This window comes from Coenobita brevimanus, chromosome 103 (genome assembly GCF_032717465.1).
Source record: "Coenobita brevimanus isolate Jiangsu-jjx chromosome 103, ASM3271746v2, whole genome shotgun sequence".
Taxonomy (NCBI): domain Eukaryota; kingdom Metazoa; phylum Arthropoda; class Malacostraca; order Decapoda; family Coenobitidae; genus Coenobita; species Coenobita brevimanus.
This window is the reverse complement of record NC_137056.1, coordinates 9,047,481-9,287,469: the sequence shown is the minus strand read 5'-3', so window position 1 is coordinate 9,287,469 and position 239,989 is coordinate 9,047,481. Positions and strand designations below refer to the sequence as shown.

The 239,989-nt window shown below is 41.6% G+C and overlaps 2 protein-coding genes, 1 non-coding gene and 1 pseudogene across 4 annotated transcripts; 2 read left to right on the top strand and 2 right to left on the bottom strand.

Moving 5' to 3' along the window:
• Nucleotides 1-3,611: 3,611 nt before the first annotated feature.
• Nucleotides 3,612-76,292, bottom strand: Dcps (Decapping enzyme, scavenger). 2 transcript variants are annotated; one of them, XM_080284964.1, is made up of 9 exons: nt 76,247-76,292; nt 68,842-69,112; nt 67,503-67,623; nt 61,420-61,565; nt 59,771-59,995; nt 46,304-46,421; nt 42,553-42,690; nt 4,312-4,459; nt 4,183-4,222 (listed from the first exon to the last, which is right to left on the bottom strand). In XM_080284964.1, the coding sequence occupies exons 2-9, from the start codon at nt 69,106-69,108 to the stop codon at nt 4,219-4,221; spliced, it is 1,167 nt and encodes a 388-aa protein (XP_080141090.1). In that variant the 5' UTR covers nt 69,109-69,112; nt 76,247-76,292; the 3' UTR covers nt 4,183-4,218. The 2 variants fall into 2 exon arrangements, with proteins under 2 accessions (XP_080141091.1, XP_080141090.1); XM_080284965.1 differs by lacking the exons at nt 4,183-4,222; nt 4,312-4,459 and adding an exon at nt 3,612-3,930.
• Nucleotides 76,293-76,923: 631 nt separating this feature from the next.
• On the top strand, nt 76,924-208,939 carry alpha-Man-Ib (alpha-Mannosidase class I b). The gene is made up of 11 exons (XM_080284962.1): nt 76,924-77,086; nt 146,656-146,799; nt 153,037-153,095; nt 155,051-155,148; nt 181,455-181,634; nt 184,189-184,337; nt 185,366-185,554; nt 193,580-193,767; nt 200,936-201,227; nt 203,810-203,953; nt 208,721-208,939. Exons 1-11 carry the CDS (start codon nt 76,982-76,984, stop codon nt 208,937-208,939), a joined length of 1,767 nt encoding a protein of 588 aa, XP_080141088.1. The 5' UTR covers nt 76,924-76,981.
• LOC145415735 (heterochromatin-stabilizing protein CFDP1-like) lies at nt 181,930-182,802 on the bottom strand (annotated as a pseudogene).
• Nucleotides 196,527-196,646, top strand: LOC145415859 (5S ribosomal RNA). The gene has a single exon (XR_013900163.1). It is a non-coding gene; the product is annotated as a 5S ribosomal RNA (ribosomal RNA).
• Nucleotides 208,940-239,989: the final 31,050 nt, after the last annotated feature.

Genomic DNA, 239,989 nt, shown 5'->3' with positions numbered 1-239,989 from the left:
GACAATGAGTATTGCATCACCGGCCCCTTCAGTAAATCTCTTCATTTGTAGCCAGATGCCACAGTCCCATAAGGAGTTGCTGTTTGACTTTGAGTTTTGGTTTTATGGGGAGGAACACTGATTCTCATTAACTCACCTGTTGACATGTAAGGAGAATGTTTGGATTAGTTATATGGTTGCCACCCAGCGTTGTAAATGGTTTCCTGGTTTATAGGAAATATGTTAGTTAATGAGGCTAGGGAAATACAAGCAGATCAAGTTGGATAAATTATGAATGGAGGAGCACATGACAGGTAACCCCCTCTTTTTATCAGCTGCGATAACGAAGTTGGTATTGTTTTCAATTTGTCTATCTGTCTGTCTGTGTATCTGTTAGCACAGTAACTTTTGCAACCGCTCAAGATATCTTCACAAAATTTTACAGGTATGTAGTAGGGATTAAAATCTCCTACAAGTTCAAAATTGGTGAAAGTAGGTCAAGGTCAAGGTCATATTCCAAGCCGTGCTAAATATGTATCGGCTCACAGCTGGTGTGATTCTCTCCTTGGGGGCCTGTATTTTTTTTTTTTTTTTTTTTTTTTTTTTTTTTTTTAAATAACAAAAATTGGCCTTATTTATGTGAATCACATCAATAAAGTGAAATGGAAAGGATTTTGTGTGGACAGTTAAGTCTGTAAGGTGGAGCTAGAATGCTGGAAGCATAATTGGGGTGAATCATTATCTGACCAATTTCTTGGCCAGGCTGTTGATAGTTCTCCTCTTTCATGCCGTCTCTGTCTCTGTTCTCTGCATCTTATCTCATTCAGTCCGAAGGTGAGAAAAGGTCAAGATGATGAAAAATTTAACATGTGCACCAGGTAAATCGCATTATCTCTTGTGAACAAAATGAAACAGATTTTCTGAAACAGGATTTTAAATTTAGGGTATTTATTTTTCTTGAACAGGCAGGAAACATAGTATGATCCTTTGTGTATGCTACTTTGAGATGCAAAAATTTCTGCCCAGGATTTTGTATGTTTCAGTTACCTTACTGGATGAAGTGGGACCAGGAGGTCAGAGAGAAGTTATGAAGTTAGTGGACTTACCTTTAAAGTACTGCATTCTACTATTTATAAAGTGTTCCTTGGATGAAGGGGCGACCAACTAAAAATGGCAAAATGGACTTCCGGGTTCTGCCATGTTCCTTTGGCCTAGGTCGCATGTTTTTGCCCTCAAAGAAATGAACATTGGCCCTTTTAGCACAGTTGAGAGTCCATAGTCTGAACCCCCAGCAGTTGACAAAATTGTATTCAGCTGGCCCAACAGACAGTGCTGCTAGGGGGAAGGAAGACGAGCCATTAGGCAAATGCCTCACAGCCAGTGAAGGCACTTCTTGGCTTGTGAGTATGACATCTGATACCTAATACCTTTTTTATTGCACCATCCAGTCACTCGATGTGGTGCTGCTTTCGGAAGTCCACCCTTTCCTTCCATCCTCCTGTGTCTTTCTTTCCTTCATTCTTTCCTTGTCCTCCTGCCTACAGGTGACTTTACACTCCCCTTTCTGGCTTTCCTTCTTTCCTCTTCCTTCTGCCTGTGGGTGATTCTACATTGAGTGACGAACCAAATGGTTTCCTGTGCATCTGGAAACCATTTACTATGCTGGGTGGTAACCATATAACCAAATTTTGGCACCTGGTGGTTTAGTGGGTAATTACGGTGCTCCAGTCGGATTGAGCCAGTGAAGGTTTATATCCAAGGGATGGTTGGGGTTTATTGCTCACGTAATGCCACACAGGGATGAGTGAGGCTGGTCACTCAGATCTTAAATGTCAGGACCAACTTGCCTAGCCCCAGGCTCCTACACTTCTCATGGGGCAATGTAGGATTGGATGATGAATGAAATGAAAAATTGTACATACAGTAAAACCTCTACATCTCAGCATAATACGTGTGCAAGCCATGCCGAGTTATCCTATTTGCCGAGTTGTAGGGATGAACTTTAAGTTCCCCCCCCCCCAGCACACACACAAAAAAAGGAAAAATGGAAAAAAATGGGAAAAAATTAAAAGTTTTTACAACAAACAGTAAAAGCTGCCTTAGCATGATTCCATGCAGTTGTAGGGTGTATTCCAGGCATGGAAAAGGACTTTTGGTAGTTTTTGGAGGTGTTTGGGGGGCTCAAGATCACTTTTGGGCACACCTTTACTGTACTGTACTTGACACTGTACACTATGTAAAGCACAATTAACACTATAAAGGCCATTACTGTAATGTATATATCACTTGTACTATACAGTACTGGGGAACTAAACTCTGAACACTTAAACATTACTGTACAACTCAGCATCTTACCGAGTTCAGAGGATTTTTGCAGACTCTATTCCTCTTCGTGCACATTTTTGGGAATTTTTGAATTTTGATTTTTTAAATGAATATTTTGGAGCCTTCCCGAGTTGTAGAGGTTTCCGACTTGAAGGATGACAAATTATAGAGGTTTTACTGTATATAAGAGCTATAATGGTGTCTCCAAATTTTTTTTTTTTTTTTTTTTTTTTTTGAGGGGGTAGGAGGGTCACAAGTTTTTTACATCAGTAATTGTTGTCATATCATAACCTTCAAAATAGGCACTGCCGCCCACATCCACCCCCCCCATGTACCACATTATAAACAGTTACAAAGATTGTTAATATGCACATTTATCATATTGTATTTACCAGTTATAATATGAAAGCCTGTCAATTTACTGGTTTTATGGTGGGTTAAAGAAAATTGTAGTGGCCATTACAGATACATTAACTAAAATCTTTAAACACGCGTTTCTTCAAACTTCATTTATGGTTGGTTAGCTTTTCCACGGAATGCCTTGCATGTATCAGCCAGTGAAGGTAGGGTTGATTGGATAAAGCAGGGGCACAGGATTGAAATTTGACAAGTCTTTAAACTTTAAAAAAAAAAAAAGGGCTTTTCTCTCAAAGAGGGTAATTGTCCACTTACATAGACATCAATTGGGGTCAATCTGTGCACGAGCCTGTGTGAGACTGGTATGGCATGAGTCTGCCAAGTCAGGAGCTCAAGGAGTGGAAATGTGACTGTTGAGGAATGTTTGTGGGTTGTCTGGTGGACAGGATGAAATGGTGTGTTTTCACCATACACTTCACACCTTCATTCCACTAATTAAACTTCATCATCATCTTTGCCCCTTGAGAAGCATAGGAGCCTGAAGCTAGGCAAGTTGGTCCTGACATTTAAGATGTGTGACCAGCCTTACTCATCCCTGGGTGGCATAAACTGAGCAATAAACCCCAACCACCCCTTGGATATAAACTTGCACGGGCTTAGTCCAATTGAAGTGCCTTTATTACTCACTAAACGAACGTGTGCCATAATTTGGTTATATGGTTACCACCCAGCATAGTAAATGGTTTCCTGGTGTACAGGAAACCATTTGGCTTGTCACTCAGTGTAGAGTCACCCATAAACAGAAGGAAGAGGAAAGAATGAAGGAGAGGAAGGAAGGGAAAAAAAGATGGAAAAGAGGAAAAGGCAGTCACTTGGGAGCAGCACTACATTGAGTGGATGGTGAGCACGCACACCTACCACCACATGAGTTAATAATAACACATTGTTCTGAAATACTCTTTTATTAACATTTACAGTTTAGTACATAAAGTATAGAAAACTATAACTCAAGCAATATTACTTAAGATAAATAGCAGAAATTTGTTATACTGTACCTCTATAACATATTAATGTGCTGCAGTATTCCTACTCTACAATCCACTGCCATTTCATGAGACATGTTAAAAAATATAACATATGATGTAATTATTACACCACAACAGTATAAAATTATAAAAGTAAAAATAAGTAATCCTATAAAAGTGAACACTCAAAAATCCAAATAACTAGTGTTGTGCTGGAACACCGAAGTTCACTCTGCAAAATAACCTGGAAATAAAAGAAGGTCCATTATAAAACACTGTATTATCAGAAAACTTTAAAGAGTACAGTATTTAAAAAAAAAAAAAAAAAAAAAAAAAAAAAAAAAAAATTGTGCTTGTCCTTGAGAGAGAGAGAGCGAGACTTTAACAGGTTTCTCATAGCTCTCCTTAATTTTTTTCCCCCCACAAATATGATTTATATGGGTACCTGAATAATCATGGCAGTGTTTGACCAATTTCACTGGGCACACTATTGACAGTTCTTCCTATGTTGTGCTCTCTTGTTTTCTGGATCCTACCTCCCAGTTCTTCCTCCTTTGTCCTTGTGTTTTCTAGATCTCACCTCCCTGTTCTCCTCTGTTGTGCGCTCTTGTTTTCAGGATCCTACCTTGCAGTTCCTCCTCTATTGTGCTCTCTCCTGCTATCTGGATCCCACCTCCCAGTTCTCCCTCTTATTTCTTGCTCTCTTATTTTTGGTCCTATCCTCCAGTTGTTCCTCTTTTGTTCTTTTTTTCTGAAGCCTACCACAAACAGTCCTATGGTGGGAGGAAAGGATACGGATGCTGATGATGATTATTACTGCGAATAATATTTTCAATAATACAGTGGTACTTCCAGTAACAGTACAGTATTTAGTTGATGGCTTAGGATGGCACGGTATGGAAAGGTGTGAGGTGTGACCATGTTAGTGAGTGACATGGTAAATGCATGAATAGTGCCCCCCCATATATATATATATATATATATATATATATATGTGTGTGTGTGTGTGTGTGTGTGTGTGTGTGTGTGTGTGTGTGTGTGTGTGCGTGCACAGAGGTACAGGGGCAAGAGGACTGACTGCATAACAGATTAAAAGGAAATATAGGCCTTTCTAATAGTTTTCTTATACTGTAGTTATTGCATAGTTCTCTGTAGCAAAGCACCCAGGAAGAAGCACTTAACTATGTTACTAGAGGTATCACTTTACGAATACTGAAGAACAGATGAATATATTTTGAAGTGCTGGCAAATGGGAATGATGAAAGCAGAGCAGTGGTGAACATGACTGACACTTGAGAAAGTGATCTGTGGAAAAGGGTATGACAACAACAAAATGACACTGATGATGATGATGAGGAGGAGGATGCATTAAATAGGACAGTCTGGGACACACAAGGAAGCCCTACTCCTCAACTCCAGATCACGGACCTGCCATCTCTGCACTCTTGGGGTTCAGGTTTGAAAGACAGGGGAATGTGCCGCAAAACTGCAGTTCCAAGTCTTCCACAGGATGCCCAGACATAAACAAAGTCTCAGAGGGAAGGATTTGCGAACACATTCATGATTAATTTCCTTTTGTAGCTTAGATTTGTTTTTGCAAGAACAAGTGACACTGGATGATACCGTAATCTCATTATTTTTCCTGCAAAAACAAATACTGGTAAAACTTAAAATAATTTTCTCCCATATATATAATTTTTTGTGGAGGAAGAATGTGAGATATGGGAAACATGGCTAAATTCCACACTCTCCTTTCCTTGCCCTTCCTGCAAAATAATTTGTTAATTCTGAGCCAACACAAATAATTTCTTGAAGAAATACAGTTACATCACCTTGCACCAGACCATTCCTAAGGGAAAAGGCATCCCTGTTTTTTGTCCAATACTGTACCCTAAAACTACAATAAGGTAGATTTATATTTCAAAGTCACACATGCAAAGTTTGTCAATTCCACATCTTGTGGTGCTATTTTGACTACTTTTCTTCCTTTGGGTAATCTAATGTTCACCACCTACACACATATACCTCCCTCTTCCATCGCTACAAGGAGGTCTGTAAAATATTACCCCAAAGCATGTCTGTGTCCACTAACCAGCATTTCACACTAAGTCACCTTCTCTCAACAACTATTATTTTTATCTATATTTACACAATTCTACCCACACATACACAAAACTGTGAGCTACTCTGCAATGATCCCCTTCACTATTTGCAAGCAATACAGCATCCTCTGCACACAGCACATCAAATTAAAATTATTCCATCCCTAACCATTCATCTCACATTGGTGACAAGCCTAAATGTTTCCTGCATGCCACAAAACCATATACATTGCTGGGTGGTAACCAAATAACCAAACCATAGATGTTCCCAATGTGTCAACAAGTGGGCTGAAGGAGAGTTAGTGCCCCTCCCTGTAAAACAACTAACTCAAAGACAAACAGTTTTCTGCTAGGTGTACCATCCTTGCCACACATGACTACCAAGCCACAAGTTTCAGTATTTCACGCACAAAAGTTATCACTTAATATTACACACGGCACTATTTGCTACCACTGTAATGTTACAATGCTGGGTGGTAACCATATAACCAACCCTTCTATGTTCTCTACGTGTTCACAAGTGGGTTGGCAGAGGGTTAGTGTTCCTCCCCATAAAACAGTTAACTTAAAGTCAAACAGCCACTCCTTACAAGATTATGGCATCTGGCTACAGACAGACAGACAGATGGACTATTTGTTACATACTTATACTGTTATCTGGTGATAACAATAGTGTTTCAGTGGCCTTTCCTGCACAAAATGGAATGAAAGGTAGCCATCTTGGCTCAATCAACTGACTGGGAGGGCCCCATCATTAGCTGACTGGAGTGGATGTATACCGGTATGCATGGCAGACATGATTTTCAAGGCACATGTTTCAGTATTTCACACACACAAAAAAGTTATCAGTTCATTTAATACTGCACACTGCACTACAGTAATCCCTCGATTTTCCTACGTAACAGAGCCATTGGTACATCTGGATACAGAGCAATATCTTACCTACCAATACCCTACCCATACCTAACCTCCATGTACAGTACCCCTCCTAATTGTGGGAGTGTTCTTCGGTCTTTCAGCTGCTGTATTTAGACATCAAAACACACATGGGAATATCCAATATAATGCTAGGTACTAAGAAATCAATGCTTAAACAAAAAAAATCCACAGTACTTACCACCCAGTGAACGATGGACAGGCGTCGTAACCCACTAGCCCCCACATGATGTGTAACAAATGTCACACACCTCCTCCTCTTCCATCTGCTGGCAGTGGACGATGAGTGGGGACATGCAGCAAAGTGGCCTACCCACCTCAGAAGACAGCCACAAGCTCACATCTAACAGCGACTCAACAGCTGTCGATGTGCTTGGTCATGGGTCAAGAGTGAAGGCTGGGGACAAGGTGGTGGTGGTGGTGGTGGAAAGAATGGGCTCGCACACGTGGGGGTGGCAGGCTTGAAGAAGTTGATCTTGGTCTGACAATAGGTGCAACGATTCTGACGAAGGATGACAGCATCCATGACTGACTGCAGATCCACTGCCCGCTTCAGTGGCACCAACTCCCTGTTGGATGTTTGGCACATTCGAGCACCTGCTCAAAGCCGGCACGTAGGTCACCAAGACGAGGGAGTGATGGAGTGGCGGGGTCCTCAGAGTCAGGGTCTTTGTCCTCATTGCTCTCCTCTGCCTGCCCTGCAGAGATAACAGTGGTGATCTCATCAGACAATGTCTGATAACTTGGATCGCCGCCGTCGTCGTCCAACTACTCCTTCACACCGTCGACGTCCACATCCTCACCTGCCGTACATAAACGAAGGTGGAAATTGTCCACATCAAATCCCTGGAAGTCATACGCGGCCTTGTATCGCTGAAGGAGACAAGACCAACCACTTTTGAGGGTTTTGATGGAGACCTACTTCTAGGCATTTGCCCAGCTGAACACTGCAGACTTGTAATGGCAAAGATTTTCCAAGGTCCACTTCCCACATGTGTTGACCCTTTGCTCGTCCACTAACATTACCATCACCTCGTTGAGGAACTTCCAATGGTACATTCTCCTCGTTGCCAAAATAACCACCATCACCTCATCAAGGAACCTCCGACGGTACAGTCTCTTTACTGCCACAATAACACCTTGGTCCATTGGTTGCATGTGAGCAGTCGTATTCAGTGGCAGAAACGTGCATCTGATACAACCGTTATCAACAACCAATTCCTACTCAGATGGATGCACAGGTGTATTGTTGGGGATCAGGAGTTCCTTTACCTGACTGTGAGGGATACCAAGTTCCTCCGTTTGATAACGGATAACCTCCTTGACAGAGTGTCTGTGGAACCAATCTCTGAAGATCTCACAGGTAAACCAGACCTTCACAGAATGGTACCACACAACAGACAGGCTATCCATCAACCCATGGAGAAAACGAGGCTGTTTGGCCCATCCAACAACTATGGGCTTGAGGCAGTGCATCCAGTTAGCACTGGCGCAGCACAAGACTGAGACATGCTGTTTGGACAACTTCCAACCAGGAACAGTCTTCTCCCTCTCTTCTGCCAGGGTGCTGGTGGGCAAGGAGCAGTAGAAGAGGCCAGTTTTGTCAGCACTGTACACTTGACCGAGAGCAAGGCCCTCGTCCTTGATCAGGCGCTGCACTTTCTGGTGAAACAGCTCAACACTCTCTGCTGTCGCATCAAAAGCCATGTGTCATATAGCCAGTAAGTCCATGTTGAGGTCTGAACCAGAAAAGCCAACCTTCAGATGCATTTAAGTCGTGCACATTGTGTAGGCATGCAAACTTCTCAGCTGCTGCCTTCAGCTCGGTCCCATGTACAAGCATGCCGGCACCCCGTTGTTGGCAGAAGCAAACCAAAGTCGACTGGTCGATGGTGGCGTGGTGGGGCTGAGACATCACCTTCCTGTCACCCGTCCAAGTAGCACTGCCATAATCATGTCTGTACTGAGTCCACTTGACCCACGATTTCTCTTTACCAAATAAGGTGGAACGGGACAGATCACATTCCTGCAGAAAGCGTGAAGTGGTCCAGCCCACGTCAACCTTGCTCAACATCTCTTGCTTCTTCTCCAGAGTCAAAAACCTTCCTCTTTCACTTCTCGGGTTGTGGTAGGGCCATCGTCACACACACGAAAATGCCATAGAGGAAAATCAAGGCCTGAAGAAGGTAGGGAACCACCACAAATGCAACAATGGAAGCAGCCATGGTTACATGCACATCCACACTTGCAAGAGAAAGGTGGGAACTGAGGTGCGGTACTGCTGCATGAACGCAGTGTTGCCATGTCTCAACCCACACTTGGCTATCAGTGCACAAGTAAAAAGTGCCAAACGAATCTATGAGCACAAGGGCCAATTCCTCTCAGCCAAGCAAATGTTGCCAAGTGGCAACAACACTGGATCCCCTTACATCATGGCCTCAGGGAGTGTCTGAGTAATTCGGCTAGCCAGGCGACTTGGACCACTTGGTATGGAGGCGGACTGCCGCACGTGCTTGGGAGCATCCCAGTAATCTGGGCGGCTGGGGGACTTTGACCATTTGGTGGAGTTGAACGGCCATATTTGCTCAGTTTGTGGGTTAGGGTCTGTATTACTCGTGTGCGGCCGGGAGCATCTGAGTGATCCAGGTGACTGGGGGACTTGACTGTTCAGTGAGAAGGCAGATGGCCATATTTGCTTAGCTTGTGGGTTAGGTCTATTACCCATGCTTGGCCAGAGAGGCCAGCTGGCCATCAAACTACTTTTTTAAAATTTGTAGGCCACCCACCCTGTGATGTCAGAAGTTTTATGTTCTGATATGGAGAAATAAATTTGGATATGGAAATAACAGAGCCAAGGCCTAATGTTCATATACGGAGTATGTCGGATACAGAGCATCTGGATAACTGAGCGATCACTATATCTGTTATACACTTGCACTGTTACCTGGCAATAACAATGGTGTTTCAGTGGCCTTTCATGCACAAAATGGAATGAAAGGCAGACGATCACAGTGAATGTAAACACTGGGTGGCCAAGCTGGCTAAGACAGCTGACTGTCGGCTAGCATGCATCACCACGTGTGCATGAAATTCTTACAGGCAGCCATCACAATTATCGTTCTAGTGAAATCGCGACCAATTTATTAATCGTTATTCCAAAATAGGGTATAACTTCTGAAATATTAGTGGTAGGTGGTGGCAACCATCATCCACTCACTTGAGTACTGCCTACTTCTTCCTTAGCCTTTATCATTCTTTTTCTGTGCCTGCCTTCCTCTCTTCCTATTTCTCCCAGCTTTCCTGTCACTTCTTATTCTTTTCTTTCCTTTATAGGTGACTTTACAATGAGTGACAAGCCAAATGGTTTCCCGTGAGCCAAGAAACCATTGACAATGCTGGGTGGTAACCATATAACTAAACCATACATGCTCTCTATGTGTCAACAAATGGGTTGGTGGAGGGTTAGTGCCCCTCCCTGTAAAATAGATAACTCAAAGTCATGTGGCCACCCCTTGCGGGATTGTGGCGTCTGGCAATAGACAGATTTATCACACAGCAAAGCTGTATAACAAGACTTGTCTGTATGTAAGGAAGGGTGCAATGTTAAATTTGTTGATGTTACTAGGACACAACATGGATACTAAAAAAGGCTAACAAGCAGTTCCTGAATTAATTCTGCAGCCTCTGAATTTGAGTTATTGCATTTAACAGGTGAGGCTGTGAGGCTCTCATTCTGAAGGAATAGTGTGCTTTGCTAAACACACATGGTCTGTTCTAGTCAGGACTGTCCCTTTAATAATGCGCTTACACAACTCTCTTAGCGATGTTAAATGCTTAAATTTACATATTAAATTTCAGCTAATATGAGGACTGTCAATACAAAGATTGATGTTAATAATGAACAATAAACAGGCCGTGCCTTTATATATATACAGTATATAAATATACTGTATATATATATATATATATATATATATATATATATATATATATATATATTTTGACTCTATCGGATACGTTTGTGTGAAGCTAGAGAAAATGTTGAATGTTTTTGGCGTATCAGATAGAGCCAGGATTCTGGGGGCTCGAATGGTGGGCGAATGGAAGCGTGGCCCATTGGATTGGGCAAATTTGGCCTGTCCAGACACTGCTATCCCTCACCCTGCCCTAAAGTGGGAAAGAGGTCTGGATGTTGATGATGATGATGATGATGATGATGACTCAGGCATTGAGAATGACTGAAGCGAACACACCGAAACATAGTTTTGAGAAAATGAGGGTTAAAGTTTGCTAATAGGCAAATCATCATATCTCTCCCGTACATTTATCAGTTTTCCAGAATGAGGTCTTAATTTAAAGCCCATTTAATGCAGAATATGTCTATTGTGGTAAGTAACTGTTATGTATGGTTATGGTGCAGAACTTATCTTGCGCTCAGGCTCATCTATTGTAGCTTAGTTTTAGTAGGAACATACATCTGGCCTGTGTTCCTTTATCGCTTAGCCTGCACTTTTATCTACTGACCTTCGTGCACTTTTCTTTTTCTGGTGTACCTTGACATACTGGGCTGTGAATCAGTATCACTATTACTCATTCTGCTCACGGATGACACAGAAAAAACATGATTTAAAGTGCATGTCATGCACAGATGCCAACGCAGAGCGAAGCTGATGATAAACAATGGCCATGGGGGAAGCTGGGAGCTGCCCAGAAGCAACTGTAGCATGATGCTCATTGGTTCATGCCATCCTTCTCCCATGCTGAGTGGTTCAAGGAAGAGACAAAGCAAGTGATTGGCCGGGAGCGCCATGGGCAAGTTCGTCTCTGTCAGCTCAAGCCAGACACCAACACTCGCTTTTGATCTTGGCTGAATACACCATAGCTTTTCATGGGGTTTAACTCAGGAAGACAGAGGCGAACTCACATCCATCCATTCTCATATCGTAGAATGAAGTCTACTGGAAATGCTCGGATAAAAATCAAATTTTTGCTCGGGTGGCAAGTTCGCCTGTCATCTCAATGCCTCATATTGTATATACAGTAAAAGTCCAATTCTTCGGCATCCAATTCCCCGGCAAATCTGACATTTTGGCAGTTTTGAGAAATAGTCCCATTTACGAAAATCTCTGATCGTTCGGCAGATTTTCCGATTTTTTTCGTCAGTCTTGAAATTCTCCATGAGGACCCTCTACTGCTGGGAACTTCTTCAAGCAGTAGCAGACGCCAATCAACCCCTTCTATTGTACATATGTAAATAAGGAACCTGCTATAAGTTTAGGTAAGTGTATGTGAACTTGTAGGCCTACTGTACCATTACATTTATTTACAGTATGTTCACTAATTTCTTTATTTTTCATATTCATGTATAGTACTGTATTCATTACAGTATTGTACAGTATCAAACAGTATACAGTACTCTCTTCAAACACATTCGTAATGATATGAGTAGTGATGACAGTGTTCACCGAAACAGGTATTGAGTGGGTAGGGTTTTTGATAATTCGGCAATTTTGATTTTTCGGCACTAACCTGGTCCCATAGATGCTGAAAAATCGGACTTCTACTGTATATATATATATATATATATATATATATATATCCATCCATCATCATCATATATATATATATATATATATATATATATATATCCATCCATCATAATATATATATATATATATATATATATATATATATATATCCATCCATCATCATATATATATATATATATATAAAGCAACGTTGGGTCTGGTTAGTACTTGGATGGGTGACCGCCTGGGAACACCAGATGCTGTTGGCATAACGTTCTCCCTACGTGTCAAGTGGGGTTGGTGGAGGATTAGTGCCCCCCCCTGTAAAACAATTAACTTTAAGCCCTTGGCCACCCCGTTTGGGATACATGGCGTCTGGCAATGAATGAATGAATGAATATATATATATATATATATATTGCCAGATGCCATATTCCCGTAAGGGGTGGCCATTTGACTTTGAGTTTTTTGTTTTACGGGGAGGGGCACTAACCCTCCACCAACCCACTTGCTGACACGTAATGAGCACATATGGTTTGTTTATATGGTTACCACACAGCATTGTAAATGGTTTCTTGGCTTACAGGAAACCATTTGGCTTGTCACTCAATGTAAAGCCACCTGTAAAGGAAAGAAAAGTAATAAGAAGTGACAGGAAAGATGGGAGAAATAGGAAGAGAGGAGGGCAGGCACAGAAAAAAAAAGATAAAGGCTAAGGAAGAAGTAGCCAGCACTACATCGAGTGAGTGGATGATGGTCGCCACCACCTACCGCTATATACATATACTGTATATATATATATATATATATATATATATATATATACACACACACACATCCATCCATCATCCAATCTTATGCCGCCCCATGAGAAGCATAGGAGCCAGGGGCTGGGCAAGTTGGTCTTAACATTTAAGATGAGAGTGACCAGCCTCACTCATCCCTGAGTGGCATTATGTGAGCAATAAACCCAAACAGCCTATTAGATACAAACCTACACAGGCTCAATCCGATTGGAGCACCTTTATTACCCCTAACCACCAGGTGCCATAATTTGGTTATATGCTTACCACCCAGTTTAGTGAATGGTTTCCTGGTGTACAGAAAATCATTTGGCTTGTCACTCAGTGTAGAGTCACCCATAGGCAGAAGGAAGAGGAAAGAGTGAAGAAAAGAAAGACAGAAGAGGGAGTGTCAAGTCATCCGTAGGCAGAAGGAAGGGGAAAGAATGAAGGAAAGACAGAAGAGGAAAGATGGAAAGAAAGATGAGAGAAAAGGGCTGGCACCCAAGAGCAGCACTACATCGAGTGAGTGGATGGTGAGTGCCCCCACCAACCAGATATATATATATATATATATATATATATATATAAATATATATATATCATCATCAGCCGTTTGAGTATATATATATATATATATATATATATATATATATATATATATATATATATATATATATATAAATATATATATATATCATCAGCAGCCGTTTGAGTGTTCACTGCAGGACCGGCCTATCCCGACCCAAGTCGGGATGATTCAGCCAATGTATCTCTACCAAGTGGCTTATGCTGTCTGGTAGAGATTTTATGTAGGTTAAGAAGTGCTTGTAAGTGTAATTGTAGTGTTGGAGTGGCTTTGGATGTGTGTGTAATCTGTAAACCAAGTGTAATCGGCCCGTGCAAGCTGACTGGGTGCAAGCATACTTTATAGTAAGCGACACTGGTTCAACCACAGCACCGTTTGTATCCACCAATGCAGTACATGGCCGGGTGAACACTCCCAAAGTTTATTACCCTGGTGGAGCGCGAACCCTGGTTCACCTGTGTACGAAACGCACACTCTACCACTGTACCATAGAGGCTCCATATATATATATATATATATATATATATATATACACACACACACACACACACACACACACAGTAAATCCTCTTTTTTTAATGCATTTTACTTCGACGCCTCGTTTTTCACGCAAGAAAAAAGTTTCTGAGTTGTCTCACAATTCGCACATTTCCCTACATTTCAATACTCCCAGCCGGCAGCCAACGACTACAACAGAAACATACAGGAGCAGAGACAAGCCCGGATCACACGATATTTTCATGAGAGACAGAATGTGGCTTCTGTTCTGGAAAACTTGGACGTGTCAGCAGGGGTGGATGAAGGAGGAGAAGTGGACAGAGAGGATGTGGAGGTGCTGAGCCTGAGTTCAACTTCGAGGGCTTCGGCATAGGTGATGGGGCTTCCCCAGAGAGGCCCATGTCACCTAGTAACTAGCTCATCTACCCTCAACACACCTTCACTCGCCACTCAAGCCCGTCTTCACTTTATTTCTGGGAAGGATTTTTGGTGTTGCAGCTCTTTAAAACATCTTTAATGTCTCTTCAGGTACATGTTTATTATGTTATGCTGTTTTAGCACTAGTAAACACTCTTCATTTAATTTTGGATAAGGCCTGTTTGGTGTTATAGTACTTTCTGATAGGGTAGGTACGTGTCCCACCAGAAGTCTCCTGTTTTTCCCATTGATTCTTAATTTCATACTTTGACGTTTCTCGTTTCACGCAGTTTTGGCGGAACATCCAAGCAGCAAAAAATGTGGATTTACTGCATATATATATATATATATATATATATATATATATATATATATATATATTTATCTATATATCTATATCTATCAATCTATCTATATACCGTACATCGTGGGGTGGAAGACGCACTTTTTTTGTCTCAAAATCATCTTCAAATATCCCCATGCGTCCTTGGAGGCGAGACTGCCTTGGCTTCATTTAGAAGAATCACTTATACAGAAGATCACCTCATTGTTTGGCAGTCAAGTATTTTTTTTAGAGTATAAACACCTTTGATTTATTGCAAAAAGTTACATTCACTTGTGTATGTACAGTAACCCCTCCAATATCCGGATCAATAGAGCCATAGGCAGGTCCGGATAGTGGTCCTGTCCGGATATTGGGCCCCAGCTTATGGACTAGTACTTACGGACCCTAACTCTGAAAAACACCTATACAACTCCCTCTGGACATGCATAGCACCTATTTAAGACCCAAATCACACCAATAAGGGACATAAAACACTGAAATAAATGCAAAAGAACCATAAAATGAGGTTTTAGAGGTGAGTTTATACAATATTAAACATTCTGGGTACTTACAAGTCCCTTGGTCTTGGACTGGTTTGAACCGCCAGTTTGCAGTCCACAGTTAATCCTCTGCACTCTAAATTCTAATTTCTTAACACTGCACAACACTGTAAATTCCTGTGTGTTCTAGTGGCAAGGTATTGCAGTTTATTCACTGTTTATTCACAAAAAACAAGCACCTGTGGCTTGCACTGTTATGAGTATCTGCTCTCCATCGGAGTTAAGCTGTGACTGTTGATGTTGGTGGGGTAACAGAGTTGCCAGATCGCAACAGCCACATTACCAATCTCCTCAACTTTCATTGTCAAATATAACTTTTCATTACCAAATTCGTAAAGCTAGCATATATTCTTCACTAATTATATATACAAGTGGAAATACATGTAATCACTCTCCTTATAACTAACACCATGTTGATTATTTTCACACTATGTAGGGTAGCAGATTAATCAGAGAGAGCAAACAATCCACCATCTCCATCCTGTGTATCCTCATACATGTGAAAAATCCATTTGGTAATGCATTATTCTAATGCATTACCAAACGAATTTTTCATTACCAAATTGGCCCACACTTGGTAATGAAAAATACCAAATGGCAACCTGACAGGGGAGGGGGGAGGGGGAGGAAGGAAGGGGTGAAGGGACCATGGTGTAACAGCTGTTTGGCGCCAGGCGGGAATTTCAAATTATGGGAGGGAAAAAAGTCAGATTTTTTTCGAATTTTTTGCAGTTTTTGGCCCATTTTGGGAATATTGGATCCCAGGAGGATTATGTCCGGTTAGTGGGGATGTTCGGATATTGGGCGTTCGGATATTAGAGGGATTACTGTACTCAGATTTTACTATTAGAAACACCCAGGCTTAAGAAAAAATTTAGGGTTTGTTTACAACTGGCCATGTGACGGTCTGGGGGTTTAGCGGTATAGCAGTTTAGCAATTTAGCATCTAGCATACACACTGCTTTAGCAGGCTAACATGATCACTGGTGAACTCCCTGCTAACCTTCTGAAATGCAGTCATGATCACTTTGCTTTCCATCCATTCAGTAGCTTGTAAGAGAATCATACTGGAGATGATGGCTAGCATGACATTTGAGTCACTGTAACAGATGTCTCATATGGAAATTCAATAACTCTTGTTTGGCTGGCTTCTCTTACTAATATTTTGTTTCATTAGAGACAAGAATATAACAGAAGGAAACAGTTTTATATTACCGTACTGAAAAACGGGAAAAACAACTGCAACATTAAACAGTACTGTCTGAAATTACAGCATTTTAGCGGTATAGCAGTTTAGCACCTAGCATTCCCCCAACTCTCAGAACATGATCACTTCTGAACCCCTTGCTAACCTTCAGAAAGGCAATAATGATCACTTCACTTGCTATCCAATCACTGACTAGCAAGGGAATCATATTGGAGATGCTGGCTAGCTTGACTTTTGTTGAGTCATTGTAACAGACGTCTGTCTCATATGGAAATTCAATAACCCTTGTTTGGCTGGCCTCTCTTACTAATATTTTGTTTCATTAGAGACAAGAATATAATAGAAGGAAACAATTTTATATTACCGTTACTGAAAAACGGGAAAAACAACTGCAACATTAAACAGTACTGTCTGAAATTACTGCTTATTAGCAGTTTAGCACCTAGCGTTCCCTCAACTCTCAGAACATGATCACTTCTGAACCCCTTGCTAACTTTCAGAAGGGCAATAATGATCACTTGCTATCCAATCACTAACTAGCAAGGGAATCATATTGGAGATGTTGGCTAGCATGACTTTTGTTGAGTCATTGTAACAGACGTCTGTCTCATATGGAAATTCAAAAATTCTTGTTAGGCTGGCATCTCTTACTGATATTTTGTTTCATTCGATACAAGAGCATCATAGAAGGAAGCAGTCTTATATTACTGTTGGTGAAAAATGGGAAAAAGTTGCAACATTAAATAATACTTCCCGAAATTACAGCATTATTAGCGGTTTAGCAGTTTAGCGCGTAGCGATATGGAAATTCGATCACCCCATGTTAGGATGGCTTCTGATACTTTTAGGGTACATAAAAAGGTGTAAACATTCCTTGTAATTGATTTTTGAAAACATGGTTGTGTTGTTTGATTCTAAAGTTCACACATGCAGGCATTTGAAGACATGCAGGCATTTGTTTTGGAGATATAGTGTATTCCTTCACTTAATGCCCTTTGTATTTTCTTAAGTGAATGAAAGAACTGATTTTATTGAGTTTTGTTTTTTTAAGTTCACTTCACGAAAAATAATACATATCTCTGTATACTGATACGTATGTAGTGTACTTTAATAGAGATGAACATCACGTCTCAAATTACTTTACTAAAGGAGTCGGACACTTCATATTTCATAAACAAACTGGTAGTGTTAAGATGGCGTCGTGGTATGGATAACATTTTATAAGGAAGGGGTTGTTTGTTTGTTTTTTTGTCTTGTACCCTTCTTTTACATAAAAATAGACACCAAACATATATATACAGTACTGAAGAGAGACTCTAATGTGTTAAGATAGTGTCATGGAATGAAGTAACATTACGTAAGGAAGGGGTTGTTTGTTTTCATGTCTTGTACCCTTCTTTTACATAAAAATAAAGAAACCAAAGACAGATATACAGTACTGAACAGAGGTTCTGAAAGGTGAGTGTGTATTTTAGTGAAAAATACTCATATCAAGCAACCTTTCTGTAGTCTTAGTCAAGCCATACTTTTTTCCTCGGAGCTTCCCTTCCAGAATTAGGGTGCGTCTTTCACACTGCAGTGTCTAACATGTCACGAAATACGGTATATATAGTGAACAGTATATATGTGGTAACGGGGGGTGCCTATCATCCATTCATTCAGTGTAGGGATGCCTTATGACCTCTATACTGAATGGCAAGCCAAATGGTTTCCTATACCCAGGAAACCATTTACTATGCTGAGTGGTAACCACATAACTGGGGTTTTTGGCCAGGTTAAGTGTCCCTCAGATTCCCCTATCAAAAATCACTCAATCATGGCAAATGTTTCGGAGAACCTCAGGGGACCTAGTACCTGCCCAGGGCCCTGACTAAATGGGCAGATTTGCATGGTCATGTGGAATGTGAGAGGTGAGAATGAGGAGAGGAAGAGGGTGGAAGTGGTAAATGTGTTCAAGAGTGTGAGATATGCCGTGATGACATTCTGTGAAACAAATATGAATGGGCGTGAAGTGGAGGAGTGGGAGGGCGTTAAGTGTGCAAGGTTGGGCAAGGAAGATGCAAGGAAGGAGTTGCTTTGTTGATGAATGAAGTGTGGCAGAGTGGAATGACAGATTAAAAATGTGTCAGCTCGAGATGTATGTATGTCAAGTTCAAGTTTGAGAAGGTGAAAATAGCAGTGATTGTAGCGTATGCACCATGTGATGACAGGAGTGAGAGAAAGGCAGGTTTTGGGATGAGCTGGATGAAGCAGTGGGAGAAATGCCCTGGAGCTATAAAGTGATTGTAATGAATGATACGAATGGAATAGTAGGCACTGGTCCTGAGGATGACATAATGGGTTATAATGGAGTACCTGGAAAATATGATAATGGGAAGTGACTGAAGGATATGTGTCAGGAAAAGGGGTTCTGCATTTGTGACTCGTATTTCAAACAAAAATGCACATACATATACATGGTATAGAGGGACCAGGTATCGTGTTGAAAGGAGCCTGGTTTGATTATGTGCTCATAGAGAGGTTGATGCTGGGAATGGCTGCTGATACAAGGGCCGTGAGAGGACGATGTGGAGGTCTGTCAGATCATATGATTACGGTATGCAAGATCAAGCTGAGAGGAGTGAGGTGGACCAGGAGAGAGAGGAGCAGTCAGGGAGAAAGACTGAAAGTCGAGAAGCTTAGGATCACAGGACCAATGTAGAGGAGGAGTTAGAATCAGTGAAGTGGAATGAAATGATCAGGACGGCCTGTGGAATACATATAGAGATTGCTTAGTTAGGAATGCTAAAGCAGTGTGTGGTGTGGCAAGGGTAACAACAAAGAAGAAAGGCATGGCATGGTGGGATGAAGAGGTTAAGAAAGCAGTGGAGGAAAAGAGGAAGAAGTGGCTAGAGTAATTACAGTAAAGGAGTTCAAGTGAAACAAGAACTGAATACACTGAGAACGAGAAGTACATAAAGAGAATAGTGAAGAGGAAAAAGAAGGAGGTAAATGATGATCTAGGAAATGAAAGCAAACGATACTGAAAATATGAAGTTATTCTGGGAAGAGGTGTGGAAATGTAGAAATAACAGCAGAAAGAAATGTGAAAGTGTGAAGGATGTACGTGGTAGATTATTAACCCATGGGGATGAAGTATGGACCAGATGGAAAGAATACTTTGAAAGCCTGATGAATGGGAATAGAGAGAGCAGAGCCACTGTCAAATGATTGGTTTTCGGGGCGTGCAGAGAAGAAAATGCAGTGCCAGGAAACGTGACAGTCGCACAGGTGAAGAACGCAGTGAAGCGGCTGAAAAATGGGAAAGCAGCTGGGATTGATGAGGTATATGCAGAGATGATCAAGTGTAGTGGAGGAGGTGGAATGAAGTGCTTGGTGGAGTAATGTAAGAGGGCATGGATGAGTGAATCTGTGCCAGCAGAGTGGAAACAGATGTGATTGTAGCCCTGTACAAAATTAAAGATGTGAGAAGTGAGTGAAAGAATTATCATGGCATATTTATTCAGTGTGGTAGGGAAGGTATATGGAAGAATTATTACAGAGAAAGTAAGAGAGATATCAGTCCTAGTGAGTGATGAACAGGGTGGCTTTAGAAGTGGCAGCAAATGTGTGGATCAAATATTTGAAGTAAGACATATTGGAGAAGGCTTGTGAGAAGGACTATTAGGTGTTTATGGCATTCATGGACCTGGAAAAAGCATACAACAAAGAAGACAAAAAAGGATTGTGGAAGATGGTAAGCCACTAGGTGCCGTCAAGAGTTTTTATGATGGTAGTGAGGCACGTGTAAGGGTAAATGGGCATCTAAATTAATGGTTCATAATCAGTGTGGGTGTGCGACCTGAAAATGGTGCCAAAATTAGGAGGGGTATAGTACATACAGTGGTGTATAGGTATGGTATATTTTGGTTTTCAGCGTTTTTTTACATGGTTTTCTTAGTGTTTAAAATTATTTTGCATATTCCTATGTGTGTTTTGATGTCTAAATATGGCAGAATGACCAGAAAACACTGCCAAAATTAGGAGGGGTACTGTACATACAGTAGTGCATAGGTAGGGTGTTTTTTGGTTTTCATTTTTTTTTTTTTTTTTCATGGTTTTCTTGGTGTCTGAAGTTGTTTTGGATATCCCTATATGTGTTCTGATGTCTAAATAAGGCAAAATGACCTGAAAACAGTGCCAAAATTAGGAGGGGTACTGTACACACAGTAGTGTACAGCTAGGGTGTTTTTGGTTTTGTTTGTTTGTGTGTTTTTGCATGGTTTTCTTGGTTAAAAATTATTTTCGATATTCGTGTGTGTTTTGATGTCTAAATATGCTTGAATGACCTGAAAACACTGCCAAAGTAAGCAGAAGTACTGTACAAATAGGTTAGGTATAGGTTGGAAATTGGGTATACGTAGGGTCTGGGTATTGTTGGGGGGATACTGTTTATTATCTGGACATTGCCAATACCCGAACATGCCTTTGGCTCTATTATGTCAGAGAATTGAGGGACTACTGTGTATCTATATCTATATATCTATCTATCTTACTATATATATATATATATAGATTGATAGATATATTTATCCCATTGGAGCCCAAGCGTCCACAGTTTTGGACAAAACTGGGAATTTTCAAATCTTAATAAAGTACTGTAGGGAACCCCCAAGTAAGGACCTATGAGATTCGCGACTATGAGCCGATATGCAGAAGGCGGTACACCTAGTACCCTCCCAGCACGGTGCCTCGCCCAGCAGCTGGGCAGCTTTGGGATCCAATGGGTTAATGACTGGCAAAGCTTTCAGTTTCTTTAGATATATATATATATGTACAGTGCCCGAGAAAAGTATCGAGCGCCTATGTCAGGGCGCGCAATACTTTTGGCGAAAAAAGAATCACCCTTTTTTTGGACTAAAAATTGAGCCAGAAGTTGGGGCCACTAACATTACGTCACGGCAGCCTGAGGCCTTACTGCGCGCTGGTTGGCTGCCGCCTCAGTTGCGTACGGGCTGCGTGAGAGAGAGGAACTCCGCCATTCCTCCCTCTCTTCTTGCACCATTTTTTACCTAGTGTCCCGCAGTGTTTTGGCTTTCGCCACTTTATTATGGCCCCTAACCGGTAATTGTCGAGTGAAATCATATCACAGATCATTGCTCTATAGGAGGCAGGCCACCCCACGAAGGAAATTAGTGATTTGGTTGGTGTGGCTCGATCGACAGTGCGGAGGTGGTGTGCCCGTTTTCAAGTGGAAAATAGTGGTGACGTTCCTACAAAGAAACCACAGTCTGGTAGGGCCAAGAAAACTTCCCCGAGGTTTGTTAATGTCTTAAAACATGCAGTGGAGTCTAATCCTCGTGTGAGTGCAAAGAAAATTAAGGAGAGCAACCCGGAAGTGTCTGGTGAGGCTTCAGTGTGCACGGTTTCTTGAAGAGTCTATGAACTTGGTTACACAAGCCACAGGCCTGTGAGAAAGCCTCTTCTTACACGTAACCATCGACTTCATAGGCTTGCCTTTGCTAACAAGTACCTTAACTGGGGTGAGGACCATTGGTTGTCAGTGCTGTGGTCTGATGAGGCAACGTTTACTGTTACCTGTAATTGAGGAGCGCGCGTATACCGGCGCAGAGGTAGTGACCCGCTTGACCCCCGTTACGTGGAGAGCACAGTTAAACACCCTGATTCATTTATGGTATGGGGTTGTTTCTCTGGGAAGGGTTTGGGGAAGCTTGTTGTGCTTCCCAAGAACAGAGTGAATCAGGACGTTTACCTGGAGCTTCTTTGTGATCATTTACCCGAGTCCTTCGAGCTCACAGATGCACGAGTGTTTCAGCAGGACGGTGCATCTGGTCATAAAGCCAAATCGGTCACCAACTGGCTTCGTGACTGCAAGGTCTCCTTCATGAAAGACTGGCCAGCCAATTGCCCAGACCCAATAGAAAACCTCTGGTACCTCGTAAAGAAGAATCTCCAAGGGAAGGATGTGAGCTCTCTGCCTAAGCTGGAAGCAGCCATTCATGAGTCCTGGGCAAGAATACCACCCCAGCACATGAGGAACCTTGTCTTTTCACTTCCACGATGTCTCACGTCCGTGAAGAAGCACAAAGGATACCCTACCAAGCATTGAAGGTAAATATAATGCATTATTTACATGTTTTTTCAATGCTGAAAGGTTTGTTTTGTAGGAGGGACACAGGGCGCATAATACAGTACTTTTGTCGAGCACTGTATATATATATATATATATATATATACAGTAATCACTCCAATATCCGACGTAATAGAGCCATAGGTAGGTCCGGATATTGGTTCTGTCCGGATATTGGGACCCCAGCTTATGGACTTGTACTTATGGACCCTAACTCAGAGAAACACCTATACAACTCCCTCTGGACATGCATAGCACCTATTTAAGACCCAAATCACACCAATAAGGCACATAAATGACTGAAATGAATGCAAAAGAAACATAAAATGAGGGGTTTAGAAGTAGGTTCATACAATACTGTAATAAACATTCTGGTGACTGGCTCCTGGACTGGTACTTATGGACCCTAACCTAGCCTAACTCAGAAAAACACCTTCCTACTGCACATGCACAGCTCCTAACACCCTATTCACACCAATAAAGGACATTAACCCCTTAAACGCGGCTGTGTACAGTCGATCCCCCCCGAGTGGCGGGGTTGTATCGCGGTCTGAGTACCTGTAGGAAAATATTCGCCAAAAATCAGAGATTAACCCTAGAACATTATACTTGGTATGGCAGATAGTACTTACATTCAGCTTTCTCCAGAGACAGGTGTTGAGCCTTCGTGGACTACCCAAGGACTTGTGGAGACTTGCAAAGTTGGGTAACCAAATCTTCACTTTCACACCTCCAGCAACCCGGTTTCCCCTCTACCACAGCCTCATTCTGTCACAGTAAACTTTATACTACAACGTAAAGGTAGTTAGGAATCCGTATTTGTACAATAAGCACTGAAAATAAGGCTAAAATCAACGAAGCGTACGGCCGACATGCACTGTGGCGGCGGTCTTCCCGTCACTCAACAAACATTTCCATTTTCACAGCTAAAAACATGTATACTACATTATTTTCAATCATATTACTTCCCAAAAGATCACCACGGCGCGCTTTTTATTCTGCCTTATGTCCGCCACTTTATTCTCGTTCCTGTCGGCCGCTTGCACTGACTGGGAAGAGCTAGAACTCGCCATAATCTCACTTTGAAAGCCTGCAGTAAACTGACGCTAAACAGGGGCAAACCGTGAGAAAAAAAGCTAGTGTTACAACTGGGGAAACAAGCGTTTCCTAGTAGCATAAACTGCTTGTGAGAGGAGATCGCAGATTTACAGTTCTGAGCACTCAGAGCGCTGCCATGTATCACAGCCAGGCTGGCCGGGCCGTGGTGGGGGGGGGGGGACGGGGGGAAAACGCGATATTTGGCAACAACTGAGGTCAGTAGTACAAAGGTAAAGTATGCTAGTTGTAGCTAGAGGGTGGTGGTACTGATAGACAATACCAGCTGGAGCCTGCTTGCCTGCGGTTATTCAAAATTAACTCAAATCGCAAACGCGACGATCCGCCGTTCTGTCCTTTGGGCCGACCGTCGCAAAAGCGACGATCCGCGTTTAAGGGGTTAAAGAGTGAAATGAGGTAAGTATAGTATGGAAAAAAGTACAGCATGAAACATTCTTATGTCCGGATAGTGGGGATGTTCAGATATTGGGCGTCCGGATATTAGAGTGATTACTTATATATACAGTAATCACTCTAATATCCAGACGCCCAATATCTGAACATCCCCACTACCCGAACATAATCGTCCCGGGATCCAATATTCCCAAAATGGTCCGGAAACACCCCCCCCCCCCAAAAAAAAAAAAAAAAAAAAAAAAAAAAAAAAAAAAACGTAATTTGAACTTGCCGCGCGCAACAAAGCGCCTATACCATCGGAATTTCCTGGACAAGATGATGGTTGTTCTCGAGGACGAGGACGAGCGCAGGGAGGGACGGGACGCACGAGGCAAGCGGACTTTGGAAAACCTTCGCCGCTACAACATCAAGTCTGCGTTGTACAACTGGGCCAGTGCATGGAAGGAAGTCCCTGTGAAGACTCTGGAAAATGGTTGGTCTCGTCTGCTTCTCGGAACGGATGTGGAGTACGATTTTCTAGGATTTGACATGGATGACTTCCATGCACGGCAACGTACACACGGCGACAATGTAGATGTGGACAATGTTCGTGAGTGGTTGGATGACGACGAGGGCGATCCTGGGTATCAGACGTTGTCTGATATCGAGATCGCGTCTTCAGTTGCAGGTGTCAGTACCGAACTTGAAGATTCCGACGATGAAGGCGACGATGATGCGGACTCCTCTCAGCAGGACACTACTCCAGCCATCCCCAAGCTGAGCGCACTCCAGGAACATCTAGAGTTCATCCTAGACTACCTGGAACACCCGGACTGCGACAGGGAGATGGGGCCCTTGGGACTCGTGGAGGAAGTGCGTGCTTTCAGGCAGCGCGTCATCAATTGTCAGAATTGTCGGTCATTGCGTCAATCAACCATTGACAGTTTTTTCAGGCCCGTGACCCCCGTTGTGCCCAGCCCTGGCTCCACTCCGTTGCCTCCCCAAGACAGGCCCTCATGCTCCGAGCCACAGCCCAGCACATCAGCCACGGTGGTGTCACCGCTCGACGTGAGTTTGCGGCTGTCTTCAGAGTCGTCTGCAGTGGGTACGCCATCACCACGACCCAGCGATGCACCCCTAGGTCACCTGCTAGTGATACTCTCAGACTTTGACAGTGAATAAACAGCAAGAACTTCTCCACTAGACCACACGGGAATTTAGAGTGTTGTGCAGTGAAAAAAACAGTGTGTTGTGTTAAGGATTTACAGTTGTGAGAGAAAAGACTCAATTGGAAAAAAATTTAACGTAAATAGACTTGTCTGTTTTGGCTTTGGAAAAGTATAAGAATGGGAAAAGTTAAAGTGCAACACTTAGTAAGTTACAATGGAGCATTAGTTAGACAAGAGTGCACACTGTGAAGAGAACGGACTTCTGTGTGCGATTGACTAAGTTCAGTGCAAGACTTCAGGAACAGTGTACTGCAAGTGCTTCAGGAAATCCTTCTTACTGTCAGAGTCCGAGAGGAGGCGGTTATTCATCGAGGTGGCCATGGACTTGCTGTAAGTAGGCAGAATGTTTCATACTGTACTTTTTTCCATACTATACTTACCTCATTTCACTCTTTAATGTCCTTTATTGGTGTGAATAGGGTGTTAGGAGCTATGCATGTGCAGTAGGAAGGTGTCTTTCTGAGTTAGGCTTGGTTTGGGTCCGTAAGTACCAGTCCAGGAGCCAGTCACCAGAATGTTTATTAATGTATGAACATACTTCTAAACCCTGATTTTATGTTTCTTTTGCATTTATTTCAGTCATTTATGTGCCTTATTGGTGTGATTTGGGTCTTAAATTGGTGCTATGCATGTCCAGAGGGAGTTGTATAGGTGTTTCTCTGAGTTAGGGTCCATAAGTACAAGTTCATAAGCTGGGGCCCAATATCCGGACAGAACCAATATCCGGACAGAACCAATATCCGGACCTACCTATCACTCTATTATGTCGGATATTGGAAAGATTACTGTATATATATATATATATATATATATATATATATACAGCATATATATACAGTGGAACCCCGGAATTCATACGCCTCTGTACTTATATAACTCTGTTTTTGTACAAAAATCGCTCCAGTTTACATATGGCGACCCGCTATTCACACTAAGAGACACAGCGTCGTAGGTGCCACGTGGTCGCCAGTCCTGCTTTGTCTTCCACCAGCTGCGCATCATTCATACAGGCTCCATTAACCCCTTAACCGCGGGGGGTCACTTTCGTGACGCTTGGGAGCAAGGGATCATACCGCGGGGCGTCGCTTTTGTGATTCTGTGTTATTTTGAATTCACCCGGGCTTCCAAGTGGGGGCTTATATCATCTATCAGTACTGCCAATGTCCAACACTAGTCAGCACTCCTAATCTCATCTGTACTCCCATCCATTGTTGACAATTTAGCCATTTCTCCCCGTTCTTGACTCCCCTCCCTACCCCCCCTCCATTACCCTATCCTCTCGCCTGCCCGGCCATGCTACGCAAAGTAAATCTTCCCTGGAATTTTTCACTGATTTCATCCATTGAAATAAGCCCTATGCCCTATTCTTATACCAAATAATATATACAAGAAAGAAATAAGGTAAGTGAGAGTCCCATACACCTGGAATTGGCTAATTATCACCTGACAACACCTCACGTGCACTCGTTCGCTAATTTTCGCTGTTTTTTTCCCCTTGAAATATGCTATATAATCTATTTTCGTAATAAATATACATATAAGGAGGGAAGGGAGAAGCCTAAGTGATATTTACATTTACCTGGAACTACCTAATTTATAATGTATTGTCTAGATTTCCTGCCAATCATTTCAGTGAAATACATAGCTGTTTCAAGAGCTACGTTGGTAGTACTGAATATCCCCTAAGTAGGCCTCTACCCGGGCTGGCCCTCCTTTATCAGTTCTCTCTCATCTTCCGAAGAGGAGGTACGGCTCATCCTCTTGCTGACTTCAGGGCCTTTTTCACCCCCATGCAAAGGGCCCTGTGACCTTTACCCCCTACTAAACCTCGTGTGGAAAGAGGTAAAGGGCTGACAATTGATAAAAGAGTGACTACGATCTTTCTATTGAGTAAAACAGTGCAAGTGGAATTGTAAATAATGTGAAATAATGTGTAAACAGCAAGTGAAAGTAATGAATGTAAATATACGTGAACAATGGAAAATAGTTTTATAAGTTACTTCAAGTGACAGTGCATAACACAGTGTAAATAAAATAGAAATGTAAATAACGTAAATAAAATAGAGAATGTAAATAGAAATGTAAATGAGTAGTATTATAAGATTACGAGTATATACCCTAGGAGTAATGAAAGTGAAAGTTTCACTCTAGCATGTCTGAATACTATGAGTTATGAGAGTGAAGATGAAAGTGACATTCACTCTCAATGCAAGTATACAGGACGAGAAAGTGAATGCTGCGTATTTTACTGAAAGAAATTGAATCCCTACAGTGACAATAAACTAATACTACTGAAGGAAACTTATGGATAAAGACTGTAGATATATATAAGTGTTATATAGTAATAGAAATATAAAGTGTGAGGGGTTTTATGAATAATAAATGACAGAGTACCAAGAACGAACTAGCGCAAGTGCGGCGGTCAGACGCGCTCATAATTTTCATTGCATTCACAGTGTTTTTTTTTTGGAGTATGGATCCCAAACTACTTGAAAATCATAGAGTAGTGTTTATAGTATTTAATATCTGGCTGTGGTAATCATATTACGGGTTGTCGGGAAGTGTAAAGTGGAGACTTCGTTACCCAACTTCAGAGGTCTCCACAAGTCCTACGGTAACTGACGAAGGCTCAACAAACATTCCAGGAGAAAGCTGAAGGTATGTGCCATAAGCATATAAAATTTTAATATTCTAGGACTAATAACTGATTTTTGGCAAATATTTTTTGAGAGTCTGTCGGAGCCCGAATAACCCCGCGGCACACGCAAAACATCGGTAAACATGCCTGCGGTGTAGGGGTTAAACATTGTGATAAAGTATGTATTTTCATTAGAAAATTGTACATAATCATGGGCCTTAAGTAGTAAGAAAAGCAGTGGGAACAACAATTGAGCTGAAAAAAAAAAACTCATTGCAAAGTTTGAAAGTGGAACCCGTGTCTCTAATCTTGCTATTCATTTTTGTATGGCAAAATCTACCATTTCATCCATACTAAAGAACGGATTAATGCAAATCACATTGTTGCTTATGGAAAAAAATGATTTGGTTTTCAAACAACTCACAACTCGTACAGCCTCCAGGAATGAATTGTTTACGAATTCCAGGGTTCTACTGTATATACTCCTCCATCCTTCTTTCATTCCATCCTCTTCTGTCTTTCTTTCTTTCATTCTTTCCTCGTCCTTCTGCCTATGGGTGATTTTACACTCCCTCTTCTGTCTTTCTTTCCTTCATTCTTTCCTCTTTCTTCTGCCTGTGGGTGACTCTGCACTGAGTGGCAAGCCTAATGGTTTCCTGTACACCAGGAATCCATTTACTATGCAGGGTGGTAACCATATAACCAAATTTGGGTACCTGGTGGTTTAGTGGGTAATTACAGTGCTCTGGTCGGACTGAGCAGGTGAAGGTTTATATCCATGGGATGGTTGTGGTTTATTGAGCAGGTGAAGGTTTATATCCATGGGATGGTTGTGGTTTATTGCTCATGTAATGCCACTCAGGGATATGTAGGGCTGGTCACTCTCATCGTAAATGTCAGGACACTTGCCTAGCCCCGGGCCCCTAAACTCCTCATGGGGCAACGTAGGACTGGATCTTAAATGTCAGGACACTTGCCTAGTCCCGGGCCCCTGAGCTCCTCATGGGGCAGCGTAGGACTGGATGATGGATGGATTGATATAAGTAGTCTCTCATTTATCCTGACACTCAGTATCCGGATGTGTTCATTATCTGGATGCAGGACCAAGGCTCTGTTAAACCATTATCTGAATTTACTTAATATTATCTGGACATAAGAATCCCGGGGAACTTTGGCCGGTCAGCCGACATGTTCAAACATTCGGTATCGTGGCCGCCAGGCTTGAGCCGTGAGAGGGAAGTAGTCTGTAACCCACAACCAGAGATAAAATGTCCGTCAGCCCCTGTACTGAATGGTCAAAATTGCGTGCTCGTCCTATCACTCACAACGAACCTCCAGCACCCAAGTAATACGACTGTAACCCACAAGTGGTGTCAGAATGTCTGTACGCATTCCCCACCAATTGTCCAATATTGCGTGGCCACAGGGCTAAGTCTTTTACAGCCGCCACCTCCATCAAACACAGACCACAAGCCACAAGTACATGTTCGGGGACAGCGGCTGTCTGCCTCTTTACCAAGTGTTGAAAGTCCCCCGGTCACTCTAAGTTGGTGTTTCCGCATGGCCACTCGACGTCTAACAAACTGCAAGCCACGAGTAAATGTACGGTAAAAGTGCCCGTCCGTCTGTTGGTAGAAGGGGGGGAATCCTGCCCACAGCCTCGCTTCTCCCCCCATCCCATCCCTTCTCCATACCCTTCCAGCTCCCCCTTCACTCCCTACCCTCCTCCGTGATGGTAACACTGACTCGTGAGTTTTCAGAGTTTTTGGGGATTTATTCGACTACTATTGGTCGTATCAAAATTCTGAAGAGACTACGAGAAAGCTCATGAAATTCTAGATATATGCTGAACTTTTGGAAGGTTCTGGCAAAATTTTGCACTAGGATGGTGGGAAGTTATATGAAGTTATATTTTACTCCTGAACACTTTATTCTTGCTATATTTCTGTACTTTTACTTGTTAGTTTTATGTGTTTTTATTAGCTTACCTAATAGTATAAACACCAGTGAAGATGATGATATACCATTTATACCAATATACCCAATTTCCGGTGGCATATTTGGCCGTTGAATTTTTTTGAGCACAGGGAGCAATCACTCGTCACAGACAACAGATTTTCAACCATCATCAGTTTTTTTGTGGGCTTTTGTTGTTTATGCAAGCTTTCTTGGTGTTTAGCATTAATATGAATAATCCTATGTGTGTTTTGATTTCTCAGTATGGCAGAACAACCAGAAAACTGCCAAAATTAGGAGGGGTACTGTACATAGTGTATAGGTCAGGTGTGTTTTGGTTTTCATTGATTCTTTCATGGTTTACTTGGTGTTTAGCAGTACTTTGACTATTCCTGTGTGTGTTTTGATGTCTAAATATGGCAGCGTGACTTGAAAACAGTGCCAAAATTTGGAGGGGTACTGTACATACAGTTGTCTATAGGTCAGGTGTTTTTTGGTTTTCAGTTTTTGTTTTTCATGGTTTTCTTGTTGTTTAGCATTGCTTTGGATATTCCTATGTGTTTTGATGTCTAAATATGGGAGATTGACCTGAAAACAACACCAAATTTAGGAGGAGTACTTTACATACAGTGGTGTATAGTTTTTTTTTTTTTTTTTTTTCCATTAATTTTGATATTCCTGTGTATGTTTTGATGTCTAAATATGGCAGATTGACCTGAAAACAGTGCCAAAATTAGAAGGGGTACTGTACATACAGTGGTGTATACAGTAGGTAGGGTGATTTTTGGTTTTCAGTGTTTGTTTTTAATGGTTTTCTTGGTGTTTAGCATTGCTATGGATATTCCTATGTGTGTTTTGATGTCTAAATATGGCAGACCTACCTGAAAACAGTTCCACAATTAGGAGGGGTACTGTATATACAGTGATGTACATATATATATATATATATATATATATATATATATATATATATATATATACAGTAATCCCTCCACTATCCGACGTGATAGAGCCAAAGGCATGTCCGGAAAGTGGTCCTGTCCAGATAGTGGGCCCCAGCCTCCTGGACTTGTACTTATGGACCTAACTCAGAAAAACACCTATACAACTCCCTCCGGACATGCATAGCATCTGTTTAAGACCCAAATCACACCAATAAGGTGCATAAATGACTGGAATAAATGCAAAAGAACCATAAAATGAGGTTTTAGAGGTGAGTTTATACAATGTTAAACATTCTGGATACTTACAACAAGTCCCTGGCTCCTGGACTTGTACTTATGGACCCCAACCCAGCCTAATTTTGAAAGCCACCTAAATAACTCCCTATCGGACATGCATAGCACATATTTAAACCTATTTAAGACCCTATTCACACCAATAATGGACATAGAGCATGAAATAAATGAAAAGGAACCAAAGAATGAGGAATTAGAAGTGACTGTACCTCATCCAGGTAATTACAGCACGTTTGTGGCTGCCTTTTATAAGGTTTTGGCAGTGGTGAAAATCTCTTGAAGCATGTACAGTAATCCAGTGTTGTGCTGCACTTACAGTAATTCTTTGCACTGTGAGCTATAACTGTTTAACCCTGCACATTGTTAATTGCACCATGCCAGTTCCAACCGCCATTTGCACTCCACAGTTAATCCTTTGCACTCTAAATTCTAATTTCTTAACACTACACAACATTGTAAATTCCTGTGTGGTCTAGTGGCGAGGTATTGCAGTTTATTCACTGTTTATTCACAAAAAAAAATGAGCACGTGTGGCTCCCATTACAACATGCTACCACTCGCGATCAAAGTTAGGGTATAACTACTTGGTTGTTGGTGTGTGAAGGGGAAACAGAGTTGCCAGATCGCAACGGCCACATTACCAAACTCCTCAATTTTCATTATCAAATTTAACTTTTCATCACCAAATTCATAATGCTAGCATTTATTCGTCACTAATTATATACAGTATACAAGTGGAAATACATGTAATCACTCTTTGTATAATTAACAGCATGGTTATTTTCACGCTAGGTACATTAGCAGATTAATCAGAGAGAGCACACATTCCATCTCCATCCTGTGTATCCTCATACATGTGAAAAATCCGTTTGCTAATGCATTACTCTGATTCATTACCAAACAAAATTTTCATGACCAAATTGGCCCACATTTGGTAATGAAAAATACCAAATGGCAACCCTGATAGGAAAGGGGGGAGGGGGGAGGGGGGATGAAGGATGGGGTGAGGGTCTGTGGTGTAAGAGCTGTTCGGCGCCATGCGGCAATTTCAAATTATGGGCAGGATTTGGGGGGGGGGGGTTCCAAAGGTCCAGGCCCACAATGTCTGGTAAGTGGGGATGTCCGGAAAGTGGGCGTCCGGATAGTATGGGGATTACTGTATATATTTTTCCATGGTTTTCTTGGTGTTGAAAATTATTTTGGATAATTCTATGTATGTTCTGATATCAAAATATGGCAGAATAACCAGAAAACACTGCCAAAATCAGGAGGGGTACTGTACATACAGTAGTGTTTAGGTAGGATGTTTTTTGGTTTTCAGTGGTTTTTCTGCATGGTTTTCTTGGTATTTACCATTACTTTGGATATTTCTATGTGTGTTTTGATGTTTGGAAAACACTGCCAAAAAGCACAGGTACTGTATAAATAGGTTAGGTATAGGAAGGGTCTGGGTATGGAAGGGGAATAGTGTTCATTATCCAGATGTTGCCACTACCCAGACATGCCTTTGGCTCTATTATGTTCAGATAAATGAGGGATTACTGTATATATATATATATATATATATATACATTCAAGTACTTGGGTAGTGTGATGAGTAAGGATGGAACTTTGGGGGATGAAGTGCGTGAAAGGGTACAGCAGGGAAGGAAGGTTGTTGGTACACTGAGAGCAGTGATGAGAAATAGGGAGGTGAGTATGGAAGTTAAGAAGTCACTGCATGATAGTATTGTGATCCCTACCCTGACGTATGGAAGCGAGGCATGGACCTTACAAGAGGGGAACAAGTCAAGAGTGAGAGCAGTGGAAATGAGTTACTTGAGAGGAGCATGTGGAGTGACGTGGAGGGACAGGTTGACGAATGAAGAAGTGAAGGAACGCTGTGGGGTGGATGTGGATGTGGTTGAGAAGATTAGGAGAAATACACTGAGGTGGTTTGGACATGTGGAGAGAATGGAGAATGAAAGACTGACTAAGAGGGTGTATGTGGGTGAGATGGGAGGAGGGAGAGGGAGAGGTAGACCAAGGATGAGGTGGAGGGATGGAGTTGAGAGGTATATGAGGGAGGGGGGGGTGAGTTGGGGGGAGGGTAGTCAAATGGTGGGTGACAGAGCGACTTGGAGGCGTTTTGTCTGCGGCCACCCTTTGCGGGATTAGGGCGTCGGGCTATAGATAGATAGATAGATAGATAGATAGATAATCCCTCTAATATCCGAACGCCCAATATCCGAACATCCCCACTAACCAGACATAATCATCCCGGGATCCAATATTTCCAAAATGGGCCAAAAACCGCAAAAAATTAGAAAAAAATCTGACTTTTTTCCCTCCCGTAATTTGAAATTGCCGCATGGCGCTGAACAGCTGTTACACCATGGTCCCTGCACCCCTGCCTTCCTCCCCTTCCCCCCTCCCCTGTCAGGGTTGCCATTTGGTATTTTTCATTACCAAGTGTGGGCCAATTTGGTAATGAAAAATTCGTTTGGTAATGAATCAGAATAATGCATTACCAAATGGATTTTTCACATGTATGAGGATACACAGGATGGAGATGGTGGATTGTTTGCTCTCTCTGATTAATCTGCTACCCTACATAGCGTGAAAATAATCAACATGGTGTTAGTTATAAGGAGAGTGATTACATGTATTTCCACTTGTATATATAATTAGTGAAGAATAGATGCTAGCTTTACGAATTTGGTAATGAAAAGTTAAATTTGGTAATGAAAGTTGAGGAGAGTGGTAATGTGGCCGTTGCAATCTGGCAACTCTGTTACCCCACCATCATCAACAGTCACAGCCAAACTCCAATCGAGAGCAGATGCTTATAGCAGTGCAAGCCACAGGTGCTTGTTTTTTGTGAATAAACAGTGAATAAACTACAATACCTCGCCAGTAGAACACACAGGAATTTACAGTGTTGTGCAGTGTTAAGAAATTAGAATTTAAAGTGAAGAGGATTAACTGTGGACTGCAAACTGGCGGTTCAAACCAGTCCAGGAGCCAGGGACTTGTAAGTACCCAGAATGTTTAATATTGTATAAATTCACCTCTAAAACCTCATTTTATGGTTCTTTTGCATTTATTTCAGTCTTTTATGTCCCTTATTGGTGTGATTTGGGTCTTAAATAGGTGCAATGCATGTCCAGAGGGAGTTGTATAGGTGTTTTTCTGAGTTAGGGTCCATAAGTACAAGTCCAGGAGGCTGGGGCCCAATATCCGGACAGGATCACTATCCGGACATGCCTTTGGCTCTATTACATCGGATATTGGAGGGATTACTGTATATATATTATATACTGTATATATAATTTATATACAGAAGCTCTCGATCTTCGATCGGTTTTGGGACCGAAAAAAATATCGAAATTCTATTTATCGAAGTGCGAATTGATAAACTTATGGGAAAAAAATAAATGGGACCAGCGTGTCTCCGACAAACCTACATCAACTTTTACGTATACACTTATACCCACCCAAAATCTTAACACAGCCATATACTGTATTTGCTTATATTTTAGTACATATTTACTTACTATTAGCAATAAAAGCAAGAAATACAGGCTGCACACACTTTAATATAGAAAGAATGACGCTCATGTGGTGAGTGTTGAGTTCCGAGACAATTCACCGTCAAGCCAATTCGCCGTCAAAACATGGACTATTCCTCGTCAGGACAATTCGCACCCTGGACGATTCCCTGTCGTTCTATAAATATACATGGTATAAATTAATCAATACTGTACTTTAATAACTATATTTCAGGGGATCCATCAGAGTCTACAGTATGTTCAATAGCGTAGGCTTTGGATATTACAGTATTTATTAGTTGCACCTTTAGTCAATAATTAACTTGTTTTTTCCTCACTGTGGTTACCTTTGAATTATATTCTAGCATCACTCATAGCTGTCTTCATAAATGACGGCGAACTGTCTTCTTATTGTTATGATGGCGAATTGACGACGGCGAATTGTCCCGACCGGTTCCGAGGCAATGGTTGAGTCACTGTTGCCAGCCACCACTGCCATCACTTGCGCTCGTCCCAACCCTGCTTGAGTGAACACCTGCTTCCTTATCTTTGTCCCAATCACCATGGCCACTGCTGATAATGCTTTCACTGCCTCCATCATCACAAAAAAGATTTCAAATGTTTGAATGAGGGCAAGCTTCACCAAGTGACCGGTAGGTGGCATGACAGATGAACAGGTGGGCTTTGACTTGCGCTCGCAACCCGGCTTGAGTGATCGAAGCACGACTTTTGAAATCGAAGCACGAATTTTAGACAAGCAGATGAGTCTGATCGAAGTACGAAATACTGAAGTAAGATTAATAGAAGATCGAGAGCCTACTGTACACAGTATACAGTGATCCCTCATTTATCCAAACATGCAGTACCAGGACGTGTTCATTATCCAGATACTGGACCTTGGCTCTATTAAACCATTATCCGAATTTACTTGCTATTATCCAGATGTGAAAGTCCCTGAAAACTTCGGTTGGCCGGCCAACACGTTCAAACACTCGGTATCCTGGCCTCTGGGCTCTAGCCGTGCACGGGAAATAGGCCATAACCCACAACCTGAGCTAAATGTCCATCCGCCCTTGTACTGAATGGTCAGAGTCATGCGCTGATCTGATCACTCCCTACAAACCTCTAGCACCTGAGTAATACCAACTGTAACCCACAAGCAGTGTCAAAACGTCTGTGCGCATCCCCACCGAATATCCAAAGTCACATGGCCACGGGGATTAGTCTTTCCTAACTGACACATCGCCTGTAACTGACCACAGGCCCATGAATACTTGTTCAGTGGCTGCACCTGCCTGCCTCTCTACCGAACATCCAAAGTCGCCCTGTCACCGGGGGTTGTGTTTCCCAGTGGCCACTGCGGATGTAACACAAGCCACAAGCCATGAGTAAATGTACAGTAAAAGCACCCGTCTGCCTCCACACCGAATGCCAGGAGTTCCCCGGCCTCTGGGATTAGTGCAAAACCCAACACCACGTGCGCCTGTCCGCTTCCCTACCAAATGGGCAGAGTTGCCTGGCAGGCCACATTAGTCATACACTACCTGAGGCGGTGATGTACTCGTCATCCACTGTTGTCTTCATATGATAACTCTTGCCTGGGCAAATGGAAATAAACCTTGTATGCAGATGTCAGTTTGTCATGTTTTGCTTCCTCTGTGCTCGAAGGCAACTGTGGGGTACGATGTGGCAGCGCTGTACTGCTTGCCGGTCTACAAGCCTGCATCTCAGTTCCCACCTCTGTCTCCGTCATGAGTGGTCACGCTTGCAAGCATGGCTGTGAATGCGGTTGCTTTTGTGGTGGTCCCCTTCCTTCTTCAGGCTGTGGTCCTCTGCTGCATTCTCGTGTGTGTGATGATGGCCCCACTACCACATGAGAAGCGGAGGAGGATGGTCTTGATTCTGGAAACGAAGCGTGAGATATTGAGCAAGGTTGACACAGGCTGAACCACAGGACGCATACCGCGGGAATATGATCTAGCCCATCTATCACTTTAATATCAAGAAATCACGGGACAAGCTTACACAGTATGGACAGGACTTCGGCGAAAGCAATTAGGAGCGACAAGGTCATGGCCCAGGTCTGGCACGCCGTTGTCGACTGGTCGACGTTGTTGTTGTTTCGCCAGCAACGTGCTGCCGGTGTGCTTGTGTGCGGGACCAAGGTGGAGGCTGCAGCCGAGAAGTTTGGACACCTGCACAACATACACGACTTCAAGGCTTCTAAGGGATGTCTCTTTTGCTTCAAGCTTCGCCATGGACTTACAGACCATAAGGCACATGGCGAGGCCTTGGACATGGCAGGGGAGGATGTAGACCCATTTCGCCAGGAAGTGCAGCGCCTGATCAAGGACAAGGCCATTGCCCTTGGTCAAGTCTATAATGCTGACAAAACTGGTCTATTCTACCACTCATTGCCCACCAACACCCTGGCAGAGGAGAAGAAGACTGTGCCTGGTCACAAGTTATCCAAACAACATATCTCTGTTTTGCACTGTTCTAATGCTAACAGGATGCATCGCCTCAAACTCGTTGTTGTTGGGCGTGCAAACAACCACGTTGTCTCCATGGGTTGATGGATAGCCTGACTGTTGTGTGGTACCATTCTGTGAAGGACTGATTTACTGCCAAGGTCTTCAGAGACTGTTTGCACAGACACTTTGTCAAGGTTACCCATTATCAAAGGGAGGTCCGTGGTATCGTTTGTGACCAGGTAAACACATTCCTGCTCCTGGACAATGCCCCTGTTCACCTGTCCAAGAAGGATGTGGTTGCTGATGACGGGTGCATTAGGCGCATGTTTCTGCCAGCTAATACAAAGGCTCTGATTCAACCAGTGGGCCAGGGTGTTATCATGGCTGCCAAGAGACTGTACCAGCACAGGTTCCTCAACCAGATAATGGTGGTGCTGGAGGGCAAGGACAGGGCTGAGGACACACGTAGAGAGCAGACCTTGCAAAATCTTCGGCATTACAATCTGAAGTCTCCGTCAAAACCCATGAAAGCAGTTGGTCTCGTCTCCTCCAGGGAATCAAAGCCGAGCACAACATTGAGGGGTTTGACATGGATGATTTCCACTGCTGTCTTCACACAGCAGACGAGTAGGTGGATGTTGACGATGTGAGGGATTGGTTGGGCAACGATGGCGATAATCCTGGTTATCAGACGATGTCTGTTGAGAAGATCGCCGCTGCTGCCTCTATGGGCACAAAGAGGATGAGGACCCTGACTTGCAGCCCCCTGCAACTCCATCACTCCCTCGTCTCAGTGCCTTAAGTGCAAATCTTGAAGAGGTGCTGCAGTACTCCAAGCACCTGCACTGTGACAAGATTTTTTTTTTTATTTTTTTTATTTTTTATTTTTTTTTTTTAGTGTCTGACTCTGGGCATGGGCTTCACATCCTGCTTTCAAGGTCCAGTAGTCCTCCTACATACTGCAAACCTCTACATGTCACCACTTCAGTGCTAACACCGACCGTCCATACTGAATACATGCTAGGTCTGTCTCATACAGGACTGGTGCATTGGTATTAGCGGGAGTATTGCTGCCGCTCAGCCTGGTGATGGAGCTTTCATCCTCCAGCAGAATTGTCGGTCCAATTATCAGACCAGACTCAACTCCTTCATCAACCCTGCCATCCACACAAGTGCCAGCCCATTCTCACCACCACCACCTCATTTCCCACCTTCACCATCGGACCTGCAACTGAGCACATCGACAGCCGTTGAGTGTTCGTTGGATGTAAGTTTGTGGCTGTCTTCAGTCTCCTGAGGCGGGTAGGATACCATCGCTGTGCCACATATCACCACTCATTGCTGAACTCCAGCAGGTAGAAGAGGAGGAGAAGTTCTTTGACCTTTCCTAAATATGAAGGTTAGTCACTAGACTACATGGGACAACTGCACACCTGCGGGAGGTGTGCGGGTTACGAAGGCAGTCTGCTGTGCACTGGATGGTAAGTACCCCAATCAAATGTTTTTTGGCAGAGAACTTTAGTTTTTTTTTCACAAATTTTTTGGTGTTTAAATTTATTATGGATATTCCCATGTTTGTTTTGATGTCAGAATATGGCAGACTGACATGAAAAGTGCCAAAATTAGGAGGGGTACTGTACGTACAGTAGTGTATAGGGAGGGTGTTTTTTTTTTTTTTTTTTTTTTTTGGATATTTTCATGTGTGTTTTGATGTCAAATATGGCAGACTGATATGAAAACAGTGCCATAATTAGGAGAGGCACTGCACATACAGTGGTGTATAGGTAGGATGTTTTTTGTTTTTTAATGTTTCTTTTCATGGGTTTCTTGGTGTTTAAAATTATTTTGGATTTCCTATGTGTGTTTTGATGTCTAAATATGGCAGAATGACTGGAAAACAGTGCCAAAATTAGGAGGGGTACTGTGCATACAGTAGTGTATTGGTAGGGTTTTTTTGGTTTTCAGTGGTTTTTCTGCATGGTTTTCTGGGTGTTTAAAATTATTTTCAATATTCCTATGTGTGTTTTGATGTCTAAATATGCCTGAATGACCTGAAGACACTGCCAAAGTAAGCAGAGGTACTGTATAAGTTGGAGGTTGGGTAGAGGTAAGGTCTGGGTATAGTAGGGGGGATAGTGTTCATTATCTGGACATTGCCACTACCCAGACTTGCCTTTGGCTCTATTACATTGGATAATTGAGGGATTACTATATATATGTGTGTATATACTGTATATATATACAGTTAGGTCCATTATACGACCACTTGATATACGAGAAACCGATGATACGACCGGGGTAAATAAGGGACTATTTTCGATATACAATCTCGAAAATCCAATTATACAACATTCAGTCTGGGGTGAAGTGTAAGGATTCTAACTCAGTCATCCTAGCAAATGCAGTCACTGCCGTTTTCTCTCAACCTTGGAGAGAAATAGCAGGACTGCTCAGCTACAGCGTTGCCAGACGTGCGATAATTATCACAAAATGTGATATTTTGGCACACTGTGTGATATGCAATAGCATGCGTGCAATAATGCAGTAACTTTCATAATTTCATAATCTGAAAAATAAATTGGGGATTGCAAAATTAACAAGTCTACTGTAAGACTAGTTACAAAAGCAGAATTAAGTAACTCTTGCGATAACCAGTATTATAATCTGGTAGGTACTTAACAGTTAAACAAATTCATGGTAGGTACTTAAGTTAAACAAATTCATTAACATTAATTAATCACTCCACACATAAATATATTAATTCCACAGTTATTACCGATTTATGTGAAGAAATGCCTTTGTTTATGAGTGTGATAATTTTGATAAAAAAGCGATAATTTTAACGTCCCGGGTACGATAATATGGGTTTGGGAATCTGGAATGCTGCTCAGCTGGCGACCGCCAGACCAGCTTCCCACCTCCAACACGACATAACCATCTATAGATGAGTGTTATGCATGTTTTATATGTTTAATTAATGTGCAGTCATGTTATCTGCATATTATTTGCTCTTTCAGGTTGCTTTCTCTACAGTTCAGTAATATAGATATGTTTGCTGCATTTGGTATCGTATATTTTAGCTTGAAAACTTACCTTTGATGGGGTCCTTGAACCTAACCAATATTTTACCATTAGTTACGTGTTTCATTATACTAGAATTCGTTATACGACTATGCCAAATGGAACCTAACTGCTCATATCTTCGGGACCTCCCCGCATATATATATATATATATATATATATATATATATATATATATATGTATATATATACTGTATATATACAGTATAATCATTCATCATCATCCAGATCTCCTTTCCCACCCTAGGGCAGGCTGAGGAGTAGCAGTGTCCAAACAACCCAAATTTGCCCAATCCAATGGGCCACGCTTCCACTCACTTATCATTCAAGCCCCCGGAATCCTGGCTGTACTGGATATGCCAAAAACATTCACCACGTTCTGTAGCTTCATATAAACGTATCCAATTGAGTCCTCTCCTCCATCTTTCTTTCCTGCCAACCTCTTCTGTCCTTCTTTCCTCGTCCTTCTGCCTACGGTGACTTTACACTCCCTCTTCTGTCTTTCATTCCTTCATTCTTTCGTCTTCCTTCTGTCCATGGGTGACTCTACACTGAGTGACAAACCAAATGGTTTCCTGTACACCAGGAAACCATTTATTATGCTGGGTGGTAACCATATAACCAAATTATGGCGCCGGGTTGTTTAGTGGGTAATTAAGGCGCTCCAGCCAGATTGAGCCTATGAAGGTTTATATCCAAGAGGTGGTTGGGGTTTATTGCTCACATAATGCCACTCAGGGATGAGTGAGGCTGGTCACTTTCATCTTAAATGTCAGGACCAACTTGTCTAACCCTGGGCTTCTGTGCTTCTCATGGGGCAACATAGAACTGGATGATGGATGGGTGGATGAACACTATGATGACCCTCCTCTAATGGCTGGCATAGAAACTAGCCTCAGAATGACACTAACAATAAGGGTGAAAAGCCTTAGAAAAAAATGTTTTTTCAGCTCATCTGACCTGTTAAAGTAATGTCTTGAGAGGAGTGGTGGGCAATAAGGTTAACTCTCATTTTCTGTTCAACGGGCATGTAGTGAGCCAGTGAAAACTCAGACAGCTGCTGAGTTTTATGGATTTTCCAACTACTGTTTACTACTGACAACCTGTACTGGTACTGTGTCTACACTCATACTCATGACACTGCTGAATGGGGAATTGCCTTTTTATGTGTATCAGTTTACTATGTCTAACTGTCTATCTGTCAAAAATTATCTATCTTTCTGTCTTTATCAGTCTATCTGATTGATCAGGGTCTGTCAGTGTAACAGTAATCATTATCATGTCTGCTCTGTTCTCTCACTTTGATTTCTCAGTATTTTCTGCAATTATTCAAAATAGATAAGAGCTACTATATTTCTATACAATCTTACCATTTTTAAAAAATTCTCCATTGCAATATTAATAATTAGTCATTTTATGTCCATGCACCTTTTCCTCTCACACTCATCAGCCAGTATTATTTTTTTTCCTGTTTACCATTTTAATAAACTAAATTGCACCCATATTCTTTGTTATCTCATAATACAGAGGAAACATTGAAACACACAGGAAAACAAAAGAGGCATTTTATTATGTTATATGCCACAAATCACTCTCACAGTTTGGCTTTTTTCTTTCTAGCAACAATTAATAATTAAACAACAAATCTCTTTGTCAGTATTTTGGTGCATTTAACATTGTAACATTAAAGCAAACACCTTAAACTATACTGTGACCAAAAAGGAACTCACTGCTATTACAGTGTAACAACATTACATGAGTTGAAATGTCATCAAACTTTGAGTGCAATTTGTGGGAAACTTTCATTTTGTCACATAGCCACTGCTGGATATGTGCCCCCTCATATGAATTACAGCTTGCAGCAGAGAGTTGGTATACAAAAACTCATCATTTTATATTGTCTTTTTAATGCCTGTTTTTGTAATTTAATCCTCAGTAAATTACAGACAGACTGCCTATAAAGTTCCACTGCAACCTATGAAACTTATTTATCACAATTTATAGTACCGGTTTTTGAAAAGGTTTGATATTTTAGAACTAATCCCTGACAAATTACAACGGTTTACTGTACATAATGTAATCAACTATTAAAAAAATAGTAACAGGGTTTTACAATTGGCTGAAATAAGTGAAACATGTGAAATTTCAATCTTACCTTTGGCCTTATATCTGGCTCTGAGTGGATGGTTGTCCTTAACTGTGAAGGGTAAGACTGCTTTTTTGTAGAACTCATCACATACTTCCAGGTTGCTGATCACTGTTGAAAGTAAGTGAGCCTTCCCTGCCCATGTTCCTGTTTCAACAATGGTGCCACTGTTATTCTCTAATTCTGCTATACCTAATACTATTATTTTCTTCTGTTTATATATGAGATACTTTATCCTGTTTAGGGAATGAACTATTGTACTCCTTATTTATTGCTGTATCATCATCAACCTCATCATCATCATCATCATCAACCTGACCTCTTTTCCCATCTACGAATAGGATGAGGTAAGGTTCACCAAGCACAGGCAGAGAAAGCACAGTTGTGGGATAACTATCAAGAGTGTGGCCAGTTGAAATGGGCCAGACACTCATCACATTCACCATTCTAGCCACTGGAATTCTAGCTATACCTCACATGACTAATGAACTGCACACATTTTCTTGGTATTTTTCCTTAGAGATGCACTTCACAATACCCATTGGATAAATCAGTGTTAACTAAAGAAACAGATGTGAACTCTTTATCATGTGCTCCTCCTTATATATTTAATCCAACCAATTTGAACCTGTCAGTTCACTCTGGCTTCGTCCAGTTCCATACCTCAGTTTCTTGAACACTCATTTACATATCCATACCAATGGTAGGTGGTGGCAACCATCATCCTCTTGCCTGATGTACTTCCATCACATCTGTCATACTACCTCTGTCTGCCCACCTCTCTTCCTGTTTCTCCCTTATCTTCTGGTCATCATCATCATCATCATCATCATCATCATCATCCCCACCTCCTTTCCCACCCTAGGGCAGGGTCAGGAGTAGCAACGTCCAGACAGCCAAAGTTTGCCCAGTTCAACGGGCCATGCTTCCATTCACTCATCATTCATGCCCTCAAAATCCTGGCTCCATCAGATAGGCCCCCCCACAAAAAAAATTCACCACATTCTGTAGTTTCCTATATACCTATCTGATAAAGCCTGCCACATTAAAAAGGGGTGCCAAATCCCTGGTAATGTGCTTCTCCACACAAAGTTCATCCAACCAGCTCAGTCTCTTGTCAGTCCCTTAGCCTCACCAACTTCCATACCGGTACCTCTCTACCTCACACACTCATCCACCATATCCCTACACCTCCCTGGCCTACCTCACCTTCTCCCCCCTTCAAATTCGCTCAGATACATCTTTTTCACCACTCTATTAGTCATCCACTCCATCCACTTGACCAGGCCACCTCAGTACACTCTCTTCAATTATGGTGTCCACAGACTTCCTCACTCCAAATCTTTCATGTGTCACATTATTCTGTATCCTATCCACTCTCTGTACTCCACATACATTCCTCAGCAGTCCCATCTCCACTGCTCTTACTCTTGACTTTTCATTTTCATGCCACACCATAGTCTTACATCCTTATGGTAAAGTTGGCACTAACACTCCTTCATGTAAGCCTCGCACAGCTGCAACACTCAAGCCTCAGTTTATTATCAAGGCCTTCATAGCACCAGCTACTTTCCTTTCTTGTGTCATTCAACTTTCCACTTCTTTTGCACACATCTGCCTCTCTTTTCTATCACTGTATCCAGGTATTTGAACTCTCTCACCACATCCAGTCTCTCCATTCACTGTAACATCACACTGGGAGTCACCTTCTCTCTCAATAACCATCACTTTACTTTTTCCTACATTTACTCTCAAGGCACAACGCTCACAGACATCTACAAAACTCTGCACTGGCCTACTGTACTCTTGTCCAGTATTTGCAAGTAGCACTGCATCATCAGCATACAACAAATTTGGGATATTCTATCCATCACCATTCATTACAAACGCCATCCCTCTCTCCATTACTAGTGTTTTTACTTCTCTCATCATATATGTACTGAACAACCATGGGGACATCATGCAACCTCGTCGCTCACCTACACTGATTGTGAACCATCCACTTAGATGCCCATTTACCCTTACACATGCCTCACTACCATTATAAAAACTCTTGACGGCACCTAGCAACTTACCATCTACATTGTACATGTGCAAAGCCTTCCACAATCCTTCTCTGTCTACTTTGTCATATGCTTTTTCCTGATCCATAAATGCCATAAACACCTTACTGTCCTTCTCACATACCTTCTCCACTGTTTGTCTCACTGCAAATATTTGATCTACACATCCTCTGCCACTCCTAAAGCCATCCTGTTTGTCACTCACTAGGACTTCTGATATCTCTCTTACTTTTTCTATAGTAATTCTATCATATAACCTTCCCTACAACACTCGATAGACTTTTGCCACAATAATTCTTGCACTCACTTCACTCATTTTTATTTCTGTACAAAGGTACAATCACTGCCTTTTTCCTCTCTACTGGCATAGTTTCACTCATCCATGCCTTCTTGCATATCTTCAACACGCACTTCATTCCACTCTCCCCACTACACTCAATCATCTCTGCATAACCCTCATCAACCCCAGCTGCTTTCCCATTTTTCATTTGTTTCACAGTCACTTTTTATTATTTTCTCTCCACTACAGACAACCCTACAATGAGTGACCGGCTTAATGGTTTCAGGAAACCATATACAATGTTGGGTGGCAACCACATAACGGAATTATGTGGAGCCTGCTATGGTGCCCACACAAACTGGGTGGGGCAACACAAATGCAGTATCCATCCAGGAACCATACCCCCACACTTTTCCCATGCCTTGCTGTCAACCACAAGGAATGTTGGTTCTCTTCATGGGACAATCCAGCAAGGGCAGCTGCTTGCCTATGGATGATGGGTCTGCTCAACCAAAAAGACAGGCTGACTAACAACAACATATCCATCCATCTTGTCTTAAAATGTCATCTCCCTCTCCCCATGCACACATGCATGCATGCAAGCTGTTTTTTTTTATTATAATTATTTAATTAAAACCTTTTTATTGCTGCCTCCAGATGACTGTATCCATTTTCGAAGACATAAAACTGGAGACTTTAGACACTACCTTCACAACAGCAATTCTCTCAGGCTAGCTGATGTTTTTCAAACTGGATGGGTTAGATGTTTACAAAAATCCTTCATTAACTTTTTCATCTGTGGTAGGTGGGGGTGCTCACCATCTACTCACTCGATGTAGTGCTGCTCTTGGGTATCTGCCCTTTCCTCTCCTCCATCCTCTTGTCTTTCTTTCCTTCATTTTTCCTTGTCCTTCTGCCTATGGGTGACTTTACTCTCCCTCTTCTGTCTTTCTTTCCTTAATGCTTTCCTCTTCCTTCTGCCTGTGGGTGACTCTACACTAAGTGATAAGCCAGATGGTTTCCTGTACACCAGGAAACCATTTACTACACTATGTGGTAAGCATATGACCAAATTTTGTTGCCTGGTGGTTTAGTGAGAATTACAGCACTCCAATTGGATGGAGCCAGTGAAGGTTTATATCCAAGGGGTGGTTGGGGTTTACTGCTCACGTAATGCCACTCAGGGATGAGTGAGGCTGGTCACTCTCATCTTAACTGTCAGGACCAACTTGCCTAGCCTAGGGCTCCTATGCTTCTCATGGGGCAATGTAGGATTGGATGATGAATGAATGAATGAAAAACTCTTTCATTACTTGGAGAGCTCTTCTAGTTGACCAGAACTGTCTGGAAGCTATAGGAATAAGCAAAAAAGATGTCAACCAGAATCAAGAGGGTTAAAATCACTACCTATACTGACCTGGTGCCTCAAAGGAGAGTGCTGTGAAGTGGACATGAAGGTGGTAGAAGGACGGCTGGTAGTGCACATACACCCTCAGTTTGTGGCCTGGAACTCCATATCTCTCCTTGATGGCGGCCTGTTGGGGGGGGGAGGGGGAGGTAAGTTCAGTACATAGGTAAAAATGGTAACAGACAGTCCCATTTTATACCCTTTGAGGTGTAGGGGTCTGAGGCTATGCTACCACAGTCAAGTACATTTAAAGGTAGATGAACAGCCTACCTTGTAAACACCAGTAATTAACATAAGGGAAGCTGCCCTAACCAGCCAAATGCTACTTAGGCTACTTTTAACATCTGCAGTACAATCAGCTATAGTATTATACATCATGAATTCATTTACAAATGCCAAAAATGTATTAAATATTTTTGTTACCTCAATCAGCACCAGAAGAAAGGAGAATACTGAGATTGGATGGCAAGAAATGTTTATCAAGCTTACTTCATGACACTCAATGACACTGGTGTTTTTGGTAAGCCTGGTTGCTGTTTTAACTTCCTGTGAGTGTGACTGTAATACAAGGAGACAATGAGACAGTTGCTACTACTTGCAGTAAAGCTGGAAAAGTGGCAGATCAATTTTAATGTGATGGTGAAAGAGTATAAAGATTACCAGTACATTATGCAGGGCTTACAGATGTGCAAGATATTATTTGTAGACTCATCATCATGACTGCATTTAAATGAGAAAATTTCTTCTCATCACTGTCATCAACAGCTGATAATTCATGTATCCACTACAAACACCCTCCCAACTGATGATAACTTGCATTAACCCCTTCTTTACCGGAAATGTGTTTTGATGTACCCCCGTACATCGCTTGTAAACACCCGTGAGACATCGTAACCGCAACCGTGGTACGCTGGTATATCCTTTAATGAATGGCAGCTTATGGGCCTCAGGGTAGCCTGGTAAGGCTGTTTCTGAGGACCTCATGATAGCATCAGCTCTGTGTTTTGACAACAAAGACTGTGACAAAGTTCTGATGAATTCTAACATCATAAGATACATCATGACTGAGTCGCGGTGGCACGAATGGCTTGCTCACTCATCTGTGATATAACCTCTTTTAGACCAATCATTATTTTATTTATAATTTCTACTACAGATATCGTACTATATTTTCTGCTGACATATGGCAAAATTTATACGCTTTGGCCTGCCTGAGAAAGCCAGTTACCACGCACTTGACCACGAGAGAGGGTGTACAGGATATTTTTCTCTCATGGCTTCTCTGGCGGATGCTGATAGTGACGAGTTTATTCCTCATGAGAATACTTATTTAGATGTATCAGCTGATGATGCAGCAGTGTCTGATGTGTCAGTAGATGACTATGATCCTGAAAATGATAGCGAGGTTTACGTGAGTGAGGAGGAGGAGGAAATTAGTAGCGAGCTTAGTGACGCCACACTCCTGGCAACAAGTGGGTCAAGGTCGCCATCACCATCACATATGTCCACACACTTCAAGCTCAGCTTACAAGGTAAATAAATAAGCCATCCATCTGTGCATGACATTTTTTTCAAGCCAGTCTGTACAGTAGTTACCTGGGTAACAGCAGTCTAGCATAAGATATGTAAACTTATAGAGTATAATGATTTATAATTATTTTTTTTATTACCAACATCATGCTGGGTTTGTGATCATCAGTATATAAACAAATCACACAGAGTGATTAGTTTGGACATGGCAAAAAACATACGCCACCCCTCACACTACGGGAGGGGGAGCTGTCACGTCGGTATGGGGGGTAAACATAGTGTTTACACTGGGGGGAGGGGTCAGTAAAGAAGGGGTTAATATATTACATCGGATGATACAAACACAAAAAGCAGAAAAATAACACTAGTTACACTGCTTTTCAAAAATGATGGATGGATGGATTAAGAATATATACATGGCTGGGACTAGATGGGTCACTGGACTCATTCTCAACCTAGTCAATTATGGAGATTAGTCATAATGTAAAGAAAATCAGATCACACACTACTTGCCTGATTTATTTACCTTTCAAAAGTATAATTTAGGTCTGGCCAGACTAAGTGTGTGAAAGAGTTTTACTTGGAGGACATGTTATGTGCTGGAGGTGGGGCTGCAGCCAGATAAGGAGTTCAGCTAGGGTAAGGAGTTCAGGGAGCTGTTGCCTCTCCTGACAATGAGAGGACTCTCCCTCCATCTTGGGATCTTTGTATGTGGCATGTTAAGAGTGTAATGCTGTATGATAGAGATCTGAGCAATAAAGGAAGAGGATATTCATAGGCTCAAGCATGCAGAAATGACAATGATTAGATAGACAGATCATGCGTCCTTGCATGCGGGGCCTGGGGGTCTAGGTTTACGACTGAAGAGTTCAGAGGAAGGATAGGACTGGACTGTATTGGTGTGATGAGGAGGGGTAGACTGAGATGATCTAGGCACAAGGAGAGGATAATGACAATTGGCTGCAGAAAGTGAGAGGTGTGACTGTCAGGAGCAGGGTTGTGAGAGGCAGACTGAAAAAGACCTGGGATGAGGATATCGAGCATGACCTTGGATAAGGGACTAAATAGGGAGGCTGGTAGAGATTGAGCATCAAGGAAAGCCACCATTAGATGACCCAGACTGAAGCATGCAAGCATGTTGGAGCCTTTATAAATGATATGATACAAATATTAATTTTGCAGAAATTCGTGCGAATGTTCAGCCAAGCACTCTTTACCTGAATTCCAACTTCACCAGTCCCAACTTGTCAAGGGTAATTTGATCCCTCCATGCTCAAATATTCTGCATTCAGTTGACCCATTTTCAGTAAGGTAAATGATAATAACCAAGCCCATATAACCTCCATAAGGTACAGTCGCGGCGCATAGTCCTTGACCAGGGTGTAAGGAAAAGTCAACGCCACCACAGGGCTGCTGTGCGTCAGAACACTTTCCCTTACACCCCCTGCAGGGGGTGATGGGGGAAGGAGGCAGGGGGTGTAAGTGACTGTGTTCTGATGCACTGCAGCTCTTTGGTGGCATTGACTTTCCTTTACATCCTGGTCAAGGACTATGTCCCGGGACTGTACCTGAGGTTAGGCTACCAGAGTCCACTAGATATGAGGACAGATAACCATCCCACTTTCTTTTGCAGCAATACACAATTGAAATACCTCGTTGTCTCTTAGAGATTGAACATGTGAAAGGTTGTCACTCCAAATGGGACGTTCTAACCACTTGACCACCAAGCTGTGTACTGTATATAGTGTTGCCTCCACTAACATAGTTAACTACTACCACCAGGGTGATGTGCTTAAAAAATATATATATATATTATAAACATAATCTCTCTCTCTCTCTCTGCCATTACTGTACAGATAAACCATTATATGGTCCTGAATTCCTTATGGCACTCTCCAAAGTCACAATTTTTTACCTCTACACCCCAGCCAAAAAGATACCCTAAATACTTTCCGAACACACACATGTATTCCATGGAAAAAGGGTCACCCAACCAACACTGGCAAAACTAACCAACAGGTTAATAATAATAATAATAATAATAATAGTAATAATAATAATAATAATAATAATAATTGTGGTAGGTGGGGGCGCTCACCATCCACTCACTCGATGCAGTGCAGCTCTCAGGTGTCTGCCCTTTCCTCTCCATCCTTCTTTCCTTCCATTCTCTTCTGTCTTTCTTTCCTTCATTCTTTCCTTGTCCTTCTGCCTACGGGTGACTTTACACTGTCTCTTCTGTCTTTCTTTCCTTCATTCATTCCACTTCCTTCAGCCTGTGGGTGACTCTGCACTGAGTGAAAAGTCAAATGGTTACCTGTGCACCAGGAAACCATTTACTACGCTGGGTGGTAACCATATAACCAAATTTTGGCACCTGGTGGTTTAGTGGGTAATTATTGCACTCCAATCGGATTGTGCCGGTGAAAGTTTATATCTACGGGGTGGTTGGGGTTTATTGCTCACGTAATGCCACTCAGGGATGAGTGAGGCTGGTCACTCTCATCTTAAATGTTGGGACCAACTGCCTAGCCCTGGGCTCCTACACTCCTCATGGGGCAATGTAAGATTGGATGATGGATGGATGGATGGATAATAATAGTAATAATAATAATTATAATAATCCATCCATCCATCATCCAATCCTACAATGCCCCATGAGGAGCGTAGGAGCCCGGGGCTAGGCAGTTGGTCCCGACATTTAAGATGAGAGTGACCAGCCTCACTCATCCCTGAGTGGCATTACATGAGCAATCAACCCCAACCACCCCTTGGAGATAAACCTTCACCGGCTCAATCCGATTGGAGTGCAATAATTACCCACTACACCACCAGGCACCAAAATTTGGTTATATGGTTACCACCCAGCACAGTAAATGGTTTCCTGGTGTTCAGGAAACCATTTGGCTTGTCACTCAGTGTAAAGTCACCCACAGGCAGAAGGAAGAGGAAAGAATGAAGGAAAGAAAGACAGAAGAGGGAGTGTAAAGTCACCCGTAGGCAGAAGGACAAGGAAAGAATGAAGGAAAGAAAGACAGAAGAGGATGGAAGGAAAGAAGGATGGAGGACAGGAAAGGGCAGACACCCAACAGCAGCACTACATCCACTCACTCGATGTAGTGCTGCTGCTGGGTGTCTGCCCTTTCCTCTCCTCCATCCTCTTCTGTCTTTCATAACCATATAACCAAATTATGGTGCCTGGTGGTTGACGGGGTAATTAACCCTTTAACCGCGGGCTTGATTTGCTTTTTCTTGCGGCACCCGCGGGCATATTCGTGCTCCGACAGACTCTCTAAAAATATTTGCCAAAAATCAGTTATTAGTCCTAGAATATTAAAATCAAATATGCTTATGGCACATACCTTCAGCTTTCTCCTGGGGTGTTTGTTGAGCCTTCATCGAGTACCGTAGGACTTGTGGAGACCTCTGAAGTTGGGTAACGAAGTCTCTACTTTACACTTCCCAACAACCCATAATATGATTACCACAGCCTGATATTATCACTACAAACACTATTCTATGATTCTCAAATAGTTTGGAATCTATATTCCAAAAAAAAAAAAAAAAAAAAAACACTGTGAAAGCAATGAAAATTACGAGGGCGTATGACCTTCCCACTTGCGCTAGTTTGCCGCTGGTGTTGTCATTTATTATTCATAAAAACACTCACAGTTTATATTTCTATTACTATATAACACTTATATATACAGTATCTACAGTCTTTATCCATAACTTTCCTTCTGTAATAGTAGTTTATTGTCACTGTAGGCATTCAATTTCTTTCAGTAAAATATGTAGCATTCACTTTCTCGTCCTGTATACTAGCATTGAGAGTGAATGTCACTTTCACCTTCACTCTCATAACTCATAGTATTCATACATGCTAGAGTGAAACTTTCACTTTCATTACTCCTAGTATATATACTCGTATTCTTATAATACTACTCATTTACATTTCTATGTACGTTCTCTATTTTATTTACATTATTAACATTTCTATTTTATTTACACTGTGTTATGCTGTGTCACTTGAAGTAACTTATAAAACTATTGTCCACTGTTCACTTATATTTACATTCATTGCTTTCCTTGCTGTTTACACATTACATGTATTTACAATTCCACTTGCACTGTCTTACTCAACAGAAAGATCGTAGTCACTCTCTTTCAATTGTCAGCCTTTTACCTCTTTCCACACGAGGTTTAGTAGGGGGTAAAGGTCACAGGGCCCTTTGCATGGGGCTAAAAAGTGGCTGTAGTTAGCAGGAGCAAACAGACGTACCTTCACCTTGGAAGATGACAGTGAACTGATAGGGGTGGGCCGGGGTGGCCTACCTAGGGAAATGCATTACTGCCAACGTCAGCCTCTTGACAGCTGCTAATATATAGCAGTGAAATGATTGGCAGGAAATCTAGACAATACATTATAAATAAGGTAGTTCCAGGTGAATGTAAATATCACTTAGGCTTCTCCCTTCCCTCCTTATATATATTTTTAGTACGATAATAGATCATACGGCATATTTCAAGGGGAAATAAACAGCAAAAAGTAGCGAACAAGTGCACGTGAGGTGTTGTCAGGTGATAATTAGCCAATTCCAGGTGTATGGCACTCTCACTTACCTTATTTCTTTTTGGTATATATTATTTGGTATAAGAATCGGGCATAGAGCTTATTTCAATGGATGAAATCAGTGGAAAATTCCAGGGATGATTTACTTAGCGTAGCAAGGCCGGGCAGGCGAGAGGAGAGGGTAATGGAGGGAAGATAGGGAGGGGAGTCAAGAATGGGGAGAAATGGCTAAAGTGTCAACAATGGATGGGAGTACAGATGAGATTAGGAGTGCTGACTAGTGTTGGACATTGGCAGTACTGATAGATGATACAAGCTACCACTTGAAAGCCCGGGGGAATTCAAAATAACACAGAATCGCAAAAGTGACGCCCCACGGTATGATCCCTTGCTCCCAAGCGTCACGAAAGTGACGCCCCGCGGTTAAGGGGTTAACCCCTTAAACGCGGATCGTCTCATTTCCGACGCTCGGCCAAAAGGACATAACGGCGGATCGTCGCGTTTGCAATTCTAGTAAGTTTTGAATAACCGCGGGCAAGCAGGCTCCAGCTGGTCTTGTCTATCAGTACCGCCACCCTTGAGCTACTTTTAGCACACTTGACCTTTGTACTACTAACCTCGGTTGTTGCCAAGTTTCATTTTTTTTTTACCCACCCACGCACCGCTGCCCGGCCCTCCCTCGTCGTGTGATATGGCAGCTCGCGGACGGCTCATACGTGTCAATCTGCGTCTTCCTCTCGCAAGCACTTTATGCTATTTGGAAACGCTTGTTTCCCCAGTTGTCACACTAGCATTTTTTTGCACGGTTTGCCCCTGTTTAGCGTCAGTCCACGCGAATCTTTCAAGGTGACACCATGTCCAACTCAAGCTCTTCCGAGTCTGTGCCTTCCAGCCCTCCAAAAAAGGGTTTTGTGACCTCCACCCCGTACAAAACCTTACAAGGAACTGCTAAGGGACTTAGTGACTCGGCTATAGCTAGTGAGTTATTGAAAGCGTCCATGGATTATGGAAGTGACGTCGGTGTATTGTCTAGCCTGGCAGAGTCGGACACGCAATCGAGTGCCGAGTCTGAGGTGCCAGAAGTGACTATTCCTGTGCCAAGCACCTCAACAGGCAAGGCTCCTGTGAAAAGGGGCCTAGTATATGGAAAGGGGGCCAAGAGGAAAAGAAGTGGTGACCCAGCTTCCCAGCCATTGTCCCCTACACCACATCACGCCACCGCCAGCCCGCCATGCACTCCCAGCCCCATTCTCTCGTCGTCATCTTCAGCTGCCCTTTCTCCGGAGTCTTCGGAGTCGCCTTCACCACCTCGGAAGGGAAGCAGGCAGTCTAGTTTACGTAGTAGAGGTTTCCGTAGGCCCAGTGTTCATGCTAGTAGGGCTAGAACTTTGTCCCCTAGTGTAAGGCTAGCTCCTAAGGTTACTCGCACTAGGCAACTCGCCAGTCACGCCACCGCGAGTGACCTTGAACCCTCTGCTTATCTCCCCACCACCACCACCACCACTACACCGACACGACCTAGGACAGCCTCTGCCTCACGCACTGCCTCACCCACTGCCACACGACCTGCCTCACCCACCGCCGCCCCCAGCACCTCCCAGTCTAGGCAGGGCACTCTGGATGCCTTCGTGTGGTCAGAGGACTCAGATTTTGTGCCAGAAGATCTGCCCTTTGATGCCAGTGGGTGTGGAATACAGGCTGACTTCCCTGTCCCAGAGGATGGTGAATGCTTGGACTACCTGTTGGCCTTCCTGGATAACGAAGCAATGGAGTAGATTTGTACTGAGACGAACAGGTACGAGGGGCAATCTGCTGCAGTTCGTGAAGGAGAAGGTGAAGCTGCAACGCCATCCACGTCGCGGATGGCAGCATGGGTTCCTGTAACGATCAGGGAACTGTTTGTATTTATTGGTCTGATGTTATTGATGCCCCACAATTGGAAGCATAAGCTCGAGGAATACTGGAGTTCGGACGATCTTTGCCCCACACCCATCTTCAATAAATACATGGGTCGCGATCGTTTCAGGCAGGTCATGACTTACCTTCATGTTGCGAACAATGATGAGCCTTCCCAAACTGACCCATCATGGAAAGTGAGGGGAATCCTGAACTTGATCAAGGATAAGTTTACGAGGTTCCTGCGCCCCTTCAAGAAAGTTGTGATTGACGAGTCCTTGGTTTTGTTCAGGGGCCGTCTTCGGTTCGTGCAGTATATTCCTAGCAAACGCCACCACTTTGGAATAAATTTTTTCGTGTTGTGCGACTGCAAGACGGGGTTCATCTTAGACTTCGTTATTTACACCGCCAGCAATGTCGACTTGGACAAGACTGACCCCCTTGGATTCTCTGGTTCTGTGGTGAAAGTGCTGTTGGAAAAGTACTTTGGCGAGAATCATGTCCTGTATACGGACAATTACTATACAGCTCCAAAACTCGCCAAGTACCTTTCTGAACACGGCGTCGGATCATGTGGCACTGTCAGGAGCAATAGGGCACACTACCCTGCCTTCCCCGAGGCTGAAAAATCAAAGCGGGGAGACGTGCACCTGAAGAAAACTGACAAGATGCTGGCGATCAGGTGGCACGATAAGAGAATCATGAATGTGCTCACCACAGTTCACAAGGGGGAAATGCTGGCCACAGGGAAGGTCGACAGAAGGACTGGCGAGCCTGTGATGAAGCCTGATGCTGTCATTGACTACAACGTCAATATGCGGCTGGTGGACAAGTCTGACATGATGATCGGAGAGATAGACTGCCTGAGGAGGAACCGTTGCTGGTACAGGAAGGTGTTCTTGCACTTGATTGATATGTGCATGCTGAACGCCTTCATCCTGTATAAGATCAAGAACAGGAAGCCAGCAAACTACAGTACTCTCTCCGACGATTTTCAAAGACGTGTGTGTACCAGCTGCTTCAGCGTTTTGGGCAGGTACTGCCATCAGGTCCCAAGCGCCACCCACACACACCTCCAGACCGCCTACAGTGTCAGGCCTACCTTCAGCGACACCGCCTGGAGCCACTGCCTGCCACTGCCAAGAGGGGAAAAGCACTCAGGAGGTGTCATGTGTGCAGCCACACTACCAGGCAGGACAGAACATTTAGGCGCACCTCCTTGCAGTGCAAAGAGTGCAAAATTCCCCTCTGTGCTTACCTGTGTTTCTTTGACTACCACAGCCTGACTAGATATTGAAAATAAGGGTAAGAATCTTGAAAATAATACTGAGAGTGACAGTGATACTAGTGTTTAGTTTTCTTTTACGTACTGACAGTGACAGTCTGATGAGTGTAAATTAGTGTATGTACTTGTAAAAGCACTGACAGGGGCAGTGTTTTTTTGTGTAAATAATTGTACATAGTAATAATATAAGTATTGTGAGTGACAGTCACTCCAGTGTAAGAAGTTGAAAGCATATGTTCCTATTCTATGTTCTGACAGTGACAGTTTGTTGTGTAGAAATTATTATTTTTATAACAATGGACAGTGACACTGATGAATAAGGCAAAAAACTGACAGCCAGAGTGAAAGTTAGCGATAGAAATGAAGTGCAAGTGGCCGACCGAAGCGAGAATAAAGTGCCTGCCGTAAGGCTGAATAAACTCGCGCCGCGGTGGTCTTCCTCATTCCCGCTTCACAATACTGGCAGTGACAGTGATTTTTAGGGCCGTAATAGTGCCAAGCGAGCCTTTGCGAAGTACTATGAAGGAAAATAATGTAGTATACGTGTTTTTAGCCGTGAAAAGGGAAATGTGTGTTCAGTGACGGGAAGATCGCCGCCGTGCTGCATGTCGGCCGTGCGCTCCGTTCATTATAGCCTTATTTTCAGTGCTTATTGTACAAATACGGATTGCAAACAACCTGTACGTTGTTGTATAAAGTGTACTGTGACAGATTGAGGCTGTGGTAGAAAGAAAACCGGGTTTCTGGAGGTGTGAAAGTGAAGACTTTGTTACCCAACTTTGCAAGTCTTCACAAGTCCTTTGGTAGTCCACGAAGGCTCAACATCTGTCTCAGGAGAAAGCTGAATGTAAGTACTATATGCCATAAAAATTTTAATGTTCTAGGGTTAATCTCTGATTTTTGGCAAATATTTTCCCACAGGTACTCAGACCCCGCTACAACCCCGCCACAGGGGGGGGGGGGATCGGCCGTACACAGCCGCGTTTAAGGGGTTAAGGAGCTCTAGTCTGATTGAGCTAGTGCAGGTTTATGTCCAAGGGATGGTTGGGGTTTACTGTTCATGTAATGCCACTCAGGGATGAATGAGGCTGGACCAGGCTCCTACGTGCCTCTGGGGCAACACTAAATGATGATGATGATAATGATGACAATAATCTGGTCTTTTTGTTTCTCAAAAGCATCAGTGCATAGCCAACATGTTTCCCTGGTTTAGATCACATGCTTTTGCCTCCAAAGAAACAAGTACTGGACCTTTTAGCATGGTCTAGAGTCCATAGATGGACCCCCAATGGACAGTGTTTCCAGAGGGGGGGGGGGGAGAAGGGCCATTCCATTAGGCAAATACCTCCCAGCCAATGAGGCAATTCTTGGCTTATGAGTATTTTTTTTTTTTTAATTCGAGGAAGAAGGAACCAAATGCCATGAGCCCGCAATAACAGTTCCCTCCAAGAAAAAAAAAAAATACGATAGAGAGCCAAATTCACGATCCATTCATTTTGGGATGCCTGGACACACTGCATTTGAAAGACTGGAGATCATAAGCAGCAGGAAATACAGACAGAGGGAGACAGTTCATTCTGAGATGCCTGGACACACTGCATTTGAAAGCCTAGAGATCATAGGCAGCAGGAAATACAGACAGAGGGAGACAGTTCCGGAGCTGACCTGTTGCATAAATGAAGGACTGGGAGTAACGGTTAACTCTTGCATTAAAGAGTTGGACAGAAAAGGGATGAGAGTTTGCTGCAAGACGGGTGCTACGTGCCCGTCATAAAGGTGGAGGAATGCATGCAGACAGTTCAGAGGAGCAGTGACCATTAAAGGAGCGATTGAAAAGAGACAAAGATGCAACAGTGCGGCAAAGAGACAGAGGTTGAAGGGAGTCAGTAAGAGGAGGAGAGTTAATGAGACGAAAAGCCTTTGACTCCACCCTCTTGAGAAGAGCTGTATGTGGGGAGCCTCCCCACACATGAGAGTTGTACTCCACACAGGGGCGGATAAAACCCCTGTATACAGTCAACAATTGTGCAGAGGTAAAGAAAGAACGGAGTCGGCTTAGCACACCTAATCTCTTGGACGCAGATTTTACAAGAGATGTAATATGATCTTTCCAAGATAAGTCCCGAGTAAATGAAACCCCAATCATGTTCAAGGATGATGCAGGATTAAGCTGAATATTATTAAACATTAGTGGGTATACCTGTGGAAGATTTTATCAGGTTGATAGGTGTAAGAACTGAGTCTTAGATGCATTAAAAACAACCAGATTATTTTTACCCCAGTCAGAGATACATGCCAAGTCAGACATTAGGTGTGGCATAGCCTCATCCCTTGTTTGTTGAAGTAACTGCTGAGATGGGCGTTACGGGAACCGAATGGAAAGGTGAAGGGTGGAGTCATCAGCGTATGAGTGGATAGGGTTAGATGTACAGCTTAGAGGTTCATTGATGAATAAAAGGAAGAGAGTTGGTGATAGGACAGAGCCCTGAGGAACACCACTGTTGATAGATCTGGGAGAAGAACGGTGGCCGTCTACAACAGCGGCTATAGAACGACCAGAAAGGAAGCTAGTGACGAAGGCACAGATAGAAGGATAGAAACCGTAAGAGGGAAGTTTGGAAATTAGAGATTTATGCCAGACTCGACCGAAAGCCTTTGAGATGTCAAGTGCAATGGCAATGCTTTCGCCCAAGTCCCAAAAGGAGGATGACCAGGAGTCTGAAAGGTACCGGTAGGTGAGAAGATCGCCAGTGGAGCGTCCCTGATGGAACCCATACTGACGATCAGAAAGAAGGTTGCGATAGGAAAGATGCCTTAAAATTTTTCTATTCAGAACTGACTCGAAAACTTTTGAAATACAGGACGTTAAAGCAATTGGACGATAGTTGGAGGGTTGGGAATGGTCACCCTTCTTTAGGACTGGCTGAATGAGAGCAAACTTCCAGCAAGAAGGAAAGGTACAAGTTGACAGACAAAGGCGAAAGATTTTGCCTAGGCAGGGTGTAAGCACAGAAGCACAGTTCTTGAGAACAACAGGAGTATGGCATCCAATACCTAATACCTGTCAGTTTTAATGCTCAATTTACAGATATAATAGCTATAATGATGCCTCCATAATGGCAATTTTGGGGGATGGGGGAAATTTCACTTATTTATTGTTTTAATTTTTTGGGGGGAGGAAGAGGGAGAAGGAGGGAAACACGAGTATCAGTATTATATATCAGTAGTCTTGGCATTTCATAACTTTCAAAACAGGATGAGTTTTGGCTTTGCAATGTACAAAAATAGGCGCCATCACCCACATACCCCCCCATTTACTGCATTATAAATAGTTATCACCATGATTGTAATTGTAAATATGTTTGCCAGTTATAATATGAAAGCCTATTAATTCACAAGTTTTTTTTTTGCAAGTTAACAAAGAAATTTGGAGCAGCCATTTGAGATATTAACTTTTAAATCTGTAAGTGCATTTTTTCCTCCAAATCTTGTTTATGGTTGGTTGGCCTTCCATGGAATGCCTCATGTTTAATACAGTAAACTCTCAATTTTCCAGCGTAATTCAACCAAGCCCTACGCTGGTTAAAGTAAAACGCCGGGCACTTCACTGTGCCCCCCCCATCTGCTCAATATTCGGCGTTGAGATAGCAACTGCGTTACTATCTGTCCCATGAGTAAAAGATGAAAATTATAAGTGAAATACAATAATGTAATGATAAAATCCTGTAATACAGTAATACAGTGCCTTTTGGCTACCATTTACGAGCAAATTGATACACCTCAACGCCACATGACGCATAGAGCTGCAGGTTACATCCCGTTTCAGCACCCGATGTTGCATAATTTTGTTGGATATTGCTTTGAGTTGAGCAAGCAGCGCTGAATATTGCGTTGAGCCGGATATTGCTATGACGGATAATTAAGAGTTTACTGTAATAAAATCCTCCATGCATGCATGCACACAAACAGACATAAAATATTGTACATAAAATACATAAATACAAAATACTCATACACAACACACATAAGAGGGACTGCTGTTCATGAATTTACTCTTGCTCACTAATGTGGTCACACTTTTCCTTACCACGGTACCAGAAACTGTGCAACTAAATAATGTGTTAAGACATACCACTGTATACAGTATTTGTGTTTGTCGTGTCTCATGTGGTAACTTGTCCCTCCAACTTACTTTGCCCTTGTCACGTATGTTCCGTAATAGCGGGAGGTGTTCTGCTCGAAGGTCTCTGAGTGAAAGGAGGTCCTTCCTGTGTATAATGGCCTGAAGATAGAGATCCTCAGTCTGATCCCCAGTCCATTTCAAGTCTGGCAGCAAGATGAAGCCAAGAGTCGGGTCTGGGTCCTCAAATACAATCCGATCCACCTCCTTCTTATGGTCCAGGATGTTGTATATCCACTGTATGAGAAGATGGAGATAACAATACTTAGCCTACTTGTTAAAAGGGTGGGTTAAGACATATAAAGTGCTGTACAATAACTGACATTATAAAAAAAAAAAAAAGTATAATAGTGAGTGGATTTAACACCTGCAAACCATGGGCACAACAGGTCCTGGGTAGGTAAGTGTGGTGGTGGTGGTGGTGGTGGTGGTGGTGGTGGTGGGGATTGAGAGTATATATCCCCTCTGCACCTGGGTTAGGGGATATCCTATGTACAGTAATCAATGCCACCCCCCCCCCCACAATACAGGCAGTCCTCTACAATGCAAGCAGTCCAGAAGAATTTCGAAGTTAAATCTACAGTTAATCTCAAAATACACTCTTTACATTAACTACATAGTTAAAGAATTGCATGACTGAAGAAAATACGGTATAACATCTGAAAATGTAAGTTGATGTAAGTAAAGTGATGGCTATTGAAAGAACAGGTGACTCCCAGTGCTATGTTACAGTGAATGGAGACTGGACATGGTGAGAGAGTTCATATACTTGGGTACAGTGATAGAAAAGAGAGGAAAATGTACAAAAAAAAATGGAAAGTACAGTGATACAAAGAAGGAAAGTACCTGGTGCTATGAAAGCCTTGATAAGAAACAGAGGCTTGAGTGTTGCCGCTGCACGAGGCTTACATGAAGGAGTGTTAGTGCCAACTTTAACATATTGATGTGAGACTATGGTGTGGCATAAAAATGAAAAGTCAAGAGTGACAGCAGCAGAGATGGGACAGCTGAGGAATGTATTTGGTGTACAGAAATAATGTTATTCATGAGAGATGCAGAGTGAGGAAGTCTGTAGACACCAGAATGGAAAAGAGTGTACTGAGATGGTATGGACATGTGGAGAGAATGGACAACAACAGAGTGGTGTAAAAGGTATACCTGGGCGAATCTGAAGGAGGGAGGAGGTGAGGTAGACTAAGGAGAAGGTGGAGGGATATGGTGAATGAGTGTGTGATGAAAAGAGGTATTGAAGTCGGTGAGGCTAGAGGACTGACAAGAGATCGAGAGGCTGGATGAATTTTGTAAGAAGTGCATGATCAAGGATTTGGCACCCCTTTTCAACGTGACAGCGTTCAGACTGATTCTATTGGATACATTTATGTGAAGCTACAGAACGTGGTGATAGTTATTGGCGTATCAGACAGAGCCAGGATTCCGGGGGCTTGAGTGATAAGTGAATGGAAACATGGCCCATTGAACTGGGTTATCAGAACATTGCTACTCCTCACCTTGCCCTAGGGTGGGAAAGGAGGTCTGGATGATGATGATGAAATGTAGGTTGATTCAATGCAGCAAGGTCAGCCATTAAAGCTTGCCATGTTAGACAAATTTCAATGTATACAAACACTGTGCACAGTAAATATAAAATAAGTCTGCCTCACCTCCTTACTGAATGAATGTGACTCAATATAAGGCTTGGTAACTTCTTGGTACAACTCAGGCGTTTCATCAACAAAGGATGATGGCTGTTTCTCAAAGCGCAGTATGTGCTTCTCTTCTGCAGGATATATGATGGTGGCCTTGATCTCTGCAGGAAAAAATTAACATTAAACCATCATATCTGGCTACTGTATATATATATATATATATATATATATATATATATATATACACAGTACATCATCGTCATCATCATCATCAGCCGTTGAGTGTGTGTGCGTGTATATATATATATATATATATATATCCCATATATAAAATGTGTGTGTGTGTGTGTGTGTGTGTGTGTGTGTGTGTGCATAAAAGGTTATCTGCCTGGGTGTGATGTGCAAGGCCAGCTACCAAGCTTCTGGCTCCACACCTGCAGAACACATACATATCTCCCATGAATCAAGGCAAGCTGCCAGGCCTTGGGCTCCATACCAGGTGAGCAAAGTACCGTACATCCCCAGAATGATGGGGTAACCATCTCTCTCTTACCTACTTGCAGTTAAGTAAGCTACTGAGTGTGAATTAATTACCGGAATTAATACTCTCATGATTGTTCAATCTGTATATGGATGGGGTTATAAAAGAGAAACAAGGCAGGGCAGTGGATGTTGAAGCAGTCCTAATGAGAGAGGGCAGTGTGTGGAACCTCCCTGTATTGTTGTTTGCCAATGATATTGTGTTATTATGTGAAAACAAAGGGGAGCTGCAAGGCTTAATGAATGAGTTTGGAAGAGTATGTAAGAAACAGAATCTAAAGGCGAATGTAGGGAAGAGTAAAGTTATCATCTTCGAGAGAAATGAAGTCAGTGAATGTACTGTGAGGTTCGATGAGGAAGAAATGGAAAATGTAAGTGCAATTAAGTACTCTTTTGGCGAGTAGAGGTAGGGGAGAAGATGAGAGAGAGAAGAGAGAGGTATATGTGAGCAGGAGAAGGGAGGTTAAGAGACTGGTGAAGGAGTGTAAGAAGAAAGTGGATGAAGAGTTTGGGAGGAATCTGAGTGTGAAATGGAGGGAGAGTAAGAAATTATTTTGGAAGGAGGTAAAGAAAGTAAGGCAGTGTGAAAGGGGAAATAGTAGGGGAGTGAAAGATAGGAATAATAGATTGTTGGTGGAGAAGAGAGAGAAATTGAGGAGATGGAAGGAGCACTTTGAGGATTTGTTGAATGTAGAGAGTGAGAGCAGTGTGAGTATAAGTGGTTGGGGAATGGCTGGGATAAGAAGAGATGAGAGGAGGGAGGAAGAGATCAGTAGGTCGGAAGTAGTGGAAGCGATGAAGAAGATTAAGCTGGGAAAGGCCCCAGGAATTGATGAAGTGTGTGGTGAAATGCTTAGGTATGGGGGTGAGATTGTTGTGGAGTGGATATGGAAGTTGTGTAGATTGGCTTGGGAAGAGGGAAGGGTTCCAGAGGACTGGAAATCAGGTATAATTGTTCCTCTGTACAAAGGAAAAGGGGAGAGGGAAGTATGTGGTAACCATAGGGGTATCTGCCTTCTTAGTGTGACTGGTAAAATATATGGTAGAATACTCATTGATAGGGTTAGGCATATGACAGAGGAGCTAGTTGGAGAAGAACAAGGGGGATTTAGGAAGGGAAAAGGGTGTGTAGATCAGATATTTGTTCTAAGATGTTTAGTGGAGAAGTATCTAGAGAAGGGAAGGAAAGTGTATGCTGCCTTCATGGACTTGGAGAAAGCTTATGACAGAATAGATAGGCAAGGTATGTGGAAGGTATTAAGAATATATGGAGTGGAGGGGAAATTGTTGAGTGCTGTGAAGAGTATGTACAAGGGAGCTAGGGCTACGGTGCGAGTGGATGGTGAGCTGAGTGAGTTCTTTGATCTCAATGTGGGACTGAAACAGGGGTGTGTGATGTCTCCATGGCTGTTTAATATATATATGGATGGGGTTGTAAAGGAGGTGCAAGGTAGGGCAGTGGATGTGGGGGTGGCCCTAATGAATGTGGGTGAGATTTGGAAGCTTCCGGTGTTGCTGTTTGCTGATGATACAGTATTGTTGAGTGAAGATGAATGGGAGTTGCAAGGTTTGGTGAATGAATTTGGGACAGTGTGTAGGAGGAGGAAGCTGAAAGTTAATGTAAACAAAAGTAAAGTTATGGTGTTTGAGAGGAATGAAGTCACAGAGTGTGCAGTGAGGTTGGATGGTGAGGATATGGAGAACGTGAGTGCATTCAAGTACTTGGGTAGTGTGATGAGTAAGGATGGAACTTTGGGGGATGAAGTACGTGAAAGGGTACAGCAGGGAAGAAAGGTTGTTGGTACACTGAAAGCAGTGATGAGAAATAGGGAGGTGAATATGGAAGTTAAGAAGTCACTGCATGATGGTATTGTGATCCCTACCCTGACGTATGGAAGCGAGGCGTGGACCTTGCAAGAGGGGAACAAGTCAAGAGTGAGAGCAGTGGAAATGAGTTACTTGAGAGGAGCATGTGGAGTGACGTGGAGGGACAGGTTGACGAATGAAGAAGTGAAGGAACGTTGTGGGGTAGATGTGGATGTGGTTGAAAAGATTAGGAGAAATACACTGAGGTGGTTTGGACATGTGGAGGGAATGGAGAATGAAAGACTGACTAAGAGGGTGTATGTAGGTGAGGTGGAGGGAGGGAGGGGTAGACCGAGGATAAGGTGGAGGGATGGAGTTGAGAGGTATATGAGGGAGGGGGGGGTGAGTTGGGGGGAGGGGAGTCAAATGGCGGGTGACAGAGTGACTTGGAGGCGTTTTGTCTGCGGCCACCCTTTGCGGGATTAGGGCGTCGGGCTATAGATAGATAGATAGAATTAAGTACATGGATGGGTACAACAAGCAAGAAAGGATGCTGGATTTTTGAAAGCAGTGATAAGAAACAAGAAAGTGGGCATGGAGGTAAAAAAAAAAAAAAAAGGCATGGAGGTAAAAAAAAAAAAAAAAAAAAGTCGCTGCATGACCAATGTGATACCAATTCTGTATGGGAGTGAAGCCTGGACCCTGTTGGAGGGACACAAGTCTAGAGAGCAGTGGAAATGTGTCATCTGAGAGGAGCACGTGGAGTCACATAGAGAGACAGACTGACAAATGAAGATGTGAAGAAGCATTGTGGTGTGGATGTGGATGTGGTAGGACGCGTCAGGAGAAACACATTGAGGTGGTTTGGCCATGTGGAGAGGATGGAGAGTGAGAGACGGACGAGGAGAGTGTATGTGAGTGAGGTGGAGGGGGAGAGGGAGGCCAAGGATGAGATGCAGGGACGGGGTGGATAGGTATATGAGGGAGGGGGTGTGTGAGCTGGAAGCAGGGCAGTGAAATGGTGGGGGACAGGGCGACATGGAGGTGATTTGTTTGTGGCCACCACGTATGGGATTAAGGTGTCTGGCAATAGATAGATAGACAGATAGCTTCTTGGTTGGATTAGAACTCAAATGAGCCTATATGAATTTTGTAGCTGGTGAAAATATTTTCTGTTATTCACAGAAGGAAACTTTAAAATTGTCAGTAAATACAATTTAATTCTTGAGGTTTTTATTCATTTTATGGTGATGAGCAGTGTGGCTTTAGGAGAGGGAGGGGAAGCGTGGATCAGGTGTTTGTGGCGAGACATTTGTGTGAAAAGTATTTAGTGAAAGGCAAGGATGTGTTTTGGGCATTTATGGATTTAGAGAAAGCATATGATAGAATTGATAGGGAGGCTTTGTGGACTGATTTAAGATTGTATGGACTTGATGGTAGGTTACTAAAAGGGGTGAAAAGTTTTTATGTAAATAGTAGAGCGTGTGTAAGAGTGGGAAATGCTGTGAGTGATTGGTTTCCTGTGAGAGTGGGGCTGCGACAAGGATGTGTGATGTCGCCTTGGTTGTTTAATATTTACATGGATGGTGTTGTAAGGGAGGTGAATGCAAGAGTTTTAGGTGGAGGTCTAAGTCTGGTGAATGTTGATGGTGGAGAGTGGAATCTGAAGCAGCTGCTGTTGGCAGATGATACTGCACTGGTGGCTGATTCAGAGGAGAGATTGAGACAGTTGGTAGAGGAGTTTGGAAGGGTATGTGAAAGGAGAAAATTGAAAGTAAATGAGAATAAGAGTAAAGTGATGAAGTGTACGAGGTTCGTAGATGGTAGGGGGATGAATATAGTTTTGAATGGCGAGTTGCTTGAGGAGGTAGAGTGTTTTAAATATCTAGGGTCACATGTTGCTGTGGATGGAAGAATAGATGCAGAAGTGAAATTTAGAATAAATGAAGTAGGAAAGGTGCTGGGAGGAATGAAAAAAGTGTTTATATGTCATTCGCTTAGAATGGATGTAAAGAGAAGGCTGTATGAGGGTGTTGTGGTACCGACTGCATTATATGGGGCTGAAACATGGAATATGGTGTAGCAGAGAGGAAAAGTTTGAATGTAATGGAGATGAGGTGTCTGAGGAGTATGTGTGAAGTGACGCGTATTGATCGAGTGTGAAATGATGAAGTGCGAAGGAGAACTGGAGTTGTTCGGGAGATGGCTAGTAGAGTTGAGAAGAGGGTGTTGCGATGGTTTGGGCATATGGAGAGAATGGATAATGAGCGATTGGTGAAAAAGATAACTAGATCTGATGTGAGAGGTGTAAGGCTGAGAGGAAGACCACGAATAGGATGGATGGACAGTGTGAAGAGAGCGCTGGATGCGAGAGGGATGTCTGTTGGGCAAGGAAGAGTGGCTGTGCGTGACAGAAATAAATGGAGAGAAATTGTGAATGAGTAAGTGATGTCGCAGCCCTGAGGGGATATTCTCCCGCATTTGGTCTGATCAGCTAGTCAGGTCAGGTGCGGGTAAGGGGATGAGTCTGTTATGATGTGGCAGGGGTAAACCAGCTCTGCTGTCGGGCCCTGCTGCGGATGTCACTGATTGCATTGCGCAGTTGACCCTTGTGCAGTGTGGTGTGGTGAGGATATGTCCGTTCTCCCCTTTGGGGCTAAGATGCGAATGAATGTGTTTGAATGGATGAGTAAATGGGGAGTGTGTCATCCTGTCTCGGCTACCTCCCTTTCCTTGGGGGAAGCAGCCTAGGTATATAGATAGATAGGTAGATTTTTTTCTTGCGACATGAAATAAATACTCGGACACTCAGGTGACCAGCCACGGAGACTGTATGTTTTGATTCCAAACTACAAGTGGAAATTAGATTGTGACCAATATTCGATATGGATCCTGCAGCAAGGAAAATTCTGGTAGACTGCCTTGTGGCTCTGGAGTTGCTGAAGTACGTGATGTAGTTACAGAAACCGAGAAAATGGGAGTACGTACTCCATGGTGGTTTGTTTACAAATGACCATGAGGTGCCATGGGAGACAACACTGCTAGTCGTTTCGGCTTGCAAAAACACACGTGACGGCAACTTGACTTTGCTAGCCATTTCACTTCACAAAAGCTGCTTGCATGTTAGCCATATTTGGCCCTGTGTGATGCCACCTTAAGGTGGAGGGGGTTGAGAGAGGGGGAAACCAAGGATGAGATGGAGGGATGGAGTGGGGAGGTATATGAGAGAGGGGTGTGTGAGCTGGGAGCAGGGCAGTGAAATGGCAGAGGACAGGATGACATGGTGATTTTTTTGTGGCCACCCCTTACAGGATTAAGGCGTCTGCCAATAAATAGATAGATTTGGGGCTGAAAGTGTACTGTTGCAGAGACTGAAAAAGCTGATACTGAAGGACTTTATGATACATGAGGCAACCATCAGTGAAGATTCATCTATAAAAAGGGATGCTAAACTCAGTTTTTTTTATCAAGGCAAAGATGCACTTGACAGGTTGGTGATGACTGGCCGAATGCAACATTACTTTATACTGTACTGTAATACTGTATCTTTACTTGTTAGCTTAAATAACTGACAACATATATCAGAGGGGGAAATATGGGTTGGTAAATGTTATTTGGACATGCTGCATTCAGCCAATCATCACCAACCTGTCAAGTGCATCTTCGCCTCATTAAAAAAAAAAAAAAAAAAAAAAAAAGTACAGTACTATAGTGTGATCACCACAATTTACTGTTTTAAGTAAGCTACTCACCATTTAGTTCTGGCGGCATCAGTGCTAATTTGTTGTAGTACACATCATTTCTAAATAACATTTTCAGACTTGTTGAGTCTGAGAATATTTCTTGCAATTTCTCTGCATTAAACGGCAATTTCTGAAAAAAGGAAAATACTTATATTGTAATTCAGTCTCCCCGCATTAATTAAAAAAAAAAAGTACCTTTTACAGTTTCAGAACAGGATGCATGCTATACTTATAACTATTAACTGCACCAACCCCCACCACAAAGAAACACAAAATGAATACTTTCAAGCAAGATACAGAACACATCTCACCTCTCCTAGTTAGTAGTACAGTCAATCCTCATAAATCGCGTGCTCATAAATCACGGCTAAGTGGGTGTCAGACTGCCAGCACCCTTAAATCACTGTTAAGTCACGAAAATCGTGGACCTAAGCACCCAAGTGGGCCTTTTCCAAGGAGAATCGTAAACCGCGCCATTCAAATTGAAAATCGCGACCCAACAACCAATCACCACGCACCCCTGGTGGCAAGTGTGCATACTAATGCCGCCACATTGTTGTTGTTCTTCCCGCCAGGAACGTGGCGAGCCTTCTATGAAGGAGCTCAGTGATTTGCTTGTTTACATAGACTTGGCCAAGGAGATTGTGAAATCCACTGAACGTGATGAGGAAAGGTGTAGTGAGAGTATTGGTTACCTAGAAAAAGCTGTGCATTTTTACAAGGACTTGCATAATCGCAGAGTTAATGAGAAACATCAGGAACTCATCACCCACTATTTTGCCTGGGTAAGGGCAGAAGCCGAGCCTGAACCACAGCCTGGCCCTTCACACACTGAGGACATGGATGACGTAGCATCTGTCATCTCTGAGGCTGACTTTGAAGGCTTCCTGAGGGAGGCAGAGGAGCTGGAGAAGAGAGAACGGCATGAGGGAGCACCCCCACCTCATGCTGAGAGGTTCTAAGTTCTTCCCAACACCACCCCACTCCATTCACTTAAGCAATATCGTCATAGGATTAAGGCGAAATCCCTTAACATTGCGTATTTCTATTAAATACATGCACTGAATATTCCTAAATTTGTATGTTTGTGTTTGATGATGCCTAGATAGGTGTACGTAGGGTGCTGTGGGGGGTGGTTGGCCAAAGTCCAGACCCAAATTCATTTTTCACATAAGAGTTATTATTTATAAACCACGGAATTTGTAAATCACGGCAGTGGTCCAGACCCAAATTGCTGCGATTTACGAGGATTGAGTGTACTTAAACTGAAATAAATAAATAAATAGACAAAATAAATAAAGTAGGAGACTTAAAACAGGGATTTACTGAAGATCAAGTGTTGCCATACCTGGAGCATTACAACAGCAGTGCCTTCCTTTCCAGCCAGTCGACCTTCCACTGCAATTGACTTGTTGTCCTCGCTGCTATTCAGGACTCGCACCACCTCAAAGTCTCTGAAAGTGGCAAACAACTGGTCCCGTGCTACCTCTGTGCAGCGGTCTGTGGTGCTGTCTACTGTGTCATTGTGCTCCGCCTGGGCTGTGCCACTGTGCTGCTCAACTCGTGCTCTTTTGGCTGGTGGGGAAAAGTCCTCCTTGGCTACAGCTTCTGCCATTTTCCTGAGAATACAATATAAATTATGCAGGGTCACTGTACGTACCGTACTGATGTAGACAAGTCTGCCTATCTAAACTGTAATAAAAGTAATATCTGAAACTGCTCACTATGGTACTGAAAATGTACAATACTGAAGACAAAATGAAGAGCTGAGAGTAAGGATGGGACTGGAATGTATTGGTCTTGTGGTGAGGAGGGGCAGATTGAGATGGTTTGCACATACTGAGAGAATGAAGGATGCCAACTGGGTGCAGAAAGTGGGATGCGTGAATATTGGGGGTAGGGTAGTGTGAAGCAGACCAAAAAGGACCTGGGACGAGGTCACAGAGTGACCTCAGGGATATGGGACTGAACAGGGAGGCTGCCAGAGATCAAGCAACCTGGAGAGCAGTCACCAGGTGACCAGGGCCGACACATGCAAGCATGTTGGAGCTTATATAAACAATAACAAATAGGATACAACCAGGAAGTAAAATACACTCAGTTGAAATACTCTTTATGCCTTTAAAATAAACCTTTATCATTCATTCATCATCCAATCCTATGCTGCCCCATGAGGAGCGAAGTAGCCTGGGGCCAGGCAAGTTGGTCCTGACATTTAAGATGAGAGTGACCAACCTCACTCATCCCTGAGTGGCATTACGTGAGCAATAAACCCCAACCACCCTTTACATATAAACCTTCACCAGCTAAATCCGATTGGAGCGCTGTAATTACCCACTAAACCACCAGGCGCCAAAATTTGGTTATATAAATACCACCCAGCATAGTAAATGGTTTCCTGGTGTACAGGAAGCCACTTGGCTTGTCACTCAGTGTACAGTCACCCATAGGCAGAAGGAAGAGGAAAGAATGAAGGAAAGAAAGACAGAAGAGGAAGGGGGGGAAAGACGGATGAAGGAGAGGAAAGGGCAGACACCCAAGAGCAGCACTACATTGAGTGAGTGGATGGTGAATGCCCCCACCTACCACATGTAAACCTTTACTAATTTTTTAAATTTTTCTGATATTGTGATAAGGTTTTGTTTCGGTATTCTTGTTTCAGCCATAATCTTGTTATATTATGAGCGTTCTATAGTTAGATCTCACCTGTGGAAACATCTTTTTTTCTTATGCTTGTCAAAAATTAATACCGGTAATAACAGATATACCATAACATTATTTAACCTTGCCACTTGGAGGCTAGAATGAGTCACGTCATGTACTCTTGCCAATCATCAGCCGAACTGTTGCTTGGCAACTAAGTTTCACTATTGCTTCTGTGAAAGGAAAAAATGCTCTCCCATTCCTCCTCTTGTTTTTTTCAGGAATGTCAGGCCAATAAGTACGGTAAAGCTGGGGTTTCTTTAGGCATGGACTGAATTACTCAGGGTCCTAGGCTAGATTAAGTGGCATCAGGGTTGGTTAATGCCTAAAATCATAAAGTGCCCTGTAATACATTTATAACTGGGAGAGGGATCCAGATCTCAAAAACTGGTAATTTCTAATGGAATTAAGGTATATGTTGAATTAATTGTACATAACAAAGAGAAAACCATAGATTAACCTCCAAGTCAAGTGTGAGCTGAAATGAGAAAATTAACCTTAATTTCAATTTACTCACAGATACAGATGTCCTTCTGGAAGAGGCTTATGCCTGAGACTCCAGCTCTGTAGCCTCGACACTACTAAGACCATGGCTGTGCATGGTGGCTATATGTGCCCTATAATTGAACTTCTGCTCCAGGCCCATCCCTGTTTATCAAGACAAGATTCAAACTTCGTCACATTTTCAGCATTCACCACCCACTCAGGCAACTCGTTCCAGTTGTTTACAGTTCTGTTTGAGAAAGAAAACTTCCTGAGGTTTAGTCATGTTCTTGACTGGAAAATTTTCTTTAAATTACTCAGGGTTATGTCATCCTCTCTCATTCAGAAGATCCCCTCCATACAATCCTGACTGTACTTCCAGCTGATGATCTCATATGTCTCAACCCAATTGCCATGAGATCTTTTGTAGGCGAGGGTGGGTAAGTTCAATTTCTTGAGCCTCTCTTCATAGAACAGGTCCTTTAGTTGGGAAACCAGCTTCACTGCTTGACACTGTACACTTTCTAATGTATCTACATCCTTCATCAAGTGAGGACACCAGACCTGATTTGCATACTCAATAGCTATCTGGCCTCACTACAGCTGTGTACAATGCCCTGAAGACTGTCAGATCTCTATATACAAACATTCTCCTAATTAGACCCACAATTTTTTTTTTAAATTTTCTCAGCCATGTGGTCTGAGAATGACAGCTTGTCATCTATTACAACTCCTATGTCCTTTTCTGTGTTGGTTTTGGTGATGCTGTTGTACATGGTGTACTCTTGTTCCCCGATACTGGACTTCCCTACCCTCATATATTTGCTTTTATCTGGGTGGAAAATGAGCATCCATCTTTTGGACCATCTTCTCAGTTCATCCTGATCCTCCTGTACTTACCACAATCTTCATTGTCACCAATTCTGCTAGATATCTTTATGTCGTCTCCGTACAAATACATTTCACTGTCGTGTTTGATTACCATAGGTAGATCATTGATGAATAACCCAAACAGCAGCAGACCAAGCACTGAGCCTTGAGGGACCCCACTCGTAACCTCCTTCCAGTCACATGCCTCCCCATTCACCATCACTCTGCCTTCGTTCGGTCAAGAAGCCCTTGATCCACCCCAGAATGTTTACCCTAATTCTGTAACTTTGTACTTTCTCCATGAGTCTCCTGTGAGGTACTCAAACAAAGTCTATCTATCTGTCTATAGCCCGACGCCCTAATCCCGCAAAGGGTGGCCGCAGACAAAACACCTCCAAGTCACTCTGTCACCCACCATTTGACTACCCTCCCCCCAACTCACCCCCCCCCTCCCTCATATACCTCTCAACTTCATCCCTCCACCTCATCCTCGGTCTACCCCTCCCTCCACCTCACCTACATACACCCTCTTAGTCAGTCTTTCATTCTCCATTCTCTCCACATGTCCGAACAACCTCAGTGTATTTCTCCTAATCTTCTCAACCACATCCACATCCACCCCACAACGTTCCTTCACTTCTTCATTCGTCAACCTGTCCCTCCATGTCACTCCACATGCTTCTCTCAAGTAACTCATTTCTAGTGCTCTCACTCTTGACTTGTTCCCCTCCTGCAGGGTCCACGCCTCGCTTCCATACGTCAGGGTAGGGATTACAATACTATCATGCAGTGACTTCTTAACTTCTATACTCACCTCCCTATTCCTCATCAATGCTTTCAGTGAACCAACAACTTTCCTTCCCTGCTGTACCCTTTCATGCACTTCATCCCCCAAAGTTCCATCCTTACTCATCACACTACCCAAGTACTTAAATGCACTCACATTCTCCATATCCTCACCATCCAACCTTACCGTACTGTACATTCTGTGACTTCATTCCTCTCAAACACCATAACTTTACTTTTGTTTACATTAACTTTCAGCTTCCTCCTCCTACACACTGTCCCAAATTCATACACCAAACCTTGCAACTCCCATTCATCTTCACTCAACAATACTGTATCATCAGCAAACAGCAACACCGGAATCTTCCAAATCTCACCCTCATTCATCAGAGCCACCCCCACATCTATCTATCAATCTATTGCCAGACGCCATAATCCCGTAAGGGGTGGCCATTTGACTTTGAGTTGGTTGTTTTAAGGGGAGGGGCACTAACCCTCCACCAACCCACTTGTTGACACGTAGGGAGCATGTATGGTTTGGTTATATGGTTACCACCCAGCGTTGTAAATGGTTTCTTGGCTTACAGGAAACCATTTGGCTTGTCACTTAATGTAAAGCCACCTGTAAAGGAATGAAAAGCAATAAGAAGTGACAGGAAAGATGGGAGAAATAGGAAGAGAGGAGGGCTGGCACAGAAAAAGAAAGATAAAGGCTAAGGAAGGAGTAGGCAGCACTACATCAAGTGAGTGGATGATGGTCGCCACCACCTACCACAATCGCCACCACCAACCACAACCCCCACATCCACTTTCATAAAATCACAACAGATGGCATCTACTGCCTGTTCCTCGTCAATGGCCTCTGTCCACTTATCCAGAACCTGGATCAGTTGAAGCACAGTTGAACTACCTGAGATAAACCCAAACTGTTTATTACTAAATAAATTATGCCTCTTCATTTGGGTCATGACCTTTTCCCTCTACAGTGACTCCATTATTTTACTAAATACGCTGGTTATGCTCACAGGTCTGTAATTTCCTGGATCATTCGTCTCCTTTCTTAAAAACTGCGTGACATGAGCCATACACCAGTTGTCTGGAACTTTACCTTCCTGCAAAAAATTTTCAAATAGTATTTTCAGTGGCTCTAGTAGTTCTTCAGACGATTCCTTTATAAATGTCAGATGTCTCCTGTCCAGTCCAGGAGACTTGTTCCTCTTCAACTTCTGCATGATCTTCCTAATCTTGTCGAGTGTAATTTCCACGTGTTCCAAGCTTGGTACATCCCTTGATTGGGACCACGACACTTCCCTTTCTGGTTCCATGATGAAAACTGTGGAGAACTTGTCTGAAAGAATCTTCGCTTTATCTTTATCACTTGATGTTTTTCATTGTCTGTCCTCATCCATGCAGAGTCCTGCTACTCTAGATTTTGTTCTTGTCTGAGACAACACATCTATCTATCTATCTATAGCCCGATGCTCTAATCCTGCAAATGGTGGCTGCAGACAAAACACCTCCAAGACGCTCTGTCACCCACCATTTGACTGCCCTCCCCCAACTCACTCCCCTCTCCTTAATAGACATGTATTTCCAAAAATTTTTGGATTTTCTTTCACGTGATTTGCAATTTCTTTCACCTTTAGTTTGATGGCATTTCCTGTTTCCTACCTAATCTGGTTATTCAGTCTCCTACGGTACACTCCAGTTTGATCTCTGAATATATCATGTCTGAATTTTTCCCGGCAATGCTCTTCAATTCTTTCAATCTCTCCCACAGTCTTTGCTTTCTCTTCACCTTCGACCTAAGTTTTCTGTTCATTGTGCTCTATGCTATTTCTATCTATCTATCTATTGCCAGACACCTCAATCCCGTTTGGGGTGGCCACAAACAAATCGCCTCCATGTCGTCCTGTCCCCCGCCATTTCACTGCCCTGCTCCCAACTCACACCCCCCTCTCATATACCTCTCTATCCCATCCCTCCATCTCATCCTCGGCCTCCCTCTCCCTCTTCCCCCCTCCACCTCACTCACATACACTCTCTTTGTCAGTCTTTCACCCTCCATCCTCTCCACATGGCCAAACACCTTAGTGTGTTCCTCATAACACTTCCTATCACATCCACATCCACACCACAACGCTCCTTTATATCATCATTTGTCAGCCTGTCTCTCCATGTGACTCCACAGGCTCCTCTTAAATAACTCATTTCCACTGCTCTCACTCTTGGCTTGTGTCCTTGCAACAACGTCCAAGCTTCACTTCCATACGTTTGAGTTGGTATCACAATACTGTCACGTAGTAACTTTTTCACTTCCATGCTCACTTCCCTGTTTCTTATCACTGCTTTCAAAGAACCAGCAACCTTTCATCCCTGCTGTACCCTTTCAAGCACTTCATCCTCCATGCTATTTCATTTAAATTATTCCATGATGAACCCTTATGTATGGTATCAAATGTCTAAAATGTAACATAGCAGTAAACTGTACCATACACCACTTACTTCTAAGCGATTATTTTCCATAAACATACCGGTATTGATACTGCATCCATAAAAATTGGGTAGCCTAATTCTTTACCAAACAGGCATGGCGATTCCACTTATAACAAACTCAAGATTTCAAGGTACCGGGTAAGTATATATATAATTTTGGTACCGGTACATATGCAACACAGTTAACTGTTGAATTGTGACAAGAAGTGATTGGAAAAAGCCAAACTATATACAGTATATTTATTTCTGGATAGTTATGGACATGGCCTGGTCACCTGCAGCAATGTTTACAGACAGTCTCTCAGACTGAATGCATCAGCGTATCCTGTGTCAGTGCACTGGGGACTTAATGATTTAACTAAACCTAACCTAACCAAACCAAGCCTAATCTAACTAAACCTAATCTAACCAAATCATGCCTAATCTAACTAAACCTCACCTACATTTAACAGCCAGCTTTCAATTTAAATGTGTTAGGAACGTTAAATATGGCTGGCTACTGGCATACGTCAGCAGAATATTTACGCATTTTAAGTACAGTACTTTCAGAGGTAAGTTTATGAAAATACCCAATAGCTGTAGTAATCCAGGAATATCAACAAGTAACCTGGGAAAGACGCTTCAATATACAATGTGGAAAGGCCATGCCCGGTAGGTAAAGAATAAACATTTATATAACCTTAACTGAAGGATAATCATTTTCCAAACAGGTGCTGCGATTTCACCTATATTAAAACAAACATGATCTCAAGTAATTTTGGTACATAAGCAACACAGATAGTTAACTGTTCAACTGTGAGTGCAAGAAGAGATTGGAAAAAGACAAAATAAACCTATTTTTAGGGTATTTACAGAAGTGACCAGGTTGCCTGCGGAAATGCTTAATGACAATCTCTCCGACTGGCCACGTCGTGTAACCCGTGTCAAAACGATGGGAAACTTAATGATTTAACCAAACCTAACCTAATCAAACCAATCCTAATCCAACCTACTCTCACTTGCATTTGACAGCCAGTTTTCTAATTTAACAATGCGTTTTAGGAGTGTTAAATATGGCCAGCTACTGGCAGACGTTGGTAGAATCTTTATGCATTCTAAATCCTAATTTATAGCTTTCAGAGGCAAGTTTATAAAAATTCCCAGTAGCTGTGGTAATCCAGGAATAATAAGAAGTAACCTGTTAAGGGCTCATTTCAATAGAAAATATGGAAAGGCCGCGTCCGTTTGATAAATGATTAATAATAGTTGCTACCAATACTAAAATTGTGTAGCTCTGGCAACTGGCAGACATCCAAGACATAATTATGTTCAATCCTCATTATAACTACATCGAGCAACTACTTTGTCTTACACAAACATGTGTACATGCCACGCTGTTATGAACGAAAACTTTGAATTATAATGAATACACCAACCTTTTTTCTGGCCAGGAATGGTTGACAGTTCCGGGATGCCGCTTACCCTACGTCAAAATCAACTTCGACCCTAGAACAGTTTTGAAATAAATTTGCCTTATACGCAACTGCAGGCATAAGCAACTTTGTAATCACTTACTGATATTTGTATTTAAATTTAAGGATTGTTCAGTCTTACGAAGTATGTGTATAATGAAAATATTATTTTATATACCTTTACATATGTTGACTGTGCCGAATAGTACGGGGAACGAATAGTTCCCGGTGTACGCTTTCTTTTTGCTTCAATCTTTTCTATGATTGAAATTTAAATACTTATCGTACATATTTGATACATGTTTTAAGTGGATATTCTGATTATATTTAGCAATACATTTATACAGACTACTCTGGTTCATGATATTGAAGCGTTTTACACGAAGGATAAACACAAATCTCATGTGATATGTCTGATAATTAAATGCTTGCAAAGTAAAGTTGGGCTGATAAGTTTGCAGAATATTTTAAAAAGTAAATAGCAAAATAAAATTTTAAAAGCAGTTGTTATAAGTTGGAATGCTACAAATAATCTTAGGAGATGCTCATTTGTTCAATAGGGCCCTTTAATTTTTGTAAACAATTATTTAGGTCGTCTATGGTGCTGTCGTCCGCACCTGTATGGGGAGTTTGGGCCAGACGGTGTTGATATTTCTGCATCTGCGTTAAAGAGTGAAAATATGTGTTGAGACCTCGAGCATGTTCCCAGGGGGTGTGGTAGAGGAGAGGAGGGATTATGTGACACTCTCCCTCCCTGCGCTACAGCAAAAAACAACAAATCAGCCTTCACGCTCATGGCGCAGGGTGAGTGTCAGCTGGACCATAGCAGTATGTTGAATATGTTAATGAGAATTTGAGAAATTACATTTTTGTACAACATAGTGTTAGCAGTCCAAATCATTATGATTATTGGTAAATGCCTTACCTTAGCAAATAAACAGAATCGCTACCAATCTTGGATTCTCCATAAGAAATATTTTTGTACCTAACATATTAATATAAAGGCAGTAATAATATAAAATGGAACCGAAGCCTGGGGTTATTTTTCTCTATATTTTTGGGTAAATGCATGTTTTACTTTAAGCAGCAGAAGGTTCTTACCAATTCAGAGTCTATTACTCCAGTTTGTTTTCTATAGTTTTCATGATGGTAAACAATTGTTTTCTTTTGACTTTTTTTTTCCCCTTGTTGATATGATTATGTTCCTTATGTCATACCAACGTTTGTAATGATGGACTTGCTAAAACTTGCTCAAATCATGGTTAAGGTAGGTTAGGTTAAATTGCTACTGGTAGCTTAGTTTAAGTTGTAAGGTTAGGAAGAGGTACTAAAAAGTGACTTGGACATATGTTGGAATAAGTATCCTCCATTATGCTCGAGAAACAGTTGATTCAGCAGATGGAACATGACTAAAAACAATAGGGAAAGAAATTTAGCATGAAACATTCATTTATCATCCCATAAATACCAGAAAAATATAAAAGACTCAGGAAAAACTAATTTGGCAAGGTGCTTCTGCTGCTTAATGTAGAACATATGTTTACCAGTTAAATTGTTAGGTTGGTTTAAAATGTAAAGTTAGGAAGAGGTACCACAAGCTGACCGGAATGTATGTTGGAAGTGCCTGCCAGTACACTCGATAAACAGTTGATACAGCAGGAGGAGAATGGTTAAAAGACAATACCATTGGGAAAGAAATATAACATGAAATGTTAAAAAAATACCACCCAAAAAATTACCACAAAATTATAAAAGACTGCCAGGAAGAAGAATTGAGTTGGTAAGGTGCTTCTGCTGCTTAAAGTAAAGTGTTTGTATACCTGTTTGTCCCTAACAGTAGGCCCATATCAGTACATTGAAGGTACGGTAATTTATTTATTGGACAGCTGAGTTAACAACAGTGTGTTTACTAGTATTCATTATTATTATTATTTTTTTTTTTAAGTAGGCTAATGGTCATATTTCTTTTACCAAACTGAAGGAATAGTGTGTCCATACCAAAAGTATTTTGTGGTTCCCAAGCTAACCTACCACACAAATGAAGCTTCATAGCCAGCCTAATGACACCTGGTAGACAAGCTTTCTGTATCTACTTTGCAAAGCAGTTGTCAGCTTAAAAGAATTCACTGATGCTGACGTATGTCTTCTAGAAGGGGCTTCTTTAAGCTTGTAACTCCAGCTTAAGATTTATGTCTCTGCTGATTTTCATGGTTGAGAAGTGTGGTCTGAATCAGCTTAATGTACTGTAGACAAAACTGCTCATTGTTAGAAAAAGAAGTGAAGTATAGCCTGCCATGATAATCATTGCTTGTGTTCACTACTATTCATTATCATCATCCTAACTCTACTTTCCACTGATCAGTGAGGTGAGTAGGATCTAGAAATAGCTGTAGGAAAGCATGAAAGTAGGAGGAGAATCATCAAGAGATTAAACGTCACATCCATTACCTGTAACTTTTCTTTCAAGTCTTCAGATTTTTTTTTTTTTCCCTCTGCTCACAAGCAAACCTTTCACCCATTTTCTCATACCCAGTATGTGTTTCACAAATGAATATGGGATAGAACTATTCTATTGACTGCTGAAATTAAAAAAAGGGTGCAACCTTTGTCATGTGCATTGCCATGCATACCTGCTGTGGGTACCTAATCCATATATTTCTATCCTCATGTTTGGTTTCAGAACTTCCATAGACTCCCTTCCTGCTTCTGCTCTTATTATATCCAGCCATCCTCTTTGTCATGATGATGTTCCACACCAGGTATTCAAACTTACTCACATAGTTTGTTGGCCAGTACTGAATGAGGTGTATCTATAAAATCAGATAGTCTTCTGTCTGTATTTACAGTCTCCCATCACTGTTCGCTGATTCACACGTTCATGGATCTTTCTGGGAGATTATTTCAAGATATTTTCTGCTATTCCCACAGCATCAGCTATTCCTATTGATTCATTAGTGATTTTTTGTGCATGTTTTCCTTGAGAAACATTGTCCTATACAGTTAAACTGTGCACTTTCCCTGTATAGGTATGTGCTGTTAAGCACACGGCAAACTCTTGTCATCATCATCGCATGGTGAGCACAGTACACTGTACCCAGAATGGCTTGTGTATCATCTTGCACTGTCATTTTAGGAAGTATTAATGTGCCATAGAATGCATTTACAGGTGTTATAGTGAGTTTGTAGGTAGTAGGAATAGCTAAAACATTGAAATCAATTATTTCTTCAGTAGGTTTCAGATATTTTTGGACTTAAGCATTCGCTGGGTGTTCCGTTACATAACCCCCGCAAATTGCGGGACTTGACTGTTAAATAGCCAGATGCCTTAATCCTGTAAGAGGTGGCCACAAACAAATATCCTCCATGTCGTCCATTCCCCTGCCATTTCACTGCCCTCCATCCCAACTTACAGCCCCCATCTCATATACTGTACCTTAATGCTCCATGCCTTACTCACATGTGTTCTCCTCTTGAGTCTTTCACTCTCCATTCTCTCCACATGACCAAACCACCTCAGTGTATTTCTCCTAATGTTTTCTGTCACATCCACTTTCACACCACAATGCATTTTCACTACCTCAGTTGTCATTCTGTCTCTCCAAGTACGGTAACTCCAAATGCATCTCTCAAACAACTCTATTTCCACTGCTCTCACATTAGACTCGTGTCCCTCCAACAAGGTCCAAGCTTCGCTTCCACATGTTAGAGTGAGGATCGCAGTTCATTTTTATAATGTAGCAACTTTTTCACTTTCATGCACACTTCCCAGTTTCTTATCACAGCTTTCAGTGAACCAACAACCTTTCATCCCTGTTGAACCCTTTTAAGCACTTTATCCCCTAAATTCCCATCCCACACTGGAAAAAGAAAAAAAAAGAAAAGAAAAACGATACCCCGCTACGTCCGCTGTTTTTTTTTCCCTGGCTAAATAGGCATAATACATATATATATATATATATATATATATATATATATATATGATTCCTGGCACTAATAAAAGTAATCACCAAAGCCAGAAAGTTGGTTGAATCGAGTCTGGTTAGTGCCACTCGACCTTTGAAATCTTTGAGGTTACTTAGAGAGCAGAGCAGCTATGAGCCTGTAAAGACTGTCAGCCACCTCCCGTGCTCCTAAATCAGTGTCGTAAGCATGGCAGAGAAATGTATGAAGTTAACAAGATAGGTTATTACGTCCCATTTTACTTTGGTTGCTTGCAATGATTTCTCAGTGCTGCACGATTTCTATTTGCGTCCTGACGTTTTAGAGTGGGACGTATATCTACATCCCTGACATAGTACGAGTTAATAATCACACTAGCCAAGTACTTAATTGTACTCACATTTTCCATTTCCTCACCATCCAGCTTCACTGTGTATTCAGTGACTTCAGTTATCTCAGAGACCACAACTTTACTCTTCCCTACATTCACCTTTAGATTAATTTCTTGCATACCTTCCCAGATTTATTTGCCAAGCCTTGCAGTTCCCACTTTGTCATCACTTAACAGTACAGTATCATATGTAAACAACAGAACAAGAAGTTTCCAAAGTTCCAAACACTGCCTCACTCATTAGGGCTGCTCCAGCATCCACTGCCTTGCCTTAAATATCATTTATAACTCCATCCATATAAAATTGAACAGTCATGGAAACATGACGCATCCCTGTTTCAATCCAACATTCAGGTAGAAAAATTAACTCAGTTCACCTTCCACACGCACTGCAGCTGTAGTGCCCTCATACATATTCTTCATGGCATTCAACAATTTTCCGTTTACTCCATATATATATTTGTAATATTTTCCACATTCCATGTCTATCCACTCTGTCATATGCTTTCTCCAAATCCCTGAAGGCAGCATACAACTTCTTTCCCATCTCTAGAAACATTTCTACCAGACATCGTAGAATTAATATCTGATCTACACGACCTCTTCCCCACCTGAAGCCTCGCTGTTCTTCTCCAGGTAATTCCTTGGTTATTTCCCTAACTTAGTTCCTAAGTATCCTACCATAAACTTTTTTTTATTACAAAAAGAAAACAAATGCCCCTATGATTACCATACACTTCTTTCCCCATTTCCTTTGTCATCATCATCATTCATTCATCATCCAATCCTTCGTTGCCCCATGAGGAGTGTAGGAGCCCGGGGCCAGGTAAGTTGGTCCTGACGTTTAAGATGAGAGTGTACAGGGGAATAATTATTCCTGACTTCCTATCCTCCAGGTCTCTACCTTCCTCCCAGGCCAATCTGGACATCTTTCATGTATGTCTTCCTACTATCTCTGCCCCATGCTTCAGCATTTCACTAGACACTCCATCAGTTCCTGGGGCTTTCCGCATTTTGTCTTTCTACATTGCTTCTACTTCTTCCGTGCAACTTATCTCAACCTTCCTTCTCATCTCCCTCCTTCTTCCAGCCATTCGCCATCCACTTATACTCGCATCACTTTCATCCTCTGTGTTTAATAATTCCTTAAAGTGTTCTTTCCATCTGCTCACTTTTTCTCCCTTCTCCACCAGCAATCTGCTATTTTTGTCTTTCACTCCCCTACTACTTTCTTTATCACCCTGTCTTTACCACCTTCCTAAGCATTTTCTTACATTCCCCCACTTTACACTCAAATTCCTTCCAAACTTCTCATCCACTCTCTTCTTACTCTCTCTTACTAATCTTTTCTGGTCTCTCCTCTTCTTCACATATAACCCTATTCCATCACACATCATCCTCCATGCCTCTGCTTCCTGTTCACTCTGAACAGTAGATGCTTTCTTCATTTGCACCACAGCTTGTTTCACCTCTTCAATCCACCATACTTTTCATTTGCACCCCTTTCGTCTTTTCGTCATCCCTCATACCACCTCACATACTGCATAGATTTCTTGTTTGAATACCTTGCATGCACCTTTCACCTTACCTGTCAGCTCAGAATCACATTTACCTAGTTGCTTCTCCACTTCTCTCTTATACTTTGTCTTTTTTCATCCCTCTGTAACTTTTTTACCTACTTTGTGTGGACTGCTTCCTCCTGTGCTTCTCTCCATCTACTCATCCAGCACATTTGTACCTTGATTCTCACCTCCACAGAGAGTCCATATTCCCATCCTCTATATCCTGAGATCACATCCAGCACATATCTTCTCATTCTCTCATCCACACACACATAATCAGTCATTGCCTTTCATTCATTCAGCTGACTGCCCTCCTTTCTTGCCACTAGCCATGTATACCTGTGGATCATTTGTGCCTAAAGAGGGTATTGGCTATCACCAGTTCCCTTCCTGCACAAATGCCTACTGGAGCATTACCATTTTCATTCACTTCTACAGGCATACCCCACTCACTAACTACCCCATCTACCATCACATTCCCAACTTTTCCACTCATATCTCCAATCAGAAACACTCTCACTTCATTCAAACTTTTTTTTTTATGCATCCACATTTGCCTGGAACTCTTCTTTCATTCTGCTTGCATGATCTTCTGTTGGCGGATATACACACACATTCTCCCCTACATTCAATCTTACCAAAATGATCCATGGACCAACTGACCCATATTCTCTTATATTCATCTTCCATCTCTTGTACACAATAATACATACACCCGCTTTGCCCTCTCGGTCTCACCTGCACGCACATATATACCCAATTCATACTCTCTCTCACACATTTGCCTCTCCATTTGGTCTCAGTCAATGCACATATGTCCATTTTTGCATCCTCAAGCACCTGAACAATCTCTCCTCTCCTTCGCCTCATCGTTTGCACCCCTCACATTACAAGTTACCATCCTCATTGTTTCCTTTTTCTGGGCCAGGTAGTGCCATTTAGAAAGAAAGTAAATGAATCCTAAAGTTTCCCAAGTGTTACTCAAAAACTAATACAGTAATGATATCAATGTGGGGTTTGTTTCATTGTAAAGCTTAGAGATTCAAAATTTTTTGGTGTGCAGGACATTGACTGGACATTGATCGTGACATGCACACATGCACTGTGACCCATGCTATTAGCACAGCCTCATTTTGACTGTCAACATACATAATATTGGTATGCATCTCATCATTTATGGATGGTAATGTAATAGTGTAATACGGTAATAATAATATTAAAGTCCTGGAACACATGTTATAGTGATATTTATCATTAGCCATGTTAAATGAAACACAATGAAAACAGTATCAATTGTGAAATACAAGAGGAGTATTGATAATGGCACAGTACTTAATGAAGCACACAAAAATAATGAAGCTTATTGATGGAGAAGAGGTTATTGTCCTTTGGGGGCAGTTTACACAATTACAGTTTAGGAAATGCCTAAGTAGGATTTTTTTTTATGTACAAAATCAAAATTTTCTGTAGCTGAGTACAAGCTTTTGACTCAGAATCTACTAAAAAAAAAATATTCTTCAACTTAGGAAGATCCAGCGAGGCATTAGTTAAAGATGGTTTTTATAGAACATAATAATTAGCAGTCCCTACTCAACTTTCTCTTTTGTTGCAAAACTGTACTTAAGTAAGCATCCCCTGAATCCCATAATTTCTTTGCCTTGTTCACCTTCTGTTCATTCACTCTTCTCACTCATTTCCAGGTAAGAGAAGAGTCTTCCTCTTGACTTACTGCTTCACTTTGCAATAGGAATTGGTAAGTCATCACTACCACTGTGATGATGAAAAAACCTGCTGGTCATTGAAATAACTGCACAATAAGAACACAGTGCCAGGATAATTCACACAATGTGAAGTAGACTGCTACACTGAGCCAGGGGCACAAAAGTAAACAAAACAGACAAGGAGGGAATGATAAAAGCACGCTGAGTGGGTTGAAAATCGGGAACTCATGCTGTGATTTGCCAGGGTTACCCAGACTGTATCCTAGCTATGCTGCCATTTGCTTAGGCAGCAGCAACATGGCCACCAATTGGGCCAATGAGAGAGCATATATACAGCTGGCAGGATATGTACCATTCTGATTTCACAACTAGCCCTATTGTGTCACAGTGCGATGCTCACTGTCACATTTTACTGTGCTTCTATAGGATTTTCTACCATATTGAGGGGCCCAGATTGCCACAAGTACAACCTCAGACAGAGGGGAAGAATATGAAGACAATGCTATACCAACCTCCATTTTGGCTTGGTTGGTGCTTGTGACCGTCTAATTCTACAGCTACCGCAAATTAACTTAGGACCCCCCACCACAAGGTATTAAAAAACACAGAAATCATAGTATATCACAATGTTTGTTCATGAAATGCCATTCATTAATATGAAATCATGTTTCCCTTGTTTTTCAGGATCAGTTGGATGCATTTTGGCATGGAATCACTTAGATCTTTAAAGTAATCTAAGGACATTTCCTTGCACCAAACATTTGTCCGTTCAGTCTTGAGGTTGTCCAGATTGGGTGTCTTCTTCTCTGCCATGATTTTATCTTTGCCCAGCAGTTTTCTATCGGATTTAGATCTGGACTGTTGCCAGGCCAGTCGAGGACCTCAATCCGATTATCCTGAAGCCATTTTGTCACCTTTCTTGACTTGTGACATGGAGCTGAATTTTGCATGACAAAGTCACGCCCATGAACAGCAAAATAGTTTCAGAAACGATCTTTCAGAACTTGAATGTACCAGCCACCATTCATCATCAAGTTCTTAGGAAGAAAGTAGAGGCTTCCTCTTCCCATTTCACCTGAGAAACCCTCATACCATTACTGATAGTGGGTGCTCAACAGTCATCACCATGTAAGCAGGGTCATATCGACTACTGGAGACCGGGTGACAAACCTTGGCAGAACGCACCTGGAACACTTGAAATGTGCTTTCATCGGAAAACATTACCTGTCTCCACTCATCCGATGTCCAGTGTGCATATTTCTTGGCAAACTGAATGCGCTGCTTCTTCATGCGGTCAGTGAGAAGTGGTTTCTTGGCTGCGGTGCGGTTGGCAAACCCAGCTCCTTGTACAAGTGGTGTTGGATAGTTCGAATTGAGACATCTTGTAACATCTGGGGATGCCTTCTCTTCAATTCTGCTGCTGTCAGTCGAGGATTCTTGATTACTTCCCTCTTCAGAAGCGTATCTGTACCTCTGGAAGTCTTCCTCTTCTTTCCACCGCTGTGCTTGTGCTCTGGTACAACATCAGGTGGCAGGCCACGTGCTGCAGCAAGAATCTTCATGATGGTCAACTTCGCGCGTCCAGTACGTTCACAAATCATGTTGATAGGGACATCATCCTGCCTCCATGCAATGATATGGACCCTCTCATCCCTTGAGCAGTACCTTCCGGGCATGACAACTTGACTCTAGGAAAGTAACAGGGTAAACAGTAATACATACAAAAAAAGAGGGAGGTGCAAGCTCGGAGCGACGGGAACATGTACTCCCACTCTCACTTCTGGGCAAACACTGATATGCTGAGTGTTTCACCACCTCCTGCCAACACCAGAGGAGTTGCCACTTACTTCCTGCCCTCAAAATTGACTTGGTAGAGGTGGAAACACAAAGCAAAGACAGACAACTCTCCCATAGCAATTGTGTGTGTAAGTCCTAAGTCAATTTGCGGTGGGTGTAGATGCTTCATATATCCTTTTCATCACGGTGTTCATGTCCATGCTTTTTATATGACAATACTGTCTAAGCATTCTCATGGAGTTGTCATCAGTAGAGTCATAATTCCTCATGTTTCGTAAATCTATTAATGGAATAATGTATATCTTTTTCAGTCCAACTTATGCCACCCACACCCACTTGCATTTCTTAACAGCCCCATTCCTCTACCTTCACCAGATACTTTTTGAACTCATGCCATACCAAAGTTTCACTCTCATACACAGTGGCATAGCTAAAGGGGAGGCTGGAGCAGCACTGACCACTCCTGAAATGTGTCTGACCACCCTAATGACCACTTTAGAATTTAGATTTTCAGTGGAATACCTTTGGACCCTCCTGAAGTGCACTTCTTGGGTTATCCCATTATTGGGCATAAGCACCCCATTTTAGAAGTCCTATCAACACCCCTGCTTACACACTAACATTGTTTCTAAAATGCTTTCATTTGGATCTCTTACAGTTTCTGTGCACATTCCTCAGTTTCATATGAAGATCTTTATGACACAGGCCACTTTTCTTGCTAGAGCCACTCTTAACTTCCTACATACCTTTATCTCTTTTAGTCATAGCACCAAGGTACTTTATTTCATTTTTACTTCATATTTTTCCATTTTCTCACCCAGCAGCTGTTAGCTGTATAGGTCAGACATTGAAAATATTGGAACCAGCATAGATGTTGGGGACATTACATTGCATGTCATATTTGTATTTATGAATAAGTAGCCTATTTCAGTAAATGCTAAAAATTTTTTGTTGCAGATTAGGTGTTTTTATATAGGCCTAATTCTAAAGCTTGAGATAAGAAATGTTGTATTGACCTGAGGCCAGTTGCATGGGAGATGATTAAAAAGCGAATAAAATTGACTAATGGTGCACAGTAAATATTGCCTTCACTTCTTCATCCTCTTTTACTTCACATCTGTTTATGGTGTCTTATCAAAGGAAATTGAGTTTGTGTGAAATTATAGACCTTGAGAGAACTGTCTTGGCTTCCTGAACGATGTTAGCTCAAAACACATTTCTGCTAGTGTTAGAACAGAATAGTGTGGCTTGTACTTTAGCCTAGAGCCCCTTAGACTTAGGTACAGTAGTAGTAGAGCAACCCTAGTCTGTCAGGCTGAGCAGACTCATCAGCCACAGTCAAGCAATGAAAGGAACAATGATGGGACGCTTTTAATAAAAGTTTATGCAGAAAGAACAGTGTCTTTAGCAGATATTTTCACCCCAAGGTAGCCCATAGATATACTTGTCAGTGAGAGGAAGACAGAAATGAACAGAAGGCTGTTGCAGATAGCAGTGGTAGATGAAATTCTTAACCCGCCCCATCCCGACGTTTTCTGGGCAGTGGTACGCCCCAGTCCCGACATTTTTGGACCTTTTTTTTTTTTTGGCTCAAACATCCGCTTCTGGTGAGAAACATCGAAAATTCATAGAGAAATCGCTCACCTGAAGTTTAAAATACTCGATTTAGGTACGAGTACTTCCTTACCTGACTGGGTTTTCTAACAGGCTGGCACCAAAGAAAACGAGTTCTATGGGAGAGTAACTATTTTATCCACTCATAAACAGTATTTATTTACTTGGTACGAATTTATATGTAGTACAAGAGTATATTGGTTTTCAAACAGTAATATAGGCATTATAAGCATTGTTTCACTCACAAACTCATCACCATTCATGACCTTTTTTTTCCCACATTACCTGATCATCATTTCTGACTGTTTCTTCCTCTAATGCTATGTAAACTTTGTCCTCCACATTGTCATCGATTGGGGAATCACTCTGGCCCTGAATGTCTTTATTGGCCAGGTCACTGGTAACAGGTGAATTGCCGAGACAGTGGCGTGCAGGGGGAGGGGAGAGGTTATGTGGTGTAAGGCATTGTCCCTGCTTGGCATCTTGTAGAGGAATAGAGGAAGGTGTCCCGTGTATACGTGCCAAAAATCACTCGCGAAATCACTTGCGATAATTGAAAATTGTGCAAATTAGGGACCTTGCAATGTTGCCGCGTTAATTCACGTCGTCGGGACATGAGTGCACATCATGTGCGGATGTTAATTCACGTCTCCGGGATGGCGCAGGTTAAAGAAGAGTTATATTGTAGGTGCACAAATGGTTAAAAGATTTTTAATGGATTCAGATCACTCTGCAGTACAGTTCAAAGATTGGAATTGATGTAACCTCTTATATACCAAAAGTTTGTTTTGGAGTAGCAGCAGAGTTGGCATAAAAAAAAAAAAAAAAGATGAGTTTTTATTTAATATGGCTTGGGAACATAGATACAGTTCCTCTCTCAGCAGTCATAGTTATACATGCAGACAAGGCTGACATTCTCCTAAAATCTTACTGATGTTCTACCAGAAAACAGTACAGTATTGTAATTACTTATTTAGTCTTTCTAATTGCCTTACTCGGTAACACACCTGCCTTTTCCCTATAATGAACTTTCCTCTGGGGGCATTTTTAGATGTGAGTTCTCTTTCAATTTAGCACTAATTACAGTATTTGGTTGCAGTATTCGCAGGCTGCTTTCTGTTTATCATTTTCTAAAATATCAACTTCATCCCATTCTGTTTCCCTTTTTCTGCGGTTACCAGGAGGCATTTTGTTGCTGTCGTCCTTTCATTGCCAAGGAGAAACTGAGACTGAGACACAGAGTACTGAGTCAGGAGTAGTCAAGCCTACCTCACCCGTCCATTTCCTGTACAGTACAAGTTAACAGAGGCTTTATCCAACAGGACCACCTTGTAATAAAAATAACATGTCTTAAACAAGTGTCTGTTCTTCAGATAACACTTAAAACCTTCTGTTTCACTCTGAATTATTTTTTAATTGCTTATTTTAACTGATTGACATACAGGGTGTCCCAGGAGGTAAGTCAAAAACTTTGAGAAATGACAGATGAGGGAGTTCTAAGCAAAAAATGTTATATGAACGTGTGTCCAAATCTCAACCGTTACGGAGCTACAATTACTGATGACCTTATGGGCAAAAATGGTCTCCTTCATATAATTCACCCATAAGGTCATCATTAATTGTAGCTCCGTAACGGTTGAGATTTGGACACATGTTCATGTAATATTTTTTACTTAGAATTCGCTCCTCTATCATTTCCCAAAGTTTTTGACTTAACTCCCAGGACACCCTATATAAATATGAGGAATAAGAAAAAAAAAACAAAAAACAATAAAACCCCCCAGAATAAGAAAAAAAAATAAAAAATAAAAACCCCCCAAACCCATTTTTTTTTTTTTTTTTTTTTTTTTTTTTAACCCAAGTTTTTACAACCCTGAGTACCAGTACATCCATATCACCCTGTGATGATGTTCGAGCTTTTGTTGTGGCAACTGTTCCTTATAACATTGTGATGCCATGTCCAGTAGAAAAGGGATCTGTACTTTGTTTCTGTTCATTTGGAGAAGGCCTTTAACAGTCTCAGGGAGGCGGTAAAGTGGGCATTGAGAAAGCTTGGGATTGAGGAGTGGCTGGTTAAAGTGGGTATGGCTATATATATATGGGTGCTCACAGCCAGGTGAGAATGAACAGAGATTTGAGTGATGAGTTTTCTTTGCATGTTGGCATGCATCAGGGGGCAGTCTTCAGCCCCTTATTGTATGTCATGGTGCCTGAAGCTCTCTCACATGGCTTCAGAAATTGACTTCCATGGGAGATGACTTGGTGTTGACTGCAGAGAATGAAAGGGAGGCAGAGGGAAAGATTTAGGAAGTGGAGAGACAGAATGAGACACAAGAGCATGAAAGTAAATGTGGATAAAACAAAAGTGATGATATCTAGGGCTGGTGGTGGTACTGTCAAAGCAGAGGGAGAGTGACCATGTGTGGTTTGCCACAAGGGTGTGGAAAGTAACTCCACATTGTGCATTGTTTGTGATACGTGGGGTGCACAAGAGCTGTCATGGCATCAGAGGTAGACTGCGAAATAATGCTGATTTTGTACGTATTGTATGTCGGAGAGAGCATGCAGAGATTGTCAGGTGTGAAAGGATTGATCTTGTTGATGAGTCTCGTGAGTGTGTGGAGGAGTTTGGTTATTTGTGGGTCATATCATTTGATGGAGGTTAAGGTGGAGGTAGCTCTTTGGCTAGAGTAAGGAGTGGTTGGTGGAAGCCCAGGAAGCTGTTGCCTTTCCTGACATTGAGAGGGCACTTCCTTCATGGTAAAGGATCTTTGTATGCAACATTTATTTGAAGTGTAATGATGTATGGTAGTGAGATATGGGCAGTAAAGGAAGAGAATCTTTGTAGGGTCAGGTGTACAGAAGTAACAGTGATTAGATGGATGTGTAGTGCATCCATGAATCTGAGACCTGGAGGGGTTATGATTACGATTGAGGACTTGTGAGAAAGGATGGAGCTTGAATGTTGCTATTGGTGTTGTGATGAGGAAAGGTAGACTGATGGTTTCGGCATGTTGAGTGGATGGAGGATGACAGTTGGGTGTGGAACATGAGAAATGTGAATGTTGGGGGTAGGGTTGTGAGAGATAGACTGAAAAAGACCTTGGAAGAGGTCATAGAGTGTGACCTCAGGGATAAGGGCCTGAATAGGGAGACTGCCAGAAATCAAGCAGCATGGAGAGCCTCCATTAGACAACCTAGGCTAATGCATGCAAGCATGTTGGAGCCTTTATATGAATGATACAGTACTACAGTATGTGATTTAAGGAATGTTTTTCATATGTTCCATTAATGTGTGGCAGCTCTAGCTAGACGTGTATTTGTGTGAGGAAGCTTAGAACTATTTTTGTCTCATAATGACATAAAATACGCTACTCATTCAGGAGCTTGTTCCTCGTATAGGCAGTGATACAGACACGTTATGTGATGAATTAAGGTGTCTTTGGATGATTATAGCGAGTTGAGGAGAGTGGTGGCTGAACAGGGAGCTGTAGACAGAGGCATTAATGAACAGTACAGAGCCCTCAAGAACAATCTCTTGAGAGTTACTGATGTAACATGTGGTTGGACAAGAGGACCACCAAGACATAAAGTAACTTGGTGATGGGATGAGAGTGTAGAAGCTGCAGTTAAGGAGAAAAGAAGGCTTTTCCGGGAATGGAAGAAGGGTGGTAGCAAAGAGGAATATTTGGCTGCCAAGTGTAGGGCTAGAAGAGAGGTATACAGGGCAAAGTCTGAGTCACAGAGACTTTTACTTGATAACCTAAATCATGGGGAAAGGAAAAATATGATATTTAGGGTGGCATCTCAGGTGAAGAGAGATAATCGGGATATTATAGGCGAGCAGTGTGTGAAGAATGATGAAGGAAGGGTAGTGGTGAACAGTGAGGATATTAAAGATGCAAGGAGAGAGCATTATATCCGGTTGTTGAATGAGGAGTGTGGCTGGGAGAGAGAAGGTTTGGAGCCAGCAGATCCAGTGTCTGGCCCTTGGCCTTTGATTGATGCTGCTACTGTGAGTGAGGCAATAGGCAGGATGAAGGTAGGGAAGGCAGGAGGTGTGTCTGGGTTGACTGACGAAATGTTGAAGGCCTCAGGCGATATAGGGGTGAAGTTAGTCACTGACATGATAAATAGGATTATTTATGAGTGTGTTGTCCCAGATGATTGGCTGAAGAGTGTAATTGTAAATGTGTATAAAGGGAAGGGTGATGCCCTGGAAAGAGGAAATTACAGAGGTATAAAGCTTTTAGATCAGATAATGAAGGTAATGGAGAGAGTTTTAGAAGGTATGATTAGAGAAAGAGTGAATATTGATGAGATGCAATTTGGGTTTATGCCAGGTAGGGGGACCACTGATGCCATATTCATTGTTCGACAGCTTCAGGAAAAATATATTGGTAGGAAAAGGGATCTGTATTTTGTTTTTGTTGATTTGGAAAAGGCCTTTGACAGAGTCCCTAGAGAGGTGGTGAAGCGGGCAATGAGGAAGCTTGGTTTGGAGGAGTGGCTGGTTGGGGTGGTTATGGCCATGTATGTGGGTGCTCACACGCAGGTAAGAGTGAATGGAGATTTGAGTGATGGGTTTTCCGTGAATGTTGGTGTGTATCAGGGGTCAGTTTTGAGTCCCATGTTGTTTATCATGGTACTTGAAGCCCTTTCACGTGACTTTAGAAACGGACTCCCGTGGGAGTTGTTGTATGCTAATGATTTGGTGTTGATTGCAGAGAACGAAAGGGAGGCGGAGGAAAGGTTTAGGAAGTGGAGAGATGGTATGGGGCATAAGGGCTTAAGGGTAAATGCAGATAAAACAAAAGTGATGATATCTAGGGTTGGTGGTGGTAATGTCAAAGATGAGGGAGAGTGGCCATGTGCAGTTTGCCACAAGGGCGTGGGAAGTAATTCCATCTTGTGCGGTGTTTGTGGTAAATGGGTGCATAAGAGATGTAGTGGTATCAGAGGTTGACTGCGAGATAATGCTGATTTTATATGTATGGCATGTCGGGAAGAGCAGGTGGAGATTGTCAGATGTGAAAGAATTGAACTTGCTGGTGAATCTCTTGAGTGTGTGGAAGAGTTTTGTTATTTGGGAGACATGTTGTGTGCTGGAGGTGCGGCTGGAGCTAGCTCTGTGGCTAGGGTGAGAAGTGGTTGGAAGAAGTTCAGGGAGCTCTTGCCTCTCCTGACATTGAGAGGACTCTCCCTATGTGCTAAGGGGTCTTTGTTTGCAGCATGTGTTAGGAGTGTAATGCTGTATGGTAGTGAGACCTGGGCAGTGAAAGAGGAGGATATTCACTGGCTCAGATGTACAGAAATGACAATGATTAGGTGGATGTGTAGTGCGTCCCTCTGTCCAAGGTCTGGGGGGGCTGGGTTCACAATGGAAGAGTTGAGAGGTAGGCTGGGACTGGAGTGTATTGGTGTTGTGATGAGGAGAGGTAGATTGAGATGGTTTGGACATGTGGAGAGGATGGGGGATGATAATTGGGTGAGGAAGGTGAGAAGTGTTGATATTGGGGGTGGGGTTACGAGGGGTATACCGAGAAAGACATGGGACGAGGTCATTAAGTGTGACCTCAGGGTTAAGGGACTGAACAGGGAGGCTGCAGTGGATCGTGCAGCGTGGAGAACCACCATTAGGTGACCAAGGCTGACACATGCAAGCATGTTGGAGCCTTTAAAAACGAAACGAAAATGAAATGATACAGTAATATTAATTATGACCCTGAAAATGCTTCATGATTTTGGATGTTTTGAGTTTAGTCAAAGGGAAGATCTCACCAAAAAGTTGATCAAGGTTAGTAATGCTGGTTTTATGCTGGGTTATGTGACACGATAGAAAAATAGATAATATATTGTGAAGTGAGGTGATGTAGAGGTAGGTTCTCCTCTCATTGCAGGAGAAAATGGGTTGGTATAGCAGGGAAATGGTTTGCACTGGTCATCTGGTAGACAGAAAAGTCTGCTTTTTGTGAAATCCAAATCCTTAAATTGTTCCTGCCCCATCCGAGATTCGAACCTGGGTCAATTAGGACTGCAGGCCACCTCTCTACCGATTCAGCCACCACCTCCCCCAAAGATCAATGACAAAGTTTGATAGCTCTGAAAAGAAGATACTACAGTTGATCCTTATTTGAAGTGCTTTCATAATTTTGGTATTATGTTGCTGATAAAAATAACATCATCATCATCATTGTTATGCTAGGTGTTTTTAGGCCGGCTTCCTACCCTAAGAATGCCTAGGATATAGCTGGGTTCCCTTTCTAGACCAGAGCTTAGACACAGTATGAGAGGAACAGGGCATAAAAACACAGGGCAGCAACCTTACACATATATTAACAAATTCTCTGCTACAGAATGGGAAGACAGTTCACACGATATGCTATACAAAGTTAATATGCAGGCTGGGAGATGGGTTTCATGTATCATGCAGGATATGGGTTAGACAATGGGCTCAGTCTGGGTAAATGGGTAATACACAGTTTCACAGTCCTTGTATGTGAGGCTTGTTTCACAGTGAGAGGGCAAAATATAGGTTTTACTGTGCACAGGGTAGTTCAGGAGTCCTTATTCTGACACTGATGCTGTTTCTGTAAATATATATATACGGTATATATATATATATATATATATATATATATATATATATATATATATATATATATATATATATATATATATATATATATATATATATATATATATATATATATATATATACGGTATATATATATATATATATATATATATATAGTGTATATATATGTGTATATACTGAATGTACGGTATATTTAAGTATGGTATTATGGTATATATGGTATATATGATACTGTGTTGTTGAGTGAAGACGAAGGGGAGCTGCAAGGCTTGGTGGATGAGTTTGGGAGAGTGTGTGAGAAACGGAATCTAAAGGTGAATGTAGGGAAGAGTAAAGTGATGGTCTTTGAGAGAGGTGAAGTCAGTGAATGTACAGTGAGGTTGGATGGTGAGGAATTGGAAAATGTGAGTACGTTTAAGTACTTGGGTAGCGTGATGAGTAAGGATGGAGGTTTGGAGGGTGAAGTGCTTGAAAGGGTACAGCAGGGAAGAAAGATTGCTATCTCTGAAAGCAGTGATAAGAAACAGGGAAGTGAGCATGGAAGTGAAAAAGTTACTACATGACAGTATTGTGATACCAACTCTAACGTACGGAAGTGAAGCTTGGACGTTGTTGGAAGGACACAAGTCAAGAGTGAGAGCAGTGGAAATGAGTTATTTAAGTGGAGCCTGTGGAGTCACATGGAGAGACAGGCTGACGAATGAGGATATAAAGGAGCGTTGTGGTGGGGCTGTGGATGTGATAGGAAGCGTTATGAGGAACACACTGAGGTGGTTTGGCCATGTGGAGAGGATGGAGGGTGAAAGACTGACGAAGAGAGTGTATGTGAGTGAGGTGGAGGGGGGAAGAGGGAGGGGGAGGCCGAGGATGAGATGGAGGGATGGGGTGGAGAAGTATATGAGAGAGGGGGGATGTGAGTTGGGAGCAGGGCAGTGAAATGGCGGGGGACAGGGCGACTTGGAGGCGATTTGTTTGTGGCCACCCCAAATGGGATTGAGGCGTCTGGCAATAGATAGGTAGATGGATATATACTGTATTTAAATATATATTCAGTATATATATATATATATATATATATATATATATATATATGTTTATATATATATATACATATACTGTATATAATATATACAGTAAAATCTCAAATTTCGACAGTTTAGAATTCAATGATTCGAATTTAGATGCATTTTGGAGTGGTCTGCCTACCTCACTTTTCGATGCAAAATCGCGAATTTCGATGCTGTCACGGGCTTCATAAGCAGAAACGGTCAAAGATCATCACCTTCTTCAGGCCACTTACTAGGGTGTTGCAAGATATAACCATCCAAGAGGGTGAGGAGGAAGATGTTGACACTGCAGAAGTCCAGATACTCAAGGATGATTTTCATTTTGAGGAATTTGGGTTGGATACCTCCACAGAGGAGGCTACTTCAACTAAGTGGTCCACCCCTGCCACACACCACCAACACCAGTCAGCCAAGTGATAATATTCCATAACCTAAGGTTAGTACTGTACTGTACAGTGTGCCGTAACTACTGTAATAAAAACTGTGACAGGATACTGACAAACTGTAACAAATTTTGCTGTATTCTACACTGCAGTACCGTATGGCAATACAGTGCAGAACTACAGTTACTTAACCACATTTATAGTTCATAAAGTTTACAGGGAGTGTGGGCAAAAAATCATGATTTTACGCATTGAAGTTGGGAGGCCCTGGACCCAAATTGATTTTCCCATAAGAAGTTTAGTTTAAATTTCGATGTTTTGAATTTAGATGCGGTTTTTTGGTACATATGTCCATCGAAATTTGAGATTTTTCTGTATATATATATATATATATATATATATATATATTTATATTTATATTTATCTGTCTTAGACCAATTTTAATTTACGGGCATGAGTCATGGTACAGTACAATTGCAACAGATCAGAAAGTATTAGGATTTGAGAATAGAATACTGAGAAGGATTCTTGGGGTAAAGTGGCAAGACAGAGTTACAAATGAAAGAGTAAGGGATATTACGAGAGTGGAACCAGTTAATGAATATGCGAGACTGTCTCGCTGGAAGTGGCTGGGGCACATATACAGAAAAGAAGGTTGTTTAATACAGGATGTGCCAGAGTGGATTGCTAGAGGAAGAAGAGGTAGAGGTAGGCCGAGGGAAACCTGGTTGAGGACAATGAAAAAAGAAGCAGGAGAGGAGTGTTGGTGGGACCTGGAAGAGATGGCAAGAGACAAATATTGGTGGAGAGAGTTCATTGAGGCCCTATGCATCCCGTGGGGTGCCACAGGAAATGATTGATTGATTGATATTTATCTATCTATCTATCTGTCTATTGCCAGATGCCATAATCCCATAAGGGATGGCCATTGACTTTGAGTTATTTGTTTTAAGGGGAGGAGCACTAACCCTCCACCAACCCACTTGCTGACATGTAGGGAGCACGTATGGTTTGGTTATATGGTTACCACTCAGCGTTGTAAATGGTTTCTTGGCTTACAGGAAACCATTTGGCTTGTCACTTAATGTAAAGCCACCTGTAAAGGAAAGAAAAGCAATAAGATGTGACAGGAAAGATGGGAGAAATAGGAAGAGAGGAGGGCAGGCAGAGAAAAAAATAAATAAATAAAATAAAGGCTAGGGAAGAAGTAGGCAGCACTACATCAAGTGAGTGGATGATGATCGCCACCACCTACCACTAATATATATATATATATATATATATATATATATATATGTATATATATGTATAATATGTATGTATGTATGTATGTTTTGTTACTGGATTTTACCTCTCAGTTTACACAAGGTGGATATGCACTGTCACAAGAGTTATTATTATGACCCCGAGTTTTTGCCTGTCGTTCTGCACAAGCGACTCTATCACTGGCCCTGGAATTCACTGCTTATCTGCACTGCACAGTCTTTGCCTCTCACTTTCTGTCTGTGGGGACTATGTATCCCAATCACTGTCCGGGGGAAAGGGGAGGGCCTGGGGACTCACAGTTGTTGGCCTGGCGTAGATGGAGTCCCATCAGGAGTCCCCTTGTCCCGTGGCCATGGGACAACTCGCAGGGGCGTCGTCTCTCGTCAAGGGCTGTGGTTGGGTGTGGTGAAGGGCCCCTCACTGTCCAGGCTGGGGACGGGGTCTGGCCCTGAGGGCTGGGGCCAAACAGGTTCTGGAGGCACTCCCACAGGCACCTGGTGGGGGATGGGCATGGCCTTCGTCGGGGAGGGGAGATGTCTCGCCCCGGGGTCCTGGGGATGCCCTCGAGGTTCCATCAGCTGCGGTCTCCTTCCTGCTGCGCCGCCGTCAGGGTGGGGCTGCAGCGTCACTCCCGGCAGGAGTCTGTCAGGTGGGGGTCCTCCTCGGGGGCCGACTGGATGGCAAATAACCCCGGGGATAACACCGTGCCTCTTCACCAGTCCTTGGGGTGGAAATCTTCCTCCTGGAGGTTGCCTCGGTTCTGGTGGACAGAGATGTGACCTGCACCCCTGCCAGTAGGCAGGGCTGATAGCAGGTCACTCTTACATTGTGAAGTCATAGGGGGCAAGGGACTTTGGTGGTGTCCCTCCCTGGCACGGCTACTGACCGTTGCCGAGGTCCCTTGGGCAACAGACGGAGGGTGACTACAGGCCGTCCCTTCCCTGTCGGTGTGGCTACCGGCCATCACCGAGGCCTGACTTCCAGACGGGACCGCAGATAAAGCGCGGCTACAGGCCGTCACTGAAGTCCCATATGGAGAGCAACGTGTAGGCAAGGAGTGGCTACAGGCTGTCTCCTGCCTACTGGCGCGGCTACAGGCCGTCTCCGGTGTTGTGCCCTCTGAGGCAACTGCAGAAGGAGAGTGGGTGCATTGTTCTCTCCTCACCTGCGGCTTCAGGCCGTCACGGGTTCTGCAGGGGGGTTGAGAAGCACCTGGAGCGGCTACAGGCTGTCTCCTTTTTGGGGGCACGGCTACCGCCGTCACAAGGGTGTGGCTACAGGCCATCGCTTTATTTTTGGAGCGGCTTCAGGCCGTCTCTTGATTTGCGCGGCTACCGGCCGTCGCTGGGGTGCTGCTTGGAGCTCTATTTTCAGCTCCACCCCGATCCTTGTGAGGGCTAGCTCGGCCGAAAGTTAGTGCACTCAGACTGGGGTGGTCGTGCCAGGCGCGTTCCGAAGAATAGGGGCGTGCGACCCAGTGGGACTTATGTGCGTATTGCATGGACATGGTGTGCGTGCTATATACCCCTCCGTAGTCTCCTCCTGGGGGTGTAATGGTGCCCTGAGTTGCCACGGCTGGTATTTCAACCATCATCATCATCATCATCATCATTATCCAATCCTACGTTGCCCCATGAGGAGCGTAGGAGTCCGGGGCTAGGCAAGTTGGCCCTGACATTTAAGATGAGAGTGACCAGCCTCACTCATTGCTGGGTGGCATTTCATGAGCAATAAACCCCAACCACCCCTTCGATATAAACCGTCACTGGCTAAATCCGATTGGAGTGCTGTAATTACCCACTAAACCACCAGGCGTCAAAATTTGGTTATATAGTTACCACCTAGCGTAGTAAATGGTTTCCTGGTGTACAGGAAACCATTTGGCTTGTCACTCAGTGTAGAGTCACCCACAGGCAGAAGGAAGAGGAAAGAATGAAGGAAGGAAAGACAGAAGAGGGAATGTAAAGTCACCCATAGGCAGAAGGACGAGGAAAGAATGAAGAAAAGAAAAACAGAAGAGGATGGAAGGAAAGAAGGATGGAGGAAAATTACGTCGAGTGAGTGGATGGTGAGCGCCCCCACCTACCACAGAACACTTCTCATGAAGTTGCTCGTTATTTATTGTAAAATTATTTAGAAGTTGGAAGTTATTATTATTTTTTTTTAAGTGTAGCCCACCCATTAGTCAGGAAACATGAAGCATGTCTCGCTTGAAAATTTTATGCTTAAACACATTCAACCTGCATATGTCGGAGAGAGAGAGAGAGAGAGAGAGAGAATAGGGAAGTGTTAGTGATGCAGAACCAACAGCTTTGTACCCCTTGACCCCACTGCATCATGAGAAGATTGTCAAAACAAGTGGTGATTAATTTAAAGCTCATTGTGTGGATGTGATAATGGAGCTTGTGGGAGGACACTGTATTTGCTAACTTTGGAAACACCGGCATCACTTTGCCATGTGCATGTCTTCTAAATTATTTACTTTTTTTTTTTTCTGAATGGTTTGTACGAATACTGACATTCTCATAGGGAAACCGCAGCAGATTTTTAATTATTGATATTGACAGTGGATTTTATTCAGTTTTGGGAAGGTTATTCAATTTTAAGGGGTTTTACATACCTTCCAGTAACCTCTTTACTAGTAATGGCCCTTCCTAACTTGAAATTGACCAGACTGTAGTACAGACTTGAGGGGTTATCATATACTTACCTTTCATTAACCTTTCTACTAGTCCTGTAATTCGATTTACAACAGTGAGTGGCAGCCATATACCCTGTAGTCAGATAATGGGGTGTCGTGGTGCTTTCTATGGTGCCTCTGTTAACTGGGTAACGCAAAGCAACTGCAGCGTCCACCCAGGAGCCTAACCTCAATCCTAATCCCCGCACATCTCTGTGCGAGAACCGCGTGGGAACACCGGTTCACTGCATGGGATGGCCCTGCATGTGGCGGTTCCTTGCCTGAGGTTGATGGGTCTGCAGGATCAGACAGATTGGGGTAGCACAACATCAGCTACAATTTAATGGTCCTTCATAACTTGAAAGTAACCAGTCTAATTGTAACAAAAATAAACTGTAAAAGGATGTCATCATTGTGAAGGGGTTAATTAAAGGAGGCAGAGGGTAGCATTAACGTGTGTGTGTGTGTGTGTGTGTGTGTGTGTGTGTGTGTGTGTGTGTGGAATAATGTATTTTTTATTTCACTCAATGAAGTCCATAGTAGCGATAGGATGAGAGAGAGAGAGAGAGAGAGAGAGCACTATAATATTTATATATATTTTTTTTACAAAATGAAGTCCATAGTAGCGATAGAATGAGAGAGAGAGAGAGAGACAGACAGACAGACAGACAGACAGACAGACCGAGACAGAGTAGGCTAAATAGGAGAGGAAATGGAGAAGTGATGCAGAGAGCAAGAGATGAAATAAGGAAGGGAGGATAAATATGAGAGAGAGAGAGAGAGAGAGAGAGAGAGAGAAGCCTTAGAGAGCATGGAGGTGTGAGTATGGAGGAGGGGACAGTGTGATCCAGCGCGTAATCCCGCCAAGTTGTGGACACGCTTCACGATGACGCATACACACCCGCTCATGGTTAGTTCGCAGAGCCGTTTTCTGTACTGTTAGTAATATTAGAGATATCGTATAATCTCCTCCTGAGCGATTTATTCTGCATGCTTCATCTTGTTATGTATAAATATATTAACTTAAGAGTCGTATTGTAAGTAGCTCTGGAGATTTCGCAACATCACTGTCTTAGTTACTTATTCTACACATTATTCCCGTTATCTTCTTTTATGTTATGTTATTGATACAAACCATGTCGTTATCAATATGACATAGATAGCATAGAATGGAATGCTAAGGTGTAATGTGCAAAATAGATCGCAAAGGAAGAAAGGATGCAACGAAGTCTCCAATCCTACGTAGAATACGGCCTGCCGTCTTTGGAAGCAAGGCTTGTTTGGAAGGTTTAGAATTTCCTCCTCGCCTTTCATTCTTGTTATCTTGAGACGATTTTGTTCAATTGAGGGAAGTCTTCTTGTAACAAAAGGTAGAAAAAGTCTGTATTAAATCCTTCTAGATCTAAAGACTGCGAAGCTGAATGAAAGCGTATGGTGGTGGCCTGGTTAATAATAATAATAATAATAATAATGCTAATAATGTGAAGTAGCCAGTATTGTCTCTGCTAATAGAGGTCTTGGCTAGTATTATTAAAATGTACAGTGATTGCAGGAATAACTGCAGTATGGCGTCATTGAGAGGAAGGGGTTAAAAGTGTGTAATTATGTAGATAACATGAGACTTTCTTCCGCCTCTTAGTTTACTGTCGTGTACTTCATATTGCAGTCTATCCCATGCGCAGATTTATCAAGTATATAACACGTATATGGATACAGTCGGCGGGGAATTGTCGGTGAACTCTTGATGGTGATAGTACAAAGCCTACTTTGATACTGTAAGGGCCAGGATAAGACTGCGTTACAGGTATGTTTGGCAGGTTTCGTCCAGGAATCGCATCGTAATTGTTCGTCGCCCAGTATGAGAGAGAGAGAGAGAGAGAGAGAGAGAGAGAGAGAGAGAGAGAGAGAGAGAGAGAGTATAATACCAGTACGTGGAATATATCTTGAAATGTTGTGACAAGGCCAAGACCGCCAAGCCTGGGGTATACTGAACTCCAGAACGGCATATTCTTCTCATCGTCCGGACATATTAATGTATTCCAGCTATAACGTTATTTACATACAGGTGGAGCCATGGCAACCAGAGAGGATTAATGCTACCACCGTTCACCCTCTCATGGTAGGAACAACTGTATTATTTTATTGTAGCTAATGCCAGACGATAGGAACCTGAAACGTGTTAATAGTGTTCAGGATATACAGTGTCTTGAATGTCTCCCCTGGCCTGGCTACGCCTTAGGAACAGTCGGACGTAGTCTAAATATTGTAATAGGTATACGTTTGCCGTGTGTGTGTGTGTGTGTGTGTGTGTGTGTGTGTGTGTGTGTGTGTGTGTGTGTGTGTGTATAAAGTCAATAACTGTGCAGGGGTAAAGAAGGTACAGAGTTGGCTTAGCACACCTGATCTCTTGGAAGCAGATTTTACAGAAGATGTGAGATGATCTTTCCAATATAAATCCCGAGAGAATGAAACCCCAACTATGGTTAAAGATGATGCAGGGTTCAGGTGGATATTATTAAACATAGCAGGTACTCCTGTGAAAGATTTCGTTGGGTTGATGGGTGTAAGAAATGAGTTTTTGATGCATTAAAAACAAGATTACTTTCATCGCAGTCAGAGATACGAGCCAAGTCAGACATTAGGTGTGCCATAGCCTCATCCCTTGTTTGTTGAAGTAACTGCTGAGATGGATGCCGAGGCAAGCAAATGGAAATGCGAAGAGTGGAGTTATCAATATATGAGTGGATAGGGTTAGATGTACAGCATAGAAGGTCATTGATGAATGAGAGTTAGTGATAGGATAGAGCGTTGAGGAACACCACTGTTGATAGATGTAGGAGAAGAACGGTGGCAGTCTACAACAGCAGCTATAGAACGACCGGAAAGGAAGCTAGAGATGAAGGCATAAATAGAAAGATAGAAACCGTAAGAGAGCAGTTTGGAAATGAAAGAATTAAGCCAGAGTCGGTCGATAGCCTTTGAGATGTCAAGTGCAATGGCAAAGCTTTCGCCAAAGTCCTGAGAGGAGGATGACCGGGAGTCTGAAAGGTAGGTAAGAAGATCGCCAGTGGAACGTCCCTGACAAAACCCATACTAATGATCAGAAAGGAAGTTGTGATGAAGGGATGCTTTAATTTTTTTTTTTTTTTTTAATAGACTCGAAAACTTTTGAGACACAGGATGTTAAAGCAATGGGGCGATAGGTAGAGGGTTGGGAATGGTCACCCTTCTTTGGGTCAGGCTGAATTAGAGCAAACTTCCAGCAAGAAGGAAAGGTACATGTTGATAGACAGAGGCGAAAGGGTTTTCTTAGGCAGAGTGTAAGCACTGAAGCACGGTTCCTGACGACAGCAGGAGGGACCCCATCAGGCCCATATGTCTTGTTAGTATTGAGGCCTGTGATGGCAGAAAATACATCAGTTGAAGAAATTTAATGTCAGCCATGAGGAGGTCAGAGGGGGAAAGTGATGGAGGAATAGCACCAGAATCATCTAAGATGGAATTGGAGGAGAAAGTCTGATCAAAGAGTTTTGCTTTATCAGTAGAAGAAACAGCTACAGAGCCATCAGTGTGGAAAAGAGGAGGGAAGGATGATGAGGTAAAGTTATTAGAAAGTTTTTTGGCAAGGTGCCAGAAGGAGTGTGAAGAAATCGAGTCAAAGAGTTCAGAGCATTTAGCTCGATTGAAATTATTTTTAGCAGAGTGAAGAATAGACAGCACGATTCCGAGCAGAAGCATAAGGGAGATGAGATTCAGTGGTGCGTTGGCTGAGGTACCTTTTATAGGCCTTCTCATTGTTGCAGACAGCATTAGAACAAGCATGATTAAAGGAATTTTTTTTTGCATTATTCAAAGGATGCGAGAAAGGAATGTATGCTTCCTTTTACATGGGTAAGTAACCTCCGTAATACACAAAGCACACACACATAGCTGCTGACCATGGAAGCAATAATCATTCCATGGAAAATCAAAGAAGTACTGCCTGAGGGCCTTTCAATCAGCAGCTTGAAAGTGCCACAGTTGCCGATTCTTTGGAGGGTCCACAGGCCTTACTGGAGCAATAGGGCAGGTTAAGGTGATCAGGTTGTGATTGGAAGAGCACAACGGATAGGAAAGATTAACAGCTTAAGCAGAAGGATTAGTTGTAAGAAAGAGATAAAGTATGTTGGAACTCTCTCCAGGGTCGTCAGGGATACGAGTAGGGCGCTGTACAAGCTGCTGCAGGTCATTAAAGATAGAAAAGATGTAGGCTTGTTCACCAGGTGGGTCAGTGAAATGAGAGGAGGGCCAAAGATGGTGGTGAACATTGAAATCTCCTAGAATGGAGATTTCAGAGAAGTGAAATGGATAGGATGTGTTCCATCTTATAGGTAAGACAGTCGAAGAATTTTTCAGTCAGTAGAAGTAGGGGATAAGTAAACAGCCCAGGTATATTTAGTCAGAGAATGACAGGAAAGCTGAAGCCAGAGAGTAGAGAATTCAGAAGATTCAAGTTCAGGAACACGAGCAAGATATGCCATTACGTACATATACACAACAGCCACGTTTGGCTTTGAAATGAGTATAGGGAAAGTAGGAGGATACAGAGAAAGGTTTGCTATCAGTCGCCTCAGACAGTTGAGTCTCAGTTAAGAAGAGAAGATGAGGTTTAGAGGAGGTGGTGCTCAACAGAGAGAAAGTTAGAGGAAAGGCAACGAATGTTGTAGTAATGAAGAAGTGAATCAGACAGTGGTTCCAGGCATCTCGCTGGGTCGTCACCGGGAGAGGGGCGGATGGTGGGGGCATTTATTGCCCCCCCCCCGGGGGACTCCGAGGCTTCATCTTGAGACGCAGTTTTGTTGAATTTTGAATAGGAAGCGTACCGTATTGTGTAATGTGCATGTAGTTTGGTGTTGACAGTAAGAGGAACTTGAACTGGAGATCATGCTGGCCTACTCTGTGTATTATTGAAACACCTGAAAAAGTGTGCACGGGGTGGGGGGGCTGACTCTGGACATAGACTTAAGAGCCTGTTCCCTGAGGTCCAGCAATCCTAAGTACCATTCACATTCACATGTCACCTCGTTGGTGCTAATACCCACCGTCCATATTGAATCCATGCTAAGGCTGTCCCATATAAGACTTGCGTATTGCTATTAGTGGGGATGTTTTTACAACCTGTCGGCGAGTCCAGTCGTAGATCAGTAATGTTTGCTTTAACGAAATAAAAATCCTTATAAGTCCTGTTCCCTGCCCAATCTGGGATTCGCATCCGCATCCATAGCAGAGAGGAGAGGAGAGAAAGGCAAGGAGCGGAGAGAGATGGGAAGGAGGGGAGAGGGGGAAGAGGAAGAGGGAGGGGAGGGGGAAGGGGAATGAAAGATTGCCGACTACACTTCACCTCTACAGACTCGGCCACCTTCTCCCCCCCCCCCAACACTTCCTAATCATCCTAATCTGAGAGAGACTTAGTGTGGATGACTCAGCTTTGATGTGTCAGGAAGAAGTTAACGGATATGCCCTAAGTATGAAACAGGCACACGGAGTGGAATTCAGGAGGCCTAGATTTTATACCCATCGACTTCACGAGGATTGTTGAGGCAGAGAGTCTTTGTCAAAACCCTGTATTCTCCTGGAATGTGGCACCCAATAATTTGTTAATAATCAGAGGTGGTGTTTTTACAGTTTGATTCCTTGTAACTTTTATTTGTTTTTGTAGGAAGAACTATGCAATGGAAGATATTGTACTTTATTTTTGTAGGAGGAAGTACGGTATACAAAGGAAGATTCTGTATTTTATTTGCTTTTGTAGGAAGAACTATACAAAGGAAGATTCTGTACTTTCCTTTCCCTGTTTTTCGTGCAGAAAAAATATGAAATACGATAATTTTATTCCCGTTACATTTTTTTTTTCCTTCTTCGAAAGATCGAGGAGCAGGAGGAATGGGGAGACTTGGCATTCACCTTTCCCTGTCCTCATAAAAATAAATAACAAGTTACGACAAGCAATCCGTTGTAAATGTGTTCGAGGATCCCATCCCAGGCTCAGTTGTAGCCTACTGTTGGGTGAACAGGGGCAAATGGGAAGCATACCGAATCCACCTGTCTTACCTGTTCGCGAGTTGAACTCGGGTTGCTACATTTACGAGCTGGACGTACTGACCAGTCTAACACCGGCTCCCCCCAAGGAGAGGAACTTATTTCCTTTACTGTACCGTACCTTAGTCTGTGCTGTTAGGAAACTGTGCACGGTTTTACAACATAGTGTACTTTCGTAGCCAAGTACAGTACTGGGCTATGTATCATTAATTATTATTATTATTATTATTATTATTATTATTATCATTATTATTATTATTAATGATATTGGGAGCTTATCGTATAACTTTATTTTTTTCTGTTATATATTGCTATTAATATTTTTTATGTATTTCCTTCGTAATATCTGCTTACTTGTCATGTATTAGGGGTGAATATTTGATGTTACCATCAACACCGAAAGGCAAAGGATTTTGAAAATAACAGTATACCTGTGTCATGTAATCAGATATGAAATCACCTAGTGAAGAAAAAGATAGTTGAGATTGTGTGTGAAAACCTGTATACTTATTACATTTTTATTTACGACTCTGGGTGGTCTAGTGGGAGAAACTCTCCAGGAGTGATACTTAAGGCGCTTCGTAGTGTAGTGGGATGAACACTCCAACGTTGTTACTTACGGCGCCCGATGGTGTAATGGGATGAACTCTCCAACATTGTTACGGCGCCCGGTGGTGTAGTGGGTTGAACTCTCCACCATTGTTACTTACGGCGCCTGGTGGTGGAGTTCTTAGAACGTCTTAGTCGGAGTGACGGCCTTCCATAGGTTCGATCTCCCGGAGGTAGCTGAAGGATTTTCGATCATGTAACGCCACGTAGGGGGGGGTATGATGGTCACTGTCTGTCTATAGCCAGACGTCTTGATCCCGTAAGGGGTTGCCACAAACAAATCGCCTTCATGTCGCCCTCTCCCTGGCCATTACGCTACGCTTCCCCCAACTCGCACACCCCTTTGTCTCTCATATAACTCTCCACTTCATCCCTCTTTCTCATCCTTGGCCTTCTCCTCCATGTCCTACCCTTAATTACTAGACAACTTAAGCCTAGCCTCGGGTGTCCATATTTCGCAAGGGGTAATGTGAAATTGTCTTTTTATTTATATTGTTTATTTTTATCTTTTATTAATATATGTATATATGTTTTTATTTTTTTAACAACCTCCTCCTGCTCATCTTTCGTGAAAATAGACCTACAGTAAGGTCTCTTAAAGTTATTATACATTCAGATAGAATTGTTCAGAATGTACGTGAAAGTTTCATCGGTGTATATGTTGTGACTGAATTGTGTATTTTCACACACACACACACACACACACACACACACACACACACACACACACACACACACACACACACACACACACACACACACACACAGCGCTTGACAGTTAATGTGTGTGTGTGTGTGTGTGTGTGTGTGTGTGTGTGTGTGTGTGTGTGTGTGTGTGTGTGCTTTTCAGCTTTTCAAGCGCTACCCGTTCTTGTGTCACTACACACACACACACACACACACACACACACACACACACACACACACGCACGCACGCACGCACGCACACGCACGCACGCACGCACGCGCGCACACACACACACACACACACACACACACACACACACACACACACACACACACACACACACACGTCATATCTTATCCAACATGTGTTCGACAGTAAGACTTCCCCACGTTATCTTGGCATAACTTCAGTGTTTAACACCATTCCAATCCACACTTCTGCCTGTTACCAGTCTTATCATGTTGTAACTAACTACTGTACCTTAAGTTCATCCCACGCCTCCATCCTGTCTGTACCACCCGCTTCCCGATTCTGACCTTCTTGCCAGCCTTCGTTCTCTCTCATTTAGCTGTCTTGCATGGACTTTGTCTTACCGGTATTCAGATAGAAATGCAGTCTTTCATTCCATCCCATTCCACCCATCTTCTCTTAATTAAACATAATTCATTCCCATTCTTAATTAAATACATCATTCCAACCCATTCTGTCCTCTATTTTTTCATGACGTGAGATAGTCCTTTCTCCCGTTCCTCACCATCCTCATGTGTAATGTTATTATGACCCCGCTTAGGCCCTTTCCCCCCCTCTCCATTCCACCCTCCTGTATACGTTCTTGATCTATGCCACACCACCATCCTCATTATGATTAGGTGTATCATAGCTGTAGTCCTTTATTCCAGCACGTTCCACCCTTCTTTATAATTTAGCATTAGCTTAGTCCTTTATTCCAGCACATCCCACCCTCCTTTATAATTATTGTTAGCCATGTCGTAACTCAGTTATATTCTTTAATTCGATCCTACTGTTCCCTCATATATACGTTCAGCCATATCCATACTTATCTGTACTTATTTTTTCCCTCTAACTTGGCCTAAAATTGCCATCCTGTCACATTGAATGCTGAGTTGTAGCCGTGGATTAACATTAGAATATGATGCTACCCATGAAGAAGTGCCGTGAAAAGGATGTAGAGTCGTAATCTTGTCCTTTTCTGCCACTGAACTACATGAATTAAAGTGAAAAAGGACGAGAATCTACTCCGTGTTTAGTAAAAGCGATATATTTCTCCATTCCCTTCCATTTCACTATCCTAATTTTTACAACCTTTTGACTCGACTTCATCTCACCTTTCAGTGTCATTCCACTCTCCTGTGTGTTTAGCCACATCTGATCTCGGCAGTAATTTTTCATTCTTTCCAGTTGACCATTTGCGAGTTTGAGGCTGCAAGGAAACTCAGAATATCGACACTGATAATTTTCTTATTATTAGCATAAATTGTTTAATATAGAAGATTATTGTATGAAAATAGCTTTCGCATAAAATGAAGTATTTGCTGAACAGTGTTACCGGGTATGCTTCGATTTAGCCGTAAATAAGGAGTACAGTATCGAAGATCTTGGATCTTTTCACAGTGATTAAGAAATTGCATATTATTTTCCTCATTTATGACTGAGTGGAAGCATAATGTTCAGCAGGTACTTGATATCAAGGCTGTTTTCACGATTTTACTCTGTGTAAAACGCGATCTGTGCTAATACTACGAGCATTGTGAGTGTTGATATTTTGAACTTCTTGTAGCAGAACTCCTAAGTGGTGAGTTGCATCCTCCTATATATGGTACCACAAGTTCATCACTGTTGTGTCTTGTCTTTCATGTCATTCCACTCCACCTCTATGTACAAGCCCAGCCCTGTGCTAGCTGAACAGCAGTCCTTCATTCCCTGCCTCCCCGCCCTCTTGTTTATGTTCAACCTTATCAGCCATTTTCCTGCCTTCCATACCACTTTATCTTCCCATATGTGTTCTACTTTTTCCTGACGTAGCCATAATCCTTTGGCCAGGTTGATAAATATATATCTATCTATATACCTAGGCTGCTTCCCCCAAGGAAAGGGAAGTAGCCGAGACAGGACGACACACTCACCATTTGCTCATCCATTCAAACACATTCATTCGCATCGTAGCCCCAAAAGGGGGAACGGACAGATCCTCACCGCACCACACCGCACAAGGGTCAACTGCACAATGCAATCAGTGACATCCGCAGCAGGGCCCGACAACAGAACTGGTTTACCCCTGCCAATCATAACAGACCCATCCCCTTACCCGCATCTGACCTGACTAGCTGATCAGACCAAATGGGGGAGAATTTCCCCTCAGGGCTGCGTCATCACTTATTCATTCACATTTTCTCTCCATTTATTTCTGTCATGCACAGCCACTCTTCCTTGCTCAACAGACATCCCTCTCGCATCCAACGCTCTCTTCACACTGTCCATCCATCCTATTCGTGGTCTTCCTCTCAGCCTTACACCTCTCACATCAGATCTAGTTATCTTTTTCACCAATCACTCATTATCCATTCTCTCCATATGCCCAAACCATCGCAACACCTTCTGCTCAACTCTACCAGCCATCTCCCGAACAACTCCAGTTCTCCTTCGCACTTCATCATTTCACACCCGATCCATACGCGTCACTCCACACATACTCCTCAGACACCTCATCTCCATTACATTCAAACTTTTCCTCTCTGCTACACCCATATTCCATGTTTCAGCGCCATATAACGCAGTCGGTACCACAACACCCTCATACAGCCTTCTCTTTACATCCATTCTAAGCGAACGACATTTAAACACTTTTTTCATTCCTCCCAGCACCTTTCCTACTTCATTTATTCTAAACTTCACTTCTGCATCTAGTCTTCCATCCACAGCAACATGTGACCCTAGATATTTAAAACAATCAACCTCCTCAAGCAACTCACCATTCAAAACTATATTCATCCCCCTACCATCTATCAACCTCGTAAACTTCATCACTTTACTCTTATTCTCATTTACCTTCAATTTCCTCCTTTCACACACCCTTTCAAACTCCTCTACCAACTGTCTCAATCTCTCCTCTGAATCAGCCACCAGTGCAGTATCATCTGCAAACAGCAGCTGCTTCAGATTCCACTCTCCACCATCAATATTCACCAGACTCAGACTTCCACCTAAAACTCTTGCATTCACCTCCATTACAACACCCTCCATGTAAATATTAAACAACTAAGGCGACATCACACATCCCTGTCGCAGCCCCACTCTCACGGGAAACCAATCACTCACAGCATTTCCCACTCTTACACACTCTCTACTATTTACGTAAAAACTTTTCACCCCTTTTAGTAACCTACCATCAAGTCCATACAATCTTAAAACAGTCCACAAAGCCTCCCTATCAATTCTATCATACGCTTTCTCTAAATCCATAAATGCCCAAAACACATCCTTGCCTTTCGCTAAATACTTTTCACACACTTGTCTCACAGCAAACACCTGATCCACGCATCCCCTCCCTCTCCTAAAGCCACACTGCTCATCACCAATCACTCCCTCTGTACCCTCTCTAACTCTCATAATTAACACTCTACCATACACCTTACCTACAACACTCAACAGACTTATACCCCTAAAGCTAGCACATTCATACTTATCACCCTTGCCTTTATACAACGGGACCACACAAGCACTTGCCCAGTCAATTGGCACCATACCTTTCTCAAAGCACACATTCAACAATCTTACTAACCAGTCAACAATAGTCACTCCACCACCCTTCAGGCATTCCACAGCACACCCATCCATACCTGCAGCTTTCCCTGTTTTCATCTCCTTTACTGCCTTCTCCACTTCCTCCTTCGTGATCAAAGAATCATTTAACTCTCCCAACACATTTATTCCTTGCACCCTTCCATCCGCCACAATCTCAGCTACTTTTTCCTCCTCTACTTTTAACAATCTTTCAAAATACTCTGCCCATCTCTTCCTTACTGCATCCATTTCAATTAACATCCTTCCATCATCTGATTTTACTCGTTCTTCCTTCCCAGACTCTCCCTTTTGCACCCTTTTCACCTCCTTCCAAAACATTTTCTTATTCTGTTGAAAATTCTCTGTCAGCCGCCTACCCCACCTCTCATCTGCTGCCACTTTAGCATCACGCACAGCCCTTCTCGCTCTATTCCTCCTTTCCTTATACCTTTCATATGACATCTCATCCTTCCTCTGCAGCCACACTTCATATGCACGTCTCTGTTCAGCCACAGCCATACTTACTTCCTCGCACCACCATTCACTTCCTTTTCTTACACCACCACCCACACGTTTCACACCACACACCTTTTCTGCATGCCCCACCACAGCACTCTTAAACAACTGCCATTCCTCCTCCACACTGCCATTTTCCCGATCTTTCACTGCGTTCCACTCATCATTCAATTTCTCCTGATACTCTATCTTTTTCTCTCTTTTATCCAACTCACTCACTTTCAAAACCTCCCTGCCACACCTAACCCTCCTAGCTCTCACCCATCTCTTACCTACTCTTAGCTTTCCCTCCACCAGGTAGTGGTCAGACATACCTCCACCCTCCCCTCTCAGAACTCTCACATCCAACAATCTTCCTATTACATTCCTAGACACAACCACATAGTCCATCAAAGCTCCATCAACAACCCTTCCACCCTCCTGTCTCACCCATGTATACTTATAAATATCTTTCTTCTCAAACAGCGTATTCCCAATCACCATCTCTCGCTCAACACACATCGCTATCATTTGTTTGATAAACATACATATGATCAGTTCCCTGTCGAAACCAGGAACTTTTTTTAAGGAAGAGCTGTAAACATGGAAGGATTCTACACACACACCATTCTTTATCCTTCCTTGCAAAACAGAACTTGTCATGATTTCCCGTCATCCCTGGCATGTGTGTCTCTGAGAACAAGTGCTGTTTGCAGGATTTTCTCAGGATTACAACAGTGTCATGTTGTTGTTGTTGTAGTTGTTGCTGTTGTTGTTGTTGTTGTTGATGATGTTGATGATGATGATGATGATGATGATGCTTAACCCGGACTGTCTGGCTGAGCAACCCCGTCGACCACGGATAAGCAACTGCTTCTGTCGGGCTGTTCTACAGGTGCAGTACAGGACACACACCGTGTAGGAATCCGACACGCTCTTGTGGTAGACAGCGCCTCACTAGGGACCTTCCCATGGCGAGTTGCAGGGAAATATATGGAGGTTTGGCTCCCAGGAGGATGCCGCAGCTACTCCAACCCAGGTTCACAGTGCCACCACGTGTAGGCGTCTTTTCAACGCCTTGATATCAGTAATAGGCTTTTTTGTTATTAAATATTTATTTGGTATGTTTGTATTGCCCGACACCTAGGGCTTCATAGCACCTGTTCCTGAGATATTTTTGTGTATTGTATCTTGGTATTCTCTTCTGCGTTATTTATATAGTTTTATTGTTGAAGTCCTTTGCATCAGTTATATATAAGAGGATACTGAGTTATAATATGCATATCAGATCGCTAAGGCAGGGGTGTTACAAAATCACCAAAGCCACTTGCAACACGATCCTAATTCCCAGAGTTGATCCTTGGCGGTGGCAGTAAAACATCACAGAAAGTCTTTACTGTCCCCTATTTCTGCTTCATTTTGATCATTTATATTATATATATATATATATATATATATATATATATATATATATATATATATATATATATATACGTTATATACGTTATGTATATATATATATATTTATGTATGTGTATGTATTTATGTATATTATGTATGTTGGTATATATATATATATATATATATATATATATATATATATATATATATATATATAGCAACAGTGGCTCAGTGGATTAGAGCGCTCCGTTCTGGCCAAAGGGTTGGAAGTTCGAGTCCACCCAAGGGTCATTGGTAGACATCAGGTAGGGCATCCGGTCATAATGTGTTACACGCTCCAAACCTAAGTCCTCTACCCAGGGGCAACGTCTTAGGCCTTATCTGAAAAAGGGGGCGCGGCGCAAACTCCAATATATATATATATATATATATATATATATATATATATATATATATATATAAAACATTTTCACCTGTTTTCTTGTATTTTCTAAATTATTTGGCGTTTTTCAATTTTCTCTCTCTCTCTCTCTCTCTCTCTCTCTCTCTCTCTCTCTCTCTCTCTCTCTCTCTCTCTCTCTCTCTCTCTCTCTCACCACTTGGCCCAAATGGTCATCCTTTTGCGGCTTATTTCACGTTGTTCGGTGGCCGAATACGATAATGCTGTGGCTCTACGTCCTTTCCATAGCACATCTTCGTAACTATAATATTCTAGTATTAATCTCTTGCTACAACTGAGGATTCAAGATGGAGAGATGCCAGTTTTAGGTCCACTTAGAGTAAACCGGTATAATATTTCTCAGCCGCATTTCCTCTTAGATATCAGTCGTTTTTAGCGCATGTGTCCATTTCTACCCAGTTATTAAACGCTGATCTATTTTAATGAGCTTTATATTACTAATCCGGTAATTTTGTGTCTTTAATCGGATAATTATTTTTATGACAATCCCAGAGATATTTGATTATCGGTGACATTTTGAGTGTGATGTAAGACCTACGTAAGCCGCTGTGTTGTAGATAAGATTAATGGGTGTGGGTCCTGGTGTTACTCCACTGTTCATTTTAGATGTCTCACCTTGCTATCATCTTTCCTGCCCCGACGTTTGCTGTTACTGATGTAATACATGCCAGATATCGTTTGTACTGTATGTTTGACTCGGTATGCTTTTGTGTGTCAGAATTTAGATTTCCAGTATTATACGCTCTCTCTCTCTCTCTCTCTCTCTCTCTCTCTCTCTCTCTCTCTCTCTCTCTAATATATATGTACAGTATATAATATATAATTATGTGTGTGGCTCTTTCTGTCTCTGCACACACACATTATGTGTCTGCGTATGTCAGGCTGCATGTGTGCGCGTGCGGATGCGTTCGCAGGTGCATGCTTGCGTGCATGCGTATATCGCTGGGAATCGGAGGGCGATTTAACCAAAAGTGTTAAGATACTTGAAGTTAGAGGTGGTGCTTTATATTTTTTGTGATCTGAACTAAAATATTAATTCCTTCGGCCAGTGAAGAAAGGAAATCAAGTTTACCGAAATGCTTAGACAAGTCTGTCGCTTGACCACCATTTTGCAACTTCAGGGCCTCGTCACACACATTCTGACGCTGTGGGTCCGGTCGTGTAGGTCGTGGTCCAAGCATGGTATTTCTCAGTCACGTGTATTATGTCTGCCACTGAGAAATAACATACTTGGATCATGGCCTGTTGAAATGGGCCGTTCTGATTTTTAACTTTTAATCGGGCATACACGATCGGACAGTTTGCGTCAGAAAAGTGGCGTGGCAGACTTCGTAGCAACTCGTCCGTACTTACTGTGCACTTTACACCTTAACATTTTGCATCGTTGTAATGTTGACGTAGTTTATATCAGGAACCGACAAGAGGATATTGAAGTGTATGCAACAGGTCAGCTCTGGAAGGCTCTTCCTCTATGTGTATTTCATGCTGCCTATGACCTCCAGTTTTTCAAACGCAGCGTGTTCAGGCATCTCTAAATAAACAGGTCTTGAATTTGGTTCTCTGTTATCTTTTTTTTTTCTTTTCTTTTTTTTTTTTTTCTTTTTTTTTTTTTACTTGGAACAATCTTGCGGGCATCTGGCCTTTGGTTTCTTCTTTAATGCATAAAAAAAAAATCAATATAAATTGCTAAGGGGGAGGTGTTACGAAATCCTAAAAGCCACTACAGTGTGGCGAAGCATTAACACCCAAAAGCCAGTGGTTGGCCACTTGGCCAATCTGACTCCAAAGGTCTCTTGAGGTGTTAACTGCAGAATAAATCGCTACGAAGTCTCCAGAGCCTCTTGCAGTACCATAATACAAGAGATTTTGACCTCATTGTGACGAAGCTGTAACGCTCAAAATCCAGTAGTTGGTCGATTAGCCATTCTGACTCCAAAGGTCTCACGTAAAAAAAAAAAAAAAAATACAGCCCGGAAGGACAGATAAGGTAAAGCCCGGCTGATCGCTGATAATAAACCGTCTTGCATCATGCCATCACTTCACCTCACTCAGTCTGCCGCTCTAGTATCGTGGTGAGGGACGTACACTTCTTTTTTTGCAGTGAGGCGATTCTGGTGAAGTGTGTTGATGGAGGACTGAGCATACACTTCTTGTCTTACGAAGATCTTATTATGTACGCATTACTTCTTACACAGTCAGAGGATCCAAGTGAAGTGTGTTGATAAAGGACATAACCACTTCCTGTCTTGTGAAAGTTTTATTGGTGAAGTGTAATGAGTTTCTGGACATAGTGAAATTTTGGGCATACTTATTGATCTCTGAAATTTCGTGCTTATAGATATACTTCTGCTTCCCCGTCACGTGTTCTAAGATACGTTTGTGTTTTCGTGACCTATGAAGTTGTGCTTGAGAACTTGTTATTAATGAAGGGTAGTGAATTTTGAACATATTTGACGTGTTAATCTCCGAATTGTTCTGGTTAAAGGCATAATCAACATTTCTTGTCCCTGAAAGTGTTAGTTGAAGACATTACCAGTGAAGTGTGGGTTGTTACGCTCTGTTTGTGAAGTGTACTGGCTATTCTGTCCCATTATAGTGTAGTCTTGTGTTCTTGCTGCTACCAGACGGTTGAATTCAGCTTGGGAAGGAATACTTAATTAAAGAGGTTAAATGTAGTCTGCATTAGCTGTTCATTATACTAGGGGGTTCTCCAGAGCCGAGGAAAATCGTCTGGCAGTAGCAAGAAAAAGTAACAAGACAAGAGAAATCCATAGTACTGATCAAAGAGGGAGAAAGTTGATATAAGTACTGAATTTCTGATGCTAGTTCATGGAATATTAGTGGAAATTAGATGCGGTAAACCCTGGCGAGTTTCAGGGCACATTTATCAGTTACTGTGATAAAGTAAACATGCTTTAATTTCAACATGGGTTTCACAAATAACTGTCACATGTTAGGCGTTTACGTACACCTTTCACCATCAGTAGTTTGAACTCAGACAGTCAGAGGACATTTTTGTTTATATGTTTGTTTTTGCTGTATTCTTGCGGTTTTAGTTTAGGAGTGCCTTCCAATTGGCCACTGGCGAGTTTCGGGCTGCAAGGAAGTTGAAAACACTGACACTGATAATTTTTATCGTGTTAGCACAAATCTTGTTTAAAATTAAGAAAAAATGTGAAAATAGCTCTGCCATTACATGAAGTACTTGCTAAACAATGTTATGTTTCCTTTTGCCGTAAATAAAGATCGATATCGAGGACTTTTCATTGTTTGAGAAATCGCATATTTTTTACCCTTATTTGCGGCGAAATCAAAATATAACAGTGTTCAGCAAGTACTTTATATTACCGGTATGTCAGCAATTTTCACTGGATATTTATCTATTCTGAATGCGATTTATGTCAATACTTCGAAAACTGTTTGACAATATTCTTAACTTTTTTATAGTCCAGAACTCGCATGTGGCCAATTGGAGAGGTTTGCTATACCCATCATTATTCCTATTACTACTGGAGATGGTTTTCTAGAATACTGTAGAATCGGTTGGCGGGGAACTCGGTTAGAAAAAAAGTCGTGGGATTTATAGGGTTAATAATAGGGATCTGAGTTTTGATCTGTGAAATGCAGTGTCATTAGAATAGTTGTAGTGGACTGGTGACTGTGGAAACATTTTCATTTGCCTAGTGAAGAGATGTCCAAAGTTGAATCTAGTCATTTGGGTTTATCAAGAATTATAGAAAATATTATGCTGAAGAGATGAATGGCGATAGTTTTTGACACCTTCAGTACTTAGTCACCTTTTGAAGCATAAAATCGTCCTAACTGTACTCAGGTAGGAAAGTGAGTAAAAAAAGGCATCAGGAAATAAATATTCTGATGATTCTTGAAAAAAGTTCGGCTCCTATTCCTGTTTCGTATAGGAAGAGTGGTTTATATTGATAGCATGGGTCAAGGAAGATTGAAGTGTTAATAGCAAGCATTATCACACTTCATTTCCAAGGCAAGGAATGATATAATGTGGTACAGGCAATTTCCGTTTTGTTTTGGCTAGTGTGTACGAAGAAGTGGAAGAGTGAAGAAAAAAGTCTAAGACTTAGTGGGATAACACATTAAGTGGAAGAGGAGGAGAAGGAGGTAGAGGAAGAGTGAGAAGTAGGGGAGGTAGAACTGGAGAGAACGAAGTGATGAAAAACGAGGAAGAAAGAGGTGGGAAGGTGGAAGAGGCTGAAGAAATGAGTGAAGGGAAGGAAGGACAAGGTCAAAGTGAAGTGGAAGGAAGTCAGGGAGAAAAAATCTTGAAAACGAATGAACAGAAAGTAAATAAAGAGGCAGAGAAAGGTGGAAGTACACAAGACATAAAGCATACAGAGGGAAAGGGGGAGGAGCAGGTTGATGATGACTACGAGGAAGATGAAGAAAAGTTGACACATGATGAAAATGAAGAAATAGAAGAGGAAGAGGAAAAAGTTGAAGAAATGGAGAAAAATGAAGCAATAGAAGCGGATGAGGAAAGTGAAGATGATAAAATAGAAAAGGATGAGGAAAGTGAAGATGAAGAAATAGAAGAGGATGAGGAAAGCGAACATGAAAAAATAGAAGAGGATAAGAAAGCTGAAGAGGAGGGGAAGGAAGAGCTGGAAGAGGAGAAAGGAAGACTAAAACAAGAGAAAGAGGAAAAGGTGAGTGACGAAGTGGATCGAGAGGAGGATGTAAAGAAGGTGGAAGGAAGAGAGAGGAACCAAAAGGAAAGACAAGATAACATGGATAACGAAGAAGAAACTAAGACCGACATAAAAGAGGAAGTGAACGGTAGCTTAGAAAGAGAGAACAAAGAGGTGATTGAAGTAGCTGAGGAGAAAGGGATCAGTAAATATTCAGAAGTAAAAAGAAACGAAATGCCAAAAGTGGAAGAAAACCTAATACAAGATGAGAAAGCGCAGGGAACCCAAGAAGAGGAAGTGGAAGATAATTGGCGGGACGGAAACCAGGAGGGGAGACTGACAAAAAACATGGAGGATGAAGAGGAAACCGTGCTTCATCTATGGCAGAAGACTAACGAGAGGCAGGATGAGAGGCTAAATGAGACATCCCTGGATCCAGAAATCGTGCGGCGAGTGGATACCCTGCGTCGTAGTCTTTTTGGGCACTTGGACGCACTGAGCTGGGAGACGCTGCGCTTCTCCATGATAATTGATCCCAATATAGAGGATTTAGTGACTGAGTATGAGAAGATTGACCAGAAACTCTCAGAGGGCAGTGACTTACCTCTTGAACTTACCGAGAAAACACGTGAAGTTAGGGAAGCCCAGACCAAAGCACCAGCAAGAAGCGCAAGCACAAAAAGAGTCAGGTTTGAAAACGAGTCAGTTAGTAGGGAACTGGTGCAGAACATTGATTATGGCAACTTCAAAACCACTGATACTAGATCTGTGAATGGTGAAGCAGTATCAGAAAATGGTGATGTCATAGAGCATTATCAGTTTGTTGACTTTAATGCCAGTAGCACCAACCAGCCCAGTGAAAAGAGCTCCAACAGCACTAGTCAGCCGGAAGCCCTCAACCACCATCAACAGGAGATACGCAACCACACCCACCACAGTCAGTTTGAACCATCATCCAACCACAATCCAGAAGCGTCCAGCCGTACGCCTCTTCTGCAACCACCAGTCAGGATGGGGCGTCAGGAGGGAGAGACTGAGATTGCCATCGGTAGGTCTGATGATTACGTAACTGTGGAGATCGACCAACCAGAGCCCCCGTCGCCGAAGAGAGGATGTTGTTGGGTAAGAAATAAGATGGGAGTCTGCTGATTTAAAATAAGGATGTTGATGGTTTTGTGACACTGATGTTGAGGAAATTATTGGTGATTTTAGTGGGAGTGGCAGTTTTATAAATTAACCCCTTCAGTACGATGACGTAGATTTTTTTTTTTTTTTTTTTTTTTTTTTCAGTGAGACGAGAATATATTGTCTAGGGGAGACATAACTAGAGGGGTTGGCTATAGCCCTCATTTATCCCCTTCACAACGAGAGGTCTCTCATACGCTGCATCGATCATCTGGTGGAAGCAACATTGTAATGAAAGAAAAAAAAAAAAAGTCATCTTACTGAATGGGTTGACGATGATTATGGGTGCATAGACCTATTAAATTTGGGTGCTGTGATAATGATGACTGATGAAGATATTTAGAAGGGAATAGGAGCAAATGATTAATAATGATTGTACTCCTGTTCTAATTTTACGTGTTGGTATTAGTGGTCATGGGAATATATATATATATATATATATATATATATATATATATATATATATATATATATATATATATATATATATATATATATATATCGTGCACAAGTGTTGCTATTACCTCTGCCAACGAAGTTGGAGGAGGTTATGTATTCACCTATGTCTGTCTGTCTGTTTGCCCAGACGATATCTTCAAAAGAACACAGTGAATTTCAATGGAATTTGGTGGAAGAGTGGGCCATGGGTCAAGGAACGATTGATAAAATTTTGGGGTGGGTCGGGATCATATGTATTCCACACAATATCTCCACGGATCCGGATCCGAATCCTTTTTAATGGCAGTGGCGGAGGTATGCGCTCGCTGAGTGCTTTCTGGTTGTTGTCGTTGTTGTTGTTGTTGTTGTTGTTGTTGTTGTTATATGTATGGAAATTAATTGACATACCCCTTTACTCTTATCTTGTTGACTTTTTTCTGTTCAGATTTTTCTCTTCAATCCTCCACAATCTCGTATTTCTTGTAGTTTCAACTATTTTCTGTACTTCCACCTCTTCCAATTCATACTATACCATTTCACTGTGTCTTGAAATCTCTTATGCCAACAAGAATACAACTTACAATAATTCAGGCACATTTAATTCACCGTTTATCTTGTCCTGTATTTCGGTATGTGTCCTTTATGCATCTCCGTCTGTGTGAAGTAGGCTGTAAAGAATTATTGATAATTCTCCTGATTCGTATCTTTTTGAGGTTATTTTTCTATTTCCCCTTCATACGGTAACCAGGACCAAAGAAGGGTAGGGGTAGAGGGTATACATGTTATGATGATGATAATGATGATGATGATGACGATGATGATGTTGATGATGATTATTATTATTATTATTATTATTTATGATGATCAGTTATTGTTATTATTATTATTACTGTTATTATTTTTAATTATTATTATTTGCATCACCCTCATCATCACTGTTATTGTCATCACCATCGTCAGTCATGGTCTTCATAATCATTATTATAATTATTATTATTATTATTATTATTATTATTATTATTATTATTATTATGCGTGACAGAAATAAATGGAGAGAAATTGTGAATGAATAAATGATGACGCAGCCCTGAGGGGATATTCTCCCGCATTTGGTCTGATCAGCTAGTCAGGTCAGGTGCGAGTAAGGGGATGGGTCTATAATGATGTGGCAGGGGTAAACCAGCTCTGCTGTCGGGCTCTGCTGCGGATGTCACTGATTGCACTGTGCAGTTGACCCATGTGTGGTGTGGTGCGGTGAGGATCTGTCCCTTCTCCCCTTTGAGGCTAAGATGCGAATGACTGTGTTTGAATGGATGAGTAAATGGGGAGTGTGTCGTCCTGTCTCGGCTACCTCCCTTTCCTTGGGGGAAGCAGCCTAGGTATATAGATAGATAGATAGATTATTATTATTATTATTATTATTAGTAGTAGTAGTAGTAGTAGTTAGTAGTAGTAGTAGTAGTAGTAAGCAATTATCACTGATGTTATAGCTTTTAGTCAGGTGTAAATGAATTCTCCTTGCCGTTCTAAATCTTCCCTGTGTTCATTTCTTCCTTTGTTTCTAGCACTGTCATTGCCCCGGGAAGCCAGTTAAGCACAGAGTGAGTGAGTTTAGGGGTTTCTATGTATTGTCACCATAGATCTTTGTTCATTAGGCTTTCCCTTTCTTATGCTTCCTTAGTGGGCGCTTTGTGTGTCAATACGAGGATTTATTGACAGAGAGAGAGATACATTATAATACACACACACACACACACACACACACACACACACACACACACACACACACACACACACACATTTTAGAGAGAGAGAGAGAGAGATTGCCAGAAGTCAAGGGTGTTTAGATTTATCTCTATATCTGTCTGTCCATTTATATATTGTTTAGATTTATCTCTATATCTGTCTGTCCATTTATATATGTTTATTTATTTATTTCTTTGTCTACGTATTGTTTTTTATATCATTCCTTATCAAGCGGTACATCAGTGCACTCAGATCCTCACAAGTTTTGTCTCTTCACCCCAAGGACCTCATTTGTATTTCGTATTCACTACTTCGAAGCAATTTTCTCAGGTATCGAAAACACTCTGAACTCCTAATTGGCCTAAAATTGTCGTCTTCCATCGTGAATGCTGAGTTGTAAAAGTTGCATAACAATTGAATATGGTGCTGGTCACGAAGAAGTGCTGGGGAAAGGATGTAGAGCCGAAGCATATTTTTCTGCCACTGAGCTACTTGAAATAAGATGCAAAACGATGAAAATCTGGACCAGGTTATGGTGGAAGAACTGTAGCAGCGAAGGGGTTGGTGAAGGCTGCATCTAACCCCTGGAGCTCGAAAAGTTTCCCCTAAGCTGAGCAAAACTGATTGTTGATAGCGAGAACAAAAAGAAAAAAACAGTTGGTGTGTTGGTCCCGTTACTTTATCTCCAGAGCGAGAGAGAGAGAGAGAGAGAGAGAGAGACGGTTATTGGGGTAGAATAGTCTGGGCAAGGTTACCTGACCTATTGATTGCCTAGTTAATGGTGGTATTGATGGACTAGAGTGAAAGTAGAGGAGGGTGAATTTGAAGTATATATCTACATTCTCTCTCTCTCTCTCTCTCTCTCTCCATTTACATAGTCTTTTCCCCAAAATTATCGCCTTAACCGTTTCCCTTTGTTGTAATATTTCCCGCTCCGTCCATTTTCGTTGTTGATCGCTCAGAAGATGGCGTGTGAAAGGGTTCGATCCCGTGTGAAGGTTTGTATCCCATTAGGTGATCTCGTGACGGTTAATTTGGACCTTCGTGCAGTCTGATGCTTAACTGTTTTGCTGCCATGGACACAAGTACTTTTTTAAGCCGTCGATGAATCCCTTCGGTCCGAGGACGTCCTTCTCACCTTATTCTTGCCATCACCTGACGGCTGTACTTAACCGTTTAGTTATGCCACTGTGAAGGTGCCTATCTTCAGCACTGATCATGATGATGATAGTATTCAAGGGCGTGTTTTAGGTGTTCATCGATTTTTTTTTTTTTTTTTTTTTTTTTTTTTAGGGGACAGTCATTATTATTCTGAGCTGACAGTCACAAGTACAAAACAACCAGATTGGAATGAGAGTTTCATGGGCCTAATATGAGGCTCTGGTAATGTCTCAAAATTCTACGGGCGTAAAGCGAAGCTTCAGGGCATCACAATAGTGGGCTTCTCCAAAGTCTACGGAAGTGTAACACTTCCATTCCGAAATTAACGATGTACGAATGGCAGTTCATAGAGACGCACCCGCATCTAAGAATACGATGATTAGAATCTTAACAACAAGACTATCAGTTCATAATCAATATTGTGTCAGGACAGTGCCAGCCATTCAACCCTGTAATCCTCTGTCACAATACTTTACTGTCAACAAGGGCATAGGTCTTCAGGATTTTTTTTTTCTTTTAAATAATTTCGCACTGGTAGATTGCATTTTAGAAATGGGTGTTTCCACAGAGTTAGATTGCTTTTTAGATATGGGTAACTCATTAAAATCAAATAACCTGTGTGGTGTATTAGAAGGAGATCGTGAAACAAATGGGCTCAAGACATAAGGAGTTACCACTACTACACGAAGTAATTCCAGAACGCATTGCAAGAGGAGGTGGATAGAGAGATATTTAGGCACACCAGCATTTTTTCAAATAGGTACTTACATTCGCCAAACTTAAGAGCCTTGACGGTCACTAAGCATGTTGTGAATTTAGTCCGGGCTTATATCAGAGGCCAGTGCCATTCAGGTAAGAACAGAGTGGTAGGAGTCCTTGGAGGGAGGCCAGAAATAGTCTGGCAGTCATGTTCAATACTAACTGAACCGTTTTCGATAAATGAATAGGCAGCCAACCCATAAAGAGTTACAGTAGTCATGACGGTATGAGTGAGTCTATGGCAAGAGAAATGGATGATTTATAGCTGTATTACAGCGTACTTATTTTTGAATTGCAAGCTGCAAATTTTCACCAAAGAGTGTACGTGTTTCAGAAAGTTCAGTATCAAGTGTAATTATATATATATTTTTAACAGGATTAACAGAAGTGAGTTGTGTTACGCGCAGACTAACATGAATGTTAACTTATCCAAGGAAGAAAGAACCAAGGGGTTGAAGCATGCAAGTTATTCTTTCCAAGAAAATTACACAAATGAAAGTCAGTTTCAAGATCCATATTAGATTCCTAAACACATTGCGTTTAAAAGACTGGATTTCATAGGCAGAGGGAAATGCATATGTAAATGATTAGTGGATGATAGTGTTGTGATAGACTAGCAGTGTCAGGGGTGGCAGGGACGTGTATAAGACAAGTGAGGAGAGACGTGAAGGATACTGGCCGAGCAAGGAGGACATTGGTTTTGGAAGGATTTATGACATGTGTAATCAGAGAGATTTCACATGAGCATAGTTTTCATATTAGCCTTTTTTATCGCACATAGCTTCACGCCCTCCAAAGGGGGGAGGGGCACAGTTTGGGATCAATTGCTCTACAGGATATCATGATTAGCTCCTTCGCTATGGTGATTTTTTTTTTTTTTTTTTTGCATTTAACCACTTTATTGCGTTTCAGGGAACTGTCTTGTAGTGAACAGTTTAATGAGTGTTGTATCTAACCCCTAAAAACCATCTAAATACAGCAAGAAAAAAATACAAAAGACGTCATCGTACTGGGCGTGTTAAACCTTTGTCGGAAATCCTGTAATGATTTTCTCCTTTATGTAACAGTTTCTATTTCTGGATCATTCATACCACATGTGAAAAGGATGATGACGATGATGATGATGATAATAATAATGATGATGAGTCCAAATTTAGGATATGACAGCATTACCTAGTGACTTTCACCTTTACATTTTATATTTATAGATCATTCATATCCCTTGCTAATGGGGATAGTAAGGGTGGTGGTGGTATGTCAGTTGATGATGATGATGTTGACTGTAGCAGTGGTAGTGAGAATGATGATGATGAGGTGGAGGAGGAGGAGGAGGGTATGATAACGATAATTTGTCATGGCCCCTATTTCCGGATGTAACAGTTTCCTGTATTGATTTTCTCCCTTACATAACAGTTTCTATGGAGCCATCACCCCACATGTATTAGTGATGGTGGTGGTGGTGGTATTAGTGGTGGTAGTTGTAGTAGCTGTAGTAGTAGTGATATTATTATTATTGTAATGCTAGGTGTTTTTGGGACGGCTTCCCGTCCCTCTAACGTCTAGTGTAGCTGGGTTCTCTTTCTAGACCGGATCTTAGACAAATAAGAGAGAGGCAGGACACAAAAACTCAAGGCAACAACCTTACATTACTAAATTCTACAGCGCAACGGATAATGTCACAAATACAGGTACACTGGACAATTATAATTCTTAGGACTAGATATGGGTTGTTAGTATTGCGCAGGATACTACTCAGGACAAGGTCGGGTAAGGTGAATAGCACTTAGGGCAGAGGGATTATGCACTGTTTTTACAGGAAGTCCAAGTTCTGTATATTGGTGGAAATGGGTGGCACTAGTTCACTGTGGGTAATTATTACTTTAACACTGGGGCCTGTGTATGATCTTAGTGTGGTGCGGCATTACGATTTGGTAGAGTGCTCACTGTGGTAGACTGTATTTCACTGCCTTGCCGTGTTCAATACCTTGCTTATTCCACCACTCTTTTATTAGTCACTGATGCCTTTCTCACTGACTTCCTTTTTACTGTTAATTCACGGTTCTGCCTTTACTTCACTATGTTATGGACACTGTGCTTTCACTGTCACTCCTTTCGGGTCTGGGCGTCATGGTGATCAGGTACAAGGGCAGCGGAGGTGACAGCCTCACTACTGACGGAGCTGGGTTCCGCCAGGGGCTTCTGTATTCAGGGGTCATGGGATCACGTGTAGGGGCGTCCTCTGTCATCGGGGGCTGCTGGTGGTGAAGGGTCCCACACTTTCAGGGCTTGGGGCGGGAGTCTGGCCCTCAGGGCTGGGGCCGAATAACTGCCTGAACTTCTTGTTCAGGCGCCTGATGGAGGACAAAGATCCCCAACGTCTGGGTGTAGGGAGGCCCTGCCCGGGGGTCCTGGGGGCGGTCTGGGGGTCCCAAGGCTGCAGTCCCCGGTGTTCGGAAACGCCGTCAGGAGGGGGCTGCGGCGTCGGCTATGTCAGGGCTTGTCAGGCGAGTCCTCTCAGGATCTGGCTGGAGGGAGAAGAGCCCGATGATAGTCACGGGGCCTCTCCAGTATTCCTCCAGGCTGGGGGCTCCCTCTGGGTCGTAGGTTGGTGGGAAGGAGTCAGCACCTGACGGAGGAGCAGCTACCGACCATCTCCTATGATAGGGCCCAGCTACTGGCTGTGGCCTTCTAGGAGTGCGGCTACCGGCCATGGCCCGGTGGAGGGAGCAGCTACAGGCCAACTCAGGGGCACCTTCAGAGCGGCTACCGGCTGTCTTCTGGTTACCTCCGGAGCGACTGCAGGCCATCTCCTGTAGCAGGGTTGAGCGGCTACAGGCTGTCTCTCGAGGGGCACCTTCAGAGCGGCTACTGGCCGTCTTCTGATGAAGGTGGGAGCGGCTACCGGCCGTCTCCTTGTTACCTCCAGAGCAGCTGCAGGCCGTCTCTTGTAGGAGGGTCGAGCGGCTACAGGCCGTCTCTCGAGGGGCACCTTCAGAGCGGCTACCGGCCGTCTCCTGGTTACCTCTGGAGCGGCTGCAGGCCGTCTCCTGTAGGAGGGTCGAGCGGCTACAGGCTGTCACGTTAGGGGCACCTTCAGAGCGGCTTCTGGCCGTCTCCTGACGAAGGTGGGAGTGGCTACAGGCCGTCTCCTGTTTGCCTCCAGAGCTGGTCGTCTCCTGTAGGAGGGTTGAGCGGTTACCAGTCGTCTCAGGAGTGCTGACTGGAGCTGGAGTAACAGCTCCACCCCGTGGTTGTTGAGGGTCAGGTCGCCCGCTAGGTAGTTGCGGATTCCTGCTATGGTGGTTGCGGGTCGTAGGGGCGCGCGGTCCGGGCAGACTTACGTCCCTCTCGCACGGAGCTGGACCTCGCGCTGTCTACCTTTCCGTGGGCTCTTTCTGGGGGTGTCGTGTTGTTTTCAGAGCCCAAACCCGGCATTTTAATAATTATTATTATTATTATTATTATTAGCAGTAGTAGTAGTAGTAGTAGTAGTAGTTGTTGTTGTTGTTGTTGTTGTAGCAGCACGGTAGTAGTAATTGCATCCCCAGACACATATGAAATGTGAACCCAGGGGACAGCATACTAAAGTTGCCTTTATTCTGTCACCACCTTCTTTTGTTTGGGAGATAAAGAGTATCATAAGGGACTTTTGCATAACGGACAGAAGAACTGTTTAGTTATATCGTAGCCACTACGTGAAGGCGTCCCTCACCATAACGTCGGAAGTGTGTATATCAGTGCATGTGTTAACAGATTCATTTCTTAAAAAACACATCCTGTTATACGTCAGTCTGCATTCCTCCGTCTTAGTAACATCTTCCTTGCGACGCTGACTGTTGTTCACTTTTCACTTTAGCATGGTCTAATTTTGATATCTCTCCATCATGATTGTTGAGCAGTAGCTAAAAATTGACACCAACGCATGGCTTTAGCCACGAAGTATTATGGGAACGATGTAGAACCGTAGCATTTTCATTTTCTTCTACTGTGTTACGGAGACTTAGCTGCAAAAGGACGAAGGTTTTCACCAGGCTACAGTGAAGCTATTGTTTTTTGGCCTTTAATACATATTGAATGAAAATTCGTGAACGGATGAAGAGTAACATAGTGTATATTATCCTTTCTGACCGAGGGCGTATTTTTATTATACATTGGATACCATCAGCCAGTTTTATTCAGCTTTTTGCACTAGAGGATTTACAAATAGCTCTCACTGACCCTTTCATCAATACATGTTTTTGCTTAACTTAAACTCGTCTGGTGGCAGCAAAAATGTTATAATGTTACGGCATCGGGTTCAGCCCGAGGTGTTTCGCTTTTGAATACAGTCGTCTGTTGGAAATAAGAAGGGAATAGAAAGTCATCTTCTGTAATGTTAATGCAGATCGTTTCAAACCTGTTCAGTAAGAATTACGTGTGTGTGTGTGTGTGTGTGTGTGTGTGATTACAAGTGTCTGTGAGTGTCAGTATGAGTATGCCAGTACGTGTGTATCTCAGTGTAAGTGTGACTGTCCTCATGTGACATTCATCCTCTTTGCAAAGTGAACTGAACAATTTTATTTTCCCTGGCAAGACTGAATGTACAACGGTTATGAGTAATAGTACAAAACTAAATGGAGGCTGCTGAGAGTATAACTGATTTACTGTACTTACCTTTTTTAATCGATTTACTGTATTTATTGAACCAGGTAGACGAAGGCAATGGTCATTATTTTTGTGCGAAATGTGTCTGTGTGTCTGTATCGAAAACTCAGATCTCAAGAAGTATTGATTGTACAGTAGATGGAAGAGTTATTAATACAATTGTTTAGAGTCACAGGTAGATGAGGTCAGTGGTCATTATTTTTGTACGAAATGTATCTACGTCTGTCTGTCGGTGTCGAAAGCTCAAATCTCAGAAAGTATTTATTGTAAAAGGAAAAGTTATTAATAAAAGTTGTTTAGAGTCACAACTTGAGTTCACATGTCACTCAGCCAACATTGGGAGTCACCCAGAATGGATACATATTAGTCAAGTTTTCATAAAACAGTATTAATACAGTCTACCTGGCTCACAGAGGACATGTAGTCTTTGCACTGTTGATCTTGGATGACATTAATTGTGAGAATGCTTTTTTTATTTTTATTTTTTTTATTTTTTATTTTTAAATCTGAGGGTGCAGAGTTTTATTCAGTCTTTAAAATTCTCGAATGGAAATTTCTCTCTCTCTCTCTCTCTCTCTCTCTCTCTCTCTTTCCACTTGGGTGTTCAGTCGTCTTACCAACGCCCTTTGCCACAGCTTCACGCCGTTATTTGTGGGTCGATTGACTTGAAAATTACTATGCGTATACAATTAGGATCATTATATTAATCCACCTACTGTTTGTCCACTTTTATTCTACCCGCCAGTCACTCTGGAATTGAAGGAAAGGAAGAGAAGGGAAATGATGGGAAGGAGGGGAGGGCAAGGTGGCCAGAGAGGTGAGGAGTGGAAAGACATTTTATTCACACATATTGAAGAGGAACGATAGGATTTGATTTTCCCTCAGTTAGTAAAAACACTATTACTTTTTGGTTTGTAATGCTAGTGTCTTAGGCTTTGTGTTAAATGTATTATAAATGCAGCTTTAGCAAACAAATTAGGAAACAGAGGACTGCCTAGTTTCACCTGTAACCAAACAACCCGGTAATTGAACTTTGTATGACGTAAGAATTAAAACGTAGAGTGGGTAATAATATCGCATGTTGATGAGTGACATAAAAAACTTTATCCCCTGGAAAGAACATTATTTGCTTATGAACTATTCTCTGAGTGATGGTGATGTTTGGGCGGTAAGTGTGCATCGGAAGGTGTGAGGCGAGGGAAGGTTAGAAGATTTCAGGAAAACATGGCATTTTTCTCCTTACATTAACCTTTACTTACACACTCCTCAGTATAATCATAGTATTTTTCGCCATCTCTCCCAACTTGATTTCCCGATGAATTTCTCTAGGTATCAGTGAACCCACGTAATCTGTTGTTATTATTTCTCAGATAAACAGTGACACGTGATTCTTAAACAGAATTTATTTTCCACTAATGCAACACTACCTGAAGACAAGGTAATCCAACATCTGGCGTCATAGAAGAACAACACAGACTGCTGTTCTGTCAGCACTGGTGGCTTAGGATCGTATTTTCATCTTAGAGGTTTCGTGTGTGAGAGTGGCGGAAGTTTGTCGTATCTGTGTTTACGATCACTCGTATTTTCACCTACCTTTATCCGTTGTAGTTATCGCCAGTGCTGAGTTTGCGTCATAATATACATACCAGCGTACAGTACACCAAACCCACGATACATCCCTGCATCGTCGCACACATCCCTATGTACACAAGGTGCACATATACCTCAACGTACACATCTTTATAGTCTCCCACACACCAAACATCCCTGCTTGCACATCCCTCACACATCCTCACGTACACAGACATCTTCACATACGCAGAACACACATCCCCTAATAAACAAAACACATCCCCAGAACACACATCCCATAATAAACAAAACACACATCCCCACATACACAACACACACTTGCGCGTACACGAACTCACACACATACATACATACATGCATACATGTGGTCGGAACTAATGGCACTAATGAAGCAAGATTCTAACCCATTGGTAACCCATTGGACTGTTGTTGATCTGTTTAGTAAGATCTCATTACGGTCCAACACTTTCGAGACGGTGTAAATGAACTGTTAACCTTAGTTATATAAACCATTCATCAAGTACACAAATCGCTTAGCATTCACCACAAATCCCTACTTTCGCAGTACCTTTACACATCCTGACGTACAGGTAGGGACATAAATTCCCACATTATTTTCACCTCCACTACTTGTGTAATATGCTTAAACGGAGGATTTTTTTCCTTGTACATAGTTGATGTTTTTCTTTTTGCCATGAGACGTCTTGGAGGAAAATGACGGATATGCCAAAGTGTGAAGTAGACGCATAGGATTAGTACGCGATTTTTTGTCCTTTGACTGTACAGCAAACAGATTCTCACAAATTAACCTTCACACTCGTGGAAGCTGAACACCCTCTCCGACCCCTACCACACAAGCACACCCACACCGACACAGAATTTTTTAATACACTTCCTCTGTCACCTCTCTTCCTCCACCCTCCTGCTAAAATGGAATCGTCAAAGCAGCCTTCCCGAATTCTCATCTCGATACCCGCCCAACGGCCCAACTCGACACGCAATCAGTGCCTCTTGGACCGTGGAAGGAAGAAGTTGTCTGGCTCTCTTGCTCCAGTCCCGTGAATCCGTGGCCTACTTCCCTTTTCCTTAGCTTTCCTCTCGTACTACTTCCCTTCTCATAGCTTCACCTTCGTTCTACTCTCCATCTCTTAGCTTCACCTTCGTTCTGCTTCCTTTCTCTTAGCTTTACCCTTCGTTTTACTCCCCTTCTTTTTGCTTTCCTCACGTTCTACTCCCCTTTCCTTAGCTTTCCTCTCGTTCTGCTCCCCTTCTTTTAGCTTTCCTCTCGTTCTGCGCCACTTCGTATAGCCTTCCTCGCGTTCTCTTCCTCCTATCTTCTGTTTATCTTCCATTCTCTTGTTACGCGGCCTACTATCTTCATTCTTCTCCCACTCATTATCTCCCGTTTATTTTCCTCCTTTGTAACTCCCGTACCTCTTTGTTTTCGTTTTTCTTTTTTTCTGGTGTGTATGTGTGTGTGTGTGTGTGATTTGGTTTAGCGTGTCCTTTTCTCTGTTTATATGGGCTAGTTTCATGCATTTATACCCTCTCTAAGTCACTTTATTACCTCGCTCAATTTTCGTTTCAATTGGAAGAGGTTTATGACGTGTTTGTGACTACTCGCGAGTTGTTCTTCAGTAATTCATTATTTACAACCCAAATTTATCTTTGACGCGGCAATATTTTCTGCTTCAGGTAAGTTGCTATTCCATTTTTTTTCTGCTTTTGTTAGCACTTTTAGTACGATGATTTTTTTTTTTTTTTTAATTCTTGCTTGCTGCCTCACCTAATGCTGTTACTGAGACTAGGGAAGACGTTGGATGTTGTATTTATTTCTTTTTATTTTAAATGTTTATTTAATTTATGTATTTACCGGTACTTATTTTACACGACGGAACTGGGTGGCTCCCAGAGCTTTAGTGAACCTCTTCGTGAGGTAGAAACAAGGTTTTAATAAACCTCCTTGTCCTTGGGTGGGAATGAGTCTCTTGATTACTAGTCAGATCGACTCTGACTTCACTTTACCACCAACCAAGTTGAAACGAGGGTGAAGGTGTGGCCACACTTGTTCCAAACAGGTGATGAACAAAAGAGAACGAGGGTCAAGGGTCCGCCAAACGTTCAGACAGATACAGCAGCAGCTCTAACTCGGTGGCATATTTCTCTTCTGTATATCATTTTTTCCCTCAGGTGATTAGTTTTCAATTTTTTCCTAATTATTTTGTTCTAAACTAACATAACCTTACATTTCTTAACCTAATCTAAACATAGCTGGCTTAATAACCACTCTAACCTGATCCTAACAAAACAAAGTTAACCTAACCTAGACTTGAAAGTGCAAAAATGGTACACAGAAGGGAAATCATCCACTTGGTGTTTAGATTCATCTTGTCCATCACATATTTCGAGCAAGTGTGGCAGCACTCTGTAGGATCTTTTTCAGTTTCCTCGTTATCTTTAATTCTCCTTCACGCTTAACAGTAATTCGTTTCAGCTGAAGGGAGGGGTTAAGATATACCATCCATCCATTCATCATCTAAACCTGTGTTGCCCCATGAGAAACGTAGGAGCCCGGAGCTAGGGAAGTTGGTCCTGACATTTAAGATGAGCGTGACCAGCCTCACTCATCCCTGAGTGGCATTACGTGAGCAATAAACCCCAACCATCCCTTGGATATAAACCTACACAAGCTCAATCCGACTGGAACGCCTTAATTACCCACTAAACCACGGGGCTCCACAAACAGAATTATAATATGCTCAGGCGAGCTGTCGTAGTACACTTGTTCCCAACATATGATCGAGTAGGTTAAAGGAAACGCAAAGTTTGAGCCGCTGCACCAATACTCAGTCTCCTGTAAATCACCCTCAGTCAATTAAAATAGTCTGCTCAGTCAATTAAAATCGTCTGGTACTTGCCATAATAAACTGGATTTGACACGACCACGAGAGGGTTAATGGAGTCGGTATGAACATTCCCAGGCTTCTGTGGCACATCAGGCTGTGTAAATAGTCAGGTGTTAGCCGAAATAGTTTCCGCGGTCACGAGGGAATTAATGGAAACAGTATAAACACTGAGGCTTCTGTGACACCCTCTTCTGAACAGAATCGTTTGGTGCTAGCAGTACAGTAGAATTATTATTAACATTCAAGCTCCCATGACTCCCCCCCCAAAAAATATATATATATATATATATATATATATATATATATATATATATATATACTGTATATATATATATGTATATATCGGTTGGTTTTCAAAGAGAATAAAATCGAGTTAACGCGACCATTAGAGGCCTAGCCCAACAAAATAACCTTGGATGGAAGCTGAGCATGGTTTCCCTTAAAGTCACATGTTTTGGACAAGTGTGTGTGCGCGCGCCTTTAGACTTGGTGTTGCCGCCATATTGTTTAGCACCATTACTCCATGGATGTCATTTTTAGCTTATTCCTGCTGCCATAGGTCAATTTTATTCAGATTAGAAGACCACCCAAGTAGTGAAGGGATTAATAAAAGCTACATCTAACCCCTTCCCTTGGAGATTTTTCATCTGAAGGAAATCACTTGAAGATTGCAGTCGAAAAGGTCATCATATCGAAGATGGAAGAGTGCAGAGGGTACTGTGTCTACCCTGTTCACTCTAAGTTGACGTAAAATTGCCATAATTCCGTTTTGAAGGATATGCTGTGACAAGAAACTTGTTGTGGAGAGGATGTAGAGCTGTAGTATTGCCTTATTTACTGAGCAGCGGAAATAAGCTGGAAGAGGACGAAAATCTCCAGGTTCGAGTGAATGAACTATAGTCATCTTAGAGAGAGAGAGAGAGAGAGGGAGAGTTGGGGGTAGGGTGGGGTGGGGGATGTGACAGTGGCGGCCATACTCAACTAAGGGCCCATGTGCGAGGTAAAATTTAACCTCTTTTGGGCCCCCTCCCTATTTACGACGTCCATTATAGTGAATTGGTGTGTCAGTAGGGATATTTGCCAACTGGTCTCCATAGCCACATAAATCCTTCAGCATATTAGTCAGATAAGCCTACATATACTGGTACATGAGATATAAATTACCCATCAACAAAACATAAGACTATTTGAAATGACAGTGTAAATTATCTTAATCTGTCTTTTCATGTGGTCTACGTTTCAGTACAAATAGAAGAGGAAAAAAATGGAAAGTATGCTACATCTTCAATTAAAACTTCTTCCTTGAGACGAGCAGACTCGGCATTTTTTTTTTTTTTTTTAATGTCTATAGATCTTGCTTGTCATCCTGTATTGAAAGAGCAGTTGACTTCGACATTATATCCTGTATGATGGTGTTCCCAAGGAATACTTTAATCACAGTGCGTTTGGAAAAATGATCGTTTTGCTGTGCAACGGAAACATGAAAGTTAAAATGGAAACGACTTTAGATTTTGGTGTTTAGCTACAAACCTAGTTGCTAGGTCAAATATTGGATTTTTTTTTTTTTTTCATGAGTTAGAGATTGATAATAACTAACTGGGAAATTCTTCGAAAAGATAAATTTAATACATGTTAGACAAAGGATACTGATTGATGAACGCCAAAACTTACTTGTTTGTTCCACACCACTGAATCAGCACGTAAACTATGGTACAGTATATCAAAATGACATAAAACACATTCATCTGAAATATCTTCTGGATCTCGGCAGAGTATTTAGTCAGTTGCCTGTTAATCAGATTATGTAGAAACTTTGCTACCCCTGTTGCTTTGAAACTCCTCGCTTATACCAGAATCGAACTATAGAGACGGCCTCCTCAGTTCCTCAATGGAGTTCCGTAATTATATCTTCTTGCAGATTGCTTGTTTGGATTAATTGAGAGACTGGATTAAGTGTGAGGCCAAAGTGAGCAAACTGTAGCCTTTTTCCCAAGAGTGGATGGGCTCTCTCTCTCTCTCTCTCTCTCTCTCTCTCTCTCTCTCTCTCTTTTTTCCGGGTTTACTGCGAAGAGACAAGAAGTTGGACAGAGACGGGCAAGAGAGGTTATGGGTAGTGTTAACGTGTGAGTGTGTGGTGCAAGTTAGTTATATTTTGGTTAAAATGGTTGACTTATTTCTGTGGCACCATCCTGCGCACCCTATATGGCTGCCGCAGAGAGAGAGAGAGAGAATTTTTAAGGAAGTTTGGTAAATCTACTGTTTCTAAATAGTTGATGAGGTAAGGGTGAGAGAAACAGCGAGGCAGACAGTTATGTACGCGTACTTGGGGCTCGGAAGGCAGAGAGAGAGAGAGAGAGAGAGAGAGAGAGAGAATGTGTGTGTGTGTGTGTGTGTGTGTGTGTGTGTGGATGGGTGGGTGGGTGTCAGGGCTATGTGCGTGTGCGTGAGTATGGTTACGTTGGAACTAGGTGACGAGGCCAAGAGAGCAACTTCCTCCCCAGTTGTTAAACCCACCAAACCCACTAACATAACCACTACCATTATTACCACGAGCACTACCATAATTACCGCCACTGCTGCCAGCACGACCAACTGCCACTACAATAACTACCACATCTACCGAAACTCCTACCACTACCATTATCATTACCACCACTGCCATAACTACTACTGTACCATGATTACAAGACCCATAGCCCACCAGTACCTTCAGTATTTAACAACGGTATCTGCTTCAGTAACTACTAACCCTTTACAATAACCCTTTACAAAATCCGGACACCACTTTTATCTCGGCTACATCTGCATCACAAGCCACCACCACTCAGTTGCTACCACTACTATCAGAACTACCACAGCTACAAATATATCCGCTACCACCACTGCGTATAAATATAGATTTAAAATTCCTCATTGGATTGAAAGAGTGGTGAGTTAGACCGATGAGAAATAGGTTTAGAAGTGGTAAAATGAGATAAAGCTCTCATTAACCACTCCCCTGCCCGAGATCCTGCTTAAGTTGAGTAAAATCGTCTGATGGCAGCCTGAATACGCTAAATGTCATCGTAGTGAAGAAGTGATGCAGGAACGTTGGTTGGTGGAACACTTCGGCCTTGACCTTCTAACACTCAGTTGAGTAGAGTCAGAGGAGTACAAAGGGAAGCAAACGTCGACGAGCTAATGGTCCACTTGAAGCCGTTTGTCAGAGGAGACTGTAACTGTGATATCCACATATGAGTTAAAGAGAAGGATGGTAAAGCATCCTCAGTTTGAACGTAACAAAAATATGATACAAAATAAAAAAGATTCCCTCCGTCTGAAGGCAGCAGAAATATGATAAAAGATTTTGTCGCACTTAAGATGTTAATGGAGGTAATACCTACACAAAGAAAGGAGAACTTTCTTAACCTGAAATATATCATCCGGTGGTAAGAGGACTGAAATATATATAATGCTGAAAGGGTTGAATGATGGCAATGATTTTCACAGACATGGTTGAACTTAAATGTATAATATTTTTGCTGACCAAGATGATTTTATGCATCTAAGAGAATCCATGCCAAGCTGAAGAGGTAAACGACATGTGTAGCCCTTGCACTATAGTGACTGAAGTTTGGAATTATGATATTGTTAATTCCAAAAGATTTTATTCAGCTAATCCCTGCACACCTAAAAAATTGAAAGCTACCTCAAACCGTTTTGCTTTGACGGGGTATAAGTTAATTATTATATTCTTGCAAAAGCCAGACTGTTTCGTCCATCTAAGAGATGGTTAAACCTACGGCAGTCAGTCATTGGCCCTTGTACTTTGTCAACCGTATTATACATAGCATATTATCCTCATAATTTTATATGCTTATAACTGATTCTCACTCTCATCTTAAATGTTGGGACCAGCTGCCTAGCCCCGGGCTCCTACGCTTCTCATGGGGGAATGTAGGGTTGGATGATGGATTGATGGATGGATATATCTGATTCCCGCTGCCAGTCTAGTATGTAGTCACATTCTAGAGTCGGTTCACCTCTCATTCTTCATTTCTACGCCTGGTTCATAGATGCTTGAATGAGACATAATGGAGAAAGGTGCATATTATCCGTCACAAATGGTGATATGGATCTTTGTCCAATACGTCACATACAAGCTTCTGTGAATCCAGCGGTAAGAAAGAGGCAGGGGAGGCGAACAGGCTTTAATACTTGTGTGCGTAACCATGAGCTAGAGTTCATCAAACCTTCCTCTGCCAGCACTGTGTTCTGCCCTCCATATTCCTCATTCTTCCCTGAACGTGCGAGAATAGCCTTCCTTCTTACACTTTTTTGTGTTTCATATTGCTGTCACATAAAAAAGATTCATATAACCCATTACCACAGCTGCAAGGGATACGTCGTTGATCTTTTGCTCATAGCTGGGAACTCGCAGACACAAGTACTGATCCACATCCTTACGATAATTAACAAGACAGTGAGCTATGACTTTCGAAAAATTGACGATATCTGCTGAACCCAACAAACCGTTCAGAATATTGCGTAAGTGTTTCATAATTCTTCGACTAAAGCGAGCGATATTACTGACCATGACTTTGTACACATCATCATCGTCATCGTCAATCATCGTAGCCCCAATTTACACAAAAAGTGATGTCTGTTAAAAATTAATGTGTGCAGTCAAAAGGAAAGTGTTTAGACTCCTTGCTTCCTGACTGACACACACACACACACACACACACACGCACGCACGCACGCACGCGCGCGCGCGCGCGTGAAACAACAAGAACAGACAAACAGACTGACACAGACATAGACAAACAAGAGTGTGATTTATTCCCTTATCCATTTACGCCCATTCATTGTCATTTATCGAGCCACTAGGTCAGAACTTCACATAGCCACCAACGCACTCATACTCACTTAGACCCAGCCAGAATGCGTTGTTAGAGGATGGTGGGGTCCTTGTAATGCACACACACACACACACACACACACACACACACACACACACAAAATCCTCTCTCTCTCTCTCTCTCTCTCTCTCTCTCTCTCTCTCACACACACACACACACACACACACACACGTGCAAAGTTCATTCTCTTTCTCTCTCTCTCTCTCTCTCTCACACACACACACACACACACACACACACACACACACATCAAGGCCTCTCAAGGTGTTGACAAATACGATCTTGTTAAGAGCATAATGAGAGAGAGACTGGGGGGTAAGGTTGATAATGAGTGATGGTGAGGGAGGAAGAGGGAAGACTTAGGGGTGATGATGATGATGATGATGATGATGGTGTGGTAGAGAGAGAGAGAGAGAGAGAGGGAGTAAATGCAAGGGGTAGGATGTGAGCGAAGGAACAAAAGTGATGAAAGAAGCAGGGAGGGAAGGAGAACTGGAGAAAATGAGAGAGGGAAAGAGAGAGAGAGAGAGAGAGATGCTTAGTTGCGCCATAAGTGCACCGGTGATGATGTGTAGGGGAGTCGAGTGATGCAAGAGAGAGAGAGAGAGAGAGAGAGAGAGAGAGAGAGAGAGAGAGAGAGTAAATACAAGGGGTAAGGTGTGAGTAAGGGAACAAAAGTGATGAAAGAAACAGGGAGGGAAGGAGAACTGGAGAAAATGAGAGAGAGAGAGAGAGAGAGAGAGAGAGAGAGAGAGAGAGGCTTAGTTGCGCCGTAAATGACACCAGTGATGATGTGTAGGGGTGTCGAGTGATGCAAAAGAGAGAGAGAGAGACGTAACTAACATCAACCTATGGGTTATTGGAAGCCTAAATACCAACGCCAATGTGAATTATGCAAGGGATGAAAAAATTATATATACTATAGATCTTGAGTTTCAGTGGGGTGGTGGTGGTGATTGTGGTGGAGAAGGTGGTGGTGGTGGTGGTGATGATGATGGTGATGATGATGACGCCTCTGGATAGTGATGATAGAGCGGTAATTATGATGATGATCGAGAGTCGAGATTATGTGAAGTACAGTAAAATAAGCAGTGACATGATTCTTATGTAGCCCCTTTGATGAGACATGGGAATAATTTGTTTTATTTGGCCTACAGTTAGATGCATTTATTTATCAGAGAATCCAGCTTTAATGTACCATTATGTAACAGTTGCATTAACAAGATGTAACTTTTATATAACTTTAACTACAATTATGTAACTACAAACGATATGTAACAATTATGTAACGACAAACGATTGCATTATGTTACACTTGCTACAATTATATAACTACAAACAATATGTACCAATTTATGTAACAGTTGCATTAACAAGATGTAACTTTTATGTAACTTTAACTACAATTATGTAACTACAAACGATATGTAACAATTATGTAACGACAAACGATTGCATTATGTTACACTTTGCCAATTAACAGTTGCATTAACTTTTATGTAACTTTAACTACAATTATAAGGCCAAGACACTTATGTAACAGTTGCATTAACAAAATGTAACTACAGTTATAAGGCCAACACAATTATGCATTAACACAATATTTTGTAACAATTCATAAAATGTTACAATTATGTAGTACCACAATGTTAGTACAATATTATAAGTCATACAATTATAGCACAATTCTGTATTACCAGTATCACCATACAAGTTAGGTGAAATATTAGACATTACTAAAGTGATAACTCTATGTAATGTATAACCTAGCAGTATTACCATTGCACAATTATATGCGTACGTCTGTTGTACATGCACGTCTTACAAAGTGTTATACAACAGCCATTGCATTTATTCAAATATGTATACAACTTTTTTAAAATTTAATATTACTGAATAATCACTATTTACTATATTATATGTATACAATATTCATACAATTATGTTACTTTTACAATATTATGTATTTCACTTAATTAGCTTATAAGTTCATTATAATGTGTATATAATATATATTAATATGTTAGGACTATTAACTGTTGATGGTACGCCATTTTCGCGCGGCCGAGCAGATGTCAGGACTACATATTATAATTACAAATCATAATAGATAGATAGATAAATAGATAGATAGTGAGACAGATAGAAGCAGGGAGTCAGATGATAAGAAGGTATTGTGTCTGCGAGAATCGAGCAATGCTAAACATGCTTACACACTCTTAACGCAAGGAATGCTTGATAGGCACACGACAGCGCCTAGTGACCATACACACACACTCACACACAGGCTGCTAGAACTTTCCATCCACGAGGAACACACGTGACACACTCCTGCTACACCAGAATTTAGGAAAGAGAGCTCAGATGGAGGTTAGCCATAGAACAGAGAGGTCAGAAGGAGACAGGCCTTAGAAGAGACAGGTCACAGGGAGAAGGGCTTGGCAACTCGAGAGAGAGAGAGACAGAGAGAGCGAGACAGAGAGATAGCTAGCGGGACGGGACTCTATACTTACGCTTTGTGTGAGAGACTTGTTAATATTTCCAAGACAAATAAAAATAGTCCCATACCATTCTTTACCTCTCCTGTCACTACATGACAAATGGGAAGCTACTCCAAGATATAAAAACCGCTCATCCACAAGTCTAAAATATATATATATAACTCAACCACAAAGGAACCACACAGTCTTTAATGACACAAAGTCATTTATGACATTAATACACATGTACATATATATATGTGGTAGGTGGGGGCGCTCACCATCCACTCACTCAATGTAGTGCTGCTCTCGGGTGTCTGCCCTGTCCTCTCCTCCATCCTTCTTTTCTTCCATCTTCTTCTATCTTTCTTTCCTTCATTCTTTCCTCGTCCTTCTGCCTACGGGTGACTTTACACTCCCTCTTCTGTCTTTCATTCCTTCATTCTTTCCTCTTCCTTCTGCCTGTGGGTGATTCTACACTGAGTGACAAGCCAAATGGTTTCCTGTACACCAGGAAACCATTTACTACGCAGGGTGGTAACCATATAACCAAATTTGGCGCCTGGTGGATTAGTAGGTAATTATTGTGCTCCAATCGGATTGAGCCGGTGAAGGTTTATATCCAAGGGGTGGTTGGGGTTTATTGCTTACGTAATGCCACGCAGGGATGAGTGAGGTTGGTCACTCTCGTCTTAACCCGTCACGTCCCAAGGTTTTCCTTACCTCCGACATCCCCCAATCCCGAGGTATTTTTGGAAAAATTTTTTTGGCTAAAACCTCCACTTTTGGTCAGAAACATCGAAAATTCATAGAGAAATCGCTCACCTAAGGTTTAAAATACTTGATCCAGGTAGGAGTTCCTCCTTACCTGACTGGGTTTTCTAACATGCTGGCACCAAAGAAAACGAGTTCTATGGGAGGGTAACTATTTCACACAACTCATAAACGGTATTTATTTATTTACTTGGTACGAATTTATATGTAGTATGAGAGTATATTGGTTTTCAAGCAGTAATATAGGCATTATAAGCATTGTTTCACTCACTAACTAACCACCATACCTGACCTTTTTTTTTGCCACATTACCTGATCATTATTTCTGACTGTTTCTTCTTCTAATGCTATGTAAACTTTGTCCTCCACATTGTCATCGATTGGGGAATCACTCTGGCCCTGAATATCTTTACTGGCCAGGTCACTGGTAACAGGTGAATTGCCGAGACAATGGCGTGAGGGGGGGAGGGGGGAGGTTATGCGGTGTAAGGCATTGTCCCTGCTTGGCATCTTGTAGAGGAATAGAGGAAGGTGTCCTGTGTATACGTATGAAAAATCACGCGTGAAAATTGAAAATTGTGCAAATTAGGGACCTTGCAATTGCACGACGTACCAGTACGTCGCCAGGACTGGCAAATGCAAAATGTTGCAATGTACCCATACGTCGACGGGACGGGGCGGGTTAAATGTCAGGACCAACTGCCTAGCCCCGGGCTCCTGCGCTCCTCACGGGGCAATGTAGGATTGGATGATGGACATATACTGTATATATATATATACATATATATATATATATATATATATATATATATATATATATATATATATATGTGTGTGTGTGTGTGTGTGTATGTATGTATGTACACACACACACACACACACACACACACACACACACCACTATATATCCCGGAAGATGTGAAAACACGAAAGCACTCGGGATTTTTCATGTTTCCTTTTTCCTGTGGATATCAGCATATCTATGATCACTTGTTATAAAGTGATTTAATTGCTCATCTTCCACTGGCTCAATGTAGTGCTGCTTCAAGTGACTGCCCTTTCCTCTCTCCTTTCCTTCTTTCCTTCCATCCATTTGTCCTTTATGCCTGCGGGTAACAGTACACTCCCTCTTCTGTCATTGTTTGCTTCATTCAAGACTCACCACCCTTTTTTGTTGTATTAGCACTCTGTACCTTTTACAACAATAAATATTTCAATTCAGTTTCTCTTCCTTCTGCCTACGGGTAACCCTACACTCCCTCTTCTGTCTTTGTTTCCTTTATTCTTTCCTCTTCCGTCTGCCTGTGATTGACTCTACAGTACACTGAGTGACAAGCCAAATGGTTTCCTGTACACCAGGAAACCATTTACTTTGCTGGGTTGTAAACATATACTGTAACTAAATTATGGCAGTTGATGGTTTAGTGGGTAATTAAGGTGCTTCATTCGGATTAAGCCTGTGCAGGTTTATATCTAAGGGTTGGATGGGGTTTATTGCTTACATAATGCCACTCAGGTATGAGTGAGGGTGGCCTCTCTCATCTTAAATGTCAGGACCAATTTGCCTAGCCCCGGGCTCCTACGCTCCTCGTGGGGCAACACAGGATTATATTATATGTATATACATTCATCATATAATCCAGTGTTGCCCTATGAGGAATGTAGGAGCCCGGGGCTAGACAAGTTGGTCCTGACATTTAAGGTGAGAGTGACCAGCCTCACTCATCCCTGAGTGGCATTATGTGCTCAGTAAACCCTAACCATCCCTTCGATATAAACCTGTACAGGCTGAATCCAATTGGTTTGTCTTAATTGTCCACTAAACCACCAGGCGCCATAATTTGGTTATATGGTTACCACCCAGTGTAGTAAATGGTTTCTTGGTGTACAGGAAACCATTTGGCTTGTCTCTCAGTATAGAATCACCCACTGACAGATGGAAGAGGAAAGAATAAATGAAAGACAGAAGAGGAAGGAATGAAAGAAGAAAGGAAAGGGTAGGCACCCGAGAGCAGCACTACATCGAATAAGCGGATGGTGAGCACACCCACCTACCACCTAATATATATATCTATATATCTATATCTATCTATCTATATATATCTATCTATATATATATATATATATGTATATATATAATATATATATATATATATATATATATATATATATATATATGTATATATATATATATATATATATATATATATATATATATATATATATATATGTATATATAATATATATATACATATATATATATATATATATATATATATATATATATATATATATGTATATATATATATATATATATATATATATATATATATATATATATATATATATGTATATATATAATATATATATATATATATATATATATATATATATATATATATATATATATATATATATATATATATATATATATATATATATATATATATATATATATATATATATATATATATATATATATATATATATATATATATATATATATATATATATATATATATATATATATATATATATATATATATATATATATATATAGTATATCGTTAACATTGTGGGTAAGAATTGAGATTTTTTTGTTTTATTCCATCCAGGGTCAATATATTGACTCTTATTCCATCCAAGAATAGACGATCTTATTTGCTGAAGACAGTCTGCCGCATGACTGCATCCAAAGGGTTAACCTGTTCACTGTGATTACCTGTACTTCCTTTCAGTTGTTCATGTTATGTAAGGGTGAACACTAATACTGAAATGTTAATGTGGTGGTAGAGAAATTAAACAGAGGAGGCTAACCTGTTCAGTCTGGTGGTAAGGAGGTTAAAGAGATTAATGAAGGGTAAGTACATAACCATTCCTGTTCGAAAAGCTCTCCTTAGCTGAATAAAATCGTCAGAAAGTCACTGAATTAAAGACGTTAGCAGGAGGGAGAGGGGAAGGGACGTGAAGAACAGGAACAGAAAAGGAGGTGGAAAAAGTGAGTTGAGAACAAGAGGGGTGGAAAGAATGGGAGGAAGTCTAGAGGAGATGAAGAAAGAGACGAGGAAAGGGAGACGTTGAGGGTAGGAAGAGCAGAGAACAAAAGAGTTACTGATACATTTATCAGAGGAGTTTTGAGAAGAAATGTGACGGAAGAGAAGAATAAGGCGAGGACTAGATGGGAGGTGAGGACGTGAAGGGAAGTGTGGACGTGATGGGAGGAAAAGTGAAGTGATGACGCCTCTTGTGACGATTGACCTAACCCTGACATGAGTAGTGGCACACAGTAGCTTACTGCAGTGCTGCCATATGTCCATCATTAGGTTGTTGTCCTACTCATGTCCTTGAGTATAATCACTGTCTGTACTGAGTCTCACTGGCGGAGTAGGGTGGGGATTAGGAGTACCATCCCTGCTTCCCTTCAGTGGTAATAAAGTCTCTTGGTCAGGCCCATTACTAAACCCATCCGTGAATTGTTTGGTGGGCCGTCGCTTCTCAGGGACAAATGGTGTTCCTTGGCCCTGCGTATGCCCTTCAAGGCCTGTAAAATATGACTTGAATGTATATAATAGAGCTACCTCCCCCCCCCCCCCATGTCAGACAAGAGCAAACAGGTTGCTTCAGCACATACAAAGTCCTAGCCATGAACATAACAACACCTCGGTGTCTATATCAGCATAAATTCATCACAGATTATTACCAACCATTGCACTGATCATCTCAGCCCCAGTCTTATATCCTTTCTGTTAAATAATTACTGTGCTGCTGTGAGACATGCTGCCAGTGTTGAAGGATCCTGGGGTGCAGGCATCCTCTCCAGCCTTGCATGATTACACGAGTGACCTCTGGTGCATTCTGTCTTATGCCCATCTTAGTCTGCTATCCATGTCAGTGCTGTGCCTCTCCACTGACTTCTGCACACACTTAGCTACATGGATACTTATCAGTGACTTACTAATTTCGTGTCCAGTACGTCGCACTGCTTCTCTCAGTTAATCCTTCTGCACATTCTTTCACTGGTGCATCTTCCAGCAGCCTCTGCTGCTAACTCTCACCTGACCCTCTAAACCCATGCCAGAAAATCCTAGCTGGGATTTCTACCTACCCTTGTATTGGTTCTTTGTCTGCTGAGGGCATTCCCATGCTCCCCAGGGCAACTCTGCTCATCTTACAAGACCCGGCCATGGTTGGTGTTATGCGTATGTTTTCAGTATCATTTGGGATATTGCGGGAGGACACAGAATGCTGTCAACAAGAAGACACAAGCAGCTCCACCCATACTGTATACGCTGTTCATTGACGAACTGTACAGTGATGGTCTGAACGTGGTTGGAATCTACTCGTAATATCCGCCTTTGATAAATATGTCATGGTAACTGAATAAAAAGTATTGCCTGGTTCATCACGTCATGCCATCCATTCCTCCTTAACATATATAAGTGTGGGAAGGAAGACAAGGAGTAAAGGAAAATTGAAATTTGAGGTGTAAATAAGGAAGCAAAGGGAAGACACATGAAGGAAGAGAAGAGAGAAAAAGAAGAGGGCTAGGGAGAGGAAATGAAAGAGACAAGAGGATGATAAGACTGTATCTGTTGAAGGCTATAGTCAAACACCCTTTTCCCTCCTCTTCCCTCCCCTAGCACCCATACCATTATCATCTCTTCTCTCCCTCATCTTTTCTCTTTTCTCTCCTTTCTCCCCTCTTTTCTCTCCTATTCTCTCTTCTTTCTCCTTTTCCTTTTTCTTTCTCCTTTTTCCTTTCTCCTTCCCCCCTTCTCTCTTTCTCTCTCTCTCTCTCTCTCTCTCTCTCTTACCCTCCCCACTTCTGCTTCTTTGTTTTTCTTTTGTTACTCATTTCTTACTACTCATATACTACACTTCCTTTATATCATACCTCCCTGCCATCAATCTTTCTTTGTTTCACCTTCAGTCCCAATGCCGGGGTTAATAATATGGAAGAAATAAAGGAGAGGTGAGCAATAAATGAAAGTTAGAAATAAAAGGAAAGAGAGAGAGAGGGTGTAGGAATGATGAAGAGCAGAGTGAGGAAGGGTGGAGGAGTGATGAAAGTGGAGGGAGGGAGGGAGCAGGGGGAGGGTTTGATTGATGAAGAGGAGAAAGAGGGAGGGTGGAGGAATAATGAAGAAAGGAGGAAGGAAGGGTGGAGTGATGAAGAGTGGAGGGAGGGAGGGAGGGTGGAGGAATGATGAAGAGTGGAGGGAGGGAGGGAGGGTGGAGGAATGATGAAGAGTGGAGGGAGGGTGGACGAATAATGAAAAGTGGAGGGAGAGAAGGAAAGAGGGTTGAATGATGAATAGTGGAGGGAGGGAGGGTGGAGGGGTAATGAATAGTGAAGGGAGGTAGGGTGGAGGGGCAATGAAGAGTGAAGGGAGGGAGGGTGGAGGAGTGATGAAGAATGGAGAGAGGGAGGGAAGGTGGAGGAGTGATTAAAAGCAAAGGGAGGGAGGAAGGGAGGATGGAGAGTGGAGTGATGAAGAGCAGATGGAGGGAGGGTGGAAGAATGATGAAAAATGGAGGGAGGGAAGGTAGAGGAGTGATGAAAAGTGGAGGGTGGGAGGGTGGAGGAGTAATGAAGAGTGGAGGGAGGAAGGGTGGAAGTGATGAACAGTGGAGGGAGGAAGGGTGGAAGAGTGATGAAGAGTGGAGGGAGGAAGGGTGGAGGAGTAGTGAAGAGTGGAGGGAGGAAGGGTGGAGGAGTAATGACGAGTGGAGGGAGGAAGGGTGGAGGAGTGATGAATAGTGGAGGGAGGAAGGGTGGAAGAGTGATGAATAGTGGAGAGAGGAAGGGTGGAGGAGTGATGAATAGTGGAGGGAGGAAGGGTGGAGGAATGATGAATAGTGGAGGGAGGGAGGAAGGGAGGCTGGAGGAATGATGAAGAGTGGAAGGAGGGAGGGAGGGTGGAGGAGTGATGAAGAGTGCAGGGAGGGAGGGAGGGAGGAAGGGAGGGTGGGTGAAGGAATAATGAAGAATGGGGGGAGGATGGGAAAGAGGAGGGAGGGAGGATGGGTGGAAGAAAGGGAGGGAGAGTGAAGAGGTAAGAGATAGTGGAGGAGTGAAAGAGAGAGTGGAGGAGTGAGAGTGGTGAAGAAGGAGATAGGTGGTACAACTGGAAATCAGTAAATGTCATGGCTAAAGCACAGTGAGAGAGAGAGAGAGAGAGAGAAAGAGAGATCCTTCACTAAAAATGCATATACAGTAGTGTTATGCATGGTGTTTTGATATTTTTAATAAAAGTTCACTGGGTCTTCCTGAAAATACTTTTATTGTACCTCAACCTCATTTTTCCTCCCTTTCTCTAAGAAAAAGGCAGAGTCAGCTTGTACAGTGAAACTTGTTTTCATTGCATTGATTAGCTATCATTGGATGTTGAAAGAAATCACTGATGTCAGTCATAGACTTGTATAGTACTTTTTTTATTACTGTATGCAGTATTTTCAATACTTGTTTATTTTTATTGTTGAACCTCACCCCATCCATAGGGGATGAAAAAATGATGATGATGATTATGAAGAAAATTTGGAAGTTGTTGATGGAAGTGTTATTTTCATTATAGCGGTGGAAACAGCTGCCACGGTTGCAGCGTGTGGTGCTGATAATGTTATTGGTGGCTGCCGTAGTGGGGATTATGTATGCCTTGGTCACCCATGCCCAGCCACCTGACCCTCCCCCGCCACAGCCGCAGATAGACCACCCACCTGTGAGTCCTTTTTAGCAAATCCTCTTTACTTAGCCTATATATTGAGTTTTATATGTTCTTTTTATTGTTAATTATTCTGTTGTTGTTTTTGTTGTGATCCCATGCTCATTTGGACTTAAACCCAGTGGACTGCAAGACACTGATCACCTTGTCTGGGTGCTTTCAGAGTTATCATGTTTAGCTTGTGTTGAATAATTGTCTCTTGTGAAAGTGAGGTACATGAGGTACAACAGATGTGTTGTGGCATGGGGTACTGCTTTGCCATGAGGTCATAGTGGATTGCTAGTAAGTTTTATTTTGTGTTGGTACTGAAACAGGGAAGGGTGGTGACCACATCATAGTTTAGCTGTATGCCTTCAACATAACATGAATAAAAGATCTCCGAGAGGGCTCAGCTGAAGTAGACAGTTTCTTAAAGTCCACCAGGTTTACATCCAGATAATCCTGGTGCAACATAAACAACCACCACCACTACCAGTAGTCACTTTTACAATAATGCATTGCAATAATATAGTTCAGTTTTCACACCCACAGCGGCAAGGTAACATTCACACCTCACCCTCCTTGAAGTCATCACTAATATCATACTCGTATGTGCTTTAATTTAAATCACATACTTTTTACCATAGTTCCATAGCCAAGAGTTTTCATAACTAGAACATTTTTTACTTAACAGTTCTCTTTCCATCCTCACCAACCACCAGATGCACTGAACAAAATATGATAGTTTTATTGGTTTAGTGCATTCACGCACTAACAGGTATAGTCAGGGACTGTTCCATTGCATGAGCTTTACACTGGTATGTCATCACTTTTCCCTCCAAATGGATCATGTCAAAGAGAAGCCTCAAAGTACAGAGAAATATATGAGACCCCTCCCAGTCTAGGAATATTAGACAGCAGAGAAAATCTATATCTATCTATTGCCAGACGCCTCAATCCCGTTTGGGGTGGCCACAAACAAATCGCCTCCACGACGTCCTGTCCCCTGCCATTTTACTGCCCTGCTCCCAACTCACACCCCCCTCTCTCATGTACCTCTCCATCCCATCCCTCCATCTCATCCTCGGCCTCCCCCTCCCTCTTCCTTCCTCCACCTCACTCACATACACTCTCTTTGTCAGTCTTTCACCCTCCATCCTCTTCTTCACATGACCAAACCACCTCAGTGTGTTCCTCATAACACTTCCTATCACATCCACACCACAACACTCCTTTATATCGTCATTCGTCAGCCTGTCTCTCCATGTGACTCCACAGGCTCCTCTTAAGTAACTCATTTCCACTGCTCTCACTCTTGACTTGTGTCCTTCCAACAATGTCCAAGCTTCACTTCCATACGTTAGAGTTGGTATCACAATACTGTCATGTAGTAACTTCCATGCTCACTTCCCTGTTTCTTATCACTGCTTTCAAAGAACCAGCAACCTTTCTTCCCTGCTGCACCCTTTCAAGCACTTCACCCTCCAAACTTCCGTCCTTACTCATCACACTACCCAAAGTACATAAACGTACTCACATTTTCCATTTCTTCACCACCCAACCTCGCTGTACATTCACTGACTTCACCTCTCTCAAAGACCATCACTTTACTCTTCCCTACATTCACCTTTAGATTCCGTTTCTTACACACTCTCCCAAATTCATCCACCAAGCCTTGCAGCTCCCCTTCATCTTCACTCAGCAACACAGTATCATCTGCAAACAACAGTACAGGGAGTTTCCAAACATTATCCTCTCTCACCAGGGCCACTCCAACATCCACTACCCTACCTTGTACCTCTTTTATTACCCCATCCATGAACAGATTGAACAACCATGGAGACATGACACATCCCTGCTTCAACCCAACTTTCAAAGAGAAAAATTCACTTAGTTCACCATCCACACGCTCTGCAGCCTTAGCACCATCATACATACTCTTGACAGCATTCAACAACTTTCCATCTACTCCATATATTCTTAATACTTTCCACAATCCTTGTCTATCCACCCTGTCATATGCTTTCTCCAAATCCATGAAAGCTGCATACAACTTCTTTCCCTTCTCTAGAAACTTTTCCACTAAAGATCTAAGAATGAATATCTGATCTACACACCCTCTTCCCTTCCTAAAGCCTCCCTGTTCTTCTCCAACTAATTCCTCTGTTGTTTCTCTAACTCTGTCAATAAGTATCCTACCATACACTTTTCCTATTATACTAAGAAGACAAATGCCCCTATGATTACCACACACTTCTTTTTCCCCTTTTCCTTTGTACAGGGGAATAATTATACCTGACTTCCAATCCTCCAGGACTCTACCTTCCTCCCAGGCCAATCTGCACATCTTCCACATCCATTCTACTACTATCTCTCCTCCATACTTCAGCATTTCACCACACACTCCAGCAGAGAAATGCTGGAAATAAAATAGGTGAAATATTAGACAAACTCTTGCCACAGATAGTGCATGAAGTGTATTATTTAACCATTGTCACATCATTTTTTAGTCATAATGTATATCATTTGTTCAGACTGCCATCATTTTCTGTCTTTATTGCTCCAGTACATTCCATATTATGTACAATAAATCCTCATTGTAAGTTCCCTTTGTTAACCCTTGCCAAGCTGCAGACCCCCATATGAGGCACAATGAAGGTCTGCACAGGCCAAGCTGCAGCTTGTGTTAGGAGATTAATGCTGTGGGGTAATGAGACCTGGGCAGTAAAGGAGAGGATATTTGTAGGCTCAAACAAACAGAAATGACAGTGAATAGATGGATGTGTAGTGCATCCTTCAATGCAAGACCTGGGGGATCAGGATTGCAATTGAGGAGTTAAAAGGAAGAATAGGACAAATGTATTGGTGTTGTGATGAGAAGGGGTAGATTGAGATATTTTGGTGTATTGAGAGGATGTTCTCCCTACGTGTCAAGTGGGGTTGGTGGAGGATTAGTGCCCCTCCCTGTAAAACAATTAACTCTGAGCCCTTGGCCACCCCGTTTGGGATACATGGCGTCTGGCAATGAATGAATGAATGAATGAATGAGAGGATGTAGATGACAGTTGGGTGCGGAAGGTGAGAGGTGTGAATGGTCGAGGGTAGGGTTGCGAGAGGCAGACCAAAAACAATCTGGGACGAAGTCACAATGTGACGTCATGGATAAGGAACTGAATAGGGAGGCTGCCAGAGACGAAGGTGAGAGGTGTGAATGGTCGAGGGTAGGGTTGCGAGAGGCAGACCAAAAACAATCTGGGACGAAGTCACAATGTGACGTCATGGATAAGGAACTGAATAGGGAGGCTGACAGAGATGAAGCGCATGGAAAGCTGCCATCAGGTGACCAAGGCCTATGCATGGTGGCATGTTGGAACCTTTACAAATGAAACAATACAGTACAATAAAAATTACGCAGCTGGTAAACCACCTTGCAAAAAAATTTTAAACCCATTAGGGGATAATATTCTTTTGGGCAGTGAAGTTATCAATAGATTAAAATGTCACTACTAAAGTTATGAAGCTGATTTGTCAGTTTCTCCTAAAATACAGTACCAGTTGTATGGAAAAAGTTTTGTCATCATGGCATACATCCCCGATATGAGAAGGTTTGTAATGTCAAATGTGCCAAATTCGATAAACTGAGAGAAAAAAGTTATATATACAGTAGTCCCTCATTTATCTGGACACTTAGTTTCCGGACGTGTTCATTATCCAGACACTGCACCTTGGTTCTGTTAAACCATTATGCGAATTTACTTGCTGTTATCTGGATGTATAAGTCTCCAAGAACTTTGGCCAGCCGACCAAGATGTTCAAACATTTGGTATCACGGTCTCTGGACTTGAGTCGTGAGTAGTCTGTAACCCATAACCAGAGCTAAAATGCCCATCCGCCCCTGTACTGAATGGTCAAAGCTGCATGCTCATCCATTCACTCCCAGTGAACCTCCAGCACCCGAGTAATACAGCTGTTACCCGTAAGCGGTGTCAAAACGTCCATACGCATCCCCACCGAATGTCCAATGTCGCACAGCCACCGGACTAAGTCTTTCCCAACCGCCACCACCATCGAACAGACCACAAGCCACGAGTACATGTCCATTGTCCAGTGACAGTGGCTGTCTGCCTCTCTAACGAATGTTGAAAGGCCTCCGTTCACCGTGAGTTGTGTTTCCGCATGGCCACTCGGCGTCTAACAGACCGCAAGCCATGAGTAAATGTATGGTAAAAGCACCCTTCTGCCTGTTGACAGAAGGAGGAGAATCTTGCCCACAGCCTCACATCTTCCCCCCTCCTGTCCCTCCTCCATACCCTCCCGGCTCCCTCCTCACCCCCTCAGTCCCTACCCTCCTCCTCTGTGGTGAGAACAGACTCTTGAGTTTTCAAAGCTTTTTGCAATTTATTCGACTACTTGGTCATATCAAAATTCTGCCAAGTCCATGAGAAAGCTCATGAAATTCTGCATCTAGACATATGCTTAACTCTTAGAAGGTTCTGGCAAAATTTTGCACTAGGATGGAGGGAAGTTATAGGATGGAGGGAAGTTATGAAGGTAAGTTTTACTCATGAACACTTTATTCTCACTACATTTCTGTACTTTTTCTTATCAGTGTTATGTGTTATGAGAAATGAGAACACACATAGGATTACCGGTACCCATATTAATATTAAACATCAGAAAAACAATGCATAACCAACAAAAAACTTGAAGACAGTTTGAAAATCAGTTATCTGTGACGAGTGCTCCTGGGGTTCAAAAAAAAAAAAAAAAAAAATCCATGGCAAAATATGCCACCGGAAAATGTTTATATTGATATAAATGGTATACCATCATCTTCGCTGGTGTTTATCCCATAAGATGAGCTGCTAAAAACACATAAAACTGATAAGTAAAGGTACAGAAATACAGTGAAAATAAAGTGTTCAGGAGTAAACTTAACCTTCATATAAATTCCCACCATCCTCGTGCAAAATTTTGCCAACACCTTCCAAGAGTTAAGCATATGTCTAGATGCAGAATTTCTTGAGCTTTCTCATGGTCACTTCGGAAATTCGATACCACCAATAGTAGTCTAATAAATAGCAAAAAACTTTGAAAACTCACGAGTCATTGTTATCACCATGGAGGAGGGTAGGGACTGAGGGAGTGAGGGGGAGCCAGTAGAGTATTGAGGAGGGACGGGATGGGGGGAGAAGCAAGGTTGTGGTCAGGATTCTCCCCTTCTTTGCATAGGCAAACAGGCGCTTTTACCGAACATTTACTTGTGGCTTGCGGTCTGTTAGATGCCAAGTGGCCATGCAGAAAAACACAACTCACTGTAACTAGGGGACTTTCGACGTACAGTAGAGAGGCAGACGGCTGCTGTCACCGAACATGTACTCGTGGCTTGTGGTCTGTGTTCAATGGTGGTGGTGGTTGGGAAAGACTCAGCATGGTGGCCATGCCACATTGAACATTGTGAGGATGCATACAGACATTTTGATACCACTTGCGGGTTACAGTCATAGCACTTGGGCGCTGGAGGTTCGTTGGGAGTGATCAGACAAGTGCGTGGCTTTGACTTTTCAGTACAGGGCGGATGGACATTTTAGCTCTGGTTGTAGGTTACGCACTACTTCCCGCTCACGACTCAAGCCCAGCAGCCACGATACTGAATGTTTGGACATGTCGGTTGGCCAGTTGAAGTTCTCGCTGACTTTTACGTCCGGATAATAGCAAGTAAATTCAGATAATGATTTAATAGAACCAAGGTCCAGCGTCTGGATAATGAACACGTTCAGATATTCAGAGTCCGGATAAATGAGGGACTACTGTATGTATGTAGCAGAGCTGCCCATTGATGTCAGGCATGTCCAGGCTGGCTGCTACAATGCATACAGTAATTTACCAACAAGATAATTGAATGGATCAGCTTATATTAATAAGGGACACTACTAAACAAATCCTCCCATGATAACTGAGACATTTGGTGTAACATTTTGTTTGACTTGGATGTGTCACTAAAGAATACAGTAGAACATTCTGTTGACATTACTGTACTATTTGCAACACTTAATTGCATTTGCTGTATTTAACGGTATAACCTTGTTTGTCTCTACAAATAGACTGCTCAAAACATACATTTTAAAGTACACATCATCTAAGACAGGTAAGTTTACATAGCAAAACTTAAAAGTCTAATTACTTACGGATGTGATGTACTATGCTGTGCCTAATATTTATTTACACTAAAGTTTCCTGTAATTTATCTGACAGGAGAATAACCTGACACCACCACCACTTCCACCACATCCCCCTCATCTACCCAGGGACAAGTAAGATGAACCTTGTATTGTTTGTCTGTTGTTAACCTCATTCTGCTCTTGAATTAACCCATTCAGTATGATATATATATATTTTTTTTTACTGCCTTCAGACAGTTCTGTTAAGTATATGAGAGACTGAACTGGACTAGTTAAGTGTGACATTCATTAATCTCTTCGGTACAAAAAGTCGTACCTAAATTGAATAATGACATCCGAAGGTAGCAAGAATAAGTATGTGGGGAAAAAAAAAAAATGGGGTGGGAATTGAAGGGGATTAATTTCAGCATACCTATTCTCTTTAAGCCCTTTGTTGTTTTAAAGGCTCCAACATGCATGCATATGTTGGCCTCGGTCACCCAATGGTAGCTTTCCATGCTGCTCGATCACTGGCAGCCTTCTTATTCAGTCCTTCGTTGTTTTTTGTTTTTGTTTTTTCTAGTTTTTTTTTCTTACTTAGGTACCTCTTGTAGTTAGGAATTAAAAACCATCCCTAATAACCCCGTCAGTACTGTTACACCTTTTTCTTGTGTAGTATTATTGCGTCCTGCATAGGATTTTATATTTGCACTGGGGAGACCTCTTGTGGCGAAGAGAGTACAGTGATATACCGTAATTTGGCTTTGGATATGTACCTACAGGATACTCATTCCCCCCCACAAAAATTGATGTCAAAACACTTAATCTGTGTAGGTCAGGGGTCACTCCTTAGCTGAAGAAATCATTTCTGTCATTGGCAAGTGTAAAGGGTTAGCAAACATCAACAGTTAATACTGTACTGTGTAAACAACAGTAATTATGGTGTATCATTGACAAGGAACTTGATTGCCAGTGCAAGTATTTAAGCTTACTCATTGCAAGTAGAGCAGCCCACACTATAGTAGTGAATGTATACCTATCATGGGTCTAATAAAAATGTAGGAAAAGCTTGTGCCCAGTCATCCACAAGCTTCCATACAACAACAGTTATAAAATAAATGGGGACTCATACTTGCGGTGTTCATGGAGGTCATTGTTTGCCCCTTCATTCTGAAAGGTCACTGCTAACATAATTATGTACATGTCATTTATAAAGGCATCAGCATGCCTGCATGTGTTGGCCTTGGTTACCAAATGGCAGCTCTCCATGCTGCCTGATCATTGGCAGTCTCCCTATTCAATCCCTTATCCCTAAGTTGTATGGAAATGTATGGTGGTGACAGAACTAAGATGTCATCCAAACCAAAATGGTGGAAAACTTGTCAGTGATGCTTGTAGCAGACCATAGCAAGTCAGTTTTTAGTGTGCATAGTAAATCAGGAATCAGTAACCTAACAGACCAAAATATAAGCTAGTAGTATTTGAATGAACACAGTGTATATAAGGACGTTTAACCTCATGGATCCTGGTGACATTCATGTTAATTTATTCTTGCTGTTACCAGATAATTTAATTCTAGTTTGGAAAGGCCTCTGATATAGAAGGGTTATATTAAGGCCATATCTAATCTCTCCATTTTGAAAAGTTCATCTTAAGCTGAATAAAAGTCAGAACATGGGAAGAATAAAGTAGAAAAGATGTCCTGGGACTCAGTTGGTGAAGCATACAAGGAGCAGTTCAGTCCAAAATGTAACTGCTGTAATGATATGTACTGTATCCGCACTGTAATATCGTATTTTTGCTGCACCTCATTTTGCAATAGTTTATATGGTGGTGGTAGTAGTTGTAGCCCCAGCGTCAACTAGCATGTGAACTCATGGGCTGTAGATGGAAGTTGCCATTCCCTGGTAGTCCACCAGCCACCTTTTGGGGGATAGGGAGGTAGTTAAGGGACATTTGTGTAACCTAGCAGCACACGTGCAGTTTTATCAGTAAAACTATATGAGAGCAGAGATTTATGATTCTGACAGTATTTGTAAATATGAGCGAAACATCATGGAAGTGAAGATGGGCGCTCTTGATAATGCTTCTGTTTGCAGCCAAGGCAGAGAGGCAGTAGTTGAGGACGACAGTCAGAGAGAGGAGGGTGGAGGAGTGCAGGATGGCAGGGATCAAATAATTCCCCCACCTGGACTCCCACAGAAGAGTAAGTCTGTTGCTTGCATATTGATTCTAGCCCCTTCAATCCTATGGCATATTTTTTAGCTTTTTCTTTGCTGCTCTCCAACCAGCATAAGGGTTATATCTTGTACTGAAGGAATTAATAGAGACTATACATGACCCCTCCAGACTGAAAATATTACCTTAACATTTTTCTATGGACAGCAGGAATACAATAAAAAATAGGTCCTTAAATTGAAGAGGTTATGTATGTGGTATAGAATACAGTGATCTGTTGATTATTGTGTGCTTGGTTATTGCAATTTTTGTTATCACAGTAAGATAAGAATCTGCACTTCTGCCATTATAGTCGATTTTTTGGTTAAAAAACATTGTAATCATACACCTGAGATCGTTTCTACCAACAATAATGGTTCAGTGGCTGTCGTTTCCAATGACTTTGAGGGATTTAAAGATCAGGCCTTACTTGAGAAATTAATCCCATACAGTGGAAATCATTATCTCTCCATCCCCTAGCGTCAGAACCAGTGTTGTAGGTCTTGAGACCGGTCTTGGTCTCGAGACCAGTTTGATGTGGTCTTTGTCTTGATCTTGGTCGTGCTTGATGTGGTCTTGATCTTGATCTTGGTCTTGAAGCTTCTGGTCATGGAGTTTTGGCTTGAGACCAGGTCGAGACCAGCATTATAAAGTGCATCGAGGCATGGGGAAGATCGGAATTTATGATCTTACACGGAGAAAAATCACAGCTGATTCAATTCCTGGAGCGCCATACAGCGTTGCACTTTCTATAGATACTGCCTGGCGAGCGCTACGGTGATGATGCATGAGCTGAGCCCTGCGAGCGCCAATAGAGCGAGTCGAGAGAGCATGCATGACATGGCCATTCTCTCAGTGATAATCTTCGTTTGCACGCATGCATGTTTGCAGCTCTGTTCACCTCCGTGTACTTCATATACGTGAATGGTGTATGCAATTCCCGCACCCTTCGTATACGTACACCACAGGTTTAGCCAATTCTCTTGGAAAACGTAACCACAAAAATTTCTATTCTCCTATGTTTGTTTCTTCATGCCAGTGAAGCAATGAAAGCAGAAATATTTTACCTAGATGGTCAGTTGTTCACATGAATTAAATTTTGTAAATATATTTCCTCCCTTACAGAGGCATAGCCAGGATTTTGGAGCAATGGGGGCCAAGTCAGACATCAGTGTCTTCCAACCTTTCAAGTTATGACCCTTCAGAGCTTCCAAATGGCTATCATGGAGGCCTGCAGTGACTTCTGTGACCTTTATAGAAAAAATCAGAATATTTTCTAGTGTTTCACAGCCATCCTTGTATTTCATACAACTTATTCACCCATGAGTGGGGGGCCATGGTCATGTGGCCCAGTGGCGTTTCTAGCTCCACTAAAGTGGGGGGCCACCTGAAGGCCGATAAATCATCTGTAGTAGCGAGAAGGGCAGTGAGCCGACTCGAATGAGGGCCCCTTTCAAGAGGGAAAATTAGTGAAAACTGTTCTCTTAAACAAATAGTGGGTACCACCTTGAGAAGTATTTGGAGCACTTATGGAATAAAAATATATATTTTATATGTGAAAATTTTTTGCTTCCCTCCTCAGTATCCCGAAACCTTTCCAGTCTCTTGTGTAATTATATTGAAAAATAGGTAGTCCTCCTTGACTGTTCACAAGAAACGAAAGATGAATATGTTGTGTATGGAACGTTTGGGCATGGGTAATGCTCGGAGAGAAGTGCGAAAATTAGGCTTCAGAAAACCAGCTTTCGCATGAGGAATATACAGCTATCTATGAGTACGATGGCAATGACAAAGTATGCAGTACCATAAATTTACCTTCAGAACCTTACTTTCGAAAGTTTAAACACTTAAAAAAAACTTTCAAAAGCCATAACATCTGTGTGCAGGTCTGTAGAGAGCTATGGCCGCGCCCTGGGGTGCCTGGAAAATGTTGGCACGGTCCAGAAAAAGATGCAAAATTGTCACAGTCCTGGTGTGGGCCCAGGTCCCTCCATACTTGAGTTTTGGCCCCGGGAATTATCTATTGCCCTCTTATCTCTTTCATTCTTCTTAGTAATTGTCTTCCCAGAAACTCCTTGACCTCAATCAGCTTATGTGTGATAATCAACTTAAATTCGTTTAAAAGGTGTTGAGTATTGCATTGATACATAATCTGCAACCGGGTGGTTGGGATACTAGTGCACTCACTCGAGGGGCCGAGATGCCCGTGAATACTGACCAGCAGTGGAGCACCTTCAGGCTGCAGCTACTTTTCATTCATTCAGCAGACACATAAATTCTTGGTCTTGGTCTTGGCCTTGGTCTTCGAGGGTCAGGTCTTGGTTTTGGTCTCGGAGGATCTGGTCTTGGTCTTGGTCTTGGTCTCGGAGGGTCTGGTCTTGGTCTTGGTCTCGTGGTACCTGGTCTTGACTACAACACTGCTGAGAACCCTTACCTCAGGTCCATCTCAGGTTTCTCTCTGGTATGTGTTTCTTCCATATTGTGCCCTTTTCATCTCATTTTATTAACCTAAACCAGCCTATGTGAGTTTCTGATACTTACCATAACAGTATGTATTTATTTAGTGGGTTTAGATTTTAATGAAAGGGAAAATGGGTACCAATAGGATAAATCCCAAGAGTTCTTTGCCTTTGTTATTGCACAGTTTCATTGTCATGCACCAAACTTGGTACCAGTTATGTGTGATAACCAGGGCATCTCTGTACTGTTACAGTAACTGAGTTTTCATCTATAGCATGCAGCTGACACATTACTGTTACCTTCAGTTTGTAGCCTTTCTGTTGAATTTCCAATATATACTACAGATGAAGTTCTTTATGCACTTCTTAACTTTCTCCATCAGAGTACTGTATATGGCGTATTCCAAATATGGAACCGTAATATTGTACAGTAATGTATATATGAGGCCCCTATTAGGATATCATTAAGCGCCTAAAACATTAAATGGAGAAAAAGTTAAAATTTCACAACTATCAAACTATCTATCTATCTATCTATCTATCTATCTGTCTATATATATATATATATATATATATATATATATAGATAGATAGATAGATAGATAATATATATATAATAAATATATATATATATATATACTGTATATATATATATATATATATATATATATACTGTATATATATATTCCTATTCCTACACTCCTCATGGGGAAACGTAGGATTGGATGATGGATGGATGGATGGATGGATGGATATATACATACACTGATCAGTATATCCATCCATCCATTGTCCAGTCCTTTATTGCCCCATGAGGAGCATAGGAGCCTGGGGCTAGGCAAGTTGGTCCTGACATTTAAGATGAGAGTGACTAGCCTCACTCATCCCTGAGTGGCATTAGGTGAGCAATATACCTCAACCACTCCTTGGATATGCACCTTCACTGGCTCACTCTGACTGGAGCGCTGCAATTACCCACTAAACCACCAGGCGCCATAATTTGGTCATAAGGTTACCACCCAGGGTAGTACAGTAAATGGTTTCCTGGTGTACAGGAAACCATTCAGCATGTCACTCAGTGTAGATTCACCTGTAGGCAGAAGGAACAGGAAAGAATGAAGGAAAGAAAGACAAAAGAGGGAGTGTCAAGTCACATCCTTATATTATATATATATATATATATTTATATTTGTGGGCTCATTGCCTTTGGTTCCTTCTTCCTCACGTAAATATATATATATATATATATATACACAGTAATCCCTCTAATATCCGAACGCCCAATATCCGAACATCCCCACTAACCGGACATAATCCTCCTGGGATCCAATATTCCCAAAATGGGCCAAAAACCGCAAAAAAATTAAAAAAAATCTGACTTTTTTCCCTCCCATAATTTGAAATTCCCGCCTGGCCCCAAACAGCTGTTACACCATGGTCCCTTCACCCCTTCCTTCCTCCCCCTCCCCCCTCCCCTGTCAGGTTGCCATTTGGTATTTTTCATTACCAGGTGTGGGCCAATTTGGTAATGAAAAATTCGTTTGGTAATGAATTAGAATAATGCATTACCAAATGGATTTTTCACATGTATGAGGATACACAGGATGGAGATGGTGGATTGTTTGCTCTCTCTGATTAATCTGCTACCCTACATAGTGTGAAAATAATCAACATGGTGTTAGTTATAAGGAGAGTGATTACATGTATTTCCACTTGTATATATAATTAGTGAAGAATATATGCTAGCTTTACGAATTTGGTAATGAAAAGTTATATTTGACAATGAAAGTTGAGGAGATTGGTAATGTGGCTGTTGCGATCTGGCAACTCTGTTACCCCACCAACATCAACAGTCACAGCTTAACTCCGATGGAGAGCAGATACTCATAACAGTGCAAGCCACAGGTGCTTGTTTTTTGTGAATAAACAGTGAATAAACTGCAATACCTTGCCACTAGAACACACGGGAATTTACAGTGTTGTGCAGTGTTAAGAAATTAGAATTTAGAGTGCAGAGGATTAACTGTGGACTGCAAACTGGCGGTTCAAACCAGTCCAAGAGCAAGGGACTTGTAAGTACCCAGAATGTTTAATATTGTATAAACTCACCTCTAAAACCTCATTTTATGGTTCTTTTGCATTTATTTCAGTCTTTTATGTCCCTTATTGGTGTGATTTGGGTCTTAAATAGGTGCAATGCATGTCCAGAGGGAGTTGTATAGGTGTTTTTCAGAGTTAGGGTCCATAAGTACAAGTCCATAAGCTGGGGCCCAATATCCGGACAGGACCACTATCCGGACCTGCCTATGGCTCTATTGATCCGGATATTGGAGGGGTTACTGTATATATATATATATATATATATATATATATATATATATATATTTACATTTGTGGGCTCATTGCCTTTGGTTCCTTCTTCCTCACATAAATATATATACTGTATATATATATATATATATATATATATATATATACAGTGCTCGTCAGAAGTATGGGGCGCCCTGCGTCCCTCCTGAGAAACAAACCTTTCAACATTGAAAAAACATATAAATAATGCATTTTATTTACCTTTAGTGCTTCGTAGGGTAGCCTTTACGTTTCTTCACGGACCTGAGACGTCTTGGAAGTGAAAGGGCGAGGCTCCTGAGGTGCTGGAGGGGTATTTTGTCCCAGGAGTCACGAATGGCGGCTTCCAGCTTAGGCAGAGAGCTCACGTCCTTCCCTTGGAGACTCTTCTTTACGAGGTACCAGAGGTTTTCAATCGGGTTGAGGTCTGGGCTATTTCCTGGCCAGTCTGTCATGAATGATACCTCGCAGTCACGAAGCCAATTGGTGACCGATTTGGCCTTGTGAGCAGGTGCACCGTCCTGCTGAAACACTCGTGCACCTGTTAGCTCTAAGGAGTCTGGTAAATGATCACACAGAAGCTCCAGGTAAACATCCTGATTCACTCTGAGGTTCTTGGGAAGTACAACAAGCTTCCCCAAACCCTTCCCTGAAAAACAACCCCATACCATGAGTGAATCAGGATGTTTAACTGTGCTTTCTACATACCGTGGGTCAAGTGGGTCACTACCTTTGTGTGCTCCTCTGTTACAGGTAACACTAAACGTTGCCTCATCAGACCACAACACTGACAACCATTGCTCCTCACCCCAATTTAGATATTTATTAGCAAAGGCAAGCCTACGAATTCTCTGGCTGCTAGAGAGAAGAGGCTTTTTCACAGGCCTGTGACTTGTGTAACCAAGCTCATGCACCCTACGAGACACTGTTCTCACTGACACCTCACCAAACACTTCTGGGTTGCTCTCCTTAATTTTCCTTGCACTCACACAAGGATTAAACTCCACTGCACGTTTTAAAACATTAACAGACCTTGGGGAAGTTTTCCTAGGCCTACCAGACCTCGGTTTCTTTGTGGGAACTTCACCACTGTTTTCCTCCCGAAACCGCGCACACCAATGACGCACTGTCGATCGTGCCACACCAACCAATTCACTAATTTCCTTTGTCTGGTGGCCTGCCTCCTTTAGAGCAATGATCTGGGATATGATTTCACTCGATAGTTCACGGGTAGGTGCCATAACAAAGTTTTGAAGGCCAAAACACTGCGGGACACTCGGTAAAAAATGGCGCAATTTGAGAGGGACACTCGGCGGAGTTCCTCTCTCTCAGGCAGCCCGTGGGCGACTGAGGCGGGAACCAACCAGCGCGTTGGAAGGCCTCAGGCTACCGTGACGTCATGCTCGGAGCTCAAACTTGTGGCTCAATTCTTACCCCCAAAAATGGGTGATTCTTTTTGGGCCATAAGTATTGCGCGCCCGGCGGACAACGCTGAATACTTCTGACGAGCACTGTATATATATATATATATATATATATATATATATATATATATATATATATTTATATTTGCTGGCTCGTTGCCTTTGGTTCCTTCTTCCTCACATAAAAATATATATATATATATATATATATAAAATGGTAGGTGGTGGCGACCATCATCCACTCACTTGATGAAGTGCTGCCTACTTCTTCCTTAGCCTTTTTCATTCTTTTTCTGAGTCTGCCCTCCTCTCCTCCTATTTCTCCCATCTTTCCTGTCACTTCTTATTGCTTTTCTTTCCTTTACAGGTGGTTTTACATTGAGTGACAAGCCAAATGGTTTCCTGTAAGCCAAGAAACCATTTAAAGCGCTGGGTGGTAACCATATAACCAAACCATACGTGCTTCCTACGTGTCAGCAGGTGGGTTGGTGAAGGGTTAGTGCCCCTCCCTGTAAAAGAAATAACTCAGAGTCAAATGGCCACCCCTTGCGGGATTATGGCATCTGGCAATATATATATATACACATTCATCCAACGAAGTTAGTAGGGGAGTGAAAGATAAAAATGGTAGATTACTAGTGGAGAAGGGAGAAAAAGTGAGCAGATGGAGAGAACACTTTAAGGAATTCTTGAACATAGAGAATGAGAGTAATGCAATACAAGTGGATGGGGAATGGCTGGGAGAAGGAGGGATGTGAGAAGAGAGGAAGAAATCAATAGGATGGAAGTTGTGGAAGCAATGAAGAGTATTAAAATGGGGAAAGCCCCGGGAATTGATGGAGTGTGTGTGGTGCAATGCTGAAGCATGGGGGAGAGATAGTAATAGAGTGGACGTGGAAGATGTGCAGATTGGCCCGGGAGGAAGGTAGAGTCCCGGAGGATTGGAAGTCAAGTACTGTATAACTATTCCCCTGTAAAAAGGAAAAGGGGAAAAAGAAGTGTGTGGTAATCATAGGGGTAATGGGAAAAGTATATGGTAGGTACTTATTGACAGAGCAAGGGAAATAACAGAAGAATTAGTTGGAGAAGAACAGGGAGGTTTTAGGAGGGGAAGAGGTTGTGTAGATCAGATATTCATTCTTAGATCTTTAGTGGAAAAGTTTCTAGAGAAGGGAAAGAAGTTATTTGCAGCCTTCTTGGATTTGAAGAAAACATATGACAGGGTGGATAGACAAGGTTTGTGGAAAGTATTAATAATATATCGAGTAGATGGGAAGTTGCTGAAGGCCATGAAGAGTATGTATGAGTTTGCTAAGGCTGCAGTGCATGTGGATAGTGAACTGAGTGAATTTTTCTATTTGAAGGTTGGATTGAAACAAGGACATGTCATGTTTCCATGGTTGTTTAATCTGTATATGGATGGGGGTTATAAAAGAGACACAAGGTAGGGCAGTGGATGTTGGAGCGGCCCTAGTGAGAGCGGGCAGTGTTTGGAAACTCTCTGTACTGTTGTTTGCAGATGATACTATGTTGTTGAGTGAAGACGAAAGGGAGCTGCAAGGCTTGGTGGATGAGTTTGGGAGAGTGTGTAAGAAATGGAATCTAAAGGTAAATGTAGGGAAGAGTAAAGTGATGGTCTTTGAGAGAAGTGAAGTCAGTGAATGTACAGTGAGGTTGGATGAGGAGGAAATGGAAAATGTGAGTGTATTTAAGTATTTGGGTAGTGTGATGAGTAAGGATGGAAGTTTTGAGGGTGAAGTGCTTGAAAGGGTACAACAAGGAAGCAGTGATAAGAATTAGGGAAGTGGGCATGGAAGTGAAAAAGCTAGTACATGACAGTATTGTCATACCATCTCTAACATATGGAAATGAAGCTTGGACCTTGTGGGAGGAACAGAAGTCAAGAGTGAGAGCAGTGAAAATGAGTTATTTGAGAGGAGCATGTGGAGTCACATGGAGAGACAGACTGACAAATGAGGAAGTGAAAGAGCATTGTGGTGTGGATGTGGATGTGATAGGAAGTGTTAGGAGAAACACATTAAGGTGGTTTGGCCATGTGGAGAGGATGGAGAGTGAGAGACTGATGAGGAAAGTGTATGTGAGTGAGGTGGAGGGGGGGAGCAGGAGGGGGAGGCCAAGGATGAGATGGAGGGATGGAGTGGAGAGGTATATGAGAGAGGCAGGTGTGAGCTGGGAGCAGGGCAATGAAATGGCGAGGGACAGGGCAACATGGAGGCAATTTGTTTGTGGCCACCCCTTACTGGATTAAGGCATCTGGCAATAGATAGATAGATAGACATACATACATACATACATACATACAGTCCCTTCGCTTAATACACAAGAATTTGGGTGGCAGAAGACCTCACTGTCTAGAAATTTCACACTTTACAAATAATGTACCATATGGGGAAAATTCTAATTGGTGGGGTGGCCGCCTCAGAAGTCACCCCTTTGGCCCCTAGTCTGTCATTTTGCCTATGTATTATGGGACATTAAATATATGTACACAGTAAATATAACCCACACAGTTGCCACTTACCTTGAAATCTATGCAGGAAAGGCTTAGTTGACTTGGAGAGATGTGGTTCCGAGACAGGGTGAGGCAGTTATGGTGCCCTGGCCCCAGCACCCTAAACACCATCTGACCCCACCACCACCACCACCACCACCAACATGCTCCACGTCAGTAATGAACCCCTCAAAATCCAAGGCAGACACAACAGATGCACTGTCATTGTCATTATTGATGCTGAGGGCACTGGATCTTTTTCTTGTGATAGATCAAAGGTGGTGATCAGAGTCTGATGCCTTCAGTTCACTTCCTTGGCATGCCTGTCTCCATGGTAACTAAGGCTGTTTTCTGTGGCATCCAGAACCTCTTGAACTCTCACCTTACAGTTTTCGTTGTCATTTGATCTTTCAACTTATCAAAGGCTGCGAGGATTTTGCCTAAGTTTCAGATGGATAGATCTTCACTGTCTGTGGCCATGGCTTATGACGTCATGACCCACCCTTACCTCATGACCCGAGTCATGTCCTCATCCACTCGACAAGAGTAGGTTGCGCTCTGTGGCATGACACCAGATTTGGCTCATTCTGTGGCACACTTTTCGCATTTTTTAAACCAACTCGCTCACTACCAATTATTAGAAACACCCCTGTCACTGTCTAGGCATTTTGTCATTGAAACTTGTGTATTAAGCGAATGGAGAGTGTGTGTATATATATATATATATATATATACACTCTCCATTCGCTTTATTTATATATATATATATATACACACACACACACGAGGTGCTACCCAAAAGTTCCAGTAATTTGAATATTGTAGGAAAATAAGTTACCTTACCTCCTAGTTCTCACTGTTGCCAATAAAAACACATAAAACTGATAAGTAAAAGTACAGAAATGCTGTGAGAATAAAGTGTTCAGGAGTAAAACATACTTTCATATAACTTCCCGCCACCCAAGTGCAAAATTTTACTCTCACTTTCCAAGAGTTAAGCATATGTCTAAATGCAAAATTTCTTGAGCTTTCTCGTGGATTTTGCAGAATTTTGATATGACCAATAGTAGTTGAATAAATCTCAAAAAAATTTAAAAACTCACAAGTCAGTTTTATCACCACAGAGGAGTGTATGGACTGAAGGAGTAAGGGGGGAGCCAGGAGGGTATGGAGGAGGGACAGAAGAGGGGGAGGTGCAAGGCTGTTGGCAGGATTTTTACCTTTCTGTCACAAGATGGACGGGCACTTTTACTGTACAGGTACCCGTGGCTTGTGGTCTGCTAGATGCCCAGTGGCCATGTGAAAACACAACTCACGGTGACCAGGCGAATTTGGACGTTCGGTAGAGGTGGACAGCCGCTGTCACCGAACATATACTCGAGGCTTGTGGTCTGTGTTACAATCTCAGTGGCAGTTAGGAAAGACTTAGCCCGGTGGCTGTTTGACTTTGAACAATCGGTGGGGATGTGTATGGACGTTTTGACACTGCTTGTGGGTTACAGTCTAATTACTTGGGCGCAGGAGGTTCGTTGGGAATGATCGCTCGAGCGGGCAACTTTAACCATTCAGTACATGGGCAGACGGATATTTGAGCTCTGGTTGTGGGTTACAGCCTCTTCCTGCTCACTGCTGAAGCCCAGCAGCCATGATACCTAATTTTTGAACATGTCGGCTGGCAAGAAGTTAGCTTGTGTTGTGTCACATATGCTATGATCAGCTGGCTGAAGGTTTGACACTTTGTATTGAGGCATGCCAGTTGGTGGCTGTGCTTGGCCTGCACAGGGCTCCTAATGACCAATTCTCTCAAAACTGTGCCGTTCTTACGCCCAGATAATAATACAGGTGCTCTGTTATGACAAATGGCTAAAAATTCTGACCTTACTGCCAGTAGAATAACATGAGCGTTGCCAGTATTCAGGACAGTGTTACCAATTTTCTAACTCTTGCTCCATTCTTTTTCATAAGATGTGGCCATTTTAGAAATGATAGAAATAGTTTACCACCGAAAATCACAAATTCCTCTATATTTGTGATGATTACGGTAATACTGTAACTAGCAACGTCCAACATTCCATGAAACAGGGATGGATTTGAGAGTCATCACAGCCCATAGCATGCCTGAGTCTGGGACTGGGCCACACAACTCCACAGCATCCATTGAAGCAGTGAGATTGTAAATTACAGGATTTTTACCCTCTATTGTGGTTGGCTTTCTGCCTCAGATGCTTCGGTATCCATTAGTAGAGGGATAAGGAAATTTAGAAGTATACATAACTCCATTTTGGCCAGAGAGGTGCTTAACCTGTTCTGTTCTGTAACCTTTGTTGGCTTTTTGGCCCCGGTACCAAGGGTTTGGGAAGCTGTGTGACCCACAGTGCTGGGCATTTGCAACTTTTATTTTTATTTTTTTCCATGAATTGACCTGAAAAGTGGTCAAAATAAGCCTAGTGATAGTAAAAGTGCTCACTTCAGCAGTTTTCCACCCTATAACAGGTGTTTTGGTTTAGCATGCCCAGATTTGTGCCAGATGGCTACTCTCAGATACCTCCAGTGGCTGATGTGGATAGGTAGTCCAGTTAGGTGTGGAGTGGGTGGATGCATGTAGTACTGTACCTGTAGTGTGAAAACACACCCTGGTTTACGTAATGTGGCCTCAGTCGAAACTATGATGATGGGAAGTTGGGATTTCATGCTAACTTTATGTATTTTCACATGTTCTTGCATAAGGCACAATAAACACTCATGCCACACACAGTCACATTATTTATGGTAAATCACAGATTTTTTATGTTATTTGCCTTACATTAGTTGATTTTATAATTTACTTCTATTTGCTTACATTTACTTACATTACTTTCATTATATTCACTACAGGCAAATCTCAGTTTAACGATGCAGTTGGTTTAATAAAAACCCATTGCTAGACGGGGTATTGTATATCGGGGCTGATTTAACATGGAAAGTATAGGGATGCATTTTTGAGCCGTGGGTTTCCCCTCCAACTGTCCTATACCTACCCAAATGAGTCCCCCCCAGAAAAAGTTTAAAGCCATTTAAAATGGCCTAACAGCTGTAAAAGAAGCTAACCTAAGCCTAACAGCTGTAAAGAACTCACTAGCCCCAAAATGTGCCATGCCCTTACCAGGCATGATCACACTTACTTAGGCCAAAATTCACACAAAATCACACTCCACACACGATTAGTATCACTACCCTACTCATAGCACTGCTGGGACACAGTTATGATGCTGTACAATAGCAGCTTGCATAATGTTGGTGGTGCAACATGATGTGGGGTATGTGAGTGTAAGAGAGTTCCATACTCAGAGACGGCCGGTGCAAGAAGAATGATGTGGGTGCAGGATGAGTGTGGGGGCTGTGCGAGCATTTTTGTGCATCCTGGCAGGTGGGCAGACCCAGCTGGCCGTGGAAAAGTGTGTGATTCAAACTTTTGTCCCATCCCTCCCAGGTGAAACATTGGAAGACCCATCATTAAACCAGGACTTGGACATCATTAGGCAGGGTGTGGTGGTATTTCAACTCCCTTCATCAATCCAGGGTATTGCATATAGGGGTATCGTGTATCGGAGTTTGCCTGTATTTATGCTTCACTATCAGCTAGTTCTTCACTTGGAAGTTCTTCAACTTCGACCTTTTTTTTGTGTGTGTGTGTGTGTGTGTGTGTGTGTGTGTGTGTGTGTGTGCGTGCGTCCGACTGTGGGCATAGGCTTCACAACCTGCTCTCAAGGCCCAGTAGTCCTACATACAGTAGAACCTCTTTGGTCCGGACCCCTTTAATCCGGATTTCTGTTAATTCGGACAAAATTTAAAAATGATAAGCTCCAAAAATATGTTGAAAGTAATTCTAAAGTCATTTTCAGTATCGGCGCGGAAAGCAATCATCATTCATTTAGTCTCGGATCACACTAGGTCACAACATGGGTGCCTGTTTAAACACACGCTAGCATTCGTTCCATCAGCTAGTTCACCAACCATTTATATTTTTACGCTATATTTCAAAAGTTAATCCTCCTCACCATGCCCCTTAATGTAAGTGTAGCTTCTGCAATGAATAAAGGTGTTAAAAGGAGGAGTTTGCTTACACAAAAATGGGTCAGAATATTCTGCAGTGTTCAGTGATGACTGTAGGTTATTTTTTTGTACTTAAATGTGCTTTACTTGTACATCAAACATTAGCTTCTTGCCCATATGGGTGTTATCAATATGCCAAAGATGACAATGTATTTTTTGCCTACATAAGTTTTATTTTTATTCCAAATATTACAGTTAATTAATTAATTTACTTTTTTGCCTACATGGGCCTTAGTCACTTACTACAATTTAAAATGTAGGCTAGTTTCTTGTCATGGCCTTACCTGTAAATTATGCAATACAAACCTATCGTACATGATTAGTTTGGTTATTTTAGTATCCTTTCATGTTTTGCAGTTATGTAGGGTTGACATATGCCACATATGTTAATAATTAACAAACATACCATACCGGGTATGTAGATAGTTTTTGGTATGAACTGGAGATTACCCTGATGGTCCGGACAATCTGCTAATTCGGACAACCCTTCCCCCCATATAGTCCGAATGAGAGAGGTTCTACTGTACTATACACCTCTCTACATGTCACCACTTCTGCGCTAACACCCACCATCCATGTTGAATACATGCTAGGGCTGTCTCATACAGGACTGGTGTATTGATATTAGCAGGGGTATTTTTATGACATGTCGGCAGGTCATATGGTAGATCAGTAAAGCCTGATTATATGAAATTCAAATCCTTAAACTGTTCCCTGCCCCAATGGGGATTTGAACCTGGTTCTGGTAGGATTGCAAGCCACCTTTCTACCGATTGAGCCACAAGTCGGGAGGAAGCACAATAACTTTGGTAGTGCACCATAACCCAGATTTGCGTCAGATGGCTACATTCAGATACTGTCAGCAGCTGATGTGGATAGATAGTCCATTTTGGTGCAGAATGGGTGGATGCATGGAGTACTTGTAGCATGGAAACGCACCGTGGTGTAAGTAATGTGGTCACAGTCGAAACTATGATGATGGGAAGTTGGGGTTCCATGTTAATTTTATGTATTTTCACATTCACTTTTTTTAAATATTATAATGGTATAAGGCATGGGAGGGGAGGAGGGATGTATTTTATCTTATTTTCTGTCACACAATAAGGGCAGACTCAAATAATTTTGCGCAGATGTGAGGAAAACTGTGTCTGTATGTACACAGACTCAGAAATTTAGGGGACTGAGTTAGTCCGTTTATATACAGTACTGACTGACTCGGCAATTTCAACTATTGGTTTGTCCATATATATATATATATATATATATGTATATACTGTATGTATAAAATATATACACAGTAAATCCTCTTATTTTGACGCAATTTACTTCGACGCCTCATTCTTCGTGCAAGAAAAAAGTTTCTGAGTTGTCTGACGATTCGTGAATTTCCCTACATTTCGATGCTTCCAGCCGGCAGCCAACGACGCATACTGATGCTCTTTTGTTGGCGGCCAGCTTGTGACCACCCTACCCTCTGCCGATACAGCGGCAGTACTACAGACCCACACGCCATTGCTTGTTTTTGTACTGTGCTTGCCTCGTGGCTCGTGGTTTCTCAACCCACACCTGGATGACTGCGCTTCGACGTTTGTGATGGAGCGTGCCAGTGAAGTATGGCGCACGGAGCAACAAGGTGAGGGGGATGTTGCAGGGCCACTGCAGTGGCCTAAGGAGAAACGGGCATACAGGGTTGGCCAGAAACATCGACGGTATTCAGCTGCCGACGAGGGAAGGATTTTGTAGCTCATTCAGGAGGGGTTGACAGCCCCTGAAATACATAGCCTGACAGGAGCTACTGAATGCACTATAAGGACCCTCAGGAAGAACATGGACACTGTCAGAAAGCAGGTGAGTGAATATTAAATAATATTTACATTTCATTGTTTAATGATCCATTAGATGATACAATCGTTCCCAGATATTAAAAATTTTCTACAGTCTTCACCACATTAATCCCAGTTACACAATTGATTTTGTTCTCCACATTCACATTAATAATATACAGTACTGTACTGTAATGAAAATTGTTAATGTTGGTTACTGTACTTATAAAGTTACTGTACATTATACCCTTAAGGGTGTACTGTTTAAGTGTTGTCTCATAAGAAAATTAAACGTCAAATTATTTCTTCTGTGTACAGTTGATTTTCAGATGCTGTTATGCATGTGTATTTGGTTACTGTGTGTCACGAATCAATTCGCGACATTTCCTTTTTGTGAGAAGCCACGAACTATTAGTGGAAAACTCACTGTGTATCGCTCAGTTAACCGTTTCTCTCTCCATTCCGGGGTATACTTTTCAAATAATTCGTCACCGTTTTCAAAAAGTGACCGATTTAATGCACGTCACTAAGTGCGCTACTGAGCGATACAATTATTTCTTTATCGTTTGCCTCTGCTTCATTCAACCGTTAGCCACGCCTTCTTCCGGTGGCCTGTGCGTCCTGCTTAGGCATTATTTGAATTCAGTTTTGTGTTTGCTGTGACGGAGAAAGGGTCTGTGCTCAGAAGTGGAGAGGTCAGCTAGCACCCCAAGCTCCATTAGTACAGTTAATCCCAGCTCTCCCACCTTAGTGGTGATACACAGTATTCATCGACTGGTATTTCTTTTGTGTATTTTGTAGTTTTAAGAGCTTAGTTAAGGTGTTTTTTCCCTAGGCGTAAGTATTTAGCTTCTGTGTGAGTGAGCGAGTGCGTCTCATTGATTTGATTTGAAATGTAATGTTAAATTTATTTTTGTAATTAATAAATTTAACAGTTCTATTTCTTGAGCTTAATGTAGAGTAAATCTTGTTTCATTTCTCCATAATTAAGCTTACTTTCCATATAGCTCCTAGCTTGCATAAACGTTTTACTATTCATAACTGGTACTTAGACCAGTCTTGTATTAACTTAAAATCCGTTGTGCCAGGAGTTAATGCATCAGCAAGAACCTGATGTTATTATTATTAGTATTAGTTATTTATTGTCAGGGGTGATGTAACTTTCTCCAGAGGCTAACAGTACAGTAATTCAGCAATTGTGAGTAATTAGTCTCTGCTGAGTACTGTTGAGAAAGTTTATAAATTCTCGTTCTTAGAGAATCTTAGCAAATCAGCGTAAAGTAATCGTTGCTTGATGTAGCAAGACAATCATTGTCTCTGCTCTTCAATATTAATATTATTATCAAATTAAATAACATTTAAACCATTTATATCAAAATTACCGTGATATCATAAAAACCCCGTGACAATTGGCGACCTCATTCCAGGATATTAACTCCTAGCTCTAAAGCTATTCACGAGATAGTGCTCACTCATTCATATTTAGGTATTTATCATTAAAGTTTATAGGCACAAGCTTACTGGTGTTTACCGTTAATTTAGCAAGTGAATTTTGCTTTATTAATCAATAGAGTACTTAACTCTAGTTTATTCTTGGTAACGCCATACGATTTTATTCGCTCCTGGGAAGTCGCCGTACCATTGTGTTTATTATTGAGTCTTCCCAGTCATTTACATTTTTGATTTATTCTTTGCCAGTTAACTGGATAAGACTGGTCACCACTAGCTTGTGTCTGTATTCTTTATTTGTGTTTATTAGTATTCGTCGCTAAGCAGTCAGTACTCAATTTCGGTTTGCTTAATAAATTAGCGCCATGGCTACTACTGTATTTTTACAGGAAGCCAAAGATATGGGTCTTTCGGACCCAACCGAAATTAAAGAGTATATACTCTCACGGCATAATCAGGAGCAGCAGCGCGAGAATGATGCCCGTGAAGAGCGTAAGATTCAGCGCGAATACGAGCGAGAACAGCGTGAGGAACGCGAAAAGGAGCGCGGTACGAGCGAGAACAGCGCGAACACGAGCAGAAACAACGCGAGCTCGAGTTAGAAAAAAGAGCGAGAACAGCGCGAACACGAGCGAGAACAGCGCGAATACGAGCGTGAACAACGAGACAAAGAACGAGAACATGAACTTGAAGTGCTGAAGCTCAAGCGAGATTCCTTGGCTTCAGACACGTCTGGTGCAGTTGGTCAAAGCTCCACGAGCGTTCTCCCTGCACATGTCCTGGCGACCCCACGCATCAAGCTTCCTTCATACAAGGAAAGCGAGCGACCGAGCCGTACATAGCGCGTTTTGAGGACATGGCAGACTTATATCAACTGGATGAGGCAGCTAAGCGGCTGCAGTTTCTTAGCCGGGGGGTGGGTCCTGCCTCGATATTCTCCACAGAATTCGTGGAGACAATCTCACATATGAGATGATGAAAGCTGCACTCATTAAGGCGTATGGTCTCACAGTAGACGACGCCAAAGTTCAGTTCATGCGAGCTCGTCTCCAAGACAAGGAGACAGCTGTTCAGTTCCTTGATCGTCTCACAGCTTACTTAAATGAGTGGATGGAGAAAGATGAAACTCCTTCCACGCGTGAGGGGATAATTGACCTTATGCTGCGTACACAGCTAGAGAGGTCGTGGCCTGCTGAGCTCATAGCACAGCTTAAGATCTGCCAGGTGAAAGATGCCAGCCAAATGGCAGAGAAGGCTGACGCATTCTTTACTGCATACGGGTATCAAGCTCTGTGAAGAAAAACACCTGGAGCAGAAAAGATACTGCTAAGTCTGGGAAGCCGTCTCAGACTGAATCCCAGCACCAAGGCCGTTCTCAGAATAATGGCCAAGGTCCAAAACCGCAGTGGAAGGACCAGGGGCAAAACACTCAGAAACCTGAGTGGAAGAGGTACAACAAGTACCCTAACCAGCAGCAGTATCAGCCACGCAACCGACCGTCGGGACAAACTTTTTCACCACCAGCTCAAAAGAGGCAGGAAGCGAATGCAGCCTTCATTCCTCAGCAGCAGCACGGTGGTCACGTCCCTACCAGTGTGGGTACTTCCCCACAGTTCACTAGTCCCACAGTGACAGTGAACCCCCCTCCACAGATGGCCAATGTTCCATCTCCCCAATATAACCCTCAAGGCACAATGTTTGCCACATCAATTCAGCAGCCTCATGAGTGGCTAGCTGCTTCCTCCACAGGCCCTCCCACAGGTGACAGTACCTTCCTTGTTCAGCAAGGGTTTGTGGGAGACATTCCTGTGAAGGTCCTGAGAGACAATGGTTCCTCAGGTTGCTCTGTTAAGCAGAGTTTGGTTCGGCCTGAACAGTATACAGGTCGACAGATCCATGCAAAGCTTATTGATGGATCAGTGAGATTGTTCCCTGAGGCATGTATCCAGGTGGCATCTCCATTTTATACTGGTATGACACTTGCAGTTGTCATGCCAGAGCCTCTATTTGACTTGATAGTAGGCAATATTCAAGGAGCCAAGGATAGTTGCTCCGATGATGACGCTACTCAGACTTCGGCTGCTGCGGTAACACGAGCCATGGCTGAGGCTCCACACTGTGTCACCCCAGTGATCATTGAATCGCCGCAAGATCTGATGTGTAGTCAACTTGTTGTACAAGAACAACATTCTGACCCGACACTTGCTACCGTGCGGAACAAACAAAAGGGTCGAGTGATAAAGTATTCACGGGGAGGTCGAGCCAAGTTCCTTCGTAAACAAGGACGGCTCTACCATGAGTCACGAACACCCGAGGCGAGGTTCGACTGCAGTTTGTCGTTCCCGCCAAGTACCGCCTAGCAGTGTTACAATGGGGTCATTGTTCAGTCTCAGGAGGTCACATGGGCAAAAGGAAGACCCAGGGCCGTATCCGAGCTGACTTTTTCTGGCCAGGGATGGGACGAGACATAGATAGTTTTGTCCGTTCCTGCAGTGTGTGCCAAAGTATCACCACTAATCAGGGACATGCCCTTCCTGTGCCATTCATAACCACACCTGTAATCTCTGAGCCAGTTGAGAGACAGGGTAGTGGTGAAGTGGGTGCAGACCTGACGTCTCGCCCATTGGCCCCACAGGACACATTATGTCCAGGGCCTGTACATACATGTTATGTACCGTAAGTTAAGGGGATGTTGAGAGGCGACTTGAGGCTATGGAAGACCCAAGTTTGCATAAGGATTCTCAGCTTCCCGGTACTAATAGAAGTACTGTAGGTTAAGGGGGAAGTTCGAGAGAGAACTCCGCAGTGGCGACTTGAGGCTATGGAAGACCCAAGTTTGCACAAGGATTCTCAGCTTCCCGATACTAATATAAGTATTGTAGGTTAAGGGGGAAGTTGAGAGGCGACTTGAGGCTATGGAAGACCCAAGTTTGCATAAGGATTCTCAGCTTCCCGGTACTAATATATGTACCGTAGGTTAAGGGGAAGTTGAGAGGCGACTTGAGGCTATGGAAGACCCAAGTTTGCACAAGGATTCTCAGCTTTCCGGTACTAATATAAGTATTGTATTGTAGATTAAGGGGGAAGTGAGAACTCTGCAGAGGCGACTTGAGGCTATGGAAGACCCAAGTTTGCACAAGGATTCTCAGCTTCCCGATATTAATATAAGTACTGTAGGTTAAGGCACAGGTTGAGGACCCGTGTGCAGTTCGAGGCTATGGAAGACCCGAGTTTGCACAGGGATTCTCAACTTGCCGACCATAATCGTGTGTTATAATTAATGGCGACCTCGAATGTACGTCGTAGCACTGACTGCTAGGCAGAGAGAGTAATTGCAACTTAATAAGAATTTTGTCTCATTGACACTTTTGATGCTCCACCTCAATTGGTTTTGCAGGTTCAGCAATGGGTGTAGCAGTTTTGCTGTGCGGACCAGCTGATCGTCTGCCGCACGCTGCCGCCTCTTCTCCTCTGCCTTCGTCGCCATATTATTTACTGTGTCATTTTACACGTAGGTACAGTTACACTACAACTGTCACACCTACACCGTGTATTACATACACCACTACACAACAATTAGTTGTCAGTGAAAATGTAGCGAATTTTCGCTCAGTTTGACCTGAGTACAGGATTTTCACCGTCGTCACGGAGTTTTCCCTCAAGCTTGCTTCTATTAACGTAAATACGAGGTTTTTTCACTCACTGGCGACTGCGATTTTCTCCTGTAGCAGGATAGCACACACACCACAGTGTGAATCTTGTGTGACTGAGTTAGGATTTATATATATGTATATTGAAATCTTTCTTCTGAAGGAAGAAAGATTTAATTTTCATGGGGCGTAATGTCACGAATCAATTCGCGACATTTCCTTTTTGTGAGAAGCCACGAACTATTAGTGGAAAACTCACTGTGTATCGCTCAGTTAACCGTTTCTCTCTCCATTCCGGGGTATACTTTTCAAATAATTCGTCACCGTTTTCAAAAAGTGACCGATTTAATGCACGTCACTAAGTGCGCTACTGAGCGATACAATTATTTCTTTATCGTTTGCCTCTGCTTCATTCAACCGTTAGCCACGCCTTCTTCCGGTGGCCTGTGCGTCCTGCTTAGGCATTATTTGAATTCAGTTTTGTGTTTGCTGTGACGGAGAAAGGGTCTGTGCTCAGAAGTGGAGAGGTCAGCTAGCTTTACCCCAAGCTCCATTAGTACAGTTAATCCCAGCTCTCCCACCTTAGTGGTGATACACAGTATTCATCGACTGGTATTTCTTTGTGTATTTTGTAGTTTTAAGAGCTTAGTTAAGGTGTTTTTCCCTAGGCGTAAGTATTTAGCTTCTGTGTGAGTGAGCGAGTGCGTCTCATTGATTTGATTTGAAATGTAATGTTAAATTTATTTTTGTAATTAATAAATTTAACAGTTCTATTTCTTGAGCTTAATGTAGAGTAAATCTTGTTTCATTTCTCCATAATTAAGCTTACTTTCCATATAGCTCCTAGCTTGCATAAACGTTTTACTATTCATAACTGGTACTTAGACCAGTCTTGTATTAACTTAAAATCCGTTGTGCCAGGAGTTAATGCATCAGCAAGAACCTGATGTTATTATTATTAGTATTAGTTATTTATTGTCAGGGGTGATGTAACTTTCTCCAGAGGCTAACAGTACAGTAATTCAGCAATTGTGAGTAATTAGTCTCTGCTGAGTACTGTTGAGAAAGTTTATAAATTCTCGTTCTTAGAGAATCTTAGCAAATCAGCGTAAAGTAATCGTTGCTTGATGTAGCAAGACAATCATTGTCTCTGCTCTTCAATATTAATATTATTATCAAATTAAATAACATTTAAACCATTTATATCAAAATTACCGTGATATCATAAAAACCCCGTGACACTGTGCTTATAAAGTTACTGTACATTGTACCCTTAAGGGTTTACTGTTTAAGTATTGCCATATAAAAAATTATACATCAGATTATTTCTTCTGTGTACAGTTGATTTTTGGGTGTTGTCATGCATGCGTGTTTATGCCAATAATTGTCCAAAGGTTACGATCCAGACCATGTTCTTCCCGTCCGACAAGACAGTGATTGTGGGGTCATCTGTGGTAAGACATGTCTTGGCCATAACAGAATGATACCTTGTCCGCTGGCTCGACAGCCAGAGCCATGCAGGTGTGAGCATCTCTACCAGGGTCATCAAGGATCAGGGTCTAAGGATATACGCCACAGTTTGCAGAAAGAAGAATATAAACCCATCACCCATGCTCAGAGCTTCGTCAGAGTGGCTCTTTAGGTTTAAGAAAAGGTGCGAGGTGAGGTGCATCCCTTATCATGGTGAGGCAGCCTCTGCTGACGTAGATGCAGCTGCTAGCTCTCCAGAGGAGGCACACAAGATTGTTGAGGAGGGCGGGTATTCATGGCACCAGGTCTATAATTGCGATGAGACCAGCATCTTCTGGCAGCGGTTGGCAAGATACACATACCTGACAAAGGGACAGGCAGGCAGTTGGCACTAAGATGAATAAAGAGTGGCTGAGCGTCTTACTCACTTGCAATGCTTTGGGCTCACACAAGATGAAGCCACTAATTATCCACAAATTCCATGAACCTCAGCCCTTCAGACACTGCAACATGAGAAAACTCAATGTTTACTGGGAGGTCAAACCGCGAGGCTACATGGTCGAGAGTCTGTCGCACGAGTGGTTTGACCGATATTTCATCTCCGATGCACAGAAGCACTGCAAGAATATGAATCTGGCATTTAAGGTTGCCCTTTTTATGGATAATGCAAGAGCACATGCCAGATATCTTGTCGACTGTCATCCTGATGTCCATGTTGTATTCTTACCACCCAACACAACTTCAAAACTCTAACCCCTATAGCAAGAGATCATCGCCAACCTTTAGAACATGTCCTACTCTAAGGTGCATGACAGACTCAGGAAAGAGACAAGTGCCAACACAATCCTGCTGCAGATTCAGGAAGAAGAGGAAGATTCTGATGGCGGCGGCGACCCACACCGCACACCTGCAGCCGCACCAGAGTCTCAGGGCCTTCCCAGCAGTCCACAGGCTCCACCAGCAGCAATGTCTCCTAGCCTGGAACAGTCACAAACTAGTCCAGAGGAGTCTTGACCAGGCCTGTCCTCAAGGCCAGACCAGTCTCCTAGCGCACCCACACCCCCCCCACCACCTGCTGATTCTTGACCTGCCAAGACAATAAATTAGTTCTGGAAGGAATTCAACATAAAAAATGCAGTGGACACCATGGTTGAAAGCTGGAACAGAATTACCCCAGCCACTATAGCACACGGATGGAAGAAACTTTTCCCTCACCTGACTGTGGAAGGTGAGCGGCAGAGAGAAGACGACACTCTGGCGGCTGCTGTGGAAGCTATCAGAAACACAAGCCAAGACACAGCAGGGGTAAACGAAACAGCTATAAGACAACACTTGACACACTACGACATTCAGGTGTGGTAGACATAACAGAAGAAGAGATGAACTCTAGTGAAGAGGAGAATGAAAGGCCAGGGCACACTGCAGAGGGCAAGATGAGCACGCAGAAATTGTCCCACACCCTGTCCACTATAACCGACATGGCAACCACCTTCGATGCATACACCAGGACTATGCCTGAGGCTACCAACATTCTGTCGACCTTGAGTGATCTGAAAACTCAAGTTATGGCCGTCTACAACAGAAACATACAGGAGCAGAGACGAGCCCAGATCACACGATATTTTCATGAGAGACAGATGTGGCTGCTATTCTGCAAGATTTGGACGTGCAAGCAGGGGTGGATGAAGGAGGAGAAGTGGACAGAGAGGAAGTGAAGGTGCTGGAGCCTGACTTCAACTTCGAGGGCTTCGGCATAGGTGATGGGGCCTCCCCAGAGAGGCCCATGTCACCTAGTAACTAGCCTATCTACCCTTAACACACCTTCACCTGCCACTCAAGCCAGTCTTCACTTTATTTCTGGTAAGGATTTTTGGTGTTGCAGCTCTTTATAACAGCTGTAATGTTTTTTCAGGTACATGTGTATTGTGTTCTGCTGTTTTAGCACTAGTGAACACACTTCATTAAATTTTAGGTAGGGACTGTTTGGTGTTATAGTACTTTATGGTAGGGTAGGTACATGTCCCACCGGAACGCTCCTTTATTTTCCGATTGATTCTTAACTTCACATTTCAACGTTTCACGTTTCACTTGGTTTTGGCGGAACATCTGTGCCGCGAAAAACGAGGATTTACTGTATATATATAGTACTGTATATTGTATGGACACGGCACGGAACGGGTTAATGACATTATCCTGTAGGGACCTCACATTTAATGTGGCTGCTATGGTTTTTGTATTGGAAATCAAGATTGGCCATTGTATGCAGCATTTCCAAGTTCAGCTGCTGTGGTCAAAGTATGCCACACACTGCCAGTTAAAGAGTTGGAGTGGCTGAACCTACCTTAGGACCATTAATTGAGGTCAGGAAGGGTATCCTGTCCCAGAATGCTACACGCTTCAACAAAAGTCCTCAAAGTAGGAACAACTCCTTACATTCCACCGAGAGGTGAGTGTTTAGCATTAAAACTACATCCCATAGCCTCAGTACTTGATCTTCTGTTCCATACCTGGACTTTCACACACTAACCACATTCCTTTTTCCCTACTCTGCTTTCTGTCTCCTTTTCAAACTTCCTTTCTTTCTTATCTTTGCACAGTGGAACTTCCAACAATCAAAATTTTTCTCCATGTCCCAGCTCATTGCATTGTCAGGTACCTTTCTTTCAGCACCCACTACTACATTATTTAGTATAACTTTAGAAGTAACCAACATTACCAGTTTTCATTATATTACGTCCCTGAACTATTCTAAGATTTATCTTTTAAGCCTAGTTTGAGTTGGGGGAGCAAATTTTGTAGGGGTAGTCATATAGTGGCTTAGGCTAGGCTATCGCTCAGTAACGGATGAATGTCGCGCAATATTGGCTGGTGCAGGCGTGTGCATTCGGTCTGTCAGGCTCTAAGTTAGGCCTAGGTTAGGTTAGGTTAGGTTAGTTTGGGTTACAGGTCTCCCTCGTTTTACGCTGTATCGTTTTACAATATTTCGCATTTACGATCCTTCTTCTTTAGTACCAAGTGTTCATTTTACGATTGAGCTCCCTCGCATTTACGACTGGTGTGGATCAAGCCCTAAAAGTTTACAAGGAGATGTACGAGGCTAGGAGGAGGCTGGCAAAGCAAACAGCAATTTCCAGCTTCTTCAAACCCACTGCTAGTCCATCTGCCTCTGCTACCACTGAGTCATCCAGCCCTGCCACCCAAACCTCTACCACCTCTCATTCTCCTGAGTCATCCACTCCTGCCATCCAAACCTCCACCACCCCTGCTTCCTCCCTCTCCACCTCTTGTGTTGATGAGTGATGGGGTTTGGCCCAGGATGTCTCCTAGCCTCGGAGGAGACAATAAGGCATTATGTCCTCCAGCCTCGGGGGGGACCAACTAAGGGTGGACGGAGCTACAGTGCAGTAGGAGGGTATATAACAGTGCAGTACAGTACAGCTGTATTTCATGTTGTTTTTGCTATTTCATGTCTTTATGTTTGCAAATGTACATACATACTGTATGTGATTCAGATGCACTACAATACATAAAACATCATCATTATTATTGCATATTAGATCACTTGTATGGGTCTTGGGTTCCTTATACACAAGTCCAGGAATGCATCCTTGTTTTTCCCATTAAACCTTAATTTCGCTTTACAATATTTCAGTTTACGATTGCCTTTCTAGGAACGCATACCAATTGTAAAATGAGGGAGACCTGTAGTTTAATGCAAAATTGTGTGTTTTTAATTAATTTTGATCTTGATTTTGGGGGATAAACCCACTTTTGGAAATCTTACTCAAAATTCCAAAATGGGATTTTTCCCGAAAAATGAAGGTCAAAACTAATTAAAACACTGTATTTTGCATTGGAAACCATAAGAATAATAATAAAAGAAAACATTGGTTTCTTCTAAAAATTTACCCATTATTCTCATACTCATTCAGTAACATCACAGCATATAACATTTACAGGCCTGTATCCAGGAAAATCAGTGGGGGGATGGTGAGCTTCATTTAGCAGACTCTCCTTGTAATTAACACTATCAGAAAAGTTAATAAAACAGAGAAACACTTATCTATACTATACTTTTCATTGTACAGTATTTGGATTAAGTTTTAAAATTAATCAAGAATATTTTTATGGTGAGGAATGTAATTCTAAACTTTATAATATTGAAAACCCATAAATATTTTGTACTGACTTACAGTTTGTAGCAGTACTGTTAGTTATACTGAAGCAGCCTTTTTGCTGATTTGTGTTTCTTACCTGTATTATGTGTTAAGTGCAAAAACAGTATTGTTACTAAGATTTTTGGAAAATCTATAATAGCATGGGGAAAAAGAAATTGTGTAAAAATCTGTAGATTATTTTGTCACAAGTTTAAAGTAAATTCAAGTTTATTAAGCTAAATGATTCACAGTATTCCCAAACTGGAGAGTAAATTATTTCCAAAAAATGAAGTCTCCAAACAATTGAAAAGATTTCTTTAATGTAATACTAATTATTTCAGTCAGATGGAGCTTGGAGGTTTGAGGAGAGTGGGATAGTGCCTCCCCCCCGAGCTGTGGGTCTGATTTATAAAACTTGATCCAGTCTGTAAAGATCTTGTTCACTGTTAACAAGAAGCACAGCATTATTTGCTCATATCAGATTTTTAAAATTTCATCTGTAATAATTTATTATATCTGCGTCACTCTCATTTCCATTCATCATCCAATCCTTGATTGCCCTATCAGGAGTGTAAGTACCTGGGGTTAGGCTACTCAGTTCACTTCCATCACTGTCATATTGACCTCTCATATAACCTTCTCCTTGTCAGTGTTTGTGAGAATAACACTCCTGTCTCACTCTGGCATTGATATTGAACCACTTGCTTAGACATAGATTAGTATTTTACATGATTCCATAATATTTTTTGCATCTGCTAAGTAAATATTCATTCAGTAACTCCCATTTGTATCAGGAGTATAGCTGTACTGGTGCATGGAAATAATTCAACTGGCAAGTAATATAATTTATACCAAGATTTCCTCAATCTTCTCTGTTATTCTCAAATGAAATATTTTGTTTTCCTACCAGTATCAGCACGTCAAGAGGCTGTGGTTGGAGCGATGAAGCATGCATGGAAAGGCTACAAAACCTATGCTTGGGGTCATGATCATCTCAAGCCCATCTCACGTTCTCGCAATGACTGGCTCCGGCTTGGTCTTACTCTAATCGATGCCCTTGATACACTTTGGATCATGGACCTCAAGGAAGGTTAGTCATTTTTTCTTTGCAGTAAGTTTGATCACACTGATCATTCCATTGGAAAATGCTCTTAAAGAGCATTTTCCAATGGGTGCCAGCAAAGTGCTGTTGTTGTCTGTCCAGATTTTAGTTAGTACAGTATATTGAATGTAGTTTACTACAGAAGTATTTGTTCTAAAGAACTGAAGTCTGTATCTAGTTTTAAACCTAATAATACTGTCTCCTGTGCTCATTTAGTTTCTAAATTTGAAACATTTCATGTGTAAAGTATTGAAACCTGTAATCTAAATGTATGGGTATGTTTTCATCTATTTGATCTCGTGCTCATTCTCATTGCCCTTTCTATTTCAAACTTCCTAAGATCAGCTCGTTCCAAGAATGCTTGCTTTTCTGAGTACCCATCTTTACTTTTCTTGTGTTTCTCAGCTCTGCATCAATACCTTCTGAAGACTTAAAGCTGTTCCAGTCAAGCTTAGTTTTCTCTGGTGTGGTTAGTTTCTGTTTTTTGTTGTCTAGAAGTCCTACAATGCCTGATAAACTTCCACTCCTCTTCACACCTCCCAACCCTGGAATAGCTGAGTTTCCTTTTGTAGTTGGACTTCATTTGGTAGTAGCTGCAGCAGCGGCAGTGGTAGCAGCTGTTTTGGCCTGTGCTAAATCAGCATCAACTTCTTTTTCTACCCTTACTTCTTCCCCTGCAAACTCAAACACCTGAGTAATCTTAACTGTGTTTGGTTTAACTTCTTCATTTTTCACCTCACTTCTCTTACTGGATGCTTCTGGTTTTGAAACCACTTCAGAAGAACTTGATTTTTTGTTTCCAATCAGTGCCCCCCAGCTTGAAAACGTTGGCCTTTGATTTTGGAGGTGGGGCTGACTCCTTTTCTACATCAGCTAGAAAATCTGCCCATATATCATCGGCTTTCTTTTTATGATCTTTCTCATTCACATCCTCTTCTGATGGTTCTGTTACTGGTGAGGTCTTGCCTGTTTTACTTTTCTTCTTCTTTTTCCCTTTCTTTCCAGTGGCGGAATCCCCCCCATCACCTTCTTCTTCTTCATCACCATCACCACTTACAGGTTCATCATCGCTCTCCACTCCTTCGTTCTATAGCATACCATCAGGAACAAATTCTTCATCCAGTGTATCAGACCCATGATCTTCATCTTGCAGCATTTTTCTTGAGATATTATTCTGCCGAGCCAGTTGATAAGTTACAGGCCTGCAGTGTCTGGACATTGCTACTCCTCATCCTGCCTTAGGGTGGGAAAGGAGATCCGGATGATGATAATGATGATGATGATGATGATTGGATGTAGTTCATGTGATGCTGTCACAAGGTGCTGTAAAAATTAGTGTGGAGGGATGGCACTTTATGTGTGTACATTTCAGTGGAGCCTAGATTGGTTTGAAAACATGCTTAGCATATCACTGGACTGGCAGCTGATTACTGACTGAGAGTGGATTACAAGAATTTTTATGACAGTAGAGCTACCCTTTCCTTAATCTGTACTGCTCTGGGCAAAAAATAAAAAATAAAAATAAAAGAAAATAATGATATCCCTTTACGTCTGCCGATTTTGGATTTTTTTTTTTTTTAAGGCTAAATGGGCTTAATGCATCAATGTAAGAGTCCTGACACTAATGAAAGTAATCACCAAAGCCAGAAAGTTGGTTGAATCAAGTTGGGTTGGTGCCACTCTGCCTCTGAAATCTTCAAGGTTACTGAGAGAGCAGAGTGGATGTGAGCTTGTGAACTGATTTTGGATTTTTTCTTTCTTGCTAAATGGGCTTAATACATCAATATAAGATCCCTAACACTAGTAAAAGTAATCCCCACAACCAGGAAGTTGGTTGAATCGAGTCAGGTTGGTGCCGCTCGACCTCTGAAATCTTCAAGGTTACTAAGAGAGTAGAGTGGCTGTGACCCTGCGAAGACTGACACTCGCCTCCCACGCTCCTAAATCAGTGTTGTAAGCATAGTGGAGAAATATCTGAAGTTAGTGAGATAAATTATTACCTTCCATTTTACTTCAGTTGCTTGCAATGTCTTCTCAGTGCTGCAGGGGGTGGGGGACATATATCTACGTAGATCTACGTCGCCAGCGTGGTACCGGTTAAAGATTTGACAAGCTAGCCACAACCATTGAACATGTTTCTACTGTACATTTATATACCTTCAAACTGGGCAACTATATCTAGTTTTACTGTATTAATTGTTTAAAGAATGCATATGAATGCTCTGTTGCTTGATTTGAGTGACATCATTTCTAGTTTATATTTGCCACTTTTTGGGTGATTTTATTGAGCTTAGGAGAAACTATTTAACTGGAAAAATTAGTTATAGTCTTCTTTAACCTCTTTGTCATGAGAGATATTTTCCAAGCTGAAAAAAATTGTCTGATTGTAGAAAGAATATAATCAGAAGCACATAACCACATTAAGAGGTTAATAAATTGAATAAGTGGAATGTACTAAACAGCAGAATCCACACTGTGCAAGCCTATGCCAGGTAAATGTAACACAACCTAATGTAGCTTGCCTGGTCTGCCATTCCCTCAGAGTTTAGTGAGGCCCGAGAGTGGGTGGCGACGCAACTTAACTTCAACCTGAACCAAGATGTGAACTTGTTTGAGACCACCATCAGAGTTCTTGGGGGACTTCTCTCCACCTACCATCTCACCAAGGAGCAGGTCTTTCTTGACAAGGCTGTAAGTAATCCTTAATTTCCTGATGAGGCACTGTACTATAAGGGATTGGATGAGGATGGTGATGATCATTAAGTATAAATGAGGGTTGTGGTAGGTGGGGGCACTCACCATCCACTCACTTGATGTAGTGCTGCTCTCAGGTGTCTGCCCTTTCCTTTTCTCCATACTTCTTTCCATCCATCCTCCTCTGTCTTTCTTTCCTTCAGTCTTTCCTCGTCCTTCTGCCTACAGGTGACTTTACACTCCCTCTTGTGTCTTTCCTTCATTCTTTCCTCTTCCTTCTGCCTGTGGGTGACTCTACACTGTGTGACAAGCCAAATGGTTTCCTGTACACCAGGAAACCATTTACTACGATGGGTAGTAACCATATAACCAGATTTTGGCGCCTGGTGGTTTAGTGGGTAATTATTGCACTCCAGTCGGATTGAGCTGGTGAAGGTTTATATCCAAGGGGTGGTTGGGGTTTATTGCTTACGTAATGCCACTCATGGATGAGTGAGGCTGGTCACTCTCATCTTAAATGTCAGATCCAACTGCCTAGCCCCGGGCTCCTAAGCTCTTCATGGGGCAATGTAGGATTGGATGATGGATGGATGGATGGTAAATAGGGGAGGAATAATACAACTAAGATGTTCCTCACGTCATGAAATGCAGCCATGAGAGGCAGAGTGGTAGGGTGACAATTCCTCTTCACATAATTTTAGAATAAAAAGTTGATTCTATCTTGCATATGTATGTACTGTATTTTAAAGTGCATCTGCAAAGAAATATGCCAAAAAAGTATGTGCTGGTGGTCTGGCCTGTTAGGTGGAGCCATGATAGCAGGACCTTGAATGATGTGTGAATCAATGTCTGACTCACATCACTAGGCAAGCTATTGATAGTTCTCCCTCTTCCTTGCACATTCATTTCCTGTATGCTGTACCCCACAGCATATTCTTGTAGTGATAATGAGGTCAGGATGATGATTATGATGATGGTTGTGGTGGTGGTGACAAAAAAATAAAACCCTTATTTATTGTCAACAGATAGACTTGGGAGACCGACTAGTAGCAGGGTTCAAAAGCACATCTGGTGTTCCCTATGCTGATGTCAACCTATATTCTCGCCGTGCCTCTAAACCCAAGTGGGGACCTGATTCATCAACATCAGAAGTCACAACGATCCAGCTTGAATTTCGTGATTTATCAAGAATTACTGGAAACTCCATATATGAGGTTAGTTGAGAAAAAAAAAATGGAGGTGGGTTGTTGATTTTTATATTTGTTAACAACAGTGGATGAAAGAGAAAGCATATACTCCCTGCCTGTTCTAAAAGTCAGCGAAATGGAACAGGTTTGGGGGACTTCTGACTCTTTCTCCATGAACAGTAGGCCATGGAGATGGGACTGTTAAGGAATATATTTGGGTTGTTTAGGGTGGATGGGAAAAGAAATGAGGAAATTTATGAAAAAGTGAAGTCTGTTGATTGGAGGGGAGAAGGACTTGTGCTAATGAAGTATTGTATGTTTATATCAGAGGGAATGGATATAAATACAGTGGTGAAAAAGATAAATTTGAGTTAGTTTGAAGATGGGAGAACGTGTGCACGGCCAAGAAGGAGATGCCTAAAATCTGAATATGATAAATATGTGACAAAAGAAGGCATGAGAATTGCAAGACGCAGAGAATTAAGGAAGAACAGAAATGAAAGGGTGGATGGATGGATGCATGTATGGCAGTGCACGTGACATGTACTGCATCTTATTTTTTTTAACATGGTAATTGATGGAAAATGATAACGGGAAGTGACTAAAGGATATGCGTTAGAAGAGGAGGTTGTGTATTTGTAACACGTAAGAGACCAGTCACGAATGGGCGAGCAAGATGCAAGGAAGGAGTTGCTTTGTTGATGAATGAGGTGTGGCAGAGTGGAATGAGAGGTTACAAATGTGTCAGCTCGAGATGTATGTATGTCAAATTCAAGTTTGAGAAGGTGAAAGTGGCTGTGATTGTAGCGTATGCACCGTGTAAGGACAGGAGTGAGAGATCGAGAAGGACAGGTTTTGGGATGAGCTAGATGAAGCCGTGGGAAAAATACTTAGGAGCTATAAAGTGATTGTAATGGGTGATATGAATGGAAGAGTAGGCAGTGATCCTGAGGATAACATAATGGATTATTTTCGAGTACCAGGAGAAAATGATAATGGGAAGCGCTGAAGGATATGTGTTAAGAAAGGAGGTTTTGCATTTGTAACTCATATTTTAAACACAAAGATGCATATAAATGTACATGGTATTTGAGGGAACGGGGATCGTGTTGAAAGCAGCCTGATTGATCACGTGCTTGTATAGAGGTCGACACTGGGAATGGTAGCTGATACGAAGGCCGTTAGAGGACGATATGGGGGTCTGACAGATCATATGATTGTGGTATGCAAGATCAGGCTGAGAAGAGCGAGGTAGACCAGGAGAGAGAGGAGCAGTCAGGGAGAAAGACTGAAAGTTGAGAAGCCGAGGATGAAAGAAATAGCAGATGAATACAAGACCGAAGTAGGAGAGGAGTTAGCATCAGTGAATTGGAATGAAATGGATCTAGACAGCCTGTGAAATGCATATATGGATTGCTTAGTTGGGAATGCTAAAGTGGTGTGTGGTATGGCAAGAGTAACAACAAAGACAAAAGGTACGGCATGGTGGGATGAAGGGGTTAAGAGAGCGGTGGAGGGAAAGAGGAAGAAGTGGCTAGATGGTTATAGGACAGGGGTTCAGTAGAATTAAGAACTGAATATGTTGAGGGCAAGAAGCATGTAAAGAGACTAGTGAAGAGGAGAAAGGAGGAGGTAAATGATGATCTAAGAAGAAAAATGAATGCAAACTACTTTGAAAACAGGAAGTTATTCTGGAAAGAAGTGCGGAAATGTAGAAGTGACAGTGGAAAGAAATGTGAAGGTGTGAAGGATGTAGGTGGTAGATTATTAACCCATGGGGATGAAGTAAGGACCAGAAAGAATATTTTGAAAGCCCAGTGAATGGGAATAGAGAGAGCAGAGCATCTGTTAAAATGGTTGGTTTGGGGTGTGTGCAGAGAAGGAATGCGGTGCTAGGAAGCGTGACAATCAAACACGTGAAGAGCGTTGTGAAGCGGCTGAAAAATGGGAAAGCAGGTGGGGTTGATGAGGTGTATGCAGAGATGATTAAGTGTAGCAGTGAGAATGCAATGAAGTGCTTGTTGGAGATATTTAAGAAGGCATGGATAAGTGAAACAGTGCCAGCAGAGTGGAACAGGGCTGTGATTGTACCCCTGTACAAAAATATAGGTGAGTGAAGTGAGTGTAAGAAATATCATGGCATAAGTTTATTCATTGTGGTATGGAAGGTATATGGAAGAAATATTATAGAGAAAGTAAGAAAGATATGAGAAGTCCTAGTGAGTGATGAACAGGGTGGCTTAAGGAGTGGCAAAGGATGTGTGAATCAAATATATCCAGTAAGGCAGATAGTGGAGAAGGCTTGTGAGAAGGACTATAAGGTGTTTATGGCATTCGTGGATCTGGAAAAAGCATAAAATAAAGTAGACAGAGAAGGATTGAGGAAGGTGTTGTGCAAGTACGGTGTAGATGGTAGGCTGCTAGGTGCTGTAAAGAGTTTTTGTGATGGTAGTGAAGCATGTGTAAAGGTTAATGGGCATCTAAGTGAATGGATCACGATCGGTCTGGGCGTACGACAAGGTTGTGATGTCCCCGTGCTTGTTCAGTATATATATGGATGGGGTGATTAGAGAAGTAAAAGCATGGGTAATGGAGAGGGAGATGGCATTGGTAATGAATGGTGGTGGATGGAATATCTCAGATTTGTTGTATGCTGATGATGCAATACTACTTGCAAATACCGGACAAGAACTTGGTAGACTAGTGTAGAGTTTTGCTGATGTCTGTGAAAGTCGTGCCTTGAGAATAAATGTAGAAAAGAGTAAAGTGATGGTTACCGAGAGAGATGGTGATTCCCAATGCGATGTTACAGTGAATGGAGAGAGACGGGAATAGATGAGAGAGTTCAAATACCTGGGCACAGTGATGAAAAGGAGAGGAAAATTTGCAAAAGAAGTGGAAAGTAGAATGACACAAGGAAGACAAGTAGCTGGTGCAATGAAGGCCTTGATAAGTAACAGAGGCTTGAGTGTTGCAACTGCACAAAGCTTACATGAAGGAGTATTTGTGCCAACTTCAACGTATGGATGTGAGACTATGGTGTGCCATGAAAATGAAAAGTCAGGAGTGAGAGCAGTGGAGATGAGACAGCTGAGGAATGTATGTGGAGTACAGAGAGTGGATAGGATGCGAAATTCAGTTGACCCTCGAATCAACGGACTAATAGGGGGGAATGAGTGTCTGTTGCTTGAAAAAGTCTGTTCCGTGAAAATGAAGGGAAAAATAGCCTAAAACTCAAAAAATAGCAAAAGAGATACAATGGGATCAAAGATGAGGTGCAGCAACGCTATCACAGAGTAGTTTACCTCACAATACCGTGTTTTCTATGGACCCGTTATATTAAAACTTGCTTCACGGTGTAGTCTTCATACAACACGAGATAGGTTATTTAGAACCTTGTGAAAAATCAGTTTTGCGCTAAAACGTGACATATATTTACATGTAAAATTGAGAGTTAGGTTCTAAGAGCCCCATATTTTTTGTTAAAAACATATTTAAAGATAGGTTATTACAAATGTCTGTTGTAAGACATCCAAGACGTGTGTTTACATTACGATCTCACCGACTTGACACATCAGTGCATTCTAACCTAACCTAACCGACAAGTTTTGCCCCCTAATACTCCCCATAAAAATTTTAACCACCAAGGATTTCCATGAAGCCTCTTGAAAGTCCTCATTACCATTCAAGCAAAAACATCTGACCTAATCAACATGTGAATAATGGCCTCCCAGAATCATGCATATTTCACCAAGAGTCGCTTTCGGTGCACCTATTTAAAAAAGAAAAAAAAGTGTGAATCTATTTTTAAGTCATTAGTCATCAACAATAAAGAAAAAAAAACAGTATGCCAAAGTTGTCAGCATGGAGTGATTGCATACTTCTCACTTCTCAGGTACACACAAATTCAGTAATTGTGAATAATAAGTCAGCCAAGCAGCATAATTTGTATGACAGTACAGTATACAGTAATTCACAAGAACTAATTTCACACAATAATCTTACCTGTTTACGTCAACACATAGTGTCTTCACCTACCTTAAGAGCCGAATTTTCTCCACCAAATAGTCAGTTCATAGCAAAGGTCAGGCACAAAGCTTTTCTTTTCTTTTCTCTCTCTCTTTTTTTTTTTCTTCACATGTTTCACCCAAGGTGAAAACATGAATTTCACTGCTCCTTCATCATTAACTTTTTTTTTTCCCCAACAAAGAAACTATCCACATCGTGAACACACCCGAGTCATTTCATGTCTGATCGTTTGCATACCTAAGCTCCCACACCACACACCACTATGTCCAACAGTTTTACATTTTCCTTTGGAATAAATGCTTTTCTTGTGTTCATAGCACTTTCAGGGTGCTTAGGCTTAAGTGAAGTTAGTTTGGAACCTGATGCTTAGGGTTCTGATAGGAAATAAGGAGCAAGGAAATAACCAAATAAACGTTTCTCATCACAACAACGATACACACAACACTGATGCAGGCAGTGGCAGGTGGTATGGGACATGGGTCACATGGGTAAGGTACAGTACTGTGTTAAAGTAATTTTTTATATTCAACTACAGTATCATTTATTTTTGTACCTGTAAAGAGAAATACTGTATGTAGTTAGAAACGACAAACTTTCAAAAAACAGACTAATGACCATTGTCTGGAGCGATTCTTTGCAGCAGATATTGTCCATTGCTTCCGAAATCCGTTGATTTGGGGTCCGTAGAATCGAGGGTCGACTCTAATGTGATTCGTGAAAGATGTGGAGTGAGGAAATCTGTGGACATCAAAATTGAAGAGAGTGTACTGAGATGGTATGGTCATGTGGAGAGAGTGGATAACAATAGAGTGGTGAAAAAGGTACATCTGAGCCAATTTGAAGGAGGGAGGAGGCGAGGTAGGCCGAGGAGAAGGTGGAGGGATATGGTGGGTGAGTGTGTGAGGAAGAGAGGTTTGGAAGTCAGTGAGGCTAGGGAACTGACAAGAGATCAAGCTGGCTAGATGAATATTGTGAGGAGAAGCGTACGATCAGGGATTTGGCACCGCTTTTTAGTGTGACAGCGTCCAGACTGACTCTATCGGATATGTTTGTGTGAAGCAGCAGAATGTGGTGAACGTTTTCGGTGTATCAGATAGAGCCAGGATTCAAGGGGCTTGAATGATGAGTAAATGGAAGTGTGGCCCATTGGACTGGGCAATTTTAGGCTGTCTGGACATTGCCACCCCTCAACCTTCCCTAGGGTAGGAAAGGAGGTCCGAATGATGATGATGATGATGATGATGATGATGATAATGATTTCAAACACAAAGATGCACATAAATATACATGGTATAAAGGGAATGGGGATTGTGTTGAAAGAAGCCTGATTGATTACGTGCTCATAGAGAGGTCGATGCTGGGAATGGTTGCTGATACGAGGACTGTGAGAGGATGACGTGAAGGTCTGTCAGATCATGTGATTGTGGTATGCAGGATGAAGCTGAGAGGAGTGAGGTAGACCGGGAGATGGAGGAGCAGTCAGGAGAAGGACTGAAAGTTGAGAAGGTGGGGATCAAAGAAATGGCAGATGAATACAAGACCAAAGTAGGGGAGGAGTTAGAATCAGTGAATTGGAATGAAATGGATCTGAACAGCCTGTGGAATGCATATAGTGATTGCTTAGTTAGAAATGCTAGAGCTGTGTGTGGTGTGGCAAGAGTAACAACAAAGAAGAATGGTATGGCATGGTGGGATGAAGAGATTAAGAGAGCAGTGGAGGAAAAGAGGGAAAAGTGACTAGAGTGGTTACAGGACCATGGTTTAGTTGAAATAAGAACTGAATATTTTGAGAGCAAGAACCACCTAAAGACACTAGTGAAGAGGAAAGAGAAGAAGGTAAATGATGATCTAGGAAGAAAAATGAATGCAGACTACTTTGAAAATAAGAAGTTATTCTGGAAAGAGGTGCAGAAATGTAGAAGTGAAAGCGGAAAGAAATGTGAAGGTGTGAAGGATGTAGGTGGTAGATTATTAACCCATGGGGATGAAGTAAGGACCAGATGGAAGGAATATTTTGAATGCCTGATGAATGGGAATAGAGAAAGCAGAGCCACTGTAAACATGATAGGTTTTGGGGGTGTGCTGAGAAGGAATGCAGTGCCAGGAAACGTGACACTCACACAGGTGAAGAGCGCTGTAAAGTGGCTGAAAAATGGAAAAACAGTTGGGGTTGATGAGGTGTATGCAGAGATGATGGTGTAGTGGAGAGAGTGGAATGAAGTGCTTGTTGGAGATAAAAAGGCATGGATGAGTGAAACTGTGCCAGCAGAGTAGAAAAGGGCTGTGATTGTACCCCTGTACAAAAATAAAGGTGAGTGAAGTGAGTGCAAGAATTATCATGGCCTAAGTTTATTGAGTGGTGTAGGGAAGGTATATGGAAGAATTATTATAGAGAAAGTAAGAAAGATATCAGAAGTTCTAGCGAATGATGAACAGGGTGGCTTTAGGAGTGGCAGAGGATGTGTGGATCAAGTATTTGCAGTAAGACAGATAGTGGAGAAGGCTTGTGAGAAGGACTATAAGGTATTTATGGCATTCATGGATCTGGAAAAAACATATGACAAAGTAGACAAAGGATTGTGGAAGGTTTTGTGCATGTACGGTGTAGATGGTAGGCTGCTAGGTGCCGTCAAGAGTTTTTATGATGGTAGTAAAGCATGTGTAAGAGTAAATGGGTGTCCAAGTGAATGGGTCACGATCAGTGTGGACGTGAAACAAGATTGTGTGATGTCCACATGGTTGTTCAGTATATATATATATATATATATATATATATATATATATATATATATATGGATGGGGTGATGAGAGAAGTAAAAACACAAGTAATAGAGAGGGGGATGGCATTGGTAATGAATGGTGATGGATGGAATATCTCAAATTTGTTGTATGCTAATGATGCAGTGATACTTGCAAATACTGGACAAGAGCTTGTTAGACTAGTGCAGAGTTTTGCTGATGTCTGTGAGTGTCGTGCCTTGAGAATAAATGTAATGAAAAGTAAAGTGATGGTAATCGAGAGAGAAGATGACTCCCAGTGTGATGTTACAGTTAATGGAGAGAGAATGGAATAGATGAGAGAGTTCAGATACCTGGGTACAGTGATAGAAAAGAGAGGAATATGTGCAAAAGAAATGGGAAGTAGAGTGACACAAAGAAGGAAAGTAGGTGCTGCTACAAAAGCCTTGATAAGAAACAAAGGCTTGAGTGTTGCAGCTGCATGAGGTTTACATGGGGTGTTAGTGCCAGCTTTAGCAAATGGATGAGAGTATGGTGTGGCATGAAAATGAAAAGTCAAGAGTGAGAACAGTGGAGATGAGACTGCTGAGGAAATATGTGGAGTACAGAGAGTGGACAGGATACGAAGTACAGTAATGTGATTTGTGAAAGATGCGGTGTAAGTCTGTGGATACCAGAATTGAAGAGAGTGCACTGAGATGGTATGGTCATGTGGAGAGAATGGATAACAATAGAGTGGTTAAAAAGGTATATCTGAGCGAATTTGATGGAGGGAGGAGGCGAGGTAGGCCAAGGAGAAGGTGGAGGGATATGGTGAATCAGTGTGTGAGGAAGATAAGTATGGAAGTCCATGAGGCAAGGGGACTGACGAGATCTCGAGCCGGCTGGATAAATGTTGTGAGGAGAAGCGCATGATCAGGGATTTGGCACCCCTTTTTAACGTAACTTTGTTCGGATTGAGTCTATCATATGCATTTATCTGAAGCTGCAGAATGTGGTGAAATTTTTTTGGGTGTCAGATAGAGCCAGGATTCTGGGGACTAGAATGATGTGTGAATGGAAGCATGGCCTATTGAATTAGGCAAACTTGGGCTGTCTGGACATTGCTACTCCTCACCCTGCCCTAGGATGGGAAAGGAGGTGAGGATGATGATGATGATGATGATGATGATAAATGTCACATGTTATCTTCTGTGTAGAGCTGTGTTGTTTGTGAATTATTTTATCATTTAAGGTTTCCATGAAAGCCCCCTGTAATTGTAATAAGCACAATATGTATTACAGGAAAAGGCGAGCTTTGTGAGTGAGCATATACACAAGCTACCTAAGACCGATGGTCTGGTGCCCATCTTTATTAATGCACAGACAGGCCAGTGGCGCTCTCATTCCACCATTACCCTTGGTGCTCGTGGGGACTCCTACTATGAGTATCTGCTCAAACAGTGGATTCAGACGGGCAAAACCAAGGACTAGTGAGTCTCACAACAGTGTTTTACAGTTACAAAACTGTCAGATCTTTACAAAGTTATAACAGAATATATTATAAACCCTTTTACTGGGAGAGGTTTCCCACTGATTAAAAGAAAAAAAAAAAAATGTTAGTAAAAAATCTAAGTATTCCTCATGCTAATGAAAGGAATGATAGCATTTGAACCAGTTTACAGTACTGCATAGCCATTTCCTGACACTGAAGCATATGTGAATTTTTTGATATTCTTCTTTGTTTTAGGTAATCCCATTAGTATATCTTCATTAAATTTCAGACAACCATCAAAAAGTTGTATTTCATTTAGGGAGAGACCTCATGTAGTTAAGGGTTTATAAGCTTCTCTGTCATATCAAACAGCCAAATGAAGTCAGTGACAGGACATATACAAACTAGCACTCAGATACCCATCCCAGTTGCTACACAGCTTTGTGGTACATGTTCTAGCACTATATACAGTTTGTTCTGAACCTTCCCTCTTCCATGCCTGTATCATTGCAAGATGTATGTGAAAAAATTGGAGCCACTTTTTCCTTCTTAAGCTTAAGCTTAGTGTACATGCTCCTTCAGTTGAAACAATCTTCGTCATTCATGTCTCTCACTCATTCATCATTAAACCAACCCCTCTTTACTCTGCCCATGAATGTTCATACCTAATCTAATACATGTTTCTGTGTTACATTTTACTCTACTCCCTCACATTATCACTTTGTGTAATGTCATCACATCACATCTTCATTCCTTGAATACCTTCACTGTATCTTCATTCCTTGAACATCTTCACTGCATCTTCATTGTATGAACAACTTCACTGCATCAGTTCTTTTACATTATTCATTCACACATTTAAGTTACACATGCACACCTAATTGTAGTTGGTCCTCGGTAATTTGTTGGTTCAGGGATCATTATTTGCCATTATTATATTTGATGAAGTGTGCAAAGGATGGTTTTATAAATGGTGGAGGAGCATGTAGATCGGATATAGTAAGACCTGTTATTCACCTATTTGTATAAGTCTCCCTCATTTCTAAGATTCCGTCCATGTGCAGATCCCTTTGAAACCGATTTTTGTATGGTCACCTTTCTGCAATGATTATATCATTCTTGCCCAACCACTCACATGTTATGTAAATGTAATTTTTAATTTCCTCTTCCTTTTGTCTACGGGTGACGCTTCAGTGAGTGACAAGCCAAATGGTTTCCTGTACACCAGGAAGCCATTTATTACGTTGGATGGTAACCATATAACCAAATTATGGCACCTGGTGGTTTACTGGGTAATTAAGGCGTTCCAGTCGGATTAAGCCAGTGCAGGTTTATATCCAAGGGGTTGTTGGGGTTTATTGCTTACATAATGCCTCTCAGGGATGACTGAGGCTTGTCACACTCATCTTGAATGTCAGGACCAACATGCCTATCCCCGGCTTCTACACTCCTCATGGGGCAATACTAAATTAAATGATGAGATGAGATTTTTAATTACAGTAAACCATCAGTTATTTGTTGTAACACAGCCATGCCCTTCGCTGGTAAAAGCAAAATGCCAGATATTGAATAATACCCCTCCCCCCAGTGGCTGAACATTCAGCATCAAACAGGACATTGTGTTACTCCCCATCTTGACCCTCTATTCTAAAAACTTTCCCATGAGTAAAAGATGAGAGTTAAGCATAAAATACAATACAGTATTGATACAGTACAGTAATACTGTACAGTACAATCCCAGTTAACTTGGAAGCTTGGGGAATTTATCTTCGCAGTTCCTTATTTTTCCCAGACATCTAATACCAAATATACTCTTATACATAGACTACCTGTATATCATTGCGGTATACACAATACCACTTGTATCCAGGGCCATACAAACAGTGCCACTTGAAACATAACCTCCTCTTAAACACACCCCATAGACATAACACATGGTTGCAGTGTCTTCCAGGCGTGCACAGTGCACATGGTAAGTTCATTTTGCTAAACGTTAATTGTTATTTTATTGGTGGTAGGTGGGGGCACACACCATCCACTCACTTGATGTAGTGCTGCTCACAGGCAGCTGCCCTTTCCTCTTTTTCCTTCCTTCTTTCTCTCCTTCCTATTTTGTCTTTCTTTTCTCTAGACTTTCCTCTTCTTTCTGTCTACAGGTGACTCTGTGCTGAGTGACAAGCCAAGTGGTTTCCTGTACACCAGGAAATCAGTTACTATGCTGGGTGGTAACCATATAACTAGATTATGGCACCTGGTAGTTTAGTGGGTAATTAAGACACTTTAATTGGATTGTGCCTGGGCAGGTTTAAATCCAAGGGGTGATTGGGGTTTATTGCTCATGTAATGCCACTCAGGGATGAGTGAGGCTGGCCATTCTCATCTAATGTCAGGACCAACTTGCCTAGCCCCAGGCTCCTATGCTCCTCATGGGGCAACACAGGATTAGATGATGATGATGATGATATTTTATTCATAAAACATGGAAAGGTAAATTAAAGAAATTAATGCTGAACATTTATTGGTGAACTGATGATAAGGAAAGAAGAATTGTGCAGTAGAATTATCACGACTCCCTGGCTCAGTTCTATATGACTGTGGCCCACCAATTTATTCCTCATATGACTTTTAAGATGAATTTATACATCATCTTAGAATGCATTTGCACTGACAGATAAAATCTAGCTGATAGAAATGAAGGTTTGCTTTGTTGGATAAAATTACCATGCTTGCAGTTCGTACATATTAACTGTATTATATGCAAACCGGGCATACCACGTTGAGTACACCGCTTCCCGTCCGATCAGCGAAGTTAAGCAACGTTGGGTCTGGTTAGTACTTGGATGGGTGACCGCCTGGGAACACCAGATGCTGTTGGCATCCCTACGTGTCAAGTGGGGTTGGTGGAGGATTAGTGCCCCTCCCTGTAAAACAATTAACTCTAAGCCCTTGGCAACCCCATTTGGGATACATGGCGTCTGGCAATGAATGAAAAAAAAAATATGCAAACCAGTTGAGTGGCAAGTAAGGAGTGGCGTATTGTGGTCAGGCAAGGAATAAATTGGCAGGCCGTGGCCCAGTACATAACTGTGAACAAGGGTGTCGTGATAGTACTACCGTACAACACTTCTTTCCTAATATCCAGTTCACCAATAAATGCTCAAGATTTATTTCTTTAGTTTATTTTTCCATGCAGTTCGTATGTATTTACAGTACTATCTGCAAAACAGCTGAGTGGTGAGTGAGGGGGGGAGTGGCACCAGTCAGTTAATGAATAAATTGGTGGGCCGTGGTTGTTTACTTAACTGTGAGCAAGGGAGTCATGATAATTCTACTGTACAACACAACTTTCCAAATCATCAGTTCACCAATAAATGCTCAAGATTTATTTCTTTACTTAATTTTTCCATGTTTTTAACAGAATGGACTTGCCAAGGTACTGTAAGTTGTTACAAGCTCGTTGGTAGTTAGAGTTGGTTCATTAGGTAGGAAACCGTACGGATAACACTTTCAGCCAGTGAAGGGAATGCCTTTTTTTTCCAGTGGATTTATTTGTCTTGCTTTTCTCAACCTTCCCTCCTAAAAAACTTTCCCATGAATAAAAGATGAAAATTAAACAAAATACAATATAGTATTGGTACAATAGAGTAATACAGTACATAGGGTACTGTGTACTCACCTAGAGTTGGCATCAATGGAGGGTATTGTACACCATGCAGTGCACTTAATCCCATACGGCCTAGTGGAAATAATTACATGTACAGTAATTTCAGAATCACAATAATGTACAGTGATAGCCCGATTATCTGGGCCGTATGGTGTGAAAGGGTGCCTGGATAGTCGAAAATACAGTAATGATTTATCCAGCTGACACAGAACACAGGTACTGTTAGACTGATTTATTAACTCCTCGGTGGTTGTGGGTTCAGAAATTTGCGTGCTTCCCTGGCCTGCCCAGGGACCATTTTTTCCAAAGTTCAAAGATCAATTTGTTTTTCTTATAGATGTGAAGAGAATTGTCTGGTGCACCTTGCAATGAGTTTTAGTTTCCTGAACCCATCCTGTGATTCGCTGTGATTTGCAAAAGAATTCATAAAATCAGCTCATCCCGTGATTCGCTGTGATTTACAAAAGAATTCATAAAATTACCTCATCGTGTGATTTGCAGTGATTCGCGGAAGAATTAATAAAATTACGGTTCCGAGATTAAATGACCGCCTGACTGCTTGAGATGGTAGCATAGGGTCATGTAAACATACCAGTGACCTTTGTTCCCTTCCAATAATTGTTCGCAGTTTTCTTAGAGCTTGTGGTAACTCAGCATCACTGACACTGGCATGGTAAAGTTTTGTTCAATGCTGGGGACTATTGTGGGGTTAAGAAAAGTGATGATAATAACAAGGGGGAAATTTTTCAGCAAGAAAAGGTACTTTACCACCCTAATTGAAAAATACAGAAAACAAACTGGAGGAATATGAATTGAAAAGGTCTTAACAGCACCCGAGTAATACCGACCGTAACCCACAAGTGGTGTCAAAATGTCCATATGCATCCTCACCTAATGTCCAAAGTCACGCAGTCGCTGGGATTAGCCTTTCCCAACTGCCACTGCGTGTCTAACAGAGACTGCAAGCCACAAGCCAAGTGAAAGTGCCCATATGCCTCAACACTGAATGTCCAAAGTCTCCCGGTCACCTTGAGTTGTGCTTCCCGATGGCCAACGCGCGTTTAAGACAGATCACCAGCCACAAGTCAGGTGAAAGGCTGTCCGCCTCATGACAGAAGGGTGAAAATCCCGCCCACAGCCTCGCTTCTCCCTCTCCCATCCCTCCTCCATACCCTCCCATGCTCCCTGTCTTGCAAGCAGGGCCTCCTGGCTCAACCCCTCACTTCCTCCCCTCCTTCGCACTGATAACACTGACCAGTGACTTCTTTAAGTTTTTGGTGATTTATTTGAATACTGTTGGTTGTTTCAAAATTCTGCAAAATCCACAAGAAAGCTCTTGAAATTCTGCATATAGACATGTGCTTAACTCTTACAAGGCACAGGCAGAATTTTGCACTAGGATGTTATATGAAGGTAAGTTTTACTCTCGAGCACCATTTATTCCCACTGTAGTTTTGTTATTTCACTCATCAGTTTTCGGTATTTTTATTAGCTTATCTTATAGTATAAACACCAAACAAAGATGATGGTATACCATTTATTCCAATATAACCAATTTCTGGTGGCATATTTGGGTGTGGAATTTTATTGTGTGTGTGCTCCCGGAGCAGCTATCACTCAAAGATAACTGATTTTACAGCCATCATGAGTTTTTTTGTGGATTTTTGTTGTTTGTGCATTGTTTTCTTGGTATTGGGCATTAATATAGATATTCCTATAAGTGTTTTGTTGACTCAATATGGCAGAATGACTGGAAAACACAGCCAAAATGTGGAGGGGTACTGTACATATACCAGTCTGTCTATCTATCTATTGCCAGTCGCATTAATCTCGTAAGGGGTGGCCACAAACAAATTGCCTCCATGTCGCCCTGTTCCCTGCCACAGCACTGCACTGCTCCCAGCTCACACCCCCTCTCTCATATACCTCACCACTCCATCTCTCCATCTCATCCTTGGCCTCCCCCTCCCTCTCCCCCCCCTCCACCTCACGCACATACACTCTCCTCATCAGTCTCTCACTCTCCATCCTCTCCACATGGCCAAACCACCTCAGAGTGTTTCTCCTAATGCTTTCTATCACATCCACATCTACACCACAACGCACCTTCACTTCCTCATTTGTTGGTTAGTCTCTCCAAGAGTTTTTTTTTCCTTTTAATTTTTTATTTGCATGTTTTTTTGGTGTTTAGTATTATTTTTGATATTCCTATGTGTGTTTTGATGTCTAAATATGGTAGATTGACCTGAAAACAATGCCAAAATTAGGATGGGTACATCACATACAGTAGTGTATAGGAAGGTTATTTTTTTGGTTTTCAGTTTTGTTTTCATGGTTTTCTTGATGTTTAAATTTATTTTGGATATTCCTATGTGTGTTTTGATGTATAAATATGGCAGAATTACCAGAAAACACTGCCAAAACTAGGAGAGGTACTGTACATACAGTAGTGTTTAGGTAGGGTGTTGTTTGTTTTTCAGTTTGTATGTGTGTGTGTGTGTGTGTTTGTGTGTTTTCATGTTTTTTATTTTTTTTATTTTTTTATTTTATTTTTTTTATTGCCAGATGCCATAATCCCATAAGGGGTGGCCATTTGATTCTGAGTTATTTATTTTATGGGGAGGGGCACTAACCCTTCACCAACCCACTTGTTGACATGTAATGAGCATGTTTGGTTTGGTTATATGGTTACCACACAGCGTTGTAAATGGTTTCTTGGCTTACAGGAAACCATTTGGCTTGTCATTCAGTGTAAAGCTCTTGGTGTTTAAAATTATTTTAGATATTCCTATGTGTGTTTTGATGTCTAAATATGGCAGAATGACCTGAAAACACTGCCAAAATTAGGAGAGGTACTGTACATTCAGTAGTGTATGGCAAGGGTGTTTTTTTTTTTTTTTTTGGATATTCCTATGCCTTTTTTTATTTCTAGATATGCTTGAATAACCTGAAAACACTGCCAAAGTAATCAGAGGTACTGTACAAATAGGTTACATATAGGTTGGAGGTTGGGTTTAGGTAGGATCTGGGTATAATAGGGGGGATATTGTTCATTATCCGGTCATTGCCCCTACGTGGACATGCCTTTGGTTCTATTATGTCGGATAATTGAGGGACTACTGTATTTATAAAAGTATATTTTCATGATTGTGTACCAAAAACTGATGATGAGTGTGATGACTATTTTTAATTCTTTTGTATAAGCAACGTTGGGTCTGGTTAGTACTTGGATGGGTGACCGCCTGGGAACACCAGATGCTGTTGGCATCCCTACGTGTCAAGTGGGGTTGGTGGAGGATTAGTGCCCCTCCCTGTAAAAACAATTAACTCTAAGCCGTTGGCCACCCCGTTTGGGATACATGGCGTCTGGCAATGAATGAATGAATGATGAAAGATGAGAGAAAGACTGTAATTTTCCTTTTCCTTCAGATGATGATGATAATGAACTGTCTCCCTTTCTGTCATTTAGTGATAATGTACTGTATTATTTCTCTTCCTTCAGCCTGCGTGATGACTACAATGAGAGTGTGACAGGCATGGAGCGCCACCTGGCTGCTCGCACACACCCTAGCAACCTCCTCTTTTTTGGTGAGCTTCATGGTAGCACCAAGAACTTTGTGAACAAGATGGACGAGCTGACTTGTTACCTACCTGGCACCTTGGCATTAGGGTGGCACCATGGGATGCCCCGCCACCACCTCTCGCTGGCCCAGGAGCTGATACACACTTGCGTTCAGACTTGGTTACGTCAGCCTACTAATTTGGCTCCAGAAATTACTTACTTTAACACACAGGTAACTTGGAGCTTATTGATCAGATGACATAGGATGGATTTAGTTAGATGAATTATATATGGAGGAGTGTGTTGCAAGTGTTTTCACCCCTTTCATCATGTGGTAGGTCGATAAGTCATCAGTATCATCCATCTGGTTCAGTATTTAAGGAGAGTGTTCAGTTGTCTCAGCTGGTTCATTAAAGCTAAAATTCTGGAAATTGAAGTTCATTGCAAAGAGGCTTTACTGGTGGCTGGTTTCATGCAATCTAATGAGTTCATGTCCAGATGAGCCCTGGGTTGCACAGAAAACCCATGGTGGTACTAATATAATGGGTTCCATCCATCCATCATCTAGTCTTATGCAGCCCCATGAGGAGCGTAGGAGCCAGGGGCTGGGCAAGTTGGTGCTGACTTTTAAAATGAGGGTGACCAGCCTCACTTGTCCCTGAGTGGCATTTTGTAATAAACCCCAACCACCCCATGGATATAAACCTACACAGGCTCAATCTGATTGGAGCACCATAAATACCAACTAGACCACCAGGTGCCATAATTTGGTTATACCAGTATGGTTACCACCCAGCATAGTAAATGTTTTCCTGGTGTACAGAAAACTTCATCATTCATCATCATCATCATCTGGACCTCCTTTCCCACCCAAGGGCAGGGTGAGGAGGAGCAATGTCCAGACAGCACAAACTTACCCAGTCCAATAGGCCTTTCTACTATTCATTCATCATTCAAGCCCCCGGAATCCTGGCTCTATCAGATATGCCAAAAACATTCACCACATTCTGCAGCTTCACACAAACGTATCCGATTAAGTCAATCCGGACACTGCCATGCTCACAAGGGGTGCCAAAATCCCTGATCATCCACTTCTCACAACATTCATCCAGCCAGCTCAATCTCTTGTCAGTTCCCTTGCCTCACCGACTTCCAAACCTCACACCCTCAAACACTTATCCACCACATCTCTCCACCTTCTCCTTGGCCTACCTTGCCTCCTCCCTCCTTCAGATATGCTCAGATATACCTTTTTCACCACCTATTGTTATCCATTCTTTCCACATGACCATACCATCTCAGGACACTCTCTTCAATTCTGGTGTCCACCGACTTCCTCACTCCACACCTTTCACAAATCATATTATTTCGTATTCTGTCCACCCTCTGTACTCTACATACATTCCTAAGCAGTCCCTTCTCCACTGCTCTTACTCCTGACTTTTCATTTTCATGCCACACCATAGTCTCACACCCATATGTTAAAGTTGGCACTAACACCCTCATGTAAGCCTCATGCAGCTGCAATACTCAAGCCTCTGTTTCTTATCAAGGCCTTTATTGCACCAGCTACTTTTCTTCCTTGTGTCACTCTACTTTCAACTTCTTTTGCACATGTTCCTCTCTTCTGTATCACTGTACCAAAGTATTTGAACTCTCTCACCAATTCCAGTCTCTCTCCATTCACTGTGACATCACACTGGGAGTCACCTTCTCTCTCAGTAACCACCACTTTAGTCTTCTCTACATTCACTCTCAAGGCACGATGCTCACAGACATCAGCAAAACACTGCACTAGCCTACCAAGTTCTTGTCCGGTACTTGCAAGCAGTACTGCATCATCAGCATACAACAAATTTGAGAAATTCCATCTATCACCATTCATTACCAATGCCATCCCTCTCTCCATTACTTGTGTTTTTACTTCTCTCATCACCCCATCCATATATATATATATATATATATATGTATTGAACAGCCATGGGGACATCACACAGCTTCACGCACAGGACAAGGTACGGTTTCACTCATCCATGCCCTCATACATATCTCCAACAAGCACTTCATTCCACTCTCTCCACTACACTTAAGCATCTCTGCATACACCTCATCAACCACAGCTGCTTTCCCATATTTCAGCTGTTTCACAACGCTCTTCACCTGTGCAAGTGTCACGTCTCCTGGCACTGCATTCCTTCTCTGCACACCCCCAGAACCATTCATGTTTACAGCCTCTCTGCTCTCTTTATTGCCATTCATCAGGCTTTCAAAATATTCTTTTCATCTGGTCCTTACTTCATCTCCATGGGTTTAACCTACCACCAGCATCCATCACACCATCACATTTCCTTCCACTTTCACTTCTCCATTTCCGCACCTCTTTCCAGAATAACTTCCTATTTTCAGAGTAGTTGGTGGTGGAAACCATTACCTCTCCACCCCCTAGCCTCAGAACCTCTTACCTCAAGTCTGTCTCAGGTCTCTCTATGGTACAGCATGTGTTTCTTCCTTGTTGTGCCCTTTTCATCACATTCTCTTAACCTAACCATGCCAATGTGTGTTTGTGATACTTATCATAACAGTATGTATGTATTCACCGTACATAAATTGTTGTAAAAGGTAAAATTGGGGTTTATGAATGGGTTGCCTGATACCAATTTGGAAAATTCCATAGGTTCTGTGCTTTCGTTATCACACACACTAGGCTCAGTACCAGTTATGCGTGATAACCAAGGGATCACTGTATATGTATGTACAGTATAACATGTATTGCAGTATTCAGAATGTAGTTGATATCTTGTTACTATTTCTCAGCCAACTGCCAGTAATGAAGATTTTTACGTGAAAGCCAATGATGCCCACTACTTGCTGCGGCCAGAGACCATTGAGTCACTGTGGTACCTGTATCAGCTTACTGGCAACACCACATACCAGGACTGGGGTTGGCAGATGTTCCAGGTAGGATGGTGCAAGGAAGCTGTTTTCTTAAGTTAGGAAAGCATTTATGAAAGTTTTTTTTTTTTTTTTTTTTTTTTAAGAAATAAATAAACAGATCCCTCTGATCTTGACACAGACAGATACAGTACTGTAATAAATGTATCAGTGATATTGATACTGTATGTTGTTGACAGTGCCCTTGGCCAATGGTTGATGCTGCTACTGTGGGCAGGCCAATAGGATGCATGTAATTGAGAAGGTGGTGAATGTGTCCAGGTTAACTGGTGAAATGTTGAAGGCTTCAGGAGATGATGCTCTTGGCCTTTTATTGATGCCTCTTGGCCTTTTATTGATGCTGCTACTGTGAGCAGGCCAGTAGGATGCATGCAGTTGAGAAGGTGGTGGGAGTCTGGATTAACTGCTGAAATGTTGAAGGCTTCAGGAGTTATAGAGTGACTATAAGTTACTGATTTGATAAATTCAGTTATATATGAGTGTGTTGTCCCAGTTGACTGGCTGAAGAGTGTGACTGTTAACATGTATAAGGGGAAGGTTGATGCTGTTGAAAGAAATTTATAGAACCATAAAAACTTATGGACCAGATAATGAAGATTATTGAAAGAGTCCAAGAACGTATGATAAGGGAAAGAGTAAATATTGATAAGATGCAGTTTAGGTTTATGCCAGGCAAACAAACTGTTGATGCCATATTCATTGTTCACCAGCTTCAAGAAAAATATGTAGGAAAGGAAAGTGATTTGTACTTTGTTTTTGTTGATTTGGAGAAGGCCTTTGACAAAGTTCCTAGGAAGTTGGTGAAGTGGTAATTAGAAAGCCTTGGATCAAGGAGTGGCAAGCTAGAGTGGTTATTGCTTTGTATGAGGGTGCTTGCATCCAGGTGACAGTGAATAAAGATTTGGATGATGAGCTTTCTGTGAATGTTGGCATGCATCAGAGGTCAGTCTTAGCCCCTTATTGTTTGTCATAGTGCATGAAGCTCTCTCACGTGACTTAAGAAATGGACTTCCATGGGAGATGTTGTATAATAATGACTTTATGTAGACTGCAGAGAATGAAAGAGAGGCAGAGGAAATATTTAGGAAGTGGAGAGATGAAATGGGGCACAAAGGTTTTGAAAGTAAATGTGAATTAAAGAAGAGTGATGAAATCAAGGGCTGGTGGTGGTACTATCAAAGTAGAGGGAGTGTTGTCTGGTGCATTTGCCACAAGGGTGTGGGAAGCAACTCCATCTTGTGCAGTGTTTATGATAAATGGGTACATAAGAGATGTAGTGATATTAGAGGTAGGTTGTGAAATAATGCTGATTTTGTGCATTCAGTGCATTAGGGAGAACATGTAGCAATTGACGGATGTGAATGGATTGATCTTGCTGGAGAGTCTCGTGAGTGTATGGAGGAGTTTTGTTATTTAGGGGAAATGCTGTGTGCTGAAGGTGAGGCTGGAGCTAGCTCTGTGCTTAGGGTAAGGAGTGGTTGGAGGAAGTTGCCGTAGCCTCTCCTAATATTGTACGTGGCATGTGTTTGGAGCGTAATGCTATATGATAGTCAGACCTGGGCAGTAAAGGAAGAGGGTATTTGTAGTAGGCTCAGATGTATGGAATTGACAGTGATTAGATGGATGTGTAGTGCATCCAATGTGAGGCCTGTGGGGTATAGGATTGTGGTTGAAGAGTTGAGTGGAAGGATGGGTCTTCAGTGAATTGATGTTGTGATGAGATGGGGGTAGATTGAGATAGTTTGGGCATGCTGAGAGGATAGAGGAAACAGTGGCCGAATCAATAGAGAGGTAGTCTGCTATCCAAGTGGACCCAGGTTCGAATCTCTCCTGGGGCACAGAACAGTTTAGGGATTTTAATTTCATAAAGCAGACTTTACCAAACTACCAGAATACCCGCTGACATGTCATAATAATCTTTCTGTCTATCTGTCTATTGCCAGATGCTTTAATCCCATAAGGGATGGCCTTAGACAAATCACCTCCATGTCACCCTGTCCCCTGCCATTTTGCTGATATCCCCCCAGCTCACACTCCTCTCTCATATATGGTACCTCTCCACTCCATCCCTCCAGCTCATCCTCCCTCTCCCCCCCTCCACCTCACTCACACTCTCCTTGTTAGTCTCTCACTCTCCATCCTCTCCACATGGCCAAACCACCTCAGTGTAATTCTTCTAATGCTTTCTGTCACATCCACATCCACACCACAATGCTCCTTCACTTCCTCATTTGTCCGTCTGTCCACGTAACTCCACATGCTCCTCTCAGATAATTAATTTCAACTGCTGTCACTCGTTTCCTTCCAACAAGGTCTAAGCCTCACTTCCGTACATTAGAGTTGGTATCGCAATACAGGGAGTCCCCGATAAACAAAAGGGTTAGGCACCATTAAAATCTTTCGTATATCGATTTTTTGTATATTGAAGCATTTTTCCCCATAAGAAACTTAAGAAAATGAGGAAGTGCATTCCAGGAGCCCCTCAAAATCTGTCAACTAACTACTATGTACTGTACCAGGCTGGTTGTAAGCTCTTAAATCTACAGTAGATATGTTAGTAAAAGCTAAATGAACTTTAAACAATTGTTAATTTATCAAATTACTGAATAAAAAATAGAATACAGTACTGTACAGTATATACAGGTGGGGCCCTATCTCACTCACGCCCTAGCCTTCCTTGTGCCTCTTGATAATTTTGAGCTTGCGCTTCAGTGTCAGGGTTAGCTGTTGCTTCTTCCTGAGAGGCTCCACAGATGATGATGAAGGTAAAGGATGCATGGGTGGCATGATGCAAGATGAGAAAGATGCAAAAGATTCTCGGAGCACAGAGGGCATGCACTACACAGCTGGGGAGTGGAACACACTGGGATGAAGGGGAGGTTGTTGCTTGCCTTGCCATACACAATAATGGCGCTGCAGTCAGTCACGCGCCAAATTTGAATCATTTTCTTGTAGCACTTTTCATATCATCGAAGCATATGCCTTTCGTATAGGGGAATTTGGCCTATATTTTTCATTTTCGTACCTTCAAATTTTCTCATATTGGGGTTTTGTTCATCGGGAACTCCCTGTACTATCACACAGCAACTTTCTTACTTCCGTGATCACTTCCCTGTTTCTTATCACTGCTTTCAAAGAACTAGCAACCTTTCTTCCCTGTTGTACCCTTTCAAGGACTTCATCCCCCAACTTCCTTCCTTACTGGTCACACTACTCACATTATCCATTTCCTCATCATCCAACCTCACTGTGCATTCAGTGACTTCATTTCTCTCTGATTAAAAATACCCTTGCAAGTACCAGTACACCAGTCCTGTACGAGATAGCCCTAGCATGTATTCAGTGTGAACAGTGGGTGTTAGTGCCAAAGTGATGACCTGTGGAGGTGTATGGTATGTAAGAGGACCACTGGGCCATGGGAACAGGCTGTGAAATGAATGCCTAAAGTTTAAAAAAAGAAAGAATGCAGAAAGTGAAAAGTGTGAACGTTAGTGGTGTGGTTGCAAAAGGCACACCAGTAATGACCTGGGGCTGAATTAGGGGACTGCCAGAAATTGAGCTGTGTAGAGAACCGGCATTAGGTGACCAAGGCTGACACATGCTAGCATGCTGGGGCCTTTATAAAGTATTCAAGTGAATGAATGATACAAATATTTAACAGGATAAATTATTAATACCTCTTCTTTCTGTTAATCCTTTCATTACAATAATGTCCTATACTTTATCCTGCCTATTGCCAGATGATTTCGTTCCACCCTAAGAGAGACATGTTACTGAAGGTGTAAAAAAAAAAGGCACATTGAAAAACAAAGACTTTTCCCATGTTCACCTATCGTATGTTCCTGGTAAACTTTTCAGTAAGACATTGATTTAGAAAATACAGTACTTTGAATTGTAACAGTTGTAACAATTAAGTAAGATAAGGAATTAATTACCTGTAGGTGATACATTTCATTGGCCAGTTAGTATGATGATGGAAATCGACCTCAAATAAAATTCACAACACTATAGGATGGCTTTATAATAACTGCCATATGATTTAATTCACCTATAGGAAGCACACGGACTCTCAGAGAGGTAACAGTCACCCTGGAAAGTTGACTGGGAGATTTAGGTGTTATTTCTGGTCACCACCAGATTAATTAATGTACCTGATGCAGAGGTTGAAAGAAGAGAGAGAGAGAGAGAGTAGATTGGATGCAAGAAAGAGACTCAAATGAAAGAAAAAGGGAATATATTGAGAATAATAAACATGTGAATGTTTTGGAAAGAAGTTTTAAGTGGAAATGAGAGTGGAAAAAAGTGTGAAAAAGTGGTTGGTGGAAGTGACAGAATACTTACAGACTTGATAGCCGTAAGATTGATTTTTCTGATAGATAATATGAAATGCATATGTGTGGATGGTTATGCCTGTGAGATGAAATCAGGATCCCAGGGACTTGAATGGTGAATGAATGAGTGTATGGCCCTTCTCACTGGGCAAGCTGTTGATTAGGTCTTCCTCTGTCATGTTTTTCATTTTTCTTTCTGTACTCTACCACAGGTTCATACCACCTTTGGGTAGGAAAAAGAGGCAGGACAATGATGATGTTAGTGATGGTGATTATGGTGATGATTGGTAAATGAATGAATGATGAGCATTCTGGTTGTAAAGGGTCATGTAAAGTTTGCCATCTCTTTAGATATATGATGGAAAAGATATCACTGTTACATGTACTTACGGTGATGCAAGAATAATGAAGCTGTTAATACACACACACGCTTACTTGACAGGGCATCGAAACATACTGCCGAGTGGAAAATGGGTACACCTCAGTAGGCAATGTGCGGAGCACCACAGACCCCAAGCACAGAGACAAGATGGAGTCATTCTTTCTGGGTGAGACACTTAAGTACCTCTACCTCCTGTTCATGGAGGACCAGAGTGCCTTCAGCGTCGACAAATGGGTTTTCAACAGTGAGGCCCACCCATTGCCCATATACCCCAACTAGTTACTTGCCCATAAACTTTGAATCACCCACTGTTTACTTTTTTTTACACTGTTTTTCGTCAGTGGGCAGGGGATCATTTTATGACATTATCTCCACATCAGACGATACAAACATCAGTTTCTTTTAGACTTCTGGTTTGTATATTGGTTATTAGCCTTAACCATTCACATTTTTGTCTTGTGGTGTAAATTATTACATTTGACTCTACTTCTAAATGTATCAGATTTACTGTTCTGAGGGTTCTTATTTCATTATTCAATGTCTTTTTACTTGAACTTCAATAGCTTCTGATTTCCAACAACATAATTTATCATGGCTTTATCATTTCATATAATAATTTACAAACTGGCTTTCTTTTGCTCTTTATGTCCAGGGACAAACATGTGCATTTACATTTTCCCCATCACATGCAGATAATTCTAGTTTTGTCACTGATATTTTAATTTTTATGCATATTTCAGCAGGCACAGTTATCTTGTTTTGCTGATTATTTCTGCTTGATGTGATGCATAGTAAGCCTTCCATGCCCATGTATGCTCACTGGTTCCCACATACCAAGTACTGTACGCTTATTAGTGCGACTACTGTATTTGTCCATTTTAGGTTATTCAGTAGCTATCACAGTTATAATTTGGGCATTGAGTCATTTAGCATCTTTAGCATATATTGTTATGTTATTTGTTATGCTCATATGTTTATCTAAAATTTTTATGACAGTAACTCACAAATGCAGTAGATTCATTAGTTCAGGTAGTAGAGACATTTTATCTATTTGCAGACATTAGTTCTTTCATTGATAGTCTTTTTAGCATCCAGAGTACCATCACTTAGTCATCAACACAGGAGAATAGGCAATGTGAGATGGAACTTTCTTCAGAAAGAAATGTGAAGGGAGGCACCATATAAAATGAGGGCAAAGGTAATTATTGTTATGGATAAGAAAGTTTAAAGTGATGAAAAGTTATCTTATCAAGTTATAACCTCTCCACTGAGACACTTTGCTACTCCTTCAGTTTGCCTTTTTTTTTTTTTCCCCTAATGGGATTTTTTTTTTTTTTTATACTTTGAATGTGAATAATGTCCTTTTGTGTTTATTTTTGCAGCTACCCAGACAGTTTTATTCAGCTGAGGAAAGGCCTTTCATAGTGAAGGGGTTTCTCAAGGTTATATCAGACTCTTTCAGTTCAAAGAGTCTGTTTATCTGAATAAATTGTGTGGAGGTAACAAGAAGTAAATAAAAACTGGAATATATTTATCTTTGGATTGAAGAAGTTAAGCTGCCAATGTTTATTTTCATTTTTTCTGCCTCCCATGACACTCTGGTGGGATTAAGTCAGTTCATCTGTGATACATAAATTTTCTGAGGGTCTGAGTTGGCAGGTAAAACTGTAGTGCTGGATTGGTTTGTTGCATATGTTCAGATTCAGAAAGTACAGGTGTTGAACGTTTCATGGAATATTTTTGCTAATCACATGACCTGATAACATTGGCAGTAAGCACATTGATAACCATCTACTGGTAGTAGGTATAGCTGAAAAGCATAAGTTAATAGATTTTGAAACTACAGTACTTATCATTCACTGGAAAATTATACATTTATTAGCCAGGCCATGAGTATAAGGATATTCTGATGAAAGAGTCGGTTGCCCTGTAGGTGTTGGATGAAGAGTCAGATGAAACATAACAGTGAACATTTAAAGAGGTATTTATGTACTGTACTGATATATATATATTTTTTTGTTAGGGCAGCAGTCTTGACACATCTAATAACCAGCCATTCAATTTTTGCAGTAAAAAAAAAAGTCTGAAAATTTTCATTGTCTGCCAAAAATGTAGACAGGTGCAAACTACTTCAGTGCACCAACACTTGAAGCCACTAATCAGTACATGTAGTTAGTTTCTGCCTAATATGGTACAAGAAGTTAATTTAAATGTCCAGGTAAACAGGGGCCACAACATCACAGGAGACTTAGTTATGTGGGGTTTATAATTCAGTATCATGGCCATCAAAGTCAGAGTTGATGTTGACCTATGTTTCACCTATTGCCTCATGCCAGTGAGTACTTTTATTTCATCTATTGCCTCATGCCATAGAATACTTTTATTTTGCCAACTGGCTTATGCCATACGGTACTTGTATTTCATTTGTTGCCTCATACCATAGAATACTTGTATTTCACCTGTTGTTTCATGCCATTGAGTATCAAAAGAATGAATTGTGCAGTGAAAATTTAATGGTGCACTTTTGGGGATTGGGAACACATGAACAGGTATCTTTACTGCCACCTCACATAAACAAGATAGGTTATACAATGTGAAAAAGCTGGTTGCTATGACATTAGAGGAAGCTAAAATATATGTAGTAAAGACTTGCCAGATATTTGCGTATGTGACTGAAGTGGAGTTCCAAAGGGTCATGAAAAATTTTTGTCAGTGTTAGGAATGAAGGTGACATGAGTGAGGTATACAGTACACAAGTTACCTTCTAGAATTTCCTAATTTTCAACATTTAGAAAAGCATGATGGCATCACTTACGGTGATAGCACCATATACTTAGCCATACCCAGAACCACACAAAAAATCACTCTAGTTACAGAACATCAAACACTACACTGTACGCCTTCTGTGAAGGATAGCTTTAACACAGTAGTTTAACACTAGGTAAGACATTAAAATTAATACGGTAAACAGCAAAGCATACTGTTCCCACCATGCCATAAATGTAATATTTCACCTTGCTTTTCAATTTGCTTCAGAAAAAAATCTTCCTGAAAACTTGAAGTAATGTGTGGTAATGAACTAACGCAGAGAAGCAGACTCAAAAATAGGACAGAGTATAACATGGAGGATCAGTTTGGATGGATATAGATGTTTGAACTCTTCTGCATCATGTAACAAGATATTTACATAAGCTTTATTCCTTTTTTGGTGGCCATAGTGTCAGAGTTGTGAACCTCACATATTTAAGTTATATACCATGTTAGAATTATTTGTAACAACTGTTCTGATTATCCATTACATTATGGAATAATGAGTGAGTGACCCATCCATTAATACAGGCATGTTGTTATTTTTTCTCAGTAATGGAGAACGCTCATTTCTAGATTTTTATTATAATAGCATTTCAGATTTATCCATATGCAACACCAAGAACATTGGGAAATTTTTGTTGTGTACTGGGAATTTTTATAATTAGGGTTACATTTTATATAGGATATACCTGTACAGTGCTGTACTGAAATGCTTTTCCATTAGTTTGTGGTTTGTATAGCACTGTCTTTTTCTCTTGATGAGATAGAGAGTTTTAGTCTATATTGCCACTCACAACTGAGTGGTTGGGTTAGGTAACTTAACTCTGTTGTAGATTGTTGCTGCCCCTAGGAAAAGAATAGTATTCATGAAGGCTGATAACTACATTCTCTGTAATACATATTTGCTCTACAGTTCATTGCATTGATGCATAAAGTGGAGCCTTTACATTCAACAATGTTCTTCGAAGGTACTTTAAGAGAATATTGTCTGATAAGAATATAAATTCATTCTGAATGTACACATCTGTTAAGAATACAGAAACTTACTCTCTTTGGAAAAGAAAATGATGTTGGAAGTTCATAAAAGTAATTTGGATTGCACAGGAATTGAAAGTAATGAAAGACTTGGCAGAATCAAAACCTCATGAAGAAATTGTGGAAGCATTGTTCTGTGAGTGTCAGTGTGTTAAAGATTTGGTTGCTGGCACAAAGGAATTTGGAATTGGTTAGTGCTCATCTTGCTGAACATGTTTCTCCTAGATATTCAGCAGTGAAGGAGAATAACCCTGTACATAAAATTATACGTCTCATAGAGCACTAACTTCGCCACAGCCATAAAAATAAGTTTATGTGGTTTCAGATTATCTTATTTTACTTGCCATCTAAGAATTTTTATTACTGTCAAAAGAGAATATATTTTTCCCATGTGTGTGTTGTTGTGCAGTGTTAACTGTTAAGGTGTCTTCACTTTGTAGTGCAGTTAATATGCCCTTAGGTTTTAAAATGTTTTAATGGAAGTATACAGTTGTTTCTTGTTCAAGTACAGAATATAATGGAGTCATAGTTTGTTATTCTCGGATGTATAACTCACTAAGATTTAGTGATGACAGATAATGTTTCCCTCATATTGTGCCGTGCCAGGTATAAGGAGTGAAATGTGCTGTCTTGCCAAATGTCAGACAGATTCATGCGCAGTGTTGTGCATATTATTCATTCTAAGAACTGACATTTTCTTCAGCTATAGGAGGCATTACTAGTTGATCATTGTTGATACCTGGATCTTCTTTTGCTCTTATATACAACAGAGGCAGAAAACTTGATTTGCATCTCAGTTTTTGTTGCAGATTTATATACATTATGCTACAGTACATTTACTTAAGCACAGACCCAAAACTAAATTAGGTACTGATGATTTTTTTTTTTTTTTTTTTTTTTACTTGTATGACTTAATAATTACATAATGGAAGATTTGGGGAAGCAAGCGCAAGAAATTTTAGTTGTTCGTCATGTTACAAGAACCAAATGACTTATCTGTATTCACAGTGCAGAGTTTACATTCAGGTTATCATAGCGTAACAAAATGGGCAGTAAGTTATCCAGTGACTTTGTACAAAGGTCACACAGTTAATTTTGACTGCTGGGTATAGTATATGCACTTTTTTTTTTTTTTTTTTTTTTTTTTTTTGTACAGTGTTTTTTTCATAGCCAAGTAACTAGTTTTCCATCATTCATACATTCCAGACTTGTATTTTATATACCTGATAAAGTTTATTTTAACCAGTTGTGTGTAGCAGATATCACCCTGCTGATTTATACATTACCATAGTTGGTGTTACTTAAGTGTGTGCTCTGTCTTGTTGAATGTTAGCAGTGAAGTGTAATACAGTACTGCAGTAGTCTGTATACTTAAAACTTGAATCACGAGGGTGAAGAACAGCCCCTGCTGGTGATTGTTATGTATGGAATACCTGTGGTTATTAGATGCAATCAGTTTACATGTGAGTTCTGAGTCCACTTAGCAGTGATGTAGAGAGGCTACGTAAATTATAACCTCGCTGCATCCATCACAGCATTTGCTTAAACAAACACAGGATGAGGCTGTGGCACACCTACTTGCTGACATGGCTAATATATCTAATTGGGGTGAAAGTAACCTTGTTGTTTTTAATGCATCAAGAGCTCAGTTTCTACATCTTTTGACCCATCATAATCTTCCGCAGGAGTATGTGTTAACCGTTCAGATACAACTGCATGTTTTCTGACTGATGTTTCTGATGCTGCAAATACGGAAAAATACGGTGTTTCACTAGCTGTTTTGGCCAACTTATCCAAACATGTTTAAGTCTGAGTCATGCAGACTTCAGACTTTCCACTAACCTTGGAAACAATCTGGAGGTCCATAGGTTGTCCAGGTCTGGGGGGGGAGCTAGTTAAAAAAATGTTTTTTGAAGCTGGTGAGTGTGAGCCAGGCAGGCATGAAGCAGTGTCACAAGTGGCTGTCACACTAAGTATGAGACTGGGAGGTGAGTTCTGTGATTTTTAACACTAAAAAACTAGTTATTCACTTTTTTTTTTTTTTTTAAGGACTTTTGTTGCACTGTACTGTGGTATGAAGTAAGTTACCAGTAAAACGCCTTTGTCGGCGAGGTATGAGCAATGCCTTTTAAATTCGAAAGCATTGAAATGCCACCTTACACCCTGAGGATGCCTAGAGTATACTGTATTGATGGCTAGCCTATCTACCTACCAAGTTTCATTCCATTACGACAAACTGTCTGGCCTGTGGCCCTCTTTTGATGATTTTCGACATGCTGCACTTGGTGCTTGTCATGTGCCACGTGCTCCACCAGGGTGTGATGAAACCTGTCAAAATCAGATCTTAAAGAATGCAGTGATCGGTCCTGTGGTTGCTGAGATATAAGCTTCTCAGAAGGATTACGGTCAGGCCCAGTTGGGCTGCTCATAAGAGAAAATGCCACTATTTGGCAAGAGACTCGTGAGGGCTTCGTCCTTGCTTGTAATAAGAGCAAAACCACAACCATTACACTTAACACTAAACATGCTGTATGAGCTTAATTGTAATTGAGATGATAGCACAATGTTTTCTGTACAATTTTTATATTTTCTCATTAAATATTTCACTTATTATTATCACTTATTACTACAAATTCACTAACATTGTTATGAAGTAACATATTCACTCAGAGTTGCCATGTGAATGAAAGATAGCACTTGACCATGAGAACCACTTGTTTACTTATTTTTCTACCATTTGTTACTAGTTATGCACTTACAGTGTTATTTTCTTGCTTTGTAAGTACTTATAAAGCTATAACAATCCAAAACAACTTTGTAGCGAGCATCACTTTCATTTTTGTGATAGTGCACTTCAATGTCATTCATCATTGTCTCCATACTCACACTAAATATTTATTTTCATACATACTAAACCAGGATATTTACACATTTGCAATCTTTTCTGTCAGTTAAGTGGCATTCCGAGGTGTGGCTGGCATGGAAGCATTCTTCCATAAAAAGGCCAACCTTGTACTCGTCAGACCTACTTTGCTGTAACTTTCTTCCTCACGTTTTCATTGTAATTGTTGCATTTTCTTACAATACTGTATATATATATATATATATTATATATATATATATATATATATATATATATATATATATATATATATACTGTATATATAAAACTTCAGTCTCTTACAAGGTATTGTACAGTAGTAATATATTTATGCAAAGCTGCCATGTGAGGGAAAAAATGTTGCTTTTGACCACCAACCACTTGTTACTAGTTATGCTCTTACATATTTTCTTTCTTTTTAAGTTTGGTCTTACAAAACTATAGCAGTCCAGAATAATTTTGCAGTGGTATCACTCACTTTCAATAATGTGTAGTGCACTGCGTAGTCACCCATACTCACTATTATCTCATTGTTCACAATTACACTAATTTTATATTTTCGTACCTACCAAACCAGGATATTTACACATACTTAAATCTCTTCTTACACTTAGAAGCATTTGGAGGTGTGGTAGGCATGGAAGCACTTTCCTGCACAAAGGCTGACCTTGCGAGTTCTTCCCAGACCTTGCCCGTGAATTCCGGAGTGTTATCTGAATGTAGGGGCTGGGGAATCCCAAAGTAGGGGAAGACGTGGCGGACTAAGGCATCTGCGACTGTCACGGCATTATGGTCTTTAGTGGGGCAGGCGATGATGAGTTTGGAATAAACATCAACGAAGGTGATGATGTATTTATACCCCGCTTTAGGTGTGAGAGGGCCAACTACATCAACCGAGAGTAGCTGCCAGGGTTTTTGTGCAGACAGTTTCCCCAATGGTCCAGGTGTGCGCGTCATGTCTTTGCCTAAGGAACAGGCTCAGCACGTTTGAATGATGTTTTTGGCGATGGTGGAGGGGTTTGGTGTCCAATATATGTCATTGAAGACTTGTAGTAGCTTCTTTGTGCCAAGGTGGATGCCATTGTCAGCGTGAAGGTGTTGCATGGGATCGTGTGCAGTGCTAGGATCGAGGACGATGTGGCCATCTGGGTTGAATAGATGGTCGCCATGCTGGTGTAGTTTGGCGAAGGTGCGTGGCAGGCGTCACACATGCTCCAGTTTTCTCCTCTTTTCTCCTCATTTCCACCTCCTTCCCATTGGAGTCACTGTCAGAGGTAAAACCAGTTGGTAAGTGGAACCACTTGGGTGACTAGGTGTGCTTCCCACCCAGTTAGATGGTGAGGGAAAGGGGGTGGTTGGAAGAAACAGCATCCTTCCCACTGTATGGTGGCCAGTGAGTGACTGAGTGGTACAGGACCTTGAAACAGCCTGGGGGGTCCCACAAGAGACCCACTCATAGAGCAGAAACAAGAGTTAAGCAAGAACAATTGAATTCGTAAAATACAAAATTTTTCATGGTCTTCTGGAAGGATCATTGCAACAGTCCTTCCAGAGGGATCGTCGTGGTCTAGGTGTTAATATTTAACAATATTCAGCTCCATTCAGCTTTATCTTTGAATATACTTGGGTTTTGATTCTCTTGGGATTTATTGTGGAAAGATCATATTACCCCTCTTGAAAAATCTGCTTCCAAGAGAGTGTGTCATAAGTCAACTCTTTGCCTTCTTCAGGGTTTTATTCACCCTTGTATAGAGTACAACTCCCATTTGTATGGGGGCTCCCCACATATAACTGTTCTCAGTAAGTTGGATTCAAAGGCTTCTTGTTTTATTAACTCTCCTCTTCTTGCCGACTCGCTTCAGCCTCAGCCTCTTTACCGCATTGTTGCATCTTTATCTTTTTTCTATGACTACTTCAGTGGTCACTGTTCTTCTCAGCTGTCTGCTTGCATTCCTCCTCCATTATGGCAGGCACATAGCATTTGTCGGGCAGCAAATTCTCACCTCTTTTCTGTCCAGCTTCCTAATGCAAGGGTTAACTATTACTCCCAGTCCTTTGTGTATGCAACAGGTCATCTCAGGAACTGTCTTCCTCTATCAGTATTTCCTTCTGCCTGTGACCTCCATTCATTTAAATGCAGTGTGTCTAGGCACCTCAGAATGAATGGATCTTGAATTTGACTCTTTTACTTTTTTTTTTTTTTTTTTTTTCCTTGAGGTGAAGAATCTTGCAGGTTTCCAGCCATGGGTTCTTTCTTTTGCAAAAAAAAAAAAAAAAAAAAATTAGAGTAAAATAGTGTGCCTTCCCCTTGCAATAAAAGTTTTAAGCATACAGTAAAACTTGTGCTCCCTTCTATTTTGATCCACGGCCCAGTGAGACGTCTTACAGCCTATGGTGTAGGCTCATTTGGTGGCAGTATTCTTTATTATGTTTACAGCTCTCCACCCAAGTGATTGGAAATGGGATTAGGATGCCAACCCTGAGAAATGTTTATAAAAGTGAAATGGTGGACCAGTTTTGGAAGGGATATATTGTACTTATGATCCTTTGATGTGGCACTGCAATGTAGGGCATGTAAAGCACAATAATATATTCTCCAGACATTATTATAGTGTAGCCAAACACACACAACACCAGTTGGATAGTGGGATGTAAGCCACATCTCTCCGTCCCATGTGTAATGTTTTTGTTTATATTTAATATATATTTTTCGTGTGTATTGTATATTATAGTATAGTTAGAGACAAAAGTTCACCTGTTGTTCCACTTAGGCTTAGGGCATGTCTGTCACCTTTTTCTCCTGATGCGTCTTATTAGAGAGGCCTTCTATGGATGGAGAAACATACCAGGCCTCTGTCAGCAAAGGAAAGTTTTCCAAAAGAGAGTAGTGAGAAGAGTAAGGGATAAAATATATGGTGATCTTTTGTCCCCAACTGTATATTTATTGAGTTTGGAGGAAATGATGATCTGTGAGTGATTTTGGGTGAATGCACTTTGTTTGACATGAGGAACTGCAAAGGTGAGTGAAGAGTTGACTGTACTCTAAAGACTTTGATGTAGTTGAACTAACAGTTTCATAAGAGTGAGTGCACTGTATTTATTTATTTTTTTTATAATTCATATACATGACCTATAATTTAGCATCCTGCCTAATATCCCAAGTTTTGTGCAGTGTAGCATTTGGCTGCAGAGAGGTTTTATGTAGCATTTGTTATATGAGTAGATTTTGTGATGCTTTGATGTTCTCTGTCACAGTCTCGTAGTATTTCAAAACAGCTGTTTCAGGAAATGGTCACATATTTTTATTGTATAAAGAAAATTTGAGACCACTGTAGAAGAATGAAAATTACAGTAAAGTGATAAAAGTTCCTGGACTGGAGTGTTAGGGGCAGGTAAATATTATGTATGGGTATTTAATGTAAGGTTGTGTAGGTACAATATGTAAAAATGCAAAATAATGTGACAAATTGATATTTTGTATGCAGCATGCAGTTATTATAATATAATGCCTTTTGATGTGAAAATTCAGTACAGTACAGGAAAACAGTTAAGTAACTAATTATTAAACATACAGTGTATTGCCTCATTATAATATAAGCAAAGCACATTTTGCTTTGTAGCAACTAGCAAAATGTGAGTTAAAGGGAATGAAGGGAGTGTATGAGGTGGATGTACAGATGCATTTCATTTGTGTAAGGTGATTGGAACCTAGGCAACATTTTGCTAGGGTGTCACTGGGAACAGAAATAATGTGTTGTAAAGATATTACAGTATAAGAATAAGGAAGGGTTTAAGAATAGATATTGATATGGTAGTTAAATATCTCAGTGTACATTAATTTCACAGTATTAAATTGTTACTGTTTGCTACAAGTTGTTAATGGTGTTAAAAATATATTCAGGAATATGTACAAATATTCATGGTAGTTGTGTGATCAGTGGCATCAGTTTATTTAGTAATACTGATACAGTCCGTTATTTCTTTTTATTCCATAGAGTTTCTTTAAGAGACCCATATCAGGAGTACAGATATTGATTATAATCTCAATACTGTAATGGTATATTAGGAATTGTTCATACATGAGTCAAAGAAGTCTCATATGAAGTTGCCATGAATATTCTTTAGCATTCTCTAGACCTCTTCACTAATATATACCTACTGTATCATCATAATCATCATCTCATAATAATCATCATCATCATCATCATCATCCGGACCTTCTTTCCCACCCTAGGGCAGGGTGAGGAGCAGCAACGTCCAGACAGCCCAAGTCTGCCCAGTCCAATGGGCCACGCTTCCATTCACTCATCATTCAAGCCCCCGGAATTCTGGCTGTATCTGATACACCAAAAACATTCACCACATTCTGTAGCTTCACATAAACGTATCCGATAGATATTACTGTATATAGGCAGGTCCCGAATTTATGAGCTAATTGGGAGCAAGGATTTTGCTCGTTAGCCAAATTCTTGTTAAATGAAGTGAAGAACTTAGAGGAAAAATAGGGTTAGGGAGCATGGTCTCGGAGCAACCTTCACCAAAACAGCCAAATCTGAATTTCTGGTCATTTGAAGGTGGAATAAGGGATTAATACAAGAGGGTAATACACCTGAAATATAAAAACAACATTAATATAAGCAGAATAACATAAATTATAGGTAAAATAGGGATGGGGTGCACAACCAGCCAAGTAACCTTCATCGCCCACCAACACCTGTGACAAACAATTTTAAGCAGGAATAAAGGGTTAATACACACGAATTACAAATACCCTCGTATTGATTCTCATAAGATGGGATTTAGGGGGATATTACCCGCTCATTAAACAGGCGTTGATGCAAATTTCAAGACCTCGTATTTGCACATTCTTGTTAAGCAGTTGCTTGTTAATTGGGACTTGCCTGTATGTATATATATATAAATATATATATATATTATATATATATATATATATATATATATATATATATATATGTATATATATATATATATATATATATATATATATATATATATATATATATACAGTAGAACCTCTCTCATTCGGACTATATGGGGGGAAGGGTTGTCCGAATTAGCAGATTGTCCGGACCATCAGGGTAATCTTCAGTTCATACCAAACTCTGTCTACATATGGTATATTTGTTAATTATTAACATATGTGGCATATGTCAACCCTACGTAACTGCAAAAGATGAAAGGATACCGGTACTAAAATAACAAAACTAATCATGTAAGATAGTTTTGTATTGCATAATTTACAAGTAAGGCCATGACAAGAAACTAGCCTACATTTTAAATTGTAGTAAGTGACTAAGGCCCGTGTAGGCAAAAAAATAAATTAATTAATTAACTGTAATATTTGGAATAAAAATAAAACTTATGTAGGCAAAAAATACATTGTCATCTTTGGCATATTGATAATACCCATGTGGGCAAGAAGCTAATGTTTGATGTACAAGTAAAGCACATTTAAGTACAAAAAATAACCTACAGTAATCACTAAACACTGCAGAATATTCTGACCCATTTTTGTGTAAGCAAACTCCTCCTTTTAACACCTTTATTCATTGCAGAAGCTACACTTGCATTAAGGGGCATGGTAAGGAGGATTAACTTTTGAAATACAGTGTAAAAATATAAATGGTTGGTGAACTAGTTGATGGAACGAATGCTAGCGCGTGTTTAAACAGGCGCCCATGTAGCGACCTAGCGTGATCTGAGACTGAACGAATGACAATCGCTTTCCACGCCGATACTGAAAATGACTTTAGAATTACTTTCAACATATTTTTGGAGCTTATTATTTTTAAATTTTGTCCGGATTAACAGAGATCCGGATTAAAGGGGTCCGGACTAAAAAGGTTCTACTGTATGTGTATGTATGTATGTATGTATATATATATATATATATATATATATATATATATATATATATATATATATATATATATATATATATATATATATATATATATATATATATATATATATATATATATATATATATATATATATATATATATATTATATATATATACACGAGGTGCTACTCAAAAGTTCCAATAATTTGAATATTGTAGGAAAATAAGTTACCTTACCTCCCAGTTCTCACTGTCGCCTTCAAAGTAGTCCCCTTGGGCATGTATACAGTGGTCCCAGCGTTTTTTCTATGAGTCCATGCATCCGTGGAAGGCTTCAGGCGTGATGGTCTTGAGCTCCTCCAGCGATTCTGTCTGGATCTCCTTGATCGAGTCAAATCGACACCCTTTCAGTTAAAATTTTAGCTTGGGAAACAGGAAAAGGTTGCAGGGGCAAGGTCAGGCGAATAGGGTGGGTTGGGAATGACTACCATGTTAGTGGAAGCCAGGAACTGCTGGATAACAATTGATGTGTGGGCGGGGGCGTTGTCATGATGCAGGACCCAGTCCTTGTCCTTCCACTGTTCTGGATGTTTGCGGCAAATGTTCTTCCTCAGAAGCTGCAAAACTTCACAGTAAAACTTTCTGCTGACAGGTTGACTGGGCGGGACGAATTCCTTTTGAACAATCCCTTGGATATTGAAGAAAATGATCAACATCGACTTGACATTGCCACAAACTTTACGCTCTTTTTTCGGCCTCGGTGAATTGGGAGACTTCCATTGTGATGACTGCTGCTTTGTCTCTGGGTCATAACCATAAACCCATGATTCATCACCAGTATGACCTTGGAGATGAAGATGGTGTCACATCTGACGTGATTCTTGAGCTCCCTGCAAACTGCAACATGATGTGACTTCTGCTTATCACTCAGCAGTCTTGGCACAAATTTTGCAGCGATGCGTCTCATGCCTAACACGTCCGACAAAATGCGTTGCATGCTCCCATACGACAGTCCAGTGATATCACAAAGATCATGGATAGTTCATCTACCATCTACAAGGATAGCCTGACGAACATTTCTTATGTTTTGTGGTGGTGTTGCTGTTGACGATCGTCCAGAGCGGTCATCATCTTCGACGGACGTTCGTTCTTCCTTGAACTGCTTGTACCAGAAAAATATTCTGTTTTGGGACATGGCATTGTCACCAAAGTCTCGCTGAACCAACTGGTGAGTTTCTGCAGCTTTCTTGATCTTGAAGCAGAACATGATGCAGGTTCATTGTTCCATGAGGTCCGCCATTGCTAAACCGCCAAATCACCTACACACCACGTTACAATAGTAAGCGTAGCTCAACAACACCTCAGCTCACAGACACAGCCGGGGCCATGCTGACGCACGAGGGGTGCTGCTGACTCCTCTTAGCGGCAAAAGGCAAAACTACAAATGGTTGGCTCCATCTGTTCAAATTACTGGAACCTTTGGGTAGCACCAGGTATATATCTATCTATCTATCTATCCATATATATATATATATATATATATATATATATATATATATATAATATAGTAGCTTGCTTTTGCTACCATGGAATGATTTTTAAAACTGCAGTGTTTGTGATTATCACACAAAAGTTACTTCTTAAGCAGTGCTGCTTAAGAGGCAGTGCTAGGTACCACTGCTAAGTGACTATAATTATTTGGAGACTGCAAGTACTGTATAAAATAAAATGTACATCATCGGATTGAACGGGTTAACCTACAACTAACATTTTTTTATGCTAGGTCATGGTGGGTTTCCTCATACAGTACAGCACAATTAGTTCACATAGTATTTCTCCCTTGAAATGTTATTGTTTGTTGTTAATTCCTCAAAAATTATTGAAATATTCCCACACATATTGAAGAGGTTATATTGAAAGTCTTCCCTTAATACTGTACTGGTACACTGGTAGATATACTAACCCTTTTACAACAGTTATCTGTTTAATTCTTGGTATCTTCAGATGTGTTTTAAAAACTTGATACAAAACTTGTAAAGAAGGTTGTCAAAGACTATATCATATCCATCCAGGTTGAAAAGTCACAAGATGAATCACCTGAAGATAGTAAGAATAAAATTACTGTAATAAGAATAAAATGAAAAAATGTCATCAAAGTGAAAGGAGTAATGTGCTAATGAAACCTCGGTACTGTACTTTGGGGGAAGTACTGCTAGCAGGGTTTTGCTGTCATGGTTATGATGTGTTGATTTGCAAATAGTATGCTATTGCTGTTTGTACTTTAATGATTACTTTCTGATAGATGGATTGCTCTTTGCACTATACAGTATTATCCATAGACTGCCACTCATGTTAATTGCAGGTTATCCTAATCTGACTCCTTATGGCCAGGTTGAATGTGTGAATTATGATTTTTCTTCAGTGCATGAAATGTAGAATGAGAAGCTGTGTCTCAAGTACAAATTAGATTGTAACATTTTGACCACCATGTTTGGAAAGGAGAAGGAAGCTGTCCAGGGAAGAGCATGCAATAAAAAGGGTGTTGGGCTTAGTGGGGGGAGGGGGGAGGATGAAAGTAAGTGAGAGATCATGGAAATGAGTCCTTTAGTAGATAGGAGATTCTTTGATAAAAGAGTAATGCTGTTTAGTTACATTAAGGCACTGTGGCACTGGCAAGCATTTTATAAGTGTAACTTAGTATTAGACTTGACAGGTGACATTGAACTGCAGATATGATGAGATGTGCATGATACTTAAAAAAAAAATAAATAAAAAAAAAATAAAAAAAAAAAATAAAAATGACATCCAATATTTTGTAACATCTTTGGAGTCCTAGAAATCACAGGGTGTGAGAGGGTATTGTTCATGAATGAAATGTAAAGGCATATACAAAAATAGTTAAAAGTTAGTGAATGTAACACACACAAGGAGGAAAACAATGTTTTTTAAGTTAAATTGCAGAGATTAATTAATATGAGACTGCTACTTAAGAATTTTGTTAGATAATAAATGATAATGATGATTAATTTGGTGCAAGGGAAGTAGCTGCTGTACAGTGCTACAGCATTTGGAAGGAGTTAAACCAGGAAACCATTTACTGTGTTGGGTAGTAACCATATAACTAAATTATGGCAGTTGTTTAGTGGGCAGTTAAGGCGCTCCAATCGGATTGAGCTGGTGCAGGTTCATATCCAAGGGGTGGTTGGGGTTTATTGCTCACTTAATGCTACTCAGGGATGAGTGAGGCTGATCACTCTCATCTTAAATGTCAGGACCAAATTGCCTATCCCCGGACTCCAACGCTTCTCATGGGGCAACACTGGATGAGATGGTAAATGAATGAATGAATAAAAGTAGTTCAGCTAATTGAGTAATTTTGAAATAATGTGCTCTGGTATTTAGTAGCACAGGTAAACTTGTAAGGAAATCTTAAATTCGTAATAAATTTTCAAAACATAAAACTATTGCATTAGAGTCATTGTTATGTGGACTTGTTATGTACTGTACCATATGTTATTATGTATGTATGTACAGTGTATATAGAAATACTGTATAATGTTGACAGTATTGATAGATAATGAATCCTCCATGCATTCATGTTTCTTTAATTATGAAGACTGGGAAGGTATGATCTTTCAAAAGCAAGTATAAAATTGTTCTTTCCATTCATTTTCAAATGCTTGCAGTTTTTGTCAACAGAATACAGAAGTAACTTGAGACCTGTTGTGCAGTTCATTCACCATGATCAGCCAACAACCCAAACCCTAACATGTGATGCATGAATTTCATATTACCATTAAGTGATACTGCCACATTACTAATAAATGTATGGTATGATTTGTGATATTGTGATTGGAAAGGTTGTCAGTTGAAGAGTGAAATCAGGGTCACATTATTTGCTGGAGAAGTTTGGCATATGTAATACCACCCAATATAAGACAAGTGTCACAGTGTACGGTAGTAGTAACATGAAACAAAAATATGTTCAGCCATTTTTTCAAGATTATAGGTGAGAGGATTGCTCAACTCAGTTATCATGATTTGCAGTTATCATTTTTCTATAATCTTAATTGTGTTGATGAATTGATAGTTCAGCATGGTTGTTTTTGTTTTTTAACTTATTCAGTTTTATTATATACAGTACATTTTAGATTATCTTTGCTGGTACCTGGTGGTTTTGTTCACCTTAGAGGAGACATTTTGAAACAGAGATTAGATTTCAGGGGCGTAGCGAAGTGGGGGGATGGAGGAGGCATCCCCCCCCCCCGAGGGTCTTGAAATCTTTTGTGACTAATCAATTATTAATAAATCTTTAAAAATAAAATAAATAAATAAATAAAATACTTTATATATATGGATTTGGACTATGCTGATGATATTGTACTGATTTGCGGAAGTATTTACGAGATGCAGAGGATGCTTGATTGTCTGGTGGAGGAAGGAGAAAAAGTGGGATGGGTAATAAATTGTGGAAAGACTGAAATTATTAATATGAACGTGGAGAACCAAATCGATTGTGTAATTGGGAATAATGTGGTGAAGAATGTAGAAAACTTTAAATATCTGGGAACGATTGTATCATCTAATGGATCATTAAACAATGAAATTGAGGAGAGGATTAGACAGGCTTGGTGAGCTGTTGGAATGTTGAAATCTGTTTGGAATAATAATATGCTTTTGGTACATACTAAAGTGAAAATTTACAAGTCCATGGTTAGACCAATTTTTATTTATGGGCATGAGTCATGGTACAGTACAATTGCAACAGACCAGAAAGTATTAGGATTTGAGAATAAAATACTGAGAAGGATTCTTGGGGTAAAGTGGCAAGACAGAGTTACCAATGCTAGAGTAAGGGATATTACAAGAGTGGAACCAGTTAATGAATATGTGAGACTGTCTCACTGGAAGTGGCTGGGGTACATATACAGAAAAGAAGGTAGTTTAATACAGGATGTGCCAGAGTGGACTGTTAGAGGAAGAAGAGTTAGAGGTAGGCCGAGGGAAACCTGGTTGAGGACAATGAAAAAAGAAGCAGGAGAGGAGTGTTGGTGGGACCTGAAGGAGATGGCAAGAGACAAATATTGGTGGAGAGAGTTCATTGAGGCCCTATGCATCCCATGGGGTGCCACAGGAAGTGATTGATTGACTGATTGATATATATATATATATATATATATATATATATATATATATATATATATATATATATATATACATATATATATATATATATATATATATATATATATATATATATATATATATATATATACAGAGAGAGAGAGAGAGAGAGAGAGAATCATGCTGAGTCAGCATCATGCAGACATAATTTTGGATTGATCCTCAAAGAGAAAAGCAAGAAGACTGGATCTCCTCTTATGAATATACAGTACTGTCATGGCATGCAAAATTGCTGAGAGCATATTTATGTAACTAGGATTGGTGTTTTTTTTAATTTTTGTTGATACAGCAGTTACAGTGTATCACTATGAATGAAACTACATTTATTTGTTAGAGTTCAACAGTATCTTATGTTTTTGTTAATCAGTGTTTCCTTCTAATTAAATTAATCAGAACTATGATTTCTTAAGCAATATGTGGTCAAAGTATGAAAACAATCAGCATGAATGAGTGCTAGAGCTTTTATTGCCTGTGATTAAAATAGAAATCAGTTTTTTCTCTCTCTCTCTCTTTCTCTCTCGTTTAAAATATTTGTTTTCGTAGAACAGTTAATTAAAAAGAGCAGACAAGTCTAAATAATTTAGCATATTTTAAAGGCTTACCCTTTTAGTTTAACCAAGCGGGTAGAATTCCAATGCATGTCACATTTATAATTATAGATTATGTATGGGCTATGGAAGTGGTTCTTAATATGTTATATGATACTTGAGTCATAAGGTACCAAGAGATTTCTGAAATATTGGAAATAATATTGCTTTCCTTTAGAACACAATAAAATGTTTTTGTTATCAACTTTTGTCAGATTAATTGTGACATTTCCAGGCTCCAACTAACGTAGCCAGGATTATTATGCTCTCAAAGGTGAGGAAAATGCACATGACACTCCCAGATGCATTACCGTTCTTTTATTCCATAAAGATAATTAAAAAATCTTTTGTCAGCCAAAATCATTTTTTTGCTCTAGTTTTTGCCATTTTCACTATAATGAGTAGTCATCTAATAATCCAATACATACCTTCATAGGCCTCAGAAAGCCCCTAAAAGCACTTAATTTTCACAAATTTTCCTAGGGGGTCTCACAGCGCCCTCCCTAGACCCCCCACCTGCAGAGCCTCGCTTCGATCGCCTTCCACCACCTTTTCAAGAATCTATAGACATCTTTCTCCCCCCCCCCCTTGTGAACTTTCTGGCTATGCTGCTGTTAGATTTAGCCATTTTAACCACTTTGCAGTTAAAATTTTTTCCTAACCTGCAGAAAGTAACCTGGAGGTTGCAATAATAAAACTCCAAAAATGTCATTGGATTGAGGGATTACTATGTCCTTGTGAAGATATAGGCTTGCTCAGTACAGTATGAGGGATGGGATGGAGGGGGGAAGGGTATTGTGCTATGCTGTATTGACAAGTACATGGAGCAAGATGATCTTTGCAGTATATATTAAAAAAAGAAAACCCTCATTCATAAGTATCCTAATTCTTTCAGACACCTATGACTAACTGGTGACAGCATTAATACTGAGAATCTTATGGCTAAGGAAAATCACGTGTGATGCCACTCGGGGATGAGTGAGGCTGGTCATTCTTATCTCAAATGTCAGGGCCAACTTGCCAAGCCCTGGGCTCCTATGCTCCTCATGGGGCAACATAGGATTAGATGATGGATGGATGGTTAGCCATACTATAATACAATATTAAAGTCCTCCAAACCATGAGAGAATTAACCAATTTCAGCAACATAAAGATTGCAAACTGTATCACATACTTAGAAAAAAAAATCACGGCATTAAATAATTTCAGAATTCACATAGTTACAGTGAGAGGATGGGTAGGTTGGGACGACCAAATCTCAAATATTGAACTATACAGTAATACAGTGAGTGCTCGCATAACGCGGGAATATTGTACGCTGCAGCTCCCGCTTTATGAGATTTCCGCATTATAGGGCCATATGTTTACATGTTAAAGGGTTTCATGGTACTTAAGCCACCCCCAAGTTCACCGTTTGGGACAATTTTCAAGGGTTTTTTCCAGGACACATACCTACCTAATAAAGACTTCATTACATACAAACACTGGAGGATTCCTCACCTTGAATGGAAGAGGTTGTGGGCTTGCTGGGGGGAAGTGGAGTGGGGTTCCGAGGCAGGGCAGGTCCCCTACTGGTCACAAAGATTACACAGAGCATGTGTGCAGCCATAGTGTGGGGAGAAGATAAGCTCAACTGGGGCAGGAATAATCAGTTGGCCGTGACAGCACCCCGCACAGACACATGACAGCCATACGTCTTAGGCTGATGCAACCCACACTATGACTATCACTGGCCGTGTTGTGTCAGTTCCCATTGCATTATGACCCTAGTTTGCCGTTTTATGACTGTTTGAACAGTAATTTGGGGCCTCTGGCCACGTTATATCTATTGTCGCTGCATAGTATGGTGTTAAGAAAAATGGGCAGCTTCCTCCGCCCACATGATATTTATCATTTTCGCATTGTGACTAAATTCGGACTTAAAATTTTGCCTCCCACGTTATGTGAGTTTTGCGCTATAGGATCGTTCGTTATGTGAGCGCTGACTGTATTTCGAAAAATGTCTGATCCATTTTTCTGTGATGCACTGTAGTGTATTCTTTGGTTCTAAGTTTAGCTTCCAAGTTTATGAAATCCTGTGTCATTGGGTACCGTAATATTATTGTGTTTTAATTCATATGTCAGAAGTAACATATAATCACTAAACCAAGAAGAGTACATTATATGTCTATCAGGCCATGCTGTCTTTTATATAGCTTAGTACACAGCTGTGTTTGTCTCAGTGGTTAATCTGTGAATTTCCAATAATTCCAGTATGTTAGCATGATACTGGAGGTCACCATTAGGGATACAGTTTCCTTGCCGTGGCTAAACATATAACTTCTCCCTAGGATGTAAGGACACCCATTCCAATCACCAAACCATAACTCACATCCCACACTGCTGCCAACCAGTGCCATGACTGAGACTAAACAACTTAATCAGTCAGAGGGATGAATAGATTCCTGGCTTTGCTAGATGTCAAATTGCCATGTATTCACTGAGTCAAAAAGAGTAGTTCACCTGCCTGTCTGGCTGTAGGTCCTTCTTTGCAGCTTATTCCAAGATTAAACTTATAATTTCCAGTGTTTCTTTTGTCTGACCATACTTTACTAAATTTCATACTGGTATTGGCATCCACTGAATGCATTAATTAACCTTATTTATAAGATCTTTTAGAATGGGTATACTTTATATTGATTTCACAAGACGTGCACATAAATGCCACTTTTCACTGTCATGAACTAAAGATTGTTTCGGTAGTTTATGTAAGCCATTTGCTGTGTAGTGCATCAGTGCATTAAGCTGTTTTACACTCAAACAGTTGAGAGGCAAATAATCTTTGATTCACTTCAGTTCTGTATTAAACTTTTCAACCTAGGAATATTTTTAATACTTTCTCTTGCTACCACCAGACAATTCCACTCAGCTTAGGAGAGGCTTTTCCACACTGCAGGGGTTAGATTGCCTTCATTAACTCCTCCACTACCAGAGGCCTGTCTCAAGTTGAATATGATTGGTGGCAGCAAGAGTATAATGTTGAAATACTTGATCATAGATGGATATTGGTTTACTAATGTGGTAGCAGTTTTTAAAAATCTTGAGAATCTTCAGGTTTTTGTTTTCAGTTTTCCAGTCTCATATATTTACATTTTTTATTCTATCATTGGTTTGTTATAATAAATAAGCAATCTAGATTTTGCTTGTGGAAGGGGCTGTGATTAGAATGTTGATTCTTTCATTCATTCATCATTCAGTCCTACATTGCCCCATGAGCATAGGAGTGTTACAGCCATTATAAGATACTGTTACTGCACCTGTATTGTATGCCCTGTGGTTAAAACAGTCAGTATGTTCTGAGGTTACTTCAGAAAGATAACAGGATTAACTTTAAGCCCTTAAATCCAGTGACATATTGTTCAATTTTGCAGGTATTCTTGCTTCCATCAGATTTTTTTTTTTTTTTTTTTTTTTTAAATGGGATTACATACTGCAATCTGGAATGCGAGGCCTGGGAGGGCTAGGATTGCAATTGAAAAATTGAGAGGAAGGATGGGACTTGAATGTATTGGTGCTGTGATGAGGTGTAGATTGAGATGGTGTGGGTATGTTGAGAGGATAGAGGTTGACAATTGGACATGGAAGGTGAGAAATGCAAGTGTCGGGTAGGGTTGCAAGAGGCAGACCAAAAAATATCTGGGATGAGATCATAGTATGTGACCTCAGGGATAAGGGACTAAAAAGGGATGCCATCAAATATTGAGCAGTGTGTAGAGCTGCCATTAAGCGGCCAAGGCCATCGCATTCAAGCATGTTGGAGCCTTTAATAATGATATGAGGCTTACATACAGCCATCATTAACCTTTACAAAATGAGAGATCTTCCCAGAGTTGAATTAAATAGTCTTCAGATAGCAAGAATATAAAAGTAGCATGTGTCATTAGATTGAGCTTACAGTTGAAATGATAAAGCATATGTAATGAAGAATGGTGCACAGGTCTGAGACTGAGTATGGACGTAAAAGGAATCAAAATTTACAAAATACTGTATAATATACAGTAAGTCCTTGATATATCTTACCCTTTTTTACTTTCTTATCCCACAGTAAATTACAGAAAATTTGCTTATTAAAGATTATTAAAGCTCCAGTTCCACCTGTAAAGTTGATTTCATAGTTATCCTCATATTACAAAAATATTTTTGTGTGGAAAAAGTTGGCATCTTTGCCTTGATCCTTAGCCTGTAATAAAGATGCCTGTAGTATGTTTGTAGCCACTTACATGGCTGTGGAAATGATGGGATAAATTTATTTTATGGTTGATTGTACAAGTATTCTGAAAATGTAGATGGAGTGCACTGATGTTTAGGTTTTTTGTTTGAGCTGTGTGCTCTGCTTATCGATCTCTTCACTACAAAGGGGTATTTTTTGTTTTTATTTTACTCTTGCTTTCTGTAGACCTTGTTCAGGATAGGGGAGACTTGTTGAATTGGAAGGGTCAGACATTGCTTTAATTTACTTGTTCTTTTTTTAGGGTATTTTCTTCCATGGAATAAAATCATCTAGTAGCAGCAAGAATATATAAATGCAGTTGAGAGGAAAGAGCTAATTCATTACCAAAGAATTTTCCCACGCCACTAAGACGACTTAGTACAGTACTAACAATGACCAAGTTGTTATTATTAATCATTGTTGTCCCTCATTTTAAAATTTATAGATGTAATCAAAATGCTTAGTTTAAGATCCCATGTTCTTTCACTTACAAGTGCTCAGTTTAAGATCCCATGTTCTCTCACAAATGCTTACTGGTAATTTTAGATCCCATGTTCTCTCACAAATGCTTACTGGTAATTTTAGATCCCATGTTCTCTTACTTACAAATGCTTAGTTACTTCAGGCTAAACAGTAGAGAGTTATGTTTGGAAGTACTGTACCATAGCACAATATCACTTATGCTTGCAAATAGAGTAGTACAGTTACGTTGTTTACGAAATGAAATGCTGTACAGAAACTCCTCATTTTATGTTGCCATTTCTAACATTCATTTTTGCAGTTAAGTATGCATTATTTCACAGGGAAACTACCTATGAAAACTCCATTGCCACCTATAAGCTTGTTTGCCAGGATTATAGTACCAGTTGGATGAGTGATGGGTTATATTGGAACACGTTATTAACATAATGAGGACTTACTGTACATGAAGAGCAATACTTAAGAAATGCTGTACTGGAAAAAAAAAAAAACTGATCAGTTACTAGTGTTGCCTAATTGAAACAGTGAAAAATGCAGTGATCGAAGTGACCAACAGAACTATCTATCCATCTGTAGCCAGACCCCTTAACTCCTTATGGGGTGGCCACAAACAGTTCATTTCCATGTCACCCTGTCCTCTGAATCACTTAATATCCCCAGATGTTGCAAATAAGTTTGGGCATTAGTTTTATTAATGGATGCCAAGGTTGAGGTTTAAGTAGTTGAGTGTGTGAGGGTTAAAGTTTTTAATGGGAAGTCATAATTACTGTGGAATCTGTAAATAATTATTAAGTTTGAGAGTTTTAGGGATGTGTGACATTTAAGATCATAGTTTAATTTTATGGGTAGAGAGTTGATAACTGTTGAACTTCAGCCATATTGTACTTCATATTTTTGCCCCTCATGATGATGTTTGGTTTTCCATCCTGTTTTGACTACTTCAGGATTATTTTATTTGGCATTGTGGAGATCTCTCATACTGAAAGGATTAACCACTTTTCACCACTCTTCCCAGAGCTTAGTAAAATAATCTGTCAGTAGTAAGAAATAACAAACCTGATGTCATCATGTTCAATGGATACAGTATATGCCATGTAGCACTGGTTCTTCATTCTGTGGGAGATGCACCATACTCAAAGGAACCTAGTACTTTTTATTATAGGGGGAGGTTGGGAAGGGATAGGGTAGGAGAGGGGCAAATCTTTACTGTGCAGTAATACATTTATGACCATGTTACACAGCCATTCAGTTTTCATTTATATGGCCAAGCTAGACCTTGTGGTTTAAATTTAGAGGCTATTGATGTTGGGAAATATATGCCAGACCTGGGGCAAGATGTGGTTTTCTGATTTTGCAACTTGAAACGGAGGGCAGCTTCCACATTTGATTTGTTTATATCTCAGTGAAAAGAACCCCAAACAGTGTAAACTTGATTAAGGAAATATAGAACTCACAGAGGATTCAGTAATAACTGTTTAATAATGCTCTTGTTAATGGTTCGTACACACACCAGTATCACTGCCAGAGATGACTGTTGAAGCAAAAACTGAGTGAAAAAATTTGTTGGCCAACATCTTAACAAAAAAGATGTAATTGTGGAAGTGTCCTAGAGTCTGTATGGTTTAGAATGTTTGTATTGGTGAGAAGGTTGTGCATAATCAGATACAGGTTACTCTTGAGTTGAAGGTGGTAGTCTTTCCTGTCAGTCCTCAGGGTAGTGCTTGGTTGTAATTAAGTTTGTCTTGGGGTTTGTAAGCCTGAGCATACTGTACTTAACACTGTGTGAAGACCATGATGATGCTGAAGTTTGTGTTGAGCATTAAGTGAATATGGTTCCCAGTTTGATCTAAATAATGTAACGATTTGTATATATAATTAATTGAAAGTTGAATATTACATAGCTGAAATATATAGAGGCTTGTCATATACAGAATGATATACAACAGTTTAGGCTTTGTATATTGTATCAATATACAATAACTGTTATCCTCCATTGTTTTTATTCCACCCTAAGTGTTTGTGGTTAGTGTACCAGATCAACAGGGCCAGTGTTCTCAATGCCAGTATGCTGAAGAATTACCATGATCATTGTGTCTGTGTTGAGTCTGGCCTGCATGACATTCCTGGCTATACCGGCCGTCAGGGACAGGGAGAGAGATGATCATGGTTCATATAACAAAATCGTAGAATATTTATAAAAGGAGATGGGATTTGGTAGACTGTTAGGTGATTTAGGGAATAAATCTGAGTAAACATGGTGAAACGAAATGCTGTTAAAGACTTAGGCCAGTATAAACATTTTTGTAGGAGTGGCAGAGTTTTAAAATAATTAAACAGCATTTTGCTTGTCTACAGTACAATATGTGAATATTTGTGGTGTGTGTTTACATTTGTGCTGTATTATGTAAAGAAGCATACATTTGTGATATAAATACATTTAATGTGGTGTGTATGTGTACTGTACACAGATTTGTTGTGTGATCTGAGACTATTATATAAACGTGTCTGAGTGTGGTACACATGCACTGTGGTATGTGAATGTATGTGCATGTGTGGTGTGAGGTATGTGAATGTGTGTATGTTTTTTGTATAATGTCTGCATGTAAATGTAGGTGAATGTATGTGTGTTGTTTCTAGTTTCAATTTAACCCATTGTTGGTCAACTAGCTGATTGAAAGCATTTACCATTAACCTGTATATACTACTTATAAGTTCATGCTTCATGCAAAGGCTGACCAAGACAGATTTTACTGATCTACAAATCTTTCGTGTTCGTTTTACTATACTGTAATCACAATCTTTCCCAAGTTCTTGGACTCATCCTTTATTGGACTGGTTGACGGTCGTTTACGAGTTACATAAAGTACCGTAATAAAATGGTCGCTCGTAATCATCGGAATATAATTTTTTCCTCTCCAATTTAATATGAAAAAACAAACAGACAGAGTTAGAGATTATCGTATATCGCGCGAAACGTGTACCCTCGCTGTGACATCACAAACAACACCGGCCACAGCCGACCGCCACTCACAGCAAATCATCCTTCAGTACACGCAAGATTCTAGTGATATTCAGCTGTTGTTATCATACTAGGTATGTAAGACAGTGTGGTAGCTCTCTTGAAGTATGCTATGTTTGTGCTTTGCTGAAGTATTGTTGGTTTTAGAAACTTGTAGTGACGGCGAACCTTACGATAACCCGTACCCGTAGGACAACTCGGTAGCACAAAGATTATAATGATAAAGTCGTCGTAATAAAGCGATTTCTGAACTGAATCAGTATGAGTATTGCTAGGTCCTGACTCCAGGGGCATATAACCCTGAAATTGTGCAGTAATACATAGGAAGGATGTCACAAAGACCGAAATATTTCAATGTTTTTTCCACCTAGGTAGGCCTGGCCGTGACAGGTAAACCTCTGCGGAGTATTTATCTTATGTACTGGTGATATTTGGACATCGTTTTAGTAACAGCCAGTGTGGGGAATAAAATTTTCACATCTCTACCAATGGCTGAAGCCAAAGTTAGGGTTGGTTTTGCTTGACAGGTGTCTGGTTGATTGTGTATTAAAATGCAGTATAGTGCCACAGTGGGCGACCTAACACCCCCAGAAACGACAGCGCGCCGGAACTCAAGGCGACAACGACATAAGTCCGCCCGGGCCGCGCGCCCCTATGACCCGGAGCTCGCCCGCCGCCACCATAGCAGGAATACAAGACTACCTTCCGGGCGAGCCTTCCCCAACCAACATCGGGGTGGAGCTGTTACTCCAGCTCCAGTCAGCACCCTTGAGACGGCCGGTAGCCGCTCAACCCTCCTGAAGGAGACGGCCTGTAGCTGCTCTGAGGGAAAACAGGAGACGGCCTGTAGCCGCTCTGAGAGCAAACAGGAGACGGCCTGCAGCCGCTCCCACCTTTATCTGGAGACGGCCTGTAGCCGCTCTGAAGGTGTCCTTTCCGAGACGGCCTGTAGCCGCTCAACCCTCCTGAAGGAGACAGCCTGTAGCTGTTCTGAGGGAAATCAGATGGCCTATAGCCGCTCTGAGGGAAATCAGGAGACAGCCTGTAGCTGCTCTCGCCTTCGTCAGGAGACACCTGTAGCTGCTCTGAAGGTGCCCCTGAGTCGGCTTGTAGCTGCTCCCTTCCCCAGGCCACGGCCAGTAGCCGGGCCCTATGGCAGGAGATGGCCTATAGCCGCTCCTCTGTCAGGTGCTGACTCCTGTTCACCAACCTATGACTCAGAGGGAGTCTTCAGCCTGGAGGAGTACTGGAGAGGCCCCGTGACTTCTCCTGGCCTGTTCTCCCTGCAGCCGGATGTGGAGAGGAGTCACCTGACGAACCCCGACATAGGCCGGCACCACAGCCCCCTCCTGACGGTGCCACTAAGCACCAGGGACCGCAGCCTTCAGGACCCCCAGACTGCCCCCAGGACCCCTGGGCGGGACCTCCATACACCCAGATGCTGGAGATCTTCGTCCTCCGTCAGGCACCTGAGCAAGAAGTTCAGGCAGTTATTTGGCCCCAGCCCTGAGGGCCCTACTCCCACCCCAAGCCCCAAAAGCGCGGGACCCTTCGCCACCCGCAGCCCTGGACGAGAGAGGACACCCCTACGCGTGATCCCATGGCCCCTGAACACAGAGGCCCCCGGTGGAACCCAGCCCTATCAGCAATGAGTCTGGGTCACCTCCGCCGCCCTTGTACCTGACCGTCACGACGCCCAGACCTGAAAAGAGTGACAGAAAGCACAGTGTCCGTGACTTAGTGGCGTGAAGGCAGAGCAGTGAATTAACCATATATAGGAAGTCAGTGAGAGAAGCACCAGTGACAATATAAAAGCGGTGGAGCAAATAAAAGTAACTGTGAAACTGTGAACACGGCCAAGCAGTGAAATTTGGGTCTATTACAGTGAATACGCTACCATCTGATAACGCCGGATCATACTAAAATCATACACAGACCCCAGTGTTAAAAGTAATAATTGCCAACAGTGAAATAGTACCACCCGTTCCACAAATATATAAAACTCGGACTTCCTGTAGTAATAGTATATAAACCTCTGCCCTAAGTGCTATTCACCTTGCCCGACCTTGACCCGGGTAGTATCCTGGGCGATACTAATAACCCATATCTAGAATTATAATTGTCCAGTGTATCTGTATTCGTGACATCTACCCGTTCCACTGTAGAATTTAACCCACCCCGTCCCGACCACTTTTCCACCACTGACCCCCCAATCCCGACCAATTTTGGAAAAAATTTTTTTTGGCTCAAACCTCCGCTTTTGGTGAGAAACATCGAAAATTCTCCAAAGAAAATGATTTCTCTGGGAGGGTAACCATTCCACACCACTCATAAATGGTATTTATTTATTTATTTGGTATGAATTTATATGTAGTATGAGAGTATATTGGTTTTCACACAGTAATATAGGCAATATCAGCATTGTTTCACTCACCAAACACATCAACATATCTGACCTTTTTTGGCGACATTACCTGATCATCATTTCTGACTGTTTCTTCCTCTAATGCTATGTAAAGTTTGTCCTCCACATTGTCATCGATTGGGGAATCACTCTGGCCCTGAATTTCGTACCATGGCACAACATGTCTTTACTGGCCAGGTCACTGCTAACAGGTGAATTGCTGAGACAGTGGCGTGCGGGGGGAGGAGGTCATGCTGGGTAAGGCATTGTCCCTGCCTGGCCTCTTGCAGAGGAAGGTGTCCCTTGTATACGTACCAAAAATCACTCGCAAAAATTGAAAATTGTGCAAATTAGGGATCTTGCAATTGATTAGCATTTATGTATGTCAACGGGAATGGCAGTGACAAAATGTGTGGACGTTTATTCACGTCAACGGAATGCGGCGGGTTAATAATATACGGTTAAGGTTGTTGCTTTGAGTTTTTGTGTCCTGCCTCTCTCCTATTTGTCTAAGCTCCGATCTAGAAAGAAAGCCCAGCTACACACTAGGCGTTTGAGGGACAGGAAGCCAACCCTAAAACATCTAGCATTACATGTATATTAGGCTTTTTTTTTTTTTTTTTACCACTATGCAGGTTTATACGCACCCAATTATCTGAAATTCAGTCAAAAATTTGATTAATTTGATGAATAAATTAAGGAGTCAGAGCAAAAATTTGCTAAAGTTAGCGGGTGTTGCCCCTCTAGCTTGACAACTTGCCTTGACAGACTTGTTTTGTGTAGATATTGATTTACAATGCAAATACATTTACTTGTGCTTTAAATCAATATATATGCAGAATGGAAGTCTGTCAATGGGTGTGACGATCTGAAGGGTAAATATCAACTAACTTACACCATTTAATCTCGGAAACCTGATTTTTTATTAAGAATATATGGAGTAGATGGGAAGTTGTTGAATGCTGTGAAGAGTATGTACGATGGAGCGAAGGCTGCAGTGCGTGTGGATGGTGAACTAAGTGAATTTTTTTCTTTGAGAGTTGATTTGAAAGAGGGATGTGTCATGTCTCCATGGTTGTTCAATCTGTACATGGATGGGGTAATAAAGGAGGTACAAGGTAGGGTAGTGGATGTTGGAGTGACCCTGGTGAGAGAGGATAGTGTTTGGAAACTCCCTGTACTGTTGTTTGCAGATGATACTGTGTTGTTGAGTGAAGACGAAGGGGAGCTGCAAGGCTTGGTGGATAAGTTTGAGAAAGTGTATAAGAAACGGAATCTAAAGGTGAATGTAGGGAAGAGTAAAGTGATGGTCTTTGAGAGAGGTGAAGTTAGTGAATGTACAGCGAGGTTGGATGGTGAGGAATTGGAAAATGTGAGTACGTTTAAGTACTTGGGTAGTGTGATGAGTAAGGATGGAGGTTTGGAGGGTGAAGTGCTTGAAAGGGTACAGCAGGGAAGAAAGATTGCTATCTCTGAAAGCAGTGATAAGAAACAGGGAAGTGAGCATGGAAGTGAAAAAGTTACTACATGACAGTATTGTGATACCAACTCTAACGTACGGAAGTGAAGCATGGACATTGTTGGAAGGACAAGTCAAGAGTGAGAGCAGTGGAAATGAGTTATTAAGAGGAGCCTGTGGAGTCACGTGGAGAGACAGGCTGACGAATGAGGATATAAAGGAGCGTTGTGGTGTGGATGTGGATGTGATAGGAAGTGTTATGAGGAACACACTGAGGTGGTTTGGCCATGTGGAGAGGATGGAGGGTGAAAGACTGACAAAGAGAGTGTATGTGAGTGAGGTGGAGGGGGGAAGAGGGAGGGGGAGGCCGAGGATGAGATGGAGGGATGGGGTGGAGAGGTATATGAGAGAGGGGGGTGTGAGTTGGGAGCAGGGCAGTGAAATGGCGGGGGACAGGGCGACTTGGAGGCGATTTGTTTGTGGCCACCCCAAACGGGATTGAGGCGTCTGGCAATAGATAGATAGATAGTCAAATTAGGCATAAATTTTTGACCCGATTTCAGGTAATTAAGTGTGTATTGTTATGCTAGGTGTTTTAAGGGTGACTTCTCGTCCTAGAAACACCAGCGACAGAGCCGGGGTCCTCTTCCAAGACTGGAGCTAGAACACACAACGAGAAGAGCAGGACATAAAAACTCTGGACAACAACCTTACACGTGTATTATCTAAACCACAACCTTCGTACAATATAGATGGGAGTTGTACAAGACACTATTTATTATCATCTGTGCTGGACAGATCAGAGGGTCCCAACTGGTCTGTGGGTATCACGCAGGATAGGCTACTAGCCAGGCAGATCGACCCTGGATGGACATTGCACGATGAAGGATATTAGATTTCACACAGTTTGTTACTTGGACTCTGATATCAGTCTGAATATGTCTCACCATATATCACACAGTGCACTAGTACAAGACAGTATACACACATAGGAATACTATATGGTCACTAGGGCACTAGTTTGACACTGTACATATAATATCACGAGCACTATAGTCACTATAGGTCTAGGCAGTCATTATTACACCGGGCAGGCCGGGGGACTCTGGCTATAGGCTGCAGGGGCTGGGAGGTCTTCAGGTGTCGGTCTGTTGGAGGGATCTCATCTGGTGTCTCTTCTCTCAAGGGCCACGGGATGACCCTCAAAGCTGACATCGTCTGCTGGGAGCTGCGGTCGGGCGTGGTGGGAGGCCCTCTACTCGTGGGGCCTGGCAGGGTAGTCTGGTCCTTGGAGCTTGGGCCAAACAGTGCGAGCAAGCACGCTTGACTGCGTCTACCCTGGAGAGGTCGCCGTCG

What these genes read in the sequence shown, in the direction of transcription:
- Dcps (XM_080284964.1), bottom strand. Translation starts at nt 69,108, where the DNA reads ATGGCAGAAGCTGTAGCCAAGGAGGACTTTTCCCCACCAGCCAAAAGA. An exon ending in CTGCTGTTGTAATGCTCCAG is followed by an intron (nt 67,624 to 68,841) that starts GTATGGCAACAC and finishes TCCTTTTTTCAG; the next exon opens with AAATTGCCGTTTAATGCAGA. An exon ending in GATGCCGCCAGAACTAAATG is followed by an intron (nt 61,566 to 67,502) that starts GTGAGTAGCTTA and finishes TTTTTCCTGCAG; the next exon opens with AGATCAAGGCCACCATCATA.
- alpha-Man-Ib (XM_080284962.1), top strand. Translation starts at nt 76,982, where the DNA reads ATGTTCCCAGGGGGTGTGGTAGAGGAGAGGAGGGATTATGTGACACTC. An exon ending in AGGTCTTTCTTGACAAGGCT is followed by an intron (nt 184,338 to 185,365) that starts GTAAGTAATCCT and finishes TATTGTCAACAG; the next exon opens with ATAGACTTGGGAGACCGACT. An exon ending in GGGGTTGGCAGATGTTCCAG is followed by an intron (nt 203,954 to 208,720) that starts GTAGGATGGTGC and finishes CTTACTTGACAG; the next exon opens with GGCATCGAAACATACTGCCG.